This window comes from Macrosteles quadrilineatus, unplaced genomic scaffold (genome assembly GCF_028750875.1).
Source record: "Macrosteles quadrilineatus isolate MER2022 unplaced genomic scaffold, UCM_ALF_1.0 Scaffold_5__1_contigs__length_97177068, whole genome shotgun sequence".
Classification (NCBI taxonomy): domain Eukaryota; kingdom Metazoa; phylum Arthropoda; class Insecta; order Hemiptera; family Cicadellidae; genus Macrosteles; species Macrosteles quadrilineatus.
Window position 1 is genome coordinate 84,611,732 of NW_026542598.1, and position 238,102 is coordinate 84,849,833.

The 238,102-nt window shown below is 34.4% G+C and overlaps 11 protein-coding genes and 1 long non-coding RNA gene across 16 annotated transcripts; 6 read left to right on the top strand and 6 right to left on the bottom strand.

Annotated features, from left to right (window-relative positions):
- Positions 1–662: 662 nt before the first annotated feature.
- Positions 663–28,081, bottom strand: LOC128994533 (proton-coupled amino acid transporter-like protein CG1139). Of its 2 annotated transcripts, none has more exons than XM_054419148.1 (9): positions 28,047–28,081; positions 7,781–7,998; positions 7,127–7,277; positions 6,345–6,469; positions 5,673–5,757; positions 4,906–5,178; positions 4,315–4,493; positions 3,360–3,532; positions 663–2,474 (listed from the first exon to the last, which is right to left on the bottom strand). In XM_054419148.1, the coding sequence occupies exons 1-9, from the start codon at positions 28,056–28,058 to the stop codon at positions 2,224–2,226; spliced, it is 1,467 nt and encodes a 488-aa protein (XP_054275123.1). In that variant the 5' UTR covers positions 28,059–28,081; the 3' UTR covers positions 663–2,223. The 2 variants fall into 2 exon arrangements, with proteins under 2 accessions (XP_054275123.1, XP_054275124.1); XM_054419149.1 differs by lacking the exon at positions 28,047–28,081 and adding an exon at positions 10,866–10,929.
- A 3,026-nt stretch (positions 28,082–31,107) lies between these two features.
- LOC128995745 (gustatory receptor 5a for trehalose-like) lies at positions 31,108–40,066 on the top strand. The gene is made up of 9 exons (XM_054420763.1): positions 31,108–31,151; positions 34,264–34,472; positions 34,708–34,893; positions 35,435–35,586; positions 35,987–36,157; positions 36,777–36,931; positions 37,692–37,854; positions 38,255–38,344; positions 39,908–40,066. Exons 1-9 carry the CDS (start codon positions 31,108–31,110, stop codon positions 40,025–40,027), a joined length of 1,290 nt encoding a protein of 429 aa, XP_054276738.1. The 3' UTR covers positions 40,028–40,066.
- A 704-nt stretch (positions 40,067–40,770) lies between these two features.
- LOC128995842 (uncharacterized) lies at positions 40,771–51,627 on the bottom strand. The gene is made up of 7 exons (XM_054420863.1): positions 51,524–51,627; positions 46,438–46,511; positions 45,526–45,725; positions 44,779–44,914; positions 44,274–44,407; positions 41,663–41,846; positions 40,771–41,020 (listed from the first exon to the last, which is right to left on the bottom strand). The coding sequence occupies exons 2-7, from the start codon at positions 46,490–46,492 to the stop codon at positions 40,926–40,928; spliced, it is 804 nt and encodes a 267-aa protein (XP_054276838.1). The 5' UTR covers positions 46,493–46,511; positions 51,524–51,627; the 3' UTR covers positions 40,771–40,925.
- Positions 51,628–62,811: 11,184 nt separating this feature from the next.
- LOC128995297 (SWI/SNF-related matrix-associated actin-dependent regulator of chromatin subfamily A containing DEAD/H box 1 homolog) lies at positions 62,812–86,186 on the bottom strand. Its single transcript, XM_054420271.1, has 19 exons — positions 85,999–86,186; positions 83,789–83,915; positions 81,729–82,133; positions 80,324–80,367; positions 79,954–80,125; positions 79,497–79,575; positions 78,312–78,483; positions 76,721–76,908; positions 75,329–75,528; positions 74,789–74,927; positions 74,333–74,468; positions 69,262–69,399; positions 68,385–68,477; positions 67,853–68,050; positions 67,149–67,283; positions 65,796–66,007; positions 64,851–65,033; positions 64,163–64,269; positions 62,812–64,032 (listed from the first exon to the last, which is right to left on the bottom strand). The coding sequence occupies exons 2-19, from the start codon at positions 83,874–83,876 to the stop codon at positions 63,959–63,961; spliced, it is 2,763 nt and encodes a 920-aa protein (XP_054276246.1). The 5' UTR covers positions 83,877–83,915; positions 85,999–86,186; the 3' UTR covers positions 62,812–63,958.
- Positions 84,452–91,604, top strand: LOC128995746 (uncharacterized). The gene is made up of 6 exons (XM_054420764.1): positions 84,452–84,463; positions 86,150–86,343; positions 88,227–88,233; positions 89,193–89,234; positions 89,972–91,365; positions 91,421–91,604. The coding sequence occupies exons 1-6, from the start codon at positions 84,452–84,454 to the stop codon at positions 91,602–91,604; spliced, it is 1,833 nt and encodes a 610-aa protein (XP_054276739.1).
- Positions 91,605–91,619: 15 nt separating this feature from the next.
- On the top strand, positions 91,620–94,365 carry LOC128995995 (uncharacterized). The gene is made up of 2 exons (XR_008491003.1): positions 91,620–92,031; positions 94,016–94,365. It is a non-coding gene; the product is annotated as an uncharacterized LOC128995995 (long non-coding RNA).
- A 12,987-nt stretch (positions 94,366–107,352) lies between these two features.
- Positions 107,353–117,615, bottom strand: LOC128995848 (uncharacterized). 2 transcript variants are annotated; one of them, XM_054420868.1, is made up of 9 exons: positions 117,503–117,615; positions 115,796–116,044; positions 115,117–115,276; positions 113,755–113,867; positions 113,289–113,426; positions 112,045–112,394; positions 111,142–111,256; positions 109,618–109,793; positions 107,353–108,661 (listed from the first exon to the last, which is right to left on the bottom strand). In XM_054420868.1, the coding sequence occupies exons 2-8, from the start codon at positions 115,988–115,990 to the stop codon at positions 109,638–109,640; spliced, it is 1,227 nt and encodes a 408-aa protein (XP_054276843.1). In that variant the 5' UTR covers positions 115,991–116,044; positions 117,503–117,615; the 3' UTR covers positions 107,353–108,661; positions 109,618–109,637. The 2 variants fall into 2 exon arrangements, with proteins under 2 accessions (XP_054276843.1, XP_054276844.1); XM_054420869.1 differs by lacking the exon at positions 117,503–117,615 and adding an exon at positions 117,404–117,497.
- A 3,916-nt stretch (positions 117,616–121,531) lies between these two features.
- LOC128994006 (dnaJ homolog subfamily C member 5-like) lies at positions 121,532–157,806 on the top strand. Of its 3 annotated transcripts, none has more exons than XM_054418191.1 (7): positions 121,532–121,709; positions 127,110–127,248; positions 131,754–131,906; positions 141,814–141,945; positions 147,962–148,018; positions 153,750–153,915; positions 156,611–157,806. In XM_054418191.1, exons 1-7 carry the CDS (start codon positions 121,690–121,692, stop codon positions 156,646–156,648), a joined length of 705 nt encoding a protein of 234 aa, XP_054274166.1. In that variant the 5' UTR covers positions 121,532–121,689; the 3' UTR covers positions 156,649–157,806. The 3 variants fall into 3 exon arrangements, with proteins under 3 accessions (XP_054274166.1, XP_054274167.1, XP_054274169.1); XM_054418192.1 differs by having other exon boundaries at positions 153,750–153,912; XM_054418194.1 differs by lacking the exon at positions 147,962–148,018.
- Positions 157,807–162,799: 4,993 nt separating this feature from the next.
- LOC128995747 (uncharacterized) lies at positions 162,800–183,692 on the bottom strand. Its single transcript, XM_054420765.1, has 15 exons — positions 183,601–183,692; positions 181,622–181,664; positions 179,152–179,247; positions 178,973–179,061; positions 177,744–177,866; positions 173,143–173,274; positions 172,475–172,562; positions 172,070–172,213; positions 171,264–171,416; positions 170,763–170,877; positions 167,067–167,165; positions 166,329–166,472; positions 165,744–165,913; positions 165,037–165,398; positions 162,800–163,152 (listed from the first exon to the last, which is right to left on the bottom strand). The coding sequence occupies exons 1-15, from the start codon at positions 183,690–183,692 to the stop codon at positions 162,969–162,971; spliced, it is 2,034 nt and encodes a 677-aa protein (XP_054276740.1). The 3' UTR covers positions 162,800–162,968.
- A 4,341-nt stretch (positions 183,693–188,033) lies between these two features.
- LOC128994692 (uncharacterized) lies at positions 188,034–205,010 on the top strand. The gene is made up of 5 exons (XM_054419416.1): positions 188,034–188,090; positions 189,690–189,792; positions 190,432–190,631; positions 202,955–203,560; positions 204,344–205,010. Exons 2-5 carry the CDS (start codon positions 189,705–189,707, stop codon positions 204,395–204,397), a joined length of 948 nt encoding a protein of 315 aa, XP_054275391.1. The 5' UTR covers positions 188,034–188,090; positions 189,690–189,704; the 3' UTR covers positions 204,398–205,010.
- A 3,414-nt stretch (positions 205,011–208,424) lies between these two features.
- LOC128994179 (inactive selenide, water dikinase-like protein) lies at positions 208,425–223,576 on the top strand. The gene is made up of 7 exons (XM_054418545.1): positions 208,425–209,080; positions 214,186–214,290; positions 220,210–220,358; positions 220,564–220,676; positions 221,301–221,491; positions 221,721–221,930; positions 222,890–223,576. Exons 1-7 carry the CDS (start codon positions 209,008–209,010, stop codon positions 223,072–223,074), a joined length of 1,026 nt encoding a protein of 341 aa, XP_054274520.1. The 5' UTR covers positions 208,425–209,007; the 3' UTR covers positions 223,075–223,576.
- A 160-nt stretch (positions 223,577–223,736) lies between these two features.
- On the bottom strand, positions 223,737–231,384 carry LOC128994180 (mitotic spindle assembly checkpoint protein MAD2B). Its single transcript, XM_054418546.1, has 2 exons — positions 230,393–231,384; positions 223,737–223,985 (listed from the first exon to the last, which is right to left on the bottom strand). The coding sequence occupies exon 1, from the start codon at positions 231,089–231,091 to the stop codon at positions 230,483–230,485; it is 609 nt and encodes a 202-aa protein (XP_054274521.1). The 5' UTR covers positions 231,092–231,384; the 3' UTR covers positions 223,737–223,985; positions 230,393–230,482.
- Between the last annotated feature and the right edge of the window lie 6,718 nt (positions 231,385–238,102).

The following is a 238,102-nucleotide window of genomic DNA, read 5'->3' on the forward strand; positions in this document are numbered from 1 at the left end:
GGTCAACTCAATCCAAGCCAAAGGTCAACTCAAGGCAATGGTCAACTCAACTTGAGTCAGTTGTCAACTTATCATTATTAAATTATATCGGATGCCACCTAGGAACATGTTGTAATCCAAATATGAGTGAAGGATGGTGTGGGTTGATCGTTGATTTGTGTAGCTTTGTTGCTGACTAAGATCAGCTGTTATGTGTGCTAAATTTGAGAATCAGCAACTACACTCTTGATTACGAATTTAGTTTAATCACTTAAGACCTATAGTCATGGGAACACATAAACTGAGGGTTAACTCAACTCTTATTGTAGGAGTGAAGTCATATTATATTCACAACCAACTAAAAAAGACCGAGTATAATTGTGGAATCAACACTTACAACCAAGCGAGCACAAGAGATCCAACTCAAGTTTAACTTGCCTCATAACTCGAGATGAAGAGGTTTATCGAGTTGAGAAATAACTCAAGTTTAAAAAGTATTCATCTAACCTATAATTATATGTAACAAACAAGAGTTGAAGAGTTTTAAAATTCCAATTCTGCCGTAAACAGCTAAGCTAAAAAACCAAAGTTATAACAATGGGCTTCTTTAGCTTTGTAAACACATGGTAGGTTGGGTTGGTACACCTTCTCAGAGAAGTCTATTAAACAAAAGTATGTTGTAAATGTACTTTATTCTTCTAATTGCATGTTATAAATATGTACAATCTATTTTAAAATTTTATATACACTCTATTATTATTCTACATTTAATGTTTAAACATTTCAACAAGAATTATGCATCATCATCTATTTCTCCAAAATACAGTGTTTTCCTAAAACCTACTCCTAAAATAGAAAATACTTACACAATAATACTTTAATTTACAGAAATCACAGTGATAAAATACAATTTTAACTTATCAACTTAGAAGATAAATCTCAACAAGTTAACCTAATTAATTTGTTACATTTGTTTATAAAATATACAATTTTGATACAGAAGCCAAGAATTTGTATTTTGCTGCCACTTGAGGTGAATTTGTTAATTCTAACTTGGGTTGGTTCAATGAATATTTCATCAGACACGGTATGGATCATAAACATAAACAAATTATGTTACTGGCCGGAAAATAAACATTATTGCTTAAATTAACCACATGTTATTGCTAGTATAGGATTCAGGCCAGCAACGTCATTTCTTTATGTTAACAATCCATACTGATTCTGTTTAAGTATTTGTGGTTGGTTCTATAGAAACTTTGGTATGGTTGATAATATTTTTGAAAGTTGTTAGCAGTGGCATGAATACAATTTTTTAAGTTCTACCATTGACTTTTGGATTCCGGTACTGAAGTTCTAACAATAGTCAAAGGGTATACATAATAATTGTCACGCTCCAATAAAAAGTTAAAAGTAATTTTGTCAGTGAATCAATTATAAAACATTTACTTAGTTCTATTACTCTCAATGGGCGATATCCTAAATGATAAAACGAGTTTACAATTTCTCTAAAATGGAAAAGTCGTATCACAGCATTTTGTTCACATTAATTACAATATACATACATTAGGTATAAAACTATCTACAAATATTTACAATAATTAATTATCTAAACTCATTTATACTTCTTTTTATACTAAAAGGTAAGTATTTTTATACTAGATCATATAAATATTTAAGAATACAGTGCAAAATTACCATAATTAACTAATATTATTTAAAAGTCATCTGAGGATGGAGGAAAGCTTAAAAAATAAATATGTTTCTTTGAGTACAAAGTAAGTATGTGAGCCTAAAAAAATCAAATATTACAACTATTTGATTGAATATTTACACATAGTTAAATTTAAATGTCTTAAATTTAAACATTTAGGTACTAATAAAAATGTGTTTCTTATCACTTCATCAATCAGAAAAAATGGGTTTAAAAATTGTTTTGAACTCTATTAAGTCAATACATACGATAAGAAACGTGCGTTAAATATTTTTAGATTTTATGATCACTAAGTTTCGAAACCCGATAAAACTGGAAAAGGATTTAACAAAAATTACAATGAAATTGTTGGAAACCATTCACCACACCTTTTGATAAATCCAGCAAAAGGTTTTTTCTCTACTTTTCATCTACAACTTTAATCATCATATAAAAATTCACTCAAAATTTGAAAGCACAAGAAACATCTGACACTTTCACTTAAATAAATAAGTTAACTGCCTAAGTCTAAGAAACTATTTTTTACAAAATCAGTGTAAGCCAAAAGACTGTACAATGTGAACTAAACTAAAGTACGTTCCGGTGCAAAAACCGAATAAAGCGATGAGGAGCGTTAGATAGTTCACCATCTTACGCCAGCCTAGGAAGCCAAAGTCTCCGTCTAGCTGGCGCATGCTTATATCACAGAGAGGGGGGAACACCAGCGCTAGCGCCGTGCTGCTGACTGCGCCGACCAGCGAGATGAATAGACTGAGGTCTGGTATTACCTCGGCGAGGACAACTGAAAAAGATGAGAACAAAATTAAAGAAAGACTCTAAACAGAAAGTCAGATTTGAGACAGGAATCTAAAAGCAACATATTTTAAACCTGATGGCAGGATGGAGTGTTGTTTCTACCTTTGTTAATCGTTACTGATGATCAGCTGTTTCTCTAGCCAAAACCATAATTCTAATCAATGATTAAGAACAGCCGGGTCAATTTTTAATACATTAAAAAACTCATATTTTCTCATAGGATTTAACTAGTGAATGTTGATTACTGGGGAAGTGCTGTAACCACTCAGCTACCCATAGCTATTTCAAAGCAATGTAGAACGCTTTAATATAATCACAAATCATAAGAATACTGATTTTATGCTCATAATTAAAAAAAATTGGACAAGTGGATGATCGCTGTTGAGGGGAAGATCCCCCCTACTTTTTTCTGCTTAATGTATGTTATTGCAGCTGATTGACGTTTTGACAAATCTCAGCTGTTGAGCTATGTTTTAATGGTAAGATCAAGACATTGAGGGGATGGATTTCTTCCCCTAAAACCGCCTAAATTTATTGAACGGAGTATAGTGGTAAAGTAAAAGAGGTAAACTATAAGGCTGTAAGCTTTAATTGATATTTGCTGCAAACTGAAAGACATTCAAGATCTACTTTGCTTGGGTCTTTGGGTAACTGGTGGTGTTAGTATGGCATTAGGTCTTATCAAACGCTCCAAGGTGTAATAAGGGGAAAACATGATAAAAAATTATAAATTTTTATTCAATGAATATTTCTTGGAGTAAAGATTAAAAAACGTCTGTAACCTGGACATTTCCAAACTTAATCCTGTCATATATTTTATGTTAATTTTCAAAAAGTTAAATAAACAAAAGATTCGCAAGTATTCACTCACAAGTTAGAAGACACAGTAGTATCCTTAGGATGATTTCGTATCTGACAGGTTTGTCAAAAGGTCCCCAACGTTCTACCACAGCCGGCCAGATCAGAGCTACAGGAACGTAGAACATGATCGGGTACGTCAACAAGATACCGATGGCGATGGCTATTTTCACACACTGGGACAGCCTGTAGGCAATAAATTATATTAAAGACTGTCCAAAACGCAATCCTCCTAAAACTTAAATATAACCTCACTTCATCACTCAATCATTTCACTAAGGCAGCATACTTTACGTACATATTTTAAGTCGTATATGAACGCTGGGTAAGTGTAGGATGAAGAGTTGTCATCTGTATAGCTTTGTCACTGACTAAGATCAGCTGTTCGTTAGACAGGATTAAGAGCAATAATCAAGATCAGCTGTCCCTGTTTCGAACCATCCAAAAGCTACTTTTCTCAGGATCGAACTGGCGATCTTCTATGTCATAGTTGAGCACTAGGACTCGTCTATCAAGCAAACAACCAACTATAGTTGTATTTGAAGTATAGAGACTTGAGACAGGAGTCAAATGCTCAAAAATGTCAATAATGTTAAAGGCAATGCTGAAGTTCTGAAGTCCTGAGTGTTGAAGGCAATGGTTTTAGTAATGACCCTGGTAATGGGTGTTTGTAATGGTAATGGTAATGAATGGGTGTACAAGAGCGTCAAATATCTGTGTTCAAATGCTGTCAATCATCAAAAGGCTATTAGCTATTTTCTAAAGCGGAGGTTATGAAGAAAAAAGTATTGCTCCCTTAGGGGAAGAGCATTGTCTCTGTATTCAAAATATAACTCCATAGAAATCCACAGTCATACAATTTTTAAGGGTATAAGAATGAAAAAAAGTTGAAAAGGAAACTTAAGAGTGAAACGTACTTGACTTACATTGTATAAATAGCATAATCTTCTATCCCAGAGTCAACTCACGTGTTATCATGAGGGAGATTGAGTGTGAGACTGCCCTGGACATCATCTCCATACTTGAGGTATCCGATGAAGCCCATGATAAGCAAGAGCAGAGTTACGATGATGTTTCCGACGTTCAGAACTCCCAACGGACTGTTGAACTTGTCTGGGTGCCTCATTTCTGTCTGCAGCGGCAATACCTGGAAGAAGAAAATTGTTCACAATATATTTTCCAAAATGGAAAACACGAAAATGCATCACTTAGGCGAAGATTAAAAATAAGGTAACCATTACTGCTTACTATTACAGATTTAATGCCATTGTTGGGTTTAGTGGGCATTGGGCATTGAGTTTGGTAGTAAGAGCATTCTGTCCTTTTGAGGCATTGTGAGATTTCCAATATAGTTTGTCATGGAGTGTGGCATCTTCATCAAGGAGTGGAAATAATGTTATAAGACACAAGGAAACTTAAAAATAATTATTTATGATTCTTGCCACTGGGAATATAATAAAAACAAATGTTTGGAAGATAGTAAATTCTAACCATTGTTTATACATCTCGATCTTTAATAACTGATAAAGGAACTATAGGTTCTTGACTAGAAAGCTTACCAAACTGATTCCCTCGTAGGCGTAGATCACAGTACCGAAGAACAGAGGCAGCTGCACCAGAGTGGGGATGGCGTGCCGTGCAGCAATTGGCGGGAGCTCATCACAGCTGATGTAGATGGTGAGGGCGACGCCAACGACCATAGTGACTGTGGCGAACAACGAGACCGGCGCAAGGTATTTGAGGTTTCGAATGATAATGAAGGCCATGATAAACACAAGAGTGATGACCATGTTGAGATGGATATCCATGTGGTATCCGAAGTTCTCTAGAATCTGCAACAATGTTTCAAATATTGTAGAGTGTGAAAGATATTATAATCTCCACAAGTCCTCATCAATACTTTTTAAACAACAATGCCAACTGGTCTTAGTGCAGTTCAGGTCTTATTTGTGATAGTGGCACCATCAAAATTACTGAAAACTAGTTGCTCTGCAACTGGATGAGGATACAAAGGATAATAACGTGGTTCTTTAAATCCACTGTAAAAACCACATACACCCATAATTGACTATAGAGGAAAATCTCAATTCTACTGCACAGAATTAATATGTCTTTGGTTCATAAATTTGGAATAAATTGTATGGCAGAATCAAAAGATCAACTCAGGTCAAAGTAAACAAACAACTATAAATAAAAACAATTAACAGCTGATTCTTATTCAATATTTTAAAAGAGATTAACTCTACAGTTAGAGTTTGTGTCCTTACGAGACGGTTTATTGAGTTTATTAATTAGGAAATTGTAAATTAAGGAATTGTTAACTGACCTGATGGGTCGTGCTGGTGACAAAGACCATGTAGACACAGCAGAATCCTAGCTGAGCCGTGATTATGAAGAAGTTAACAGCTGATCTGTAAAGAAAATGTTCTGAAATTGAATACCTATATGAATTTAAGATTGTACCTGTGCTTTATATTTAGAATACGATAAACTTACACATTTTTGTATGATGTTGATACACATAACCACAGAATAGAAAACATAAACCATTCTGTTCAAAACCATTCTGTTCTTAGAACATGGAATGCTAATGTGTTGTTTGGAAATTGAACATGACAACACGGTAAAATGTAACGTTGTTACAAAACCCAAACAGCAAGAAATCCGTAACAAAAAGAGCTATTTTCAAATCCCATTGTACAATATGCTGTGGTTTTTCACAAACCTTGAAGTCAAACAAGAAGCTGACCTTGATAACAGGTATAGTTTGTCATTATTTCATTTAGAGTCTTGCTATTGATAAAATCTCCCCACTTCTAAAAAACACAAACTATGGGAACAAATAATTAGGTTATTACCAGTGCTGTAGTGGAGCAAGAACGCGTGGAAACAGCTTTTCCACTCTGTTTTTTTCTATAAGTTTATTTCCTTTTACATATTTCAAAAGACACCTTTATTTTTTCCGAAACCATTCTTTTTACATTTCAAAAAAAATTACCTTCCAGTTTTGGCGTAGCGGCGAAACATTGGCGGTCCAGCATCAAAGCATAATTCTACTGTATCGTCAAACCCTGGGTAATAATTTAGCTTGTTTCTCTCTCTCATAGCATTGGCACAATTCACCTGGAAAAGATAATAATGTTGATAAACTAGTCTAGACCTGTACCCTGTACAGATCCACAAGAACTTCTGTGTGTGCGGACGGTTCGCTACTTGCCTCACTAAAAAAATACGAGTGCCGGTTATTAGCAGTGCTGGGGGCAGGGGTGAGTGTGTCACCCTGATGGCACGGATGTTTTCATAAAAGAAACCCCATTAATCTCTGGCCAAAGCACAGAAGGTTGTGCACAGAACTTTAGTCGATTTGTATCCGCCGCCGTTCTGTAGTTTAAAGTTGGAAGGCAAGGCATTTTATAGTTTTGTTTGTTTTTGTGTGTGGCTGTATGTGTTACATGTTTTTAAGATTCACGACAACCTCCAACGAGTGAGATTTTACGTTAGCTTGAAAATGACGACATAGACATCAAAAGTAATTGCCAAATAGACGACTTATGGATTTACTTGGACAGAACAAAACGTCCTTTTAGTTTGGTTTCATTAAAAAATTGTGTATTAATCAGAAATCAGTAATTTAGATCACTCTAACACTAAAAGAAATCTACACAAAATAAGAGAGAAATATTTAGTCAACATCAGCCTTAACAATTCAGCAATATTGCAAAAGCTTTTATGAGACTATTTCATGCACTACTCTATAGTACTCTATGATTCAATTCTCACCAGAAGGTGTTGGTTGAAAACACAAATAATTCCCAGAAACACTGTGAGAAAAGGAGCCAACAACAGTCCTCCGTTCTTGAAGGCGTCTCCCATTGCATACATGCCGGACGCAATGTTCCCTTTCAGGAGATGGGCTAACGTCTCAGAGTACCTGCGGAATTTAAAATAAATGATGCATTTAAAAATAAGAGAGTAAAATGCATTACCTCCTCTACTGCGGCATTGGTGTGTGGCAATGTCGCTCCGGCCAGCCTATTTCCATAATAATATCAGTAATAACTCAAGTTAAAAAATAAACGTTGTGCAGACGCTCCATTATAAATAAGTGTAACATCTGTTTTGGTTTGCCAGGACAGAGGTGTTGCCGCTTTTGTCCTGTGCTTTAGTCTGGGGGCCCCGGGCACTCGCCCCGTATGTCAATAGGTAAATTCGGCACTGTTTATTTTGCCAACACAATAAATAAAATAATACTCTGGTACAACTGATACCCTAACACATCACAATAACACCCTTCTAGTCCCGTTCTATTAGATTACCCAGACAACTTTAAGTGCATACTTCTCCCTTCATTTTTGCAAACAAAAACTATTATTCAACTTAAAACAGTAGAATCATACACATAATATATTTATACAACCACTTAACCTCACTTACGAGGTGGGATGTTTGGGCCGCTGCATGTGTCCAATGCCTTCCACAGCGGGGAAATGATCTGGAAGCTCTGGTACAGCGGGGGGTTTATACTCCGGCGGGGGCTTCCGGTCCAGTGGAGGTTTGTACTCCGGTGGAGGTTTGGAGTGGTTAGAGAGAACATCTGAAGTGTCCCACACCATGGCGCGATTTTCCACTCCATGGAGCACCATCTTGTTGTCCTGCAAATAATGTTATAGTAAGTGGAATGAATTGGAAATATACAGAGTTTTCATAGAATAATTGTGAGGTTTATAAATTGTATCAAACATTGAGATGGAGACGCCACCTTTGTGCGCGTTTTAACCCAAATATGAGTGAAGGAAAGTGTAGAATGAAGTCTGATGATCTGTGTAGCTTTGTTCTTTGTTACTGACTAAGATATCAGCTGATTCATTAGCCAGGATCATTTTCATTTATTTAAAGCCAAATGATCAGGAACAGCTGGGCCAAGTTTTAATCATCTGTAGAATTGTTACAAGAAAACAGAAGCTTTAATTTCAGTAAACACAATGGAAGCTCAAACTTTTTTATTTCTTAAGACAGGTTTTTTGACCCCAAATGTCAACAAATATATATTGTTGTCCTTTTTGCTTATTTCTAGGACGATAGTGCAGAAATTAGAATTGCGATTACCCTAATATGAATATGGAATATCTATATTCTAAAAGCCAAGAGAATCACAAATCCTGACCTGATGAAATACATCTGTCCCATTATCAAGTAAAGATCATAGGTGAAGAGAAGGTTCCTTGTTCTTTAGATTAGATAACTGTTTTTTTGTTTTTTTTTTTACTTGTTCAGTTGTGAATAACATACAAAAACGCTAAAACAAAAATCTCTAGACATAATTTGACATGATGGGAGTAAACATTTTCGGTATACATGTAGCTATACAAACAATACTGTGTCTTGTATTAAAATATTCTGTTTCATTACAACTATTCACTCTTTCAGGGTAAAATTGCAAATAATAAAGGCATTCAAATTTTAGTCTCTATTCCCTTAGTGACTCGAAGAAGTAGAATATTTTATATTTAATACAAAATTTTTATTTGAGATCTCAATTAATGACCATTCTATCTTATAAAAAACTCCAACATAACCTGTAAAATGCGTTTAGTAAAGTATGATACAAACTTTAGCAAATTGAAAAAAAACATCTGAACAAAAATGAAAACAAATTACTTAAATTTAAAAAAGGTGTGGTTTTACTTACTATAGTACAACCTCAACAAAAACTACTGAAAGCACAGTTGTCACTAATTACTCTAAATAATGAGTATGCTATCTAAAATAATGAATCTAAATAATGAGTATGCAATCTAAAATAATGTCTCTATTCAAACTATTTAACATTACACCTTCAGCCAATCACAGAAGCCAGATTAACTCGTAATCGTCCAATTAAGGCACGTTTAACAATCTTAATAGACAAGCCTAAACCATACCCCAATTTAGAATTTTTTATGTTATATTAAGAATGTAAATGAACACAAACATGACTTGACAACTCATTAAGATTGAGTGATAAGAACTCTGTTGATATACACATGGAATATGTATATTGAAAATTATAGTTAGTTATTGAGGTTAGTTGTTTTTTGAATGCCAATCTGGACTCGACATAGCTTTTTTTTGCATACGCAGTACTTTTTCCTCTAATCTTCAGGTTCTACGCCATAAGACCCAGCCCCCTCGAAACAGGATTGAAAATAATACCGTAAAATTGGGATAAGTAATTTTTTTATACATGAGATAATACAAGATACGGGTTGAAATTGTAAGACTTTGTACAATTCTCTATTTTGACCTTAAAAAATATTGTATTTGCCAAAAACGTTGTACTATAATGGTTTTTATTGTTCGACAAACGACTGTCATTTTATATCGAAGTCGTAAATTTCAGTTACATTGTTTATCCTGTCCTATGAAAAATGTTTCTATAAATGCCTACAACCTACAACCAAGGCAAGACTAAATAAACTCAACTCATGATTTATTTCTACACGAGTGTATAGGAGCCCCAAAAAGATTTTAGATTACCCATGAGTCATTAGCACTACCACTGATGTTACCTTTATATTATTGTAAAATATAAAAAAAATATTATTATAAAAAAATATGTTAAATATAAGAAAGAACAGTTGAGTTCCTAATGCTTGCTATTAAAAAAATTATTTTCATTTTTTCAATCCAAGAACCTTTTGACTTGATGGGTATTTGAAATTATAATGTTTGGTAGATAATCTGTTTAGTTTTACTTATGAGTCACTGATGGTCTGGCAAGATTGTGACCTTCATATTTCAATGTCAATGAGAAGATTCTCATGATAAACTTGATAGAGCTGACAACAATAGAATTGCATTTGGCAGAAAAGTTTGTAATAATATGATTTAGTAGTAGAAGGACAATCAAATTATTTTACTGACAAGTTTTGGTGTCGTGGAAATATTTTGAGCACAATTTAAAAGTTATGTCAAGTTGTTGGTACTGTATCCGTACAACTTTTATTTTCTTCAGTCATGTAGTGGCTCTGGTTGCACATAAACAACTTATGTAATGTGTTGGTACCAATTTTTTGAAGTCCATTCCGGTCTTGAAGAATTTGATTCTCGGTTTTCAGTATCTGTACTATTAGAACCTAAATAAATGGCACACCTTCATTGAAAAGCCCAAACGTTGACATGTTTAATGGCATATTTATTTTTAATATACTTTGGGTACATACACACTGTTTTGTGATTTATTGGCGTCGTGTAATTTTAAGTTTTATGAGAAGATTAGATTCCCCTACAATAAATTTTTACGTCCCCACTAAGGTGTGTATTTTAAGGAGAAGATTAATTAGACATGTATGTTAAATGAATAAGAAGACAGTTCTAAAACTGACTAATATCAGCTGTTTAACCAGGATCATTTATTAAATGGCATTGCATCGAGCACAGCTGGTTTAGTTTTCAACCATTAAAAAAAATTTGGCTTCCTCAAGATCAAACGGCAACCTTTTGACTACAAGGTAAGCACTACATCAACTCATCTACCTACCCTGCTTTTTTCACAAGTATGAATGGTAAATTTTGGCTGTTCCTGTTTTACAAGCAACTGCAAATACTCCTGTCGCATCTAACCTGTAGACAAGTGAATTTCCATTTGTTCCATAAACAAATATTTTCCATTTGTTTTTATAAAATATTTTCACAACATTCTACACTTATAATTTACTCATATTTGGGTTAAAATACGCACCTAGATGACGTCCCCATCTCAATTATTGATAATTGACAAACAAGTCGTATTTATTCTCAACATTTGTTTGATTATAAAGGGAAAGCATTCAAACTCAATTATTTTCCATTAAATTTTAAAATTCTCCTCTTTTTGTGGGGAAGCCCTTCCAACCTCTCGTCCCCGATCAAACTTTATTCTTTGATCGTTGTCAGGCCCAAAAAATTATTCCTGGAGCCGCCCCTGATGTTAATAATAGTATAGAATAAATTAATTGGCCCATATTAGATGAAAATCCATCCAATCCATAAACAAGTAACTAAAACAGTTTACTTTTCCCATAAGAATAACATGATAATTTTAAATGTACCGTTTTTTCCTCAAGCCTTAAATTGTACAAAATCTCTCAAAGTACAAAATAATTTATTTAGTATTCAGCTCTACCCTGATGGCACTATTTGATATTGAGCATTTACACGTTTTTATTGTAAACATAAAAAAAACGTATACTGTACTTTTCAAAATATTAAAAGTTCACAACACCTTGCCCACATATTCGCCATAGACGCTTAGAAATACTTTCACACCGACCGCTTTTTCTTTCTACTAGGTCATGATCAACAAGGCATAAAAGGAACTATCACAATTACCTAGGCTTTACAAAAATGTGAAGTTGTAAAGGCTTATTAGGCGTTACAGACAGGAAGTCCAGCTCTTGTTCAAAGGCCTTGAACAAAGCACAATGGCCAACAATGTCCACGGCCTTCGTGTGTTTGTGTTTCAGATTTTAAACATCACGAGATTTGATTTAAATAGTAGAATGGTGAATGAAGGGAGCAAGAAAACATTAATTTTAAAACTAACCTAAAGGTCAAGACTACTCATTGGGTCTCTTATAAATTGGTGTAAGTTCTAGGCTGTATCATAGACAAAAAGAATTAAATATAGACTGTCAGCTGTGCTGCCGTTACCATAGGTTCTGGCGCACACCGCTGGGACAACCATGTAGTTGGCGTACGCGCTACGTAACTACACGGCGCTCCAAGCGGTGTGCGCCAGAACATGTGGTAACCATGGTAACTACAGCACGGCTGACATTCTATATTAATTTCTTTTTATCTAAGGTTGTATGCCCGATTATTTTAGAACTGCTCTAATTTACCTTTCGCATTTACCTTTAGAGTAACTATTTTTATTATATAGTATTGTATAATGGACAAAACTGTGCCATCTCAGCCACTTCTGTTTACTTTCGGGCCAGTAAATTTGTTAATCTTTATTATCTATGCCGGGTTTGTTCTGAGTTACTCAATGATTTCTGTTACACACATCACAACAATGATTCATTTTCCGTTATCGTTGTATTCAAATCATAAACAGTGTTTATTATTTCGCGTAAAAAATCGTGTGAATACCAAAGTTAAATGGTTGCGGTCAAGTTAAAGGGTACAGAAATCAACTACTTTGCGTGATATAATCAGTGGGGAAATGTCCATTATAAGTAACTATATTTAAAATACATTTACTTTATTTTTTACTGTGGGTTATCCTTCGACCTATAGGATGTTTTAGTATCTTCACATTGTTGTAGGCTGTTGCCGCTCCTTTCACGTGGGTTACCTTCGCATTTAACCTTTGACCTCATCATATCCCGTCGTCCTTAAGGATGAAACCTTATTTAGCTTTATCTTATCTTACATTCTCAAACACAGGTCCATTGTCTCTTCGATTAATTAGTGATTGCAACCATAAGTGATTACAAGCAACGTTTTATTTTTCGATAACTCAGTACCGAAATAGTATATTACAATAATTGGGGCCTAAAATGACTCTTTTTCGAGAAGAGTGCAAATTTTAAGTTTAAAAATAGGGAAGGTCAAAAAGACAATTCTGGTCCGTGATAAACAATTATACTGCGCCAATTATTTAAGCTAAAAAAAGACAAAACTGTGATATCATACATTGTTTTCCTTTATATATTATTATAATTTTATATTATTGACTTTTGTGTACGATCAGCTGCTAACGTTATTTATAACACTAACACGAGTATTACTCCGCTATAATAAGACAACAATAAATTCAAATTCGTCTAATTGGTCTAAATGTCGATAAAGGTTAAATTTCTATGCTATTGTAGTGAAAGATAAAATGTGACTCTATAACAAACGCAAACAAAATTATGACGATGGAATAGGCTATATTTATAATTTTAATCGGGACTATTTTCTTCGGAAAAATCAGAAAATGTCGATTTTTGCACCCTAAGGGGTAAAAGTGCTTCTTTGAGTCCGCAACACACGAATTGAAAACAGCGATTTTACTGTATAACGGAAAATTGTTACAACTCTATTGTATAACTTTTTACACGTTTCTGAATTTAGAGACTACTTTGATATTCGTTCTCGATTTATTTGGCATATTATGAAAATGAGTAATAATTAGGTTTGTTGGATTTCCAAAAGCTATTCGAAATTCAAACTATAAATATTTAAACCAGTTAGAGGAAACCTTCAAGTTTCGAAGCTATAAGGAAACCCTAACAGGAAACACAGTAAGGAAATCCATAGTTCTAGAAGGCTATTAGTTAAGTTATAACTATGTTAGTTCGGGTTCGAAGAGAAAGCTACAATATTTTCTCTAACTTATTGCTACAATTGGTGAAAATCAAATAAGACATGTTTCTTACTGAATCAATATGTAGTTACTTGGTTAGCTATAGCCTTGCAGAATTGTAAGCAAAATTAGCTCATAATCTTGACAATAATCAATAACAAATATTTTTTTTTTCCTTATTGGTAAAACGTTATCACAATTGATAGCAATAAAATTCCATCACTACTACGATGATTTTAAATAATTAATTATAACGAATTTGAGGTAAAATACTAAACAGTTGTTCTCTGTGGTTTATTCGGACTTCGGAGATATATAGAAAATACGCTGGTTTTATAATGCTTTCCAACATCTTATGTACAGAAAAAATAAATTTTTTTTAAATAAGTTTACGCTGGAAGCACACATCATGATCAGAAAAAGTATCAAACGCGTAATTTATGGTGCAACATATAAATAATCCAAGGTTAAAGTTCAAATAGAAGTAGGAATCTGGTTGTATGTAACTCTTGTTTCTAAAATACGTATCGGTTTTTTTACCTAAAGGGATAAATCGTTATTATACCTTTATTAGAGTTTACTAACGTAATCATCATTTATCATAGATTTTTAGCGGAACTAAGTAATTTACGGATAAAGTTCTCACCTTAAAAATCTATCCCTTTTTGTCTCTAGATGGGCTAAAATGAATCTAACATGGAATCCGAACCACCAGGTCACTTCATTATCATAACCAAAAACAATTTGTGATTGTCTAGAGTTGAACCCGGATCTCTATGTTAGTCGTGTGCTCAAACCACTATTCCAGCCACACCCCGATCGAATAACCATAACTTTTTGCAGTTGTAGGCCTTTGGACGTAGCACACATTGCAATACTTTGCATAACATTATCAACTGAAGGCTACGACTAACCTGTTATCAGTAATGAAAAACGTTCAAGTTCCAACTGTTTCTACAAAGGGAATAAATTTCTTCCAGCTTTCTCTAGAATTACGTTTTTCAATGTATACAGCAGAAATAATTTTTTATAAGGATAAGGATTTATATTTTGTTACGAACTCATGAGTAATATATTTTGAAATTGGAGGGAATGCTTCCAATTTTTTACTCGATGAAAATATATTTTTCCAACTCAATTAGCCTACATCATCTAGTTTTAGATAAAAACATCCCATCACGTTGACATAACAGCTTAGGGTTTTCGATTGTTGATACACCAACATTCTTATGTCATTTTTGTCATTTGCATCTTCAAAATAAGTGCAATAAAGTAGAAAACAACTTTGTCCTAATCAAAACGGAAAAATATTTTAATTTTGAAACTGGTACATCAGGGTAGTAACATTTAATTAAAAACATCTAATACATGTAAACATGTAATAAACTCCTAAATAATCGCAAGGATATATATTTTTTCAAATAGGTACCAATAAGTTTAAACAGGTAAAATCAAAAATCAGTTTATACTTAGGCTACTTGGTAAAACATTTTACGATTCAAACAACATACATATTTGAATTCAAACAATAACTTTTTTTGAATAAACATTTATTACCTAACAATCGACGCCGATAGGTAAACAAGTTTGTCGTTTTCTCTTCATTATGTGATTAAAAGTATTACGTTAAAGAATATTAGTTTTCATATATCAGGTAAAAACGTTAATTTAAGGAGGCACATTCGACCATAGCATTACAAATCGGAATATCACTTGAAATATTAATTGTAAAGCGCATTGTTACAAGACAGATATTCTAACAGCTGTTAATGTCCAACAATGAACCATCACATTTTAATGAACGTGTTTATATTTACAGACATTTGTTTATACAGCAATCTGAACGTGTATGAACTTGTTCAATCCCTACCTGCCGTTCACCAACAAATATCCTATTGAACATTGTGCACCGTTGTCTCTTGGACCACTAAACTAGAACTGTGCCTGGAAGCTTGGTGGTCTGTGGGGTGGGGGTTCTAGTTGTTTACCCATCTCGAACTAAATTGTTATTGTGTTGGTAAACCTGCAATAGCTTAAGTATTTAATTGATTTCTTCGAACCGGATCTTCCTTATGTGAAATGTTTATGTAGTAGTTTCCCCTTGATTTTTAAAGGGGTGAGAGAAAACTAAAAAAAAGTGATTGGTATTTTATTTTATATCAATTACTATATTCTAGAAAACAGTCAAACATAATAAAAAACATCAACTTTGATTATTAAAAAAACAGTACTTCTTCGTTTTTACTTTCTCCCGCTGTATATATGGAGAAAGTATTGCTTTCGTCAAAGTTGTCGAATTTGAGTTTTTGGTGGATGTCAGTTTTTGGACTCCCTGCCTGAGTCTGTGGATGTGTACAGACAGAGCTACAGACTACACATGTGGTCCGGTACGTTGTTATCCTTTAACTCTAAAAAAATGGTACAATCTTATACTATAAACATTACGGTTCAAAAGTGATTGCAATTTTGTTTGAAATTACCCTTAAAATGTCAATTACTCCCTCCGCTTACCCATAAGGTACGTTGACAAACTAATGGGGGAAAGTATGTGTCAGTTTGCTGATACCGTTTAATGTTTCTATTTCCCTCATTTATCATAACTCCCCATTCATTCCGAGTAATCATTGTTTCCAAATCGATGTTTCTTTTCCCCTTTCGTTTCCCGGATCATCTTTGACCTTTCCTTCTCCCACTTGTCCTAAATACAACAATCAGCTCTCTAGAACTCAACGACCTGTCTGTGTTTCCTTGTCCATTCAGAATGGAAAATCTCCAAAACCTCATCATATGTGGAGGTGATTATTTAGGACCTAGCTATACGGTATCTACACAAACTATTAACTCGTGTTATGGATTGGCTGATAAAAATCTTATTAGTCTAAAAGTGAAAGAAAGTCTTGATAAAACGAGATGGAACTCGTCTCAATGATAGAGATTTTGCTGACGTTATGGTCCTATTTCAATCTACTAAGCTAGCGGGATCAAGTCTAAGGATAGTTGTATATCTAGATTACTAGATTGGAGAGATTTGGTTTCAAAATCATACAAAAGTCTTCTTTCACGTGACTGTGTGAAATATGGTCATAATTCTCTCAAATATAACATAACCTAAAAAACTCGGGTAGAAAAGACACTTTTACCCGTATGATGGACTAGATTTTTGTCATATTGCACCCAAACTGAGCTACAACACAAAAATACTTAAAATTTTCAAATCTCTCAAAACGACTTCCAACTTGTTTTCAATTCTCCTAATGTAAACAAGCAGCTGTTTAGTAAGCGATTCGATCATTTCGTATTACCACGAATACTAGAAACTGTATGGATCATAAACAAAAACAAATGACGTTTTTGGCCCCAAAGTAAACATTATTTAACATTGTTTAGATGGAACTGTCCAAACCATATTATGTTAATGCTATTAGTATAGGATTCGGGCCAAAAACGTCATTTGTTTATGATCCATACCGGGTTTTTTCTAGTATTCGTGCGTATTATGATTGTGTTAGTGTACACCACGAATCACAATACTTTCTGTATGTCGAACTATATTGACAAGAATGCAATAATAAGCTACTATTAAAACAACGCAAACGCATGCCATTGACAACAGCTGATTTTTCGTCCATGGGAGAAAAGGAGCTACTTTACACATGTAGCCTATATAAACCGGCTGTTTTGTATGCAGTATGATGAAAAATATAAACAATTAACTGATATGAGGGTTAAATTAAATTATAGGAAAAAGTAATCACCTTAAATATATTTGGTAAGTAATTACACTTGGTACGTAAAAAAATCCTACGATCAGTCTTGAACTCTATGAACTCTTGACCACCAAAATCCCACATACTGGTCATCTGACCAAAAACGGGTTGAGGATCTATCACCATGTCCCTGGTCACCCGGGGAGTGGAAATTCCCCAGAAACCAATCCATCTAACTCTACACTCATTTGCAAATTAAAAGCCGCCCAACCGGTTACGCCCGGACTGAGTGGGGCTTATTCGCGAACTGGGAACAAGAGAAAATAAGGAAACCGGAGAACTGGTTCGCGAAGTTTGCGATTTAAACCGTAGAGAGAGTTTGTGTTTTCATTGGTTTCTTATCTGCTGTAAAGATCGAATGTGAGGATATTTTTTATAAAGGGTGCGCCAAAATAACCTGACGGTTTTTAATATTAAATAATTTAAGAACAAAATACAATTTTATGTATTAAATAATATTATATTGTACACACTACTATGCCATTTTCATTTATGCACAATTATATCACTTAGGACCTTCTCCTAATCGCAGGCTTCCCCCTTTTCTTTTGCATATTTGCAGTCACCTTAGCCCGATGAATAGAAGCAATCTCTTCCCGGATACACTGCTTGAGTTCATGGATGGTTCGAAATGTTGAAACAAACATTTTGCTTTTTAAGTATACCGATAGCCAACAGTAACACGAAATTAAGTCTGGGGATCAAGCTGACCACGCACATTACCAAACCGTGAGATCACTTTACCGGGGAAAAATTCACGCAAAACTGTCATTGAATAATTGGCTGTATGATAAGTTACACCGTCCTGTTGAAACCACGCGTTGGTCATGTCTATCCCTCCTAACATTCGCAGTTGTGGAACCAAAAACCCCCTCAGGATGTCCACATAGCGTTCCGAGTTTACAGTGACAGTGGGTGTTCCCCCTTTTTCGTCCTCAAAAACATATGGTTCGATGACTCCAAGCCGTGCCACACCACACTAGACAGTAACTTTCTTTCAATGAAGTGATGTTTCACCAAACATAAACTAAAATGGCATAACATAAGCAATCGTTCACTACAACAATGAGGCCTGTAGCTTGTATAACAGCTGACTTATTACAAAACATAAACCGTCAGGTTTTTTTGGCGCACCCTTTACAAAACGATTTGCTGATTAGATACTAAACCAATAATATGCAAAAGTAAGAAGTTGCAAGGTAGGAGGGTAAACAGTTTGCTTCTAAGTAAGAATGTCACTTAATCACTTTGCTTGAACGTTCTCTTAGTCCAGGATCTGAAGGGGGTTGAGCATGCATGAAAAGGGTGACGCAATTTTATTTCTGATTGTTGTTATAGGCACTATAGTGATCACGAAAACGCATGTCGTCGCCCCCCAGCGTGGTCGACAACCCGGGGGGGAGGGGGGCAATATGGCGGGGGGCGCCGTTTACTAAAACGCCTATAACTCGAGAACTATTCTAGGTAGAACATTACAATAAACGTCAATTTACTCAAAAAATATGATCTTTAAAAATGTTAATGTAGTGAAATTCGTATCTTTGATGGTTTTTTAGTTATTTTATATTGAAGCTAAAAATCAATATGGGGTTATGGGGTTAAAATAGGTTTTTCCCATTTTTGACCCTAATAACCAAACAAATTGCAATTTATTTCTTAACCCATTTTGTAGAGCTTAAAAAAAGAAATAATTTAGTATAGCAAAGGGCTGTTGTATGCCTAACGGTTATGGATATAGTTAAAAAAACTTAAATTCAAAATGCCCATGTTATTCTTACGGAGAATCAAAAAAACTGTTGTAGTTTGCTTATATATGGATATATTATAATCAAATTTGGCAATTTTGTTTATTTCATACTAAGCTATCAACATTTCAATATAAAACTCACCTCAATACCTTCCCTGTAGCAGCAAACCTAGGTACTCATTATAATTCATTTTATTTAAATAGGAAATAAAGCTGACAGTTTTCAGGGAATATTTAAGTATAATATAATATTGAGTCTGCAGGTTTACTGCGGCAGGGGTACTTTTTAAAGCAACCGAAATTACAAGTACCAAGAGACACCTTTTAAGGATAAACATAGCTTTTATGTTTGTAGATCTATGAATAAAAAAAATTGATGAAAAATCAGGAAAAAATTATAGGAAAAACTGTTCTTTACTTAAGGTCCGTGAAGTTGGCGTACCCATATTAGCGTATCCACTTTTGATCATACCAATCGTTAGTTCATCGTTAGTTCTCGACAGTTCCCAAATTTTTTCGTTAGTTCTCAAAAAATAAAAAAGTTACGAGGCATACAAAGTGGGTACGCTAACTTAACAATTGTACAATTTCCAGCGGGCACAGTTTTTTGACTATAAATGCCTATATCTATATACCAATCGTTAGTTCTTCGTTATTTCATGTTAGTTCCCCAATATTATTGCTTGTTCTTAAAAATTAAAAAGCCAATAAGGTCTTAAACGTGGTTATGCCAACCTCACACCCAAATCATTCCTAGCGTGCACCCTTGTCTGACTAAAAGTGCCTATATCTTAATATTAATCGTAAGTACTTAATAGCTCACCGATTTATTTTGTTAGTTCTAAAAAAATTTAAAAATTGCACCTGATGAGTTGAAGCTGAATAAGGACGCTAATTTCACACCTACTAATTATACATGAAATAACATAGAATACTTGCTTACTACACTAGCCTAGTTATGCAATAGTTTACTGAAAACAATGTAAATGAATTAGTTAATAAGGAAAACGAAAAGGAGAAACGGCAAAAAGATGGCAAAAATGACAGCGGCAAGCAACAAAACTAGTGGAAAACATAACAATAACAGCATAGCTAATAAAAAATAATAATAAAAATAATTTTTTCGTCAGATGCAGTTGCACGCTAGAATTTCTGTAGGTGTGAAATTAGCGTCCTTATTCAGCTTCAACTCATCAGGTGCAATTTTTAAATTTTTTTAGAATTAACAAAATAAATCGGTGAGCTATTAAGTACTTACGATTAATATTAAGATATAGGCACTTTTAGTCAGACAAGGGTGCACGCTAGGAATGATTTGGGTGTGAGGTTGGCATAACCACGTTTAAGACCTTATTGGCTTTTTAATTTTTAGGAACAAGCAATAATATTGGGGAACTAACAAGAAATAACGAAGAACTAAAAATTGGTATATAGATATAAGCGTTTTTAGTCAGAAAACGGTGCCCGCTGGAAATTGTATGGTTGTGAAGTTAGCGTACCCACTTTGTATGCCTCGTAACTTTTTTATTTTTTGAGAACTAACTTAAATATTGGAGAACTATCGAGAACTAACGAAGAACTAACGATTGGTATATAGATATAGGCATTTATAGTCAAAAAACTGTGCCCGCTGAAAATTGTACAATTGTGAAGTTAGCATACCCACTTCGTATGCCTCGTAACTTTTTTATTTTTTGAGAACTAACGAAAAAATTTGGGAACTGTCGAGGACTAACGAAGAACTAACGATTGATATATAGATGTAAACATTTCTCATCAGAAAGCTGCGCGCGCTAGAACCCGGAAGTGTGAAGTTAGCGTACCCATTTATTATCGGCTATAACTTTTTTTATTTTTTGAGAACTAACGAAAACATTTGGGAACTATCGAGAACTAACGATGAACTAACGATTGGTATGATCAAAAGTGGATACGCTAATATGGGTACGCCAACTTCACGGACCTTAAGTAAAGAACAGTTTTTCCTATAATTTTTCCTGATTTTTCGTCAATTTTTTTTATTCATAGATCTACAAACATAAAAGCTATGTTTATCCTTAAAAGGTGTCTCTTGATACTATACTCAAATATTCCCTGAAAACTGTCAGCTTTATTTCCTATTTAAATAAAATGAATTATAATGAGTACCTAGGTTTGCTGCTACAGGGAAGGTATTGAGGTGAGTTTTATATTGAAATGTTGATAGCTTAGTATGAAATAAACAAAATTGCCAAATTTGATTATAATATATCCATATATAAGCAAACTACAACAGTTTTTTTGATTCTCCGTAAGAATAACATGGGCATTTTGAATTTAAGTTTTTTTAACTATATCCATAACCGTTAGGCATACAACAGCCCTTTGCTATACTAAATTATTTCTTTTTTTAAGCTCTACAAAATGGGTTAAGAAATAAATTGCAATTTGTTTGGTTATTAGGGTCAAAAATGGGAAAAACCTATTTTAACCCCATAACCCCATATTGATTTTTAGCTTCAATATAAAATAACTAAAAAACCATCAAAGATACGAATTTCACTACATTAACATTTTTAAAGATCATATTTTTTGAGTAAATTGACGTTTATTGTAATGTTCTACCTAGAATAGTTCTCGAGTTATAGGCGTTTTAGTAAACGGCGCCCCCCGCCATATTGCCCCCCTCCCCCCCCGGGTTGTCGACCACGCTGGGGGGCGACGACATGCGTTTTCGTGATCACTATAGTGCCTATAACAACAATCAGAAATAAAATTGCGTCACCCTTTTCATGCATGCTCAACCCCCTTCAGATCCTGGACTATCTCCCTATAGGCCTACCAGTATATGGAGAAATGATTGTGTTAGTGAAAATTTTCGAGTTTGATTTTTCCTGAAAATATACGTTTTAGGTCCCCCTGAACCCAATAAAGGCGGTTTTCAAAGTTATGTATGTGTGCGCGTCTGTGTATGTTATCGTCCTTTTAACTCTAAACAAAATATTACAGCCACGATAGTGTAAAAGTATGGTTCCAAAGTTATTGCAATAACATGTTTAGGTTACCTGTTGCGTCAATTGATCGTTGTGTTATAAATAACTACAGCTGTTTTGTGCTGCTAAGAGCGCAACTTCAGGTTAAGAACTTTAAAAAAATGTTTTTTTGTCATATTGCAGCAAAACGGCCGGTTGTATGCGTTGCACATCTAAAGTAGCATTTTTACTCCGATTAAAAAGCGTTTTTTGTCCCTAGGGAGTAAAAATCAGCTGTTATCAACTGAGTTGTAAATTTCGGTTGTTAACAGTTGCATGTATCGGAAGTATATATCGATTGTTTAATCGATTGTAGTTAATTGTTGCCTTATTGTAAATAGTTTGACATATCGATAGTATAATACTAACACAATCGTAGACGAAAATATTGAATCACTTACTAAACAGCTGATTTTGTCTATTAGCAAATTAAATTGAAATCAAGCTAAGCAGTAGTTTTGCGAGATTGTCTTTACGTGTCAAATATTTTCATTTTCTAACTTGGTTTGTTAAAATGTTGCAATATGACGAACAATAGTTATTCACACAGGCAAAAAATTTCTTTTCGACCCTCGCTCATTTTTCGGGTCGAAAAGAGTCACTTTGGGCCCTAGTGATGAAATATACTCACCCATGAATGAGGTCGTCAGCATTTACACTAACTCTTCTGAGACACGCCGTAACACAAAATATGTGTTTGTGTTTTGTGTTATGTGTCCTTAGCAGCACGAAACAGCTGTTGTTATTAACACAAGGATAAATTGACGCAACAAGTAACCTAAACCATTGAATATAGTGTTATATATTCAATGCCTAAACGTTATCTTGGAATATCTTGATCCAGAGGCTAACCCATATAAAATATTTCAATGTTTGTGATTTTCCCCATAACATATCGTGGTGACTCAAACCACCTTCGAATTATTAGAGTTGTTGACAAGCTATTAGGAGAGAGTATGTGCCAGTCAGCTGATACAGTGTATTTTTGACCTGAGTGATTCTGCAGAAAAAATTATCAAATTCAAGACATAAATAAACAAACGGTACAGGTTTCCCCTCTTAGTTCAATACCTTAATTACACGATCAAATACAATCCTTATTTACTAATTATTTTTCGTTCACTTTGTTTTAGTCTTGATACCCAATTTAAATTTAGATATTTGACTTAGTTAAATTACATATTACATATTTGATACCATAATAATTGAAGTGCGAAATTTATCGAGCACTTTTAATGGTCGAGAATATGTAGGGCCTATAGACCCATTTTCACTATTATTTTGAGCGTTACTTTTCGCTACACTACAAAGACTAATTATTTTCTTGAACATTACAAAACTCATAGCATTTTTTTAGGTTATAATATAAATTTTTAGGAAAAGTTAATATTTACTTTGGTTGTACAGTTTTGGTCGATGAAAATTAAAACAGTTTACAAAACAATAACAAATCTTTGTTTGTTTACGTCGGCAAAATCCAAAAAAATATAGGAAACATCACTTTCGCATTGAAAACATTCTTTTTCGGTAGTAAACGATGTAATGACGAAATTTCGCATGTGGTAAACATGGAACGAAAACAGGTCATTTCACAGTAGTGTAGCGAAATAGTATATTTCACTACTAAACAACTCGCATGTAAAACACTATCCCGTCCCGAAATGGTACTTTTCGTGACGAGTATTGAACAATACTTTTTATCACGATGAAAAAAACTACTTCATCAAACTTAAAAAATATCTGATATTTCGTAATTTATTCATTTTTCTAATCCAAACTCAATACGGCTGTATAATTAATGTTAGTGTAAAATTCAGCTGATTGTAACTTTGTTGATGTCAGGCAAAGTATTGTTTGTGTAGCGAAAGTAATGTTTACGTCAGGAAAAGTCAGCTGATCACTTAATCTTGGGAATTGAAGATTTTCGAAGATCTCAGCTGTATGGAAACGGGCTATTTTCGAATACAGAGTGATGAAAAAGTGTTTTACTTTAACATATTTTTAAATTAATTTAAGAGATTACTATTGATATTTAGAGCTCAATTCCTACCAAACACAATGCAGTTTAACGACAAACGTCTAAATTAAATTAAATAATCTTTACAGTGCTAACACTACATGTAATTTCATTAATACGATACAGTATCTTTCTTTTCTACAAACCTCACCTGCATTTGATTAAATCCAATGAGGAAAACTCAAGATAAACTCGTATGTCGAATTATTTAAAGAAACTTCACGAGCATATCGAACCATCACCACTTTCAATGTGATTGGTGGTTAATATTTAGATAATTTTAATAATAGGGTTTTAAAAACTTAAGAAAAGATTGATTGTGGCAACTACACGTGAATGAAAATTAATCCATTGAGAGTTCCCTCTTAAGATAAAAATATCATTGAGACTAGTAATATAAAATAATTACAGTCTTTGTAAGACCTAAGGAGTATTACATAGTTCAGTTGAATTTGCTTATTTCTTTAACATAACTGAATATCTCTGTAACATGGTAAATTGTTAAGCGTATCATTGATTTTTGGATACTGTACCAGGGGTCCGTTTCATAATAAACTACAAGTTACAAGCTGTTTATTAATTTGTTAATTAATTTATTAATTAATTAATTTAATTAATAATTTGATTTTAAAATTTAATTAATAATTTAATTTAATAATGTAATTAATTATTTAATTTAATTATCTATATATCTAATTCCGTAAGCCCAAAATTTTACAATGAAATTGTGAGCGAACGGGAGGACGTAGAAAGCTGGTAGAGGTCTCATTTTAAAGGTCTGGGCATGAAATTTTGGGGAAAACTATTCATTTTCTTAATTGTGTACCAAATGGTTGTTACGGAATAAAATAATTTACATTTAAATAGCATAGGAATCTAATTTTATGTCTTTTAGGTGTAAACACAGCTGTGATTATATAAATCTAATAAATTATAACCACACCTGAGTATGCATTATTTTGTTATTGTAAAATTGTTAGTGAAGAAGAAAACAACACAAAGTGAAAATTAGATAAAATCTTTTGAAAAAACAGTTTGATACTTTTAAACTTAATACTTTACAATGGATTGTTCTTTTGCACGGTGGAAGGAAAAAAACATAGGTGTGCTAATAATTTTATTTATTTATTTATTTATTAAGTTACAAGCTGTTGTAATTTGTAATTTCCATTAGACAACAATTGGACAATCAGCTGATTTACTAATAATATTAGTTTGTAGTTTATTATGAAACCATTATTATGAAGGCCATAGGACGTCTTTATGGTTCAGCTGTGATTTAAAAATTTGTAAATCATATATTCTCTTTATGATTTCGATAGTATGATTGTTGACGTCACATAACAGATTGTAAAACTTACTTTAAGTTGATATTTCATTTTGATTTGATTTAAGCTCTCGTATGTGACAGCAATGAGTAATTGAAAGAAGCACACTATGTCAAACATTTAATTCAACTTAAAAATTTATATTTTAAAATTCGCCACGTAAATAGTGGAACGGTTGTAAAGAATTAAGGGATTTTTTTTGCTAAGGTTGAACCTAATCATAATTTTACTTCCTTTTCTTTGCAATAAAATATATAAAACTACAAAATATAACCAATAGTATATTCCATACAAAGACAATATTAGTACTTAGCATTCTCAGCATTGCTTCGTGTACTTGAAATGCAAACAATCCTTTTCAACCGATAACGCGGTAATTTACAAAGATAAACAAACTAATTAGCACAAAGTTAAATGAGGATTGTTTGGGAATCCCGAAAATGTTGAGGACTTTTGAATCATTTTAGTATTGTTGTATCTCAAATTCCTAGAAAAAAAATCTTAGAGTAATTAGTAAGGCAATATTTCCATAAATAATCTTAATTAAATGAAATGGTAAATACATTTAATTTTAAATGTACTCAAATTCCGATTTCGCTTATTTCTCTACAATCGATATTTTTATTTGTTGTGTAACGCAATTTATATTCCCTGAAATGAATTTAGAATCGTCATTTTTATAAACAAGAATTTTTTTTAAGACAATTTGGGTCCTTTAGGTTAAATGGCAATTATTTTCATTTACGATTTCAGAAAGAATTTATGGATCTACGTAGTTTAGAAATAGTAACTGAACCTTCAAACATGGCAATGTATTCTTTTTATTATTGAAACGTATAGTGATTTTTTTTTTAATACTGTATAAGAATTTCATTTAATTTTAATTCTATCTATTTAGAAATATAAATATTTAAAACGTTATTTGAAATACAATAATTTATAATCATTTTTATTATTGAAAACATTAATGATCACGAATACTAGAAAAAAACTGGTAGGCCCATGGATCATAAACATAAACAAAAGACATTGTTGGCCCAAATCCTATGATAGCATTAACATATGTTTCGGCTGTTCCATTTAAGCAATGTTAAATAATGTTTATTTTCGGGCCAAAAACGTCATTTGTTTATGTTTATCATCCATACCGGTTCTTTTCAAGTTTTCGTGTAAATTATTTCACAATTATTATATTTTTTATGTTTTCGATTTGTAAGTATCCAATCCTTTGTGGATATACATTTTATACTGTAAAATCAGAGACTGATGGATAATATATAGGTTATGTCCAATAGGCCATTAGTAAAATATATTTTGAACGATGTATCAAATAATATTTTACCTATTAATACGCTGCAAATAATGGACAAGTTATAATTAAATTCCCAATTATTGTATGTTAAAAAAGCTCGTAAGAAGCCTTCAGTATTGAAGTTCTTATTCTAAATTAAAATCTTAGTAATTCCCACTACAATGGAAGTTTTAAATCAAGTAATTACAAATTGTCACGATTAACTTGAGGTAGATCAGATAACGATGACATATAACTAAGCTTAGTGGTAGAAAACGTGCAAAATTCATAACAAATATTAAATTTTAATATTTGCAATTGCAATTGATTTGTTTTAAAATACCAGCGCACAGTTCGATTAGGTCAAAAAATTGTTTCCAAAGCAAAATGAATCCAGTGCAATACGCATTTACCTTATCAAGAATGTGATTGTTTAAAACAGTTAGATGAATTAAGCTAATTAAAAATAATCTTGTTGAATTTGGATCTACACTATAAAAATTATTTTTATCTATCTCAATTGGGTCACAGTTGTAAAAAATGCATTCTCATCGATCGGTTAGTCTCTTGTTTAAACAATCTGACTGTGGTAAACATTCAACTGCAGGAACAGCTGTTCAATTACAATTCACGTTTAAAACGTTAAAGTTAGTCAGAATAAATGGATGTTTAAAAAATTTACTCCATAAATTAAACGTGAGGAGGGTGAAACCCAAAAGGAAATTACCTTTTTTCATTCACAGGTGTGCTAGATCTTATAAGCTATTAAATGACACCAAATCGTAAAAGTTGGTTATGTTTGACGGCTGGGAAAGGGGTGTTACAGGGAAACTCCCTTATTGTATTAAGTTTAAAGAAAATATAGGCCTACCGTAATTAATTAGGGGACCGAGCTGGTCTAGTGGTTAGAGCGCGAGACTTTCTGTTCCAGAGGTCCCGGGTTCAAATCCCGCCAAATCACCGATGGATTTTACCTAAGTGATAATACCGCAACCCCTAGGTCTAGCCTGAAGTAATGTGATAAACAATTCCGGGCTCATGCCTAGCGTCCTAGGAAAAAAAATAAAAAACCGTACAGAATTTGCATCTAAATTTCTTATAATCTTTTTACGAATACATTTTTGGGTTACGCTCCTTCACCCGGTATTTCCCAAGGGTAAAATACCCAGAGGTAATTTGAATTACTAAAATATAGTCTAATTACGTAATATCTACCAACCATACCTGCATCTCCATGATGTGCTGCGGTTACCGCGGTCCCAGCGGTTGTGCCGCACTACAGTTGAGGTTGCGAGGTTCGCGGTAGACGACCTTGAGTATCCGGTTCCTGTGTACTGATAACACTGTCCTGTCTTATCACCATCAGCTGTTATAAACAGCTGATCGCGGGTCGAATACGTCACTGTCTCGTACATAGGTCAACAATTGACAAAGTGTCAGTGACGCGTTATTTTTAGAACGTTGTCCAATTGATCTATTGATATGTCTGGAGACATGAATGAATGACAAAGTGAGTTTATCATAGAATAAACAAATAAACTTATGAAGTAAGGATTAAAGTTTCACTAAACTAAGCTAACTTAGATTACAATCTTGGTTTACTGGGTTTTACCATGTTACAGATAGAAACGCATTAATTGCTGTTAAAGCTAACTAAATTATAATTTTGTTTTGCTTTTTATGGTAGAAATCATTTAAGCGCATAGCTGTGCGCCCCAAAATATCTATAAGGGAGTTGTTACTGATTTAGTTATCCATATTTACATTATTTCATTAATTACTGTGGATATTTCCATCATACTTAGAAAAAATCCCACAATTTTGGATCCCGTCTTAAAATGTGAAAGTCCAGCCAGGAATACAGGTGTAACCAGAATTATTTTATATCAGTTTTCATTTTAATTTAATTTTGGTATACTACGCTGTGGTCTGTAGTTTTCATGTCAATTATTAATGTTTAGTTTAAATGTCTTTTGCCATTATTGTATGAGAGAAGTGAAGAGAAGTTTTTTGATTGCTGGTCATCAAATCTGCATGAAATACCAGTGTCTTCAATAAACAATAAGTGTCTATTGTTCGCCTTCAAATCTGAATTTTGCTGGATCGTTCCAAGCAAGATATTTGTCAATGGACTATTAGTTAATTATGTTGTCTAAAACTGCTAGTGTTAGATAGTAACGAGACCACGGTTTAAACGGTTTTCATAAAAAAAACTTTAAAAAACTCCGTTGGCGTTATGTAAAACACAAAAATGTACTGCGTTATGTACTGCGAAAAAGTCTATTTTCATAGATTTGTTGTTTCCTTCAATTACGAGTTGTTTTCAACTCTGGTATGTTTTCGGTTCCAGTCATAACAACAAGTAGGAATGCAACGACCGCAATTGACTTTTGGTACTGATTCTACGTCACAATCTATAGTCTGCGCGTGCTGCGATTGAATTGACAACTCTGTAGCATTCTATTGTTGCAACCAGGGTCGAATGTCGGTCTAGTCTGGAGTCTGCTCTGTAAGTAGGCTTTTTAACACAAAACATGATTCAACATAATTTGTACGAGACGTGTGTGGAGTGGGCGAGGAACTCAAGCAAGTTCTAGGACTTTCGTACTTGGATAGCTTACGAGATTTCACAGGTGAAATTTATATTAGTCATATCAATACACCGTTTTAATGAGAAGCAAAACAAACGTAATAGTTTTTCAAATTCGCAAATCAAACGAAGGTTGAGGTTAGATTTGAGGCGTCATCCACAGTAAACAATTTTGTCTTTCAAGTTATACTCCACAGACTTTTATAAATATTGCAATGTGTAATTACTTCACTATAATACAGCGACACTCGTAATTTGCGAACGTATCACTGAATATCAATGCGAGTTGTGTCTAAAATGGAGTAAGATAATCTGTGTGATGCCACTGACTGAGATCAGCTGTTCATGTTAATGGCAAAAGACAGCTGATCCCAGTTTCGAAGGACCAATAAACTTCGACGTGTTTCTAGATTGGCGAGAAAATACTGTAAATACTTTCCGCAAACTTTCTAAATCAGTTAAGCAGCAAATTCAGACATTAACCTGTTTTGCACGATGTTGCGAACTTACAGACGTACGATACATTTTTTGTAAAGCAGTATCTAAGCCTCTGGATGACAATATACAATCTATGACTGAAATTGAATCTACAAATAATATTAAAATATCTTATCATTGATTGTCCTTTATAAGTGTGTAATTTTAAATAACTCAAATTGAAGAATCACAACTAAATTTCAATTTCAAACTCGCTTAGGTTATGAACCTGGTACAAAAATGTCTGTGGTAAAATGTGGACTAGACAATCCAAGTAATTGGCCAGGAAGGCGGAATTATAATGATGAGAATGTTGTAGTAACTGGTTTATGTCCTGCTCAAGGTCACAAGGCGACACCAAGGTCATACGTTCTGCTCTTGATAATGTCTGACAGAAAATATTGTATGTTTAGCAAAAGATGTAAATATAACATTTTAGTGTCTAATAATTGCTGTAAGATATATTGCTGTCAAGGAAAATAGTACGATAAAGTTTTGAGTTCTTTAACGTCGACTAAGGTTTATGTCTTGTGTTAAAGGGAATTTTACAGTGCAAGCTTTACACTTATAATATAGTTCTGGGGAAGAGCTTAAGTTTGCTAATTTTTAAGGGAGAAGAAGTAAAAATGCTGTTACGCACACGGTTGAGAAGCCTCTATTTTGAGACTCCCGGCTCAATAAAAAAACTCCTTTACACTGTTGGACATAGACCTGAGATTGTTTGTAAAATTACTTCAGGTCAGGTCAACGTGTGACCTAGGCCCTCAGGGCTCTCACCATTCTTGGCATTTAATTCTTTTATGACCTTGAACGCATCAAGGTCAAGCTTCTTGCTACTGACACCCTGGAAAAACTGTAAAATTCAGGTCCAATTATTATCCTGACCCTCCTCAAGCATGGGCCTTTCCCAACGCGAGCAGCAGAAGAAAGTGTGTCCCGCGTCGTCGGGAGTTCCCGGACAAAAGGTGTTCGGGTACGACTTAAAATCGTCGTGACCTGTCGGAAACTGGGTTGTAAAAATCCACTTCTTCGTACCTCCGAATATTCCCGTACCCAAGGCTGGAATTGGTGAATCAGTCGCCTCGTCCAGCTTCCCCATGTCTTTTGTTGCCACTCTCCTACCAAGGCCGGTAGGTGCTGGTATGCTCGTCCGTTCTTGCCTGTTTCTCCCCACGCCACTGAAAAATCACCTTCCTATCCGCCGCCGAAAGTTTGGACATGACTGCAGCGACGACAATAACGGCGGGTTTGGAGACTATTCGGTAAGCGGGTGTTTTAGTGCTACCTGACCACAGACAATTGAGTAGTGTCCAAAACACCCTGTCCGCAAACCAATCCTACAACCGACCTCAATAAACAAAGACCACCAAACCCCAACCTGTGGCTGTGGCAGAGTTGAGCTTCGTTATTTACACGTCTCTACTACTGCTGCTATCCTTTTCCTGACTGAAGAGGACAAAGTCCTAAAACAGCCTCAGTCCAGTAGGGTTTCAGCACACTGGACTGGAACATCACGAAGAAGAATAAGAGGTTATACTCTATTGGCTGTGGACTGACGCTGCTAGAGGGCGTGCCGTATCCCGTATTTACTAGTAGATCGTCGTTTACTCGCAATAATAAAGTTAGTAAAATAACCTAAATATAACTACCTAAAAAATCTGACTCAAGGTCTACCAGACAAAACAAATATACCTAAACTAACTTTAAAACTGATAAATAAAGGAATATAGTTCAAACTTACCAATTGTCACTATGTCGGCTGGATTGCACTACCACAGAGTCAACAATAACAAAACAACCAACAACTTTCTCCACCAATGTGTCCAAATATAGTTCTGTGGTGTAACTGGTCGTGATGATAGATCCAATCGATCTACAGGCGAGCTGATAACACACCTCTGCCTGTACTGCAGTACAATACGACAATACGTAAGCAATATGGCAATATATAACTGTACTGCAGAGTGAATAAAGTACAATGAAAGACAAAGACAATGCGAAAAAATGTATTGCAATTAAATTATTCTTTGTAAACTGTTCAATTATTCAAAACGGTACAGTAAACACAATTACATTCAGTACAATACTGCGTAAACCCAATATGACGCAAATAAATGCAAATGAGTACTGTAGAATACAGGATACATGTATTATACTGTATAAACAATAGAATATATGCAAGTAAAATGTCCTACAGGGCAGTACAGAATAGGAAAATATCGTTTCAGTACAATACCAATAATTACAGTATTACAGTATGTAACGAAACATCGTGCAATGAAATCGCATCCGATAATATGATGTTGTAATACATTTTCAATACAAAGTCAGAACCAACAGATTGTAGGTGGTTCTGAGAACAAAACACCTGGACCCAGCTGTCCTTGATCACTAGACTGGGAACAGCTGATCTTAGTAGCAAGCCATCCACTAATAAATTAATTAGCTACTTTAGTGGTGGAATTGTATATTTCACCACTAGGGCGTAAAGTGACTCTTTTCGATCCGAGCTAAAGTTTCACGAAGCTGATGTACGATGAGCGAGGGTTGAAAAGATACTTTTTGCCCGTGTGATGAACTGTATTTTTGTCATTGCAACATTATTTAACTAACTAATTTATGTTGGAATACGAAAATATTTGTCACGTAAAGATAACCTCTCAAAACAGTTTAAATGAATCAATTATTACCGTAATTTTTGTTTGTTTATAGCTCTAACAGTTTCGAACACGTTAACCAATTCCCACACTGTTAGGTGTGGAAACTCCATATTTTGTCACTACAAAATTCTTATAGCTAAGGGCTACCTCAACTACATTAATTAACCTAAAACCAAGTTCGGTAAATGTAAAACGGTTCTATCAATAATAAAACTAAAATTTGTTAGATCTTTGTTCTGATTTGCCCTGGTGTATCTACATATCATCTTCTAATCAAATATTTACAGAGTTCGTGGAGTTTCATAGCAATATCACGATATTTCACAGCGATATCACAATAACAATTACACGAAGCTATATCAGTTCGACTGTGTACATTCGCGTTAAAAATTTACCACCATTATCTTTGGAGCATCTCTTCTATGTTATCACTATCAACGCCATTGACCAACTAACATTTACCTTGACATAAAAATAGGGCATTGTACAATTAAACTTGATATTTTGTTTATATTTTCACTGAGGCTTTTGCTTTGTAGTTTTACTGTTATTGTAGTATGGAGACACTTTTTAGAATTAAACATCACTTTTGGTGAGTTTTGGTGTGTTGTATGTATAGTTACCAAAGATAATACAGAAATGTTATTATATCAAATATGACCTGTTAATATTTTGGCTGGCTGGAACGGGATTAATGTTATTTTATTCACTTTTTAAAACTATTTAAAGAATATATACAATATAGTTCTCTAGCTTTTGTTTAAAAAAATGTTTTGTCTTAGATTATGGATCTATTTTTGAAATAATTTTTTTATCCAAAAATATTTCTGTTCACTTTGGAGAATACGTTTTATTGGCGTTTTTTATTGTATTGTGCTTTTCTTGTTTGTAAACCTTTAAGTTATCATTTTAAAATCGTGGTCTACAACCAAAATCAATAACATGCCCAAGATCGAACCTATACAAGGTATTCCTTAAATCAAATAATTTTGTTGAGTTTCTTAAGCTGTTTGGCAGGTTGTAAACATTATTTTTGCTGACATTTTCCACCCTGATTAGTTAAAAACAATTTTTTTCCGGAGTTGTGGTACCTGAAACCTTCCGTCATCAGGTGAGAAAGTATCATGACATTATAAAAATAGTACACAAACCCACCATAGTTGGAAAACAAATTTTATTAATCTTGATGGAAAATGTCCGTAATATTCCGTAAGATAATAAAAACCATCGCCATAAACATAAATGAATTTCAAAAAGAAAGATTGAGGATTTTGTTTGTTTTTTGTGGATGCGGGTAGGTGGGATTCCTTTTACTAACGGAGTGTGGGACACTACAAAACCCTAGTGCAAAGCTCACCCACGCATGCATGTACCATACAACACTGAGACTTTCAGTTGATTATCTCAGACTAGTCCCTTAAATCATACCACTCGGACTTTCTACGATGATTTCAGGTCGACTTTTCAGTTCAAAGTATGAACTTGAATGAAACACATGACCAGTTCCAACAAGATCTGTGTGAAGAAGACCCCACAAAATCTAGATCCCACAAAACTTAGATTCAATCCATGCACTGACTGTCAATTTTGAAGAGGGTATGCTCGGCTGTATCAACTATATACCAAAATAGTACAGAGTCTGGGCTGGTTGTAGAAGTTTGGGGTGTGCGTAATAGTATAGATTTTCAGAATGATCTAACCTTATAATTTTCAGGAAGAGTAAAGTGTTTCCAGTAGGAACCACTGACACATTCAGCAAGTCGCTATCCTGGACGTTGCTGCTTGCCAGGATCTTCGGCCTCCTGCCAGTTTCTGCTAAGACTCAGGCAACTGTGACGTCATTCCTTGCAATTTTTGGAACAGCTGGTATGACGTTGCTTGGTCTTCACTGGTGTTTCCTCAACTTTACTGTCTTCAGAGCAAGTATGTACTCCACTGGTAATCACATGTTTCAATCTTAATTTTAGATAAGGCAAGACAACTCTTAGCACAGAACTGCGTTGGAACCATTTTTAAGTGACGTACAGTAGTACAATTGACTGTAGGCTTTCAAAGAATAGTCTGTGTATAGTCAATGGTAGTACAGTACCATTGACTATTGGATGCTGAAGTACTTGTATCAATAGTCAAAGATAGTACATAGAGTATGTTGTTTCAGCCAAAGTAGTGTTCTACGGCAGTGCGACGTTGTCCTGTGTGCTCCTCCACCGTCTAGGTAAAGCGTGGCCTCGGTTGTCCAACGTGTGGAGACATGCTGAAGTGTCTACTAAACACCTCGGCTACCGACCTCACACAACCCTTATCTGTCGTACCTTCACTGCCTTGTACTGTCTTGTAGCTGTGGGTGAGTTACTGGAACATTTCAAACTTATAATTTGTTTACAATGCAAATATAGTAAGCTGGAAGATTACTGCTGCGAGCTGCGATCCATCCAGAAGTGGTGGTAGCTAAGTGGTAGTACTACTAGTAAACTGTTTTGTTCAATTTTTATCCAATTTACAGGATATTTAAGTACAATATAGCATCACAACTACTAAGGTAAGCAAGCTGGTCTAGTGGTAGATTGTGGAACTTCAGTCCCTGAGATCCTGGGTTCAAATCCTGCCAATCGTAAAAGGGATTTATCCATGGGATGATACTGTGATCCTCTCTTACTAGTAGTAATGTGTGAAATACCTAGTCACAGCCAGGCCTAGCGAAGGTGGGACAAAACTCATTAAAAAATTAGAACTATTAAGATATTAAGGTACTGATACCAAACTAGTAAAAGAGCAAAGGAAAATATTGTGGTAGATGGATTTCTCACTTATCTTAATGTTGCCTTTCTTTCAAGCTATAGGTTACTAAATTGGTCAATCAGCACCATAACTATGAGGAACAACAGGTAAACAATACCACAGAGAAGTGGTGTTAGAGGATACACTCCATCGTACTCTTAAGTGGTGTCTAGCACCAGCACTGGTGTCTAGGGCAAAGTCTAACATCGCTTCCCCTTGCCCTTGCTCATCTTCTATGCTCACAGTGGAGGAAGTCACTGTACGATAGGAATGTCCGCACAGTGCTCACCATTCAGGCTCTACCTTGCTCGATCGTCACAAGTATATTTCTGGCACAATATTACCAGAGCTATAATTGCACGGTTGTCCCAAGCGTGTTTTTTTTTTCTGTACCTTACTTCTCTGTGACTACACTATGCAATACAGCAATACAGAGTGTCTGCCGTCTATCTAGATTGCAGCACTAGTCTTAAAAACTTCAAAAGCACCTGAAAACAGAGTGTCTTAGAATTTATCTCCTAGCAAATCACAGATACTTTCAAGGCATTTGATCTTTTCCAGTGGAACACGCATTTGCTATCATCAATGCAATTGTGAACGTTTACGAGTGCTCCGCCCGAAATGTGTTCAGAAGGTTCTTCAGCAGATGGTTTCCGCAGCTGCTGACCGTGTTGCCGTACACACCTGCGCTGACTCCTCTAGTGCTGATGCTGAATACTCTTGCAACCTTCACATTCAGCTTCCTAGATCTCCTCATCTTCAACCTTGCCTTCTGTTTATCATCAATGTTTTGGGCTTTCAACCGACAGCTGGTTGAAGCCTCCAAGCAAGTGAGTACATATTTCAAATTCTAGCTCTTTATGAACAATGTTATCAAAAACCACCTTTTTTGTTTTTATACAATTAAGTTTACCAGGTGATTCTGAAAACAGTGAATGTATACTACAGTCAAAATTGAACAAAACGGACAATTTTTTTTTAGTTAGATGGAATTTGCCCCGTGAAGTACCGTAGTAAGATAATTTGTACAGTATGAAAATATAGGTTCTAGACCATTTGGGTTTTTGGTCCTTATTAATTTTCTAGCTTAGTGATAACACATTCAGATGACAAAGCTCAAGATGCGTTCATAAAACAATTATGTTAAGGTAGTCTGCAAAAAGAGCAGAAACTAAACAAAGGCATGTTGTGGTTGTTTCAGAACCATATTCACCTTCTCAAGAATTGGTTGGGTCTAATCCGTGGCATACCCACAAAATTGTAATAATATCTCACACTTATTTCCCTCAAAATCATTTGTACGGTAATTCCTTCATTGGAAATGCCACTGGCACTCTAGCAAAAGAACTTAATTTTGTGTTTGCTCTTCGACTCTTCGAGTTATCTAATTTCCCCAGCTAAGAATTGACAGTTATTTACCACTATTTGAGAATTTTTATTGTACTTCAGACTATTTCGAGGCCCAGATGGAGTGACTGGTACAGGGACTACAATGTGTTGAGGAGACTTGTGACCGTTGTAGACAACCACATCTCCCCAATAGTGTTGCTGTCTTTCATCATCAACGTCTACCACATATGTCTACAATTGTACTTAAGTCTTACGTGAGTCAACTGTCAGTATGTATTATAGTGCTCTCCTAACAATCGAAAGGTCACTGGATTGATCCTGAGAAAAATCAGTAGCTTTTTGATGGTTCTATCGTTAGTCCCTGATCATTGGGCTTTAAATAAAATATGATCCTGGATAATGGAATAGCTGATCTTAGTCAGTAGATAAGGTACACAGATCATCTCACACCATTTTACACTCATCCTTCATTTGTATTTGGGTTCAAATACACTCATAGGTGGTGTCCCAATCTCAGTCGATAATAATAATAATGATTATGTAAAGAGCAAATATTTACAAATTTGGAATCTTTTCCTATTAAATTTAGTAGAAAGACCTCTACGGTTGAAGTAGGCTTGCTAGTCAAATCTTGGTCTTAGGAGGTGACAGTGTTGTTGTACTGGCGAAGATAGTGGTAATTTTAGGATACCTTAATTGTAACAGTCCATCTTTTGGGGAAGCTATCATTCAAAACTTGAAGCAATTAGAGTTCCAGCTTGCTTGCAGTCACATAATGGGTTCCAGAAACGCAAGCATAAGCTATTTTTTTCTCCAGTTCGATAGAATCTCCTGAAGAATGAAATCTGGCAGTCTATTTCCAGTAACTCTCCCAAGAGTTCTAAATCAAACTTGCTTAAGAAATAGAAGTGTTTAGGTGTTCGCAAGGTTCATCATTTGTCCATATTATTTCACTATCTTTGATCGATGGTTGATTGTAGCTATAGCAACATTAACTGCTGGTAATTTTTTCAGTCCGCTACCCACTCTGGCAAGCAAGGCTTACTTCTGCCTCTCCTTCGGGTTTCTGATGTCCCGCACTATCACTGTGTGTCTCGCCTCGGCTTCCATCCACGATCTCGCCAAACAACCCAAGTTTGTCATCTTCTCAGTGCCATCGGAAGAGTTTGATGAGGAGGTAAACTTTGTGATAACATTGTTTGAATATTCATTACATTAGTCAGCTTAATGAGCTAAAATTTTATTTGCTCACTGAGTAGGTTTGTTTTAATATGCAGTTTGAAAATGGCTGAAGTGAGAATTAATATTACCTCTCTAAAATGATAACGCTGCAAACAGCATTACGGTAACCGCACAGTATGGGGGTTTACGTTGACATGTAACTTTTATAGGTTGCAGTACCCACAGGTAAAATATACTTCCACCTTCCCTTCTATGCAATAACAATGTGACTAAAGCGAGTGACAAAGTGAAACATATCCAGAAACCAAAGTTGGATTAATTTTGTATTTAAGATGTTAATATCTTGTCCTTTAACAATTAGCATTTTAATCCAGATTTATTTTTATTACTTTAAGGTGGAGAGATTCCAGTTTCAAGTCTGTAATGACTCAGTAGCAATCAGTGCAATGAGATTCTTTATTCTGACCAGGACAACATTAGTGACTGTGAGTAGTTTGAATCAATCACAATATCAATAGTTTATCACATATTAAGGACAAGGTTACTCGATCTGGCTGGTTATAGTGCTCGCCTAACAATCAAAAGGTTGCTGAATATTATCCTGAGAAAAGTCAGTTGCTTTTTGATGGTTCAAAACTAGATCCAGCTGTTCCTGATGATTGGGTTTTGAATAAATTATACCATAGACAAAAAAGAATTAAATATAGAATGTCAGCCGTGCTGCTGTTACCGTGGTTACCATAGGTTCCGGCGCGCACCGCTGTAGTTTATGTAGCGCGTACGCCGTAACTACATGGCGTTCCAAGCGGTGTGCGCCAGAACCTATGGTAACCGCAGCACAGCTGACGGTCTATATTTATTTCTTTTTGTCTATGATGATACTGACTACGGTAATGGAACAGCTGATCTTAGTCAGTAACAAAGCTTCACAGACCATCACACTCTTTCACTCATGTTTGGGTTAAAATATGCACATACAGTAGACCCCCTCTCAACCGACCTCGTATTAACCGATAATCGGATTATCCGCCTTCGATCGTAAAATAATACAGTTTGTTTTAACCGACCTTGCTTTGAGAGCAGCTCGGTTTAATTGCCGCTTTCTAGGAATCTCGGCATTTCCGCTCCCACCCTGGGCGATGAGAACTGAACCATACGCTTATCTCCACAGGATATGACTAAGAATAAGTTATTTTGTGTTGATCACAAAAAATATAGCATAGCCTATTGTCAGTTTGTCATCATCGTTTGTAGCTCGAGCTCATCTGATCTGTTTGTTATCTGTGCGGCAAATTTATAACATCATAAAGTGCGTTACGATTTTGAGAACTGATTATCTTATAGCTGGAGTAAACAAACAACGCAACTTGTAGGGAGGGCTGGGAAAGGGGGTTAACAACTCCAAGGTCAAGATAGTTTTTGTGCCTCGAGCCTCCAGTGAGAGGCTATAAACAAACGTCATGTCTTGTAACAAAATTATTGATTGTATCTTATGTATCTGTATGTCGACAAAAGGCTCTGTACTGTATTACAATGGATTTGGAAAGCATCAATCAATAAATTACAGTACTAAAGTTATTAAAATAGGAATTTTATTGACTCTTGCCTAGTATAATATTTTCCACTGAAAGTAGGCCTATTTGACTTAACCGTGTTTTGTGTTTATTTGTGACTTTTCTATCAATACAAAAAAGGAGATAAGAGTAGTTTATTTTATAAATAATGCAAGTATGATTTCAAAATAATGATCATATAATTCCAAATTAATAGCACTTCATTATGTTATGATTTAAGGGATTGTCCGTTTTATCCGACCTTTTGAATTATCCGACCTAGGTCCGGTCCCATTAGGGTCGGTTAAGAGGGGGTCTACTGTAGGTGGCATCCCCATCTCAGTGATTGATAATAATAATTTATGTAAAACTAGAGACTAAACACAAAAGTAAAATTACTTGTTTGCTAGTACTCTACTATTTGCATAAAAAGTCTATATTACCTGAGTTATTTGTCTATATGACAAATTTTGATCCATTATTTCATATTCCTAGGTGATTGGTCTTGCTGCTACATATGAAGTTGTCATGTTCCAAATACAGACGATGGCTGAGGAAGAAACTGACATGAAGAGGTTGTCTGCTCACAATCTTACTACAGATGTCTGTGAATAATCTTGAGGCAACAATACTCATCATTATGTGCTCAACTGTAAAAGTCTGAACTTTCTACCTACTGATGGCGTAGCATTTGATTTGATTTGAAGGTTGATGTAGAAGGTTAATATAGATCTTGAGCGAGGAGGTTCAAACCAAGATATCGTTGTTGTTGGGCTATCAGTTAGTGATGCTATCTGACAAAAGATCAATATTAGATGGTAGGAAGAATAGGGTTTGTAAGAGATGGGAACTGTCAAATTTCATATGGCATAGGAATATGAAAAATAGTTTAACCCTTGGGTTGCAACCTACAAAATATAGGAATTAATGAGTTATTTTTCAGGTTCAACACAGGATTTCAACTATTATATAATTTTAATAAAAGATCTAAGTGTTATTTCAGTGATAGCTAGGATATTTATTTCCTATTGTATAATTTTTTTCAAACATAAATGTATTGTTAACATGACATGCCAATTGTTAATGGAATTAATTATGACTAATCATAAAAATGTGCCTTGTGGTACCTGAGTTGAGAAGTATCAGTTACGTAAATGTCAAAAGAAATTTTAAGATAAATTATAACATATTTGAGTAAAAGCTTTCTATAAAAATGTTATAATCATACATCATTTTTACCTTACCCCATAGTTATATTTTAAAAAGTTAACATCACAGGAATTTAATTAAATATAGCCTTAACATTTTAATTTAAATAGCTTTAATAGTTTGTTATTACTACAACTCACAGCCATAACATTTTAATGAAGCTAAATTATAACAACAGTTTTATACTACAAGAAATTAAATAAACTCTGTACAAAAGTTAATAAAATCTAAATCTAGACATTAAATAAATTGGAATATCTTAAGCATATAACGTACATATACAATTAAGGAACTAAATAACAAATTATATTTTTAGTTTGTACTCGACTAGAAACACAATAGATAGAAGAAGAAGGCACTTTGTGGTGATGAAATTGGTCTTGAGACTTGAAGGTGACACTGAAAAATATTACAAATGATTTAGTTTAAAGAATAAGAAAAAGAAAACTACTTTGTATGTTGCAGCTGATTGACATTTTGACAAACCTCAGCTGTTAAGCTATTGTTTCAAAGGTAGGATCAATTAGAAGGGATAGATTTCCTCCCTAAAACCACCTAAATTTTGTGAATGGAGGATAATTAACTGGCTAGTATATAATTAACTATCCAAATCAGTCTTGCCATTGAAACTAAATTGTGTTGTGAATTTTGAATGCACAATCAACCACTTGAACTCTTTTCAATCGACAATTAATTGTTTATACATTATGTATTTCCAAACCAAGTTCGTTCTGCTCAAAAAACCAATAATAATTTTGTTTGAGGGAAGGTTCTAGGTAAGGATTTTAATATTTAGAAAAAAGAGATAGCAGCAAAACTGCTCATACTACATACAGGAGATACAGGAAAACTTGATGGATTTGGTCCCCTGGAAGTTCCCTCCTGAAACTCCACAATTCCCCTCCCCCTATGGCCTAGCTGGACTATCTCTAAGGTTGGATAGTACTCTCTATTCTAAAAATTAGAATAATAATGGGCCTAATTATAGTCGGATAGTGGTCATAATAATACACATAACATCTTGTAATACAGTATGCCTACCGTTGGATGATGCAGCCAGCTCCTGATGATGTTCCAGTATAGGTATACTGGCACTACTCAAGTGATAGACGCCACTAACAGCTGCCTCGCACCTGACCCATACTGGACCTTCACTTGACCCGAGCTTGTCCACCTCCAGCACAGCCAGACCCGGCGCTAACACTCTCACTGCACTCTTGTTGACCTGTCAAACAACATGGATAGTTCAAAGACCTTATATAGCATACAGGAACCGAGCTTGTCCACCTCCAGCACAGCCAGACCCGGCGCTAATACTCTCACTGCACTCTTGTTGACCTGCCAAACAACATTGATAGTTCAAAGACCTTATATAGCATACAGGAACCGAGCTTGTCCACCTCCAGCACAGCTAGATCTGGGGTTAAAATCTCCCAAATAAGTACAAGGCTAGTTCAAAATATTTTGAATATCACACTGGAGTGACCAACAAATACCACCAATAATATAATGACTTTAGGATACTGTAAATAGACTTCATCATATCTGGACTTCTCGGGATCGAGGTCAGTCCGGATATGGGGTTCCCAGTTAAACCAACTTTTTAGTTAAGAAGGTCTACAGCATACTATATAAGTCTACTGTATAACCAAAGATTACATATGCTACGCAAAATAGATATTGCACCTTACGGCAATTTTGTGCCAAGTCGTTTTTGGATGGGGCCACCTTCACGTAGTTGGGTGTAATGTAAGTCATATGTAGTGGAAATGTAAATACAATTGCAGAGTGAACTTTTAAGGCCTCTGGGGCAGGGCCCCAATGAAATTTACATCGTTTCTCTTTTGAGGGCTCACCTACAGACCAATACCTTTCTTTAGACACCCCTATCAAGTTTCTACGCCCAGCCGTTCTCTCAAATTAGCTGTGACAAAAACCTCGTTTTCCTCCATAAGAATAACATGGGATGGGAATTTAAAGGCCACTGGGGCAGAGCCCCGAGGGAATTCTCCATGTTTCTCTTTTGATGGCTCATCTACAGACCAGGACCTTTCTTTAGACACCTCTACCGAGTTTCTACGCCCAGCCGTTCTCTCAAAATAGCTGTCACAAAGAAAAACAGTTTCAAATTAATATATAGAAAATGTTCTAGTGGAACCCCGTCGAAATCCACGGTTAATCTTGAGGTTTTATGTAAATTCAGCTAACTGCGTTGGAGTGAAGTCATTAAAATCTTAGTTATATGAAGGGAGGATAAGCAATAATAAGTATGACGATTGTGTTCCCTAAAAAACGTGATTGATGAATTAGTTTAACACAATATTTCCTACCTTTCTTTTTATCGGCTTTAGGTTGCCCAAAAGGTATTTTAGGAGTCTTATAATTGTTTGTTCATGAGTTTGTTTTATACCAAAGCCACTTTCACTATTGTGAGAATTTTGTGTATTTTCATAGACTAACTACGGAGTCTATGGTTTTGGTAAAGTAGGTGAACTAATGTCAATTCAGGTATTTAAAAAAAATTTGTACACAGTTTTTACTTTGATGTACACATGTAGCGAGGTTGAACAACGCATCTAAACCTCACTACATACAAAACATTCGGAAACACAACAGTGTCATCACATCTCATCGCATTTGCGTAATTTGTTACCAATGCTGGACTAGGTTATGGATTTGGTTCCGAAAATGTTCAAGATTTGTGATAAAATTTTTTACAATTATGGTTCATTCCAATCCACGAAATACATGCACAGATTTATGTGATCTATATGGCCAAGGCAAAACTACCCCATAAGTTAATGAATTATCAAGTAAGAACAGGATGATTAAATACATGGGTCGATGTGGCAAGAGAAGGATTTAAAATTGCTGAGATCGAAGTAAGAATGTTACTGCTTTCTGGAGAATCAGATATTTTTATCAAAAAAAAAGATGAAGATTTATTTATAAATCCGGATACAATCTGAATGATTTTCCTAAAGCAGATGGAATTAGTGGTTAGTAATAAATATTGACTCTTTCCGTAACATGATAGACTAATTATATGAACTCATTCTCACATATAGTGAAAGTGGCTTTGGTATGAAACAAACTCATGAACAAACAATTATAAGACTCCTAAAATACCTTTTGGGCAACCTAAAGCCGATAAAAAGAAAGGTAGGAAATATTGTGTTAAACTAATTCATCAATCACGTTTTTTAGGAAACACAATCGTCATACTTATTATTGCTTATCCTCCCTTCATATAACTAAGATTTTAATGACTTCACTCCAACGCAGTTAGCTGAATTTACATAAAACCTCAAGATTAACCGTGGATTTCGACGGGGTTCCACTAGTTATACTTTGCGTAGTATATGTAATCTTTGGTATAACTAACCAAATAATATTACTTTATTTTGCCAACTAGCCAATAAAAACCTTTAAAGTCAAGTCTTACTAATCAGCTGTTTACATTGTTGGATTTGTATGCACCAATATTAGCTAAGACAGTAGATTTTGCCTCTTATACGACCTGTACTTTGCATATTTATAACAACTAGTGTAGGTAGAATTCAAGCAATTGCTAAGTATTACGGGCGTAATTTTGAAATACTCAAGATGTACAGTACATAACAGATCGATATAATCAACATTTCTTCCACACCTTTACATCGTCGAGGTAGAATGAAATATTAGGAGCCGGGACGGTTGGCTGGGCCGAACAGTTGACTTGGATGGGTAAACCTGCCACATGTACGCTGGAGCTTGGTATGACTAGAGGCTTGCGGAGGCCGATATCTGAAATATTACACAATAAATCATTAAAACCTCCATTCAGCACTTTCAACTTTGACAACAAATTTTAAAATTAATAATGTTACAATGTTTTAAGAACTTTTTAATTTAGTTATCTAAAAAAATTTCTTGGATGACTCGTGTTCTTGAAGTATTATATATTCACCGATCCGCATTTCGTCACAGGGTGTGTCATCTTCAGAGTTACATTAAATTAACTGCATTCTAATCTTCTCTTAGATAGTCAGTAACAAAACTACATACAGGTATAGGTAATCTCACTCCATTTTACATTTATCATTTACTCGCACTCAGGTTAAAATTAACAGTATTGGCTGCCTGTTCTAGACTTTATGATATCATGTAAGTTTTACCGATGACTGTGAGGTTTGCTGAGTCGGAACTTGTGCTGAAGAAGGGTTCCTCGGCAGATACTTCACATGTAAACACACCGGAGATATGCCGGGTCAGCACTCGGATAGTGACCTGCTGACCACTAGACCCATTCATCTGTAACATCAGGAAACTCTGAGGGTTTACTCTACATTAGTACATTGGGGAATGTAAAAGTTTTTCGCTGTTGAACACGTTTTTATTTCAGTACTCAAAAATTATGTACAGAAATCTCAAAATCTCAGAACGGAATTTTATTTTTTTTAACTATTTCAAATAATGCAACTAAGCTTTGCACATACATTGTTCCATACATAAAAATCTACTAATTTCAAACTTGCATAATTTCTTTTCCATCATACTGGTCCACAAGGACCCAACAAAAAATCTTAAATTCGAGCATAGGTTTGAGTAGTGCATTAAATTAAAAGCCTCTAACAGGAGAACACAATGCCACAAACCAGACCACAAACAGTTCATCCTTGCCAAAATGGCAGATATTCAAAATTATGTTTTTGAGCTTGTTAAAAGTCATTCAAGCAGGAGAGGACAGAACAATGTTAAAATAATTGGGTGGTATCAGCATGTATGGAGGTTAAAACCAGTAAACAATAGGGAAACCTCAAAAATCATTATGGTACTTAACTCTTGAGGAGTTTGTACGGCTTTGCCTTCAAAGACAAAATGAAAGATGAGCGAAGAAAATACAGGATGCTCAAGAAACTCACATCAACCTCGAGTCCTGGTAGAGGGAAGGTCGTGGCGGGAGGGCGCTCCTTGGGTAGGAACCTGTAGAACTCATAGTTCCCCCGGTACCACTTGACTGAGTAGAGGTTGTCAGCTGTGAGGTTATGGAGACAAACCAGAGTCACTGTAGAACCTCTCCTGACAACAGGAGGAACCATCACTCTCACCTCCGTTTGTCCTGCTGAACAACAAACTGGACACATTGGAAACTTTTTGGTTCAGAAATTTTTGTAAAAGCTTAAAAATGCTAGACTAAAATGGAAAAGTCTAAATTAGTAGCTTCCTAGATTCTGGGCTCTTTCAAAGTCTAAAAAGTTGTCTTGTGTTTTTAATTTTAAATTTTTTTATTATTCTTTCATGTGTTATTTTGTTTTTATCCTAATTTATTCCTTTGATCCTTTCTTTTCTTGTTTGCTTTTTCTCTTCTTCTTTAGCTCTCTTGTCCTCCTATTTCATAGTTTTTTTATGTTTATCCACATAAATTATCATAGCTACTCCCACCTTAGCCATTTATTTGACAAGCTTATCCGATTGGTAAAAGTATGTGTCAGATTCTGGTATAATTTATTTCTTGTCAATAACTGTTAAATTCAATAGAGGCTACAAGTTTGTACTACCATAGACAAAAAGAATTAAATATGTCAGCCGTGCTGTGGTTACTATAGGTTCTGGCGCACACCGCTGGGAGCACCATGTAGTTACGTAGCGTGTATGCCGTAACTACATGGCGCTCCCAGCGGTGTGCGCCAGAACCTATGGTAACTGTAGCACAGCTGACGGTCTATATTTGGTTCTGTTTAATTCTATTTGTCTATGCTACTACTGTTTTGTATTGGAGTATTTTAGAATACACGTTTTTACACTGATATTTAAATTATTTTTTATTTTCTTACCAGAGGCTAGGTGAAAGCAGAAGAGAAGGATAAGTATAAGCAGCATAGTCTCCATTGTGGCATCTCTACCTGGTCTGGACAACAAAATAATTAATTATATAAAATATTTAAATAATAATAAATTGTAGTAGTACTGTATAATTATTGACTTAATAGTTGTTGAGCAAAGATTTATTCGGGGTGAAATTTCCTAAGAAAAAAATAACCAACAATGCTACAAAATTCTTTTAATAGAGTTATTATGTGCTCAAAGTCTAGTAGATCATTGTTTATACTTCACACCATCATCTATAATTTTATAAAAAAATCTGTTAGGCCTAAATCATGAGTCTGTAAACAAGTAGTTTATTATCAAGACAGAACGTTTTAATTATTCAAACAATTAATTTAAATCAACCACAAATGTTAAGGCAATTTGAAAATCATGGAACATGATGGTGTTAACTTATATAGATAGTAAAACATCCATATTTCATATTTTGTTTATTTTTATCTAGCCTTGTTGCACAAATGTTGCTTCAAATTTGATTTTGTAATAAATGCATGGAGCCGAATAAAAATTCTGTAAATCTTTCCATTCACTCAATCGGGGATTATTTTTTAAGACAAAATCTACTGGAGCAAACAACTCAAGAATGTCTGGGGAAATTGCATTCATTATTTCATGATTTTATTTTCTTACATTTGCAATGGTTCACTAACATAAAATTCATCTCGTATTGCATTGTTGTATATTACAGCTGATTATAGTATTCAATTTCGATACAGGATTAAATTACAGTATTTTATTTACCTTAAGGCTACCGATTATGCACTGAGAGATCTATATGAAGTGTCTGTTACATGTAATATATTGAAAACGCCGCCTGGCGCTTAGCCTCTAAACAACATGACGTTAAGTGCTGTTATCTTGGTTATAATAGAGAAACCGACACTGAGCAGAGGTGTCTAAACATGGCGCATGTTAGATTATAATGAAGTGAAACTAAACAATCATCTTCTAACCTACATTTTAATTAGTTCTCGAAGTGGGCTAACGGTAGTACTTCATCTAAAATTACTTCGTTTGTGTTTCCAACATATCACTGTATGAAAATTCATTTAAACAATGATAGTTCAAAGAAATGTCCGATCCATTACGTTTTTTGTAGTTCAAAAGTAGCTAACCTCATGTCCGCTTACCAAAAAGATATCAATTTTTTAGACATAGTGACAAACTTGATGTAGGCCAGCGTAAAAACACTTACTATGAAAGCATTAGCGTTGTTAATAACTAAGAAGATCAACTATTTTAAGCCAGGATAAAATTAGTAACCAGTACAGTATTAGAAATGATGACTTGAGTTTATAGTAAGACATATTTGGATAACAATAAAACTTTCCGACGAACAAATTTATTGAGGAGTCTTTATGAAGAGCATTTTGTTAATTGTAGTCCTAAATAATATACGTTTCACAAAGTGATGTAGTTTGAGTATAAAATAGCAATACTATTAATATTAGTTTATCAACTACTCCTTCTCAAACCGTACTTCTAACATTTTCAATCAAAACTGAAAGAACTTTTATTAGGCTACCTGGTTACTTCCATAGCTGCATTTTCTTATTATTTGTGTACATTTATGTTTCTGAAGCACGATAATCTTGTCGATTTGTAAAAAGATTACTTAAATTTAGTAAAAGCATTATTTAATTTAATTATTTGTACAAAATTTCATTTATCACATTAGAAAATAGTATTTTCCGAAGTTTCTGAACGAAATAACCACAATAATACATCAAATAATATAAACTTACCATCCTGAAAATTTAACCTTGAACATGAAAAACGTGATTAGCTATTGGGTAAAACATAGCACGTTTTTAACTCCCATTACAGCAAATAATTGGTTAAAAAACTTATTATAAATTCATAAATGATTGTGAAAACTATGCTTAAGTGTTTTGTATGGGTTATATTAAGGCGGATTAAAATCAGCTGAGCAAAACCGACAGAGATTGACAGGAATTCTGATAACAGAGTTTTATTGAGTTCGAGCATCAAGATAAGCAAAATTAAGAATGTATCTGTAAAGAACCTTTTGTTTCAACTTCAGAAATAAAACAATATTTTGGTTGCTTACTTACCTTTGACTATAGATATAAATGAAAAATATTCCGATATTGTAGCAAATTATAGAATAAAAATACAAGTTTGAATTGAATTAATTGTCAATCAGTGATTTCTTTAATACTTTTCAATGAAATGGCAACCATACAAAGTAGGCATTTTAAGCCAAGTATGAATTATCAATTATCTATTATTTAAGATGGGGACGCCACTATGTGCGTATTTTAACCCAAATACGAGTGGAGGATGAGTGTAGGATGAGTGGCGCGATCTTGTAGTCTTGTTAGTGACTAAGGCCGACATGTTCCTTAGACACAGCTCTTAATTAATAGCCCATACAGCTAATGGCAACTAAGGGACCTACAGTTTATAGTAGAATCCGAACCACATTTTTACCTTGGTTACACATCTGCTGTAGGTTATACACCAACTTTTGAATTAAGCCAGATGATATGCCTACTTCTTAAAACTGTAGCTATATATATGTAAACCATCATCATGTAAACTATAAATCATGTAAACTATCATGGCATCAACAAATAAGAGAGAGAAAAATACTTTAACAGTAACATACATGAAAGGCTAATTTAACTAAATTTTTACCTCACCTGAAGCCCATACACATAGATGAAATGTCTACGATGGGAATAGATGATGATAAAAAATCACTGACCAATAATAGTTTAAATAATTTTTGTTTTATATACCTATTTACATAAAATACAAACACACAAACTCATACGATTTAGCCATAAAAGCCGTAAGTGGCTTTGTCTGCAACAATTAAAATGATTCAACATGTTTTAAACCGTATTTTCTCTTTCCTTATTTCTCTTTGAACTAACAATAACAAAAGATATTATATTAAAAATTGGAATATTAAATATTTAGTTTGAAGTTGCCTACAACATAACTTTTGCTCAGATCTGTGCCAAAATCTCTGAGGTTACACGGCGTTTACTATGAATGACAGGCGCTAATTTGTTGATGTGCTAATTAGCAAGGTAATCGATGATAGTTTGGACAGATATAAATTATCCGTAGACGTACGAGTAAGGAGTACGTTAAAATCGGCTTCAAGAATAATTGTGAATTTTTTCCTTGCTAGTTGGACTATCACAAAATACTGTAAATGTTGAGTTGTAATAATTTGTTTTATTTCTTCTCTTTTGTAAGATTGTTTTATGTAAGGCCCACATGACGTCAATGGTGAAATTATGATGCAAAGGTGATTGAGGGACGAAGACAGTTTTTTTTATCAAGATCAGCTGGTTCTAATATCTTAAACCAGAATTACCTGTCTGTATACTTTAAACAATAAAGGGGTTTCCTGTAATATCACTTTTCAGCGGTCCTACTTAACATTTTTTTTACGATTGAGGTGTAATTTGAAAGCTTATGATCCATCGAACTTGCGAATTATAGTTAACGGTAATTTTCATTTGGGTTTCGCCCTCCTCACGTTTAATTTATTTCTATAGTCCCTTTTGAAAAATCCTATTATGCTTACCAACTTTCTTTATAACGGTTTAATTAATTGTGAGTTGTAACTTAACAGCTGTTCCTACAGTTTAATTTAACCATATTCAGATTTTAAACAAGTGAATGAAGATGAGAAGAGTTTATGAAGTATTTTTAATAGGTTACTTTTTTGACAAAAATTATTTTGTGATAGATTTATCAACATGTTTTAAAGTATATTTTAACTAGAATTGTTATAAAACTTGTAAAAACATTATTTATCGACATCAATTTAAACACTTTGGAGAGTAAGTAATATTTAAAACAGAAAGTATCAAAGGTAGATATTTTTTCTAAGACAAAATTAAGACAAATAATATTTGCGAGTATTTTTATTTAAAATAAAATATTGCCCAAACACCTTTTATAAAAAAAAACCGAATATAGATATTCATCTTCTATAAAAAATGAAAATATTTATTTATGATTTTGTCAAAAGTATAGAATATCCTTCATAAAATATATTCCTAAAATAGACACTCAATGGAAAATCAAATAATACAAAAAAAATATATTCGCCCACGTATTATAAATTATTAAAATTAATAATCACAGATTAATGTAATATTTTCCAAAAATTAAATTTTTCTAGATAGGTACCAGAAACTTACTTAATTTCACCAGAAACCAAAGTAAATACCCCCGCCGCAGCAAACCTGCCGTCTAAGCGAATTTCCATTTGTCCGAATTGATTTTCAATTGATCTATTTAAATAACATTATTAGGTTTAACGAGTAAGGTTTGCTGCTACAAGGAAACTAATAAAGTAGTGTGTTTTTAGTAAAATATTGATAGCTTACTATAAAATAAATAAATTTGCCAAGTTTGATCAAAATATATCCATAAACAAGCAAACTACAACATTTTACAATATTCTCTATGAGAATAACATGGGAATTTTTAATTTACAATTTTTTTAGTTTTCTTCGTAACCAATAACCGTACAAAAACACTTTGATATACTGAATTGTTTGTTGTTTTAAGCTCTTTAAGATGGTTTAGAGAAAAATTGGGAAATTTTGTGTTTTGAGGGTAAAAAGTGAGAAAAACCCATTTTTACCCCATAAAACCCCCCATAAAACCCTGTTCCCATGGTCCGATCATGCTGGATCGCGAACTCATTCAAGTTTATCCCGCCTTACACCTTCAAACCAAATTTCATCAAAATCAGATAAAAATTACTCAAGTTATCGTGTTCACGGACACATATATATATATATATATATAAATCTATATATATATATATACCTATATATATATATATATACATATATAAAAATTTGAACGAATGGTGTTTTTGGCCTCTGGGGACATTAAAATGAAAAAGTAAATCGGTCCCGGGCCTAAGTCTTACCATGAGACCTACGGTAATAGCTACTTCCCTATAGGGAAATTCGCTAAAATGTTCTTGGATTTATTTAAATGATACACTCCAGAGATGAACAATACACTTACCGAAAGCTGCGACGAGGTGGCTGTGCTCCTCCCGCGCCGTGGCGGTGGAAATATAACAACTGACTTCTTCACAGCATCAACACTAGCCTACTGTGTCCTCTCCGTGACCACAACTGACACAGTCTCCACTCCCCCAGTCCTCTTTAGACTCCACCACACTACAATATCAGCTGTTGTGTTAAAGTTTCATTGTTGTGAAGTATAGTTTGCCTGAAAGTAAAAAAATACGTCAAATAACACTTGTGATAATATATTTACACTTGTTCTGTTTACTCAAAAGATGGTAGAGTCCTAAGTGGTGATCGATTTTGATTGGACACTCCAATCATCATCAGACCCAATAGACGAATGGGTCTAATGATTGGAGTGTCCAATCGAAATCGACCATCACTTACCATCTTTTATTTACTATTTTGTGAGTAAACAGTTTAAGTGTAAATATATTATTACAAGTGTTGTTTCACGTTTTTTTTTTTAGGTAATTTAATAACACGTACGATGCAGGATGCTGATCAAGAAGAATAGTTATAGGCGAATTTGTCTACAGGGGAAAGCTATTATCGAAGGTCTCATGGTACGACCTTAGCCCCGGGACCGATTTACTTTTTCATCACTGTTTAAATGTTTATATATGTAGGTGTATGTATGTGTCCGTGTACATGATAATTCGGATAATTGTTTGTCACATTTTTATCAAATTTGGCATTAATCTAGAGCTGGATTAAAATGTGAGTTCGCAAACCATCATGATAGGGTCATGGCTGGGAACGTGGTGTTATGGGGTTTTAATGTTTAAAAAAAAAATATTTTTTAGAGGATAAGTATATGGCTTGTTTGTGGAAATGTTATAGTTAAAAACCTAATCTGGCAATATAATGGAAATTCACTTACTCCGCAGGTTTGCTGAGCGGGGGTATTTTTAAAGTAGGTCAGATGTCGAGATTTCACATAACTTAAAATTGGAAACCATAATCTAGAATATTTTAGTTTCGAGATTGTTTCAAGAGAATGGCCGAGTGTCTAGTAGACAAGGAAATGCCGGGAAGATGATCTACAGACGACAACTGCCAACAGTGGTGTCGCATAGCTCATAATGGGTTTGAGCAACACTAGGACTGTCTGATTATTCTAAAATCGGCTAGTAGAAAATGTAAGATGGCCCTTTTTTCTTAGTCTTAGAACATTCAAATACGCCTTGAGAGGTGTATTGTAGGTGCTCTATACCTTGTTCTCAAGTAAACTTATTCTATGGGCTGTGCTCCCTACCACTAATCGTAACGAATAAACATCAATGTTCAAACATCAACATGCAAGCATCTAATTTTAGCCTGTCTATTCTATATTTTTGTCTAGTCTATTAGGAAGTCATAAAGTTAAGATGGTGTAAGTTTCAATAGTTAGTGATTGAGTATCACTATAAAAGAGGTACATCACAAGAGGCAACGAACATTTTTCCTCATTTTCATATTTTATTTTAAATTATCTTTTTAAGAAACGTTAGTCTTGTATGAATAACATTTAAAAATGTAAAAACTTAAAACTAAATATGTATTTTACATAAAAATTACAGTAGATTAAATATTTTAATGGGCTTAGCATACCTTTTTAATTACACTTTTTCAAATTCTATAATCAATTAAACATGTATGTTGTAAAGATAAAATATTTAATTTGTAAAAACCCGTAGCAGTAATCGTATAAGGAAAGAAAAATGGACCATTTTTGAGAAGAGATTTTAATTACAGTGCCTTAATTGGACTAAACAAATATAAATTATAGCTCTAAAAAATTTAAGAGGACAAAAAGATTTACCTAACAGTGTAATTTTTTACATACATACTGTAAAGCAAAAATGTCTAAAAATACACCTTCTAGATAAGGATTTTTTATCACCAAGCTTGCGAACTTCTGACTAATTTACAAATAAGTTTTACTTTTGGATTACTGCAGAAACTTAAGTGCAAGAAGGACGTCAGACGTGTTATCAAAAGTGCAACTTCTACTATGTCAACAACTCCTTTAGTGTTTCTACTCCACTTCAACGTATGTGGTTTATTTTTAGGAAACTCTTCCAAATCATAAACTCCTCTACAGACAGGTGATGTCTCCTTAAATGTAGCCTAAAACTACAATAGGGCAAGATTCGAACCTTATAAATAAGAGTAGAAAATAATCTGTAACACACGTCATTTTCTTATAGTGTAGACATCTTTTTGTTCCAGTTTTTATACTATAACTATACAAAATAAAATACACACTTTGTTGTGCAATCTAACGTATATTCATTCTTGAGGATGTTTGCTTCCCAATATTACGGTTTTAGGACTTTGACTTTTCGGCAATGATATTACATGTAATCAAAAGTAGTTTTAATACCTTCCAAAGTTCCAATTGCTATAAACGAAAAAATGTAAAATAGGCCCTAATACAGACATTAGCAAGCTAATAAAAAGCTTGAATTACTATTATTTTTAGTCACCAACAGAGAAAGATGGCAATCATTCTTTTAATTTGGGAAATATCCAAAATTCTTATCACAATTAACCGAACCATGCGTTTTTTGGTGTTTGATATTTTATAAAAATAAAATACAAAACAACGTTAAATAAAAACAACAATTAGGGATAAATCACGAACATATACTGTTATTTTTTGGATGGAGTACGGTTATGACATGTTATGCCAAAAATAGGTAATTATTAGAAATGATTGTTTTGGCAGTACATTATCACTGTTCAACTGTTCTAGTTTTTTTCTCTCCATTCGCCCGGACTTGCCCGGTTGCCCAGGCTCTCAGCAATGTTTTAATGAGGCTTTTCAATGTAGGCTACTGTACTACAGCAGAACATTGCTTTGTTCCTTTCAAACTTAGCCTCTTTCAGAACCCTCCAAACTATTAATTTAATGCAATCAAAACTAAATTATCTTGTTAACTATTATATTCATCTTTAGTTTTATTTATTACTTTGCTTTTTGTTTTTGTATTGTTGTTGATTGAATTGTAAACTATTATGTAATGTTGCGTTTTTAGCATGATAAAAATAGAAAAAAATATTATTGCACAAGTGTGTTTTTACTATTTTACAACGTAGGCATATTTTACATTAGACTGTAAGACTGTAGACAGTTTTAAGTAAATAAAGTAGTCCTTCTTTGTTTGAAGTTCATTGTTGGTGATGGTGAGTTAGTGTTGTTCAAAGGTTTATTGCGGACATTTTCCATCACGAATGTAAAAAAGCAAAAGAAAAGTAAGTATTCCAACTTAGGTTGGGCGTTTGTGTATTGTTAGTTGTAATGTGTTAGTTAAGTTTGTTTCACCTGAGGACGGGATCAGATTCCAGATCCCGAAACGTTGTGTATTGTTTTTTACATTCGTGATGGAAAATGTCCGCAATAAACCTTTGAAAAACAAAGTAGTCCTATTGCTAGAAACACGCCTCTTTAACACACACTTTGTCCCATTCATTGTTCTCCTAGTTAGAATAAAACTGAACAACCGGCGTAACCCGCAGTTTTGCCACCTATAGGAACAAAAATATCCCAAGTTGTGTCCGAAAATAGCGTAGAATAAAATAGAGCGGTGTTATTATGAGAGGTTAGCCACAGCCAGCTGTTAGGCCCCTTGTTACCGCCAGTGGTGTCTTGATCGTCGTCGTTATTCGCCGGTTCACTGCCACCGCCTCATTAATCACAGCGTTGGACGCCGTTCTTGTTCTCCTCTCTCGCTGATTTCTAAACTCCTAAAAACTATGAATAGGCAAACTTAATGTTATGTACAGTAATGTCATTGTCTGAAAATAGGAAGTAGACTTCGTTCTGTCGTAAAATGTCGTGTTTCATGACGGTAAAATTTATAACGTTGATTTGCTAAATGAGTTCCAAATGCGTTCAGGTTTTAAATGGAGTGTTTGTAGTTAATGTTTGAATACTTTTAAATAACCATATAGGTACCTTAAAGCCTACGGAATAGAAATAGCTTAACAATAACCATAATAAATAACATACTGGATTAAGAGATTTTTAACTCTGAATCAAGAGTGTAATCGTTTACTATAAACAATACTGTGAGCTGGTCCATTGGTAGAATGGTAGAGCTTAGTGCTCCCGGTACCCAATGTCTCGGGTTCAAGTCCCACCAATCACTAATGGGTTTTTCCTATGTAATAATTCCGAGGCGCTCTAAGTTTAGATTAAAGTACTGTACTGTGCAAAACGGTTATGGCTTAGAGTCAAATCTCAAGTTTTACGGGTATTTAAGATGCAGATACCTATAATTTTGAACGTTTTTGAAATTTAATTAAGGTGTTTAAAGAGCATGAAAGTATTCTAAATGACCCTTTTACTTTTAGTCCATAACCCCCGAACCCCCAGAATAGCAGCCCGGTTTTCGCTTAAGCAAATTCCTGCGAACGTGAACACTGTTTTTGTTGTCAATAGGTACACAATATTCAGGCTTTCGGCATCACTATTTCTATCCACGGCAATCTGCAAGTCCAGTGGCGGGTGACAATTTTAATTGACACGTCTGCTGTTCTGTTCTCCACTGTTCACTGTTCATCATATTTCAGAATGAATGTTGGCACCGACCACCATTAGAGGGTCTGAGATCTCTTTGTTTATTTTCAGACAAAACTCGAGTCGCCAAAATAGCCGCGCACCTGTGCCGGTTCTATCACGCTGTGTTTGTCACCGCAAAACGTAAACATTTTATACAGCAGCCAGATCTCGTAATAAGCTTTACTCCTGGTTAAACTGTCGTGATCTGTCCAAGTTGTAAACAGCTGTTCCAGTCTGCGCTGATCAAAAGCCTTTGGGTTTATATTTAGAGAAAGCTGCAAACAGGTTATGTCATCAACAAAATGTTCTAAATCACTATAAGGTTGTTTAATGAGTGACAATGGTGAAACTAACAATAGCTGTGATGTTGACGTTAGCAAGGGGCGTTTAATACTACGATCCCCAGATAATTAGCTTTATTATATAACTTTTGGCAGAGTTAGAATATTGAACTAAGTAGACTTTCATCTTGGCGAAGCTTCACCATTTGTTTGACAAAAATGAAAAAAAGAACAACCGAGTTGAATGAAACAATCACATCCTGTGCCAAGTTGTAGTGTTGATATCGAATAGTTTAAAAGCGTTTATAGAACGTTTAAGTGACTTTGTGGATCCAAAACAATAACCTACTGTGCTACTGTCTAATATGATATTTGCTACAATTGTTTTGTTACCATACTTGTTGTAACAAAGGATGCTACTGAGTTTATAATACGTTTTCCTTATTGCTATAACAATAACCTATGCTAGCTTGGTTAGAAAATTAACCTATTTTACAGAAAACGGTATGCAACATCAGCTCGTAAAATTGGTTCGAAAATTGAATGGAAAAGTTTAATCCGCGCCCACATGAATCAAACGTCAATACAAACTTCGGGGTTTGCAATTGGGTGAGAAATACATCTATGATCCAAATTAAATGGTAGGATAAGAATGTTTGAACGATAAATTAAACGAAATATCAATACTCTTCTTATTTCTTGCTTTACAGCCCACACCTAATCGCGATCAGTGGCGTGGTCTATTTTACGCGTACAATATGGTTAAAATGGTAATAAAATGGTTGCGTGGAGTAGACAGGTTATAAAATAATGTTCAAGATGAGTGATGGTTTGGCGCGTCTCCACGTGGCCGAGTCTCGCCACAGACCTCCAAATAATGTGTGTAACACGACCGCTACACAAAGACCACGGAAATAAAACATAGATCACCAGCTGGGTTCTTAAACACGTGAAAAACGATCGGATAAAAGAATTTAAATGTTCTTCGTACGTGTGGGCCACAGTAGGTGGCTCTTTTGTGAGGTTAATGTTTTTATTATTTCTGTCTTCATGCTGAAGAAAATTCTTTGCGTAAACTAGTGTTTTTGTGAATTTTATATGGGAAGCTAAAGAGGTTAAAATATCGGGACGTAATATTTTTAATCTATGGTATAGTTAGTCATTATTCATTATATAACATTCTTACTTTAACATCACCAACAATGCGTTTGGAAACGTAAAATTTAAATGTGATTGTGAAAGTACCAAATGCCTTGTATACTGTAGAAGTTCATGGTTTTCTGGATCGAGGCAGTGGCGGTTACAAAAGAGGGGGACTAAAGACCACCCATTCTCTCTGGACTCTGGAATAATAAACTTTAACACAAATGTTATTAACCAATTTTATTAAATTTATTATTAATTTAATTTATTTACGGATCTACCATTTACATATATAGAACATATAAATAATTCACCGATAAAATATAAAACTGATCTGTAGAATTATCAAAAAACAAAACTATAATCACATGTACATTTCGTCTTACGTAACGGAGGGTTTTGGACACAGTTATAGACGTTAAAAATTGCTTTATAGAGCCACCATGGCTACAGAAATATCACATTTTGCAGGAGAAGGAGAGGATCCCTGGACACAAAGACAATTTTGATTCTTTCTTCGGAGAGCCTCCCTTGACAAGGTCTATAGCCACCACTGGATCGAGGCAAATAAAATTAATGATAGCTTTGTTTATTAAATTTGACTTGTCGATAACTTAAAACTAGACTTTCCATTCCAATGTTGTACTGTAGCCAATTTTAGAATAAAAATGTACGTAATTGAATTGAGAACATCATAGAGAAGTACAGAGGAAACGGAAGAAACTTGCTTATGGGACGTCCTAGCGCTTTCAGCTCTAATGTTGTGCCAGTATTGCACAACATTATTATTGCATTTATTATTGTAAGGGGACAAGCAAAAAAGAGCCGGAGCGGCAAGCACTGTGCAGAAATTCCTATAGCACAGACAGGACCACTGAGTCCTCCTTCCACCATGAGCTTTGTAGTAGGCTACATGAGGGGGAGGGTTTGACTTTGTCTTAGACACCAGCAGTGCCAGTGGCTAGTGCTAGACACCACTTAAGTGTAACCATTGAATGTTTCCTCTGTACCTTTACTTCGTGGCCACATACAGAATCCTGATGTAAAAATTACTCACTTCCCTTATTTTCTTAAATTTTCATTATGCACTTCAAAATCCAATTCACTTAATAACCACCCATTTTGTTTGTGAGTAACTATCACCACTGATTTAAGAGTAAACTCTTTAATCTGTGCTATCACTCAGTTTTTTATTATATTTTTAAGAAGGGCTAATGTTTAGCACACCATTTGGAAAACGTTTATTAACCTATTGCAATTTTAACGGTTACTCAAAACTTGTTTTAAAGGAGAAAGAAAGCACAAGACTTAAGGTAATCCATTATCATATTTCATTGCTTCTGAAGCGTCAGAGTATCTGGCAGTTTCTCCCCGATTCCACCCATAGAGAGCAGATGAAGCAAGAAACAATTTCTCAATCAACGGACAGACAATGTGCGTAAACATGGCCTGTTGCCACAAGCATGGGAGTCTACACTCAGGTTAGATACTTAATGCTTTGGCCTCTGGCCACTGATAGTCTGGACTTAGGCCAGGCCGGCCTCCATTGTGTTCAATGGGAAACAATGCTCAATGAGTTGAGTAACATCCCCTTCATTTGATGGTTTACAATCGAGTTCTAGTTAGAAGGAATTTTGGTTGCAATCTCCAACTTAAGTAGATATTGAGAATAGAATTACCGCCACCGGTTACTTTAGTTCATAAAGTTTGTTTTCAGTTTAGTGATAAAACCTCTTTACACACCATTTTTAATCTATCACACAGTCATTAAGTTAATCTGCTGTTACTCCTTGATCAGATTTTCTGTTTTTCTTTTTACTGGATTATTATGTACCTACCGAAATTGATTTATTTCATGTATGTGCTAAGCATATTTTTCGTTGGCTGGTAGTTACTCATTCCCCACACACAGGTATTTTCAATATGTAAAATTGCTCATGAATTAGAATTTGAATCAAGACAACAACAAAATAAACTGTATCAGCAATCTGACACATACTTTCTCCCATTAGCTTGTCAACAACGTTTAACATGGGTAAGCGCCAAGCGGTGGGAGTAACAAAGAATTTTCAGGATTTTTTATGGGAAAATAACATAAGTTACAATAACATTTGAACCGAAAATCTTACAGGAATGGGAATTGTACCATTTTGTCCAGAAATTAAAGGACCATAACATACTAATTAAAATCAAAATTGGTTTTTTTCTAAAATCCTATTTTATGTCCTTTATGGAAAATAACATAAGTTACAACCACTTTTGAACCGTAATTTTTACCATTTTGTTTATGATTAAAAGGCTTCACGATATTTTTTTTATCAAAATCGTTCTGGCCATTTTTAACCGAATTCGAACAAAAAATTTAAAAAACACCTGAAGATACCATGAATTAGTACCTGCATACCAAATTTCATCAAAATCAGACTACTGTACAGGGTGTGGTCTAGTCTGTAGCTCTATACACATCCAAACATACAGACAGATATCACTTCAAAAACCAATTTTTTTTCCAAAACTGAAACTCAAAAATTTTGACAAAAACAATACTTTCTCCATACTACAGTATGTATAGGGGGAGAAAGTAAAAGTGTCCTATACAATCTAAATACTGAGGGAGTAAAACAGCTTAATGTGTTTTGTCCCAAATTGTTTTTTTTTTTTTTTTTTTTTTTTTTTACTTAATCACAAAAGATTATGCATTCCTAGCTGTAAACTACCTGTTACTGGCTAAGAAACAGGTGATCTTTAGCCAGTTACTGTAACAAAACTACTTACCAATGACATTTCAATCAATTGTGATCAATATTTTCCTGAAGTCACCTCCTCATGTTGCTGTCAACTTTTTCAAACTATTATTGTTTAAAATTATTAATTTAGACACATTACCGTCATCTGTAGGCCATTACCACTTTTTTATTAACGATGTGGAACATTCTTTGCTACATTAACAAGTTAGTTTGGCATCTTAAGTTCCATTGTAGCTGGTACCGGTACATTAAGCAGGAAGTGACACATTGCTAATACATCTATTTAATGCTCTTTCCAAACAAAACTTAGTAAATCTGTCTCTAATTTTTAATTATGGTTCAATATAACAGTGATAAATGTATGACACTAACAACAAGAACATAATTTTAGGAAGGAGTCGTGAGTGTAAGGATTGCATGGTTTCTGAGCGGTTTTAGAGTGTTACATGTGATACTGAGAAAATTCTCTTTGTATCGCTTTAGGAAAGTTTGAAAGTCTTAATCTAACTTTTTAAATTTGACATAACAAATTTCAAACAGATCAATGAATTGTTTATTTTTAACGAATTTCTATATTGGGAAGTAGGTATTACCGAAGGTGGCACAATAAGACCTAGGCCCGGGACCGATTTAATTTTTCAAATTTGATGTCCCCAGAGAACAAAAACACCATTCATTCAAATTATTATAAATATATGTCCGTAAATCCGATAACTTGAGTATGTTTTTCCGATTTTGATGAAATTTGGTTTAAAGGTGTAAGGCAGGATAAACTTGAATGAGTTCGCAAACCAGCATGATTTTATTACCATGGGAACGGGTTTTAAGGGGGGTTTTATGGGGTACAAATTTGTTTTTCTCATTTTTGACCCTCAAATCACAAAATTTCCTAATTTCTCTCTAGATCTTTTTAAAGAGCATAAAAAACAAATAATTTAGTATATCAAATTGTTTTTGTACATTTATTGTTAATGTAGAAAATTCAACAATTGTAATTTTAAATTTCCCATGTCATTCTTATGGAGAATTTTGTAAAATTTTGTAGTTTGCTTGTTTATGGATTTCAAACCTGGCAAATTTATTTATTTCATACTAAGCTATTAATACTTTATTAAATAACACACTTTATTAATATCCATGAAGCAACAAACCTATGTACTCTTTAAACCTAATGTTATTTAATAGATTTAAGTTAATTGAAAATCAATTCAGACAAATGGAAATTCGCTTAGTCAGCAGGTTTGCTGCAGCGGGGGTATTTATCAATACTCATATAAAACAATATCAACTCAAGGTAAGGAAACGAATCTTGGGAAGTCGTAACATTTGTTTAATTAGTAAAGCTTGTCATGTATAAACCACAAATTGATGTTTGAATCTTTGACGTGACATTTCTCTTATCAAAAATAATAATCAGTCGAAAATTATGATATTTTCATAAGTTAAACTTAATGACTGTTATAAAAAGTGAAGCTTGTCAAGTAGAAACAAACATTTTAAATGCAAATAAAAATAAAACAGGTCTGCTTTGTCTCCTTTTCATACCTAAATCATTACAAAATATACTACATTATATTGTATAAGTAGAAACTTTAAAATGACTAACAATTTTTTCAAGTTGTAACAAGTTCAATTTGTCACCTCAAGAAAAAAATATAAAATACCAAGTAGACCGGTTTTGATTGTTCTTCTACCTAACTCAATAAACAACTTATCTTAGTTAATAAAACAATTGATTGGCTGTTATGACAACGTCTTCAAGTCATAAATTGTCATGTAAAACAAACATTGAATGTGTCTTATGTGTAGATCTGTTTTTCACCTTTCTCATAGGTATCTTAATTAGAACTTATAATAATTCATAAAGTGTTAAAATGCTTTTTATTAATACTTTTAGGTGGTAACAGTTTTTGACTCGTTGAAAACACCCAATTGAAATAATTAGATTTTTTTTGTTTTCTCATTTTAAATAGGTAAGTACATTTTACCAATTTGTCATGTTCTATCAAAATTGTTCAAGCTGAGACCTTTGTCCTCTTGAAACAAACTAAAATCAGCTTCTGAAAAAAAAACTTCTAAAACTTCTAAAAAACTAAAAAAAAGCTTCTAAACCAAAATTCCCTATTTTGATGTCTAGTACTTTGTCTGTATTTTTCTCCTGCTTAAATAATGTAAAATGATACAATAACAATAGAAATATTTTAAGTTTGTAATAATATTTGTTTGACAGATATTATTTACTGACAATTACAGTAATCTTATTTTATCCAAGCCATGGATTGAAATTCATACATATCTGTTTCGTGTCCTTTTACAAAAATATCCAGTTCACTAAGTAAGATTTTGAAACAGTGACAAAATAATTCGAGACTTCGGTACACACCTTCCTTACATCTCAAGTTCTAATACTATAAAAATAAATTACAGTCCTTAAAAAACAATTATTTGGTTCCTATTGGCGTTAACAAAACATACAAAATTTGTACACACAGATTATCTAGAAATTCACATTTATGCTACATAGTACCTACCTAATTACAAGTCTTTTTTTGTACAGGGATAGAGTTGAACTAGCTTACCTCAGAAAGTTAGTGTCCAGTGGTTAAAACATACCTAATAAAAGGTCCCATAAGATTTTTAAAAATATAGAACTTCTTTAGAGAGTCAAGAAAAATAGTCGTTTAAATTTAATGTTTTCTTTATTATGCTCTCTGAAAAGTCCTATCTTAAAAACACGGGTTACGTTGTAACTACCAGTACATTACAGGCTCCGAAAGTCTTCCTAACCTCAAGTTATGAAAACATCTTCAACCTTATTAGTTAGCCTTTTTTAAATGTTCCTGTACATAAAACATCTTTTGTTCTACATTCTGTTTGTAAATATATGCTTTTTCTTTAGTGGCCAATATACTTGAAATGAAATGCTTTATTGTCATTAAAACTAAGTACAAAGTTCATGACAATCGTCAAAAAAAAAGAAAAAGAAAACAATCAAGATGGCAACTAAAATAACTAAAACTAAAACTCTAAACCAAAGTACCGGTACTCTACATGTTTAAAAAAGATAACTAAAATGACTCAAGCTTTGATCTCATCACAAATTTATCTTCAAACTACTCTCCAAAAGTCCTATCTGAGAATGAAATACCAGTGTCATTTTTGTGAACTTTCTTTCTCGTTTGCTTTAGAAAGCAGGCTCGATTAGGCAACTGTGCCACCATTATGTCACCTTTAATACAATAATTTTAAATTTGTCCCTCATAAGGAGAAAATGTGGTTCTTTGGAATCGCCTTCTGCTGGTATGGCATCAAATGATCACTTATTGAAGCTAATTGTTTAACGTTCGTAATGTTTTTCTGTGTTGTCTTCAGATTTTTATTTAGCCTACTTTAACTTGGTGGAACTAGCCAAACGTTTCTGGTTCTGCATTTTGTAAATGTGACCTTGTATTAAGTATCTATCAACTCTTGTACTCCTCTCTTGAGTAAACTATCTGAACTTTATCCTTTCAGAACTCCTTAAACCTTTCAGCTTTCCATCATAAAACCCTAATTACATGTATACCCTTAGGAATTACAACGGGTCAAAGAGTAGCACCGTTGACTCACAGCAATTCAATAATATCACAGTCCGCAGACGTTTGCCCTGTTGTAGCGTGCACGGACGTGCTAGCAGGTTGAGTGACCGTGCAGCGCACACGCGAGGGTCAGGAGGCTTTGGAGATACCCAAACTTTCTCTCAACAGCTGTGCAACGTCGATGGTTGCCATCACTTCATCATCTAAAAAGAATAAAATTAGCTGGCTTTAAAACTTATCAAGATACTTGAATGTAACTCATGAACAATACAGCTAGGTATTCTATGATTATGCTTATGGATACATTTTAAAAATGGTTAGAACATGACGTACCTTTAATAGAAGTAACTTCTCTTTCTAAATGCAGTTTCTCTTGAGCTATCCTCAAGATCGCCTCTTCAATGGTCCCTTCACTCACAAATCTCATGATAGTCACAGGTCTGAAAAAGTATTGGAATAAATGAACGGAAAAAATTTGTCTTGCATGGTACTTGTATTTTGGAGCTTAGTGTAACACTTTACTGTTCTAGATGAAATTTATTTTTATTTAATTATTTTATCGCTTGAATTTATTTATTTTACTCATTTTTTTTTTAATGTTATTTGAATATACAATCACTTGTTTTTATATAGGCCTACATCATCAACCTTTTAATTTACCCTTAGCTTGGTTCAAAAATCTTACCACTCGCATGGATTATGAATACCCGACCATTGACTCATCTTCTTTCTCTTGATGGCCAAAATAGTAAAGCGCAAGTGTTCCCTTCAAATAAAGAAAATTAAAATAATTTGTTTGTATTTTACCAAGCAAATTTGACCACACGGCTGTTAATAATACTTAACCTAACAAAATACAGCAAGAAAAAAGTATATTAGCAACATCAAACATAAGGACATAAGAAAATTCATTCCATCTTTCAAAGCCTTAAATCAGCTCTGTGAGTCTGTATCAGCTGTGTGACACACTATTGGAGACTGGTTTGGTGACATGTATGCTACTATAGGTTATTTCACCTACCTGGTCTGTCCCATCCTATGACAACGGTCCTCTGCCTGTTTGTCGTTGTAAGGGTTGAAGTCTACATCGTGTATAATCACAGTGTCAGCAGCCGTCAGATTTATCCCGATGCCACCAGCTTTGGTTGACAGCAAGAAAACAAAAATGGATTCGTCTTCGTTGAACTCATCAATCATGTCTTGCCTGTAGAGAAACCAAGAGCGGGTTTTGTTTTTACAAAAATACCAAAAATAACTCCATAACTGTATGGTTAACAAAAATTTGTTGAATGAAATCAAAAGTGCTCTTTTTAACAAAAAGAAACATCAGTATCCCTCAGTACTTTTAAACAGCAGTCACATTGCCCATCTGTTGACTGAATGACACATTGCCCCACTGCACATTGACCTGATCGGCATCCAGACTACTTAAGTTCCCTACCAGATGTCACACTCCATCGTAACCCCCTGTAGTAAATGTGTTCTTATTCAATAACACCAATTAATGCAGAAAAACATAAACAACCCCCTTTATCAAGGTTAATTTCAAAATTTAATGTTCTTACAGATTATTCTCTTAACTTTTTAGGGTCAAGTAAAAATCTGTGGGTTGGAATGCCTTTTTATCAACATTATACGCTTAGCAATATGGGAGTGCTCTGAACACATGCACTTAACCTGGCGTTCAGGGGTACTATCTCAGTGTCTTCAAATAAGTGACTTTTGTAACTGGTAAACATACTGAATTAGCTTTAGCAAAACAGAACTAAATCAGTCTGCAAAGAGAATATCACAGAATTGTTCACACAGACTTGCTTGTCCAGCTAAATCAAACAAAACATCCGTTACCTTTCTCAAACAGGGCTTTATCAAAACAAAACTATTCTGCAAAGGGAATTTCACAAAAACTTTCACAGATTTGCTTGTCCATAAAAGCCAAGATAGAATCAAACAAAACATCAGTTACCTGTCACAAACAGGCGTGGAGCCGTCCAAGCGAAGAAAGTTGTGTTGTCTGACTCGCATGTAATCCTCCATTATATCCAGCAAGAACACAAACTGAGAAAAGATGAGAACTTTGTGTCCCGTCTCCTTGAGCGGTGGCAAGATCTCGTCCAGTTTGAGGAACTTACCACTGAGGACGAGGACAGGATCAGGCAGTTCATTACCCGACAGACACTGGCAACAACAAAAACCATCAGTCAGGCAATGAAGATCAGTGTGTTAGCAAAATTCCTATTTAGGGAATAAGCTATTAGTGTATGTCTCGTGGTAAGACCTAGAACAGGGACTGATTTACTTTTTTTTGTCGAGGCCCCTAGGAGCCAAAAACACCATCCGTTCAAATTCAAATTAGCACGATAACTTGAGAAAAATGATCCCATTTTGATGAAGTTTGGAATAAATGAGTGAACCTACATGGTTTCAAACAAGTTCGCAAACCAGCATGATCGTGATATGAGAATGATGGGTTTATGGGGTGGTTTGCGGGTTAATTTTGGGGTTTTCTATTCTTGATCATTAACATATTCAATTTTGAAATTACTGTCTAAACCATTCTGTAGAGCTCTAAAAACAAACAATTTAGAATATTGAAGCGTTGTTATGCACTTAATGATAAGGGAGAAAATTAGAAATAACTATAAATATAAAATATCCATGATATTGTGGAGAATAGGTAAACTGTTGTAGTGTGCTTGTTTAAGAACATATCAAATTTTGAAAATGTATTTATTTTATGCTAAACTATTAACCTTTAACTATCTAAAAAAAAACACTTTATTACCTTTTTTTAATCTAAAACTTTCAAAGAGATGTTTTAGTTAAATATAGTATACATAATGGTGCACTTGCATATCTGTATCAAGGATTGATAATCTATAGCTACTTACTTATAATATACAGTAGAACCCCGGTTAACCGAAACCTGGGTTTTCATAAAATATGTACCGGTATCCATAAAATGAAAATGGTACAGGGCTAAAATATAAGTATGTAACCTCAGTTATTAAGTTTAAAGTATTTTAACCCTTTTTAACATTTTTGCTTAGGCATTGTTTTAAATTTATTTTTCCTACACATTGTGGTAATACATATGCTATTTTTAGCATATTACGGGTTAACCAAAAAATTGGTTATCCGAAACAGCTCTCCCCCCTTTACTTCGGTTAACCGGAGTTCTATTGTAATACTGTAATATAAAATCAATAATCAGTTTACATGGTTCCCCTTTTTAACAGACTTTATTTGTCTAAAACCTCTCTTGAGAGTAGGTGAAAAGTGGGAGTTCTGATACAAAGAATAAAGCATGTACACTCACCTTGTGCACCTTGACAAGTTTGTGCAATTGGTGATCTGACATCCATTGTAGATCCTCCAGGATTCTTTCTGGGTCATTCTCCTTATATGTAGGGTCAGTAGACAGCAGCTGGGCTATCTTTGCCAACATGTCATCCTAGACAAGAAACATTCAGGTACATAATTAACATAAATACCTAAAAAAAATTTAATTTTTTCAAAGACTTTTAAATGAAGTCTGCAGTGTTGTAATAGCCGATTGCTCATCTTACTGGCAACATAGAAACAGCCGTTCTACCGACAGAGAACGTGGACAGAATTTGATTGGGCACTAGTGCTCTATAGAGGAAAGTGCTTCGGCAAGTTCCACACCTTTGTCTGTGAAAGGAATCCCAGTAGCCTATTGCTTGACTTGTCCTAAATAACAAACCAATTGTATGTCCAATCGTGCTACATTTGAACAAAAATGTGCATAAATAATAAAGAATATATCTCAATTGGAAAAGCAGAGAGAATGAATGAATGAATGAATTATCTCTTTATTCCAACAAATTATTTACAGAGTATGTACACAAATATTTAAAGGAAGAAAAAAAACATAAGTGAATTTAAAAGAATAAAATAAAATTAACCTTTACATTACATCTATGTAAGTGTTAGTGTGAGAGTTTGAGGTGTGTGTGTTTCACTACCTGAAAAAAATGTCTATGACATAATGATAGTTACCTGGTAATGATATCGCAGAGTGAGAGGATGATTTGCCATCTTGCGCAGCCTCATCATAATTGTCATGGAGTTGATCTCTCGGCCAGTGTCGTCTCGAGCCTCTTCTAGAAGTTCTGCGTACTTAGCAGCTTGGTCTTCCTCCATCGCACATTTCACCACTGTTGATGTTTTAGTCGGCAGATCTTTCAGAACGTCCAGCTACATTCAAAACAAAACCATTAAGTAAATCAAGGATTTTTACCAATGATTTAAATTAGTGACTTAGTTTGACTATCCATTGACTACCTAGTATATGAAGAAAAACACAGATTCATTTTTTAAAATTTTTTAATCTTTTCAAAATCAATGCTAGGACAAACAATTTTGATACTATATTCATCTAATTTGGAAGTCTACAAATTTTTTATCCGGAATTTGTGTTTTAAAACAAAAACTTTTAGTTAGAGTTGGGAGAGTTTGCAAGTTTAACATGAACATAAGTTTCATTGTGTGTTTTTGTGTGTTATACTTACATCATAACAACAATGTTTACCTTAAGCCTCCTTAAAATGAAGGGGTGAATGATTCGCTTGGCTCTCCGTACTTGTTCTTGCTCAAACAAAGGTGCATCCTCAATATTTTGTTTCTGAAAGTGACAATAGCATACAGATTTTTCTCGACAATCAGTCATCTTTAAGATTATTTAAAAGTTCAATACAAGCTAAACGATAGACTAAGCGACACAAGTAGACTTCTCATCCCAATGTATATTTTGAAGCTTGTTTTTCTGTCTACTTCATGTACGGCGACATTGATCGTGTAGATGATATTTTGTTTCTATTATTTAAGGGTTATTTTCTTGATTTGTGCTTTACTGTTTGGTTATATAACAAGAAAACCAGTTATTGTTTATGATTAGAACGTTTAATTTGGTTAAATGAGGTTTTAAATTACTAAAATAACAAGAAACAAATTGCAAACAAAACACAACCTCTACAGTGTGACGTCACGCTGGTGGCGCTGCCTACGAATTGACAGGCAAAGCTCTCTCAAAGGACTTAAAGCTTTTTACCATGCGGTTGGCATTCTGGATTATAGTGGTATGTTTTCTGTGGTGACGTACATAACTAACAATAAAATTGGCGTCATCTGTTCCATAAGGATGACAAATCTACTAAGGGAGTATATGTTATCTATGACTAAGCCCATGCATGCTTGGCTGTGGCTTAACCCGACACAAACATGTAGGATTTAGGAAGTCACATAATTCAGGATAGCTGTGATTATAATTGAATAGCTTCAGGTTGATTTGTTTGACCATCGAAACACTGAAATTAACCAATAAATAGAAGAAGTAGTTTATAGGCCTATATATAACAGTGAACATTAAGGATATAATCAATTTTCAAGTTAGTGAAAGTAGTACTTACAGGATTTTTTGAAAATAGGAACTTGAGATTTTCAGATTTTCCAGAAAACATGTCAGGCATGACAAACACCAAGAGAGACATGAGTTCTAGTAGATTGTTCTGTAGAGGCGTCCCAGTCAACAGTATTCTATGGAGGGCCTGGACAATACACATCATGTATCAGGCCAAGTAGCTCATGAAGGAACACAACAACTTTACCCCAAACACAATGATTAGAATATTTCACTGACGTTTTCACAGCATTTTCGTCTGATGAACGTTTCAGTTTAAAGTAAGATAATTCTTCATTGTTTTGTTTCTCGTGTCATAATCTTTCTCATTTAGCGTGCTATTCCAACAACATTATTTATTTTTTTATATTTCTCTTTAGTTTTAAGTTTCATAATTCTGGTTGAAATGTCCAGTCGTCCAGTCATTTTTTATACAAATTTCATAAGCTGCAGTAAATTTTAATTTTGTTAAGTTGCTGACACATAGTTATGTAAAATCATATTGATGGATGTTAGCCTCCGGATTACTGTATAATACTTAAAGTGGTTTAAATACCTGCATTTAAGTAATCCAATTCGTTGCTTATGTTGCAACCGGTTTCAACTCCGTGGAGTCATCTTCAGGCGTCCAAGGATATAAGTTATCACTTCATTTGAAGGTCGTCATAGTTTTTAAAAAACGAATATACACGCAACACGAACATTGAACACTGAACACTGACGTTTAACATTTAAAATACCCCCGTCGCAGCAAACCTGCATACTAAGCGAATTTCCATTCACCCGGCTTGATTTCTACTAAAATATTCCCTATAAATTTTCAGATTTATTTCCTATTTAAATCATTAATTTTAGTGAGTAGATAGGTTTGCTGCTACGGGAAAGATGTTGAGGTGTGTTTTTTCAATTGAAATATTGATAGCTTAGTATGAAATAAGCCAAATTGCCAAATTTGATTGAAATATATCCATAAATAAGCAAACTAGAACAGTTTATTTATTTTCCATAAGAATAACATGGGAATTTTAAATTTACAATTTCTTTAATTTTCTCCGTAGTCAATGAACATTCAAAAAAACTTCAATATACTAAATTATTTGTTTTCTTAAGCTCTTCAAAATGGTCTAGAGAGAAATTTGGAAATTTAAAGTTTTTAGGGTCAAAAATGAGAAAAACCCATTTTTACCCCATAAAATCCCCCATAAACCACTGATCCCATGGTCCGATTATGCTGGTTCGCGAACTCGTTCGAATAAATGTAGGTTTACACGTTTGTACCAAATTTCATCAAAATCGGATCAATTTTGCTCGAGTTATCACGCTAACGGACACATATATAAATATATATATATATATATAAATAAGCTTAATAGACCCGGGACCGATTTACTTTTTCGTTTTGAGGTCCCCAGAGGCCAAAAACACCATCCGTTCAAATTCATATTCATATGAATATTCAATTTGAACGGATAGTGTTTTTGGCCTCTGGGGACCTCAAAACGAAAAAGTAAATCGGTCCCGGGTCTAGGTCTTACCATGAGACCTACGGTAATAGCTTATTCCCTATATGGGAAATTCGCTAAAACATACAAAGTTGCTGAGAAGGTGACGACCTTCAAATGAAGTGATAACTTATATCCTTGGACGCCTGAAGATGACTCCACGGAGTTGAAACCGGTTGCAACATAAGCAACGAATTGTATTACTTAAATGCAGGTATTTAAACCACTTTAAGTACGTAAAATCAATCTAATTTCCAAATGTTAACCTATATCGTGCATAACATTGTTTTAAAATTGGTGTATCTAACACCGTTTGAAAGGACAAGAAAGAGGTAGAGTTCTAGCAAATACAGGAAGAACCATTTCTCAAAGATGTTTGAGGAACATTGCGAAAGAAAAAATATTCGGGGAGAAAGTTAAACTGAGGTTGGATTGTGTTAAGAAAGATCACAAAGGGTCAGCAGGAAAAAAGAGATGATGAAGATTGAATTTCATAAAATTTTGTGTTAACCCCTTCGCTTAAAGCGACGGCGATTCGCCGTCGTGCTCCCGCGAGCCATTGTGTGAAGCGACGGCGAATCGCCGTCCGCCATTAAAATCAATATTTGCCGAGTTAGTTCCCAAAAAATCCAACAGATCGCATATGCTTCTTGTTCTGCAAGCTTCAGGCTTTCATTTGGTTGTATTTTCGTCGTCCACAGCCTGCCCAATCGGCAAAAACAATCAATTGAAAATTACGATTTACCAGCTGACGTTGGGAACGTTGTCTTGGCAGCTGTCTGCCTTGTTTGTTTATGTTTACATCGTCATTTCACAACAGTATTTTATTTATATCATGTTGAATTCTATTTTTCGTTTGCAAATAGTTGTTTTATAAAATAAATAAGATGAGTAACTTTTTATTTGTTGATGAGTGTGGAAGGGAATTGGACGAAAGTGAGATTGCTAAACTTATTGAATGTGACAGTGACTCAGACAGTGATTGTTATTTATTTGAAGAAAGGCTTGAGAGTGATGATGAATTATTGGAAATAAACAATGAAAACGTAAGTGAAGCATGCAATAGTATAAGTATTGCTGACTGTGAACCTCAAGATTTAGCTGATAATGGTGTGACAGAGCATGCTAGCCCTAGGCCTGTTATAAATAGTGATTGTTTGCATGACCTGCATGTTAGGCCTAAGCCTGTAAATAATGATTGTTTGCATGACCAGCCCTCCTGTAGTTATGCCCGACCTATGTCCCCTCAAAATGTGCCTCATAGGCCTAGTCCTGTGTCCTATGAACAGCAAAGTTCTGATGATGAAAACCCTGTTGGATTTATGGAAAAAATTTACCGAGGTAGGGTAATTGCACCTGCACTATCTCCTACACCAAGTGAGGAGGCTGAGGCTGATGACCCTAGTTTTATTGAAACAATTCCTTGTCAAGTACCTGAGTATAGTAGAGGTGCAACTATTGGTAGATCAAGGGGAAGGGGAAGTCAAAGAGGTAGGCCTAAAGGAAAAAATCCTAGTTTAGTGGTACCTAAGCCTACTAAACGGTCTAAGGGCCAACCTAAAACAGCTAAGAAAAAGAAAAAACAAGGTTGGAAATGGACCAACACCATAGAAGACAATAGTATTTTCAAAATACCTTTTACAGGCTGTCCTGGTGTCAGGGCAAGCTTAGCAAGAAATTTAGGTCCTTCTCCATCTGAAGTAGAAGTATTCAACGCGTTTGTCGAGGATGATTTTTGGCAACATGTTGCTACAGAAACAAACAAATACGCCGAAGAGACAATTGAAAAAAATAATGCAAGTGGTAAAGATAAACATCTACTCTCTGAATGGTTTGAAACAACTCCTGATGAAATGGCATGTTTTTACAGTCTATGTGTTTTGATGTCACTTGTGAAGAAAAGGACCATTCAATCGTATTGGGCCCCTACTGCTACTACTGAGACTCCGTTTTTTCGAAAAGTTATGCCTTTTCGTAGGTTTTTGCTCTTATCAACAATGTTCCATATTTGTGATAATAAAAATAAGCCTCAGAATGACAAACTGTGGAAACTGAGGTATGTCATTGATTACATGAATCAAAAGTTTTCACGGTTATATTTGGCCGATGAAAACATTGCAGTAGATGAAAGCTTGATGAAATTTCGTGGGAGGTTGGGGTATGTGCAATTCAACCCCAAGAAAAGAGCCAGGTTCAGAATCAAATTTTACAAATGTTGTGAGTCAAGCAGTGGATACTGTACAAAATTTAAAATATACACCGGTGCTGAAGTGAAACAAGGCGAAACAGTGGAAGAAGGGGGTGGAGACACTGCTGAGGGTGATAAACTTTTGGTGAGTGAGGCCATAGTCATTGAAATGGTCAAGGAATGTTCCGGTAATGGTCATACCCTCACAATTGACAACTGGTATTCCTCACCTCTCCTCTACTATAGATTGAAACATATTGGTTTCAATGTGATTGGGACGGTAAACTCTTGGAGGACAAATATGCCTGACAGTTTCAAAAGTGGAAAACTTGAGGTCGGTGATTATGAAGCTGCGTTTAGCCATGACATGATGGCCCTTAGATGGCAAGACAAGAAAGAAGTGTGTCTCTTGTCTACTTTCCACAGTAAGGGAGACAAAAAAACAACTGGAAAGAGAGACAGAGTCAGCGGTGAGGTGATTACCAAGCCTGAACCCATCCTCTATTACAACAGCTCGATGGGCGGTATCGACCGAGAAGACCAACAGCTTGCTTCTTTTCCTACGATGAGGAGATATGCTAAAGGGTATAAGAAGATTTTTTTTTATATTTTGGACATAGCTCTCTTCAACTCTTATGTTGTTTTTAAAAAAATCACCCAGAAGAAGATAGGATTTGCTGAATTCAAAAGTAAATTTACGGAGCAAGTGTTCCAGACCAGACAACTACCGGCCTACAAACGAAGAGGGCGGCCATCAACATCTGAAACCCCTCTACGGCTTCAAGCAGCTTCTTGGGGTCATTTCCCAAGACAAATCCCACCTAATGAAGTAAAGCAAAACCCATCAAGACGCTGTAAAGTTTGTAGTGCACAAGGGAAGCGGAGTGACAGTCGGTGGGAGTGCGAAATGTGCCTTGTTGCGCTTCACCTACCCGAATGTTTCAAGACATATCATACTAAGTTGAACTTTGCTTGATATCTTTTTGAGTCTACAACATGCCAATCAGTATTTTAAGGCAGAACAGTAAGATATTTTTAACTTTTATAGTCAAAAATTTTTAAAAAAGGCAAAAATAAAAAAAATTTTATATACATTTTTTTTTTTGTATTATATGGTATAGAAAAATAATAAAAATACTTTTAACCAATAAAATGTTTGTTTTTTTTAATCTAAATTCAATTCTGATTAGAAAAATAACAGTATTTGATATACAAATACAAAATTCTGAGTGCAGGTAAAAATATTGTAAATTGTGTAAAATTACACAGAAATAATTCATTTTTTTGGCCCGGTTAGGTGTAAAAATAAGTTTAAGCGAAGGGGTTAAAAGAAAATCATAGCGTTATTAATTTACTCTCATAATTATTTGTAATGTTTTCAACAAACTCACATTGATATTAATGAGATTCTCGTATCGCTGTGTGTTCATGTTTTTCAACATATGAGCTTCATCAAAGACGACATAGTGAAAATGTTTGACTCTGAACATTTTTCTCTCCTCGTAACAACTGCCAACCATGCTGTACCTGTAACAAAATAAAAAAAAACTTTGGTTTGGTGGTTGTATCACTGACATAAAGTAATGAATTTAGTTTTTACATGTACTGTATAACCTCAATTATTTTAGTTAGTTGTGGAAAGGAGGATCTCGGACAGCTAAATAAAGTTCCAAGTTAGAAAAACCAATCAAATTTGTGCACAACTACACACTAGAACATAAATCATAGAACAAAGATTATAGTGATGTAAAAAATATGGGTTATTTGGAATTCAGATCGATCTTTTCAAATATGTAACACATTTCGATGGTATTACAAGATAAAACAAGTGTATGCACTTGACTTACGTAGTTAACACCACTTCCGTGTCGAGAAATCCATCCTTGAACCAGGCATGTCTCAGCCATCTTCTATCCTCAGGTGAGCCGTAGTACTGCTCCACCTTCAAGGAGGGACACCACTTCTCAAACTCTATACACCAATTCTCTGTGACAAATATCCACCATGACAAACAGGGAAAGGCAACCCTTGGTAAATTTAAAGTAAATCATCCCAAAATTTCAGGAATTTTCAAAAAAATATATTTTGATCTTTGGTTGCAATAACATAATCGACAATCATTATCAGGATTTTCTTGGTATTGGGATTTGTTACAACTGTAAGCGATTATGGCGTAATCCCTAGTGACAATGATGTCTCCACAATGGCAGGAGATGTTCAACGCAATTTTTTGTGAGACACGCTTGTTCAAATCATATAAAGATTTGTTTAGTCTATGCTACAAGTTCTAAGGTATTAAAGAAGTTTTTTACTGTTTTTGAAACACTCTATTGTGATCCAAATTCATGAAAGATTTTTTTGGAGTGTCAAAGCTGCACGTTACATACCTAGCGTGGATGCAGGAACCACGATTAGATGAGGACTGTTGGCCTCGGTCTGGCCTGTCTCTTTGAGATGTGCCAGGAAGGCAATCACTTGGATAGTCTTGCCCAGACCCATCTCATCTGCCAGGATACCACTGAGCCTCTGCAGGTTCATCACATTCAGCCAGTTCAGTCCTACCATCTGGTACGGCATCAGTTTTAACCTAGAACATTGCAGCTACATGTTACACACGTAGTCTTGCCCAGACCCATCTCATCTGCCACTGAGCCTCTGCAGGTTCATCACATTCAGCCAGTTCAGTCCTACCATCTGGTACGGCATCAGTTTTAACCTAGAACATTGCAGCTACATGTTACACACAGTCTTACCCAGACCCATCTCATCTGCCACTGAGCCTCTGCAGGTTCATCACATTCAGCCAGTTCAGTCCTACCATCTGGTACGGCATCAGTTTTAACCTAGAACATTGCAGCTACATGTTACACACAGTCTTGCCCAGACCCATCTCATCTGCCACTGAGCCTCTGCAGGTTCATCACATTCAGCCAGTTCAGTCCTACCATCTGGTACGGCATCAGTTTTAACCTAGAACATTGCAGCTACATGTTACACACAGTCTTGCCCAGACCCATCTCGTCTGCCAGGATACCACTGAGCCTCTGTAGATTCATCACTGATTCATAACTAAAGTATGTATTTAAAAATGTAAATACCCCTGTTGCAGCAAGCCTCCAGACCAAGCGAATTTTCATTTGCCCGATTTGATTTTTAATTAAATTTATTTCAATAACATTACATTTAACGAGTACCTACGTTTGCTGCTACAGGGAGCAAAGTGTGTTAAAGTATGTTTTTTTAGAAAATATAAATAGTTAAATTTGCCATTTTTGATTAAAATATATCCATAAACAAGCAAACTACAACAGTTTACTTATTCATAAGAATAACATGGGAATTTTAAATTTAAAATTTTTTAATATTCTCTGTAACCAATAACCCGTACAAAAACACTTCAAGATACTAGATTATTTGTTTTTTTAAGCTGTTCGACCTTGATTTCATTTTTATTTTTTATTTTTATCCTTGGTTTAAAAAAATCATAGGCCTATGTAAGTATGATTTATGTTTACTATCAACATAGTCAATAAGTCAAAGGCCTATATTAAAACTAACTACATAAATTTTACCGTATGATTTTACAATGCTAAGATCATTTGTTAGTTCAAACAACTTTTAAGAAACGCATACACCAAAGCACCTAATTACATTTCATTACTGGTTATCGGTAGTAAACTATTCAACCTCAACTAACACTTTTTTCAGTATTTCAGAAATGAGACAAATTCTATGCTATACAAACTTATCTACCGAGTTATCTAGTAAACTGGTATTACTCTGGATTGAGGATGGAAGGCTGTTGAGTAATACTGTGAGAGCCGGCTGCGATTGCGTTCTCTGTGCGTTGTGCGATCTTTTCACACTTGCGCATCAAGTAGGACACAGCACCCCGAGCCTCCAACACTTGCTGTGCTCCGTTCAACAGATTAGTGCTCAGGAACTTCTCTGTTTGGAACTTAGTAACCTACAGAACATAATACATAAAATCAAACTATAGTTTATTTGAGGTTAAGGGTGTAGCATAGAGCACAAGGGCCTAGATTTTTAGGACTTTTTTGAGAGGATAGCAGGCTTACCTGAATGGGAAGAGTCCAAACTGGCACAGGAACACAAAACTTTACACTATATACACAAAATATTAAAATATTTCACTGTCACTGACAGCATTTTCAACTAAGGAAGAGAAAGTTTTCTGGATGTCTAAAATGGTGGCCAGTGAGCTAGTTTACTAGCTCGTTTACTAGTTTAGTAGCTAGTTTACTAAGTCTAGACAACCCCCAAACCTAAACCTAAGATAATACCTTTCATCTAACCCACTCCACTTCAACATCCAACCCAACTAGCAGGCTTACATATATATTTATATATATAAATATAGTGCATAAAAGATAAACTGAAACTGTGTTTTTTTAAATTCATACTATTGGCAACACTGACTCAACAACTCACTGGCCACCATTTTGGACATCTAGAAAACTCTCTCTTCCTTAGTTGAAAATGCTGTCAGTGACAGTGATATATTCTAATGTTTTCTGTATATAGTGTAAAGTTTTGTGTTCCTGTTCCAGTTTGGACTCTTTCCCATTCAGGTAAGCCTGCTATCCTCTCAAAAAATCCTATAGTTTATTTGATTATTTTTTAAACAAAAATAGTCATGTACTTCCAGTGAAACAAAATGTCCCTTAACCATTAAAAATAATATCCTTACCGTGATGTATAAAAATAATGGTGCAAATATAAACAGGTGTATTGCAGGTTTACGTTAATTAACACAGCTGTTCATGCCAACAATAAAAGAGCATGTTTACATATTAAATGGCTACTTCAAAGAATGAAAAAATATATCTGTATTGGAGATCACTCAAACCGAAGCTGAACATTAAAAAACACAGAAATGTTTGTTTTTTTATAACTTTGTTATTTTTGTAATTGTTGTTGGATTTTGTAATTTGGTGAGCAAGTTTCTCTGACACACAAAACTATGTTTTTTTAACCAAAGATGTTGAAAAATTCACTTATCAATGTTGATAAAATAGATAGATAAGGTCGTGTCAAAGAAGCAAAATAGTCTAAATTAGATTTAGGTTTTTAAAACTATTTCAAAGACAAATAAAATATTCAAACAATTATGGTAGGCCTACTAAAATTTATTCTTCATTAGTAGGCTTTTGCGGCCAGTGTTTTACAACCCTTAGTGGATTTTGATATCAAATGAGACGTCAGTTGGAGATCGCTCCAGATATTTCACCCTGTAAAGAGGCATCTTCAGTGACCCAGCTAAGACAGTTCCGTCTGAAAAAGCGGTTGACACCTAACATCACTGTGTAAGCCTACTTCAAGGAATTTCTACAAAGTTGAGATGCATACTAGGTCTTTCCAGCCGTTAAAAGGCCTAAACTTCTGAATGGCTTCTAACTTCTTGACTGTCACAGATGGCACAAGCTTCAGCTCCCCTTCGGTGGCCGTGTTGAAGAAGTTGAAGACTTTACTCTGAGACTCGGTCATCTCTCCTGAAATCTCCTCATCTGTGTCCGCATCACTGTCCAAGACAAAGTAATAGGATTATACACAACTATTTATTACGATTGTACAGTTATCTTTTATAGGGGGAGAGGTAAAAATGCTTTTACGCACACAGGTGGCCAGTAGTCATTAGTTGATACTCCTGAATTGATCAGACAGCTCACTAAAAAAACACCTCTACTCTAAGGCAAGATGTAAGCAAAGCTATCAGGGCTCAGTTTTTGGCATTTAATTCTTTTATGACCTGGACCGCATCCTGGTCAAGGTCAAACTTATTGGCATGGAGAATAAGCCTGTGAACCCTAGATGAAATGTAACACACTGGTCTAATGGTAGTAACCCTCAGTCATGATCGGGATTTTACAGTTGAACATGCTTAGTTGAACGTTATTTATAAAACTCTGTAATTCTTAGACCTTTAACAATCGTTGTTGAAACAATGAGGGTGGTTAAAACTCTTGTTGAATGGTTTTCATTATTTTAGAAGCATTAAAGATTTAAAAATAGGAATCAACAACATCAGTATGGAACAAAAAAGTTACATTGAGACCGTGTTCAGAAGTATCTCTCAATTATACAAGCTTTGGCTTAATCCGACCTTAAGTTTTATTCCATCCCCATGTTAAATTTGTAGCCAGCTTTTTTATCAAAATCGTCGTAGTTGATGTGAGCCACCTAAAGATTTCGCTGATCTAAATTACTAAATTCTGCCGAATACACAATCTTTGTAACCAAGTCAAACATAGGGAATGACTTATGATGAGTTATAGCAACTGTTATGACCCATCAACTTGGTCAGTAACAAAAAATAACGTATAAAATAGAATTTTAGACACTGTGATTGGCTCACACAACTACATTCTTTTTTAATAAAGAATTGGCTACAGCTGGTCCATATAGATGGGAAGTCTACTTCGGTATCCAATAGTCAATGGTATTGTTCAACCCTGCCAATAAACGAACAAGACCTAAAGCACCGTTAGATTGGTGTTTTAAAATAATTAACCAACAATAATTAATTTTACAAACCTGTCAAACACTCTGGGCCCTCGTGAGTTCTCATCTTCTGAATCTGAATTAATCTTTTTTCTCTTTCTTCTTCTTTTAGCTAAGGTAAAACATAAATCATTGCAAATGTCATTGGTATATTGAGCTTAAAAATACTTAAAATATCAAGTTTAAGGAAACCTCATTTTCTAAGTCCAGTAAAACAGTTTAGAGACATTTTTAGAGGTAAAAGAAACTATATTTGGTTCCAATTTTATTTTTTGCAAAATCTTGTTAGGCATGTATTTTTTATATTTTTTATTTCAATCTCTTTTGTTAAACAAGGAAACTGTTATAAAAACCTAAATGAGGTCTGAATGGATAAATATGTTGGATCACAGGACTTTAACATAATGAAGTTATTGTCATTGAAATATTACCGTTAACAGCTAAAACTTCAATATTTGAAGAAAATTATAATATGAAATCGGGAATTTACCTTTTGGTCTAGGCGATTCTGAGGTAGCTTTCCGTTTGCCGTTTACTTGGGGTTCAGCTTGGGTTTCCTGTTGCTTTTGTGTAGTCTCGACATTTGGTTTAGTTTCTGAATCACTACCAATGATTTCTACACTGTTGCTGTCGTCATCCACGATAAAGATTTCTGGTTCTTTCTGTAACACAGGAAAAGTACCTGCCTAGTGTATTAATTCACAAGGACTAATGAAACTTATTGTTGTCTAACATACTTCACATAAAGCTCAAAATAGTCACAAAGTTTTAATCTACCAGTATCTAGAGTTGGAAAGCACATTAAAAATTACCAATTTAAAACAATTAAATATGTTGGAAAATATAAATAGAATACTGACCTTAAAACTAGTGTCCTCGGAACAAAAAGAATTCTGGTTGTTTGCTGAAACATCAGAAAACAGTGAAAAGTTGACTAAAAGTTATGTTTGCAAAACTGGAAGTTCTAATGAAGTTTTATTAAATTTCTAGGCCTAGTTTTTATTTATTAAAAACTATTAAAACACAATAAATTGGGATGGTCTAAAGTTAAAACATCTTCTTACGATAAGGAGAGATTAAATTTATTGATGAAGCTAATATCCTGAAAATGGTCTGTTATTTTGTGATGGTTTAAAACTGGGCACAGCTTTCCTTCATTGGGATCCCTGGGCTTACTAAAAATGATTCCGACACAAAAAATCACCCAATCTTACTAACAATTCTGTGCAAGGCATCACTCATTCCAAGCTCATAATTCATTAAAAAAAACTTACCTAAAACATCTAATTGATTCACCTCTTTGATGTAGGCAATACATAATCATTGCTAATATGACAGAAGTGTATTTTCATTCATGTTATCAAATAAACATGTAAAGGTCGATTTCAAACATGTTCAGAAACATAGATTCATTGTTGCACCCATGATTGATAAATAATTTTAAGTTTAAACCAACATGCCTTCGTTGTCTGACACTATTAAGTACGGTAGCCTATTAGATTGTTAGCTTCAGATTATTATTGTTCCTTTTTAAAATGTATAAGATCGTCAAAATAGTCAGACACATGTCATTAAGAAACAAATTTAAACGTATCTAGGTATATTGTTAAAAGAATGTGTTGGATTTTTGTATTCAGCAAATCAACCAGAAAATATGTATTTTTATAGTCATATTGGGCACTAATTTAAAGCTCTTATACTCTAGATGTGCCTTTTGCAGGTTTGGATGATATCCCGTGAAAGCCCTTCGTCCTATAGGCTTTTAACATTTCAGAGTTTGTGCTGGAATCTGTTGTCAATCATCTGAACTTTTTTAAGTTTACATTTGTTTACGGTACATCAAAACAGTGGAATATGGACATAGTGTCTACAACGTTAAAAAGCACAATCTTTGGTCCCAATAAGACAATAACCTGCTTTTCAGTTACCGGTACTTGAACATGAGGTAATCGGGCAACACTTTTTGTGCCACTTGACTTTATGATCCCCTTGTAAAATCATTGACTTTTTCCTAACTTCAATTATGTCTGTGACCGGTAGACACCCTGATTAAATGCAAGTAAAACTATTACAAGGCTATCCAAAAGCATTTAAGTCGAGTGTCGAGACACTTAATGCATTATCATGTCAAGCAAGTGCATAATGGACCAGTTTATTTCTATCAAAACAAAACTTTATCAAACATATACAGTACCACAGCAAACAAAACCTGGACGTATCAGTGAAAAATGAAAACTAATCCTAATTGTAATATCTTTTACTCACAATTAACTGGAGGATCATCATCATCGTCAGACAAGATGATAGGACGTGGAGTTCGAGACCGAGGGTTAGATACAAAGATAACATCATCATCATCATCATCTTCCTCCACTGGAACGGACTGACCGTTCTTATCCTCATTCTCATCTTCAGAGTCGGATATCGCGTGAGTAACTCTATCTTCCTGCTTAACACTCACCACCTCGCTAACAGTAATATTTTTCAGCCTTTTACCAACACCTAGATTCTTCCAAACACTTTCCATATTGTTTGCAGCATCACTCTGATTTTCTGAATTGATCATGTTTCCGTTGCCGATCTGAACAGGTTTGATGACAGAGTCTGTGTCTGTGCTGGATCCTGCGTAGGAATCAGTGTCTGTCTCTTGGCTTTGCTCGCTCTGTTGTGCTGGAAAAAATATGGTAGGGAGATAGTAGCCAGACAGAGATAGGTTGGGTGGTAAAATACTGGTAAAATACAGTAGTCTAAGGTATAAGGCTTAGCAATACTGTACACCAAGTCCTCACTATTACCATAACCAACTCCTAGGTCGTTGCCCAACACTTGTTGGATATACTGCGTCAAATAAAATTTTAAAGTAATAAAACTAATAAAAAAATAACATTCTTGTTTAACCAATATTTACAAATAAAAAAACTAGTGATGGCGGTGCATTATATAGTTTCAGTTTAAGTGTGTATTTGCAATACAAAATTGTAGACACTGTAATTTTTGTGTTAAAAATAATTTCAGTGTTTAGTTAAAAACTGAAATAACTAGGTATTAAAAACCAGTACTGTAATATTATAGGTATGGTAACATCATTTTTGTATATAATACAGGTTATAGGCTGTTTATGTATTTTTTTTTTTTTTTTTTTTTAAGACAAGCACTTTATGTTTGTTATATATTTATATAGCATTTGGGTACCCGATGATGGCCTAAACATTTGTTTTTGACTATAAAAATGTCTGATTTTTGATTCTGATATAGGCCTAAATCGATTTTCAAGACGTCAACGGTCTACACTGAATTCCACATTAATTCTGCATTACAAGATTACTGTTTGAAAACATGTTTATTGTTGTGTTAGTTGTATTGTCCTCACGACCCTGGTGATAAGTAGGGCTACATGCCACTAATTTTAGTAACTGTTTGCATTCTATTTAGATGTGATTTTTACCTATCTTAATAAATAGGTTTTTAATTTTGGTAAATTCTAAATGAATGTAGTAAAAAAGCGCAAGAATAAAGGAAAAACATAACAGGCCTTCTGGCAGGTTCTGATGTTTTAAGGACTGGTAGTGTCGCTGAAACTCCCAATCAAAATGCACAGAATACACATAATATATGGTAGGTACTAGGTTACTAGTAGGCTTGCTTCTCTAGAAAGTATTTAAGTTAAGTTAGTAGGTTTATTCAAAAACTAACTTACCGTACCTACAAATAAGGATAACGTTTTCAAAATATTCAAATCTCAAAAACCTTTTTTTGGAAACTACAAACAATCATCAGCACTTTAAATTTAAGTTGCCAAAGAAGACTAAAATAAAGGCCTAAGTTTTAAATAGTTTTTTTATAAAAAAAGTTTGACTTATTTACATAAGTTAGCCTACATTACTCCATCAATCCTATAATTAGTCTTTGGCATCTACTTTTGAAACAGTCATATCATTGTCTATTATAAAATTGGCCTCATAAAATTATTGGGACATCTTGTCGTCGTCAATACACAAAAATACATTGAAAACATAAACGGACACAGACACAAAACATTAATTATTAACAAAAACGAATGTGCGGCCGTCACAGATTATGACAAATCAATATATAAACATATAGGTACTTTCAAACATTCATGATACAAACTTATACCAAAAACTAAGTTATCAGCTACGTTTTTCGATTGACATTGTAAGAACATTAACTCAGATCTTAATTGGCTATCAGCCTGACGTGAATGTATGAACACAATATTTTAACAAAAATATGGTTTCTGGTAGGTAGTTATAAACCAAATAAATAATAAGTTGTATGTAGCGTATTTAAAACATTTTACTTACATAGAGAATCATTATTATTAAATTGAACCTTCCTCTGGAACCTATATCTCATCAGACTGTTTAAAATACTCGGACTAGACTGAGACATCTTTTAGCTTATCAAAATAAAAACAGAAAAGATGTTTAACTGAAAAAGAAACAAAACACAAATTAGTAACAAACTAAAAAGAATCAAAACACAAATTAGTAACAAGCTAAAAAGAACCAAATAATAAGTACTGTAAACCGGGGTGAAGATGAAAACTTTTTCTGGTTTTTCTTGAATAGGGCTAACTTTCTTGTTAAATAAGATATCAATATATTGTATTTGTTGTTTTATAAAAAGACTCATGGTATTATAATAACTTACCCTAAGTTTAAAAAAAATAAATACAAAAAATCTAACTTAAAAAAAATAAATTATACCTGTTCATGTTCACCCCGGGTTTAAGATGAACACCCTATACATTTTACACTCAATGTATTTTTGCTCTAGTGTTCATTTTTTCCCCAGAGAAGAGCACAAAAAACTGAACATAATAAAGTCATTTTAAGGTAAAAAAACATTTTTTTTTGTTTTTTTGACAAATTGTCTATAGGCCTACATGGATTTAGGGAGACATATTTTTTTTACAAAAAAACATGGTCGCTTAAAATAGTTTTTTTTAACACACCAATTGGGTTATGATTGTTATGGTATGTGTTTTAAGTTATGTAGACAAAAAGATGCTGATTCATAAATTTTTTTATTAATTTAATTTTTTATGATTTCTTATAAAAAAAATATAATAAACATTTTCCGAGTTTTGTTCATCTTCACCCCGGTTTACGGTAAGATAAAAGCAACGTTTGTATGAATAAAATAAGTTAGTTAACTTAGGCCTAGGCTACTTAAGTTGGCTGCACTTTACTTTAGGTCCTACACTCATTTTAATAAAAATATCAATCGATATATCGATTGTGTCATTCGATATATCATTTGGTTAGTTAGGTATGGTTAACCTAACCTAACTAACCAAATGATATATCCAATGATCAATATTTTTATTCGAATGAGTGTAGGACCTAAAGTAAAGTGCAGCCTTGAAAGTACTGTAACTTTACTTTTTAAGTGTATTTCTGTACAAAGCTTCATACAAAAGGTTAATTTTCTAAGGTCAAAAATCTACTAAATAAAAAAAATGAAAAGCACTGCGTAAAAGACCTTGCGTAGGTTAACTTAGGCCTAATTATTCTTGCTTGACTGAAAATAACTTTAAGTCCAATACTAAACTGTTGACTAACGACTTAAGTTACTTAACCTACCTATATCTTGAACCAAAACAAGTTAATTGGACTAGGGTACTTTTCAGCAGAAGAGATTAAACCTAAGTTACCGTACTGTACTGACAGGATGATTGTCAACCGATGTCCAGAATAGCTTTGATGTATGTAGGTTACATAATCATAATCTTCTTCACCTATTAACTGACTGTGTGCTAATCACTGATTGTGATTTTTGCCTTAAAAACAGCCAACTGACGATCAATGGTCTAATTTGTATCCCGCTTCCTCTATCCTACTTCAATTTATTCACGTTTAGGACCTAGTTGCAGGATTTTGTCAGTTAGATATTATTGTTGCCTACCTACCTTAGGGGCAACTTAAGTTACTGCATGTGTATGGCCCCTTGGCCACAGTAACTTACTATTATCAACAACACAGCCTAACTTATGCCTAATCTCTTTTGTAATCATTGGGTTTAAAAATAATAAAAATTTAATCTATGCCCGGGTCTAGGGTGTTAACTATTACACTTATTTCATTGTGTGGCTGCACTTTACTTTACGTCCTACACTCATTCGAATGAAACAACCGAATGAGAATATTGATTTATCGATTTTATCATTCGATATATCGTTTGGTTAGTTAGGGTAGGTTAACCTTACCTAACTAACCAAATGATATAGCCTATCGAATAATCGATTAGTAAAGTGCAGCCCATTGTGTAAGTTTACCCTTCAAATAAAGGCCCTAGCCTAAAATTTTACAAAAAATAAAAGTAAGGTACTTATTTTAGTTAACTTTATAAGTCAACATTATTTCTCGTCAGAAAATAATAGGAATATGTATTTGGGCTAGGCCAACCAGTTTGTATGCATTGCTTAGGTCAAGTAGGCAAATAATCAGTAAAGTTGGCCCCATTTAAGTTAGACACAAATTAGGCTACTATTTTATTTAGTTTAACTTACCGGTTGAGCGTTTGAGAAGGAATCGATAAACTAGACTTATTAAAAATTAATTAAAATAATTAACAAATGAAGGCAGTGGGGCCGTTTGTCACAATATTATTATTTTACGGGTACAATTTGTTGTAAGTTATGGTTTAGTTTTTCATCCAAGGGCCTAGCAGAAGCTAAGCAATCTTTTAGTGTCAGAGTCTCCTCCTCAGAGCAGACTGCTGACTGCAGAATCAGAATAGAATCGCTCGACTCCTCAGTACAGGACAGGACGGGACCGACGGGACTCAGCAGTCAGCAGGAACAACAAGCACGGCCGCCTTTAACCACGGCCTCCTTTAACCGGTGCGCCACACGGTAGATTTCTAAGGTGCCGTTTGACGTCACTATTTGCTGACGTCACTAACTGCTGCGTCGGAAGAGGCAGAAGAACAAGAACGAGACCGAGACGTTAGGAGTCGCTATTAGCGAGCGACTCCAATAGCGACTCCTCCGAGGAGGAGAGACTGAGAGACACGGTTTGACTTGACTGACTCTGACTGACAGCTACCTTACCTACATTTGACTGTTTAGTGTTTATCATTGTGGCTTTACTTTTCGCGACCGATGCTGCAGTATAAAAACATAAACACCTGTTTATTCAAGTATTTTATAATCTTCCTACAGTTAAAGTAGCTTTTCTTTCCAAGCCATTGTGTTTGTGTTTGCGTTTGCCACACCGGCGAGTAAAATCCTTCATCAATCATCCTTCCTTAGTGGTAAGTACCTATTATTTAGAAGAAGCCAAGCGTAAGAAATTAGTGCTCTGTTTCAGTAAAGTTTGATGTAATAATTAAACTAAACTTAGTTTAATTATTGACATTTCCTTGTCAATTATTAAATTGCAAATTAGTAAACGGCCAAGTAAAAGTTTAAGGGTGACTCAGTAATTAGGCCTAAGGGGTACAGTTTCTTAACTGGGCTACGCTAATATCGATTGAAACAATCGATTCGATTAGTAAGTTTTCATGCGATTTTTTCACCATCAACAAGTTTGGTTGGTTAGGTTATGATAGATTAATTTTATAATAGATATACTGTGTTTTGAAATATCGATTATTCATCAATATTTCAATTCGATAGTTCCAATCGATATTAGCATAGCCCAGTTAAGAAACTGTACCCGGCCTGAGTACTGTAAAATAATGTAGGCCCCTACATAGTTTTTTATTACCTATTAATTATTATTTAAACGCAATCCATCAGACTAGTTCTGTCAAAGATGAAGAACTCGAGTACGGTATTCAAGTGAGTAAGTTAAGTACCTAAGTATTCAGTCTTAGCTTAAAATGGAAAGGAATAGGCTAGGCGAAAGCTAACTGTAACTTACTTCTTCATCTGAGGCACACTCCTTAACCTCCCTCATTTACAGTAGGCCTACCACGTTGTAATATAATAAGGTCCACATTTTACTAGCTAAGACGCCGAACGAATCACCCGGTTGCATATTAAGGTCAATATGAATGTACAATGAGCATCAGCAGAGCATACTTGGAAGTCTAACTTATGTCCATGAAGTTACCATAGGTTAATTACCCATATTAGGTAGGCCTACCGTTTTTAGGTTAGTTACCCATATTGGCTACTGGTAAGTTATTGTAGCCTAGTAGCGTATGAAGTGCATTAACTTAATGTAAAAAAAGTTATAAGGCATTAAAAAGTTAGCCTATGTGACTACGCTACCTTTCCCCTTTTTATTTTGGAGAACTAAGTTATTTAAGTTATCAACAATATTGGAGAGTTAACGAAGAACAGGGAACAAAGAATGGAGCGATTGCTATTTAGATGTAACTTAGGCATTTTTCATCATAAAACGTTCTGCGCTAGAAACTGGAAGTGTGAAGTTAAGTTAGCGTACTCATTTATTATCATCTATTATAAGTTAAATTAACTTATTTATTTAATGAGGACTAATAAAAATATTGGGGAACTATCTAGAACTAACAATTCCTAACTTATGAACCAAAGTGGATACGCTAATATGAGTACCTACGCTAACTTCACGGACCTTAAAAGTCTTGTTAAGCTACTGGTTTTTTTGTACCGACCTATTAACTGACATGGGTAAATTTAATAAGACTGACTTTATCTTATTTATGTTAGGTTTAAATTGATTGTTTACTGTATTTAGGCATATCTACGAAACTGTTCATGTTGTATATGTAGTCTTAAGCTTCAATTCAATTTATGTGTGGTTGCAGGATATCAGTAGGCCTATCAATCAGCATTCATCATTTTCCTCAGATAATAAGTAGGTAGGCCTACTGTAGGCTTAGGCGTATATTGGATCAAGAGTGGTCAGGCTATTGTAATGGGAAACTAATACTGTACAGTTTTTCTTAACTAAAAGATTTCTGATTTCTTATCCTAACTAGAATACCATACTTCATTTGTCTCCAAAAGATATTCAAATTGAAGATCACTTAGACATACGTATTTAATTTTAAAATTAAATTAGTGGGTGAAAACATTGTTGGTTGAATTTACAAACTGAAATAAAAAAAAGGCCTATTTTTAGTAGGCCAAAAATATTTTTTTCAAACTTTTTTTATTGCTAATGCAAGCAAGTTAGACAAATTACTATGCATATTTGCAAGATCTGTCTCGCATATTGAGTATATGGATGCGCCAATATAGTAGGGCCAGTCGCTTGTTATTTGACCAGCGCTACATCATGATGAAAAATTATTATTTACTGTACGGAAAAAAAGGCCAGGATCATCATAATGGTTTCTTGAAAACCTGTCTACCAGCATATTTTATTGAAGCAATATCAACATTTGACTGTTTATCATTGTGGCTTTACTTTTCGCGACCGATGCTACAGTATAAAAACATAAACACCTGTTTATTCAAGTATTTTATAAATTATTACTTATCAGTAGCCTAAGTAAGTTAGATGAATTCTGAGCACACGCACAGTGGACTCACTGGCATCCCACTCACAACTGACATGGAACTGGTGCTACAGTGTGGAGAACAAATTTAAAGGCGTTATACATAAGTTTTTTTGAGTGAACCAAGACCTTACTGGGGACATGTTACCGGCGTTACAATTCCAATAAATAATGTCTTGTTAAGGATATTTTGTCTTTAACAACATAATATATTGTAAATATATTATTTCTGTATGTAGCCTAACTATTAATATCATATGTTTTTTGCAGGGTCTGAGTATCCAAGATACGTGCCTGATGCCACCAACTGAGGTTCGAAGAGATTTCTATTGTCTAACTTGAGACTTGGGCTTGAATTAAGTGGTTGTATGGCGGTTCTTGCATGTACTTCTTTCTTCTGTTCAGTATTTATCTTTTTTCTGCATGGTATTTAGTGTTTTCTGCATGGTGTTTGTGCATGTTTTTCTTTTTATTTACTTGGACTGTATTGTAAGTCAAGATGACCCAAGAGGATCGTTGTTAATTTGTTATTTTTTGACGTGCTACGTATATCATATTCAACAATGGATGCTATTGACAAGTCTATTGAAATTCAAAATGAAGGAAAAGTTAAGTGTAGTTTTTGTAGTAAACACTTTTCTCAGAAGAAAAGTTGTAATCGCCATGAAAAGATTTGCAAGAACAATATAAATAGAACTGAAAATAAATTTTCATGTCCCATCTGCCTAGTGACCTTCAGTCGAAAAGATAATTTAAAAGTTCACGTTACATCTTGTTCAAATGTCGAAAACAAGGAAGAACCTTCAAAAAAACTGAAAACTCCTTGTATGATCCCAGAATGTAACAAACAATTTTTTCATAAACTAAGATTAATTGAACATCTTCAAACTGCTCATAGTGACCTAATAAAAGTAAAGCCCCCAATTAAACTTGAGTTTAGCAGTGAAGAAGAATTTTTAAAATGGAAAGACAATGAAGAAGAAAGAACTTTTTCTTTTTTTAGCAAAAAAAATTGCCTATCGGGGTTCACAACAACTTTTTACTGCCAGCATGATGGGGCAGCCAAAGTCCACACCCCCAGGAAAACAAGTAGGAGAAACTCAAAAGGAAGAGTAAAGATTGGACACTTTTGCATTGCCCAGATGAAGGTTTGCAGGAATAATTTAACGGATCTAGTTAGTGTAATTTATCATCCGACACATAGCCACGTGTGCAGTCCCCAGGACTACCTTCACCATCCCTTACCTCAAGATTTAAGCTCATTTATAAATTGTCAGCTAGGAGAAGAAGTTTCTCCTTCCAAGATCTTTAATAAAGTCAAAAACATAAATATTGACAAGAGTAGAGATGTGCAGACACAAAAAGTGAACATTCTCACCAAGAAAAGAATCAGGGAGAGAGCACGAAGGCAACGGATGGCACAAAGACTCCATGAAGATGACGCAAAATCTGTCTACTTAATGGCCAGTGAAATGGTATCTAAAGAAAACTCGGTCGTCATTTATAAGCCTTATGGAGCAGATGTGGTGTATGGCCCAGAAGATGTCAACAACCTCCCTTACTCAATGGAAATTTTCATGTTTGGCTTCCAAACTCCCAGACAATTACAGTTGATGAAAGACCATTGCAACAAAATTTTAATCGTAGACGAAACTCATGGAACCAACCAGTATTCCTATAAGTTGCTGACATGCATGGTAGTTGATGACAACAGAAGAGGCTGGCCAGTAGCCCATTTGGTTACAAACAAATCAGATGCTGCCACACTACAATTTTTCTTTAAGGGTCTTAGTGAAAGAATTGAAGATCCAAGTCGCATCAATTGTGTCATTACTGATGATGACAGTGCCATTATCAATGGCATTGAAGCAGGTTTTTCTTCTCCTATGCGCCACCTACTATGCCGTTGGCATGTAATTAAAAACTTAAAGGATAATGTAAGAACCAAAGTCCCTAAAGATCTGTTTGAGGATGTATTTAGTGAAATAAGAGTTCTAATGAACATTGAAGACCTCAATATGTTTGAAGATTTGTGTGAAGGGTTCTTAAAAAAGTACGAAGAAAAAGATAAAACTGCAAAGTTCATAACTTATTTCAGACAGCACTATCTGAACCGAACAGAAAAATGGGCAATGTGCCACCGGAACTTCCCCCATGCTCAGGTAAACACAACAGGTCATGTAGAGTCCTTCCATAATAAGTTTAAAAAAATGTACCTCAAAAGGAGAGTTAACAAAAGGTTGGATGACCTCATAACAATGCTGCGCAACCTAGAATGGGAAGACCATTGTAACCGCCAACGAGAAGCTTTGGTGGGATTTTCACCAATCCCTCAACATATTGGGGAACGCCACCAGAAGTCACTGGCTATACCTGATGAAGCCTTGGTGGAAATCTTGGCCAATACATGGGAAATAAAATCCCAGACAAAAGAAAGCGAAGTGTATGTGATAGTATGTTACAGTAATACATGCTATGAAGACTACTGTTTTGTCAAGTGCACTCAAGTACAGTGTGATGGCCTCTGCTCACATTTATATACTTGTACTTGCCCTGACCAGCATTCACTGTGCAAACATATACACAAATTGCATTCCTATCTTCGTAGAGGAAAAGCCTTCTCCACAACTTTTTGTAGCTTTGAAGAGAGTTTTCAACCAATTGAAGATCAGGCTGATCTAGATAAAAGATCAACTACTGAGAACATGGCTGCTAGGAAGTCAAGCTCTCTACTGGCCAAAATAGAGCAGAACTTATCTACTCTTTCACAGTTCCAGATGTCTGCAATAGACAATAAAGTCAGTGAACAAACATTGAGGCATGTAAATTATACACTGACCAACTTAGTTAATCACATTCAGATGTCGGATGGTAAAAGTCAACTTGTAAACGTAAATGAGATGAAAGCTGCGGTTAAGTTCAATTCGCAAGAGAAACTCAAGACCCAAGTATCCCAACTTTTATCATTTAAGAGGCCAGTTAGTAAAAGGAAAAGGAAACCTGCAGACTGTAAAGAGAAGAAAGAAACTGTCATAAAAAATCTTCTTGATTTTTTGCCCTAGTCCCATTGTCCCCAAGAAGATTTTGAGGGTTGAAGCTAAGTTTAAGGGTAAGTTGACGAATTACTAATTTAAATATACTTACTAATTGTGACATAACACAGTTGGCCTAATATCCTGAATAATTTATATGGACACATCTGTCAAATGCCGAGCTCTCATTGGTCTAGATCCAATAATGTAAAGTGACCCCCGTAATGTAATGTTAACATTACCTAACTGGTTTGTTTTTGGTTTTGTAATGTTCTTTGTGATCTTACTTGCAATATCATTATTAGTCTGGTCGTAGATAAAATAATTTTTAATTAAAGGCCAACATTAAGAAATGGCAACCTAGATTTTCGTGGACATTTGCCATAAAGGATTAGTAAAAACAAAATTTACCGTACTACACTCTGTTTTTACTACATTGTGATGGCAAATGTCCGCAAAAATCCTAATTGGCCTATAATATCCTTGATTTGTTTGTAAATTAGGCCTTAATTATTTTCATTTTGTAAGCAAACATGTCCTGTGTTTTTTAATGTAATTTTAAGAACAGTCCTTTAGTTAGGTGACAATATAACTTATCTTTAACAAGTTCAGGGCTGATACAGTCATACAGTAATACTATACTTATGGCAACAAAATGATAAAGGCTTTGTAATACCATACTCTTGTCTGCCAGATATTTAAGGCTTGCCAGATTTTGACTCTATGTAATGTATTTTTATTTCAGTGTCTTTTAGCAATTACGTCAATTGAGCATGTTTATACTCACAGCTCAGATCTGTTCAACTATTCCACTAGATATTGTGGCAATCTGCATGTACCTATCTAGATGCTACCTGAAGTAATGTGACAAACAATCCCAGGTCTGTGTCCAACAGAGTAGAGGGGTTTTTTTAGTGAGTAGTCTGACAAGCTCAGGAGTCTCACACTACAGGCTGGCTACCTGTGTGCGTAAAAGCATTTTTACCTCCTCTCCCTTATAAAAAAAAAAAAAAAAGATGCAGGGTTGACAAAGTAGCCTACTGGAATGTTTGTATGTTGCAGGTGTCAGATTTTATAATAGGATAGCAATTAAGTTAAGACGGCTGCCAAGTCCAAAATTTGTTAAATTGTTAAAACCTGGCTTCTAGAAAATCCTTTCTAGGCTATAGCCTGAGTGAGTACAGTATAATGAAACTGATTTCTCACTGATGACAATTGGACTTGTATAAAGTAATTATATAGCAGCCTGTTCTTGCATGTTAGGTATCAATTTTTTTTTACTTATTTTTTTGATATGTTTTAATGTTTTTCTGCATGGTGTTTGTGCATGTTTTCTTTTTTAGCGAATTTCCCATATAGGGAATAAGCTATTACCGTAGTACTCATGGTAAGACCTGGACCCGGGACCGATTTACTTTTTTGTTTTGAGGTCCCAGAGGCCAAAAAACACCATTAGATCAAATTCATTTCCATGTTATTCTTATGGAATAAAATTAAACTGTTGTAGTTTACTTGTTTATGGATATATGTTATAAAATTTGGCAAATTTATTTCTTTCATCCTATAATAATGATGTGTGATCAAAAAACACTTTTTACCTTCCCAGTAGCAGCAAACCTAAGCACTCGTTAAATCTAGGGGATAAATGTGTCTTATTTATGGAAACTTTTTGTAAAAACGTTATCAGACAAGTTGAAATTCGCTTAGTCTGCAGGTTTGCTGCGGCGGGGGTATTATTAACTTGGACTGATTGTGTACATCAAGAGTGCCAAAGAGGATTATTATTTGTTAATTTTTGACCTAGCCTAATTACTTGCATGTTGAATGGCCTGATAAAATTTTGATTTTGAACATGTCTGTTGTGTAGGCTAATATGAGCGAAGTCAGTCAGTCAGTCAATTTGCTACACTTAACACGTTCCCTCCCAAGCTACAGGTCACTGTGCCTGCTGGTAGTCAATGTGTTAAAGAATATTTTTTCTCAGTTTTTACTGAAATGTATATAAAATCATTAAAGATGTATATGTCTGACAAGGGGACTATTAATTCTTTTTTGTTTCAGGTCATGGCCTAATTTTCGTTTGACACATATGCTTGGATACTTGGATTATGCTTGGTTCCACTGAAATTGTAACTACGACGTGGTAGATAGCTTTTCCTTTTTGGCGGGTTTTAGCCGCAATGAAGAGGTTCATCATATCATGCGCTTCATAAAGAAAATTAATCCTTTTATTTGTAATTTCACCATATTCAGTTCTTGAGTTATACTTCTTGGTTAAAGGATGTACAATTTGACACTGCAATAGTATGGTAATTTACTGGAAGTTATATGTATGTATAATTTATAATGCACATGTTGTGTATTCTATTAATTCATGTTTTTGAATTATAAACTAACTGTAGTATAAAGGACTGCTATACTTGTGTTTATTTTTTCCTTGAAAAGGTATCATATTGCGATCCAGTCCAATTTAGGGCCGAATTTACTGATGTTGAGGCCCAAAGCCAAGCATCTAATGTTTGTATTTAATTACTTAATTATATTTACTTCAGAATTGACATGATAATAATACTATAATAAACTTTTCAAATTTAGAAGATGTTTTCATTCTCAGTTTGATATTTTTGTCAACTGGTTACTAAAGAAATACTGAATTTGAACCTTATATCACTTGCTCTCAATCGAAAGTAATTTAATCTGGTACTGAGTTTAATTATTCTTGCCTCGAATCAGTTTTTAAATCAAATTCTTTAAGCAGAAAATTGGTACCTGTGTTAGAATGCAAAAAGGATTTAGAAAATCACAAGATAAGCTCATTTATGATAGAATGTTTTTTATCTCTTTTCTACCAAAATATGAAATTCTTGAGCTCTCTAAAGAAGGGAAATACTTTATAGTTTTTATACTTTTCAATGAAACTGTGACCATACGGTATTTTTAGCCAAGTATGAATGGAGATGAGTGTAGAATGATTGACACAATCTTGTAGTCTTGTTAGTGACTAAGGCCGACATTCTTAGACACAGCTATTAACTAATAGCCCATACAGCTAATGGCAACTAAGGGACGGCCTACAGTTTATAGTGGAATCCGAACCAAATTTTTGCCTTGGTAATTGGCGTAATTATCAGGATAGTACTGCGGATAGTCGTAGTACTCACTTGTGCGGATGTTAATCCACACCAGGGAGTATCGCATCCACGGTGCTTGCCTATTAATATCCAAAGGACGTCACCAACCGTCCCATAATGTAAATTTTTTTTAACCAAAAAAGCTCCTCTTCCTCCAATTCAAAGGTATCAAAAGAGATGTTTGCACAATTTTGTTTTTATTTCCTTTTGAGTCAATCTGGTATGTAATAGAGTGATAGGCATAGGCTTTTGATGTTGACAAATAGAATTACAACAGAAGCAGCTACATAAATGTTTCTTATCTTAACAATGTTGCAGACAACTATAAGAAGAAGGCAACCAAGGACATAGCTGTTGCTTGAAAGTTTTTTTAATTGTTTAGTTTAAGGTATAAGGTGATAACCTGGATAAGGTGCGGGATATGAACATCACCTCTTTCAAAGCAGCCATCAGAAATAGCTTGGTAGATAGGCCACTGTACTCGGGTGAAGAGCCCCTAAAAGTTATTAAAAGCCCTTCCTTAAAAAATGGGGAACACGTTTTATTTACCGCCACAGCCTGATTAAGTTTATATGTATGTAAATAGTAGTGTTTATTTTTAAACGTATATATAATAACGCAGTCTATCCGACATTGTCCAGCACACAAGTATCAAGTAAGTTTAAAAAGGTTGACGATTCAACTTGCTCATGAAGTATGTAGGCTTTCAGTGGTGGATAGTTGTACTAAAATCTTACCATTAAAATCTGACAAACAGCCAGCTTATATACCTAAAACATGGGATATGGCAATGAATTTATCCATGAATCTATCCACTAGTGTGACGTCATGGGTCCTGCCTTTGCTTTATGTCAACGACCGTCCAATATAAAAATCAGAGTGGTTGAGGCTGATTCGCTGGTAATCATTTGATGGTTAACTTAGATATTTTTATTTCTCAATCCAGAAACCCAGGTAGGCCTATGTTAAGTTTACAACTGCATGATCTAAATAATTTTTAGTTACTCTTAGATGGGATAACCGAATGGTTTCCATGACCGAATAATCAATCAGTTATTTTTAGTTGAATGAATCGCCAAATCAATTTTAGTCATTATTCACTGTCACAAAGCACAACTACCGGTAATTTTTATCTTATGGGAAACTGAATGCCATTTAGTCTTTTAGCGTCAATCGGTGATTTTTAGTTGAACGAATCGCCGAATAAATTTTAGTTTCCTGATGATGTGACAAACTGAATAACTAAATCACCGAATCGCTCGGTAAGACTAATTTAACCGAACCAGGATAAAATAACCGAATTAGTCTATTCAGCATCAATAACCGATTGATTCGGTTATTTTCATTCGGTGATTCCCACCACTAGCCTATAACTTAGTATCTAATAGCATCTAATTGACGTTTCATGTATTCTTCCTTGTGTTATTAAAAATACTCAACTATTGATCTGAATGACAATAGAGAACGTATTAAAATAAATGGACTTAATTTTACAACAACGAACATGCAAAACTTTCCAGTGCAGTTCCCCACTGGTTTCGTCTTCGTCCGAGTTGCGAGTTCCGATCCGACTCAAGACTCGACTCAAGCTCGACGCTCGCGCCGACTCCGAATCGGTGTCGGCGTGGAACGGTGACGCAAGCAGTTAGTGACGTCAAACGGCACCTTAGAAATCTTCCGTGTGGCGCACCGCTCCTTCAACTACCAACAAGCGTCTACAGCCTGACTGATCACCTATTGCAAACGAAAAAAACTGGCCAGTAGCCAGTGAAGAAGAAGAATCAATTTTTGTCTGCTTGATTTTATGACGTAGACGTGACGTATCGTTCTAGCTGTCGGCTCGGCTGTGTTTTGGTTAAGCTGTTTGTTTCCAAGTTTCCATTACATCAATCAATTCTTAGTGTAGTGTAGTTATTTTGTTTTTATCAATTTCATTGCAATTATTCATTTTGTTTCCATGTAATGATTAAAAAGAAGTTATTTTTCTTGTGATATTTATTTATGATCGCTGGACATGTAGATGTTGTGATTTTACGTTTTGTTATCCTATTGTGTAGTCTTTTGTAAAATATTAATCTTGTGGGTAGTGTTATAAATTTTTACTGTATAAATTAAAATCCATTTCTGTGAATAAATAGCATGTTTACTAAACTTTATAAAACGTACTTTTATCCTTTTGTAATTTTGCCCCTTTAACTTAATGTTTTTTAGTGTATACCTAAATGCCTACTCAATTTTTACATTTTATTCCCAATGAAAATTAAAAGAAACCATTAGGCCTATATCTATCATGGTTAACCTTCCGGCCAAGCCTATTAATTCTTGTTCCTAAGCATTCTTTTACACTCCATAGCAAATATCCAAAAAAAATTAAATGGCTGTTGAGTCTTTCACCATAGGCAATGCTATTTAACTTACATGAATGCAGGCTACATACAATGAAAGTGCAATAGATGAAACTCGTGAGAGAACGTAAACTTAGTAAAATTTTTGGGTAGACTTCCGTAGGCTATCTGTTGGCACAATCAACCGAATGAAAATATCGATTAAGTTATTCAATTGTTTCATTCGATATTATTTTCCTGTTTAAGGGAACATTCATTATTATCGATGATTTCTTTTCGAGGGTAGACTTCCATATCTGTTGGCACAAACAACCGAATGAAAATATCGATTATTCGATTGTTTCATTCGATATAGGTATCAATTGATATTTTCATTCCGGTTGTTTGTGCCAACAACAGATATGGAAGTCTACGCCTTTTCGATATATCGATATATTTTTTCTATCCGATATATTGATTAAGATAACAAATTAAAAAATATCAGTTGACATCTACAATAAGGATACAGTAGGTCTAAATAAATATTGTTCAGTATCAACAAACAATTAAAAAAATATTAAGTTATAATAAAATAAAACTGTTTTAAACTAACCTAACAAACCAAACTTGCTGTAACATTTCAACATTCCGTTTGATAGCCTATTCCTATGGGCTATCATTTTTGCCTAAACAAGGTGAGTTCTTTTGTAATTTAAATGAGTTTTAAATGACCACAACCTTAAAAATGTAATAAAATACAGTACATAACATAATAGATTGTTCAAGTTTTATCCTGATTGAAGAAGCTGGTATGCAACCAAGCTTAAGGAAAATCCCTGAAATGTCAAAGCTTCATGCACAAAACTTAAACATTGCAACACAATTTTAACAAGTTTTATTTCAGTTTTAATGTAATGTACCACAGAAGATTTTACTTTATGCATTCAAAAAACGTAAATTCATATTTAAGATTTCCTTCATGCAAAACCTTATATAAGGCGCTTTGTGGAATCTTCATGCAATGATTTTCATCATCTGTGTTACTTTGCCAACCCTTTTCACAACATTCTACCACAGAAGGATTTAATGTAGAAACATATAAAACCTCATTTTTTTCAATCTTAACTCTTAAAAGATATTCATTTTTCAACTTGCCAATTGGTGTTGCTTCAAAGGTAAATTTAAAATGTTCCCGGTCTAAATTATAAGTTAGGGTAATCCAGAATATCTTGTCAAACTTGGATATGAGAAGATGTTCAGTTTGGTATGTCTCAGGATTAAAGCTGTGCAAAGTAAACTTCATAGATGACTTTGCTCCGTATTTAAAGATTTTCTTACAATGTTCTTTCTCATAGTGATCCATCAGTTTTATCAAAGGAGTCACAGTGTTACAATCGGTTTGCCTACACTCCGCAGGTCTGAAGCCACAAAATTCCTCATGGTCACTCCCGGGCTCCAGAGTGTCTTGACAACCATCTTCATGGTACTTGCACTGACGAGGAAGGGCTTCCTTTTTTAAACACACAGGATTCTCTGTTGTAAATGGACCTTTGCATGTTGGGCAGTCATTTAACTTCTCGCAGCAGCTGTTGCAAACCCCATGGCCTCTGCTGCATTTCTTAAATGGAATTTGGATTGTGTCCAGACACACTGGACATTCTACAATCTTTTTAAAAGATAACGAGAGGTTCTTCAGTGAATTTTTTAAATTTTCCTGAAAATAAAATTTAAATCATGAATGAACAAATAGTTTATTCCACATCAAATGGTAACATACAAATATATTTAGAAAAAAGAGGAAAGTGGTTTTACCGCCAACAAATTATACTCACTCACAACCAATGGAAAGAAGTTCACCAAAATATCATCCTAATGCTCCTCCAATGCTGTCATACAACCCGATCGACATGGAAGTTGAAATGTAACAAATTATGTGGATTACTGTAGGTATTTATGAAGGTGTGTTCAAATGTTTATATGATTACATAAAAAAATATTTGTTAAATGAAGCTAATTAACTTATTGAATAAATGTGTTCAATCCGAGCAAAGCTCGGCCTCCGAATACTTGTGATAAAGTGGCTGGAGCAAAAGTCTACGTCTTTATCGCAAGTAGGATCCCAGTTTGAATTGTCAGGAGGTGTGTAGTTGTATAATAAGTACTAGGGAATAGGGAAATGATATTACAAATATTTGTTTTTGTCTTTTCTTAGTAAATTATTTAATTGAAGGCTTAATTAATGACCATTAACTTATTAAGTGGAGGGAAAATGGCAAAATTAAAATCTTCACTCCCTAGAGGACCACTAAACCTTAATTTTAACACATCAATCATTATTTTATCAAAATACGGTTTTTAGAAATTCTGTTACAAAGTTAACATTGCTCTTATGGAACTAAAGTCCAATATGGCTGCCACTGATGAAGACTCAAGTTGGATGTTCACTTTTGTGAGGTTAATAATAGACAAGAGGATTATATTTTGTGTTAACCTCACGCAGAAATTATCTAACCTTAATAGTAAAAAATAATACTTGTGTGTAGGTGTGCCATAGTGGTAGGTATTAAACATATTTGTTTCATTTCAAAGCCAATAGCACATCTCTCAAGTGGATCTGACTAAAAGTGTTCAATGAAAAGCGTTATAAGAACCCTTGTATACAGACGGTTTTGTGTGCCATTTCACGCTGTAAAACGTGATTATAATTACGGATTGGATAAAAAAAACGTTGCATTCTGTGTATCCAAGTCAGAATCAAGTTTTGCATAAAAACTGCTCAGAAAAAACGTCCCTTAAAAGGGCTAAAAAAAGGTATTAAATTTGTTGATGTAGCATGCAATATTGCCGATTATTTTTCTACAAAATCAGCTGACGGCGCATGTATTGGCCATTGGGGTGATATTAGTGAGGTCGGGGAGTGCGCTGACAAGTTGTGGAGGGGGGGGGGGGTGCGGCAGCAAGCTTCGTTGCCTAGAGGCGGCATTTACTTAAATAAGTCCCTGAGCTACAGACAGTTAGTTCTTCATGAAACAGTTGCTTCATATTGATTAATAAACTATTTCTTGCCATGGAGCAAAAGTTTCATTTCTGACAATTCCAATTCAACAACTGTTTTACCAAAACATTAAAATGTGCATTTTTATAACCATTGGTTATGTAACCTGAACAGGTGACTCAAGCAGTTTAAAAATAATAATATTGTTCTGAGACGTTTTTGATCGGTCCAAACAATTTTGCTTTTCAAAAAACCTTAAGTAATTAATATATAACAAATTATACAGCCACTAAAAATCATGATTAATTAATAATAATTAATTTTTGTAAAAAAAAACAACCGACTTCAAACACTCTAAAAAGAATGAAATAATTTTAATAAAGTAAACTTTTGTAATATTCAAGCTCACGTAGGCCTATTTCAAGTCAATATTTCACACTGCAAATATAAATAAACTAGGTGGCGTTCGCAGAGGCATCCACAAAATTGAGCGGAGTCGTCAAGGGTTCATGTTAGCCTATATTGTTTTTGTAATACTGCAGTAACAACAGTGGTTACTAATGCATGCGTGGCGGGTCTAAAGTAGCATTTTTACACATTAGGTAGTAAAAATTGTTTTTAGCCTCTATAGAGTAAAAATCAGCTTTTGTCAACTCAGTTGTAAATTTCTATTGTAAACTATTGCAAGTATCGAAATATGTATCCATTCGTGCTTCGTAACCATTTTAACCTACAGCCTACAGTCTCTTCCCATAGCATTTTAACATTGCAGATAAATTTATCCATTCCCACACTCAACACTGCTCACCTTTACTACTTCCTTCACCACCCCCTACGTCGTGGACCTGTTTCCCTCTCTTCCCATAGCATTTCAGTATTGCAGATACATTATTCTAACTGCTACAAACTGTTTCTAGTTCCCACACTCCACACTGCTCACCTTTTCAACTTCCTTCGCCCCTTCCTAAGTCGCGGACCTGTTTCCCTCCCATATCCCATAGCATTTTAGGATTGCAGATACCTTAATCTAATCGTCATAAACAGTACCCACACTCCGGACTACTCGCCTTGACTACTTCCTTCATCACTTCCTACGTCACGGACCTGTTTCCTCCCCTTCCCATAGCATTTTAGGATTGCCCATACCCTTATCTAATCATAAACACACTATCACATTATCTAATCGTCATAAACAGTTCCCACACTCCGGACAGCTTACCTTGACTACTTCCTTCACCACTTAATACGTCGCGGACCTGTTTTCCTTCCTCCCCATAGCATTTTAGGATTGCAGATACCCTAATCTTATTGTCATAAACAGTCCCTTACTCCGGACTGCTTGCCTTTATTACTTCCTTTATCACTTCCCACGTCACGGACCTGTTTCCCTCTATTCCCATAGCATTTTATGATTGCCTTTACTACTTCCTTCACCACTTCCTACGTCGCGGAACTGATTCCTTCCCTTCTTCCCTTCCCATAGCATTTTAGGATTGCAGATACCCTAATCTTATTGTCATAAACAGTCCCACACTCCGGACTGCTTGCCTTTACTACTTCCTTCACCACTTCCTACGTCGCGGAACTGATTCCTTCCCTTCTTCCCTTCCCACAGCATTTTAGGATTGCAGATACCCTAATCTTATTGTCATAAACAGTCCCACACTCAGGACTGCTTGCCTTTATTACTTCCTTTATCACTTCCTACGTCACGGACCTGTTTCCCTCTATTCCCATAGCATTTTATGATTGCCTTTACTACTTCCTTCACCACTTCCTACGTCGCGGAACTGATTCCTTCCCTTCTTCCCTTCCCATAGCATTTTAGGATTGCAGATACCCTAATCTTATTGTCATAAACAGTCCCACACTCCGGACTGCTTGCCTTTATTACTTCCTTTATCACTTCCTACGTCACGGACCTGTTTCCCTCTATTCCCATAGCATTTCATGATTGCCTTTACTACTTCCTTCACCACTTCCTACGTCACGGACCTGTTTCCCTTCCTTCCCACAGCATTTTAGGATTGCAAATACCTTAATGAATCTGAATCTTAATCTAATCGTCATAAATAGTTCCCACACTCTGGACAGCTCGCCTTGACTACTTCCTTCACCATTTCCTACGTCACGGACCTGTTTCCCTCCCTTCCCATAGCATTTTAGGATTGCCCAGACCCTTATCTAATCGTCATAAACAGTTCCCACACTCCGGACAGCTTGCCTTTATTACTTCCTACGTCACGGACCTGTTTCCCTCCCTTCCCATAGCATTTTAGGATTGCCTTTACTACTTCCTTCTCCACTTCCTACATATTCCCATAGCATTTTAGGATTGCAGATACCTTAATCTAATCGTCATAAACAGATCCCAGACTTCGCACTACTACCCTTGACTACAATGTGTCGTATAATCTTCAGTATAATCTTTGCTAAATATTACCAAGTGATTTTTTTCCCTTTGTACTGTATTTATAATTTGCTAGTATACTGTGGGTAGTTGGCTTATTATGAACACATGCTACAACTTCAAGTCTTTTGTTTACTTTTTCCTTGTTATTTAATTCAGCCAACATGGTTACTTAGCAACCCATAAGACTAATGTTAAAAAAAATTGATTTTCAGTTTCATTTTTCTACGTAATTAGATTTTTTTTGGTAGTTCTAACTGCAGTAAACTCGTTTTTAGGCCAGAAATAAACTATTTACAACATTTGAAGAAAATCGTCGGAGCCGTTTTCGAGATCTTGGTACAAGCAAGCAAGCATACATACATACAAGCAAACATTGCTCGTATTAGAGTATAGGATTTTCCTTGGTTTAATTTAATCAGTGATGTGACAAAACACAAGTAATAAACTTATCAAATAAAGTAAATGTGAACTGAAAGCTATGTTAAGATAAAATAAGAGTATTTAAATCAACGATATACAATTTAGTTATTGATGATATTCTTTAGCTTAATTTAAGCATAGGTTTAGCAAAACAAAATAACTAAATTTACCTAAATATACATATATATATAAAACAATGTGATGTGAAAGTTATGTTAAGTTAATCTAACACATGTTAAGCAGTTTGAATTTATTTAAAGTAGACTCCAAATTCATATAAAACATCTATACATTGTAATTTTCTTATTGTTTCCATGAAAATATATCAATAATATTATTTTTATAACACTAAAGACACCTTAAAAATTGAAAGTAGAGCCTGAGTAGTGTTGATGCAGCAATGCTTTTAGAATATTTGTTTATTTCTATAATCATTGACATAGTTTTTGAATAAATGATCTTTGATACATTTTTAGATTAAATAAACCAACCACATAATTGTATGAAATCTTACTAATATTATAAATCTGAAAGTTTGTGAGTTTGTGTGTGTGTTGCTCAATCACGCATAAACTACTGGATGGATTGGGCTGAAATTTGGCATGATGATAGCTCACATTCCCGATTAACATTAAAGCATATTCTTATCTCAAAAATCCTTTCGGGCTCCGCCCCAGTGGCTCTGTAGTTCCCCATTTTAACCTTATGATTTTTCATATTTAAAAGGAATTAATGAATCTTAACAGCTGTTTCCATTAAACAAGTTGGTTCTGTTCTATGATGTTCAATAGCATAAAAGTTACAAGGATTACCAACAGGGTGCAGTACTATTATTTTTTTTTTAATTTATGACAACAGCTAATTTCCAACCAAAAGGTGAGTGAGCGTAGCGAACGAACTTCAACCAGGACGTGATTGAGCGATGCGAACGAGATCATCTTGAAAATTAAACGTAACGGTACTTTCTTTCCATCGGTCTGGGGAAACCTATAACTTAGGTGATACGAAGTTCGCCGGGTCAGCTAGTTACTATACAGAAAAATGAGCGTTAATTTTGACATCTAAATACTATACAGCTGCAATTATTACTCAGGTGGTATACAAATTCTAGACCAGTTCTAGATTAGCTACATACTTGTAATTTTCGGTGGTTGTAGGTCTAGTGCCCAAACCACCCATACAATTCCAAAAATTTCAAATTTTAACCCCCCCCCCGTAATCTTTAATTCCCCCCCATGTTATTCTTATGGGGAATAACATTAAAGTGGCCAAATTTAGTGAGTTCATCTGAACGGTTTAGAAACGTGCTAGAGACATGAAATTTGGTAGTAACGTAGTATGGTATCTTAAATTAAAGGGGAAATTTGCAAAAGTCCCATTTTCAAATTTTAACCCCCCAAAAATCCAAAATGGTGGACCTCTGAAAACGACAAAACACGTTTTTTTCAAAGGGCTATAGCTCAAATACCCCCGCCGCAGCAAACCTGCAGACTAAGCGAATTTCCATTTGATTTACACTGAAATGTCTACTTAAAAATATAACATTTATTCCCGATTTAAATAGAATTAGTTTAACAAGTACTTAGGTTTGCTGCATCAGGGAGGTAAAACTGTTTTTTTTTATGTTAATAGTTAGTAAGAAATAAAAACATTTTTTAAATTTTGATCAAAATATGTTCATAAACAAGCAAACTACAACAGTTTACTTATTCTCCATAAGAATAACATGGGAATTTTAAATTTACAATTTTTTGGAATTTTCTCCGTAACCATTAGGCGCATAATAACGCTTCAATATACTAAATTATTTGTTTTTTTAAGCTCTACAAAATGGTTTGGAAAGAAATTGCTAAATTTTATGTTTTTTGGGTCAAAAATGCGAAAAACCTATTTTTACCCCATAAAACCCCCCGTAAACCCCCGTTCCCATGGTCCGATCATGCTGGATCGCGAACTCGTTCGAATAAACGTAGGTTTACACGTTTGTACCGAATTTCATCAAAATCGGATCATTTTTGCTCGAGTTATAGTGCTAACGGACACATATATATATATATATATATATAAATATATAAATATATATATATATATATGAATTTGAACGGATGGTGTTTTTGGTCTCTAGGGACCTCGAAACAAAAAAAAAAAATCGGTCCCGCGTCCAGGTCTTACCATGAGTACTACGGTAATAGCTTATTCCCTATATGGGAAATTCGCTAAAACGGTAAGAGCTAGAAAAGATTTGAAAGAATTTTCATGAACAGGAATTAAATTTTCTACAAAACCCTGTTCAGCGTTTTCCGAAAATCGCACTCCTTCAGTTTCAAAAAACGCCCTACTTTCAAAATTTGGTAAATTCCTTTCAAGTTTTAAAATTATTATCTAGTAAAAAGTAGTGAAATTCATAAAAATAAATCTAACAAAATTTACCAATTTTTGAAAGTAGGGCGTTTTTCAGGGGTGAAGGGGTGTGATTTTCGGAAAACTTCTTGCAGTGTTTTGTAGAAAATTTAATTCCTGATCAAATCATTCTTTAAACATTCTTTCAAATCTTTTCTAGCTCTTACCCTTTTTGAGTTATTGGTAGACGTTTAAAAATGTGTTTTTTTTAGACAACCACCATTTTGGATTTTTGGTCGGGTTAAAATTTTAAAATGGGACTTTTGGGAATTTCACCGTTAATTATTTAGGATCCTATACTACAATACTACCAAATTTCAAGTCTCTAGCACGTTTCTAAACGAATCAGATGAGCATACCAAAGTCTTTAAATTTCATAGTTATTCTTCATAAGAATAACATGGGGCTTGTAAAAGTGGTAAAAACCTTTAAAATTTTGACATTAAACCTAAGTTTTGGGGGTGAAGGAGTAAAGTTACGAAAAACATTTAATGAGTAGACTTTAATGTAAACTAAGTTAAATATAAAGAATAAATAATATTTGCAAAACAAAATTCTTAGGTAGACAAAAATAGCGAAAATCATATTAAATTTGAAAGAAATTTACCAATTTTTGAAAGTAGGGCGTTTTTTGAATGTGAAGGAGTGTGATTTTCGAAAAAACTCCTGAAAGTGTTTTGTAGAAAATTTAATTCCTGATCATTTCAATTCTTTTAAGTCTTTTATAGCTCTAACCGTTTTAGAGCTATAGCCATTTAAAAAAACGTGTTTTATTCGTTTTCAGGTGTCAGCCATTTTGGATTTTTGAGGGGGTTAGAATTAGAAAAAAGGACTTTTGTAAATTTCACCGTTAATGTAAGATCCGATAAAAAAATACTACAAAGCTTCAAGTCTCTAGCACGTTTCTAAACGGTTCAGATGAGCACACGAATTTGACTATTTTCAATGCTATTCCCCGTAATAATAACATAGAGGGGAAATTTGAGATTTCGGGGGGGTTAAAATTTGAAAATGTCATTTTTCAAAATGTTTGCAGGGGTTTGGGCCCAAGACCAAGAAGACAAATTTAAACTCCCTATCACCTCTACAAGTGCCCAAACATTTTGTATACCTGAGTCAGTTACATATGCGGCTGTATAGTATATGCACATGCGCCCCCACCCTAAGTTGTTTTGTTAACCACCCCTGGAGGCGACGACATGGGGTTTTACTCACCTCGGCCCCTATTACCAAAATCAAAAGTCATTTTAAATGAATCTTTTACTTACGTTTAATAACAAGGGAGTTAAAAGCGGTTTGCCGATTAGCGTTTTTCGCAACTTTGCGCCCCCACCCCTAAGTTGTCGACCACCCCTCGACAAAATGTCATCGAGGCGATGACATGGGTTTTTACACTTACCTAGGCCCCTTTTACTAAAATCTAAAGTCATTTTAAATGAATCTTTTACTTACGTTCAATAACAAGGGAGGTAAAAGTGGTTTGCCGATTAGCGTTTTTCGCAACTTTGCGCCCCCACCCCTAAGTTGTCGACCACCCCTGGAGGCGACGACGTGGGTTTTTACACTCACCTATGCCCCCATTACCAAAATCAAAAGTCAAAATCTCTGACTCTTTTCATGCATACTCAACTGCACCTAGCGCCTGTACTACAGGGTGAGGCACAAGCTTCATCGTTAGGACTTAAGATTAAAGGAGGAAATAAAAAATACACACATAACAATAATAAATAATCATTTCCTTGTGCTAAACTCAATATAACACAAAATACAACGGGCTCGACTGAACAAGATTTAACCAGGTACCAATTGCTATCACTTATTTTCCAGCTAAATATATACAATATTGGCAAGTAGTAAAACATATTTACATAATCTGGAAATGAATTTGGATTTAGTTTTGTTTAAAAACAGTTTACAATGCTGATAGTAAAATAACACAGTTACCGATATATCAATATAACATCACAAGCTTGAAATTACATATTTACAAAACTACAATTCTAAAAAATTAACATATCAAACATTAACACTTAACATACCATTGTTATCCCTGATAACTTTGAAGCAAGTTCTGAAGACAAATGTTTTTTTTAAGATTTTAAGGCGCATAAAATAGTTATAGTGAGCTATCTGTTTCTTTTAGTTAAATTGCTAGTTTTTTTAAACCTTAAATTCTTATTTTTTTATTAGTCTGTGCAATAACAAAGATAATTAAGGACTTTATTCCCAGCTAGTTGATAATTCTAACACTGGTTGTATTCTACAGTACAAATTTATCTTAGTACAGAAATAGAAGAAATTATTATTGGCTTTAAACTTAAAACAAAGCTTTGCACTAGCAAATTCAGAGATGTAAAGAAAACGTGTCCGGTGTCAGTTGATTTCAAAGTTAGTCAAATAAAATGTAGCAGAGGGTTTCAACATAAATAGATTGATATGGAATATATTTTTTGTTTGTCTCACTAACGTATTAGAAACAAAACTAAAAATGGTTACAACAAGCAAAGCTAAGGTGTATCAAAAACATACATATAAATAGACAGTTCTATAAATCATAGTATTAAAATATTTGGTTTTATATTTTCATGTCTCTTTGAAAAAAAGGTCTAACTTTTATTGGAAAGAGGTAACTTAGTCTTTAAATAATAACAACTGTTATGTGTTCTGTTTAGAATATAAAATTCAGTTTTTCATTTGGTTTATTAGATAAAAATCTTTATTTATTACTAGACTTACGTTTAAACTACATATTTACAAACTCAACTGTAGTCTTACAGTCAAAAGGTCCACAGTAATAACAACCATTGAGTTAAGTATTGAAAGTTATAACATTTTTACAATAAATATAATTTGGAGGTATATTTTACATTAATTTTAATATTCGTGGAACGGAAAATAAAGTTGTTATTACAGTGGTTAGGTTAGGTCAGATCCAAGATAACGCAGCCAACAGCCATTTTGTTTCAAGATAGAAGACTCGGACAGCTGCTTGCATCTCCGTAAAGGATTTTCAGACTTGCTTACCTGCGCAGAAACTCCAATTATAATTGTTTGTGAAAGGATTTTGTAACCATCCATAAAAATTATATAAGTACAACAGGATGCTTTAATTTTTTTTAAGGTTTTAATAATTCTATCTATAATAAATTGGTAGTTGTACCTTAAGTACATTCATAAGTAGTAACTTACTGAAAAGTTAACGCATTTTTGGGAGTTTTCTAATGTGTCCCTGCATTTTAATTTTTTCCTCAAGCCACTAAATGTTAGTAGAGCAACAAGGGAGGATTCTAGGGATTATAGGCTAGGTTAAGCTAGTTTTTGGTAAAAAAAAACATGGTTGAACAAAAATGTACTTTAGTTATATACACACATATTATCAAGCAAAAATCATTTTGCTAAGTGTGATGTAGCACTTAGGTTATGGTATGTTAATAATAGTATGACATTTTTAGATGTTTTGCTAGCTCTTCGCTCGGGTAAACTTTTAAGTTGTAAATGAATTCATCAACCTAATATATATATATTTTTTTTTAACAAGAATTTATTTACAATCTATTAGCAGTTAATATTATGAATCAACATTGGATGATGGATATAAACTACCAATTAGATGAATCACTTTTCCATGCACTTAGAAAATAGGCAAGAACATCTACAAGAAAATGTAAATTCACTTCCATAAGTTCCAGAGTTATAAAAAAATAACACATAATATATTGTTTATATGCTATTTGTATCATGTAAGGTAACATTTCTCATTCTTATATTGTTTATATAGGCCAATTCAATAAAAATTACATTAGAACCTTTATTACAAGTCTCTTATGGTGATTATTAAGTAAGACTCATTAACGAGGTAAACTTTGTATAGACTTTGCAAAAACATTTGATAAGGGGCAATATAAAAACGAGGATACTTGAAAATAACACTTGTTATCAAGGGTGACTTGTTATCGAGGTTTCACTGTGTAAACACTTACCGTCTCACACATTACTGGGATCAGAGGACTTGCGACGCGGAGGACTGGCTGTAGTAGATGATGGCTGCTGTGAAGTTGACACCAGCTGCTAGTACAAACACAGGGAACCATCGTCCGTGTGAGGTGGTTACCAGCTCCGCTGTGAGTGGTCCACACAGTATACCAGGGATGGTAGCCTACAGTAGACAAACAACTTTCAAAACTACACATAATCAGGTTGGTCACAGAACTCTGGGGAAAAATTCACACATTTCCCCCGGTTTCCCGTTGCCAAGTGTACCTTTTTACTAGGGATCTGGGGGTCCCCAATATTTTTGAGTGGGTTGTGTCAACTCTTGGGGGATCAGTTTGTAAAAAATTACTCAGCTAAGCTTGGGCCAAATCAATCCGAGCGTGTATTTCTGCGGTTGCGGAAAGCATTAGCAAAGATGCACAATGGAAAATAACACTTTCTTTGCGATCTCATGGGATGATGATTTTACCATGAACAAAGATTGTGACGATATTTCCATTACCTCGGAGGGTAATTCCGATTTTGACGTGACTGCAGAAGATATACTAGATTTTTTTTTTTAATTGCAGAAGCTGTTCTAGATTTTACCATGACCATAGAAAATGTTCTTCATTTTGTTGAGATCGCGGAAGATGTTCAAATTTTAACCATGACCATGGAAGATGTTCACGAATATGTCGTGCCCGTAGACAATGTTCAAGATTTCGCCATGACCGGCGAATGGGGAGGCGATGTTTTGACAGTCGGTTTTTCATTTAAATGGGGTTTCATGAGCATTTACACAGGCAATACAGTACATCCCAGGGTAAAAAAGACTCTTGTAAATTAGTCTTAAATATATATTACAACAGTAGGGCACTAAAATCTCAAAATACTTGTATAATTCTCACTCTTGGCAACCAGGAAGATATTACAAGTTGTGTAAATAACATTTTACGTTTTTTTTTTACTTTTTCATTGAAACGGCGACCATACAAAATAGGTATTTTAAGCCAAGTATGAATGAAGATGAGTGCAGTTGTGTGGCGCGATCTTGTAGTCTTGTTAGTGACTAAGGCCGATATATTCCTTAGACACAGCTGTTGAATAATATCCCATACAGCTAATGGCAACTAAGGGACCTACAGTTTTTAGTGGAATCCAAACCACATTTTTGCCATGGTATTAACAAATTGGTCTAATTATCAGGATAGTACTGCGGATAGTTGTAGTACTCACTAGTGCGGGCGTTAATCCACACCAGGGAGTATCGCATCCACAGTGCATGCCCATAAATTTCCACAATTTGTGACCTCATAGTAGCTGGATTACAGGACGACGCCACCGTCCCAGTCATGGTAACTGCTTATAATAAGCTTATAAATTGTATTTATCAACTGGTTGGTGCCATCCTCATTCTTTTAAGCTGACGACGGTCTCTTAAAAACTTGTTACAAAATAGTAGTAAGTGAGATAAACGAGTAATTAATTAACATACAGTACCCTAACAGTAGTCACTAGTCAGCACTTACCAGAGTGTTTGAGATGGCGAATGTGATGCCTGCGTGGTTGGGTGCAATATCCGCGTGGTTGCTGAGGTGTCCGGCGGAGTTGCTGGCACACAAACCCATCGATATTGATACAAACCTGCAGCAAACATGTTATTGTATCAAACGCATGTGTATGATAAGAAGCACATTGGAATTTTGTTGGATTAGCACACTTACCTGAATGGGAATGGGTCTAATCTGGCACAAGAAACACAACTACTTTGTATTGTACACAAAAATTAGAATATTTCATTCACTGACAGCATTTTTGACCGAGAAAGGTATCAGTTTGGAAGTAAGAACTTTGGGTCCAATTGTAGCCTAAGAAAGTGTCAATGAAATACTTACATTTTTGTGTATGTGTAAATTCGTTTGATTCCTTGTGCTGACGTGGACTCTTTCCTATTCAACTAAACTAAGCCTATAGGCCTAACAAAGATGTGTGTGTCACTAACTGTAAAGCTATTCCAGAAATCGAGAAATCTGTAGCTTCAATTTCTGGCTCTTACAACAGCATCTGTTGATTTGAGAAATTTAGGTGATATTCTTGTTGTCTTGAAGTAAACAAACCCGTAACTATAATAAGCTTAACCGCCGGAATACCTTTATCAACCTAAAGGTAACAAAAATCATCTAGCATAAAAAATCATGTTCATGGTCATATTACTGCAAACAGGTCCCAGAAGGTTGCGGCATTACCACATTATCCATGGTCATTGGCAATTGGCCGGAATTAAACACCGGATATTACTAACCGAAGCCCTGTGCTCTTCCAATAGATGAGCTGGCTCCTCTAAGAGTAGAAAATAGTTGTTGAGAGGCAATTCTATATGGCATCCATAAATTTAAAGAAGATAACATGTAGCTCGTAATTTATATACTTACACGACAGCAGCCAGTAGATTGTCGACTGCGCAGAACGCCAACAGGAATATCCCGGGTCCGATGAGTCCCACACTGGTCATGAGTCTGCGTACAGACAGCACAGACCAGCGACGGCTCACCAACCTGTCGGCAAAGTGGCCTGCCACAATGCCGATAAGACTGTTGACAATGTACGGGACTGCGGTGAGACTGATGCTCTCCTTGTTGGCTCCAAGATTACGAGAGAGATAAGTCGGCAGCCACTGCATAATGATGTAGTTGGACCAGTTCATGGCAAAGTGAGCCACGTACACGGCCCATAGCGGCCAATGACATACAAACTCTGTCCATCTCACATTGGTGTTGGTTACCTAAATCACAGGCAGTAATATTAACACCACAAACGTTTGTAGACACACATTACACACAAAACATAAAAATAGTGTTTTCCAAGAAGTGTACTAAATTTAAATCTTACAATTAAAAAAATTATGTATGTCTCAGAAGAAAAACGAATATCAACCCCTTTTTTTATGACAGAAAAAAAGGGTGAGGGTTTGAGGGGTATGCGGTCCCTGAAATTTTAGGGTTGACCGGGCCAACAGTTGGCTAAAGTTCTCGGTTTGGGCTGAAAATAAGTTTCAAGCAAAACTCTTGTCAGATCATTAATATTATAGAATTTAAAGCAGAATTTTTTGATCCCAAAAATCTACTGCAAAGATTGCGGGATTAAATACAATCGATTTTGGGTACCTTGGTATTAAACCGACCACAGCTAAATTGGGTTAGGTTACCACACCTAGGTTAGGTTAGGTAAATCTATAGATATAACCTATAAGATGACCGGAATCCAACCTAACCTAAGGGTAACCAATTTAGGTGAGGTTGGTAAAATACCAAAGTACCATTTTGCCTAAACTGGGGAAGATGTTTATGATTTCGCTGCAATTACAGAATACGCTCTAGATTTCACTGTGGTTAAATATATTCCATAAACAGATTGTAATATCGGCATAACTAGATGACCCTATGGGGGGAGGGTTACATCAAGGGGGTCTGGGAGGTATTCTGGAAAATTTTTGAAAACTAGACCTGTAAAATCTTGTTTTAGGCTAATTAGAGACATATTGGGCCAACCCAATTTTTACCCCGAGACCCAACCCGAGGTAAAAAAGCCCAGCCCTATTAACATTTTTAAACATAACACTCACATCAACACTTTATGTTTAAATTGATAGTACGAATCTTAAAAAAAATTTAATTACTTTAGGAACAAAGAGTGGAATCTCATCTTTGGCGAGGGAAGTGCTGTCGTTGTAGAAGATGAGCCAGATGAAGACCCACACGATACCCAGCGTTCCGAACAGGTAGAAACTTGTCTGCCACGCCAAATGAGGACAGATCTGTACACAGATAAAGATTTGTTACACTAGAAAATAAATGCTTATAGTTTAAAACGTTGTTTGTATGTGTACATACATACATACATACACTCAAGAGAACCTCTCACTTCGAGACCTACTTTTTTGTTTTAGCATGTTCCCCCACAGTAGGGAACATCATTATTGTCTTTGCCGATTGCAGCAAAATTTTGACATTACATGCAGTAAAAAATATAAATATATGCCCAAGGGAGGGGGCGGTTGCCCCCTTCCTCCTTCCTTGGATCCGCCACTGTTTAATTTTATAGTTTAGAAAAGTATTTTGTTTATTTTCATTTTTACTACTTACAATAGAAGCAACAGTCTGGCCAACTGAACCAGCTGCCACTAGGTAGCCGAATGCTCTGGATCTCTCCTCTATCGGAACATTATGTGCGAAAATGTGGAAAATTGTTGGTAAGCCTGGCAAAAAAACAATGTATGAAATATATTTGCTCTTTGAATGTATTTGTGACACTAACACAACATTCTTGACATTCGCTGATGACTGTGTCATTGAACTGGCAAAAATATCGGTTTAGTCAGTTAAATGATAATGAGATAATTAAATTTAAGATCATTTTAAAAATTGAGATAAAAAAATTTAAAAAAGAGATAATTTAAATTATAATTATAATTGCCTACACTTGACAAAGTCCCTCAGGGGACGAAATATTGTGTGCACATGCTCAATGTATTTTCTACATGTTCTATGGCCTACCTACACTTTCAAGGTAAGCTAGCTGCTATCCTACTTTTTCTACAATTTAAATTATAGTTGAGTTCAATTTAAGCTTGACTCTATGTAGCAATAGCAAACGCATCCAAAATGTCAGCTAGTAAGTAGAAATTTTTTGATGCGTTGCTACTAGGCTAGAGGTGGGCAGGTAGTGACTTTTCAATTCAAGTATTTTTGCCAGTTGAGTTCAACAAAAGTATTATTCCCCTGGTACAACCTATAAAAACCGTTTATAAGGGATATTGATCTTTATTTATGAGGGGTCTCTCAGGCTGATGAAAAATAAAAATGGCCACCATTCTGTAATGGGTTGAGATAGAGACCTAAACCTCTAGTTTTCACTGTTATTCTTTAAACTGATTGCCTTTGAATGAGGTGTCACTTAAGGGGTTTTACAATTGATATTTTTGAGCTGCCCCAAAATAACCCATTTTGGTGTTTGGGCAAAATTAGGATACCAACAAAAAAGTGTACTTTTATGCCATTTAGAGGTGTGCCGAGTTTGGTTTTCCTTGTGTAATCCATTACAAATTTAATAGGGGTAACCTTACTTTCGCCCTGCATAAATAGAACCTCTTCCCATGTGGAGTAATAGACTGCCCATTTCCATGCCAAAGTTGTAGCCAATTAAGGTCTGTAAATTAACATAGTTGAGTTGAACCACTGACAAATTGCGCTGTCAATAACCGATATTGTATGCGCCGACTTTTTAAACAAGCCATACTGACACTACTTACAACATTAGTATCTTTTATGCCTCATCATTTACAAACGTATTGAAAACTTGGGAGGAAATAGAGTTATAACAGTAGCACACAAAGAGAGGGCTCCTTCAACTATTTATTTGAATCAAAAATTGGCTTCAGCTAGTTTATAAATGAGATGTGTCTAAAACTCAATGATAGAACCGTACAATTAGAGAAGCAAACCTACCGAGGCCCTCGCCAAGTCCTAGTAACACTCGGCAGAATATCAACGAAGGTATGGATGTGGCTAGCAGTGGAGTAACAGAGGTGGAGACTGACCATAGGAATACTGCGAAGAGAAGAACGGTTTTTCCTCCAAACCTGCTCGCAGCACAGGCTCCTATCACCTTTAAATGAGAATACTAGGTTAGATTACATTAGATTTAGGCCTATGACTCTACTATACAGCTATGTATAGGAAATGACGTTGAGATTTCCTTGTTAAATACAATTTTTTTTATATTGAAAGTAAATGTTTCAGTAAATGAAAGTAAATGTTTCCAGTGGAGCCCTGGGCAAACCCAAAAGCAGTGCCCCCATTTTTTCCTAGTGCGGGCAGGCGGTGGTTGAGGGGCACCCGGTGGGCGCCCCCAATCCTTCGGCGCCCCTGGGCATACGCCCAGTCTGCCCGTTTATACCTGCATTTAAACTCTCTAGAAAATGTGCCTCATTTTGTTGCACCACCATCAAAGAGTTTTATTGAATGTGTAGTTTTATCTTTTCATACAACCACCAACCTTTTTGCAAGTTATTTGTTTGTTTTTGCGGTATAACTAATTAACTTGTTAAATCACATTCTTAATCTGTAGCTTAAACGTAGACAAACTATGAATACCAAAAAGAGATCTAAATACACATTAGCCTACCTGACTTGTAAAATAGCCGAAAGCAAAGGCAGACAATATCCACCCTTGCCAGTGAAGGCTCCATTTGAATTGGTCGGTCATTGGAACAATGGCAATCGGCATGATCACTCTGTCTGCTGCGTTTATAAAGTTGGCAATGGAACACAGCCCGACGATCCTTGACGTCTTGGGCTGCATTCTCGCGTTGTGTAGCATCTCGACTGGATCTGATTTATGATTCTACATTATAAACAGCCTATTCGGAGAAACCTGTAACAGTGAACAGTTCAGTTCTGTGGAACTTTTTTAAAACAAGGTATTAGGTTCCTATTTTGACTCCAAGCAGGGCCAATTCTGAGCCAAGATGACTATTTTCGTTAGGCTGCCGCTCAATGACCATCGGCAATGTTACTAGTCCATGGGAATTACCAACAATATAAGGGTTTGGACTCATCTCTTAGGTAAAGAAATAAGTTATGGGCAATGGTGTTGAAGAGTAGGCTACAAAAATATGGATAAAAATTTGGATTAGTTTATTTTATAATAATAATGAACAAGGTAGGATTTATGAAAAAAAAGTTGACGTGTTGTGTAGGCTAACTTAAATTTACAAACACAGGTATGTCAATTCATATTTGTGTCCTCTTTTTTCATAAGTTTAGAAGAAGGTAAAGTTGTTCAAAAGGTACCTACCTTGTTTGAAATTGAAGGTTTTTCTTTACTAAATGATTGCTCCAAAAATCATAATTGAAAGCTCATTAGGTACTTTATGGCAAAACTTTGATATCCAACTACACTTTGATTGATAAGTTATAGGCTAACAATTTTTGTTTAGGTTATGATAAGTTTGGTTATTGATTGAATCAATACTTTTGTGATCGATAAGTTTACTACGGACAAAATTGAAATTATTACCTTCATCAGCCAGCTCCTGTATTGTTACCAATGTTACGGCCGTTTCAGCATCACTGTAGGTCTACCATCATCAGGCTATTCAGCCAAAAGGCGTCGTTATAACACAAAAACATTACACGAAACACACACATAGTCAAAACAGGATTTTAAAAAACAGGCCTGTTGAGGAACGTACATTTCCACACTCGAGCAAGTAGCTGAAATTGGTAAGCAAGTAGCTGTATTGGTAACAATATAGGAGCTGGCTGACGTAGCTAATATTTCAATTTAGTTATAGAAACAGCTCAGGGGCGAGAAAATATGGATTATATTACTATGCCTGGAGTCGGATATTGATTTTGGTTTCAATTTTTCCAAGGGTCCTCGACAATGTTATTCTCAAGTAGGTAGCCTACCTCACAGTTCATAGAACCTACCAATAAAACTGATGTATTGTAAAAATTAACCTACTAACTTAAGTTAGGTTACCTGTCTTTGCTATAAAAAAATATCAATTTGAAAATTCCTAATAAGATTTTAAACATATGGTTTTATGTATGTTAGCCTAAGTTATGCTATTTTACAATAATAAAAATAATCATTATAGGCTTTAAGGATTAATTGGAAAATTTTAAAGTCTACATTTCTACACAAACAAATTATTCAGTTTATGTTGTGTTTGACAGACCTTTGACAAAGGTTTAACAACAAGATGTTGACTAACTTCTAGCCTACCTTCGTTTTTATAACCAACATTGAAGTCATTCAAGTGCAACTAAAATTTAAAGGGGAAAATAAAAAGAAAGTAAATAATTACTCTTGATCAATCTTTACCTTATGCCAACTCACAATCAAACGAAACGAAACAATTTTGTAACTCTCAGGTTAGGTTTACATACACTAATTTGACAATTGGCTGTTTGCTCTAGTTTGTAGGTGATGGCAAAGCAGCAAAGCTAGCATAAAGTAGTGATGTGCGATACGTATCGTATCGTATCGGAATATCGCGATACGCGAGGGACGATACGATATTTCGATACGATATTTGAAAAACGATACGTATCGTATCGCCTAAAACGATATTTGTATTTATATCGGCACATAGAGCGATACGATTCATGTCAAAACGATATTTTTAAGCTTTTTTGCGCAGGCTGAGCAAACTGCAAAATCTGTACTCTGTGGATGTGTAGTTTGAAATAGGAGTTTTTGATGTCTGTATTTTTGGTTTTTACTTGATAATGTACCAGTCCCATCCACTGAGCTAAAATTATAACTGGAGGTAGCATAGCCATGGCAGAAGTCTGTCAAAAGCGTGTCGCTGATTTTGTTAGGTTGGTATAGCAGTGGGTTTTCTTATCATAGCAATAACATGGCTTCTTATAACTAGGTTGGTATAGCAGTGAGTTTTCTTGTCATAGCAATAACATGGCTTCTTATGACATGACACCCGCCTCACGCAAACATGGCGGCTGGCGACACGCATCTTTGACATTCAGTGCTACCTCCAGTTAGATTGATAACTCAGTGATCCCATCCCAGTCCATTTCCACTAGCGTGCTATGGCTATCTGGCAGTCTGGCACTAGCAGTGCAGACTGCAGACTGCAGAATGTGGGAACTGTCTGTGGCTGTGGCAATTACATTAATGTATCTGCAATCCTAAAATGCTATGGGAAGGATAGGGAAACAGGTCGAAGACGTAGGGAGTTGTGAAGGAAGTAGTAAAGGCGAGCAGTGTGGAGTGTGGAAATGGAAATATGTATCTGCAATACTAAGACTGTTTTCAGAGTAAACTAATGATTTTCCTCGAGCAAAGCTTGGTCCCCTGGTACTTATATAAATTTGCCGTTTCTAGGTTAGGTAGGGGAGGGGGGAAACGATACGATACGTATCGTTTTTCGATATTTTTGACGATACGATTCGCGTATCGCGATACAGACGCCCGATTCGATACGGCGATACGATATTTTTTTCCGATACGTATCGTATCGCAGTATCGCGATACGCGTCCGTATCGCCCATCACTAGCATAAAGCAAAATCTCCCAGATCGCTCACATGTTCCTATCCTAGAGAAACAGTACACGCATCCAATCAGCTGATAAACTAACTGTTGACAGTACAGTTGTTGAAAAATTATTTTTTAGCGACAGATTTTATATATCATTTAAAAATAATTAAAAAAGGGTACTATGGTGTATTATTTATAACATTAATTACAGTAGTAGTAGTTTAATATTGTTCACACGTGAACAATATCAAATATAATATTATATTTGTATATATATTCTTGAAGATATCTTGATAGAGTTTATAGTTCATGATACTGTAAATTAAACATGAAAAATTGCAAATTTTCGTTTAAGAGAAATGAATGAAAAGTGTAAGAATGAACAAAACAAATAAATATGAACTGTTTACAAATAGTTGAATTTTGAGAACATTATGATTGAGTACATATCAAAGAAAATAATAATATATATAAAACCACATCTATTAATTACAAGTTTACCTTGAACGTCAAATGTGCTAATAACCTTACTAATAAACGGTATCAGCATTCTGACACATACTTTCTCCCATAAGTTTGACAACAACCTTTATCATGTGTAAGCGGTGAGAGTAAATATAAGGAAATGGGATTTGTACAATTTTGTTCAGAATTTAAAGGACTATAACATACTAAATTTTTATCAAAATCGTTCGGGCCATTTTTGGGAGAATCTTATTTTTCCGTTATTTTATGGGGTTTTATGGGAAAATCCCCATTAAAAATAAAAATTTCTAAAAAATGAAAAACTATCAAAATTGTAAGGACCATAACATAAGTACTATGTTAAATCAAAACCAGATTTTTGTCTAAAATCCTATTTTTCGTTTTTTATGGGGTTTTATGGGAAAATAACATAATTTACCATAACTTTTGAACCATAATTTTTACAGAAATGGGATTTGTACCATTTTGTTCAGAATTTAAAGTGCTACAACATACTAAATTTTTATCAAAATCAAAAATCAAAATCAAAATCGGACCATTTTTGAGAAAATCTGATTTTTCCGGGGTTTTTTGGGTTTTTATGGGAAAATCCCCATTAAAAATCAAAATTTCAAAAAAATAAAAAAAACGCATGGAGATACCATGGATTAGAACCTACATACCAAATTTCATCGAAATCGGACCAGTGTAGTCTCTAGCTCTGTACACATCCAGACACACAGACACACACCCACACACAGACATCACTTCGAAAACCACTTTTTTGGGTCCAGGGGGACCCAAAACGAATATATCCACTCAAAACTCAAACTCGAAAATTTTGACGAAAACAATACTTTCTCCATATACTATGGTATAGGGGGAGAAAGTAAAAACTTAGTATACTCAGTGCTACTGTATATATAATTTGGTTATTGGGGTCTGTTTATAGTGGAAGGGGGTCTGTCTTGGGCAATCCTTTGGATCTCATACAAGTTGCAGCTTTTTTAGACTAAAAATCTAAGTCATAATGATTACTGTTAGTCCAGTCAATGAATGATCCAAAAGTAGGTGTAGAGTGCGTGAGCAGGTAACTAAGCGATTCCTTCAGAAACTTGTTCAGGGGGCTTAGGGTGTTAACATACCAAAAGTCCTGACTCCTAGGTGGTGAGCCAGGGGGTGGAGGGGGGAAAAAGGGGGGGGAGAAAGGTACGCATTTTGGGTTTTTTGATTATATCTCGAAAACTATCAACTTTTTATATACTATAGTAAATTATAAAATTGAAGAAGATTAAATTTTCTACAAGAAAAGTATATAATGTGTTTATTTTGGTTCAACAGATTACGAGTTATAACTTATTTAATTGATATCTTATTAAAATACTCCTTCCATAAGAAATACATGTAAATTAGTATGCGAAATGGGGCGAATCCTATCCGCCCAAAGAAAATACAGTATAACTGATATTCTCGAAATCTTGACAAAATTTCCAGTAATTTGACACTTTAATCGTGAAATTTTGTCAAAAATTAAAGCGAAGGTGAGCGTTTAAAAATGGGATGATTTAAGGTTTTTTTTATATTTCCAATAAAAAAAAAACACCAAAACTCGACATTTTGTTACCTCGCCCTCGCCTTAATTTTGGATCAATTTTAATGATTAAAGTGTCAAATTACTGGAAATTTTGTCAAGATTTCGAGAATATAATTTATATTTCCTTTGGGCGGATAGGATTCGCCCCATTTCGCATACTAATTTACATGTATTTCTTATGGAAGGAGATTTTAATGAGATATCAATTAAATAAGTTATAACTCGTAATCTGTTGAACCAAAATAAACACATTATATATTTTTCTTGTAGAAAATTTAATCTTCTTCAATTTTATAATTTACTATAGTATACAAAAAGTTGATAGTTTTCGAGATATAATCAAAAAACCCAAAATGCGTACCTTTCTCCCCCCTTTTTCCCCCCTCCACCCCCTTGCTCGCCACCTAGGAGTCAGGACTTTTGGTATGTTAACACCCTAAGCCCCCTGAACAAGTTTCTGAAGGAATCACTTAGTTACCTGCTCACGCACTCTACACCTCATTCCTTGACTGGACTATGTCTTTACTGTTGATAGTTTCATGATTGTAACATGTCATCTAAAATGAATATTTTGAGTTATTGTTATTGTAACTCCTGATTAATGCTGTAAGCATTACTTTTAGATTTAACCTTTGAAAAATGTCAACTCTCAAAGTTAATATAATAGTAAAGTAAATAATCAATGATTTAAAATAAATATTTTTATTTCCATCCATAATGTAGTGGTATCACTGATATATCAGAGGAATTGTGGTAGCTTTTTTTGACTTTAGCACTAGCAGTGGTTGTGTCAAATAATCGAATTCTCGATGGTGTTTCCTGCCGTATTTTCTTAAATTTGTATATTTATTGTGTTTTAATTGAGAATGTGGTGGTATTGAGATTAGTATTTATACAATTAACTAGTTTATTTGTAATTGTAGAAGACATTTTTTGGGAAATCTAGGAAAATGGAGAAAAGAAAATTATCGTAAGTATTTTCTCTTCTTGGCATATAGAAAATATGTTATATTACCTTCTGTTAGCATTCGTTTATGTAACGAATATAAATGTTACATTTTGCAGTATTATTTACATCATTTTGATATGTATAGGTGAACTAAAACAACTGATTTGGCCATTTATTTGTCTCATTCTTCTTATGCATAGTTAGTACCGCAGTTTTAATCGGATAAAGATCAATGCATGCAATATGATTCACTCCATAGATAGGCCTTATGCTACCTCCAGGACATTTCATATTTCTTGAGAATGTTAATTTGTTTAAATTAATGTAGACTATGTTTTACTTCCAAATCCTGTTTAAATTTTCATGTTACTGGATAATTTCTAAATAACGCCCACAATTAATTAAAATATCCTATACCCTTGTAACCTGCAAGTTTAACAACAAAATTTCAACTAGGCCTAGGGTATGTATAAAAATGTAATTTGAAGTTAAGTTACGAAATGTGTGCTTTTATTCAATGGAATTTGATGTTTATCTTTGTCTGTTCTAAACAATGTCCAGCAAGTCTAAATGTTTTCTCTTTCCCCAACTCACCTAAAATGTAGACGTTTTTAAACTAAGTTATTTCTACACACAAAACACTACTTAACTTTCTTAAATGACTTTTTTGTCGCCGAGGCTTCCTGTAGACACCACGCCTAGATTAGGCCTACTTAGTCACCACCCCTGAAAAACTCGCTTAAACATCGTGACAGGAGTTTCCTATAAGTTACTAGACACCACACTCAGAATACTAGACACCATTAAGTTACCATTACTAGACACCATAACCTAACTTAGATTAACCTAAACTTACCTAACCTAACCTAACTTAACCGTAATCTGGGTGTGGTGTCTAGTAATCTTGATATGTGTCTAGTACAGTAAACTGCCATGTCACGATGTTTTTCAAGCAAGTTTTTCAGGGGTGGTGTCTAGTAATCTAGGCATGGTGTCTACAGGAAGTTTCGCTGACAAATAAGTTATTTGAAAAAGTTGTAGGTATTGTTGGTGTCTAGGAACAGATTAAAAACGTCTTATAGGACGTTTTAGGTGAGTTGGGGAAAGTGAATAATAACCTCTATGAGTAAGTTTACCAATGAAATAATCTTTACCTACTTTCTAGGCCATCTATTAGAAATTAAGTAAATTCAGGGTTTGTTTTACCGTAGGCCTAGTACCTAACTTATATATTGTAGGCCTTAGCCCCCTTGAATCTAAGGTAGGTCTAATTTAACTTACAATTGTTCAACTAGTATGCCTATTGTTTCGTTTTTAGCGTATTTCCCATATAGGGAATAAGCTATTACCGTAGTACTCATGGTAAGACCTGGACCCGGGACCGATTTTTTTTTCGTTTTGAGGTCCCTAGAGGCCAAAAACACCATCCGTTCAAATTCATATATATATATATATATGCGTCCGTTAGCGCGATAACTTGAGCAAAAATGATCTGATTTTGATGAAATTTGGTACAAACATGTAAACCTACGTTTATTCGAACGAGTTCGCAAACCGGCATGATCGGACCATGGGAACGGGGGTTTATGGGGGCTTTTATGGGGTAAAAATGGGTTTTTCCCATTTTTGACCCAAAAAACATAAAATTTTGCAATTTCTTTCTAAACTATTTTGTAGAGCTTAATAAAAACAAATAATTTAGTATATTGAAGCGTTATAATGCGCCTAACGGTTACGGAGAAAATTCCAAAAAATTGTAAATTTAAAATTCCCACATGTTATTCTTATGGAGAATAAGTAAACTGTTGTAGTTTGCTTGTTTATTAACATATTTTGCCCAAATTTGGAAAATGTTTTTATTTCTTACGAACTATTAACATTTTACATAAAAAACACTTTTACCCTCCCTGTTGCAGCAAACCTAAGTATGTTTTAAACTGATTCTAAGTTATTTAAATAGGGAATAAATGTGATATTTTTAAGGAGACATTTTAGTGTAAATCCATTCAGGGAAATGGAAATTCGCTTAGTCTGCAGGTTTGCTGCGGCGGGGGTATTACCTCATCCAATGTTTAAGTTTGTTAAGTAGGTAGGCTAATACTACTCGTTATCCATGTCATCCAAAGTATCGCCCTTTGGAGTTATCGTGTTCCTAACCACCAATAAATGTTCATGTAAGTTTTCAACTTAGTTTTGATCAGTTTAAGTTAGATGTCAAATCAAAAAATTATCCCTGTCCCAGCCTGCAGACTAGGCCTAATTGTATTTCAAGTTGCTCTTCTAGAACTTTATTTGAAACAGCTTAGTCGTAGATCATTCCTGGGTTTCAGTTAAATGAGTGACATTAAGACCCTCGCTCAGTAATATTGGGTAGGTACTTAAACCTCCGTAGGCCTATCTGTTGTTAAAAACAACCGAATGAAAATATTGATTATTCAATTGTTTCATTCAATATAAGTTACCGGTCGATATTTTCATTCGGTTTTGACAACAGATACGGAAGTCTATCCATAATATTGGTTTAATGAACTCTTCCAACTATGCCTAGGTTATTTAAAGTAGGATTGGGTAAAAAAGTAAGTCTGGTCTGGTATTCATGATAAAAGATCTTATGTTCAAATAAAGGATGCTAACTTCAGGTATTTTATAAAAATTGTACGGTACTGGAAGATCTGGTATGAACACTTGAAACTCCATGCTCAATAAGTTTTACCACAAAACATCATATAGGTTTAGGCCTATTTACTATTTAGCCCTCCGAGTATCCCTTGTTTTGGCCTTAATGTCTGCCTAATTTTTGCTCATTTGCAAGGTTTTATTAAAACGGATCTGAGAAGCTTGAAAACAATGTTAATTATACTGTTCTGTATACCATTTTGTTTGGAAAATCATGGGCTTCAATATTATACATAGAACATAAGGAAAATTTGATTAAAAAAATTTTTTTAGGTAAAAAAAAAATATTTTGGAAAACTTAAAAAAAAAAAGGTTTGCGCTCAATGAAATTGTATAAATTATAGGCCTATAAATATTTGAAAATAGCCACTTTGTTCTAAATTTTATGAGGATTACAAATATATAATAATATAAGGAAGTAGATTTGCAAATAAATAAGTTATGGGCAAAAAACAGATTTCAGTACATAGCGTTTAGCTAAGATTGCATAGCCTAACCATAGCTAGGAATCTGGCTGATAATTTACATCAATATCACTACCTACTTCTTCAGGATCATCAACCAGCCCTTCAAAATCACTTAAATCTTCTTATAATGCACCACGTATATCACTAGGCCTACTTTTGATTTTTAACACTAAAACAATGATAAACGTAATAAAACACATCAGTCATCGGTCCGAGGTTATAACCAAGCTGTTTACAAATACGCACGTCAGCTGTCTGCTACAATATTTTCGGAACTAAAATGAATAGCGCTTAGAGACAGACCTCCGGAGAAAGCTCTGAATCTGTCAAATAAAACAATACCTAACTCGATCCAGTTCAATCCGATTTTGTCAGTCATAGAGCCTTCGCCGTAAACAGTGTTTGTGAGTCGCTGCAGCGAACACTACACAAATAACACTCGGAGGGTTAGATAAAAAATATCAATACTGTATACAAGCCTACTGATAGATCCAGACAATTAAGTTATTTGAAAAAAAAACAGAAAAGATAAGGTATATAGTGGTCATCTAAGGATGAGGTCTTACAATAAACAGCTAAATCCTCGGATAAGAAAAAAATAAAATTATCATTCTGTTAATGTAGGCTAACTTGAAGGTTTGCCAACTCTGTTAGAATTTCCCTCATGGAGTATTAAAAATTAAAGAAAATCAATATTGGTCTGAATGGCCAAGCATATTTATTTATTTATTTATTTCATTTTAACGGCAAAACCATTATACATAACAATACAACTAAAGATGGGGCTAGGTACTATTCACATACTTCAAAAATTAATGAATACCGAGTGCTACATGTGGTGACGTAACAAGCAAATAAATAAGTAGCAATAACAAACGATAGCAACAACAACAACAACACTATGGCTAGTTAATAATTGACATAGGCCCCTACCACAAAATAAATTTACTAGCAAGCTATCAGGTATACATGAAAATATTTAAATAATTAGTAAGAAATAAATAGATATAACAAATAACAAATAAATGACATTAACAACGACAGCAACAATAAGTTCTTTTCATGTATGTTCAAGGGTGTGTCGGGTGTAATCAAGAACCTTTTAGGCGATTTGTCTGGAACTAGAGTAGGCTACTGTTGATTGGAGGTTCAAATCTTGTCTCGATATTCGTTTGCTATGCAACTGATGATTTATCCTCAGATGGTAGAATTGATGGGGGAAGATCCATCTAAAAAGGCATTAACTTAAGCTACCGATAGTGAGAATGTTTGTGATATGAATAGCCTGATTATTGTAACTTAAGTCTCACAAATTACACATCGTGGTAACTCATTAAGCTACTATACAAACTTAATTTATCACAATTACCGTACCGGTAATAAATTTTATGTCAATGGACCTGGAACTACTAATAAATTATTTGAAGGGATGCAAAACCTCAGTCATTTCAAAATATGAATCATATCCGAGCCCCTAACTCACTTAACAATTTAGGTTCCTTCAAAAGTTTCTTATAGCCTTGGCCTAAATTTCGTCAAAGACACAATAAGTTAAATTTAGCTCAGATTGGTGAAATGGAGACTCCAGTACAAAATCAATCGGTTGCTTCTAAGTTAATATAATATGCTTGTAAAATGCCTATTCAAGTCAAAAAGATCAGAATAAGAAGGTGTGATCCTCTGATAAACACCTTTAACAAGCAAAGGCATCCTCAAGGATAAGTCGGACCGGGGCCTTGTCAGTATCAGTGGCGGATCCAGAGGGGGGGGGGGGTGAAGGGGGCGACCGCCCTCCCCTCGGGCATACATATATATATTATTTTTACTGCATGTAATATGGTAGTGCATACAAATTGCGTAAAATAATTTGTCACAACTAACTTTGGCAACTAACTGCCATTTTGGAGACTTAGTTTACACACATTTTTCAGGAGAGTACCCCCCGACCCCCTGGTTTGCCCCCCCCCCTTAGGACTGTTCTAGATCCGCCACTGGTCAGTATTTGCGTGTTTCTTATAAGATGTAACTCCTAAAGGGCCAGTTGTCTTGTTTTATTTTGATAACAAATGTAGCAGCCTACTTACCCTAGGTAACGGATGTAACCTTACTGTTCCTAATCATTGTGCTAAATAATCAGTTGATCTTAGTTACAACCCTTCCCAGGTCAATTCCCCCATACAACAACCACCCTGCGTTCATCTTCAGCCTAAAATACACACTCAAGTATGCGGAGTTAAAGAATTTAGAGTTGAAGTATCAATTAAATTGTCTGTTTCAGCACTTCAGGAGACTCCCTTTACCTTACCCTTGGTTTACCAAAGACCGCCACTGCTGATGATATCAAGAAGACGTATAGGAAACTTGCTCTCAAATATCATCCAGACAAGAACCCCGACAACCCAGAAGCTGCCGAGAAGGTGAGTTCAAGCATTCTAACCTTCATAACCCAAGTTGCTTGGATTTTGCGGGGGAAGTTCCCCTAATGCTAAGACGCTTAAAAAAGCCCATAATTGTGGTTTTTAGTATTGTATGTTTTTAGATTCCTCTAAAAAAGTTTCAATGCCTTTTAAGACATTTTACCTTCGCTTACTCCCATGGCTTCCCATGTAATGTCAACCAAGCTTAAGTTGCGTCTAACAAATCCAGTAGGTGGGCAGGTTACCTGCCTCAGGTAACTTGACACTTGATGAAGTAAGTAACCTGCCTCCTGCTGTCCTCTTGTGTTAATCGGATGATGTAGCCTAGTTCAGTAATGAAACTTTTTAGCTTAAACCTTTTTTACAAAAAAAATGTTTAAGCCAAAATGTACACTGAATACATTGTAGCCTAATAATGAAAACCAAATCAAAAGTGTAGTCTGGTAAATGCTAATAGTTATTTGGAACTTTAATACTATTCATAATAAGATATTTTAAAATCGTTAACATAACTTTACGACCCCATAGCAAATAAGTCTTTAGCTCTTCCAAAGGGCTTTGTATTACTAACACCCCACACCACCATATCTGTATACATCCAACCCCTTGTTTAAGATACAGATGAGCAGCAAAGTGGTTTTAGTGCTTGCCTGACAGTCTAAAGGTCGCTTGTTCAATCCTGGAAAGTCAATAGTTTTTTGATGGTTAGAAACTGATCCTTTTTATCATTGAGCTTTTTCAGGGTGTCCACCAACCGGGAAAACCGGGAATTATGCGTGATTTTTTTGAACCGGGAAAAAACCGGAAATTTTGCGTGAATTTTGTATTTAACCGGGAATTTTTTGCCGCGACCGCGGGGGACGCCGATGACGTTCCCGTCACCGCGGGAGACGACGATGACGTTTCCGTGACCACGGGAGACGACGATGACGTTTCCGTGATCGCGCATTCAGACGATGACGTTTCCGTGACCACGGGAGACGACGATGACGTTTCCGTGATCGCGCATTCAGACGATGACGTTTCCGTGACCGCGTGAGACGATGATGATGTCCAAATGGCAGCGGGATATGTTAGTGATTTTGCCGCGATCGCGCATGCGGACGATGACGTTTCCTTGACCGCGGGAAACGCTGATGACGTTTCCGTGACCGAGGGAGACGACGATGACGTTCCCGTGACCACAAGAGACGACGATGGCGTTTCCGTGACCATGGAAGACAACGATGATATTTCCGTGAACCGCGGGAGACGACGATGACGTTTTTGTGTCTGCGGGAGACGACGATGACGTTTTTGTGACCGCGGGAGACGACGATGACGTTTTCGTGATCGCGCATGTGAACGATGACGTTTCCGTGACTGCGGGAAATGATGATGATGTCCAACAATATTACTTGACGATGATGACCGCGGGAAATTATTTGAATTAAGCTACCATCGATTCAATTCAATTCAATTCAAAACCACTTTATTCATTTCCTGTACATAATACATTGAATAGTGTCAACAGTTGCTTAGGCCTAATAGTTATAAAATACATTTCTAACATAATAAAATAAAAACAAAATTTTACAAACTTAATTTTTTTTAAGTCTAAACAAAAAATACATAAATTGAATTTGTTTTTGACTTCAAAGACTATTCAACTCTTCAAAAGAAAAAATAGCCTTGCTGATGAGAAATCTCTTTAAGTTATTTTTAAATATTGTTTTGGAAGTCTCTGATTTAATTTCAATTGGGAGATTATTATAAAATTTTGATCCCGCATACATGGGTTTATTCTCAAAAAGTTTTAGACTATGGTGGCCAATTGCAAGGTTTTCCCGATTTCTGGTGAAATAATTATGACTATCCCCAACTCGTTCCAAATCATGAAGTCTGTCCTTTGAAGATGAAGATTATGATAACTTTACCGTGATCGCGGGAGACGATTATAATGTTTCCGTTACAGCTGCTGAACAATATCAGGATTTTTTCACGACCACGAAAGACAGTGGTGATGTTTCTGTTACTGAGTAAGATATTCAGGATTTTTCAGTTATTGCAGAAAACTATGATGGTGTCTCTACGACTGTGTTAGATGATTACAATATAACTTCAAGTTTGGCTTGACCAAAAATTTCAAAATGGCACACTTCTAGAAAGTTTTTTTAAATATTTGTTTGTAATATCTTCATCTACCTTTAACATTGTATTTATTTAATGTGTTTAGAAGGGTTTAAAACATAAATTGGCTACGTGCAATTTTTGTAATTTCTGCATTATTACTTCTGTAGGCTACTTGGAAAACAACCCATTACTCCAAAATTATACTATATGAAAGTACATAAAGCCAGGTGTAGTAATCCTTCAGAAAATTTGGAAAAATTGTTATGATCAGTATTAAGAATCTATTTTTCAGGTGTGGGTGTACAGAGATTCGATAAATTTTGGTATCGATATATCACTATTTTTAGGAAGTTATTAATAAATTGCAGGTTTAAGGATTAGTTTTTAATTTTTGGATTATTTAATCAGTAATTTATGAACATTGAATACTTGTGTCAGGCAATATTACAGCAATCATAATTTTTTCCCCCTTAACTGAGAATGCTCTATCCGAAAACTAAAATATCGAGCTGTGTTAGTGCTAAAACAGCATTGCGGGAGTTGGCGCAAAACACGTTGGAAATTTTAGTATGAAAAGTACAACCTGAACTCATGAATTTTTTCTGGTTGACCTGGTGGACACCCTGTTAATGAATGGTCCTGGCTATAGAAAAAGCTGACCGTAGTCTCACATAAAATATTATAGGTAATTTATAAAAAAATTTACTAGAAGATAATTGGGTCCCTTAATCCTATTAACACTACAATTAAGGTTAATAATTTTAGGAACAAAGCTCCACAGCATACACTATACCTAAATTTATATTAAATTAAAAATATGCACACAGGTTTACAGTATTGCATCAAATTAAGTTTTTACAGACAACAAATCTTCATCCCTATATAAGATTTCCCATGAATAAGATTTTCCCTATACAATATAAAATGTTCCTATAGGCCTATAACATATTCTTACTCCTACAAATATTTATTTCTAGGCCCAAGTGTTAAAAAATGTTTGCACACACAATTTAAATAACATGGCTCAAAGTGTTTTGTTAGCAGTTCATCAGCAAATATTCTATTAAAACCCAAATAACTGGTGTTTCACCATTCCTAGAGTCATAATAAATTTAATTGTTTTCCTACGATAAAGGATTGGTGTTTTCAGGAACTGTGTAATGTTTACCTTATTTCAACAATTACTTTGTGTGTAAATCTGTTTCATCATAAAGTATTCTGTCTATGTTTTAATCAAATCCATCCATATTTACACATTCATGTTATATTGTTGTTAATTTATTTTGCTGATAAACTTTTCATATATTAAGTTAGTTGTATTAGTATTTAAGGAAAAATAATGTATCAATTGTGAAGACGGTTCATAGGTTCGATTGTGTATCCAAGCACAAGCATAGGCACTAATGTGCGGATGATAAACTCAATCAAGACCGGGTAATTACTTGAGTGGCTATTGCAATGAGTCATCCGTGATCTACATTCATGATACAGTAATCAATGATGAGTTGTAGATTTCTACCAACCATTTCCACAATTTTGTTTAGCACCATGTATTTTTACGTGTACACCAAATTAGAACAAAACCGCTTTTAGATATTGTCTTTAAATAATGGACTAATTCTATCAGTAACTCCTTTATTTATCAGGGATGTGTCCACTCTAAATGTGTCCACAACACAACTGAATCCATTTTCATCCACTAATATTATAAAAGAAAATATTGCCTTAAATTAATACCAAAATTGACGATTTCACCAAATTCAGTTGATTATTTAGTAATAAAAATAGGACTCAGTTGAACATGGTGAATTTAAATTGAAAATTTATTTCAAAGACGTATTTTAAACTATATTGTTCTCAAAGTAGTAACACAACAGGTTTTGACACAAATTGCAATAAATTATGTATCTTTATCTTTATATTTTACAGAGATTGTCTAGTAAAATGAAAAAAAGTTTTTACTGAGATTAATAAAGCAACTAGACTTATAGCGGAGCACTTAAGGTGTGTGAAATATCTTTAAGTTTCACCAAATAAATTTTACATATCCATCATGAGTCCAAAAATAAGGCAGGCCTATGATGAAATGCCTTTAACAGTTATGTCAATAAAGCTGAAAATAGACAATTATATATCTTGAACGTAAACAAACAAGACCCAATTATTACATTTGGTTACTTAAAAATCACAGTTATGCCTATTATAATGTTATTTGGTTAAACCTAGTGGCTTTTTGAAAACAACATTCAAAAAATTACAATTAGATTTTTACTGTTAAGCTTAAATAAGTTCTACAATAGGCCTAGGTATAAAATTGCAATTTTGCAATCATCTTAACTAACCTCTTGAACAAAAAAAGGTGTTCTAACTAGGCCTATCTGGTGTGTTTTCAGTTCAAAGATGTGAACAGAGCACATTCTATTCTCAGCGACCTCACTAAGAGGAACATCTACGATAACTATGGATCACTCGGCCTCTACATCGCAGAACAGTTCGGGGAGGAGAACGTCAACGCTTACTTCCTTGTCACGTCCGGCTGGTGCAAGGTAAGATATGATTTCTACGAAAACTACGTATAGTTTGGCCTTTACATGACAAAAGAGTTTGCTGCAGAGAACGTCAACGCCTTTTTTGTTGAGGGATTTGTATGGCTATCGTTCTCTAAAACTAATCTTTTGGTACCACCACTTGACACTGTCCGTCAGCCTTAGGCTCTCATGAAATTCCATAGTCTGTATTACAGAACCTGTTTACTGACCCTCTGTCTACTTGGGACTGGCCTGGGCCTTGAACAGACAATCTTACAGACTATAACAGCTGTTGAAATCCTGTCCATTGTTTTATTTGGTCTCATGGTCACCTTTCCTTTGAATTTCATCCTTTTTGAGCTAGAGCTGGTAACCCAAGCTCAAGTTTTTGGCAAATTCTCTCCCTACACAGAATCTTCATTGGTTTGTTTGGCTGAGCCTAATGGTTCTAAGATGCTTAGTCATTTGTGGCTAGTCAACAACCTAGTAAGCCTGTGCTAATCAGGTTTTTGGTCTAGAATTTCTTTCTAATCATTTATAGCCTATGGGATCTATCAGCATTTGCAATTGTCTATTTTATGATTTGGTGGTTCATGCTTGAACCTTAACCCTTTGAGGTCAAATTTTTTCCCCATTTTTTCCCGAGTATATTTTACCATTAGAGCAGTAGGGAAAATGGCACCCGGTGACCTATACAACTGCAAGATTAGCTTTTTTTAGTATGGGTCGCCATTATCTAGCAGTCGGGAAAATGTTGGGCGGCGACCTATACTCGCCATTCGACCGCAAAGGGTTAAGTCCTTCTCCTAGACTAGGACTGAAATTTTTTTTATATTGGGTACAAAAGACAATAGACAAATATTTTATTTTAGTATTTATGGAGAACATTCATCAGTCAGTTAAAAAAGTTACATTTAATCTACTAATTTAGTCCTTATGGGTTATTTTCTGAGTCCGTCTTGAACAGGGTATCATCATAGATAAATCATACTCCCTTAGTAGATTTGTCATCCCTATGGAACAGCTGAAGCCAATTTCATTGTTAGTTCTGTACGTCCAACTATAGAGGTTATGTTTTGTTAACAATTTGTTTCTTCTTATTTCAGTCATTTAAAATCTCATTTAACCAAATAAAACGATGTAATCATAAACAATAACTGGTCTTCTAGTTATATAACCAAATAGTAAAGCACAAATCATGAAAATAACCCTAAAATAACAGAAACAAAATGTTGTCTACCCCAGTGATCAGTGTGGACGTACATGAACTAGACACGAAAAACAAGCTTCAATATTTACAATGGGATGAGGAGTCTACTTGTGTTGCTTAGTCTATGGTATCATCCTTTTTGTAGCCTTTGTACATAATTAGGCCTAGTTTAAAGAATTTTTTTTATGTTTGAAATGACTTTAAATGATTGCTTACACAGCTTGAAATCAATATGTTAGTTTATTTTCTGTTTGCTTTTTGCCCTAAGCAGCAATAGAAAATATAGTCATAACAATTAAAAGATTTTGTCTTCAGGTAATCATACTATAGCCTACTTAAATAACATTCTTAAACAAATTATATAATTTTCATTTGCCTAGGAACTAATATTTTTATGTATTTTTCAGACTTAAAATAAAAATCCATTTTAAATAAATATATTTTTTTACTAAACAAAAGAAGGCCTAATAAACCATTTACATTTGGCAAGTTTCTCTCCATATTTGTGTTTGATCAATAAAATGGTTGACAAAGGAAAATATGTTTATTTTAAAGATATGAACTTTCAAGGTTATTTTTTGTTCCTCTAAAGTAATCTACCGGTACAAATGATAAGACACTTATCAGTACAATTGTTATAATTATGGTTTTGTTATATGTTAATTATAATGAATCATGAATATAAATAATGAATATTCGAAGTACCGTAACAGGAAAGATTTCAATGTCAATTGACTGTTAGGACAGGGCTAACCAGTTTTAAGGCAACCCGTGAACCAGTTTTTTGGCGATCCTTGCTACACATAAAGTCTCAAGTTACATTTGATTGTTAGTCTTTGTTTATCTTTGATGTACTCTATCCGTTTATTTCTTTTTTTTATCTCCGTGTAGTTCTGGAGTTTTACGGTTTGAAAGTGTTTATGGAATATCATGGAACATATTTTGTTGTTCTGATAGTTGGATTTGTTGTCTGCTTGGTACTTGTATTTAAAATAAAATAAGTGCGCTTGGGTACATTAAGAATATTTTTTTAGGTATAGGTCTTACTCATTAACATTAGGCTGTCTGATGGAACGTGATAATCTCTGTGTTTACCCTCAATAAGAATTTACTGTGGATTATCTAAAATATATTGTGGACATATTTCAAGGTCATTTATATTATAAGTACCTATGTTAGTAATTAATCGGTAAAATTCAAACTAGGCCCATAGGGTTATGTAACATAAAGATAAATCATCCTTTTTCTCATTATTACTGATCAAAATATTTGTAAAAACTGTTGTTTCTCAAGTACTTGGCAAATTTACAAATATTTTTTTCAAAATCAATTAAAATGTAAATATATTTTTTTGTTTTTCTTCTGGCAAAAAAACATTAACAGCATAATAATGTCGGGGGTTTGTTAAGAAATTGTTTACTATAAAAAACCGTTAAAAGCATAATTTATACAAGACATAAATACCCTTTGATATGGCCCAACCATATCTTGTTTGATTTTTATTGGTACAAATAACATAAGAAATACAAAACGTTTATTTATCTAAGTTTATTTTAAAATAAAACAAAGTAGCACACTAGGAGTCTTTTTTTTAAGGAACAGAGTTTTGTAGTTTACCCAAGAAACATCCAGCACAAAACTAATATTTCATTATAATGAACCTCTTCAGAAAGTAGGTTTATTTATTTATTCATACGGTAAACACAATTTTTACAATCAATAAATACACGAGTGGAAAGTTACAAGATAAATATTTGGATATAACAAACCAACAAAAAACACTTTTCAGCTGTTGGAGTACAAACATAACTAAATCAGATTCAGATTCATCTTGCTAGACAATAAAAAAAAATTGTTAGGTTGAATGTGATCTTTTAATGTGTATCTATTAACCCCTAGATTCTAAATATCTCAAGTAAAACAGATGTACTCCTTTTAAAGAAATGCGTAATGTTTATGAAGGCTCATAAAAGTATACGGAAATTTTGCATTACTCTCACAATACAGATTGCAATACAAGTGGCAGTGGTCGTTGTACACAGAGCATATGAACAGCTGTGTTGCAGAAGTCTGGCCAATTATTGAACTGTGTTTGTCAGACGTAAACACATGACACAAGAAAAGCGCTAAATTTGTCCTCCTCACCTCAATCTTTGCGTTGTGCTGTAGCATTGTTCAACAGAGGAAAAATTTTAAATTTTTAAAAGGGGTTTATTGAAATGAAGGGAAGTGTCAAATCAAAACTAATGTCAAAGAGAGAAACAATTAAGAAATAAAATTGTTTTTGTATATAAAACTTTACATAAATTATTAACGCAGTAATTAGTGTATCGTCATTTAATTTTAAGTGAAATGTTGTTACTAGAATTCACTTAATAATGTTGCAATTTTAAGGAGCAAGAATAAGTTGTTACATGTATTTTACTTTGTGTTTTTTAAGAGGTTATCTTCTCTTTTAAAATTAACATTTGTTTGTTCATACGGACCTCAAAGACCTGTGTGTAGAACATAACATTAACGTATAAAGCAAAGGAGATGGTGAGCGAATACAGTACAAGAACGAAATACTTAAAAATGTACTCTTCTTTTGGTGATATAAAGATGCGAACGCACAACATGAATTTGTAAACTTATAATCGTGCTATAGACTGAGCCACTAACTTACAATTATTTACGTTGGTTCTCAGATAGTACCGACGCTTATGTTCGGCCTTACCTTTTTTTAGGGAACTGTCCAACTCCTGGTCTTAATGCTGTCCAACGTCAACTTTTTGTTTGGATCCATAGTTAATTAACAAATTACTAAATAAATTATAGTAATTAAATTAGTCCAATGACAAATGGCAACTGGGCTCCTTCTAAGATCATTTCGGGATCTTTTGGGTTGAAGATGAACACTATTTCCACTCTAATACCCTAATAGGTAATCCGGATGAAGCACTTTATGATTTGCGTGTTTAAAATAATAAAGACCCAAATAGTTGGAAGAATAGGTGTTAAAAACTAGGGTAAAATGCTTGTTATATGATATTATTTATTTTATTTTGACAACATAGGCCTACAAAGCCCTTTTTGCTTTAAGACAGTGTTGCACTGTCCAATTGTAATGAGGAAAAGAAAAACAATTCTTCATTATTTATTTTGATCAGGTTTCATGGCAAATTCAATGTATAGTTATTTTGGAATGTCTTGTCATTGACACAAATGTTGTGTAAGAAAGTGTTTGTAGAATGAGTGAATCACTGAAATTTCTGTTATCTCTGTAATTGGATGAAACGTTATCATTGTGAGTTATCGTTTTATAAAATGAGTCTGGACAATTGGAAATCTGGAGCAATTTGATGTCCAATTAATAAACATTTACTGCACATCATTAATCATTAAACATATTTTTTAGAAATTTAATATTATTCTCAAGAGGTTTAATCAATATATGAGAGGTTTTAGTAATCTATATATATAATACGCTAAGCCGATTTTTGTGAACAGAACTCCTCCCTCATTTTTGGACCGATTTTGATGATTAAAATGTCAAAAGAATTGCCCTGATCTGTAGTTTTGCAAAGTGTTTTTCGTTTTTTGATATCTTTATTAGTTTGGGCAGGATCTTCCATCAAAGTTGGATTTTCTCCCATAAGATTAACATGGGGGAATCTAAAAATTTAATTGAAAACTTTGTCTCCACTAATTTGAGAGAACGGCTGGGCGTAGAAACTTGGTAGGGGTGTCAAAAGAAAGGTCTTGGTCTGTAGATGGGTTATCATCAAAAGAAAAACGAAGTTAATTCCCTTAGGGCTCTGCCCCATAAGCCTTTAAAGATCCCTCTACAGATTTGTTTACATTTTGGCCATGTGGATAATACTTTTTAATGAAACAGCTGTAATTTGAAAATTGTATTTTAAAAAAGACACATTAATTGGGAGTTACTGAATTGTCCAAAAGAAGCATTTGCAATGTTATTTTCTGATTTTAAAATTAATTTTTTTCTGTATCATGTTATGTTTTGCAATATATACAATGACGAAATCAATGGAAAATCCTTTTATCACAGTTAACTCTTAACATTATTCCGTATTGACCTTATATCTATTTTACGGGTTGGTGACTGCCCTTTTCACCATTTTTGTCTTTATTTTTATCATATTGTTCTAGACAGATCATCATAGGTTCATGAGATTATTGTCATACATGTTTTCAATCATTGGAAAAATATTAAATTGTGTAATACAATACAAAATAATAGCCTACAAGTGCAGAAGGGCACGGTGCCTATTTGAGCCGTGTCCATATTTTGTTAAATTAATAGTAGTTTACAGCAACTGGATAACAAATTTTACAATATTTATGTAGAAATATTTGCATGATAAATAAAGTCATTAAGCTGGAAAACAGCAATATACTGCAGACTTTTAAGAGAGGTTACTTCGATGTATTCATTCAGCTTAGTGAAAACATAATATAGATATGTACCTATACAAATAAGAACTTGAATTCTTAGAGAGCCTTTGAATGTTATTAGACTAACGAAAAGGGTTGTACATGTTTACTAGCGCTACTCTGCAACAAAAACCATTTAATTTATCTCAAAAATATATATTCTTAAAGTGCACTGATCAGCAGCAAAAAAAATCTATGTAACTTACTCATATGTTATTGAAAATAACACAACATTTTGGCTGTAAATATGGCCCAATGAGTAAATAATATGTAAACAGCTACTGTCATGACAGAAAGGTCATATTCCTTTTAAACTAGATCACATCATCCTTTATAAGATACGTTGATTAACAATGCATGTAAACGTCAATATTTACGTAACAGCAAATTTATTGTATTTTTGAAATGTCCCATTGCTATGTCATTTGCATTATTTGTTGTCAATGAAGCCGCATGTAAATGAGGAGGCCCCTAACAGTTTAAGAATAAAAGCCAACTTCACTTCAAATATATTTCACTACACCTCACATTCCGTAGAGAGATTATATTGCCAACTTAATGTAATTGATATGGCTGAGACAACTAACTGACATCCCCCATGTCAAGGAATTCCAGCTTTAAAAGTAACCCTACAACAAATTTCTCAAAACTATGATAGAGGGTTATTCATTAGCACAGAAGTACGATATGAACTGACGCGACTTGACGAAGGAAAAATCAAACTTAGACTGTAATGGATATCTCCCTTTGAAGTTAGAACGTGTCTTCCCAACAAACAGATATTTTTTTCAAATAAAATCATAGATTAATCTGCATTACACTGATGAAATCACGGAAGTGTTTAACTACAAAAGATCCACCAATGCGATTTTAATACCATTTAAAGTTTAATCCAAACGATGAGATACCAGATAATATACTAATAACTCCGATGACGTACAGTATGGGAGATATTTTATTCATTGAATGATCAACCATATTTGGTAACTATCATTATTGTTTTTACACTTATTAATCTTTAAACAATGCTAAATGCTCAAAATAGGCTATGTACAATTTCACTCAATTTATCGCAGTTAGATGAATTAGCGTAATCCTTGAAAATAACCGTCGATTTCGACGGGTTTCACCTAGTATATTATATTACTATAATTATTTAATTAGACCTATTATAAATTACAGGTACTATAACAATATTGTTTTCAATAATTAAAAAAGATAAAAACATACACCTAAAGCCGTAGAAGGAAGGTAAAGGTTGCTTGGTTAAAAAATGGTTTAACATAGAACTTAAAGTAATAAAATCAATGTATTATTTACACTACATAAAATGTACTGAGACATAGTGAAATCGACCACTAACGAAACTAACAGCTATCACTTTGTTTCTTTTGAATACGTAGAAAACATAAACTTATCATTATTTTGTTTCTAGCTTGTGACTGGTTTTAAGAATATTTTTGGATTGCCGTTTTACTGTGTCAAGTGGTTATGGCGATTGAAGTCTCTCTTCAAAGAAACTCAAGAACACAGCTTACTAACATTAGCCGTACCTCAGTTTGTAGTTGACAGATCTATACAGGATGGAAATTCTTTTGAATCTTCTCAAACAAAACTTTCTACTGTCCAAAAATATACTAGTTTACCATTAACTTTGCAATAAATAAGAGTTGAAAACTGTAAATACTGCAACCTCTCTAATTTTTTAAAAACTGAGTATTTATAATTTATTAAATGTTAAAAATGTCTCTAGCATATTCAATAAAAGATTTTTGCAAATGAGTATACATTGCTTTTGTTATACTTTCGGTACTACTCTCATGACTTAGTATGAAGCAGGTGCTTTGTATGAAGTAGGATACTTTTTCCTTAAAGCAATTTAATTGCCTATGAGATAATTTCATTTAAATTTAAAGTAAAAGAAAATGTTTTGTGGCATTAAAACTGTTTTCAGCTCTAAAAGTAAACTTATTGGCATATTCTTACATGTTCAACATAGCTGGTTATTTGGGTGGTTGTGGTCAGGGATGAACGAGATTGGATTTTTAGTTCGAGACGAGACGAGACAGGATTTTTATTTCTCATAACATTTTGAGACGGGATTTTCCTTCTCATACATAACAAGAAATGCACGTTCCACATTTTAACCTGATTTAAACATTTTTTAATACCTACTGATTTATGACAGACTGGGTAAATACAAAAATAATAATAATAGAAAAATATATGTAAAATATGTTATTAAAAAACATTAATAAAAACATCAGTATATAAAAAAAAATATTAATAATGCCTAACTTATTAAAAATAACTCTTCGGCATAGGAAACATGGAGATATTAGTTAGTATATAGTTCAATTTTAAAAATATCAAATTTATAAGTCTAAAACAATAGTATTACTAACTGGTTAAGTACATCAAGTAACAATATTTAAGTCTTGTGTTATTTTTAGATTGGTTTTGGAGTGACTTACTTTGGCTATGTTTACAGTAGTAAAACATGTCTCACACTGCTTACAATAACACAACTTTTCATCATTTGCTATGTAAAAAAAAAAGATAAAACAATTGAAGCAATATTTCCATGTAAAGAATTAATAATTAAATAAAAATGCCTTCGCAGTTTTTTTTTTAATTTTTAAATAAACATTTTTTTATATTTTAAATTAAGTCTTGTCTTGAAAAAATCTTGACCCAAAATAGAATCTCGTCTCGTAGAACGAGATTTCATATTTACCGAAATTTCGAGACCCATCCATCCCTAGTTGTGGTGTTTGCTTGATAATAAAAAATTGCCGGTTTGATCCTGAGAAAAAATCAGTAGCTTATTAAGGTTTGCAACTGGACCCAGCTGTCTTTTATCATTGGGCTTTTAGTAAACAGTCCTAGCTAAAGAAATGTTTGGTCTTAATAAAATGCTACACAAGGTATCTCACTCAATTCTATAGGCCTACTGATCTTCCATTTATATATATCGGTTAAAATATGCTCAATTACCTCCCCATAATAGTTTGTAATATCATAATACAACTTCATTCAGTCAAGGCATATAAATTTGGCAACTTGACAGCTGCCAGCAATTGTCATATTTGCCATTTACTAAGATAAGTAAGTAAATTCTTGTTCTTACAAACTATTTTAAATTAAACTCAAACATTATTCACCATTAGCTTAACTTTTCAAGGCAGGATTATTCAACAGCGGGTAGGCGCTGCTACAGTAATTTTTTTTTCAAATGGTATCAAATAATCTCTCGTTTTGCCCTTTGCTGTTCCGCTGGTGGTGCTAGTAATGATTCAATTCATGATTTCCTCATCAAAATAGAACTAAAACTACCTAGGGGGGAGGGGTGTTAACTGGAATTTTAGGGCTACATTCACAACTAAATGTTTCTTTAATAGGTTCATAATCTTCCCGTAGTACCAACCTTTCTTAGGATCCATGTTTGAAAACCATATATCTTTCTCTAACACACTTAATACGATTGTGATCAAATAAAAGATTGAGAATGAACAATGTGATGTATACAGTCCTAGATCGAAAGAGTTGGCTGATTTTTCGTCTGATGCTTGCCCGGTTGTGTAACGATAAGAAGGTCTTGTCAAATCATCTTGAAGGGTCAAGTATTTATTAGGTACCTATCAAGACAAAATATTGTGGGATTCTGGTGGTTAATAATGCATATGGGCGTTGTTGAGCCTTAATCTTTAGGGGGTCGGTGGCTCAGTTAGCGAAGCAGACTGCACAACCATGACAGTGACGTCTTAAATCGTGTTTTGATACAACCATTTAAAACGTATACAAGTTTACGTTATATATACGTTCAAGTATACGTTCAAGTTTAATCATACTTCTAAAATCTACTTCCTTGCTTTGCTTGTTACGTTTCTGGAACAGGCTGAGGCCCACAACAGGGGAATAGCAAGGTTAAAAGGCACCACAAACCTCTTTGAAAAAAACTTTATTCATCAGGGCAGTGGTTGTTAACTGGCACAAATACAGCAAAGAGGTCGGTTTATTACCCAGCGCCATATTATCCAACTAAAAATTATTTGTTACATAGTGGTTGGAGTTTATATTAATGTTCGGTGGATGTACTATTTCATGGAAAAAACACTTAGTGTCCCAAAACCATATCAACGCTAACCTACTTAACTAATTATCCAAAAGTTTTTAATTGGAAGATCTACAACAAATACACAAGCTATTGGTTTGTAAACTCTAATTGTATAGAACAAAAATGTTTTGAAATTGTGTTAACTTCAATTTGTTTTGCAGGCTCTGATCGTTTTCTGCGGAGTAATAACCGGCTGCTACTTTTGCTGTTGTTGCTGCTGTTGCTGCAACTTCTGCTGCGGCAAGTGCAAGCCTAGACCACCAGAGGAGAGTGGCGACTACCAGACCTTGCATGTGAGTACACGCTACACGATGTGTTGTCTGTAGATCAGTATGTGGCAAGCTTATCATCACCACGAGTAGTGTGTGCTGTCAACTACTGTATTGCCTCTGGTTATTTTTGGAAAACCTTCTTTAATGTTAACCATGCAATTTGAGAAGTTGAGAAAATATTGCAGTACACACTACACGATGTGTGGTCTTGTAGATCAGTATGTGGCTTCTCTCAGGCTTGCCGCCACAACCAGTAGTGTGTGCTGTAATACATCAGGTTATTTCGAACAACTTATAAACTTTAACCAGAAGTCGAGAGAAAATACCAGGTTGACAGCAGTTCACCATGTGGTTTGGTTTAGGAACCTTTGAATTTGAACGCACACAGTTGGTCCATGTAAATGGTGTCTCCTCAAATGCACGTTTGGTGAAAAAACTCTGACTTTATTCAGGCAAAGCTTAGAAGGCTGGTTAAGTAAGTTCACCTGTGATCGTGAGTAGTTTTCTCTTATACCAACACAAGTCAGCTACACACTGTTCTTAAGACACTTTTTTTTGAAAATAAGTAACCCAACTGCAGTCACAAACTATTGGTAAGAATTTTTTAAATAATAAATTTTTCACTTTTTGTATTTTGTGGGGAAATTGTTTTAATCTTTGCTAATAAAAATACTTACCGCAAAAAAGATGTTTTGATGAAAATGTTAAAATTAAAATATCTGCCAATGGTTTGAATACTGCAATTGTAGTACATTATAGTTCCTATTATTAGATTTTGTCATTAAGTATAATCCTAGTTACTCTTAACAAACACTCTTCTTGGTTTCTCTTCTATGTGAGGTAAGGTACATTTCTCTTCTTTCTCAACTTATATTCTGTTTATTAAACAAAATACTTAATTTATTGAAATAAATCAAACATAACAAATATAAAGGAAACACTGGACAGTTAAAAACCAAAAATATTTTTAAAAATAGATAAAGTATTTAAAATTCCAAAATAATAAAAAATAAAATTTTATTCTAATGAAATAATCGATTTGTGCTTTGTTCCGAAACTAGAAATATTAGTTGTTATGTTAAAATTGTAATATTAAAGTAAATATTATGTTTTAAATATAATTTTACTTTAACGTCTATTTTATTGATCACAAATATAGTTCTTGCTGGGGCATTTTAGCGGTTTGGTCAGGTTTTTAACCATAATGAAAGACAGCGAATAACACTACTCTAAGTTTTATTCTCTACAAATCAATAGAACATTTATAACTCAGTTATATTTTTCAGTTTGGAAAACTTTTATTCTTATGTTTATAAAACGTCATTAAGGTAACGGTTTAAATTTTGTAAAGTTAGTTAAGCATTTGAATTAGCATCACATTCACTGTTGTAGATGTCTACACTTCTTTTCTGTTATCCCTCTAATATATCAGCCATATACACTAACATAACCTAACTTTTACTTAAAAACTATATAAATTTATATACTTTAGCTATCGATAGAAAGTAGAAAACAAAATATAAGAACTAGAGCGCATTCTCAGGCTCACACAACTATGCTCATTTTTAATAAAAAATTGACAACAGCTTGTCCGTAAATGAGATGGCTACTTCGGTATCCAATAGTCAATGCAAAAAGTCAGTGGTAGGTATAACTAAACAAAAACTTGTAAAACCTAATATACCTGAAAATATGCTGCAGCATGGGAATGTTATGGGAACTAACTACGAGTAAACTTTTTTGTTTACTAATGTTGTTAGTTTTGTTGACTGTTAGGTTTGATCATTGGCCTTACCTTGCTACTTACCATATTCATAACTGGGTACGGACACCAGTGTGTTAATGGTTCCCAGGCAGACCTACGAGAACTAACTAAGCTGTTTCCCCCCCCCCACTTTTACGCAACTGTTATCTGTCTAACCGAGTTGTTGTCAAGATATGGATAGTAAATCAGATAACATCTATTTATGGACAAAAAATTAATGAAGATCTTAGGTCTTGCTTTCCGAATTAGTAAAATGCATTACCTATTTAATTTGTTATAGTTTGGATATTCAATTCCGTAAATTAAGTGTTATCTTCTTGTTCAATGTTTTATTTTGAAAGTTTAAAACTTGTTTAAAGTCTGTTTTGCTATAAATGAAAATATTATATAGGATACTAAAATTGTAAACGGTAAAAAAGTCTGTATTTAAGTTCAAAACCCTTGTTTAAAATTACAGTACAACTGTAAGTAATACATAACCTACAAAAATATTAGGTATGGGACTTCTTTGATGAGGTTAGTTTTAAACCCCTGATTCTAAAAATTGTGGTGATTTTTGTGAATAGGCTGCTGAAACCCTTTAAATAATCGAAAACCACAATTTCTCAACAAACTATGTTGTGTGTACTTAAATTGTGCACACTTAAAAGCTGAACACAATCCTCTTATTTTTTGGTACTAAAAGAGTTGAATTTTTGTGGTCACTTTCAGTCAGAGCAGAACTGTATCACAGGGACTGTGATTTCAGTTGCTACATTTAACAATTTTCATTATTTACTTGTTTTAATTACAACTAAAGTGAAGGCCTATCAGTTTCTTACTTTACTCTTGTACAAGCCTTTTATAATCAGTTTGTCATCTTTTATTAAACTGCATCACTTAAAATTTAAAATATATTTCATAAGTACAAGAAAACTGAAAATCACTCTATTTAATTTAATCCAACCCAAACTAACTATCTGGTCTTGGCAAAAACAGGTTAAATTGAAAAGATCAAGAAAATCTGTTCCTAAGATTTTTTGTTTATGTGGGTTTACAAAACTTTAAAGGGTTTATGGTATAGTAAGAAACAAATTTTATTGATTAAGTGATTTAAAATACCTGTATTACTGGTAATCCAATTGGTTGCTGGGGCAACTAGTTTCGGCTCGTGGAGCCATCATTAGGTGTTACAAGGACGGGATCGCTAGTAGACATAAACTCCCGGCAGTCGCGCCGTAAAACACCCAGGTCATGAGTGTTGTGTTGGTTTTGAAGGGTTTGTGAAATTTTCCAACCTTCAGAAGAAGTGATCTCGTCCTTGTATGGTGATGATGAGCTGAAACTAGTTGCCACAGTAACCAATTGGATTGCCAGTAAAACTGGTACCATGGTGGAAGGAAAAAACATATGTGTGCTATTCCCGTCATATTCTGACGTCACTCGGATTGCAAACAAAAGATCACCTGATTGTAACTGTCAAATTAGTATATGTATTTGTTTTGATTTGGTTGTTATTGTTTTTATAATGTGTGTTTTTATAAAAAAAAAACAATAACAATCAAATCAAAACAAATACATACTAATTTGACAGTTACAATCAGGTGATCTTTTGTTTGCAATCCGAGTGACGTCAGAATATGACGGGAATAGCACACCTAGTTTTTTCCTTCCACCATGGACTGGTACAGTATTTTAAATCACTTATAGTCTATCTCAGTAATCCGGAGGCTACCCTTGAAAATTTAAGGATTAGGTTAGGTTAGGATAGATTAGCCTTGGTTGTGTTGTTGGTATTACTAATTGATCTGAAAGTTTTCCTCACATTTTTTCAAACTTTGTATTACTTCTAGGATGAATTTGATTAGCAGCTAAAACATCTGGTTTTGGTTTACATTGTTTTATATTTTGGTTTTCTTATCATTGGGCACAACAAATAACTTTTCTGTAACACAACTTTTACCCGGTATGTAATTAAAGGTGAACATAGCTTTTAGGTGAATCACCAAACACCTGTCAGCAAAAGTCATGTAATTAACCATTTAAATCGCTAGGAGCGAATACTAGTATATTTGACATTTATGTGTGGGAACCGGATTTCAACTAAACGTGAGTAAAGCTTTACAACATTCTGTTATGTTCAAAGCTAAATTGTTAAATAAATATGAATGTTGTTGAATTAACTGCAGCAAAAGGTTAAAATAATTTATTCTAAAGTAGGTTAATTTATTTTTATTTCATTCTAAATTTTGTTCATGTTTCTCGTTTTATGCATGGACGCTATTTAATTTTGGAATGCGATATTTTTGTTTGATGTGTTACCATACGATTTGTGACGATTTTGCTTTGCCTTTGGAATGATGCTGGATTTACATTTTTTCACCTTTGACTACATACCCCCCTCCCCCCCTCTGGAGTGATGGATCAAGAGTTTTGTGTGGGTGATTTTCAGGGTTTGCAGAACAAGTTTTCGTGTGGATTTTGTGAAATTTGATGAGAGAAAGTATGCTCAGAAGGAATAGTTGATCTATGGTTACTGACACTTTTAGTGGAATTGAATAAGACACCATTGTGTTCAGCTTGAATTGTCGTCTTGAAATAATTAAAACTTTGTAAAGAAAGTGATTGGTTCAGAAAGAGAAATAGTTTTCAACAATCAGCTGATTTAGATCGGCATTGGAAATTTAATCAGCTGATTAATAAAAAAATTTAACTTATGCATCGGAAATTTAATTTGACAAAGCAGTTTTGGATTTATTCAACTTTTGACATCTTGGGATTCAATTCTTTTGATGCTCAAAATGACCAACGATATAACAAAAATATGAACAGAACAATAATTTGCACTCAGATTTATTTTGGTTCGATAGACTTTCAAATAGAAAAATAAGTAAAAAGCAGTTATCTTAATATAAAAATAGACAAAAATTGTTGAAAAAGTATATTTTTATCAATTCACAAAACTGTAAACATTTTTAAACAGATTAGTTTATGAAAAATACTGAAATGACAATGTATTTTCGTAGAACACCTCTCACTATTTTCAAGTAGCATTCGTCTATTCGCTATTTCCAATAGTGAATATTTGCTTGGTTTTAGAGAATTGGTGTGGGGAAATATTTTGCTTTTATTTATTATTGAACACCTCATTGATGTGTTTAGTTTACGTTTTATGCTAAGTTTGTTTATTTATTTGCTATTATTAAAAATATGTTTATCATTTATTTATTTAAATTACAATTTATTATTTCATTCTGGTATGCATTTAGGTTTTTTTAGTCAATTTAAGAAGTGTGAATGTGGAATTGGTGAAAGTATTTTGGAAATAACTGCTGTGATGGGTGATTGATTTTTGAGATTTCAATTGCATATTTTTGTTTGTGATTTCTGACAAAATTCCCCGGTTATTCTGCTTTATTTGATAAAAGGCAATTAGTAAGTCAAGATGAATACATTTTGGCTTTCTTAAAATTTCTAGGTTTGCAATTTGAGTAATTTGATTTTTTATTGATGACAGTTTTACTATTTTTTGAAGTTTTAAACAAAATTAAATGAAAATACCTTTTTAAAAATTTGTTAAATAAAACCCAAGTAAAATCAATTTTGTATACAAATTAAAGGACTTAAAAGCTTGATTTTGTTTCCATTCCTTTTAACCCTTTAAGGGCTGAGACCGCAATTTTATCACAGCTTTGTCACTAACAATCCAACAAATAACTATTCTAAGGCAGTTTATATTCTTTTACTCTTTTTATGTATAAAAAATTTCATTTCATGAATTAGCCTCTAATTTATTTGCCTTTTGTATGTCATATTTTTATATGAAAAGTGCATTAAAAAATATCACGTACATTTAACAATTTTTATTAGGTCTAATCTTTTTACATTGGCTTTTTTTGCTTTACATTGATTTGTTCCTTCAAAAAGGAACAACTTAGAAATTGTTTTTTTTTTATTATTTTAAATAATTCTTCACCATTTCGTCTCAAATAGTTTTAGTAAATTTTATTTAATTCAAATTAATGTTTTCTGATACTGGAAAATAAATTTAAAAACTAAATAACATTGTCACAATTATTAAAAACGATTTTCTTAACATAACATTGTTTAATTCGTTATGCAATATTCAGCCCTTAAAGGGTTTTAAACGTGATGTCCCTGCTACTGATCTCGCGCACAAGTGGTCACGGCATGTCCCCTCCCCCCCCCCTCACATTAGCTAGTGTGCGTGTGTATGTGTGTGAGTGTGTTAGAGGTTGAGTAGAACTGAGTTGCTTCCCATGTTGTTTGTAGAGGGACCAGTACCAGGGGCAACCAGGCGTCGTCACCCAACAACCCACCAGCAAAACGGTAAATACACTTGGATTTGCTTGCTTTTGCCCGCCACTTTGCGCTTTAGTCGCTTGCCTTTTGACCATTTCACATTTTATTGATAGATTTGGCTGTGGAACTTTCTCGTCAAGAGACAGATATGACTAGATATTCCATTCCAATAAGTTGTAGCCAGTCAAAAAATAAACAGTGTGAGCAATTTGAAACATTCTTTTTCCCGATTGCTTGTCATGAGCAAGCCGTGGCAGTAAGTATGATATTTTATTGGTCAAATCACAAAAGTTGCAATAACCTAACCGTAATTTTTACAGCATTGGGGATTGTACCATTTTGTCAAGTGTTAAAAGGACCATAACATACTAAATTTGTTTGACCATTGTATCAAAATTGTTTGAGCTTTTGTAAAATTTTGATTTTGCCGACAATACTACAACGGCACAACAAGTTCTGATGCCGTTTTTAGTATCAACCTGAAATAAATATTATTTTTTGGCTACATTACCTCATAAGATATTCACACTAAAAACTTGACTTGTCTTTTTCTGTTCAATTGTTGAGTAACCAATCCCAGCGGGATATCTAATCGTAAAATACATTCATCCATATGTTTCTAAAATTTCAATGAATGTAAATGAGTTTTCATTACGGATATGATATTTATTAACTCACAAAATTAGCATTTCCTATAGGCTTTGATACATATTTTTGTTAAAATGTGAAGTGGTTAAAAGCAAAAACATTGTGCATGTTCATATTTTAGTTCTTATATTTATTTAATTCTGCTGCTTGTTGACTTATATTTTACTAACCTCTGCATCACGCTTTTATTATATTTAGCACATCCAGCATCATTATTATTATTTTTTATTTCTTTAACTAAACATGATAACCAAAATATATCTGAACCAGTAATGGAATAGTTTAACAATGTAATAACTAACAAAGTAAACAAAAGTCAGCTGTTAGCAATCTTTGTCCAAACTTAATAAGTGGTAGTAATGTTAAATCTTCTGTCAAATCAGTTGTTTTATCACAACGTTCCAACACTTCCTTTTGTTATCTTTATAATGACACAACAGAAGTTATAGTGAACTATGCAATGTTTAATAATACTAGAGTGTGTGCTGATAGGCCAAACGTTTCAACTTGGTGACCTAATTATCGGAAGTTTTTATTTAGTTACACCTGTGATGATGATAAATCCACGTAATCTTAACTTTGTAATGAAAAGGAATACCGTGAAATTTGTTAATACCTGGGGTATATTATACTTATACATTGGTTATAGTACTGTACATTCAGCCTACCTCAAATAATTACAAAAACAATTAATTAATCGTCAGGATGTCTACGAACCAGGAAAACTGGGAATTGTACTTAATTTTGTGCTGGCCATGAAGTGTACGGGATTTGTCCTTAGATATCAGACTATGTCCTTAAAAAATTAGGAAGTTTCTGTGGTTGATATATTAAAAATTTTTTGGAATACGGATGATAACATTTCCATGACCGCGGTAGATGAAAATTTATTTAGAATTAACTACAATCGCGGAAGATATTCAGGATATTGCAGTGATCGCGTATGACGATGATAACGTTTCCGTGACCGCAAGAGACGATGATGTTGACCACACGACTGCGGGAGGTGTGTCAGTATTTTGCTGCGACGTTGATCATGTTTCTGGGACCGATAAAGATATTCAGGATTTTGTCGCTGTTGCGGGGAATGATGATACTTGCGTTTTTGTTACACTATAAAGCTGTAACTAAAGTAAATGTTTATCTCATTTCAATCAATTTATATTTTGAAACATAACTTTTGTCTTTTGTTACTTACTTTTTCCTCTGGTACACAAGCAATGACAGTGAAGAAAAAGATTAATACAGTTTGACAAATCAGAGAATTATATTTGGTAACAACGACTTGAAGATAACGACAAGGTGTCCCTAAATGTACGGGAATTGTCCATGAATTTTCTATCCAGAATGTAGACACCCTGATAGTAGAATTAATATAAACCTATGACTCAACTAAAAATAAAGTTCTCAATAACAGGTTAAACTGTTGGTTGAAGTTTCTGCATAAAACTTCTGCAACTGCTGAACGACGTTGGTTCCAAAACAGAATTACAACCACGTACACTAAATGTGTCAATAGCTTGTTTTAGTCGGCTAACGTAATGTTAATTCCAGAGTCTGAATATAACCAGTCACTGGTTTTACCTATGAGTCATCTAGGATCTATTTATAGTTAACAACCTCTACCTCAAATGCATACTGAACAAGCTGTTGTTCAACAGGATTAATTCAATTGCAGCGTCTTTCAACTCCTTAAACTTGTTTGGGTGTTAAAGGGGAACTTCATTAGGCGTTTCGGTCTATGAAGTTATACAGTATTTTGTTCTACAGGGTTAACCTAAAAAATGACAGGTTTGCTAAAACGGGGTTAAATTGTAGCCTCAATGCCAGTAATGTTTGACAAGTAACCTCTATTTTAAGGAACTATGTACTATGGTACAAAAGTAGTGTGTATTGATTGATCTGACATAAAAATTGTCTTGTAAAAAACATTTTCCTTTGCTCAGTTAACCATTGTTGTACAGGGATGTTATTCTTAATGTGGGGGTGCTATGCTGGGAATTGGTTTAGATTTATAAAAAAAAAATAATAGGGTGTGTTGTTTGTGATCTACGCGAGAATAAATTAAATTTGATAAAATTATCAATAAATTAGTATATTGCGTTTTCAAGTGGATTAGAAAAAACTATGCTATATCAAACAATAGGTTTAGTTTACAGCAAGGTTCCACTGTAATTTAACTACTCTATACAAAAAATAATTTAAAATGTAAATTTTTATCAAAATTTTTTAATCAATTTTTGTGGCCCCTGGACTATTTTGTTTAAGACAATAATTAGTTTTACGTACCCCCGAGGTCAAATCGTCCAAAAATTAAGATTGCTCAATTGTGTTGATTGATTAGTCGTTGGACTATTTGACGGAGGTACGTAAAACCTATTGTGTTGATTTAAAATAAAAATAAAAGTAGTAAATTTTTCTTTTAAGGATTAAGAAAATTTGTTTCTTCTTGTTGTTTATATATCTCTGATATCTGATTCAAGAAAACCAAAAGAACTGTAAATACTGTAAATATTGTAAATATTGTAAATAATCTTGTAAACAGATTTTTAACGTTGACCTCATTTTTTGCTTTCTATGGCGCTTGAGCTTTTCTATTGAGTTACTCAATAATATTTATACTTTTATCAAAATTTTCATTCAGCCTTTTCTTTTCAGATGTCTTAACAGTGACTTTGAGGCCAGATTCTACCTATTCAGTCTCACTCTCGTTTTATTTGTAAAAAGTCAATAAAAATTTTATATTTAACTGTTATCTAATATTTATAAATGTTGTTAACAATATTTTAGTATACGTACACTAATTCTGGTTGGCAAATTATTGTCATTAATATTTTGCCTTCCTTAATGTTATTTGTAGGACAAAAATTAAAAAAAAAATTTTTTTAACAAGTCTGAATAATTTTGAATTTGTTTTTAATCATAGTAAATTAAGAAATAAAACTATTTTCCTTAAAATCTTTTTTTCCACTAAAACAAAATTATACCAATAAAACCTGCATCAAAGGTTTTGATTTTCTTAGGATACCTAACAAAATTAGAAATTTGAATGGAACACCGAAATGTTAATTTAAATTCCAAATCCAAATCTTTGATTTTTTGCATGTATGTTGAATAGCTGTTTGTACATAAATTTAGTTGAAGTATTCTAAGTGTGAAATTATTTTCAGGTGTTTGTAAAATGCTATGGTTTACTCAACTAAAATTATAGACCCAGGGAACAAATAGTCAGTGACTAAATTTGCAATTAGTCTTTGAAGATAAGTTTGAAGTATGTCGGTAAATAAATCAAATTGATGTCAAAGTACATTTAGACATAAACAGCAAAATTTAGCACAAAGAAAAACAGGTTTAGCAAAACTTTACCATAATCGAGATTCTTAATGAAAGGCGTGTTTTTCTAAATTTTTTTCCCACTGCACTTAATTATAATCATAAATAAGCATGAGATAATGTAGAATTTAACGGTTAATATTATATTAAAATTGAATACAATTTGAAAAAGACTGAAAGTAGTAGCCTACGTTAGTGTTCCCAGGAAAAAAATTACTATTCTAGTTATTTCATCTGTTATTTTACAATTATTTAAAATCATCACTTTATTTAAGCAACATTTTTCTTGAACATTTATTTACTTTTTTGATTATGGAGCATGTGAAAGATCAAATCCCTCTTATAAAGAACATCGTCGAATCTGGTAAGTAAATAAAATTATAGTGTTTATTATTATTTTACTTTTTTCTACTTGATTTTTTCAACTTAAGTGAATCAGTTTACATTTTTTTATGTTGTTAACATTTTTATTTAGGCCTACATCTTTTCTAGTGTGACATCAAGTTGCACTTTTGATACTGTTGAATCAGAGAAAAGCATTTATGAACTAAACCGATGTGAGATCTTGACGTTTGTGGGTTTATTCCAAATACACATTGTCGATACATGCAGTGACTGGAAGCACAATCGCACATTGTAGGTAGTTCCAGATTTACCTCTAGGCCTAGGGCCACAATCAATAGAAGGCTATGGTGTTTTAATTACAAATGGAATTTTTTAAAATTAATAATTAGTCACAATGATGTCCTATGATTGAGGGAGATGTTCACGATTTCACCATGATTGCGAGAAAGTTCCACCTAAAGCCACAGGATTATTTTGCTCGGGTGATTTTGGTCTAGGAACGTAAGTACCTTTTATCAGGCACTGCTTGTAAGTAACCCGGGAACAACCACAAGTGAAAGAACAGGACATGCCGAAAACCGCATTGTAGAGTAGGTTCCCACAACACAATTTCATATATCAAGTTGTCAGTAATTGCCAAATCTTTAAGTTTCTATAGACGAGTTACGTAATTCCATTGACTGTCATTTTCACTTTTAAACTTGCCAATTCATCCTAACCTACATTAAGAACCAAACAGTACTTTGTGTTGTTTAAACTTTGATGATTTAGAAAAATGTTACTGTGTTGTCTACCTACATTGATTATTAGAGTACTCATTTTGCACACACAATACATATATAATAATTTGTTATAAAATATGTCACATATAAAATGTATATAATAATGTTGCCCATTCATTCAATAGTCGTGTAGTAAATAAGAAGATCCAAGGAAATAATCACAAAGTTATGATCGGGGAAGCAATATGTGGTCATTTTCAGGGAATAAAATAAATTTGTTAAATGTTTCATGCAATTTTCTATATTTCTTGTTAATTCTAACAGTTTGGTAATCCAAATAGGGTCTGGTCCCAACTACATTAGCACTCTGGTGTAATGATAGATACGCCTACGCCTACTCACAGAGAAGTAAGGAGATGAAACACGCTTATAGGATGACAATGTGCTTTCAGCTCTGGTATGTTGTGCTGAAAATATACTTGTGACGAAAAAGGAAGAGCCTGAGTGACTAGCACTGTGGAAATTCCTATCGCACAGGATTGTAGGAGGCCTACATGGTGGTGAGGGGCCCACGGAGGGGGTGGTATTGAACTTTGCCCAGATACTGAAATGTTCCATCGTAGTGTTTCCTCTGTTCCTCACTTCTCTGTGGCCGACCCAAATAATCCGTTAGCTCAAATGTCTTACTCACCCCTACGTGCCTGTTGCAGGACAGTGACAATGAGGATGGCGCCGGCGGGGCAGGTGGGAGCGACCCCACGGTGACGTCACAGCCCAAGTCGTCCAGCAACACTAGCAACGCCCCCATAGTGCTGGGGCCGCCCAGCGAGAGCTCCGCCCTCAACTTGCAACAGCAAACTACTTACACTCCAGGTAGTGCGTGTTCACCCCAGCCATAACACACTAACAACATAAACTGTTAGCGATAAAATGTAGTGTACTGTGCCTTAAGGTTGTGGGTTCAAATCCTGCCAATCACCAATGGTTTTTATCCAAGTGAAAATGTCGTTACCCCCTCTAGACCTATCCTGAAGCAATGTGGAAAACAATGCCGTGCTAGAACATAAAGGAATAAAAAATTAAATAAATAAAATTAAAAACCTCTAGGCCTAGCCTGATATAATATTTGGGGCTACATCCAAGGATGTAGTTGGGTAAAAAACACAGTGCATGTTGGATAATTTGAATAACATTGAGAATTTGAACAACATTAGGAGAAATTCCCTTTGGGAGGTATTCCTCATCTCCTGAAAAATATCAGGGGACCAGCATAAAAAAACCAGGGTACCCACTCAACCGTAAAACCTTAAAACTGTGAAGGAGCTTTGAGTTTTGTCAACCATGAAAAACCCAAATTGAGTAGTAAATCTTTTGTAGTCGTTAATTTTGTGGTTAAACCGTTGTGATAAGAGTAATTCCTTAAAACTGTTTCTATATCGTTCAATCAAAAATGCTTTATTCATACAGAACATATGTGCTGCAAATATGTATTTTATGCCACTACGATTCTCCTCATGCACCCACCCTAAGTTCCTATACCCTTAGGCCCATTGATATCACAAAAATATGCAAATATGACTGTGAAAACTTTCTACAAACCTTGAATTTAATTTTCAAGTTTGAGTGGGAACCCTGCACAATCATAACATTTGTAGGTTTAGCTTTGCTTTGGTAATGACATAAACAATGTCTAAAATCGAAACTGAAAGTATGATAATAGTACTCTTATGGTGTATGTAGAGGTTAAAAAGTGTTGTTTATGTAAATTCAACACAGATTACTTAAAAGGATAAGAATGAACAGTTAAAATGATTAGAGAAAGAAAACACTCTTCCATATCTGACAAAGACTAAATTGTTCTTATTATAAGGTAAAAATGTTGCATTGTTAAAAACATTTGCTTTACCTACCTTGTAATCCAAATTTTTTGCTCTATATCCAAACCTAGAATAACTTAATTCTCAACAACTTCATCTATCACAGGTCAAAATTACGGAGATGATATGGAAGGTAACCAATAAAAATCACAGCTTTGCATGTATCTGACTCCTCGACTTTACAACAATTATTTAGTTGGTTTATCTATTTGATTACACCTCCTCATGCAGATCTTGATTCCCACTTAAGCACTATTACATATCTAAAAGCTACATAACTCACTCATTTCTTATTCTTTGACAACACTACATTACCTATTTTTTAACCTAGCATGTTTCATTTCCGTCCGTTTTAAAACTATTTTTTATCTTAAGTTATTTTCTTGACATATTTTACATTGTGCTATTCTCTTGGATATGCATGAGGGTTTATGTTTGGAAAACTTTATAAAATTAATACAAATTGTTAAATAAATTTTCTATTTTCGTTTAGTTTAGGTTGTTTTGGAAATTATTGTTTGTTAAAGTACATAAAGATTTGTTAATATAAAATGCAAGTTAAAAGATATGACTTCGTTCAAATTCAAAAGTTGTTCAAACGGTAAACGTACTAAATCAGATTAAAATATAAAACCAACCATAAAAAGGCCGGTGATAAAGCCAGAATTAAGTTGGTAAGAAAATGAGTTGATTTATTTTATTAAGTATTTTTAACCTAATAATTAATGTATTTTTTCACAAATACTGTGTCTATATTGTATAATCAGCATGTTTTAGTTGCCTACAAAATGTAAGTATACTTTTACCTTTCTATTGTATTTTAATATTCCAAACACAAAGTCTAAATGAAGTTTTCTTATCTTTTAAATGTAAATATTTATGTTTAGGGTGTTTTTTTTTTCAAACCAACCAATTTTTGTGATGATTCAATAAAAATTAACAGAAAACTATTTCCAATGAAATATTCTACATTTTACACAATTTTGTGAAATTTAAACTAAAGACTGATGTTAATTATTTTAAAATATAATCTTAACGTAGTTTAGTATGTAACTTTTAATTAGGGAATACGTGATTAATTAAATTTGACATTATGTACATTAACCGTATAAAAAGTATTTGTTGACAGTAGACTCTTGATATCTGTAAAGGTTATTCGACGTTTAGCGTTATCCAATCTAACAATCTTCTGTTTTCAATCGTGTATTGCGAGATTGAGTGATAATTTCCTGTGTGACTTGATTCTTTACTAAAGCTGATGTGTTTTATCTAATAATTTACAACATTTTTCTATACTGAAACTGTAAAATTCTAGAAGTCTTTTAGGTCTACTGTATATTCAGGAGGAGCGAGCTGAGCTGGTCAAGTGGTTAGAGTGCGGGACTGCGGTCCCAGGTTCTAATCCCATGAAGTCACCAATTGATTTGATCTAAGTGATAATGCCGCAACCCCTATGTCTAGCTTGAAGTAATGAGAAAAACAATTCCGGGCACTTGTCTAGCGTCCTAGGACAAAAAAAAACTGTATATTCAGGCCCAAAGAAGGCTTAGTTTTCCACTGCAGAATAATCAAATAAACTGTGGTTGGATAATTAGTGACAATATGGCATCTTTTGTGAATATTGCAAATTTTGTTAGTTTTCCCAATTTTAAAATCAGCTGTTAAGTCCATGTTAATTTCCCTTGCTGTTTCAGGGATGACTCAAAGTGGATCCCCGAGCCACATGGGCTAGAGAGACGGAGATAGCAGACGACGGAGCTAGCAGACGACGAACTTGTCACTCCATGGCTGTGTCCTCTCCTCCCCTCGCACTTAGCTACACAGTATTCATGCTTTGAGCAATATTCAACTTTCAACCCCTCCGCCAACCTAAGGTTCCCACGTTAAAGTTTAAATTCTAAGATGTTGTCTTCCCTAGGCTTTGCTTGTCAGAAAGTGTAGACATTCCTAATTTGTATGTAATTTTGTTTGTGGTAAAGTGATTCAATTGCTGGTCTTTTGTCACATTATTTGAAATTTTTGAGGATTTAATGCTTTGGTATACTTTGCCTGTTGTATTTCAAGTTAAACGCAAGTTTAAGATCCAATTTTAAGTTTTGTGGTTTTTTTACATTTGCAGGATAGTTTTAAGTGGATTATATCTATGTGTCATAAACTTGTACAGAGTTATCCCTTATGGTAGTATTTACTTATTTATATATTCACTAAACTTTAGAAACCATATTTCATGAATAACATCTGTCATTTAAATTCAAGATACATTTTTTTAAAGTACTTTCACAGTTCTATTTATTGTACGGTTTAAAAAACCGCTGCTATTTAATTTATAATTTCCTTTTATTTTACAGATTTTGTGATCAAACATCACTTATAAAAAAGTTCACCATCGGTATGGTTCCCTTTTACCTAGTCAAATAGTTTTAATTCGAAGGAAAATCTTAAACTTATTTTCATTGTTGATGAATTTATTTGTTGAATTTTACATTTACAATATAGAAATGTTCTGAATTTTGTTGCGTGTTCTCTGGTTTATTTATTTATTACTTTTTTCAAATTTAAACATTTTGATTTTAAATCAGCATTTTTGGAGGAGAGAAACTTGATAATGATAGTTAATATCTTGATAATCATAATGTACCACTATTTAATTGTCGTATAAAGTAATAAAAGCACTCAATACAACTTTTTTGTTGTAGTTAGAATTATGTTTTGTATACTTAAATAATTGTAGATATCGATAACGTATTGTTGATATTGTAACTTGCATCCTATGTTTATAGTTAGTTTATAAAACCATCGTAAAATACTATTAACAACACAGGTACTTTACATGTTACTTTTCCAATGTCAAATTGCATTATCTACAATAAAGTTTTTGATTTTAGTTTAACTTTTATTTTATTTTGTCCTCTTTTAATTTCTCTTAGTTTTGATTTATTTTATTTTACTACACGTTTTAGGTAATTTCTCTGTAATTCTTACTTCAATATTTTTTTTAGTTTTTTGTATTTACCTCAAAGTTTTTAAAAAGTAGTCAAGAATATAAGGATGTAACATGGAGAGTATGGGCCTAGGTTAAAAGGATTTTTATCGGTATAGCAGGCTTACCTGAATAGGAAAAAGCGTCAACTTTGGCAAAAGAAACACTTACTACTTGTGCCGTAGTGGACTCTTCCCAATTAAAAGAAAGCCTAATATTCCAACAAAAAATCATTAAACTATTTTATCCAGTATCATTATTTTCACTTTAGAATTCTTTACACAATGCGACAAAACTAAATAACGTTCTTAACAATGCTATATGTCACTACTAATTAATACAGTAGAACCTCGATAACAAGTTTCCTGTGGCATTATCAAATAAGACTTGTATGTTGTAATCGAAGTAAACTTTCTATAAATGTTACATCGTTGATTAGGGGTGGTATAAAATCAAGATTGAAAATAGCACTTGTTATCAAGAGTGATTTGTTATTGAGGGTGACTTGTTATCAAGGTTCTTTACATAAAATACCTCAGGTGTTTAGCTCATTCTTATAATATTTACCATATCACAACATTCTAAACGTCCACCGTTAGTATGCTTTCGTGTAGTGACACAGCCATGTACGTTTGTTGTACATAGTCTCAGTACTGTACAATATATCTGTACAGTATCCTAGCTTAGCGATTGTATTTTATAAAATCTAGACAAAATAATCGTTGACGCTTCGCCACTCTCCCTCGTTGTTTATTGTTGTATTTGTTGCACTCAAGGTTTTTTTACCCTTCAATTAAATTGCTAAATGGAAGAGACGCATATTTAACTCGTAGATCAGAGAATTCAATGCAGTATATTTTTTTTTAATATAGTTAAATAATCGATTACTCAGGGTTGAATAGTTAACTGTTGTATTCTTAAGTGTGGGTTTATATTGTATTTTTTTATTTCTCACCATGAGTTGATAATTCAACAAATAAATTAAAAAAATATATTGGAATTTGAAGTTATCAGCAGAATTTATTTCAGATTTTTACTCAGCTGCAAAGTGAAAAAGACATTTTTTAATACAAAACCAAGAGTCACATATTTTGAGTTTTTTTTTTATTTAAATAAAAAGTTTAAGGGTAATTTGCTTAGTAAAATTAGAAACCCTATATTTTATTTTGAAAGGTTATAAAAAAACAAGAACTACTAGTTAGGGCTTGGAAAGTTTTAAAAATTTGAAAACACTGCCTTGGTTAGACAATAATTTGTGTCTTACACTAATCTAGCTTGGACTGCATTTTTGGACAGATTCAGAAATTTTAATTCTTAATAAGGAATTGACTGGCATCTCATCTCAATTCCTAAAAATGACAATCTGCCAATAATCATAACTTAGTTTTTGTTTTACAATTGTAAATAAAAAAAAATGAGCGGAGTTTCATTTTTATTATGGCAAATAGTCACTTTCAAAACAATTACACATTTGGTAACCTCTAAAAATGTATTAAATTTGTATATGTGTTTAAGAGAACTAGAACTACAGTATTTAGTTTAAGAGCAAACTTAAAATAGATCAAATACCCTTGTCACATTCTTAGAAAGCCTTTCACAATCAAAAAACAGATTAGAAGACACGCCATAAAGTTTTAAATGGTCACCATTCTGAATTTTCCTCATTGGAACTGATTGATTTTTTAAGGTCTTGTGTACGTAAAATTTTAAAGTTGTGTGCATGCTAGGTTTCAAAATTAATTAACGAAATATTTAGAAAACAATTATACCTATTGCAATTATTTTATGTATCTTATTTACCTTTAACAGCTTTTTAATCCATCACAAAATTAAAACTTCCTGTGCTTTGTCAATAAACCCCAACTCTTCCCTCGATAAAGTTACTGACGTTACTGTAAAACATCTTCAAAACTATTGTACATATTATTATTTTGGAAATATATAAAATATTGATTGCTGTTGTGTTTGATCAAATATATATATTTTTTGGTCTAGTTAAATTTTAATTGTCAAGTTATAACATGCGGAGTAGTGTTTAATATATATAACATATTGAGAAATATCCAAGTTATGTTTTAATGCATGGTACTTTAGGTATAACATAACTAATTTAGTGTAAAAATTATGCCTAAGCTAATTAATTAAGAATAAACTTGAAGAACTGTAGTTTCTTCGTATGATATACTGTTGTTTGTTAATATTGCAAAGTTTCGAATTTGGAACAGTTCATTCCTATTTGTGACTTTTTTTGGAATGGACCAACGGAAAGAAACTGCTCTTTAAGGTGGAATAAGTTAATGGACAAAAAGTTTAATTTTTTGAAATCTTATAATGTTATCCCCTTAATAAACTTAAGTGCAAAGACCTTAGGAAAGAGGCGACTGGGCAGTTAATTTAGGGAGTTGAACTTCATCTAGTTATTGTAGACGATAACGTAACACAATGTTTTGAGATGTATCCATTCATTTTGTATAACAGTAGAACTCTAATTATCCGAATCGCATACAGAAAGTATTTTAAAACCTAAAACTACAGTACTAAGAAAAGCGTTATTAAAAAAGTCAGAAGCCGTGCTCGTGGCAAAATCCTTAACATTTTTTGCAGTTGTGTAGACATCATCATCGTCTTCAGTGAACACGGTAAAATCTCTCACAGTTGTGTGAACATCATCATCGTCTTCCGCAAGGAAAAATCTAGTACGTCTTTCACGGTCATGTTGTCTCACACAATCATGTGAATTGTCCAATTGCAAAATCTTTGTAGTGCGTTAAAGAAATAAAATACACCAAATTTTTGCAAAATCCACTATTTGAATGTTTCATCATCGGAATGTTGTGAAGTCCGAATTGATTCGGATTATGCAGTTCTACTGTTAAATATACGAGAGGAAGATTACTGTAACTTTTACAACTATTTACTGGTTAGAAGTTTAGGTTTGAGAAATTGTAAAAAATCATCCTACCAAACTTACGCCTCTGCGCAATCTTTACTGCCAAAAGTCAAAATCCTCCCCAAGCGCCAACCAACTAGGAATGCCGAGTCTGCCTCTCGATGTGTCCAAAGCACCTTTCTTCATATACATAATTGTTTATCACTCTGTACACTCTGTTACACATTACCCCACGAACCATCAAAATGTATTTATCGCAGTACATCTATAAACATAGCTATTTTGTAATCATAGTTGGGTGATTTTCCACATGCGGCATAACGTACTTAACTTACTAGCGTTTAACGAAAGTGTTTTACCATGTATATAGTTTAGTACACCAGTTTCCTTTTTGTATTCACTTTCGCAAGATGGGGTGTGTGTGGTAGAAAGTTACAGACAATATCTTAGTAGTTGGTGTGCCCAGTGTTATAAGTGTTCAAATGTCAGATGGTTTAATAAACATTAACTCCATTAAACATGTGTTTATTTCACCTTTTACTCTAATGGTTTTTGGAGGAAGAGCTTCGACAGGTTATAGGGTTAATTTATCAAATAACTGACTTTAAATAATGCGTTAAATTTTTCAATTCAACAAAACGCATTGGGTACATTAACTGATTTTTTAAAAATTAAATATTTACTACTTTAATTTACATTCGTACATATTACAATGTAACAAATTGAGAAAGCCTGGGCAATTTGACCAAATAAGAAAAATGAATTGACAGAGTACTGTATTTCTTGAGCAATCATTGAAAGAACCGACTTTTTAACCATGGAAACATAGGAAAGTCTTAGAACACCACCAAGTAGAAGAAATAGAGATTTAAAAAAAACTTTTAATATCGTTATCATCCTATATAATGAAGAACACCTACAAGAAGATTCCCACAAACAACGATCAAGGATGTTAGCCGAAGTGTTACTATTTTGTAGGAAACACGGACTTAACTTTATGATGATTGGCAAAGGAAAACACTCTAAGGCTGAATTAAACTGGTACGGCAAGGACATTAAATATATGTTTTCATAAAAGTCAAGTGATTTTAAAATAATATGACTACTACATCCAAGAAACCTTAGTAAAACTTTCATTGAAGGATTTGCATTATTCACATTTAAGGGAAACACAAAACCATCTGAACAACATTAGGCCTTTTAATTCTGCATTTTTTCAGGTAAATATAACTTACGTTACGTTATAACAGTAACTTGCCAATTGAAGCAAATACAATTGTGATAGAGAGGTTATGCGGAAAATCAGGCAGTTCTTAAGTAATGTTACAAAAAAAAATGTTATCGCTATAAAAAATGACTGAAATTTGTAAACGTACTGGTGACAATAGGTAGTACCATGCAGACTACATTATAATTGACGAAAATCAACATGGTTATGATTAGGAGGTTCATTATTCAAGCATGCCAGATACAGTGGTTACCAAAAACATCTACTTCTACCTCAAATATTTTATCCAACTGGGACGGTGGCGTCTTCCTGTAATCCAACTACTAGGAGGTCACAAATTGTGTATATTTATATGGATGCACTGTGGATCAGATGCTCCCTGGTGTTGATTAACGTCCGCACTAGTGAGTACTATGACTATTCGATTCGATTCGCAGTACTATCCTGATAATTAGACCAATTCGTAAATTACAAGGAAAAATGTGGTTCGGATTCCACTATAAACTGTAGGTCCCTTAGTTGCCATTGACTGTATATGCTATTAATTAACAGCTGTGTCTAAGGAACATGTCTGCCTTAGTCACTAACAAGACTACAAGATCGCGCCACTCATCCTTCACTAATATTTAGGTTAAAATATGCACATAGTGGCGTCCCCATATTAAATAATTAAATGATAATTGATCAAGATATTGAAATTCTATCATTCATTTACAAAGTGAGTCCCAACCTAAAATCAAATCAAAACCAACTTTGATCAGTTATTTTATTTTTACACCGAGATTCTTTTACAATTCAAATTTTATTCCATCCGATACATACATAACATATTTCAACATTCCATTAATTTGAGTTTTAAACATTTTCCGTCTCCTTCACTTATTCTTATTTGACCTTATTTGATACATTTTGGCCTGGATCAGTTTGATTGTATGTTACCCGATACAGTTGTAATCAGCTGGGATGTTTGTTCTCGTAGAAAGCTATGATCTCTTCATCAATGTCGTAAACACCAGTCAGTGGAATAGAGACTAATTTACCAGTTTGAAGACCGAGCTCAGCTGAGTGAAGAGACAAAGGTTCTGAACGCACCAACCTTGGTTCCTTGCAATCCAACCGTTCTTTTTCCGAAGTTATTCTGTGGTGGATACATAAATATTATAAATATTTAGGTTAGTACAAGTTAAGGCTAGAGTTTAATTCTAAATGATTTTGAGGATTATGAAATTCAGATTTTTATGTGAAGCATGATTATTGTCAGGGCCTGATTACCCGTTAGGGTAATTAGGCTGGAGCCTAGGGCGCCAGTCAGCCAAGTGTTTTAGGGGGACACCAGACAGCTAAGACTTAAAGCTGGGACCGGGGCCGTAAAGGCCCCATCTAAAGGCCCTAATAAAATTGTTTTAGGCCTAGGTAAGGTGTTTTAGGCCTTACAGAGTTAATTTAGAAAGTACGTATATTATTGTTTGGTTTTTTGATATTTTAGGTTAGGTCTACTTTTGATTTAATACAATCATATGTTTAATGAAATGTAAAATAAATACATTATTTCAAATCAAAAAGTTTTACATTCCTTGAACAACCGATTTGTTACTATTTTAAACCACGTTCGCAATAGTGCATCACAACACGGACGGGCGGCCGTCATGGCGTTTGTTTATCATTGAACATAAGGTGAAAAATTGCAGGTTATCCGTTGCCGGCGTCCCTGGGACGGCCGGCATTTTCCACCCTATGTTCAAGGTTAAAAAAATTCTGTGACGGCCGCCCGTCCATGATGTGCCGCCCTAGTACGAACGAAGCTTTATAAGGTCGTACTGTGAACTTATTTTAAACAAAGTCTGTACTATCTGTATCTATACTCAACCAGAATTAATAGTGCCTATGACTATGACATATTGTGTAGCTCTTAAATTTAAAATATTATCTCAAAGTCAAAATTTGCAGTTTTAAAAGTTCCTATTCAAACCATGCATTAATTTATGATCAGTTTTCTTTTGTTTTTAAATCAAATGAATAGTAGTATAATGCCTTTGGACATTTTTAATTTTTGAAATTTTGAAAGTGGTGGCAGAGAGGGCTAGTGGTAGAGAGGGGGGGGGCGCGAAAAAACGTCAGCCTACTGGCGATTAGACCCTTAATCAGGCCCTGATTATTGTATTGTGTTGAGGCATTGCTACTTTGATTCAAATAAGACGAAGAACTCTTTTCTGTCAAACACACATTACAAAATCATCCTGAGTCAGGTAATTTTTAATTGTTTATTCACGCCATATAAATTAAATTGAATTAATCAATGTAACAAACAAATACCAAGTTCAGAAATTACGGTGGAGATATCTCATAGTCCCTAGCTAGTCCTCCATAAATATATTTTTATTCCATTTTAATCCTATTTTAAACACTCTAAACCGAAGATCTAAGCTGTGGCAATTTAAAATTTAAACCGCTTGCCCAATTAGCCCCACCAATCAAACTGAAACAAATAAGAGAATGAGTAAATTTTTTAGGAGGCGTGAGCAGATTTTTCCCAAGGAGTAATATGATATATTGATATGACCAACAACTTGGTGGAAAGACACAAAATTAATGAATTAATTATTATTAATTCACTTGCTAGTTGCTACAAAATACTAACATAACTCTCAAAAAATTATGCAGCATCATAAGGCCTTTTGTGTTCCTCGTGTTCAGACTACTTGGCCAAGTTTTTTATTGTAAATATTTTAATGTTTTGTATGTGTTTCGTGTTATGTGTCCTAAATGTGCTGACGACTCCATCCACAAATGAGAAAGCCGTACTTTAACGTTCATACAACCTGAAGATGTACTCGCTTAGCAGAACGAAACGGCCGTAGTTATTTCATAACTTAAGGATCAATTGACGCAACAGGTAAACTAAACCTTTTATATTTGCATTTTCTTGATGCAGAGGCTAACCCATCATGAAATATAATCTTTTCCTATCTTAAATCTATAAGAACGATGGTTAATAAATAATGAAATTAACAAAGAGTACTACCTGGAATCAGAAAGCAAGGTAGATGTGGAAAAGGCACTGTTATCCAGAATACTACTCAAGCCTGACTCGTTCAACATTAAAGAAAAGTCACTTCTTGCATGACCGGATATTTTGTTGGCAAACACATCATCTTTGTTGAACAGATATGTTTGATCAATATCAATTTGATTCTTCATCGAACAGTTCTTGGATAAACCACTGATATCATTTACACATACTTTGGCATCACCAAAACCGCCTAGCTGATCAAAGAAGTCTTCAAACGGAACCTTTCCCTTTTTCCAGTTGGTGAATTCTACCAAGTATTTACGTTTCAATCTCTGCAAGTTTCTCTTGGCGTGCTTAAGTCTGGATTTCAACAGCTGAAAGATTTACCAACATTGAGAAAACATAGTTCATTTTTATATATCAAGTAGAAGAGAAAAAGTTATATATTAATAGATTGTATGCGAAACAAAAACATTTTTTCCATGGATAACTCTTAGGAGACTAGGTTTTGTATTCGTATACTTAACGTATTTCATTTTCTAATTGAACAAAGGTAATTCATTTCACAAAGAGAATAACTGATTAGCTCCAGTTTACAGATTTTTTACTTTGAGCCAAGTAAATTTAAGTTATTATATACATTCAAGTGATAGGATCGGTTATCACAACGATGGTTTAATGGCTAACCCTGGTAATAATAGTTCTGATTGGTTACCTACTTGAAAGTCCTTGAGCAGTTCGGAGTGTCTGCCCATCAGTTGGTCGATGGATATGTCAGTTGCTGAAGCGTCGTCTGCAACAGTTTTTACCTCTGTCCCGGGTATGTTTATGACTCGACCACTCATCATCTCACGAACCAAACTCTTCTCGTCTTGTTTCCACCAATCCACTAGAGTAAATGACTTATTAAAATAAAATTACACCAACATTTGATGCCAGTTAGTTTTTTAGAGAGAGAAACTAAACCTAAAGTAATGGGTTTCCGTTGCAATTAGATACAAACTAAAGAAAAATTGCGGACATTTTCCATCAGACATTTGTACATTACAGGCCAGATGTTTTTGGATCTAGAGCCAAACCTTGAAACATAAACTTGACAATGCCGGGAAACACAGTAGCTAAGAAAAAAAAAATGTTTAGAGCAGTCAAACTTTGACTTTTTTTAACTCAACAACTACACCAAAAACTATAAAAACAAATCAAATTAAAACTTATTCAAGGCTCACCAACACATCAACAACTAATAATTTGGTTTGCTTTTCTGGAGGGTCATTAGGTTACATGTGAGAAAGTATATCACTCACACATTTCCTGGTGTACAGCATCAATAATGTTGATTTGACTTGCGAGAGCGTCCGAGGCAGTTTTCTCTGACTCTCTCGCTTTACTCCAATCTTCTCTGGCGTTTGTAGCAGCGGCAAACTCATCAAATCCTTCATCAGGTTCCGCTGGATCAAGGAAAAATTTGGTTACAATTTTTTCTTCAGACTAATACAGTTTTTAATGTATTAGGTTAGACAGATCCATTCCTAAGTTACCCACCATGAGTTGTACTGATCCATGGAAGTACAAGTAGGTATGTGTTGGGTTTAGATTTGCAAGAACAAACACTATAAATTTAAACAAAACAAATAAAATTGCATGTTTACGCATGTATTGAATCAAATAGTTCTCTTTAGTCTTTACAAGGACGATTCAATTGGCTGAATTGATGTCATCTGGTGAGTCCATTACCACAGACTTCCGGCCCAAAAACAGTGATGTCGTGGGTTTTGATTCTGGTTGCTTTGCTGGGTATGTTTCACGCACACACGCACATGTCTCTGTGACCCATGTGAATGAGCAAGTAAAAGGTAAAAAAGGCTACCAACATCTTTAAATAAAAAAAATCCTGTTCATATTAATGTTTTCCGCATGTATAGAATGAAATTAATGTTTTCCGCATGTATAGAATGAAATAAAGTACATTTTCTGCAAAATACTTAGTACCGTAGCTCTTCAAGTAAAAATGCCGCCGGCGTAGACATCAAGAAACAAAATACCTAAACAGAGAACGTTGTATCCAGAAGAACTAGAGTCACTGACAGAACGGAGATTTGGATGTTTACCCTTCATCTCTTGAAGCCAGTCTATCAAGTAAACTGTTAAGTGTTCAAGGAATACAATCTTAAAATACTTTGATTTTTATAACAAGCTAAAAATTTGAAAACACACATAAACTCTGTTTACAAACCCTAATTCAAAGGCTGCTACAAATTTAAAACAACAGCTTGGGTAATTTACCACAGTTGACAGCGTGAAGTGTTAATTCAAAGTTTGTTTGTAAAACAGTAATTAACTTAATTATAATAAACTTCCTTCTTTTGGAGGACAGACATTATGTATGGTCGCCTCCATGAGGACTTGATTTACCTAATGAATAGAACAGTAAAGATGAGGCTGCAAAAGCAGAGCCCTGAGGAATACAGTGAATAAAGTGTCGATTATCAAAGCCCGGTCATTGGAAACGTCGGTTAACCGAATGGCCAATGGCCGGTGATGCCGTGATCATAAAGCCAGGGAGGGGACAGGTGACTTTGAGTTTAGCAACATTTGCCCGACCAAAATGTTCAGCATTGTGTTAAATTGGAGTGCACACACCAAGGAAGCAATCGAGGGACAGTCGCGCAACTGTTGCAATCGTTGTTCCCAGACCAAATTTGCCAGAGACAGCTCTGCAACTCAATTGTCGCGGGACTGTCGCTCCAGGCTTGGTATCCATTGAATTGAAACAAGTCTAGACGCGCACACATACGACTATAATGTCGCTGTTTCGCTCAGTATCAGTCGGCTACTCATGGGAAATAGCACTTGCGTTTGCTCTCTTAACTTTAAATGTAGTGTAAAGTTTGTCTGGAAAAAGTGAATTTTTAAGTATGAGTTTGCGTGTTGAGGACGTTAAACAATTAATTTATGAAGTTAAAAAGAGGCTGCCTTTCTATTTAAAGTCATTGTAAGACTATTCTGATATAAATTTGAAGAAGACATTGTGGGAGTAGATATTTATGAAGGATCGGTAGTTACAAAAGATTTGAACCCTCTAATCCTCTTCTTCTTTCATGCGCTAAACTTCAAAAACAGAGTAGGGCCTACAAACTATTGTTGTATCATTTAAATCCATACTGTAAGTCTACCAGATTTCTCAAATGGAATTCCCGACTTTTTCCCGACTTTTCATTACCATTTTTATATAAATCCCGACCAAAAACTCGGTCCATTCTCCATGTTACTACACCTTTTTCCGTCTCGCGGTCACGGTACCTTCGTCAATATGTTGTCACTTACGACCCAGTGAAATCACTGACGATCGAAACGTATCACATGCCAAGAAAATCCCGTATTAAATGTAGGGGTGTGTGAAGCAGCAAAACATTTCAACTCAAAGCAACGATTCAATTAAAAAAAAAAAATGTTGATGTAACTCGATTCGAAGCAACATGGAATTTTTCTATTCATACTTCTCAGTGGAGTGAAATATCTGTTTTCAATCATACATTAGAAGAACCAGTATTTCTGGAAATATCAGTGAGCTTCTTGCCTATTTCATAATTTTTACTTGCACCATCATGTTGTTAAGTATGTTACCTATTTTATGTTATTCATTTTATAAATAAAGATATGTTTGGGTGTAAACAAATAAAAACCTTTGTAAGATTTAAATACTGAATATTTCAATTGGTTTACATTGATAAAATAAGAGGATAGAATCAGAACTACAAGGTATACATAACTTCTTGTATTGTGAAGCAATATCTCAGTGTATGCCATGTACTTGGATGGCAATAACCTGTATGGTCAAGCAATGTCTCAGTGTATGCCATGTACTTGGATGGCAATAACCTGTATGGCTAAGCAGTCTCAGTGTATTCCATGTACTTGGATGGTAATAACTTGTATGGCTAAGCAATGTCTCAGTGTATGCCATGTACTTGGATGGTAATAACTTGTATGGCTAAGCAATGTCTCAGTGTATGCCATGTACTTGGATGGCAATAACCTGTATGGCTAAGCAATGTCACAGTGTATGCCATGTACTTGGATGGCAATAACCTGTATGGTCAAGCAATGTCTCAGTGTATGCCATGTACTTGGATGGCAATAACCTGTATGGCTAAGCAGTCTCAGTGTATGCCATGTACTTGGATGGCAATAGCCTGTATGGCTAAGCAATGTCTCAGTGTATGCTATGTACTTGGATGGCAATAACCTGTATGGCTAAGCAATGTCTCAGTGTATGCCATGTACTTGGATGGCAATAACCTGTATGGCTAAGCAATGTCTCAGTGTATACCATGTACTTGGATGGTAATAACTTGTATGGCTAAGCAATGTCTCAGTGTATGCCATGTACTTGGATGGTAATAACCTGTATGGCTAAGCAATGTCTCAGTGTATACCATGTACTTGGATGGTAATAACTTGTATGGCTAAGCAATGTCTCAGTGTATGCCATGTACTTGGATGGCAATAACCTGTATGGCTAAGCAATGTCTCAGTGTATTCCATGTACTTGGATGGTAATAACTTGTATGGCTAAGCAATGTCTCAGTGTATGCCATGTACTTGGATGGTAATAACTTGTATGGCTAAGCAATGTCTCAGTGTATGCCATGTACTTGGATGGCAATAACCTGTATGGCTAAGCAATGTCTCAGTGTATGCCATGTACTTGGATGGTAATAACTTGTATGGCTAAGCAATGTCTCATCTCAATGAATAGCTTATATAATTAATGTCAATTATTTGAATAATGTCAATAAGTTATATATGGATACTGATAGTCAAAGTAACAGTATCAATGTAACAGTCAACTACGTATATGGATACTGATTCAATGACGTATAGACACTGATTCAAAAAGTTATTTGGATAATGATTCAATAACGTATATGGATACTGATTCAATACCGTATATAGATACTGATTCCATAACGTATGGATGCTGATTCAAAAACGTATATTATGGACACTGAATTCCCATGATTCAAATCGTTATTTTGATCATCACTGAATCAAATTGGAATTCCGATGCATTTTAGTTTCATCCCCCACCCCTCAAATGTAATCCCGTCCCAATGATCAGGAATATAAGATCCAGAACATTTTTTTAAAGTTTTGGGACCCGTTCATCCCTAATTTTGAAAGGTTAGATTATTTCCGACTTTCGGCCGAAATTCATGACTTTTTCACGACTTTTCCCGACCTTTCAAAATCCCCGACTTTTTCCCGAATTTCCCGGAATTTCCGACTGGTAGACACCCTGTAATGTCCAATTTGCGTCTTGAACAGTCGCCTGTGTGCGTACTCCTGCGCAACTGTCACAAAACTTCAGTCTCCGAGTGAGTTGCGCAACAGTTCCCCTATTAATTGGGCAACTGTTGCTAGACTCAAAATTGCCTGGTCTAAGACAATCTACGATGACGCTGAGACTGCAAGATATGCTCTATGTACAAGTAAAAAATCAAAGTAATCATGTGAAAATTAATTTAAATGTCATCAATAAATGTTCAAATAATGCTTTTAATTTTTACTGTTAATGACTGAATGTCCGAAAAAATCAGTCCTAACCAATCTCCAATTGTTGCATATAGAACATTAAAACTTGAAAAAACAAAAATTTTAAACAGTAGGTATATTGGATTAAAACATCTACAACAAGCCAAAGCAGAAATGGAATTTTACCATTATGTTAAGGATACTAATATCGGTTTTTAATTGTGTGGAGTACAAATGTTTGTTTTCTGTGTACTGGTATTCTCTTTTCCCACAATCTTCTGGAAACAATTTATTTTCTCGTTGTTCTAATTCTTTAACCTGGAAACAAAAATATAAATGTTTCTCTACACGATAGATTGTTATTAATAGCCAATTATGACAAAGGTATTGATGGGATTGTATGAAAGAAGAAAACATACTTGTTTAACTTCCAGATGCTAAAATAAAGGGTAAATAGCTTTACATAACTTGGAACTTGGACTAACTTTAGATGCACAATTGGATTCAATTTTTAACTGTGAGAAAAGCCAGTGACTTTTCTCAGGCGTAAACCAGCAACTTTTTGATTACTTACTACTACTTATTCGCCCAGCTAACTGGTAAAAAAAAATTGAAATCTTTAAACTCAGTGATTAAATGGTTATTGGCTGAATCTAAAGTATACTTTTAGGGGTTTAGGAAAGATAAGATGAAACTCATTTAACCTTGTTTCTAAGTAGAGTGCACTGTCCTCTCAGCTGATGTATTTCTAGTCTCAGCTGATTATTTTCTCCACTCAAGTCCTTTTCAGAGTTCAAGATCAGCTCATTGGGCACCAGCGACACTCTTTGAGCAAATCTGCATGTTGATATCGTCTCCTGGAAGTTAATATCAAAATCGATTTAAAATTTGCTTAATCATATTTTCATTTTCTTTATATTTAGAAATGTAGTTAAACATTATCATTATCCTGCAGTCTGTTTGTGAGAACTTATTCTTCCTACAATCTCTAAAAGTAAAGGTGAAATAAATACCCTAGCATAATTTTTGTACTCGCATTGACTAAATTTAAATTATAGACCAATTATTTTGTTTGGCTTGAAAAGCAATTGGTTTATGTATATGGATATAGTTATTATGGGTGGTCTTCATTTTTATTCTAGCTAACAGGTAGGATAAGGTAGGGACCGAGCTGGTCTAGTGTTAGAGAGAGGGACTTTGGTCCCTAAGATTCTGGGTTCGAGTACCACGAATCACAAATGGATTTTATCTAAGTGATAAAACCGCAACTACTAGACCTAGCCTAAAGTGAAAAAAAATCCTGAGCTAGAGCCTGGTTAAAAATTAGGTATGATAGATCAATTAACTCACATTTACAACCCTGTAGTCAGAGAACTTGTACTAGTGATCAAAATTTAGGAAAACGTTATATGACACAAAGATATTTTTTTTGTCCCCCAAAAAAGACTAATTTCTAAAACTCCCAATGAGTTTATAATTCCTCTACACGATAGATCAAGCCCAAACTCACCTCAATATTATCTTTATCGATTGCTATGTTGGCGACCATGACAGTCATACAGTTGCCGCCTAAAGAGTCCCGCAGAGCTGAAGTCAGGGTACAGTTGCGGTAAGGAACATGGCTGCGGCCGGGGTCTGACAAAGCAACTATCACCTGATCAACAACATTATCTCAAAGTTCAAAAATGGCAAAATGGCATTTACTTTAATTAAAAATGGAACATGTTATGGACATAGTCAACTTAATCAATCAATAAACTACTATTCAATAAAGATCAAAATAGAAAAATCAGGAAGAGAATACAGATGATGGATGATGGAATGTCTAGTTGTATTACTAATTAAAGACTCTACACACAAGCCTGAGGCCAACCTCTTTAAAAATACCCCAAAAGTATTGTTATGTTTTAATTACCTGTTCCAAGTAATGCAGAGAGAGGTTGATATGTCTGGCCTCCTCCAAGATTATACCCTCTTCTCCGGTTTTGTGCACTCGTTCAGAACTGTTGAAGAAAAATAACTTTTATTTTTTATTCTTGTTGGTTTTTTATAGTCCATCCTTTAAATACTAGAACACAAGGCTCTGCTTGACAGTTTTACTCATTACTTCAGGTTAAGCCTTGAGGTTTGCAACATCATGACATAGGTAGCCATTGGTGGTATGCAGGGTTCGAACCTATGACCTCGAGGACCAAAGCCTTGTGCTCTACCAGCTCGCTCCTTATTGTTGGTTAGTTTGAAATCAAGTGAAAGCTACCAGCAACAACATATTCGTATAAACAAAACCATTTGAGAAAACTATTACAAATCGTAAAAGTTTGCACTTACAACTTTATGAGGTTCACAAAACAAAGAATGACTAGTAAGAAATATAGCAGTATGAACAATCTAAAACTAATGACTTTTCTCAGGGTCAAACCAGCGATTTTTGATCCTCTGAAGCACTGTACACAATGCAGTCCAAAAGACAAACCACAAGTAAATGTGATAATTTCCAAAACAAAATTGTACGTCTGTTTTACTTAATTGTTCAGTTTAAAATATCATTTATCAATTATGAGTTCAGTATAAATGTAAACATACCCTGCTAAGTCTACAAGGTTAAGTTTTGCTCGTCTGATCTCTAGACTGTCGTGAACGTGAGCCGTCAAGTGGATGGTGAGGATGGTGTGTGATCGTGAGGAATACACATTCATTGGAGTGTCGCCTACAATCCTGGATAAGAATATAAAATCAATTAGACACGACTCAATTGAGCATTCTGGTAACTCGGTGAGAGCAAAATACCCACTGTATCTGTAAGCAGAATGATAAGGTGTTAGTATTTTTTTTTTGTCCTAGGATGCTAGGCACGAGTTTGGTTGTGTTTTTCACATTACTTCAGGCTAGACCTAGGGGTTGCGGTATTATCACTTAGGTAAAATCCATTGGTGATTTGGCAGGATATATTAACTTTCTGTTACAGTAGACTCCCTCTTATCCGGACTTCTCGGGACCGAGGCCAGTCCGGATAACGGGTTTTCTGGTTAAACCGATGTCTCCAAAAACTCGTTTTAACGGACCATTTAAATGCATACTGTATACAGTATTTGACTTAAATTTAGGAGAGCATCATATTTAGATACATGATCACTGGTCTCAAATCTTTCCCACGAGAACAGTTGTTTCAGTACCGCCCAATTCCTGCCGATCTAGTACGGTTAAATCAATGTGATGATAAAAATTGTTCGGTTAAAGAGATGTCATTTTTGCCGAGTGTAGTCCGGTTAAACTGATGTCCAGTTAAAAGGTGTCCGGATAAGAGGGAGTCTACTGTATGTCTTAGTCCCTCAGATTACGGGGTACAAAAGTTGTAATAAAACTAAAAAAAAAATAATACAATTTTTTATTTTCTAAAATATATCAGTACCGGTAGAGAAGATACTAATGCAAGACTTTGAAGGACTGGAGATCTGTCATCAAGTTTAGCTTCAGTCTCATCATTGGCGACATTGATCATGCATTCAAAGCCATCCACAACATACACAGTGGTAACAAAACTAGCTTGAAGCAAAACAATGTCACTAGGTCGGGAGTTTTAGCTACAAGCATGGTCATGTATTCCATAATTAATATGTTATACTTTCAGTTTTTACTATACAATATTTCTATTTTTGTTTGACTGAACATTTAAAAAATAAATTCTCAGAGTAGTTTTATCGTTTAAAAAACCTTTTAACATCATGGGTCCTGCACATGGACAAGCGACTGAGGTAGTTCAGCGATCCTTCGCTAGGTTGCATTAGCATCACACAATCTTAATAAACACGTAGGACATAAATATTCCATGAGCTAAAACGATTTTGCATAATCACGGATGCCAGGCTTATTGTAAACTAGCAGAGAAACCTGGTGTTGCTTGGGTCTAAATACTATGCACAATAAAAACACATTATAAAGGAACAATAAAGTATACATAACTGTTTAATAGGGTTGGACGAGACTGGATTTTAAGTTTGAGATTAAATTCTATTTTCTCATCATAAATCGAGACGAGATCGAGACAAGATTATCAATTAATCAATTTGTTTATTGAACAAAAATTGGATACATGCATGTTATAGATCTGTATGGATCTTATTACTATCGGGAATTATTCAATCAAAGTTTTAAATGTATCAACGTTTATTTTCATTAAACATGAGTTTAGAGTCTCTTCATATTAGCTGAGTGTTGGTGTAGGTCTCACATTCACAGACTGAGCAGATTTGGATTTTCCTTGTTTGTATCTCTCTATCCATGTCGTGCAATTGTCGTCATTACAAGTCTTGCAAAATTCATTGTCCGTCTTCTTGGTTTAATTTATCTTGACAAATTATGGATTTTTTCAATGGTTGGATTCAAGTCCTTGATCAAGATGTCAATCCTCCTTTATCTTGTCAATCCTCCATTTGTGATCTGTTTCAATCGTTGTTCAGCAGCCTCTTGTTTCTTATATTCAGCTTTTTCTCGATCCTCTACAGTTCCAAATAATGACTCCATAGATCATCTAGCGGCTCACCAATTTTATGCTCATTTTACAGGTAGCTTTAAGGCGTGGCTTGTTAAATAGTCTGCAGGTTTGCTGCGGCGGGGGTATTTACCCTTACTGGGTATTTCTTTCGGTTCTTCTTCTTGTTTTTTGTTGCCATACCCCCGCACTTGTCCCTGCTCTTTTACCCCCCGGCTGCTTGAGGGGGAAGGTGGCCATGAAACGCTACTGCCCCACCTAACACAGGAGGAGCAGCAGCAGGAGGAGGAGGAGGTCCCAAGACTTGGTCCAACAGCCAACTAACTGCCAACCCAACACCTACACCTAATGCAATAGAAAGTACATGAGTCATTGTAATTACTTACGTATGGAAAAGAGAATAGAATTAGTAAAAGAAATTAGCTTGTGTTGGCAATTCTCACTGAAATAATGAAAATGAGCCGTCTCTATGGATACTTAATTTATTGTTATAGTTTGGCTAGAGGATAAATGATAATATTTAATAATCTCACTTTTTTCATGATTAATAATAATTTCCTACTCAAACTGGCATTTAATAGCTCAAAAACATTATTGCTAGCCTTTAATCTTCAAGTCTCTGGTTTGATTCCAAGTGAGATCTTTACCAGACCCAGATGCCATTTATCTATGCTAACATATATTTAATTTATTTTAGGAGCAAAACTCTATTGCGTACAGCTTAGTTTTGTGATATTCTCCTCGGTTTAATTAAAATAGTGTTGTACAAAAACACAATCACTCCTTTTTTTCTAAATGTAAAAAGGTTGATTCTGAAAATACTATAAAGTTCTTCTGTTACATTTTGACAACTGTTCGATATCAGATATCACAATTCTTCTCTCAATTTCCAAAGTTGTTCTAATAAAAAAATCAAACACTAAGATTGCTACATGGCACATTTGTCCAAAGTATACATAACTGTTTAATAGGGTTGGACGAGGCTGGATTTTAAGTTTGAGATTAAATTCTATTTTCTCATTATAAATTGAGACGAGATCGAGACTAGATTATCAATTAATCAATTTGTTTATTGAACGAAAATTGGATACATGCATGTTATAGATCTGTATGGATCTTATTACTATCGGGAATTATTCAATGCAAAGTTTTAAAATGGTTAATAAATAACAATAAACCTATAATAAAACAAAAACTAAAGTGCAATAACTAATTTATTACAAAGGTCGATACAAAAAGAGGGTACAAAATAACAAAAGCTTACAGGAACTTAAATAGTTATGAAAATCTTAAAAAATAAAAAATAAAATGAAAACAAGACATATTTGATTTTAAAACTGCAACATGCACTATCTCACAACAGTCACAGTCTATGAGACGACAGAATTGTAGTACAGCACTAAAATTATCCAATATCCGATATCCGGCATTCATTTATCCGCGATTCTGGTTTATCCACAAAGGTTACTGCTTTAATCTAAATAATAAAGACTTTTATAGGCTAAATGGCTAAATCAACTACATTTAAAGCCAAAAAGAACTACTGTATGAGATGGTGCATTGTAGTAAATAGCCGATTATTACTCGGTATTTGAGAAACAATTTAAACAACTTTTGTGCAAACCATTAATATACTCCCGCCACAGCAAACCTGCAGACTAAGCGAATTTCCATTATGCCTGATTGGATTTTCAATTAAATCTATTAAATAACATTAGGTTTAACAAGTACCTAGGTTTGCTGCCACAGGGAGGGTAATGAAGTGGGGGTTTCATTTAAAAATATCAATATCTTAGTATAAAATAAATCAATTTGCCAAGTCTGATCAAAGTAAATCCATAAACAAGCAAACTATAACAGTTTACTTATTCTCCATAAAATTGAATAACATGGGAGTTTTAAAATTAAGATTTTTTTATTATTTCCGTAACCAAGAACTGTACAAAAACACTATATACAGCACTAAATTATTTGTTTTCAAGCTCTTTAAAATGATCTAGAGCAGTTGGGAAGTTTTATGTTTTGGGGGTTCGCAAACTCATTCAAGTTTATACTGCCCTACATCTTCAAACCAAATTTGATAAAAAATAAAAATCTAACAAAATATTCCTCAAGTTGTCACATTCACGGACGTATTTATACACAGTAAATCTATATGTATAAATACTTATAAAAAAACAAAAAGAAAAACAGAAAAAATACTTTATATGTCTCCCATTACTTACTTACATTGGTTACTTTGATTGATAAACCATTAAGAAAAACATTTGACAAGTCAAAATTCAAAATTAGTTACAACAAGAAATAGGTAACTCCTTTAGAATGAAACAAAAAATGCCCAACAATAATCGGCAACCAATGAACAAATATGAAAAATCAGGAATATACCCAATCAACTGCAAAGATTGCTCTAAATTTTATATTGGACAAAAAGGAAGGTTAATTTCTTGCCACTTCAAAGCATATAATCAGTAAAAGTTTATTTAACAGTGTTTAGTCTTAAATTTGTTTGCACTGGAAGCCTTTTTCAGAACAATATACTTGAAAAATTTCCCACTGGCTAACCTCATACTTACTTCATCATAACATTCATACTTTTGTACTTCCTGGTTCCCCACACAATTTTCAGATTAGGGAAAAATTTTCAGCCTTAGTGTTTGATCCACAAAATAATCAAATTCAAACTCAAGCTCACCTATTTGTATCGCCAGTCGAAAGTAATTCTAGAGCTTCAGTATAAGTTTGAATCGGTGTCAAACTCAAATTGTGCCACTCCATAAGTTTGTCTCCGTTCTCTCGCAGAGCAATCTTCTTTTTCCTTGAAGATAAAAGAAACACTATAACTAATTCACCATAACCAAAGTCTTATTTCAAATCAGATGTCTTTGTTTATCATTGATCAATGGCTGTGTGAAACAATAGTAAACCCTAATTTATGGTATATATACCTAATTTATAGTCCCAAAGGCGAGATTGGATACCAGGAGGAAAATGAAAAATGTTTACTAAAAAAATGGCGAAATGTTTACACTATACAACAAGTCTATCTCGCCCGACAGCTTTAATACTTCGATGAGGTACAACTAACTGTCGTTACTACAGTTTCGGCTTTTTCCATATGGGTGGCATCACGTACTTGGTCATCACTTTTTGTGTCTAAAATAAACTGCATTATGTTGTCACACAACGCAGTTTTGACTTTCCCCGATAAGTAACAGCATGTACTGGGTAAACAAAATAAAATTAAAAAATTAAAATTAGTTTTTTAAAAAAAATTTTGTTTAGTTTTGGATTAAGCGGACTTTTGTATTACCAAAGTTTGGATTATGGGGACTCCACTGTATTAGTCAATGCTAATAGTAAAAAAAATTACACATAAAACAATCATAACTCTTCCAATACACATTAAATATCTTAGACAATTCAAACTACAATTTCAAATGATCAATATGTAGAGGTATGGTTTAATGGATAGGAGTTCTAATTATTATACACAATCAACTACACGTATATTTCATTAGCACAACCTTTACAATCTACTAACAATGGGTTTTTAAATATTACAGTTTTGTTAATCTGTCTTATGTAGTTCTTTGAGAACAATTATCCTGCGGTCAGGCTACGGAGTGTTTTTCTGTCATGATCACATTATGAGATCAAGATGGCACAAACGTCTGCCGAAACCTGATCGAAGGACAATAATCCTCAAAGAACAATAGGCGGAAAATTACTTCAACACAACATTATTTAGTTCTTACCATTGCAGTGCCATAAAAACATACAAGCTACTACATTTTCCATTTAACTAATAAGAACAAGATCAGATATGTCAAATAATTAGCAAATTAGGTCTACAGCTCTACTATTTATAGAGGAAAATTACTAGGTTTAATTTTGCAGTCATTATTCATGGCCAAAACTTACTCTTTGCCAGCCGACAGCAATAAATCGTTGCTCTGCTCGTTGTATATCTCCAGGTAGGACATTTGGACGTCGTATGTTTCACCTTCTGCCTAGAAAAAATTCAAAGGAGTTTTAAAAAGATGTGTTTCCTCTAAATTACTGATTTGTGTAACATTTATTTTTAATTACTGACTACTCACTTGTTCCACAGCTGAGAAGATGTCTTGCAGAGCTCTTGGAACAACGCCAGGGTTGTCCTTGGTACCTGATATTGTGTGGGTTTTCCCGCTTCCGGTCTGTAACATAAGAAACAACTTACCAAAGAAAGATCTTTTTTTTAATTCCCTTATGTTAAATTTATTACGGTAGTCAGCCTTCAGCTTAGTTTTGTTTTATTTTGCGAATAAGAATAAACCATTAAGTGAGAATATTCATGTAATAAACTACCATTATTGACTTTTAGATACTAGAAAAGGCAGGGCCGGAACAAGGGGGGGGCAGAGGGGGCGGTTGCCCCAGGCGGCAGGGTTGAGGGGCGGTAAATTTCTGGTTGCAGTAAATTTGTTTAATACAGTTTGTAAAAAGTTTTTAATGAGCCGAACGTCATAAGGAACGTCAATTAAGTAATTTCAAAACTGCATAACGTAATAAACAAACAATAATTTTACAATAGAAATCCATATAAATTGCAACGGAGTAGAAAACACTGAGAGCCCTAATAGCATAGTTAGCAGCACAGAAAAGTTTGTTTATAATTTCAGCTGATCGCCATCCCTGTCAAGGCGCCATACCGCCCTGCCTCACTGCCGTGGTTCGTTATATAGAGGTTAGGTTTGCAGGAATTCGCTAAGTCGAGGTTCAGAACCAGCGTCGATCAATATAGGTCGGGACTTGACCTCATTAAAATACAGTACAATTAAAGTAGCATGGGCTACAATACTTTACAGTACAGTGTTTACATTGTACAACAGTAGAACCTAAATTATCCGGCATAATAAAGGGGAGGGATCTTGAATATTGCGCAATCATGACAATGGCATTGACCTTGGTACAGGTTAAAAACTTTAAGTTTAAAATCACAGCTTGTTCTAACCCTCCTAAAACCTAGCCAAACACTGTATTGCGTAGTCATAAATTATGTAAAGAACAAAACAAAACAGTAGAAAGTTTTGTAAGCTACTGCCCGCGATAGGCCGGTAGGCTACTTACAGTAGGGCCTACAGTACTGATTTATCACAACAGAGGAATGTCAATAATAATCATTAAGCATTGGTGTTGCTAATGCTAGTTGAAACAAATAGTATTGAAAACAATAAATTATTAGATAAGTCATTATAAAAGTGTATAATCATAGCCAACTTAAGGATAGTAAAAATACTCGTAAAAGGAATGTTAAAAAACGATGTTGTTATTCTTTCTCTTTGGTTTTGTTTTTATATTCTTTCTTAGGTTTTTCTTTATCAAAAAAATTTTACAATTCACCATAGTTATCCCATATCGCCCAATCACAGCTTACTAAACATTACGTCGTCATCAGTCCTCAGTGAATGAAATCAGTTCTCAATTGCAACATAGCGCGCGCAGAGACAGCAGACAAAGATGTAAAACGGAGCAGACGAATGTTAGCGCAAGCGATGACGTGACCTTTCCATTTCATTTGATAAAGAAACAGATTTTCCCAAAACAATAATTGGGTGGGGGATTTGTTATATCGAGGGAAAGACGTAAACAATTTGTTATGCAGAGGTTAAATTCGCAATGTAGAGGTTCTGACAATGATAAATTTGTTATATCGAGGTGTCTTATTTTAGCCGAAATCACGAAAAATTCGTTAAATCAAGGTCGTTGTTATAGTTTGTTCGTTATGTAGAGGTAAAATATAGGGACATTGTGTCTTATGGAGAGTTCTAGGGGATTTAAAAAAAATCGTTATGTCAAGGAATTCGTTATATCTACCTATTCCACTTTACCCTACATTTTTGTTTAATTTGTGAGGGATTTTTTGTTGTGGGTTGTGGGGGGGGGCGGCAAATTTTAGTTTGCCCCCACTCAAAAATTGTCTAGATCCGGCCCTGAGAAAAGGGCATCTTATTTATTCTGTCGATGAGTTGTAGGAAGTAATGTCAATTTTTGCATTGTTAATTCTAAGAATCCTTTGTTTTTCATTTTTCAATATATGTATTTGACACTATTTATGTATGTATTGCATACTACTAACAAATAAAGATTATTTGAATTTGAATTTATCTATTTGATTGGAGCTAAATTTTTTAATTCAAATAGAACACTTGAAAATCTAATAGAGTGTGCTAAGTTTACTGGCCAAATTACATTACATTCTTCTTTCATTGACACAAACTTGGCGGTTTCAACATATATCATGCAGTAGCTTTGAACAGCAAACTAAAACAAAGCTAAAACTCTGTTGGTCACTTAATCCAGCTAATTTCTAAAACTTGATACATCTTTAACATAACAATGAGATGTCTATTTTTATATTCTGCCAATAATCAAAGCTAACGTTAACAACGTATAATCAACACAGAAAACTCTAACTTCAGAATGTCCAAATTTAAAAGATGATAACTTCTCACTAACCATGGAACACCACAAAATTACATAAAACTAATTTAATTGATCAATTTTATATTTATAGGTAAAAGTATTTACCTGTCCGTAGGCGAAAATGGTTCCATTGTAACCCTTGAGGGAGCTGAAACATGCAAAAATATTTAATTAGACGGTTGTAGCAACAAAGAGACAGCGGAGCTCTCCTCGAAAAGAAGTTCTCGTAGAAAACAATAACGTCATTGAAGAAATATTGGATTATTTTATACAAAATAAGTGATGTTTTTCTTCAATCATGTTGCAAACAAAATAAAATTATCAAGGTAAGTTACCTGTGTTCAAGTATAATATTCCTTACTGAATTTCAACGTAAAAGTGTGAATGTACACTGCTGAGCCACGTCATCGTGACCTGCACTGCCGTCTGGTGGCATTGGCGCAAGTACACTTGAAACTTCAGCTGCTGTGCTTTTCATATGTTGGGGTTTATAGTAGTATAAAAATTTACATTAGTGTTCAGTCTTGTTAAATGAGTGGCTATAGTTACATTTTGATGCCACAATAATTATGTGCCATGTTAACTATTTTCATACTAAAACAAAGAGCTGCTCCAAAGATACGTCTGAGAATGAACAAGTCATACTACAAAACTAGGTACTCCAATTGTTGTAAATTTGTACCAGCCTGTAATATACATGTTATACTTTTCTGCTAAATTTAAGAGGTTTTCAATATTTAGATAAAAGGCTGTAATTTTCAGTAAAGTATTCTTACTTGGGTTGGGTGGAGATAGAATTGCCAATACATATGGTAATCATATTAACCCTAGAAAGGTATCATCATCCATGACGCTAAGAATATCAATACGTAAATTTGACATACCGTACTGATAGTTTATAGGAATTGTCATACAGTAAGGTATTGTCATACAGTGTGCTAGGGGTATCAATACGTAAATTTGACGTACTGATAGTTTTTTTGTCATACAGTAAGGTATTGTCATACAGTGTGCTAGGGGTATCAATACGTAAATTTGACATACTGATAGTTTATAGGAATTGTCATACAGTGTGCTAGGGGTATCAATACGTAAATTTGACGTACTGATAGTTTATAGGAATCGTCATACAGTAAGGTATTGTCATACAGTGTGCTAGGGGTATCAATACGTAAATTTGACGTACTGATAGTTTATAGGAATCGTCATACAGTAAGGTATTGTCATACAGTGTGCTAGGGGTATCAATACGTAAATTTGACGTACTGATAGTTTATAGGAATCGTCATACAGTAAGGTATTGTCATACAGTATGCTAGGGGTATCAATACGTAAATTTGACGTACTGATAGTTTATAGGAATTGTCATACAGTAAAGCATTGTCATACAGTGTGCTAGGGGTATCAATACGTAAATTTGACGTACTGATAGTTTATAGGAATCGTCATACAGTAAGGTATTGTCATACAGTATGCTAGGGGTATCAATACGTAAATTTGACGTACTGATAGTTTATAGGAATTGTCATACAGTAAAGTATTGTCATACAGTGTGCTAGGGGTATCAATACGTAAATTTGACGTACTGATAGTTTATAGGAATTGTCATACAGTAAAGTATTGTCATACAGTGTGCTAGGGGTATCAATACGTAAATTTGACGTACTGATAGTTTATAGGAATCGTCATACAGTAAAGTATTGTCATACAGTGTGCTAGGGGTATCAATACGTAAATTTGACGTACTGATAGTTTATAGGAATTGTCATACAGTAAAGTATTGTCATACAGTGTGCTAGGGGTATCAATACGTAAATTTGACGTACTGATAGTTTATAGGAATTGTCATACAGTAAAGTATTGTCATACAGTGTGCTAGGGGTAACGTCACATGGAAACTGACTGCTGAGAGCACTGCTGGAAGGTGGGTAGCATCCATCTCCATGGGTTGGTGAGTGGAACGTTAAAAATAACTCGCCCTACATAAAATTTACGAGTGATACCCTCCTAGGGGTATTGAAATATTTTCAGTGTTATCAGGACCAAACAGCATAGAGACATTTGAACACATTCAAACATTTTACCTCTCGACGACTGGTTTGGCGACTGCATCGTATATATGGACCTGTTGGGCTTCCTGGTCAAACACCTTCACAAACCTGCAATCACAAATCATAAAAGAAAATGCTTGTTTTGGGGTGTACAGTAAAATAATAAAAATAAATAAATAAAATAATAATCTGTGGGACAATATTAACTTGACAGCCCTGATCCAGCAGACTAAAACATTTGGAAAAATAAGCTGGTTTTTCAATTCAACAATTTTAGCAGTTCTTTTCATAAGTGATAGTAATACAAAATAATATTGTTAATGCACAAAAACTTGAAGAAATCTATGTACCTAGATTGGTTTGTAAAAACAGTTTTTTTTATCCATTGGGGTTTATTTTGCTAACTTACATGTTTGACAGATTTTAACCAATAATTTATAGTTCAGAAAAGCTGCATGATAAATGTTTAGTAGCCACAAAGGTGTCTGATAAAACAGTGGTAAGCCATTTACAAGCAACACATGGAACATTAATAAGATAATATTCCAACAAACTTACGATTTATGTTGGGAATTAAAACTAGCCCACTCTCAGGAGCATTAGAAAATCATTTTATTGTGTCATCAAGAAGAAATTCTGGAATTAGGCAAGAAATCATCACTACCTATAGTAAAATCATTAAATTATATGTAAAAAGGCTGTTCACTTTAATACTTACTGAAAACTGTAAAAATCGCGCTTATGGTTCAGGAAATTATCGTTCTGGTATTTGTACAAGGTTAAGGTGTCACTATCAGAATCTTGATCAGAGTTTATTACATACTCCTGGAATTGGCAAACAAAAATCATTAAAACTCTTACAATTAAAGCTGGCAAGGTCTAACTTACACTGTTGATATTATCCTGTCAACCATCCAAAATGTACCAGTACACACATCAAGACTAACCCAAAGCATTTACTTTGCATGGATATTTATTACTATTTTAAACGTAGCAGTAGGTTATCCCAGCCAACTGTAGTCACTATAGGGGTTTATATTTTCTTGTTACTGTCCAAAACGACCCTTTGTCGTTTTTCTTAACTAACCTGACTAAACTGTCAAATTGTGCATTTAATTTAGCACATCTTAAGGTCTGAAGAGTCATCATTAAATATTCCCCATGGTGGAGTTTTTCAAAAGATTAATAGTATGTATTGAGAGCTCGCCCCGTTGTCGAAAACTCTACCAAAAGTATGTGTTGTGTAAACTTCTTTATTTTCAACCCACACTGTAAATAAAACATGTGATTGGAATATCTTTAATCTGTTTTGATTTTCTGTTTATATTTTGGTGTTATTTCGTCACCAACATAGCAACCCATAAGGCCCATGTTAATGTTTTTTAAAATTTAAAATTCATTTTTGTGTTATTTTTGAGCCTATTTTAATTTATAAAGGGATTCTGCAAGTCTACAGGAAAATATTTTCCATTTGGTACCAACCGTGTGTAATTCGTTCCAGTAGTATGGTCAGGCTAACTGTCATAAGTTTTGCAAACTTTTTTAGTATATAAGATAACAAAACAAAACATTTAATATTCTGGTCAACCAGATGGTAACAAAACACATGGTAACTTGCAGCACCAGCTGAGGGTGAGTCGCAACTTGTCTGACCTTATGATGTGGTCTATCCAAAGCATGAAGCAGCTGTGTATACTGTAGTCCTAGCAAACTATAATATAAAAATCACTATAGGCCTAGTTAATTCAGATCATTCAGAGGCCATTCCATTCCATCATGTAATTCTGTAGGTAGTAGTTTCAAGAAATCTGCAATGTGTGTAAGACAGTACCACCTCTTGACTATGCTAGACAGTTAAATTGCTTGATGAATTATAGAACCAGCAACATTTTAGTATTAATTTAGAGTCTTGTTCAAACCAGTAAGCTACCGCTAGCCACCCAAAACCTGGTTTATTTAGTATTAATCATAATTTATTTATTTACATCAAATTCAAATTCTTTATTAACTCGTAACATCTTTTGGAATACCTACAATGTACGCATATAGATTGGAGTGTTCTCAATAATTATAAAGCTAATACTAAACGGTTATATTTGATAAAACTAATTACAATCCCATTAAAACTACAATAATTTGAATACCTAAATTGAACCTATTTGAATCAGGCCCGTTTTTGACAATGTCAGCACCATAGGCACAACTAATAGTAGGCCTAGCGCCCCGTTGAAATATACAGGGTGTCCCGTAAGTAAACAGCCAAACTCCAGGAATTGGTTCTATGGGTTAAAAAAACGAAAATCAAGAATAACATTTTTTTCCAATTTTCCAAAATGGCTTTGTAAACCAGATATTCGCAATTTTGTTTTTTTCACATAAAATTTTTAATAATACAGTAAGTGATTGCATTTAGCCCAGAAATCCAAACACCCATCCACCAGCTGTAAATAAATAGGCCTAAAGCAATTTATTAAGTCTTGACTAACCTAACTTAGGCTATACCTAGGCCTACCTGAATTTCAGTAGAATTTTCAGATAAAATGTTGGGTTTGATTCTGCAAAATATTAAAATTGGTGTCTTAGCCATCAAAACGGTTTGGCCAAAATAGATATTTATATTTAATCAAAATCTTTAATTGATAACAATTTACAAACAAAAATAAAATAATGAAGTAAAAATTAAAAATTGCAAATTCAAACTAAATCAAATATACATCTGATGATGTTGTTGATGTATAAGAACAAGAAGAAGAAATCAGGAAAAAACAAATATTTATGGACTCTTTACCAACATAAGAACGTTTTGTTTATCTTCAGATCCCTATTGTATACTGTGTATACTGTATTATATTCATTAAATCTAAGGTATGGTTTGAATTAAAAAATGAGTGCCGAATCAAGGCAAACAATATTGCAGAAATTGTGGTGCGTTTCGGTTCAGATGGGTGATGACTATTGACCAAGTGCAAGTGCGGTGTCTGTCTAGATCAAGGTACTTCTTCCTTTTGATACATCTGCACCAAGGCCCCACTAGCTGCATCATGGCCCATAATAATGATTCATAATAATGTCATATTTTGTCACCTCGGTTTATCTATGGTTTTAGGTACTTGTAGTTTCTATTCAAAACTCATGGGTCTTTTTAGATGAATCTTATATAGATTATAGAGAGTGATTTAATCGGGGTAGCGGATTTTTATCCCCCTGGAATTTCCCCCCCTGGGCAAACGTGACGTCACAAACCAGGGGGTAAAATTCCAGCCGCGGACTTTCGAGTTTCGCGACATCAATTCGATGGATTAAACGCGGAATTGAACATATATTTTTACGGTTGTGAATTTAATCAGAACACATCAAATTATACAAACCTAGAGTGTACGGCCCGGATTTTTACCCCCGGAATTTTACCGCCGGATTTTTACCCCCGGAATTTTACCCCCCAGATTTTTACCCCTGGAATTTTACCCCCTGACCAGATATATAAATTAGTGAGAATTATTAATTATCTTCATTCTGTTTTAATTTAATAGTAAACATTTTGTTATGAAGTAGCCTATATTAATTTATTTGTAGGCTAACATTAACTAATCGAACAGGTTTTTAATTTTAATTTTGAGATTCTAGTACTGTATTAGGATTCGATCTTTGAAGCCAACAGTTGGTTAATATGGCGTATAAACAATCAACTGAGTGATAATTGCTTCGAACATTTCTTTACAACTACAAAAATTAAAAAATGAATAAAGATTGGCTACTAAATAATGAAATGTTTACATTTAATTAAAAAAAGAAATGAGAAAATCAATCATTCAATTTCTAAAATCGGCCAGGGGATAAAATTCCGGGGGGTGAAAATCCGGGGGTACAATTCCAGGGGTAAAAATCCGGGGGTAAAAATCCAGCCCGTACATCTTCAGTTGTCTAAACGCTAGTTATATGGACGGGGGTAAAATTCCGGTTTTTATCGCTAATCTAATTAATAACGCCCTGGCTATTTTCATTAGGCTTCCAAATCCGCGGGGGTAAAATTCCGGCCGCGAACAAACTTTTGGCCACTCAGGTTACTACGTCATAGCATAGTGACGTCAGCTCTGCCCAGGGGGTAAAATTCCAGGGGGATGAAATTCCGGCGACCCATTTAATCCAGCATGATCATACTTTATTGATACATTGAATTTGAATACTGAGAACTTTTTAATAAATTCCAGTGTCTATAATCAACAGGTACTATCTTGTCTTGACAGAACTATCTTGTCATTTCGTAGTTTTTATTTGTCAGTGTTGGCCAACATGGCATAACTTAACCAAACAAACATAAAAATTTGAAAAAACACCACAAAATTCAAAACGTGAAAACGTGCGAGCCAGCCAAACTAATCTTGCTTAGGATTTTGATTTTGATTTTATGTTTAGTATTACTTATTACAGTAATTAAAATTGTATTGATGGGTTCAGTTCGTTACAGTGTTCCTTAACTGTTCATCAAGTCCAACAACAAGACAGTGTTATCAATTTGAAATTGGGTAAGTGTTTTTACAAGATGATTGTTCCTGACTGTATTCTTAGGCCCAACCCCTACATGATCAAAGAATAGAGAAACTTGTCTGTGCTGGAAAGTTGTATAGGCCTACCACTTTTTAATTAAATGAGGTTACCTGTTACTCTCACTAGCCTACCAAAATTTTATTTGGTTAAGTTTATTGCGATTCAACTTGTGAGTTCATCATGTCAATATGAATTATGTTTGTACAATTAGACCACTGTTGCCACAGAAAACGTACTACTATAACCCAGAATGCCAACCGCATGGTAAAAAGCATTAAGCGGTTTGAGAGAGCTTTGCCTGTCAATCCGTAGGCAGCGCCACCAGCGTTGCTATGCTATTGCATGGCAACGCTGGTGGCGCTGCCTACGGATTGACAGGCAAAGCTCTCTCAAACCGCTTAATGCTTTTTACCATGCGGTTGGCATTCTGGGTTATAGTAGTACGTTTTCTGTGCTGTTGCCTATTTGGCAAAATTATGTAGCTTATTCTTCCCATGGTCTCAATCAATGAATCAATCTAATCATCCTTTTACTGTTAGACCTTTTTTCCAATCCAATTAAGTTAGGCTAAACTTGGACCTTTCTATGAGGATTGGTCTGAACATAGGTGTAACCCAAGTTTATCAGCTCTTTTCTACTTGGCATTTGGTTTTACGATGGGAGATATTATTTTAATCCATCCAGCTGATTTTACACAACCAAGTTAAGTTAATCTGTACCAAACTAACTAGCCTAGGCCTAATTTGTTTTCTCTTTCGACTTTAGGGATAAGCCTTCTAATTTAGCCTATTGATTTAAGTTAACTTGATGCCTAGGTATCTTACCGGTAGGTACCTATTTTTATATTTTTCTGCTGTGATTTCGTGGGTTCGTATGCCAATAATTTATCAGTGCTTTTCACTCTGGTAGGCCTACTTACTGGCTCACCCCTTGCTTCGTTGGCTACATTCCACACCCAGGTCTATAGCCCACGTAGATGGGCAAATACAAGGTTGAGACCACCAACCTGTTTTTATTTCAACCAAATAGGAATCCACCAAATTTATTCCATCCAAACATCCATCTTTTGTTTTTGTTGGGCCTCTCCGACTGAATAAGTAGCCTATTTTATTGTGTTATCTGAATTCCAGATGTGTTGCTTACCAAACCTGACTGAGTCTTCTATCTTAAGCGATGATACATCAACAGGTTAGGGTGACAATGCCTAAATTAGTTAACCAACCAGCCATTGATCTCAAACCACGGCAGGGGAAGAGGATATCCTCCTATGAGTTTTATTTTTCAAACATGTTTCCAACAACTATTTGGTACTTTTGTTCCTAGTATAAATTCAATGTTAAATGCTAAGTACCTCAATGGTTTGTTGACACTGAACAATATTTATTTATTGTACCAGTAAGTTAATCAACTGATATGTTTCAATTTGTTTTAATATCCATTATAGGCCTATATCAGATCAAAAAATGAAATATCGATCGATGTAGGCTATTGAAAAGAAATCATTGATAATCAATGACTGTTCCCTTTAACAGGAAAGTATACCCTTCTTATAATCTATTTTACTCTATGTTTTGCAGTGAGGTCCTGTTTTTATGATGGCTGATTTAGCTGAAATCGTTGGCGACATCAGAGCTTGTGTTATTTCCAGTAAAGGACCCCTTTCTCTGAAAACACTTTCTGGTTAGTATTTTTTAAACTAAATTTGTTTAAAGACTGTGCCCTAATTTTATGGACTTACCTATTTTAAACCAACATTTTAAATCTTGAGTGTAAATATAGGCCTGCAATTTTTTTTATTCAGTAAAGCCCAGCTCACTTGTCACCAGAAATTTCTTTAAGTAGGCCTACCGTACGGTAAAAATAGAATTTAGGGATTATTTACCTCCCTGCGTTTTTGATGAGACTGCAGTCAATTATATGCCCATATCATATTGTCATGACAATGATCCGTTATCGCAGTCCTATCTAGATAATATTTCGCTACTGCAGCAAAATTTGTAACATCTCCTGATATGGAGGGCAAATAAGAGCATGTCCCACTTCCTGGGTTGTGAATACATCCAAGCAAATAAAATAAAAATCAACTTATTTAAACAATTTTCAGTTTTCATACACTGTTAGAAATATAGAAAAGTCCTGTTATAGGCCATCAACATCGCCTGATCGCCTCTCTTGACACGAGGTTTCGCATTCCACCCCTCTCTGAGCACCCTTGTGCTGAATTTTGAAGTAGTTTATGTTGTAAAAAACTGACACAAAGGTATGATGTTTTAAGGAAATAATATATCAACAAACTAAACTCAGAACATAACTTTCCAGGTGACTATGAAAGCCTGGTCGGTAATCAGATTCCGTACAGACAGTTCAGCTACAGTTCCCTGGAGGAGTTTCTGAGAAGTCAACCATCGTTGAAGGTTTGCGGATCAGGCAGTTATGCGACGGTTGAAGCTGCCACTAGCAACCAGTCTAAACACATCTCTGAATTGGTCTCAAAACAGAAACCCAAAATAAAAAAAAAGGTAATCAATCAGTATTTGGTTTGAACATAATCTGTGATGTGGAATGCGAATAGGGACCTCTAGTCGGGAATTTTCGATTTTGGGTTATATATGTATTTGAATTCCTTGTTAAATTCTGAATTACTTTTTGCAAGTCCCATGCATCTAAGAATTTTTATGTTAAAATTATAGGACTTTGAAATTTTGTTTTGGAAAAGGGCCATTTTGAGAAAAACCATTTTGAAAATTCCAAATACACATAATAACAGTTTTTTACGTATTTAAGAAACAATTTTGGTATCAAAAGAAACCTTATAATGTCCTCTTTGGAGGCAATGCCAATATTTGTCTTAACTCATTGTAGTTTTCATCAAAATAATTGTTTTATCAAAGCATGTTCAGTTTTCAGTTTTGAAACCAGTGAATACCAGTGATCACTAGTAAATTAGCTCTCTAAAAAATTCATATTTCTGCGATTATAATAAGTCTATTTTTGTTAATTACAGTTTTCAGTGATTTTTAAAACATACCTTTTATATTTTCCAAGTGAATTAAAAGGGAAGTCAGGGAGGATAAGTTTTAAACACTGATAACAAGATCGTAGTGGCAAAGAGTTCGGGATTAGACTGGTTTGATAAGGAAGCAAGGAAATCCAGGCAAGGCCAAGGTCACCTCAGGTACTGATATCAGCTGTGGACTCTTCTCAGTCAGCAAAGATAACAAGTTTATCTGTGATTTGAACCTTCACTACTTGGTTTGTTTACTCAAAAAATAAACTGAATAATATTTTCTTATAAAATTTTATAAACAAAAGAAACATATTTTACTAAGAAATTTCAAGTAGGCAACAATTATTTATTTAACTTTTATTTACACTGCACTGATAATTTCTATAAAAAAGAGTGTTTAACACCTGGATTAAATTATATAGACATTGTAGGACTTCTAAGTATATTTAAACTATGTCTAGAACTTTATGTGGAATTTGCTCTAAAGGGGTGAGGTCATCAGCAATATTTTGCAATAGCTGTGAAAAATGGTTCCATTTTAATTGTTTGAACTTGAATTATTCAAGAGTAAAAAAATTTTCAATTGAAGAACTAAAACAATGGCAATGTACTGAATGCCTAAAAAGTACACAAAAAAATGAACCAGATCTGGAAAACGACATTCAACGAGAGGAAGTGTCTTTAGCAGAGGAGATAGACAATGTGTTGTTAAAAGAAAATGAAAACCTTAGGCAACAGTTACATGACGCAAAAAATAAAAGCTCGTTTTTCGAACTTCAATTGGAAGATGATTTAAAACAAAAAGAGGAAGAACTGGAAGTAATGAAAAAGTTTCATGGAGACAAAGTACTTGAGTTGGAGAACAAAATAAAGATCCTCGATGACAAACTAAAAAAGGAAAAGGAATTGAAAGAAATGATAATATTACAAGCAGAAGAAGAAAAACGGATCCAAAATAATAATAGCAGTAGGCCTACTTCTAATCCAACAACAACAGTGAATTACAAATGCATGGAGTGTCAAATACTTAGAGAAGAAACAAACAACATGATGTCATCAATAAGAACACTAGAAACTATTATATCACTCTTAAAAACTGAAAATAATAATTTAGAAAAAAAAGTATATTCTGTGGAAAATGTTAAATCTACTTGTTTAAGTTGTTTCCCCCCTCTAGCTACTCAATCAAACATTAGGGTTGAACCTGAAAGTTTATCTGACTGGCAGGAAGTGAAAATCTCCAAAAAAAGGCAATCTCCAGTTAAAATAACCACAAGTACACCTACAATCAATCTCAATAATCGCTTTGATGCTCTTTCTAAAATCCACAAGAACAGTCAAGAAGATGCCATAGAAATAGTTCCATCCACAACCATGAATCAAACAAATAAAACTGGAATCAATAATGTCAAACAAAAAAAAATCAAGAAAAAAACAAAAATGCTTTTGTGTGCAGATAGCCATGGCAGGGATCTCTCGCACCACCTGAATGAAAACACAAATTTGTTTGAGGCAGTAGGTTTTGTAAGACCAGGAGCCTGTGCTAATGAAATCCTAATTGAGAAGAATATTGACGGAGAGGAGCTTAAAAAAGATGACTCGTTACTAATAATGGCTGGTTCAAATGACATCGCTAGGAACGAGGCACAGCGTGCCCTTGATAGTATATCAAGAACAATCTTACAATACAACAAGAAAAAAATAATAGTTGCAGATTTTCCAGTAAGACATGATTTAGCAGAATGGTCTTGCGTGAACAAGGAAATCAGGAGGACGAATGAAGCTTTGGAGCAGATGTGTTGTCAGTACAATAATGTAACACTAGTAAAGGTGAGCTCAGCTGAGCGTAAACATCACACAAACCACGGGCAACACCTAAATAGAACTGGTAAGAGATGGCTGGCCAACAAAATCATCGAAGCGACTTCTGAATCTACTACAGCAACGAATGATGCCCCTACACCACAACACAATGATGACTTCTACAAGGCACGGGAAGAAACGTCGCAGGATGTCATCCCCATCACAGACAGAGAGACGAGCCGCAGGAGTCCACATCCACAGGGAAACGACCAAGAGATGACAACACCAGCCAAATTAGGTTAGGTAGCTCTAGTTTAGATTTAAAGAATAGAAATAACTTTGACTTTTTAATGCATATAAATATTCAAGGAATAAAAGAAAAATTTGATGACTTAAGCTTAATTTTGGATCAAGTTAAAGAAAATACTTTGATTATATCTTTAAATGAACATTGGTTATCTAAAGAAAATATAGAACTGTTAAATAAAATTAATGGTTTCTGCTTAGCAGACTACTATACTAGGGAGAATGGTGCAAGAGGAGGTTCAGCAATTTTATTAAAACAAAATGCAGGTATAAAATATAAAGTTAGAAATGACCTTAAAAATTTTAACGAAGATTTTTATTTTGAATGTTCCATCATTGAAATTCTAAATTTTGTTGAGCCTACAATAATTGTATCTTTATATAGAGTACCATATAAGTTCACATTAGCTAGTTTTTTTAAAAAATATGCAGTTTTTATTAAATAAGTTGAAAGGGAGGAAAAGGTTAAATGTATTGATAGCTACTGATTGTAATATAAATGTATTAGATAATAAGGCTTCTGATGGATTTTTAAATGTTTTACATTTTAATGGTTTCAAAGTCAATGTTATGGAGGTAACAAGACCTAGAAGTGGAACTTGTATTGATAATATTATTACTAATGAGAAACATCAGATAGAGAGAATTCATGTTGAGGATATAGGTCTTTCTGATCATAGTGCCATATGGGCCACATTACCCAGATTTAAGGATAAGATCAAAATTAAAGAACAAACCTTTAAAAGATATTTTACTTCAAGTAAAAAAGCTGAATTTAAGAGTAAAATAAAAAACTTGAAATGGAAGGCAGAGCTTGGGAAAAGTGTGAACGATAATTACAACAATTTTTTAAACGATTTCTTATTGACCATGAATGAAGTTTTTCCACCTAGACCTACGAGGGTAAAAAATAAAAAAGAAATACAGTGGGTGACAGAGGGGATAAAAGTTTCAAGTATGAACAAACGGCGTCTCCACAGAGAGGCTAAGGAGAGTGGGTGTGCCGAGGCGCAAAGTTATTACAGAAATTATAGAAAGATATTCAAAAAAGTAGTTAGAGCAGCAAAGCGAAGGGCAAATGATAAGTACATCACACAAGCGAAGTGTAAAAGTCAAGCATCTTGGAAAGTAATTAAGAATGAGCTAGGAATGAATACAAGGAAAAAGAGCGTTTTGACAGAAGTACTAATTGACGGATCCATAATAAAAGACCCCAAAGTTATTCCAGATTATTTTAATGATCATTATCTCAACATTAGGAAAAAACTGAATATTAAAAGTTCACCAGAAAAAGCAGTTGACAGTTGCAAAACGGGGATAAACCCAGAAAGTTTGTTTTTTGAATTCAGAGAAGTAAATGTTCATGAAATTTTAAAGATTATACAATCACTACCAAATAAAAAATCTACTGGTTGGGACGAGATTCCTGTCACCTTAATCAAAGAATGTAAAGATTATATAGCTATGCCAATCTGCACATTAATTAATCAGTCACTGTTTACAGGTGATTTTCCATCAAAACTAAAAATATCAATTGTTAGGCCAATTTATAAGAAAGGGGATAAAAACTTGATTGAAAACTATCGTCCAGTCTCATTGTTACCTGTCTTTTCAAAAATATTTGAGAAAGCTGTAAATGTTCAATTACAGGAATATCTAGAGAAAAATAAATTAATAACCAAAAGTCAACATGGTTTTAGAAAATCTCATTCCACCAACTCAGCACTCATCTCTCTAACTGACAATATTTACAGGGCACGGGACAGGTCACAGACCACTGCAGCAATTTGTTGTGACCTGTCAAAGGCTTTTGATTGTGTAGACCATGATGTTCTGTTAAAAAAGCTAGAGGTACATGGAATCAGAGGGTACAGTCTGAAATGGTTTAGATCATATTTAACTAAAAGAATGCAAAAAACATCATTAAGTATAGATAACATGACATATGAATCAAAATATTGTACTGTAAATTCAGGAGTCCCTCAAGGATCAATTTTAGGCCCAGCTTTGTTTGTAATATATGTTAATGATCTTCCAATGAATATAAAGACAGATATAGTAATGTTTGCAGATGATACTACAGCATTAATTAGAGATAATAGCACAGAAAAAATTAAATTTACAGCAGAGACAATAATAAAAGAATTAGAAAATTGGTTTAAAATAAATGGACTGTTGCTGAATGCAGACAAGACAAATATAATTCACTTCAGAAGTATGCAATATAGAGAGGGTGAAATTAAGGTTACAGTTGGCAATGATGATTTGAAGAATCAGAAGTCTGTGAAATTATTAGGGGTAATATGTGATGAAAATCTGAAGTGGCATGAACATATTGTACCATTATGTAAGAGATTAAATAGCATTTGTTTTAATATGAGTTGCCTTACACACTGTATCAGCATGGAAACAAAACTTATTTTGTACTATGGCTATTTTTACCCGCTAGTGAAATATGGAATAACATTATGGGGCGCAACAAATTTAATAAAAAATGTATTGAAAGTACAAAAGAAATGCCTAAGAGCCATGATCCTCAAACAGCCTGGAAGCTCATGTAAAGAAGTATTTAAAAGTTTAAAAATACTTACAGTACCATGTATCTACATTTTTGAGGTTCTGTGTCATGTAAAAAATAATTTAAATTGGTACTCTATAGAAAAAAATAGCCACAATTACAATACTAGAAACCAGAATTTGCTTATATACCCTCATCATTCTACGACATCTTTAGAAAGAAGTATTCATTACATGGGAATTAAATTGTTCAATAAACTTCCAAATCACTTAAAAAACACAGCAATGAGTCCAGCACAATTTGCAGATAACATTAAGAGTATTTTGATCAGAAAGGCCTATTATAAAGTTGACGATTTTCTAAATGACTCTCAAGTGTTATAAGCAGGTCCTGTTACTTCAATAATATTTTATAGAGTAAAAAGTTCCTTCTCCATGTTAATCTTGTTGATTTTTAAATGTTACATATTTTATATATATCGTTTTTGTTGTGAAATTTTAATGAAGACCTCGTTATTGACTAAAATTACATGTGTTGTACATTTTTTATGTTTTATTTATAATTAAATTCTATAAATCTTGTTATTTAGTTTTAAGCTTGACATTATCTTTTTTATTAAACCTTTTGACTAGTCTATTTAAAGAGTTCCTCAAATGTTAAAAAACTATTTTATTTATTATTAATAAATTAAATACATTGTAAAAAAGGACATTATATAATATTAGACTAAGTATAAGAAAAATGACGAAGCACCTGTACATTTATCTAAAACCTCTGTACGTTTATGTGCTAATAAACATGATTTGATTTGATTTGATGTTGTAAAAATCGCCCTTCAGAAAAAGGAACTCTTGTCGGCCCTATGTTATTTCTCCATAAAATAAGAAAAGGTACCTCTTGTCGTGACCGCAAAATTTGTGAGATATTTTGTTCTCCGTAAACTGAATTTGTGGAAGTTCTCAAAATTTCCACTAGAATGCAGAACAATTAATTTTTTGGACTAAAGTTTGTTTATAAAGTGAATATTAGAAATGGGGCCTCTTGTCGTTATGGCAAAATAACATTGAGCGACAAGAGGTCACTTTTCTCAGACCGTGCAGAGGCTAAGAAAAAGATTTATTTCAACCTTTTACATCTTCAATTCGGTATTTTAACCGATACTGTCCTGTTCTATGTTAATTGAGGTATAGCAATCGATAAAAAACCAAATTTCAATATTTTCAACCTTAATTACTTATACGGCAGTAGGCCTACTGAAAATTTTGCATCGCCCACAAGAGGTCCCTATTCGCTTTCAACATCACATTTATAAGGTACTATTTAAGTTATAATATGGTATATTATTTATAAGTTACTATATTTGGCTGTACTGCATTAAAAAGGATACGGATGATTTTAATCCTTGAGTTGTGTGGCTAACGTAGCCCTTTTTTTTAGGAAAAATACAAATCAGCTGGAATTAAGGAAATCAGTTGAACATTTTTATAACTAACTTTCAGTAAATTAATAACATTACCATGATGGTCAAGAAGTTAAATAAGGAGTAAAAAGTGCTTTGTTATTTTTTTTTTTGAACTCAAGTAAAATATTAGCTCTGGCTGTAAGAAGTTACTGTAGACCAGGTGTTTATAAATGAATATCGGGGGTTTAACGCTTTGTAACTTGTAAATGCCTACTATTAAACTTACCGCTATAAATAATACATCGAATGAAAAAGCAAATTAAAGAGTTTATGCCTTCCAACAACAAATTATCTAACAAAATTGATTCAGTAAAATTGTGATTTAATTGTACAAAGTTAAAAAGAAACCTCCAACTCTTTTCACCACTATGAATTGGGAGGTTGCTTAACGTTTTTTGCAAATAACTTTCAAATGGTATGGAAATAGATTTTGGTCTAAGGTGACATTCCGAAAGGAATCAAATTTCCTACAATTTACTATTCATGCATTTCTTGAATAAAGTCAGACAAAAATTGACTCAAAATAAAACAGAATTGAAAATCCCCGTTTTTAATGTTTACCTACTATGTTTATTTCTACAGTTGGCTAAACTCTTATCCGGACACCTTTTAACTGGACATCGGTTCAACCGGACTACACTCGGTGGAATAAACATCTCTTTAACCAGACAATTTTTATGAGCACATCGGTTTAAGAGGACTAGACTCGCAGGAAGATTGCGGTACTTTTTTTTTGTCCTAGGACGCTAGGCACGAGGCTGGGATTGTTTTTCACATTACTTCAGCCTAGAACTAGGGGTTGCGGTATTATCACTTAGCATACTTGGGAATAGCGAATAGAAATTCTAACAAATTGCGCTATTCGTTCGTTTTTTTGGCTAACTTCTATTTTATTTGTTAGTTTTTAAAAAGAGCTGGAAATAACTTCTACTCAGTTAGTTTTTATAGTCAACGAATAGATAATATATTCGCTAGTTTCAAATCGTTAGCTTTTCTGGTCAGGCGAAAGTATTTCCAGTACGGGTTATTTATTTTACGTGTTCAGTGAGGGTTGCGTGTTGCATGAATACGTGAGGGGTCAGCGCTCTTGGGGGGGTGGGGAAAGAGAAAGTCAAAGTCCAGTCGCTTTGGTATGCAGCGGTCCTGGAGGGCGAGCCAATGGCAGCCAATAAGGCCGGCCACACACAGAACCGGGCAGGGCAGGGCATGACGAGAAACCTGACTTGCCCTGTCCTGCTGCTGTCACACACAGAACGAGGCAGGGCACGTCAAGTAAAAAGTTTAGCCCACGTAAACCAGAAAATTCATATAGGATTTTTTTTCTGAGCCTTGAGCCGATTTAGCCAACTTTTTACTTGGGAGCAGAATAGAAAACAAAATTCAAAGTCATACCTCCAGAGGAGTGGTTTTTGAAACCCTTAATATGTATGTTGGCCCTCTCTTTCCTCAGTATCAATACCAAGATTTAAGTATTAGTTTCTCAACCACTGTAGTAATAGCACTGTATAGTCGTATCAAATGTGTAATCTTTGGTCGTATAAATTGTTACAGTCATATATGTAAATTGTATCGGTTGTAAAATAATCCATACCAAAATTATCACGTAAGGTAATAAATTACATCAACGCACATGCGCAGAAAGTTCTGCCCGGCAGCAACTTGCCTCGGGGCACAATTTTGGAGACCTTCGCATTTTGCCCGGGGGCGTCTTTTTGACGTGCCCTGCCTCGCCCGGTCCTGTGTGTGGAGCTCCATAAGCGCCCGTGCAATTCCCGTCGCACAAGACGCCCCGGGGCAAAATGCCCTGTCGCACCCCGCCTTGTCCGGTTCTGTGTGTGGCCGGCCTAACAACACCCCAAGCACCGAAGGGTGGGAAGGAGGAATGTTTGTTTGGCGATTGATATGTACTGTAATCTCAAGTGTCAAAACAATGTCTTCACTTCAGTCGATGTTCAATATCTGGCCGTGACAGGTGTTAATTTTTTGTTAGTTTCTTAGTTGTCTTGTCGTCATATATATATTAGTGATACAGTTAAATATTTTAAATACATAAGTTATTAAGGTGAACAGTTTTAATTAAGTAGGAGTAGATTAATAATATTTGTTTGCAATGGCGGGCGAGTGTGATATCAAGTGACCAATCTTAAGTGACATATTTCAACAAATTGAAAAATGAAATGAAATGAAAAAGTGCTTTTATTTACAAATAAGTGTACAACAATAACTTCTTAGCACTAAATACAACAATGGACAAAAAGCCCGTCTGTTGCGGCTGGCGTACCTGGTTAGCACTTGTACAACAATTGACTAATGTAAACTGTTCTCATAAATCAGATTAAAATCAAATAATAACACAATTCATTTTTTGACAATACACATATTTCTAAATGGATTCATACATCTATGTATATTTGCATGAGTTAAAAAAGAATGATAATGAAAATATAAGTAAACTTTCCTTTTTTAGAATCATAACAATAGCCTACATTCTAGCAATATTTTGCAATATTTGATCAAATTAATATACTGTATATAAATTTCAACGATTCTTGGTATATAAATAATACATTTCTATCTTACTAATGCAATTTTGATGCCTTAATGAAACTAAAAAATTATAATAAAAAAGATTTTAAAAGTAATGACATTTGGGAAAATGATTCTCACAAATTGAATTCTTGGATTAACCCTCATCTTTTAGACCAAGCATCTTTTAAATAATTACTTAAGGCCCGCCAATCCCACCCATTCAATATCTCTATATATTGTTCCTGTGTCAAAATTGGACAGCCAAAATAAAATTTCCTTATTGAATTTAAAATGGGACAATCAGAGATAAAATTAAAAGCATCTTCTTTCTCTTGTAAATTACAAAGAGTGCACAAATGATAAGTTCAAGTTGAGTCATTCAAGTTGAAAAAAATGAAAAGGGTGGAAACGCGTTAAAATGTTTATTGTGTTTGTACCCAAAACAAAAAAATTAAAGCATTTGTCACAAGTGCTTCGAGGTTAGTTGGGGAAAAGTATGATGATCTCTTTTTTTAACTTGAAGTGGAATAGGCCTATATATTTTTTTAATGAATATAATTTTTATTTTTTAGTACAGTTATAGTGTATTTCTCAATGTGTTTACCATGCTCTTTTTAACTTTATCTCGCCACAAATAGGTCACTTTTAAATTTAGTAGTAAACTATACTTTTATCACACTGGAAAAACTACTTCATCAGACTTCATCAGATCTGATATTTCGTTATCCATTAATTGCTGTCCATTAATTGTTGTACAATAAATTTTAGTGTAAAGTTCAGCTAATTGAACATCAACAAACTGTGTTTTTACCTAGCCGGGACTTCAGTTAGTTAGTTACTTCAGTTGTAACTTATGTTTGTGTATCGAAAGTAATGTTTATGTCAGGAAAGGTCAACTATCACTATTTGTCACTATGACTATTTGGATCACTATTTGTTTTTGAACTACTGTATTGAAAACAGAGTGATGACAAGTTTTTGTATCACCTTTAAATATAAATAAATTATGTGCACTTGAGTTTGAGCCTAAATATATCTGAGATGAATTATTTGATTTTGTTGAAACAAAAATTAAATATAAGCTGGTTTAAATACATTTTACCTGGTGTCAATTAAAAAAATTTCCGATTACCGTACCAGAAAAATTTATATAGTTGAAAGATCCTAAAAAGTACCGGTTTTTAAGAAACTCCGCACTAACACTGAAGTTTAAATTTATTTGTAAACAAACCACTCTGCCAATTTTTATGGCTTATTGGTAGGTTCATTGTTAACATTTCCATGCATTTAAAAAAATTTATTCACAATAGTTTTTATGCTGCTGTTAATTTTTAAAACATATACTAACATCCTTAATAAGACGCTGAAAATTTCGTTCAAAATACCATCGTGTTTGCCGTGACTCAAGAAATAACACCAATATGACAGATGTTATAATGCGAACAAAGGTGGTTTTTAAACAGATTTATATTTGTAGACAAAACCTTCTCCCGTGACTGGTAGCGGGCCGCCTGGTGTTTGTACGATATTTCCCACCCGGGCGGGAGCACGTGTGAATCTGCGACGTTGCCGATGTGTACCTGTACAACGAGTAACCTGTAAATTCAACAATTTTGTGTTTGTACAATTTTGTAAATTAGCGGATTAAAACTGGGATTTCATGGCACAGTAGATAAGAGTTGATCCAGTGGAGCTAAATTTAAATTGGATTGAAAGTGTAAAATATCATTTTTATAACTTGGAAATCATAACAATTTTTTTTTTATTTATATGAGGCAAAAAATATAAGGCTACAAAGCAGCAGCATTTCCTAGAAATACAGTTAAAACTAAGTAAGCCTACCAGTAATAGATATAACAAGCTGCTATACCCGTGCTTTGCAACGGGAAGAAAATGTGACCTAGAGAGCTATTAAAGTATTCCTGATGTGTGTTTTAAAATACGGCAACTTTATGATTTAGTTTGAAAATATAAACTGATTTAAAAGTGTAAACCTGCTTACTTTCAAACCCCTACTTTTTATGTTAATAGATCCAAAAGAATATGACAACATACCTTAGTGTAGCAATAACATAAATTGCTTCATATTGATGCTTCACGAATGACATGTTTTACCATAATTCTTCAACTTTAGTCAAGCCTCTTTACATTTAGCTTACTATATAAATTACAAAATGAAACTTTGCGCAATTCTATACAAAACGTATACAAACTTTCTTTAAAACCAAACATAACCCTCCTAAATCTACATAAAGCTTCACAAACATCTTTTTCGAGTAAATAAACAAACACCATTCATTGTATTGACCAGCTGTTTCATTAACTAAATTAAATTAAATCATGTAAACTTAGGAAGCATGGCAGGCGTAGCCCTTTGGAAATCAGCCTGTGGGGCAGAGCCCTTAGGAAATTCGTCCATATCAATACTTTTCGGCAAATCTACACACTCTAAGCTTCATTTGTATGTGCCATATGCCTATATTTTTATTTGGTAAATGGCCTTAACCGTTTACATAAAATTTGATTGTATCATTTTAATAATATAATAGATATAATACCAGAAATGCACAATATGTTAGCAAAACAGACATAAGTTAATTTAGAATTTTGTAAAAACATATTGTGTTAAGAGTCCTTATATATCATTTTTTTACCAAGAGATATGAAAAATTGATGTAGCCTAATAGCAGATCAATTGTCAGTGTAACTTCTTTCTAATCTAAATGTTAATCATTCTGAATTTTTCTGACGCCATTGTATTTCTTAAAGAAATCACAAATAAAGAAAATTGTCTATTGTCTATTGTCTATTGTCTATATATATTTCACATATTGTAATGTTAAAAAAATGTGTAAAATATAAAGTGTTGAATACATAGCTGTTATTATGTACCTATTATTTTTATTAAAAATTACTAACAACTGTAAAGCATACAGTGATCTTACAATGGACAAGTTGGGTAAAGAACACAGCACACTTAAATGTTTTTGTCTTCAGAGACTAATTTCCAGACTGTGACTACCTGCAGTTGCTGTAATCAGCTCTATCTCAGTCAAGTGACGTCTTGACATATTGCCCATACTGTTTCTTTACAATCAGCTGTTTCCTCTGACCTGCTAAATTTCCAACACAAGATCTTTATCATACAATATGATGCACATTTTGTAGCAGTCCTATTGTCTGATATAATTTTAAAACTAAATTTTCTGTTTCACAGTTTGTACCGCAGAGAAAATATGCACCAGAACCGTACCAGAAGCGTCGCTCTCCTGGGGTTGGTTACAGCAAAGAAAACCACTTCAAAAGAGGAAACCCCTCTGTCAGATATAACAATTACAAAAAGGAAAATCCCTCGGTGAATGAAAACCACTTCAACTGGGAAAACACCTCCAAATATCACCATTACAAAGAAAACAACTTTCGTAGAGAAACCACTCCCGTCAAATATAACCATCACAAAGAATATCCCTTAATGAAAGACCATTCCAACAGAGGATACCGTATCAACAGTAAATACTTCCGAGATGATAATAATAACAATAACCTCAACAAAGAGACCCACTTTACCTGGGAAACCCAATTTAGAGATAACTTTTCCAACCACTCTCCAGAGTCTTTGTTTAGAGAAAATCAAAGTAGAATCCGACCTCGGAAGGATACACATTGGAAGGCTCATGATGACAGGCTCGTGGCTCAGGAGGAAGTTTGGGCTCAGACTTTGAGGCGTAGCCCACCAAGGATCCAGCCACATGTACATGAAAATGGTTCATACATGTGTATTGCCTCTGGGTGTTTCTTTCAACACTCATATAATGGTAAACAGGTAGGTTGTTCCATATGTATTTTATTTATAATCAATATTTCAACCCTATGTGCATGCTACATGAAGTTTACTGGGTGTAAAAGCCTGGCTTGGGAGCTCTGTGCTTATAGTGTTTGCCTGGCAATCAGAAGGTGGATGGTTTGATTCTGAGAAAAGTCAATAGCTTTTCAGTCGGAAACTGTACCCAGCTGTCCTTAATCTTTAGGTTTTAATCGATGGTCTTGGCTAAGTAAAAAAAGCTTATCTTGGTAACATGGATACACGGGGCATCTCATTCCATCTACACTCATCCTTCACTGGCATTTCGGTTGAAATATAAATAGGAAAACAGTACTGTGTTCCTGTCTCACATGTTAAAATTATGTACATTCTGCAGGGTGTCCACATTCAAGAAAGTAAGGGATAGTAGTCATGGAAAGTCATGGGAAAATATTCTGGTCATTGAAAGTCAAGGAAATAGGCAAACATTATGTCAATATTCCTGTGGATATCTTGTGGATTTTAGGTATTAGAGTAGAACCTTAACAAGAAGACCCTCCATAAGTAACCCATGATAACCAGTGTCATATGTAAATACTCCTAATTCTATATTACCACCCCTAATGACATATTATTGCAAACCTCTATAAGAAGACAACGTTGATTACAAATCTTACTTGATAATCGTCATGAGAAACTTGTTATCAAGGCTCTACTCTATTCCTACCATTATAATCTGTTATTGAGGTTTAAATTGTAAAAAGTATGTAAAAACTTACTAAATGTAACTTAATAATTTTTCAGGTATCGTGGGATCCAAGAGATGGGAGCCTTAAGGTCACCATCCAAAACTTTTAAAACATCAGTTTTTCCACCACTGTATGTGAATATGCAATATAGGTGTAAAACGAATCTCTATGAGAGTATTCTAGGTTCCTAGTAACTTATAAGGCTGACTTGTTCCATGTGTTTTGCATAAATATTTAGTAATATTGTATGTAAAACAACTCTTTACGGGTATTTTAGGCTCACAGTAATTTCTAAGACTTACACATATTTTCCATGTAATTGTAAAAGTTTTTTAGTTATATTTTAAAAGAAATGCAGTTATATGAGACTGAAAACTAATATTTCCCATAATGGATCGCAAACATTTGCTTGAAGAGTGCTCTTAACAGCAGTATTTCTGAATATTGTAATTTTTGTTTTATTTTAAGGTAGGCCTATATGTTATAGCTGTTGTTTTCAAAACGGTTGTTCAAAATGCCTGATAAATAGGCTAAGGCTAAGATAATAATAACAAGGGACCATCTACAATATATACCATGTATTATTAATATTTCCGTTACTATTACTATCAAATGAGATGGGTACCTTGCTTGATTGTATAATATTTCTATATAGTTGTAAATATTTGTTTGTATACGTTCATACTGTTGTTTGCGATATTTCAATAAAAACTAAAGCAATGTATGGAATTCTTGAAACCCATAAAAAAAACTTTAGCACTATGGCCAACTGAGATAGGATTAAATCTGGATCTACTTCAAAACCCTGGTTGCAACAAGGAACTACGTAGACATGGGTTTGCCTTTTGTAGCTTAATAACATGTACTTAGCAATAAGTACCATGTAAAATATTTGTATGTAAAAATATCTATTATCTACTACTAATACACTCTATGGGACCTAACTGCGCCTCGTGGTCAGTAAATATATTTTTTGTCGACCACTAATTCTTGATAAAAACTGCTCCCTGTTATTGCTAAGTCCCTCTCTACACATAGCGGACATTTTAACACTTGATAAGCGCCTTCATCTCTAACTAGCGATATTAAAAGTTTGCATAAAAATGTCTACATTAATCCAAAAAAAAACTATTATGCTGGCTACTTTTGTAAGATAACATGACATCAACCACAACCAGATATCAATTTCACCAATATTACCAGTACCTGTTCTCGACCATAAATTAGTACCTTAAAGCAGATTCGTAATACACCATCAAATTTATGTGTATGTAAAGAGATTAGATAAGGGTATGGGCAATCCTAAAATGCTATGGGAAAGGGAGGGAAACAGGCCCGTGACGTAGGAAGTGGTGAAGGAAGTAGTCAAAGCGAGCTGTCCGGAGTGTGGGAACTGTTTATGACGATAAGATAAGGGTATGGGCAATCCTAAAATGCTATGGGAAGGGAGGGAAACAGGTTCGTGACGTAGGAAGTGGTGAAGGAAGTAGTCAAGGCTAGCTGTCCTGAGTGTGGGAACTTTTTATGACGATTAGATAAGGGTACGGGCTATCCTAAAATGCCATGGGAAGGGAGGGAAAAAGGTCCGTGACGTAGGAAGTGGTGAAGGAAGTAGTCAAGGCGAGCTGTCTGGAGTGTTGGAACTATTATGACGAATAGATAAGGGTATGGGCAATCCTAAAATGCTATGGGAAAGGGAGGGAAACAGGCCCGTGACGTAGGAAGTGGTGAAGGAAGTAGTTAAAGCGAGCTGTCCGGAGTGTGGAAACTGTTTATGACGATAAGATAAGGGTATGGGCAATCCTAAAATGCTATGGGAAGGGAGGGAAACAGGTCCGTGACGTAGGAAGTGGTGAAGGAAGTAGTCAAGGCGAGCTGTCCAGAGTGTGGGAACTGTTTATGATGATTAGATTAAGGTATCTGCAATCTTTAAATGCAATGGGAAGGGAGGGAAACAGGTCCGCGACGTAGGAAGTGGTGAAGGAAGTAGTCAAGGCGAGCTGTCCGGAGTGTGGGAACTGTTTATGACGATTAGATTAATGTATCTGCAATCTTTAAATGCAATGGGAAGGGAGGGAAACATGTTTGCGACATAGGAAGTGGTGAAGGAAGTAGTCAAGGCGAGCTGTCCGGAGCGTGGGAACGGGAACTGTTTATGACGATTAGATTAACGTATCTGCAATTCTGAAATGCTATGGGAAGGGAGAAAAACAGGTCCGCTATGTTGGAAGTGGTGAAGGAAGTAGTCAAGGCGAGCTGTCCGGAGTGTGGGAACTGTTAATAACGATGAGATTATGGTATCTACAATCCTAAAGTGCTATGGGAATGGAGGGAAACAGGTCCATGACGTAGGAAATGGTGTAGGACGTTGTAAAGGCGAGCCGTGTGGAGTTGGGAACAGATTTATGTATCTCTGATACTAAGACTGCTTTCAGAGTGAACTAATGATTTTCTCCGAGCAAAGCTCGGTCCCCAGGTACTTTCGATTGGACACTCCAACATCAGACCCAATAGGCGAATTGGGTAATTATTTGGTTCAGCAAGTTAGGGAGAAAAACAAAGGTGTGTAGCTACTCTAAAACATAGCTTTTAAAAAAGTTTAAATTTAATATCTCCATAAATATTGGTTTTAGGTAAAGATGTTTGAAACAACAGTTGTAGGAAAACTAATCAGAAATAAAACAAAACAAATTTCTACACGATGGTATAATAAGTGAACACTGCAATATCCAGGTTTGTAGGAAGGAAGCTCAAGGGATAAGAAGTGGGGACTTATAGGGAAAATACACCTCTTGTGGTTCTATCACATATAAAGAAATCCAGCATTCCACCATTTGGTAGCGATTAAAAACCATTATTTACTGGAATTAATGTAGGTTTAATTTTGTTCACATGTATTTCTATTTTAGGAATTACAGTGTAAATTATTGTACATGACTTGCTGATAATGAAAAAGTCGAATGAAGGTTTACTAATTGAAAAAAATAGTTCTGTTCATAAAATAAAATTATAAATGCCTCAAATTCGATAATGTAATTTTTTAAATTATGAAATAAAACTGTCATAACCTAACCAAACTTGCTGATGATGAAAAAACCTAATCAAAAAGTTATATAAAGGTTATATATCTCCGGTGGGTTTCGTACCGTCTGCACGATTTTTATTTCAGCTGCAGTTTTTTAATATGGACAAAATGAGAGTTTAAAAATTAGAAATAAAAAAAAATAAATAAAAATTTTAAAATTTAAAATTATTTTTTTAATTATAAAATAAAAATGTTATAACCTAACCTAACTAACCAAACTTGCTGATAATGAAAAAATTGAATGAAGGTTTACTTATCAAAAAAATAGTTCTGTTCATAAAATAAATCTATAAATGCTTCAAATTCAATTTAAAATTTTTTTATTATAAAATTAAACTGTTATAACCTAACCAAACTTGCTGATAATGCAAAAATCTTTGATAAAAAGTTATTGCCACCGAGAGGTTTCGAACCTGATACCTTTGGCTTCTCAGCCCAGCACGTTATCCATTAGACCACCGAGGCCGATGGCAACTAGCCGTATCGTTGCAGTAATGGTGGTCCCTCAGCCAATAGAATACTCCGATTTTGACAGTATTAAAAATACTGCAGCTGAAATAAAAATTCAGCGTACCGCCTACCTTCAGAACATCAGCCCGGTGCGCTATCCACTACACCACCGAGACCAAGGGCTGGAGAGCTCAGCAACGTGTCACGTCGTTGCTGTAATGGTGTTCACCCAGGGTTCGCTCAAGCGGTGGTTTTCTGTCGGGAAGGTTTCATATGTTAAATGTGCAACCGATAATGGTATAAATGAAATTATGCACAAATGACATCTCTGGCTCAGCTTATTAAAGATAAGGTTAAACCATTTGATATGACCCATAAATTTTAAACTGTCCTAGGTTTGCTACGATTATTAGTTTACACATTCGATCATGTATGTTGTATCGTTTCTTTATAATCCATGCCACAATAGCTGTTCGCTGTTCAATATCCTTGATTCCATTCTTCAATTCCGCTGGTCCCATTCGTTTAGTTCCCACTGTTCCACGTTGTTGTGACTTTGCGACTTTTGCGTCTTGCGAAAGTTGTTTTGTTTGGAGTTTGGCCATTATTGTTATCTACGGTTATCAATTAGAGGTTATTTAAATTAAGTGTTCCAAAATTGTGATATATTTGCCCAACTCTTGGGTTAACCGTGTACAATAAAAGTTAAGTGATTTTATCTCTGATTATATAGCTTAATTTATTTAACAAAACAGAATAACTTATCGCAGTTTCGTCCTATTAAGTCATTTCGTCATATGTCAGAAGAGTTGCAGAGTTCAGACCTAATCCTAACCTCATAAAAGATAAGAGCTCATAGGAAGTTTAACAAATTTTGACTAGCGACACTGACATTTCTTTCTTTAGGCTATCTTTGTAACATCGCATACATTCATTCATCTTTAGGCCTAGTTCATTTAGAACAGAAGAGACAATCGAACGTAACTGGGCCTTAAGCTAGGTTATTTACCTACATTGCCATGAGCCAAGATCTGGCATTAGGGTCAGATAATACTAACACTCTTGAAAAACCATTGTCCTACTTAAAAAGACCACTATTTGATCCAAAGCAGTATGAGTTGGATCCCAATTTCCGATTGACAAATTTTGCAGATTTAAAAGGTTGAGGGTGCAAAATCCCACAGATGGTTCTAGAGAACCTTCTGCGGGAGCTGGAGGGCGCTGAAAAAGAGCAGCAGATGGATCCATCCAAAATAGGTAAGTCAGCTACTTTGTAAATACAGTAGGCCTAAGCTAGAACCTCGATAACAAGTCACCCTTGATATGTAACAAAAGTCATTTTTAAATCCCCTTGAAATTATTTTACTTATCTGTAGGCCTAGTCACATGTGATTGCACACCTCGATAAGAAGTCAACCTTGATAACAAGTCCTTTTTTATAATCCCTGAGAGTCTTGTTATCAAGGTTCTAATTAAACAGATGACATTTACATAAAAGCCAGCTAATCATTAGATGTGCTGCTGTTTGAAAATATCTAGGTAAGTTTGAGAAGTGATTTTAGATATTTTCCTAGTGGCAAGAGCTAGAAAATTGAATTAATTCGTGGAGTCCTGCAAGAAAGAACAAAGGGCTTCAAACAAGGTAGCGAGTTATTCAGTTAAGTTAAGCTTAGCGATGCGTGGCATCAATATAGCCTAAACTTAGTTTAGGTTGGATAGGCAAAACATCAAGTATGTAACTTCTATAATAGGTGCAGTATATTGAAATCAACACTTAGCCCATTTGTATTTATTTTTGTAGACTACAGTATCGTGTTTCTCTGCACTTAGCATTAAGTACTAAACTTGTGAAGTTCAGGGAATCATAATCAAGGCTCCGTCCAAGGTAACTAAGGACTAAATTTCTCTACTGCCTGGGCCTGCATCAAAGTTTTTGAAAATTAATTGTTTTGTTAGACAACTTGGGAAAACATTGACGATGTCTATTGTAATAGGGTGAAGTGGGGTAAGTGTAACCACGTTTTGGCATAGTTCAGCTTTGACCTCAAATTGCTATCTTGTTATACATGATATAGTTCTGAAAATTTTTATGCATAATCTTTGACTAATGGGCTTTAAAACAATATGCATTGTTATTAAAAAATAAAATCTTTTTTGGTAAAAAAAAATTACTAAAAATATTGCGTTTTGTGGTTACACTTGCCCCAGGGTTCGGGGCAAGTGTAACCCCTGCCTGTTAAAAATATATAAAGCATTGAAAAGGAGACATGGGGCAAGTGGCCAGATTCCAAATCTTTTGCTGATTCCAAGACTTTTTGGCTTATTAAAATATCTTAATTTTTACTCAAGTTACAAACTTTTTCGTGAACCTCTTCTCGCGTTTTGTGAAAAACGCAAAACATGCAAAACGGAAAGACTACTGTTAAAACATAAAAAACACAACATTAAATGGTACTTACATGGTTTTTAATGTTGTTTAACATGTGTAGAATAAATCTCACAGTAATATTGTTTTTTTTTTATTTACATTTGGGCAAGAAAATCCTAAATTATAAAACGGGGTAAGTTTAACGTAAAAGTTATATAATCACTTAAGCAGCTCACTCACAAACAATAATGTTTTTCTACAAACCAACTAACAATATGTGTAAAATTTTACCTTATCTTCTAAATTCCTAATTTTATATTTACAACAAAGTTTTTTTTTCTTTACTGAACATTATATGAGTTACACCCTGGTTACACTTGCCCCGAATCCAAAAAGCCACTTGCCCCGACTGCAAAATTTCAGGGGTAAGTGTAACCACGCTTGTAAAATCTAAACAATAAGAAATAGCACAGATCTGAAATTATATTCAGGTTCTACATGCAAAAATTAGTTTGTAAGCCAAAAACTGTCAAATTTACATTAAAAATGTGAGTATGAAAAATTGTCAAAGTTTGAGGTCGGCACTTGCCGATGGAGTGGAAATGTAAGCCTATTTTAAACATTCTAAAACTATTACTTGCACATATTTTATATGCATTCTTAAGGCTAAATATAACAAAGGAAGATCCAAATAACAAGATATGATAGTATTTAGGTCCAAAATTAACTTATCAGTTGAGTGATAAGCCGTGGTTACACTAGCCCCCCGGTTACTCTTACCCCACTTCACCCTACCTGTATTACTAATGACAAATAAAGATCTTGAATCTTTGTGTTGTTGGGACTTGAGACATTAGATAGGTTCTTGAATCTATGCTCTTTTCTCTGTTGACCATGTCATATTCAAGCTAAAAACTTGTTTGTTTTATTTTGTCACCTAAATTAAATCATCAAGGACGTCACAAAATACCAACATGAAATTAATGTATATTGTAGTAACAATAAGTACCTAGCCCATTTTTGTGTTTAGCCCAGGGACATATTTAAGTATCTGCCGCCTCTAGGCAACAAAGTTTGCGTCCCCCCTCTCAACTTGTCAGCGCTCTACTGATTTGTCGTAATATACAACAAACTAATATGAGTAGACGCGATGAAATAGTCAGCTGATTAAACAATAGACGATACCCATAGTGCACTGCGAGGGGGGGGGGATGAACTCTTAGCCCAGCCAGGAATCGTACAGCTAGTTTCTAGGAAAGTTGCTCCCGTTCTCCTCAAGGTAATAGGTGTTCAATTTAGGTTCGTGCAAATTAAATTCATTTGAGGTGTTAGCTGGTTAAATCATATTTTCATTAAATCGTTAAGCCTATATCCTTCAGGGATATATTTGCAGCGCGTGGTGAAAATAAAATCAGTTTTGAGAAGCAAGTGCCGTAAACTTACTTTACCAGCTAACACAAACCGCCATTGGAAATTTCACGTTCTGTCGATCTGAAACTCACTCGCGTTTTCTGAGGGAAAGATCACCTATTTTTCGTAATCCCTTTCCCTTATCCATAGTGTTGAGTGTTGGACGTCCAAATTTGTAAGTAATCTATGTTCTTTATTGTTATAGTTATAATTTTGTCAGTGGGTCGCACATGTGGTAAATTTTAACGTTATAGTTTACCATTTCCTGTTATATAAGCACATGTCTCCAGGTTTAAGTTCTTGTAGGTGATTTTTATATCCATTTTTAGTCAATCAATCAGTATTGTATAGTTAATTTGTGGTAATCTAACACACCACAAACAACCAATCTTAAATTCAATGTCTTAAATTTAATTAAGTGAAAATGTTTTGTAGAGAAATTCAGAATTACTTGCTTAGAATTTTATTGTAGTATAAATATTTGTAAAATCATTAGTTTACTTTGCCATTCTATTCAGCCAAACATTTACTGAGAGTGTAACAACTATTGTTTTTAATTTGGGAAATAAAATAAATTTTAACTGGAAGTTGAGGTATAGATAGCAGGTTTGAGGAGATGCGACAGTGTCACATGGGGTTCTGTGTGTTTTACAATAGATGAACCGCCATAGTACTGTTATATAATAAATAATCTTTCAACATGTTTTACTGTGTTACAAACAGTTATACTGTGTAACAAGTTGGACTACGAGACACGATTTTCAATTAATATTTGTTGGCCAACGAGAAGGATTTAGTAGTACTGGTCATCTCAAAATTAGATTAACTCACCCCCCATTGCCATTACCGTGATCAAATTGAAACCGTGTCGAACGCTTCCCCTTCCAAGGGGTTGTTTCCGTAATTTTCAGTAAAATAAAGACATCAATAGCCATTGGATTCAAGGTTTCAAAGAGATCGTTAATATCTTATCTACTTTCAAATGTTTGTCAAAATATTTTAATTATATAAAGAAACCAGTGTAGGCTACTTTTTATTTATAGTAGTAGGCCTACAGCGCAATAAATAAAATTGTTATATATTTTAATTTTCAGTTTTCAATAACCTTGGTATTTCATTCTTGGTAGAACAAATTCATTCAAAAGAGTTTTGGTATTTATTATATATAAGAAGCCACTACAAAAGATTCACATTTAAGTGCAACACTAAACATTAGTGTGGTAGTGCGCAAAGTAGAGTCAGTGTATATTTAAGTTTGTTTTCAAATCTGGAAGAACTTCAAACAGTACCAGGGACAGGGGGGGGGCTATAAGGATCTCTGGGAATAATTTTATTCTACAGGGCCCACTATTTATCAACATCAAACTTCCACTGCCAACGCTCTGTTGTTTCCATCCAGTTGTTCCATCCCAGGGCAACCAAGATTTGTAAAGAATTAATCATTGAGAGTATTGCAAGGAGAGTGATATATATTTAAATATACACGGTGACACAAAGGAACCGGACTTTTTTAAATAAGTAGTACACAGTAGTTAAAAGGAATAAAACGGTTTTAATATGGTACATAGTGAGGTAAACATTTGCCTTTTGTTACAAAACAGTCAGTTTTTGAAAATGACGTCATGCATATGGTGGCCATGTACTTCTCTAAAAATGTTCATTCTGGCCTGAAAATCATCTGAAACTCGGATCAGGAGGTCTTGTTCAATGTCATTGATATCTTCTGTGATTGCCAACTTCAAATCATCTAGAGTGCATGGTTTGTGAGCATAAACACGCTCCTTAAAAACCCCCAAAGGAAGTAATCACTAGTGGACAAGTCAGGTGACCTAGGCGGCCAAGGTATGTCACCAAAGCGAGAAATCAGCTTGTTAGGAAACATTTGCCTCAAGACTCTCATTGATTGGTCTGCAGTGTGGGCTGTAGCACCGTTCTGTTGAAAATAAACCCTTCTTCCTGCACTAACTGTATTTTATAAGGACGAAACTTACCCTAAGATCATTCCGAGGAATTCCCCTTACCGATTCGCAGTTCATGTTCAACTCTTGAGCATGTTTTCGCGCAGACCTGCTTGGACTCCTTACCAATGCTGCTTTCACTCTGGCGATGCTTTCGGGTGTTCTCGAAGTTCTAACAAGGCCTGATGATTTCAGCGCTGCCGCTGCGTAGTGACGTATTTATTAAGTATAAAGTAAAAAGGGGAATTGTTTTCTTCGTTCGCCACTACGCTCCCGCAGCACGCGTGTCTGCCAGACCAATAATTAATAGGACAGCACGGAACACTCAGCATAGCCGTGTAATAAACAATTGACTTTTGTTTCACTTTAATGTGTTCTGAAATTATTTTATACTTAATTAAAATATTTCAAATGGCTGTTTTGCCGTTCCCAGAATTATTTGCTAAACGTGTATTGTTTTATATTAAAACCTCCTTTTAAATTTTTTAACTCCCAAAATTTTGCTGTCTTAGTCCTACACATTGACTCCACGAAGTTTGCCTAGTCCGCCTATTTGGAAATATGTCCCTGGTTTAGCCTACATATCTGTAATAAAGTTTCTTATTAAGTTTTCTAACTTTTTTCAGGGATTGGCATGGACTCTTGTGTGATACCATTAAGGCACAACAATTTATTCATGATACAGACAACTGACTACTTTTATCCTTTAGTGGATGATCCTTATATGATGGGTGAGTATTATGATAAAAAATGTTCCTTTTGCAACTTTTGTAAGTTAGCCTAGTTGTTTGAATGTATTAACTTAATTCTGACATGAGAGGCCGGCAAGGACTCACAGTTTCATTTGAAAATAATAATTCTCAAAAAAATATTCATGTAAGAATATAGTAGGTCTTTTATAAGCCTAATGATGATAAATCCTGAAAAATGCAAAACCTGAATCATTGGAAGTAGAAATGTAGGCTATTGTCATTTTAAAACAATGAGTAGATTGGTACTGTAAAGAGAAGGTCAAAATTAAGCATTCTGCTTTGGAATGATGAAATAAGTTAAAGTAGTTTATCTTTCTTGTTGTTGCTTGTTCTTGAGTAGGTAAGATGTTTGTATCACTCTATTTGTTTTGCCAGATTGTGTGACATCTGATAATGTATTATCAGTTATTTAATATGTTTCTCCTTTTTAATGTGTTATTTTATCCAATTTTTTTCAATGTTATATAATATCCCATCACCCCACAAAAACATCATCCTATTTTATGTTACAATATAATATTTATGCCAATTCTCTCCATACCTATCCTGTACTTATCAAAAACCAACAATAATCATTTACTTAGAATAATATATAATTGCAATATAGCAATAACATCTTAAATATAGTATTACTTTTAAAAATTATCCAAAGAAAATCAAAATTACTCTGGCAAGTGTCATTTATGTGAATTAACCAGCTGTACATCATTTCAACAATGGACATGGACATCCTGAACTTCTACCATTGCCTCTCCCCAGATCCTGCCAACTCTTCACAGTGTGAACATTATTTTATTGGACATTGTGTTTGATTTAAATTAAATTCATAATCCCAAAGTATTGTAATGGTCACATTTTATTGGGGGGTTCGTTTTAATTATTTAAAGGCCGCGAAGGCTTGAGCGCGCTTGACAACAATGTCAGACATGTCCACTGCAGCTGGTCATGTCTCCTAGTTCGTGACTTGACCACCGCGACCTCGGGGCGCTGACGTAGACGTGGTGGGGAGAAGCCGAGACCAGCGGACAGTGGACAGTTCTTAGGACAGTCGGCGTCGAGCGTTAGGTTCGCGCACACCAACCAACCCTCCTTAGGCCGTGCGAGCGAACCAAATAATAAGGTATCCGGACGAAGGCGAGAGTAACCCGGATGCAGATCTGGAAGCGTCTTGTTACGTATGTACACTGTATATAGCTAGCGTATACGTTGTATTCATCCCCGTATCCACTTTGGCGAGGGAAATTGCGTTATTTATTAGGCTATTCTAGGACGTTTATCGTAGTTTATTATAGAATAACGTAGTTTATCGACCGACGCTGCGAGTGTAGTGTCGCAGTCACATACGCCGACTTTTAGTCATCCAAAGTGGTTTTGTTTTATTGTAATCAGGAGTTTTTATTTATTTTCCTTAAAGCCAAGAAGAATTGGCCTAGGTGCCTTCTACGTTTTGTTTTATTTCATTATTTACTTATCGCGAGTTAGCGTCGTTTTCTTTTAATTCCGAGAAGATTATTTTTAGTTTTATTTCGAGAAGTGAGATCTTTCGTTAAGCCTAGGAGCTGGTTATTTATTTTATTTCCTAATCGTCGCCTATTTATCTATCAGCCCTAGTAGTTAGCTTAGACTTGGCCTTGTCAGCGCGTCGCTGTGCTGACACCAAGTTATAGGAGTAACTATAGTTAGTGTATTCCTTAATAGCAACTCGTGTACGGTGCGTCGACGTGCCGAGGTACCCAGTGTGTACTTGTGTACTAGCAGATCGGCGCGACATTAACATCTACGAAGATCCAGAAGTGGGAAGCGAGCGACGAGGATTGTCAGCGAGACCCTGGACTACTCGAGCTGTCCGAGCAAATCGGAGGTAAGTTTACGATAGGTGCCCTACCAGACATAAACACCTCACAGTATAATCTAAATTTTAAATTTCTTATCATCCAAAAGTATTCGGGACAAGTGCCTTGAAGAGTACCAAATTTTAACCAACCCCTATTTTATTTATTACATATGGTACAAAGGTGAAGACAGACACTCCAAATTTGGTAACCATCATCCATCTTGTTTAACTAAGGACAAATTTAATCTTCATCGGACATTTAATCAGCATAGCCTAATAGGCCCAGTTAACTTAACTCATCAAGATATACATATTTCAAATTGAACTTTTATTCAAAATTTAATCTTCAAATTTTATTTTATTTCATTAAATTCCGTGAAACCATTTGGAATATTTCTTTGGACATTACCATATTACATGAATAGCATCATGAACCTAGCCTATTTCAGAACAATAACTTAATTAAATTATCTGCATTTTAAAGAAGCCTAATATATCATTCGAACCGGCACGACCACCCCTCCCTGAGATTAAGAGCTCATATTTAAATATTAACTAGGTGGCGTTCGCAGATGCATCCACAAAATTGAGCGGAGTCATCAAGGGTTCATATTATATTGTTTTTGTCATACTGCAGTAAAAACAGTCGTCATTGATGCATGCGGTTCCGGGTCTAAAGTAGCATTTTTACTCTTTGGGAAATAAAATTCGTTTTAAGCCTCTTAGTACGTTTTCTGTGCCTCTATGGAGTAAAACTCAGTTGTAAATTTAGATTGTAAACGATTGAATACGTATCGAAATATGTAACGATTCGTGCTTCATAATCATTTTAATCAGTCTCTTCCCATAGCATTTTAGCACTGCAGATACATTAATCCATTCCCACACTCAACCCTGCCCATCTTTACTACTTCATTCACCACCCCTACGTCGTGGACCTGTTTCCCTCTCTTCCCATGGCATTTTATGATTGCAGATACATTGTAATTGCCAAAGACAGTTCCCACACTCTGCACTGCAAGCCTTACTACTTCCTTCACCATTTCCTACGTCATAGACTTGTTTCCTTCCCTTCCCATAGCATTTAAGTATTAAATACATTTATCTAACTGCCCAAACGGTTCCTTCACTCTGCACTACCAGCCGTTACCACTTCCTTCACCACTTCCTACGTCGTGGGGCCTATTTCCTTCCCTTCTCATAGCATTTTAGGATTGAAGATACATTAATCTAACTGCCACAGACGGTTCTCACAATATGTCCATACTTCATCACTTCCTAATCCACTTCCTACATCGTGGACCTGTTTTCATCACTTTCCATAGCATTTTAGTTTTAAGAAAGTTAATCTAATTGTCACAAACATTGCCCACGATCCGCACTGCTAGCCTTTACTACTTCTTTCACCATTTTCTATGTCATGGACATGCTTCCATCCCTTCTCATAGCATTTCAGCATTGCAGATACATTAATCTAACTGCTACAAACTGTTTCCAGTTCCCAAACTCCACACTTCTCACCTTACTACTTCCTTCACCTCTTCTTACCTCACAGACCTGTTTCCCTCCTTCCCATAGAATTTTAAGATTGTAGATACCAAGATATCTTAATCTAATCGTCATAAACAGTTCCCACACTCCGGACAACTCGCCTTTACTACTTCCTTCACCACTTCCTACGTCACGGACATGTTTCCCTCCCTTTCCATAGCATTTTAGGATTGCAGATACCATAATCTAATCGTCATAAACAGTTCCCACACTCCGAAAAACTCGCCTTTACTGCTTCCTTCATCACTTCCTACGTCACGGACCTGTTTACCTCCCTTCCCATAGCATTTTAGGATTGCAAATACCTTAATCTAATGGTCATAAATAGATCCCATACCCCGAACATCTCGCCTTTACTACTTCCTTCACCACTTCGTACATCGCGCGGACCTGTTTTCCTCCCTTTCCATAGCATTTTAGGATTGTAGATACCTTAATCTAATAGTCATAAACAGTTTCCACACTCCGGACAGCTTGCCTTGACTATTTCCTTCACCACTTCCTACGTCGCGGACCTGTTTTCCTCCCTTCCCATAGCCATAGCATTTTAGGATTGCAAATACCTTAATCTAACGGTCATAACAGATCCCATACCCCAAACATCTCGCCTTTACTACTTCCTTCACCACATCCTACGTCGTAGACCTGTTTCCTTCCCTTCCAATAACATTTTAGGATTGCAGATACCTTAATCTAATTGTCACAAACAGTTTCCACACTACGGACAGCTCGCCTTGACTACTTCCTTCACCACTTCCTACGTCATACACCGTTTCCCTCCCTTCCCATAGAATTTTAGGAATGCAGATACCTACCTAAATCTAATCATCTTAAACAGTTTCCACACTCCAGAATGCTCACCTTTACTACTTCCTTCACCACTTTCTACGTCACGGACCTCAATCTAGTGGCGTCATTTGATTATATCATAGATAAAACATGGTTAGTCTATGATTATATTTATGATCCATACCACCGTTTATGTTCTAATGACTGTGGAATAATGCTATCAGCTATTTATTTATCTACTGCATTCAAAAGTCAACAGCTGATCATATGTTGTTTATGTGTCAAATACTGCTTCCATAAGGATTACATTGAAACTTTGAGACCCAGTGGGGCGGATTCCTAAGAGACTTTTTTTAACGCTATATAGATGTTGGCACTCACCGGTATGGTCTTTATCACCATGCAAAATTTGAAAACGATTGATTCAGCCGTCTAGGAGGAGTTTGCGTATTACGAAATGCATAAAAGTCGACGTATAAGAGCTTCGCTCAATTAGTACTTTACAAGAAACCAACCCAATATAAGCCTAGAATCTTTTCATCCACTTTGGAAGCCCCACCATTTTGAAAATTTACCATTGTTAACTTAGACCCTGTAGCTAATTCAACCAATAACTTATCTTATATTTGTATTTCATTAATAAATTTTATATTGTAACTTACCAAATCTATTTATTCTTAAAATAATTTATATAGCCTATTATAAGATTAAGATAAAGACTTACCTCATTAGACAGAAATAAAACACAAATTAGGAATTATCTTTATTAAGAAAGAAATTACTTTGAATTCAATGTGGGCTAACTTAATAGCCAAAGGAATTTTGTAGGCCTAAGTTAATGAAAAGTCTATAGAAAGCTTTATGGTGCGTAGCACACTATAGTCTGTATTTACAAAAATAATTACAAACATGCAGTCACTAGTATCGCGATTTGCTTCGATCAGACAACACGATGACAGACAAGCGGCGGAGTCCCATTGGGAGGTCTTTCTTGCTCCGTTTCATTTCTTGGCCTGGGGTGTTGGCATTTAGGCTGTTCGAAAGTTGAGGATAGTTTGGATTTTCCTGGTTTAGGGTTGTATGGGTGCTTTGATCTCTGTAGAATTGCCGGTTTGTTGCTTTGTTTTTAGTTTTGTCAGTTTCAAAGTCGTGTATTAATTTCAAAATTGTGGAGCTGCTATAGATTTTTGAGTTTAAAATTTGAGTACCTGTGGTAAAAGTCATGACCAAGACTCCAATTGTTGATTTTTGAAGGTCACTGTTTATCAGTCACCAGTGGACCCCAAGCACTGTGAGCTAACCACAGCATAGGCCGGCTGCTGCCCTAGCGTTCTAATCTGCCACACCACTAAATTGCCGCACGTTGCGCAATACAAGTTCATTTTACAAAGTCCATTTTAGAATATAAAAAAACACAAAAAACAACTAGATATTTACATACAAATATTTATACAGGCCTATACAGTCAAAACACTAAAGCAATAACGTAAACTTAGGATTCACACAAACAAAATGCACTGTGGAATACATACAATCTCTCGGGACAATGCGGCAACTAACCAACATTATTGTACGAGTGGCTGAACTACCCCAAGCATCCAAACAAACAAAGGCGCTCTCCCCCACCGGTGGACCCGTCGCATTGAATGTGTTAAAAGCCACAAGCCTATATATTCTACTTTACTTATTTTTGGAGTTTACTTATTTTCTCTCATTGTTTTCAGGTAGAATAGCTTGTGCCAATGTAGTGAGTGATGTTTTCGCTATGGGAGTGACCGAGATAGACAATATGCTTATGATTCTTGCTGTCTCGACACAAATGACTGACAAGGAAAGAGATGTTACCATGACTTTGATGATTGAAGGGTTTAAAGTAAGAAGTATAAACAATTTACTATCTGATTATAGTAAAGAAGTAATGCCTTACTGACTTCTTAAACATCTAACATTCACATTGAATTTCTTAACATCTATAAATTAATTAAAACAGGATTTACGCTGATGTAATCTATTAGTTCTGTGTACACAAATAGAAGTATAATGCAGCAATAGTGTGGCTGACTTTCGCTATGTGACAGGATGCCGCAGCGGAGGCAGGGTCTCTGGTGAGTGGAGGAGAGACGGCCATCAACCCCTGGGTGACTATTGGAGGAGTGGCGACATCTATATGTCCAGCAGACGGGTTTATATCGTAAGTGTTTAAGTTACTTGTACTGGGACCTCAAGTCTCGACCGAGTCATGCTGGCCTACAGAGGCAAATTAAAAAGTACTGTGAGAGTAATTAGTAGCATTCTCATTATAACTTCTATCCTTTGCCACATGGTTCTTTTCAACATTGCTTTTCAACCGACAAAAGAAACAAATGCTAGTACACAGAGATACTACCAATACCATAGCTTTTATCACACTTTTGTCTTCAGGAAGTTAGGTCATAGGGTCCCATAAACTACAACTTTAAAAACACGATCCCTGTTAGTGGACTCTAACTTTTGTTCCTGAGATAGTTGGATTTTCTAATTGGATTCTATTCGAGGTCAAAATAACTTTCTAACTGATATAGTAGCTGAAATTTACCCATTTTGGAAGCGGTGGAGTTTTCCCAACCGGTTTTATTTCTGGGCTTGGTAAGTTAAGTGTAGTTAAAATTTTAAATTGGGAACCAGCAAATAATTCGTCTTTTCATGTTGTGTATGTGTAGAGCAGTCTAAAACTATTAGTCTTAAGTCGATGATTGCTGTCTTACCTGATCTGCACAACACAAGTCAGAGCAGACTAGGGTAACACTTTGGATTTTTCCTGTTTCACATTTTTTAGGCCAGAGAACGCAGTTGAAGGAGACGTGCTGGTGCTTACCAAGCCACTGGGCACCCAAGTGGCCGTCAATGTTCACGTCTGGGCAGACATGCCGACACGATGGGCCAACATTGAACATGTTGTTACTAAGGAGCAGGTGAAGAAAGCTTACGAACGAGCTATGTACTCTATGGCACGGTTGAACAAGACAGGTAAGTCTCAGTTCATGTACATACCCCTTCCTTTGCTTGATACTTTCCACATTTAGGTCTTTTGATGACTATATTTACTGGCCAAGGTTAAAAGAAACTGCGAACATAAAAAGCTATAGGCTAGAAATTGAACTCATTTCCGTCTTTACTTCACGATTTTTAAATTATTATGATAATGAATGGATATTTAATTTAAAATGTAGTCAAATCTAATCCAGTGCTTTTGTAGCTGCAGCCCTAATGCATGTACACAAGGCCCATGCCGCTACTGACGTCACCGGGTTCGGTATACTGGGACATGCTGAGAATTTGGCCAAGTTCCAGAAGAACCCGGTGTCTTTGATTGTTCACTCGCTGCCTATCATCGCTCATATGGCAGCTGTGGCCAAGGTTAGGGCTCACTTCAAGCTACTGCAGGGCACTTCAGCGGAAACCTCCGGTAAGTGACTGAGGAGGAATTGTGGTGAAATATCTGGTTTGCCTTTTTTCAAGTTTTACGTTACTACCAGTCAGGTAAAACCTGCAGTAATTGTGGCTGGTTATGCTACTAAATTAATTAGGGTAGCAAACAATGTAATGAAGACTATCAAATAAGACTTGTTATCAAGGCTGACTTCTTATCGAGGTTTGCAAAAGCATGTAAATGAGGGTAATGTATAATCAAGAGTATTTGAAAATGACACTGTTATCAAGGTTCCACAGTATAGTAATTGAGCTTTGATTGTCGAATTAATTATTCCGATATTTGATGATCTGTTTAGACACTAACTAGTTATTAGTCGTACCACTGTTTAATAACTTACCACCGTTTTCTTTTGTTTAAACAACCTCGGTGAATTTGAGTTGTTGCAATTTAATCTTTATTTCTTGTAGAATGCTATCAACAAACACAAAAAAACAGTAATTGCTACACAGTAGCTCTTTTGTCGAATAGAACAGAGTTAAAACATTTTCTTGCTTTCATCCGCTTTCACATTTGCTGTTTACGCTAAGAATCAATCTTCACGGATGGCCACTATAGGCCTATAACAGCAGAAAATGTTTTAATACAACATATGACCTAAAAGAAAAGTAATTTTCAAAATACCTATAAAATATTTATTTGCAATAAACAATTAATTATTAATATTAATTGTTCATTAATTAATTGTGCACAGTGTAGGCTTTTAGATGTTCTATGGCCTACCTACACTTTCAAGGTAAGCTAGCTACTATCCTCCTTCTAAAAATCATAATTATTGTTTATTATAATCTTATTTTTAAAAATTTCAAGTTATTAAAGATTTCAACCAAACTTTACGTCTAATTACTTTATCTAGTCCAAGTAAGCAATAAAAACAATTTGAAAACAATTGCTCTTTTTAAACTTGTCCAAACTACAAACTAATTTCTTTTCAGGAGGTCTTCTAATTTGTCTGCCCGAAGAGCGTGCCGCAGCATTCTGTGCAGATATCAAGAAACTTGAAGGCTATTCTGCGTGGATTGTGGGAGAAGTGGTGAAGGGAGATAGAACTGCGAAGTTGGTGGAAAATCCTACGATCATTGAAGTACCGGAGGTGGAAAAGGAGGGGGAATTGTGGTAGACTTGTATATGGAGTTGCTCAAAACTTGTGTTTTTCTAATGCAGATTACAAGGTGCTGGGGGTTCAAAATTAGTTAGATGGTTACCTGTAGAAATAACTAACCCTTTTAATAGCGAGAGTATGGAAAGTTGTGCCTTATTTGCTAACTGAAGTATGTATTGAAAACATAAATTTACAATGTTAACATTCAAAAGTATGACTCTGAACAAGCAAAGTTGGTTGTCAACATTTGTTCGGATGATGGAAATTTTGGGTGTTACTATCGTAGTTTATTTTTTATGAGTGATGGATAGTTGTATTTATTTTCCTAAATAGGAAATGTCAGAAATTTGGAATTTGTTACCATATGTATTTGTAGTAGCCTACTGTACAGAGTAGGCCTACCTATTATAGGACTTAAATGGTAATAAAAAGCTCATTTTGTTGAATTTTACTTTGTGATTAACTAGCATTCATATTAACATTGTTTTAATTTTTTATGAAATAAATGTTTAGTTACTCAGTACAGCAAAAATTTTTTAATACCCTAATCCCATACTTAAACTCTTATAACATTACGAATGGGCCTAATTTTTGAACCTAACTCCTATAGATAAGTTTATTTAAGTTTGTATTTCGGTTCAATGTTGTTTTTTTTTTCTAAAAAAATAAAAATAACAATCAAACAATGTAAAAACTTTATTACTTAAACCCTAACATTTGCAATCCATGGTTCTTTCTATTTGTAAGTTAATACAACTTTTAAGCACCATATGCCTAAACAAACTTAATCACAAATTAAACACTATATTATAATACAACCAAATGTAGGAATCGTAGAATCCCCACAGGTGTTGATAAAACTTGCAGATGTCACTTTGTTCAATGTGGAGTTGGAGACATCTTCATAGTAAACAAGAAGAATTTTGCGTCTGTAATAAAAAAAAAACATTGATCAGTTTGTAAGGCTGTAAAGTATTAAGATGATATTTGGAAGCAAAACTGTACCATTCAGTTAGTGATATTTCTAAACTCCAACGTTTGTTTCACACACTAAACTGGAAGCTAAGAATGTTATTGAACCAGAATAGAAAACCCAGTCTTTAGCTGGAAGCCTGTTGGGTTGTCATGTGCTTATGGATTGACATAAGCTGATTTTACAGATGTTCTATTGTCTTGCAGCAACGTGTTAAATTTTAAATGGTGAACTTTTTAAGTTTAAAATGGTTTAATATGGTGAACTGAAATTTAATGCACAGAGAGTAGGCCTACTTTTGATTAATAACATACTTAGTCGAAGACATCTGAAAAATGGATGACAGCTTCAACAAGTATGAACAAGCTAGTACAGTACTTATGTCAAGGCAATGGTAATCAGTAAATAAGTTATAGCACAAAAACATAACGTTCGGTATTTGGAAGTGCAGTTGCCTAATTCCGAATTTGCGTTCGGAACTTAAATAGGATTGGCATTATATTTTGGCTTCCTAATTTCAAACGGCTTAAAAATTAATCTTACAATAGTGTCTAAACGTCTTTTATTATGGTTTTAAATTTTAAAAAGAAGTTTAAATTATAACATTAACAACTGTTCTTAATCACAAATTAGCATGTATCGTTATTAAAGCCTAAGAAAATTGACTGTTTTCTCAAGGAAATTGTCCTCAGTTTGAAGGAATTTGCCAAAACTGTGGACAGAATGACCAACCAAGGCTCACTGAATCTAGTAACCAATGACGATAATATCGTCAACAAATTAATTACTCTTCAGCTGGTATTGATAATTTGAAGCAGATTATTATTTAAATCTAAAAACCACGTGTTCGGTATTTGGCGGGTGTTCGGTAATTGGTAGGTTTACCTTAAACGGTACTGCACAAATGACGTACAGTAATTAGGCCTAGCAGGGACATATTTCCGAACAGGCGGAATAGGCGCCCGCCTAGGCCGGCAAGTTTAAAAATTTGGGTGGTTAAAAATTGGAGGTGTTAATCCAAATAAACGTAATTCTGGGAATGGCATAACAGCCATTTAAAATATTATGATTAAGTATAAAGTGATTTCAGAACGCATTAAAGTAAGAAAATATCTGTGCTGCCCTATTGGTCTGGCGGACACGCAAGCCGTGGAAGCGGGTTGCCGGTTGCTGCATAATGGGGACGAACTACGCAGCGCAGAAGAAGTGCTAGCTGAAAGGTTGTTAAAAGTCCATCCGATGTGGTGTGTAGACATTGTACATAAAACCTTAGTTTACACAGTGATTGTATTTTATCTCATTTCTTGCATTTTTTGTATTGACTGACGTTTTCAATACAATGTATAATTGTCAAAGAGCATAAAGACATTATTATTATTATTGTTGTGGTATTCCTATAATGATTTTTACCATAATGTAACAGATATAATATTAGTGAACTGTTGAATTGAATAAACGTTGCTAAGTTTGAGTCACACAATCACTCTTTATCGGCTGGTAAGATTACAACTTAATGTTTTCTTTCGATGTTTGTTGTTGTAGCTGATGAAATGAGGGAATAAAATAGGTACATAAAATACTTTATTAATAATTGATGTAAAAAGGAAAGATATTAAAACATTAACACTTCAAACTGTGAACATATTAGAACAACAACAAAATATAATCAAGCAGCTGATATTAAAAGACACATTAAAAAGATATTTGATTATATAGCATTAAACAAATCAATACTATATAAAATCCTCAACATTCCCCCTTAATCAAACATCTTTTTTTTATTAATTAATCTGAGTCTTTAAGTCCCATGTCCGTCACAAAGTTATTAAATTTGTCACGTGACAATGATTTGGTCAAAATATCAGCCGTCATACTTTCAGTTCGCATATACTTGATTTCAATTAACTTCTTTTGTACAGCTTCTCTTATGAAGTGATGTCTGACATCAATGTGCTTCGTGCGATTATGAGCTTGAGTGTTTTGAATAAACTTCTGAGCACTTTGATTATCATTATACAGTACAACAGTGTAGAGCTTGTCACTTATCTCACTTAAGAAGTTTTTCATAAAACACACCTCTTTAGTTACATCACTCATTGCTAAATATTCCGCTTCCGTACTGGATAAAGCAACAGTACGTTGTTTCCTTGATTCCCAAGAAACTGCACATCCTCCAGCTTTCAAGACAAAACCAGTTGTCGATCTTCTATCAATTGTGTTTCCAGCCCAATCTGCGTCAACATATGCTTCCAAATTGAAGTTATTGGTAGATTTGAATGTAAGTGCATATTTTCTAGTCCCAACTAGATATCTCAGTACACGCTTTGCTGCAATCCAATGACTTTTATCATGCATGACATGTGTTGAATTGACTTAAATAGTTTGTAGCATACGATATATCAGGCCTTGTACACACTGAAAGATATAGAAGTCCACCAATCAGCTGTTGATAAAGATAATTGGATTTCTCTTCATTAGAAACCTTTTCAAGCTTCAAGTTAACTGCCATTGGTGTAGATGCAGGTTTTGCTTCTGTCATGTTAAAACGCTGCAAAAGATTTGTCACATAGCTACTTTGTGAGAGTGATATGGTTCTTTCTTTACGATTTCGAGTCACTTTCATACCTAGACAGTTGGTAACAGGTCCTAGAACTTTAGTTTCAAAAGTTTTTTGAAGAGCTGTTATTAGATTTCGTTTTTCAACTTTATCATTAGTGAAAATAAAAAAATCATCCACATACAAAGCTAGAATCGTTAAACCACTTTTCTGTTTCTTCATGTAAACACACTGTTCACATTTAGATTGTTTGTAGTTTAACTTCGTCAAAAATTCATGAACAGTTTTATTCCAAGATCTACTTGCCTGTTTCAGTCCATAAATAGGCCCTACTCTTTTTTAAGAGACAAACTTTATTTTCTCCCTTTTCAAAACCAGTAGGTTGTTCCATGTAGATAGTTTCTTCTAAAGAACCATTCAAAAATGCTGTAGTTATATCAATATGATCAATATCCATGTCAAGTTCATTTCCAATAGAAAACAATAATCTAATCGTTGAATACCGCACAACAGGTGAGAAAGTCTCTGTAAAATCAACACCATATTCTTGGCTAAAACCTTTGGCAACAAGGCGTGCTTTGAACTTCTCAAGATCACCATCAGCATTTTTCTTAACTTTATAAACCCACTTGCATTTAACCACATTTTCAGTCTTAGGACGATCAACCAACTCCCAAACATTGTTCTTAATCAGAGAATTATACTCTTCATCCATGGCATTCATCCATTCTTCTTTGAAATTACTTTTAATTGCCTCATTGAAATTTTGCGGTTCATCAAAAACATCGACAGCTTGATATGAAACGAAGTCGTTCATCCATAATGGTTTTCTGCGATCACGTTCAGGTCTCTTATCTTCTATCGAAGAATTTCCTTCTTCCAAAACTTGCTGTTCTAGATAAGTATTTTCATTTACTGAAACTTCCTGTTCACTTTCACTGTTAGAATGAACAAGATTTTCTTCGTTGTCTACAGATGTTATATCATTGTTTGGTTCTTCCACTAGTGTAGTTGTGCTACTGTTTATAACAGTATATTCAACTTGTCGACTTTCATTTTTCATGAAAATAAATTCTGCACGAATCTTTGTCAAAAACTACTATTTTACCTTTTTCTGTAATTTTATTTACAGACAACAAATTAGTAGCAAGTTCTGGTATGTATAAAACATCCTTAACAGCAACTTTATTAGAATTTTCTACAAAAAGTTCAATATCACCAACACAATTACTTGTAAGTTTTGCATTATTGGCGACCAAAACTTCCTTCTTTTCAAACTTACAATTTTTCACCATTTGATTACTCATATGAGTTGTACAACCTGAATCAATTACCCAATCATTAGCCTATGATCAACTTTGGATGCATAAGATTTTATATTTTCAGTATGGAAAACAGTTGTAAGCAATAGATTGTCATTTTCTTTGTGTTTCTCAGCATAATTTACCTTAGATCTGTGTTGAGAATTATTGCCAAGATTAGGACAGTTATGCTTAATATGTCCAGGTTGGTTACAAAGATGACAAATAATTTTCTTCTGTGATCTAAACTTACCTTTTGAATCTTTCAACTTCTCAATTTTCTTGGCATAAGAATGTTTAATTGCCAAAGCTGATTCACTTCCAGTTGAAGTATTTTCAGACCTCCTAAAATCCTCTTGTAAGAGACGAGTTTTAACAAACTCACTAGAGAGTAACTTCAATACCCATAATAAGTGGTTCATATTCTGAAGGTAAACCACCCAGAAGTAACATTGCAACTTCTTCATCATCAACAATGTGATTTATGTCTGCTAACTGTTGAACTAAGGACAAAGTTCCATTTACATAGTCTGCCATTGTGCTAAAATCTTCCAATTTAGTTCTAAGTAAACGTCTTAAAAGACTAAGTCTTCTAACCAAACTTTTGTTTTCAAAAGCATTCTGGAGATTATCCCAAGCTTCTTTAGCAGTGTTAGCATTCCTAACATAAGGATAACAAGTAGGCAAAACATTTAAACAAATTTTTGCAAGAGCCTTTTGATCCCTGTTTTTATCTTTGATTTCAGTATCATTAGATACACAATCCCAAAGTCCAAACACCCTCTAGACGTTCAACATTACAATTTCCTCCCATTATAATATTTGTCATACTAGACAATCCTGTATTACTTGAGTTAGGTGTAATAGTAGTGTTTTCTTGTTTAGTTTCCATTTTAGGCCAAACAACTTAAAAATTCAGTTCAAGAAATTAGGTAACAAAATATTGTTCATAAGCCTAGAAATCTTACCAAACACAATCAGTCCAGAATTCTTCATTTTAATGTAGTTTTATAGATATTTAAAATGAATTTTATTAAAAACGTCTTCTGGGCCCATAACCTGATGAAATGAGGGAATAAAATACTTTATTAATAGGCTAATTGATGTAAAAAGGAAAGATATTAAAACATTAACACTTCAAACTGTGAACATATTAGAACAACAAAATATAATCAAGCAGCTGATATTAAAAGACACATTAAAAAGATATTTGATTATATAGCATTAAACAAATCAATACTATATAAAATCATCAACAGTAGCATTACAGTAGATTGTATTTTAGAGGTTAGGGCAAACGGTTAAGGGTCATACAATTATGGTCAAGGGTGAAAACATAGTGGAGAGGTGAGACTAGAGCGTAGTTGAGCGGGTAAAATAATACATGTGTGTAGATGTGCCAAAACATTGTGAGGCGCGGGGGCGTAGCTATAGTAACCGCGCCGACCTGTTGGCCTCTTCGCTCGGATATTCTACCCTGATTTTTTACAGCTCAAGAAGAGTTCAGTTGAGGGTTTAGCCTCAGTAGTCAAACTGTATGGTTTAAAATGTATTTTTTGCCAGTTTCTGAAAGCAGTCATTTGGGACTAGGTCTAATGCTATTACAATAAATAAAATCATAACGTGTCAAAAATGTACTGTATCCCCCTGAATGACAGATAAGTTAGTTATTTAAGATCCCTTATAGAAGATTTTGTGTGCTGTTTCACGCCGCATAACGTGATTATAATTGGGCCTACTGATTGGATAAAAAAATGTATTCCGTGTATCCAAGTCAGAATCATGTTTTGCATAAAAACGGCGCAAAAAAGTTATTAAATTTTTTGATGCAGCATGCAATAATTACCGGTAGAGATTATTTTTCTACAAAATCAGCTGACAGCGCACGTCTTGGCTATTGGGGATCATAAGTGTGGTCGGGGAGGGGGCTGACAAGTTGTAGGGGGAGGGGGCGGCGGTAAACTTCGTTACTTAAAGGCGGCAGATAGCCTACTTAAATGCGTCCCTGAGGCCTAGTCTAGCTTTAATGAAAATAGACATTCTTAACATAAGATTATCTTAACTCTTTCAACGATAGCGTGTTTAATATTTATCTCAAGAGAAAAATAACTACACATTCACAATCAGCGTAAAATTCTGCATAATTTAAGTTAGATAAGCTACCTTAAATGTGTTTTTTGAAATGAAACAATTTGCCATCGTTTTCTGATTTTCCATGTTTATTTGAATTTTCTAGGGAAAATGGCAATCATTTTTTAATTTAAAACTTTTAAAATAATAAGCTTAGTTAGGCCTACCTAACAAAGAAAAAAAATATTATTTTAGTGTCCGTAATCGATATAACTTAACTACCGGTACGTAAAAATGAATTAAGTTACAATCAGCTTTTCTAGCTGATCCTAGTTATTATAACTTATAGCCTATTTTAAAAATATTAGGCTATTCTTAGTGCACTTTTAAAGCTATGACAAACAAGGTAAACGCCTACAAATTACAACCACTCACCTCTTCAAACCTTTTTTAGGGTTAGGCCTAACAGTAAATTAAAACCAGTCTTCAAGCAAGATTTAGAAAAGATAAAATTGGTTCATTGAGTTAGATTTTAGCGTACAATTGAAGTTGAATGGATGGATTTTGGATCGATTTAATAGGGACTATTTCCTGTAGCATATTGTTTGGCTCTATATCTTCAGCAATCCAAGGGAATTCTTCAAAAGATGGATCGTCACAAATGCTGGAATATCCTGATTCTTCCGTTTTCACAAATATTCTAAAACTTGAATTATCTTGCGGGGGTTTTAACACAGAGTCCATCATGGAAAGCTTGAGGCAAAATGTGCGGAATGCATCTTCTAGTTGCTTTATATCTTGTAACAATTCATCCGTTAGCTTAAGTGAAGGTTCAAATCCAAAATGTATGTTGTTGAAAACAAATTTTTCCATAAGTTTTGAAGAAGAATTGTAAATGCAAAATGAAATTTCTTCAATTTTGTTTGAAATCAGAAACTTTTTAATTGATTTCAACACTTGAGATATATACTGGTTGAGATCAGGATACAGGCAGACATGTACTGGAACGTTGTACTTCTTCTTCAAAACAAATATACTTGGAGGATAAACGTTTCTTAGAAAAAGGATCGAGTGGAAGCATACTTCAAAAAATTCTAATAAAACGTCCGCAATACAAATACTTTGTGAATTCATGTTTTACAACTGATTAATTACAACCATTGAGTAAATAGGCAAGTTACACAATACTCATGTCGAAAGCTAACCTAGCCTAGGCCTATGCCTTAGCACTGAACAAGCAAATCAATGATTGCATCATTACTTGTGTGGAAGAGCAACATAATAATAATTCTCTTACGAAAATTAAATGTATTTCCTAAATAACTAGACGTTAACTGAAATAACTTGTGAAAATAGGTATAATGGCCAACTAACTATGGTCTAAACTACAACAATAACATAAACAACTTCACTTCACTTCAAACAAACAAACAAAAGTCAAAACACAATATTAATTATTAACAGAACCAGCTGTTTCCCGGTAAAAAGGTTTTCTGTTGATAGTTGAGAGAAGGTATGTGTAGTGACCAGCCATTATCGATGGCATTGAATATAAGAAAGATGTTTTTTTGGGTGCATATAAAATAACATCGCCCCCCATATCATAGATTAAATATACCCCTTTCCACTTTTCAATGTCAATGTTCATACATTTTTTAATCCATGCCAAATATACCATTAGGCCTATGTTTTATCTATTCTATAAACATACGGGTGCGAACATAAAATCCTGCTTCGAAATCTGTGAATATTGAAATATCATTTGTGATCGTGTCTAAATTTGTTAAGTCAACATATCAAGTTTTAAAATCTTCGTGAGTATCTATCTATATAATTAATACGCTACATGAAACTTTGTCGGTTGAACTCCTCCCCCATTTCTTAACCGATTTTATCCATTGACGTCTCATTGGAAAGAGCGTGTCGCGTAGATTTCTGACCTTACATTTTTGAACAAATCCCTTGGGCTCTGCCCCAGTGGCTTTGAAAGTTCCCATGTTATCCTTATGAAGAACATAATTGTTTACATTTTGACCAGCTGTATAATTTAATTGCTGTTATTTATTTTTAAATTCAATGAAATGCATTGGGTACATTTATTTACTATTTGAGTTTGTGTAAACATAACCCCCAAGACGGATCGTCTTAGTATGGTTGTATCTTAAATTTGTGTATTTATCGTTGTTTTGTGTCGCTATGACGGATCGTGTTAGCATGATTGTAATTTAAATTTGTGTATTCATCGTTGTTTTGTGTAGCTATAATTTGTTTATTTGTTGTTTTTTATGCCTCCGACGCGACGACAACGAAACATATTAAACAGGAGGCGTAATCGTGATAACGACCGCAGCTACAGAAACAGAACAGTGTGGTGCGTAATAGGATTAACTCATCACAGTCAGCACCTGACCCTGGACAAACTCAACTATTAGGTTACAAATGCGCCCTTTAACACTACCCCAAAACGACTTTTCGTTCTCAATTAGTTCTCTATCATGACCTGTGTTGCCTGTACAGCGAGGCATTTTAAGAAGGAGAAAACCGGCCGGAATGCTTTAGGTTTAACAATAACGAAGATAAACATGGTCTGAGTTACAGTACACACCGGTAATCTTATTGAGTTGAGTCTTTTAAACACATTGTAAATATGACTGTTATTCGTTTTGAAATAATTCCTGTAATACTTTGCAATTGCTCGAATTCGAGCAACATGTACACTAGTTAAAATTATTTCATTTGCGATCATGTTTCAAACTTGATAGGTCAACATTATCAGGTTTTGACGTGTTGTGAAACAGTCAATAAGGTATTTTCAAAGGCGTTAAACGTTGAAATGGGGACATGTTAGGTTTTGCCATCTTACACATATAAATATTGAGTCAAATTATTGCAGCAGGGGCTGATATGAGCTACATCAATTAAGTCATAACACAGTATACTTTTTTACACCAATTTACATATCAGGATTGGGCATGGTTTATTTCACTTTTCTATTAATTGGAATTTTACATATCTGGTTTTACCACCTTGCAGATCTCTCATATTTGGGTAGCTTAGTGGTCATAGTGTTTGCCTAGTAGGTAATCAAAAAGGTCGCCGTTTCGATCCTGAGAAGTGTGTAGCTTTTTGATGGTTCGAAACTACCTGTCTTTGATCATTGGGTTTTCAATGCTCCTGCTATGACTCTGACTACTACTGTGTAATGAAACAGCTGGTCTTGGACAGAGACAAAGCTACACAACGCATCATTAACTAAATCCCTAAATCCCATTGAGTGGCACTTGGCACTACCCCATTTCATTAAGGACCCATCAGCTGTTCTGGACTCTTCAGGCTTTTAAAAATAACTATAGTTCGGCCGCTTAGAAAGCGACCTCCTCCAGCATTGGTTTAGCATTAGCGCGCAGGTCGTTTTCTAAGCGGCCGAACTATAGAGGTCACCTCTTGGTCAAAAACTCATTGTTTTGATTTTCTGTTTATATTTCGTCATAGCAACCCATAAGGTCCATGTTATTTTTTTTTTGCATTTTTAATACATTTAAGGAGGTTATTTTTGAGACTATTTCAATTTCTAAAGGGATTCTGCACATCTACTGGCAAATATCTTTCTAAAAATGCGTAGATTTTCCATGCAATGCACACGAGCTGAGAATGAAGGGTTTAAAGAAACATGCTTGCCTATTAATATATAGACGAGAGCACGCCCCGTGGTCGAAAAATCGACCAAAAGTATGTTTTGTGCAAACTTCTCTATTTTCACCCCACACTGTTAAATAAAACATGTGATTGGAATGTCTTCCATTTGTTTTGATTTTCTGTTTATATTTTGTTGTTATTTCGTCATCACCATAGCAACCCATAAAACCCATGTTAATTTTTTAAAATTTCAAATTCATTTTTTGTGCTTATTTTTGTGCCTATTTTAGTTTATAAAGGGATTCTGCACACCTACAGGAAAATAGCTTTCTAACGGTATGCGTAGATTTTCCGTACGATACACACGAGCTGAGAAAAAAGGTTTTAAAGAAACATGCTTGCCTATTAATATATAGATAGATTGTTCCTGTCTAAATTAATTATCAGATGGTCTAAGAAAAATACAAATCTAAAATCATTTATAGGAGCATTATGCTCCTCCACTCTACCTACCCAAATAGCACTGGCCCAACTTTGGGTGGGAAGTGGTCTTTGGCACGGTTGGGAAAAGGTGAGTGGAAATTTAAACGCCTTATACCAACTTTGGCCCTACAAAGGAGAGAATCGTTGGGCCTCTGTTGGATTTAAGTATAAACCATTCTAAAACACATTTTAACAGATTAATTTATTTAATAAAGACAACAGTGTAGCAGAGTATAAGACAATTTTGGAGAAAATTGGATCTATAGCTTGTAGGCCTAAATGTAGTCAGATGATGTTGTGATACTATAGATACACAACTAGGTGTTGTGGTAAGAGGACTATAAACACATACCTTAATGATAATAATGCAAATTAATTTTTTTAATTAATATTCTTTAACTTATTTGAGAAAATGTTTAATAGTTGAACAATTTAGGGGGAAAAATTAATTAATCTATATATTCAAATAGGTACCGGTATACCCTCCAACTCCCAGAAAAACAATCCAACTACTTGATGCATAAACAGAATAGTAGTGTCAAAACTATTTAAGTATTGCAGCCATTGCAACTATCGGCTCCTCTTTGATGCTTGAAAACAATTGATCAACAATCAGAGTAGTGATGGGCGATACGGACGCCTATCGCGATACAGCGATACGATACGTATCGGAAAAAAATATCGTATCGCCGTATTGAATCGGGCGTCTATCGTGATACGCGAATCGTATCTTCAAAAATATCGAAAAACGATACGTATCGTATCGTTTCCCCCCTCCCCTACCTAACCAAGAAACGGCAAATTTATTTAAGTACCTGGGGACCGAGCTTTGCTCGAAGAAAATCATTAGTTTACTCTGAAAACAGTCTAAGTATTGCAGATACATTTCCATTCCCACACTGCTCGACTTTACTACTTCCTTTACAACTCCCTACGTCTTGGACCTGTTTCCCTTTCCTTTCCATAGCATTTTAGGTAATGTAATGTAATTGCCACAGACAGTTGACAGTTCCCACACTCTGCACTGCACTGCTAGTGTTGTTAGGCTAGATAGAACGCTAGTGGAAATGGACTGGAGACTGGACTGGGATGGGACTGGTACATTATCATCAAGTAAAAACAAAAAATATAGACGCTAGATAGAACGCTAGTGAAAATGGACTGGAGGAGACTGGACTGGGATGGGACTGGTACATTATCAAGTAAAAACCAAAAATATAGACGTCACAAACTCCTATTTCAAACTACACATCCACAGAGTACACATTTTGCAGTTTGCTCGGCCTGCGCAAAAAAAGCTTAAAAATATCGTTTTGACATGAATCGTATCGCTCCATGTGCCGATATAAATACAAATATCGTTTTAGGCGATACGATACGTATCTTTTTAAATATCCTATCGAAATATCGTATCGTCTCTCCCGTATCGCGATATTCCGATACGATACGATACGTATCGCACATCACTAAATCAGAGATAGCTAAGAAGGTAAGAGGCTCACATATCAAAAGGTTCAAAACCCATCTGGGCAAGATATTTTTCTCTAGTTTTTTCAACATTTTTTTATGAACTACTAGCTGGCCTGACAGACGTCGTCCTGCCTGTCCTAATGTGGTATAATGTCAAAGGCCCGTTCATTTTCAAGATGAGCTCATTCGCATGGCTCAATCACGTCCTGGTTGAAGTTTGTTCGCTACGCTCACTCACCTTTGGGAGGGAGCTCGTTCGCTGCGCTCACTTGCCTTCAGCTTAGCTCGTACGCTACGCTAACTCGCCTCCAGGTTGAAGTTTGTTCGCTACGCTAACTCACATTTTGGTTGGAAATTAGCTGTTGTCATAAATTAAAAAAAAAATTATAGTGCTGCACCCTGTTGGTAAACCTATTAACTTTTTAATGTATTGAGCACAGCATCACAGAATCAAATTGATTAGTTGAACCAGCTGTTAAGATTCTTTAATTCCATTTAAATATGAGTACTCATAAGGTTAACATGGGAAACTCCAGAGCCACTGGGGCGGAGCCCAGATGGATCTTCACCAAACTTCACACAAACTATCCTTGAATAATGCTTAATAAAGCCTGAAAGTTTCATTACAATCTGTCGAGCGGTTTCGGAGTCCATAAAGGACAAACAAACATACATACATACATACAGTACATGTATAATTAATATTTCCCCTTAAATTTTCAACCAATAAATTTTCTCAAATAAGTTAGAATTTAAATTAAAAAGAAAATATTTGTATTATTATTATTATTATTATTGTAAGCAGGTGTATTATTATTATTATTATTATAAAATGGTAAAAAAAATAGAGTTTGATAGTTATTATGCCCCACGGGGATATCCTATGGATATCCAAAGGATGTCCTGGATATGATCGGATAACATGATTAATTTTTATTAATCATTAGTAACGTTTTTATTAGTTACTAGTGAACCTGTGCGGCTCAATGCCCCGCAAAAACATATGAATTTAGAAAACAAATTCATCGTGTTATATATTGACTCGTTGAAAATTAAATACAGTAATAATAAAGCATTAGAAGGAAAGCAATCCAGCCATTTTCTAGCTGTATGCGTATTATATTTAGTAAATTAATAAGTGTTCAAGTTCAAGTATGTTACAGGGTAGTTATTTTTTTTAAGACTTTTAAAAACACATTTAACAAAACATTTTATCATATCAAACCAATAGGCAGTGAATGTAGCATATACCTATGTAGCATATTTTGAGGGTCATAAAATGCTGCTTGAAGAAAACACTTTTAAAAATAAACACTGAAAAACAATATTTTTTTCACAAAAGCACTTCCATAAATACTACGATTTTAGTCTTAAAGTTAGGCCTACCTTCAGGAATATTACCCTGGTCAGAATTTTCCGTAATGAATATGCTTATCCTACTATTAAAAGATGTAGCCTTACTTAAAACAACATATACATATACAATATACAGTATAGTTGCTCATGACTGAAATTGGTCTGGCTAAGAACATTGCTGCTCTTTAATTAAAGTGCTTGTGCTGCAAATGCCAAAGATAACAGAAATTAGCATCTTTCCATTTTAAAAGGTAACTTTGTTTCAGACGGGCAAATTTGTTATCCTCGAAATCAAAATATGTCCTTACTCACTTGTTCCATGTTAGGACTTTAGATTCTACTTTACATTGTTGTTAACCGTTCTGATCACATGAAGCCTTGTGCCATTAATGAGGCCCTTTTTGATGTATTAATATCAATAAAACCACTGCCTCCTTTTATTTGTATAATCTGTGTCTTGGCAATCCACTGACCTCTATATTTAAAAACTCAGTTTGATTTTCTAGATGGGTGCCTCTGCCTTCGACTGTTTTCGAGGACCCACTCTTCCCCTTGGCATACTGACAATTAATTACCTAACTTGTAAAGTTCATGTAGTAATTCATTAATACTGTTAGTTTATAAAGAAAATTAGATAAAAGGTACTTGGCTTGGTGCTTTCATAACTGCAAACTCAAAATACACCCACAAGTAAAAAAGAATCAAGTTATTGGTTAAAAAAACTATGTTTGTGTAAAAACATTAGTCACATGAAGTAGATGATTTGTTTGATTTCTCGATCAGCTGTTTTGTTTCTAATGAATTAATAATGTCAAAGATTTGTGATTTTAAATACATCAATAAATTATTATAGTAAAATTTTCTAAATATGGTAACTTATTCTCAACTAAATTTTACTATTCCCAGCATGAAAATAAAGTAGTGAGATTGAGATCCATTATGAGTAAAGTTTAAGGCACACAATCCTTGATTGAAATGTAGTATACATTAACAGTCATAATACACAGCAATTATTATGTAGTAGACTTTGACTATTTTCAAGTACCAAACATATGTTTCTGTAAATAAAAATTATCTCTCTTGTTATCCTTATGGAGAAATACGAAACTTTAAAGGGCTCCAGGGCCTCACTAATTATTTCCTTAAAAAGAAAGTTACCTGCACAACTTCACGTTACGCTCTTTCCAATGACACCAAAAA

Bases quoted from the DNA above. Each gene is read 5' to 3' on its own strand.
- LOC128994533 (XM_054419148.1), bottom strand. The intron at 7,278-7,780 runs GTAAGTGAGGTT...TAAATTCCGCAG, and splicing joins CGGCCCAAACATCCCACCTC to GTACTCTGAGACGTTAGCCC. The intron at 4,494-4,905 runs GTAAGCTTTCTA...TTCTTCTTCCAG, and splicing joins CCTACGAGGGAATCAGTTTG to GTATTGCCGCTGCAGACAGA.
- LOC128995745 (XM_054420763.1), top strand. From the start codon at position 31,108: ATGACTGCAGCGACGACAATAACGGCGGGTTTGGAGACTATTCG. The intron at 36,932-37,691 runs GTGAGTCAACTG...TAATTTTTTCAG, and splicing joins CAATTGTACTTAAGTCTTAC to TCCGCTACCCACTCTGGCAA. The intron at 37,855-38,254 runs GTAAACTTTGTG...TATTACTTTAAG, and splicing joins CGGAAGAGTTTGATGAGGAG to GTGGAGAGATTCCAGTTTCA.
- LOC128995842 (XM_054420863.1), bottom strand. From the start codon at position 46,492: ATGGAGACTATGCTGCTTATACTTATCCTTCTCTTCTGCTTTCACCTA. The intron at 41,847-44,273 runs GTGTGGAAGAAA...GTTGTTTGACAG, and splicing joins TCTACCTCGACGATGTAAAG to GTCAACAAGAGTGCAGTGAG. The intron at 41,021-41,662 runs GTAGGCATACTG...AATATTTTTCAG, and splicing joins GCTGGCTGCATCATCCAACG to TGTCACCTTCAAGTCTCAAG.
- LOC128995297 (XM_054420271.1), bottom strand. From the start codon at position 83,876: ATGTCTCAGTCTAGTCCGAGTATTTTAAACAGTCTGATGAGATATAGG. The intron at 74,928-75,328 runs GTATGTAACGTG...TATTTGTCACAG, and splicing joins GGTTCCTGCATCCACGCTAG to AGAATTGGTGTATAGAGTTT. The intron at 64,270-64,850 runs GTAGGTGAAATA...ATACTTTTTCAG, and splicing joins CATAGGATGGGACAGACCAG to ACCTGTGACTATCATGAGAT.
- LOC128995746 (XM_054420764.1), top strand. The intron at 89,235-89,971 runs GTTCGAAGAGAT...TTTTACTGCCAG, and splicing joins GCCTGATGCCACCAACTGAG to CATGATGGGGCAGCCAAAGT. The intron at 91,366-91,420 runs GTATGTGATAGT...TGTTTTGTCAAG, and splicing joins CAGACAAAAGAAAGCGAAGT to TGCACTCAAGTACAGTGTGA.
- LOC128995848 (XM_054420868.1), bottom strand. From the start codon at position 115,990: ATGCTACACAACGCGAGAATGCAGCCCAAGACGTCAAGGATCGTCGGG. The intron at 115,277-115,795 runs GTAGGCTAATGT...TCTCATTTAAAG, and splicing joins TCGGCTATTTTACAAGTCAG to GTGATAGGAGCCTGTGCTGC. The intron at 113,868-115,116 runs GTAGGTTTGCTT...TTTTTTTGCCAG, and splicing joins AGGACTTGGCGAGGGCCTCG to GCTTACCAACAATTTTCCAC.
- LOC128994006 (XM_054418191.1), top strand. From the start codon at position 121,690: ATGGAGAAAAGAAAATTATC. The intron at 121,710-127,109 runs GTAAGTATTTTC...TGTCTGTTTCAG, and splicing joins ATGGAGAAAAGAAAATTATC to CACTTCAGGAGACTCCCTTT. The intron at 127,249-131,753 runs GTGAGTTCAAGC...GTGTGTTTTCAG, and splicing joins ACCCAGAAGCTGCCGAGAAG to TTCAAAGATGTGAACAGAGC.
- LOC128995747 (XM_054420765.1), bottom strand. From the start codon at position 183,692: ATGATTTGTGATTGCAGGTTTGTGAAGGTGTTTGACCAGGAAGCCCAA. The intron at 172,563-173,142 runs GTATGTTTACAT...TTTCTTCAACAG, and splicing joins AACCTTGTAGACTTAGCAGG to TTCTGAACGAGTGCACAAAA. The intron at 165,399-165,743 runs GTAGGTAACCAA...TAAATCTTTCAG, and splicing joins AACTGCTCAAGGACTTTCAA to CTGTTGAAATCCAGACTTAA.
- LOC128994692 (XM_054419416.1), top strand. From the start codon at position 189,705: ATGATGGCTGATTTAGCTGAAATCGTTGGCGACATCAGAGCTTGTGTT. The intron at 190,632-202,954 runs GTAATCAATCAG...TCTGTTTCACAG, and splicing joins AACCCAAAATAAAAAAAAAG to TTTGTACCGCAGAGAAAATA. The intron at 203,561-204,343 runs GTAGGTTGTTCC...ATAATTTTTCAG, and splicing joins ACTCATATAATGGTAAACAG to GTATCGTGGGATCCAAGAGA.
- LOC128994179 (XM_054418545.1), top strand. From the start codon at position 209,008: ATGGTTCTAGAGAACCTTCTGCGGGAGCTGGAGGGCGCTGAAAAAGAG. The intron at 209,081-214,185 runs GTAAGTCAGCTA...AACTTTTTTCAG, and splicing joins GATGGATCCATCCAAAATAG to GGATTGGCATGGACTCTTGT. The intron at 221,492-221,720 runs GTAAGTCTCAGT...GTGCTTTTGTAG, and splicing joins GGCACGGTTGAACAAGACAG to CTGCAGCCCTAATGCATGTA.
- LOC128994180 (XM_054418546.1), bottom strand. From the start codon at position 231,091: ATGAATTCACAAAGTATTTGTATTGCGGACGTTTTATTAGAATTTTTT.